The sequence below is a fragment of the Populus trichocarpa genome, chromosome 12, assembly GCF_000002775.5.
Source record: "Populus trichocarpa isolate Nisqually-1 chromosome 12, P.trichocarpa_v4.1, whole genome shotgun sequence".
In the NCBI taxonomy this organism is placed as follows: Eukaryota; Viridiplantae; Streptophyta; class Magnoliopsida; order Malpighiales; family Salicaceae; genus Populus; species Populus trichocarpa.
Genome location: NC_037296.2, coordinates 15,039,798 through 15,288,677, shown reverse-complemented (window position 1 = coordinate 15,288,677; position 248,880 = coordinate 15,039,798). Strand labels below are relative to the sequence as shown.

General features: G+C 33.4%; 31 protein-coding genes, 1 long non-coding RNA gene, 1 other non-coding gene and 3 pseudogenes across 46 annotated transcripts; 16 read left to right on the top strand and 20 right to left on the bottom strand.

The window, feature by feature from the left end:
• The first annotated feature begins 2,903 nt into the window (after nucleotides 1-2,903).
• On the top strand, nucleotides 2,904-4,844 carry LOC7482087 (remorin). Its single transcript, XM_002318188.4, has 5 exons — nucleotides 2,904-3,364; nucleotides 3,658-3,705; nucleotides 3,816-3,903; nucleotides 4,145-4,226; nucleotides 4,443-4,844. The coding sequence occupies exons 1-5, from the start codon at nucleotides 3,169-3,171 to the stop codon at nucleotides 4,641-4,643; spliced, it is 615 nt and encodes a 204-aa protein (XP_002318224.3). The 5' UTR covers nucleotides 2,904-3,168; the 3' UTR covers nucleotides 4,644-4,844.
• A 259-nt stretch (nucleotides 4,845-5,103) lies between these two features.
• Nucleotides 5,104-8,449, bottom strand: LOC7482088 (transcription factor MYB17-like; annotated as a pseudogene).
• A 3,906-nt stretch (nucleotides 8,450-12,355) lies between these two features.
• Nucleotides 12,356-14,104, top strand: LOC7484384 (25.3 kDa vesicle transport protein). 2 transcript variants are annotated; one of them, XM_002318189.3, is made up of 5 exons: nucleotides 12,356-12,799; nucleotides 13,012-13,172; nucleotides 13,323-13,466; nucleotides 13,551-13,621; nucleotides 13,783-14,104. In XM_002318189.3, exons 1-5 carry the CDS (start codon nucleotides 12,609-12,611, stop codon nucleotides 13,879-13,881), a joined length of 666 nt encoding a protein of 221 aa, XP_002318225.1. In that variant the 5' UTR covers nucleotides 12,356-12,608; the 3' UTR covers nucleotides 13,882-14,104. The 2 variants fall into 2 exon arrangements, with proteins under 2 accessions (XP_002318225.1, XP_052301839.1); XM_052445879.1 differs by having other exon boundaries at nucleotides 13,752-13,870.
• Nucleotides 14,105-14,554: 450 nt separating this feature from the next.
• LOC7482089 (transcription factor LAF1) lies at nucleotides 14,555-17,075 on the bottom strand. Its single transcript, XM_002318782.4, has 3 exons — nucleotides 16,846-17,075; nucleotides 15,947-16,076; nucleotides 14,555-15,435 (listed from the first exon to the last, which is right to left on the bottom strand). Exons 1-3 carry the CDS (start codon nucleotides 16,985-16,987, stop codon nucleotides 14,826-14,828), a joined length of 882 nt encoding a protein of 293 aa, XP_002318818.3. The 5' UTR covers nucleotides 16,988-17,075; the 3' UTR covers nucleotides 14,555-14,825.
• An 11,956-nt stretch (nucleotides 17,076-29,031) lies between these two features.
• On the top strand, nucleotides 29,032-30,944 carry LOC18103951 (pentatricopeptide repeat-containing protein At3g29230). Its single transcript, XM_024581766.2, has one exon. It carries the CDS (start codon nucleotides 29,155-29,157, stop codon nucleotides 30,814-30,816), a length of 1,662 nt encoding a protein of 553 aa, XP_024437534.1. The 5' UTR covers nucleotides 29,032-29,154; the 3' UTR covers nucleotides 30,817-30,944.
• Nucleotides 30,945-31,081: 137 nt separating this feature from the next.
• LOC18103952 (pre-mRNA cleavage factor Im 25 kDa subunit 2-like) lies at nucleotides 31,082-34,463 on the bottom strand (annotated as a pseudogene).
• A 2,075-nt stretch (nucleotides 34,464-36,538) lies between these two features.
• Nucleotides 36,539-38,104, bottom strand: LOC7484386 (WD repeat-containing protein RUP2). The gene has a single exon (XM_002318783.4). The coding sequence runs from the start codon at nucleotides 37,976-37,978 to the stop codon at nucleotides 36,806-36,808; it is 1,173 nt and encodes a 390-aa protein (XP_002318819.2). The 5' UTR covers nucleotides 37,979-38,104; the 3' UTR covers nucleotides 36,539-36,805.
• A 9,760-nt stretch (nucleotides 38,105-47,864) lies between these two features.
• LOC7482091 (jacalin-related lectin 19) lies at nucleotides 47,865-49,437 on the top strand. Its single transcript, XM_002318192.3, has 4 exons — nucleotides 47,865-48,021; nucleotides 48,170-48,213; nucleotides 48,465-48,692; nucleotides 48,800-49,437. Exons 1-4 carry the CDS (start codon nucleotides 47,925-47,927, stop codon nucleotides 49,142-49,144), a joined length of 714 nt encoding a protein of 237 aa, XP_002318228.2. The 5' UTR covers nucleotides 47,865-47,924; the 3' UTR covers nucleotides 49,145-49,437.
• A 2,446-nt stretch (nucleotides 49,438-51,883) lies between these two features.
• LOC7482092 (uncharacterized) lies at nucleotides 51,884-53,822 on the top strand. The gene is made up of 3 exons (XM_002318193.4): nucleotides 51,884-52,220; nucleotides 52,319-52,527; nucleotides 53,279-53,822. Exons 2-3 carry the CDS (start codon nucleotides 52,336-52,338, stop codon nucleotides 53,636-53,638), a joined length of 552 nt encoding a protein of 183 aa, XP_002318229.1. The 5' UTR covers nucleotides 51,884-52,220; nucleotides 52,319-52,335; the 3' UTR covers nucleotides 53,639-53,822.
• A 3,110-nt stretch (nucleotides 53,823-56,932) lies between these two features.
• On the top strand, nucleotides 56,933-61,869 carry LOC7482093 (protein IQ-DOMAIN 23). The gene is made up of 4 exons (XM_002318194.4): nucleotides 56,933-57,537; nucleotides 59,813-60,013; nucleotides 60,702-60,776; nucleotides 60,888-61,869. Exons 1-4 carry the CDS (start codon nucleotides 57,196-57,198, stop codon nucleotides 61,635-61,637), a joined length of 1,368 nt encoding a protein of 455 aa, XP_002318230.2. The 5' UTR covers nucleotides 56,933-57,195; the 3' UTR covers nucleotides 61,638-61,869.
• A 2,266-nt stretch (nucleotides 61,870-64,135) lies between these two features.
• On the bottom strand, nucleotides 64,136-64,486 carry LOC7482094 (putative non-specific lipid-transfer protein 14). The gene has a single exon (XM_002318784.4). It carries the CDS (start codon nucleotides 64,484-64,486, stop codon nucleotides 64,136-64,138), a length of 351 nt encoding a protein of 116 aa, XP_002318820.3.
• Nucleotides 64,487-64,758: 272 nt separating this feature from the next.
• TRNAV-AAC (transfer RNA valine (anticodon AAC)) lies at nucleotides 64,759-64,832 on the top strand. Its single transcript has one exon. It is a non-coding gene; the product is annotated as a tRNA-Val (tRNA).
• Nucleotides 64,833-64,897: 65 nt separating this feature from the next.
• LOC7484388 (RHOMBOID-like protein 2) lies at nucleotides 64,898-68,228 on the bottom strand. The gene is made up of 5 exons (XM_002318785.4): nucleotides 67,474-68,228; nucleotides 66,550-66,713; nucleotides 66,112-66,275; nucleotides 65,666-65,916; nucleotides 64,898-65,181 (listed from the first exon to the last, which is right to left on the bottom strand). Exons 1-5 carry the CDS (start codon nucleotides 67,809-67,811, stop codon nucleotides 65,061-65,063), a joined length of 1,038 nt encoding a protein of 345 aa, XP_002318821.3. The 5' UTR covers nucleotides 67,812-68,228; the 3' UTR covers nucleotides 64,898-65,060.
• A 1,354-nt stretch (nucleotides 68,229-69,582) lies between these two features.
• Nucleotides 69,583-71,659, bottom strand: LOC112323570 (60S ribosomal protein L24). The gene is made up of 5 exons (XM_024582210.2): nucleotides 71,576-71,659; nucleotides 70,499-70,574; nucleotides 70,294-70,395; nucleotides 70,008-70,156; nucleotides 69,583-69,904 (listed from the first exon to the last, which is right to left on the bottom strand). The coding sequence occupies exons 1-5, from the start codon at nucleotides 71,584-71,586 to the stop codon at nucleotides 69,751-69,753; spliced, it is 492 nt and encodes a 163-aa protein (XP_024437978.1). The 5' UTR covers nucleotides 71,587-71,659; the 3' UTR covers nucleotides 69,583-69,750.
• LOC7484389 (60S ribosomal protein L24) lies at nucleotides 69,583-77,694 on the bottom strand. 2 transcript variants are annotated; one of them, XR_008056982.1, is made up of 6 exons: nucleotides 77,552-77,694; nucleotides 76,834-76,909; nucleotides 76,632-76,733; nucleotides 76,347-76,495; nucleotides 76,021-76,244; nucleotides 69,583-69,673 (listed from the first exon to the last, which is right to left on the bottom strand). XR_008056982.1 is itself a non-coding variant. In XM_002318786.4 (5 exons), exons 1-5 carry the CDS (start codon nucleotides 77,560-77,562, stop codon nucleotides 76,091-76,093), a joined length of 492 nt encoding a protein of 163 aa, XP_002318822.1. In that variant the 5' UTR covers nucleotides 77,563-77,694; the 3' UTR covers nucleotides 75,930-76,090. The 2 variants fall into 2 exon arrangements, 1 of the variants encoding a protein (XP_002318822.1); XM_002318786.4 differs by lacking the exon at nucleotides 69,583-69,673 and having other exon boundaries at nucleotides 75,930-76,244.
• Nucleotides 77,695-83,136: 5,442 nt separating this feature from the next.
• Nucleotides 83,137-89,065, top strand: LOC7484390 (homeobox-leucine zipper protein ANTHOCYANINLESS 2). 2 transcript variants are annotated; one of them, XM_024582834.2, is made up of 9 exons: nucleotides 83,137-83,238; nucleotides 84,507-84,721; nucleotides 84,848-84,965; nucleotides 85,056-85,727; nucleotides 86,079-86,180; nucleotides 86,254-86,466; nucleotides 87,553-87,727; nucleotides 87,831-88,198; nucleotides 88,289-89,065. In XM_024582834.2, exons 2-9 carry the CDS (start codon nucleotides 84,516-84,518, stop codon nucleotides 88,679-88,681), a joined length of 2,247 nt encoding a protein of 748 aa, XP_024438602.1. In that variant the 5' UTR covers nucleotides 83,137-83,238; nucleotides 84,507-84,515; the 3' UTR covers nucleotides 88,682-89,065. The 2 variants fall into 2 exon arrangements, with proteins under 2 accessions (XP_024438602.1, XP_002318231.3); XM_002318195.4 differs by lacking the exon at nucleotides 83,137-83,238 and having other exon boundaries at nucleotides 84,379-84,721.
• Nucleotides 89,066-89,549: 484 nt separating this feature from the next.
• Nucleotides 89,550-91,497, top strand: LOC7482095 (protein ROOT PRIMORDIUM DEFECTIVE 1-like; annotated as a pseudogene).
• A 5,699-nt stretch (nucleotides 91,498-97,196) lies between these two features.
• On the top strand, nucleotides 97,197-102,219 carry LOC7482096 (E3 ubiquitin-protein ligase XBAT33). Of its 2 annotated transcripts, none has more exons than XM_002318197.4 (10): nucleotides 97,197-97,506; nucleotides 97,588-97,647; nucleotides 98,087-98,158; nucleotides 98,268-98,452; nucleotides 98,624-98,784; nucleotides 98,876-98,934; nucleotides 99,021-99,067; nucleotides 99,168-99,311; nucleotides 100,418-100,509; nucleotides 101,388-102,219. In XM_002318197.4, exons 1-10 carry the CDS (start codon nucleotides 97,330-97,332, stop codon nucleotides 101,924-101,926), a joined length of 1,536 nt encoding a protein of 511 aa, XP_002318233.3. In that variant the 5' UTR covers nucleotides 97,197-97,329; the 3' UTR covers nucleotides 101,927-102,219. The 2 variants fall into 2 exon arrangements, with proteins under 2 accessions (XP_002318233.3, XP_024437621.1); XM_024581853.2 differs by having other exon boundaries at nucleotides 97,368-97,514.
• Nucleotides 102,220-105,631: 3,412 nt separating this feature from the next.
• On the top strand, nucleotides 105,632-110,044 carry LOC7482097 (leucine-rich repeat receptor protein kinase EMS1). The gene has a single exon (XM_024582641.2). It carries the CDS (start codon nucleotides 106,008-106,010, stop codon nucleotides 109,896-109,898), a length of 3,891 nt encoding a protein of 1,296 aa, XP_024438409.1. The 5' UTR covers nucleotides 105,632-106,007; the 3' UTR covers nucleotides 109,899-110,044.
• Nucleotides 110,045-110,706: 662 nt separating this feature from the next.
• Nucleotides 110,707-112,513, bottom strand: LOC7482098 (heat stress transcription factor B-2a). Its single transcript, XM_024582642.2, has 2 exons — nucleotides 112,098-112,513; nucleotides 110,707-111,874 (listed from the first exon to the last, which is right to left on the bottom strand). The coding sequence occupies exons 1-2, from the start codon at nucleotides 112,359-112,361 to the stop codon at nucleotides 111,233-111,235; spliced, it is 906 nt and encodes a 301-aa protein (XP_024438410.1). The 5' UTR covers nucleotides 112,362-112,513; the 3' UTR covers nucleotides 110,707-111,232.
• A 16,004-nt stretch (nucleotides 112,514-128,517) lies between these two features.
• LOC18103955 (chalcone synthase) lies at nucleotides 128,518-130,072 on the top strand. The gene is made up of 2 exons (XM_006377012.3): nucleotides 128,518-128,767; nucleotides 128,935-130,072. The coding sequence occupies exons 1-2, from the start codon at nucleotides 128,590-128,592 to the stop codon at nucleotides 129,942-129,944; spliced, it is 1,188 nt and encodes a 395-aa protein (XP_006377074.1). The 5' UTR covers nucleotides 128,518-128,589; the 3' UTR covers nucleotides 129,945-130,072.
• Nucleotides 130,073-132,875: 2,803 nt separating this feature from the next.
• On the bottom strand, nucleotides 132,876-135,442 carry LOC7482102 (protein phosphatase inhibitor 2). 2 transcript variants are annotated; one of them, XM_002318788.4, is made up of 5 exons: nucleotides 135,313-135,442; nucleotides 134,997-135,035; nucleotides 134,467-134,588; nucleotides 133,747-133,926; nucleotides 132,876-133,197 (listed from the first exon to the last, which is right to left on the bottom strand). In XM_002318788.4, exons 2-5 carry the CDS (start codon nucleotides 134,999-135,001, stop codon nucleotides 132,998-133,000), a joined length of 507 nt encoding a protein of 168 aa, XP_002318824.2. In that variant the 5' UTR covers nucleotides 135,002-135,035; nucleotides 135,313-135,442; the 3' UTR covers nucleotides 132,876-132,997. The 2 variants fall into 2 exon arrangements, with proteins under 2 accessions (XP_002318824.2, XP_024437712.1); XM_024581944.2 differs by having other exon boundaries at nucleotides 135,280-135,391.
• Nucleotides 135,443-136,074: 632 nt separating this feature from the next.
• On the top strand, nucleotides 136,075-138,728 carry LOC7484392 (uncharacterized). Its single transcript, XM_002318202.4, has 7 exons — nucleotides 136,075-136,352; nucleotides 137,012-137,217; nucleotides 137,342-137,482; nucleotides 137,917-138,025; nucleotides 138,156-138,217; nucleotides 138,334-138,437; nucleotides 138,524-138,728. Exons 2-7 carry the CDS (start codon nucleotides 137,125-137,127, stop codon nucleotides 138,627-138,629), a joined length of 615 nt encoding a protein of 204 aa, XP_002318238.1. The 5' UTR covers nucleotides 136,075-136,352; nucleotides 137,012-137,124; the 3' UTR covers nucleotides 138,630-138,728.
• A 2,285-nt stretch (nucleotides 138,729-141,013) lies between these two features.
• On the bottom strand, nucleotides 141,014-146,492 carry LOC7484393 (methyl-CpG-binding domain-containing protein 13). 2 transcript variants are annotated; one of them, XM_024582668.2, is made up of 6 exons: nucleotides 146,221-146,492; nucleotides 144,969-145,061; nucleotides 144,737-144,832; nucleotides 144,360-144,506; nucleotides 142,757-143,417; nucleotides 141,014-142,438 (listed from the first exon to the last, which is right to left on the bottom strand). In XM_024582668.2, the coding sequence occupies exons 1-6, from the start codon at nucleotides 146,302-146,304 to the stop codon at nucleotides 141,225-141,227; spliced, it is 2,295 nt and encodes a 764-aa protein (XP_024438436.1). In that variant the 5' UTR covers nucleotides 146,305-146,492; the 3' UTR covers nucleotides 141,014-141,224. The 2 variants fall into 2 exon arrangements, with proteins under 2 accessions (XP_024438436.1, XP_002318826.2); XM_002318790.4 differs by having other exon boundaries at nucleotides 142,763-143,417; nucleotides 146,221-146,489.
• Nucleotides 146,493-160,668: 14,176 nt separating this feature from the next.
• LOC112323479 (uncharacterized) lies at nucleotides 160,669-162,787 on the top strand. Of its 3 annotated transcripts, XR_008056973.1 has the most exons (5): nucleotides 160,669-161,127; nucleotides 161,217-161,410; nucleotides 161,515-161,697; nucleotides 161,819-161,874; nucleotides 161,948-162,787. It is a non-coding gene; the product is annotated as an uncharacterized LOC112323479 (long non-coding RNA). The 3 variants fall into 3 exon arrangements; XR_002976903.2 differs by having other exon boundaries at nucleotides 161,529-161,697; nucleotides 161,819-162,787; XR_002976902.2 differs by having other exon boundaries at nucleotides 161,819-162,787.
• Nucleotides 162,788-162,865: 78 nt separating this feature from the next.
• LOC7482104 (membrane steroid-binding protein 1) lies at nucleotides 162,866-165,214 on the bottom strand. Its single transcript, XM_002318791.4, has 2 exons — nucleotides 164,809-165,214; nucleotides 162,866-163,543 (listed from the first exon to the last, which is right to left on the bottom strand). The coding sequence occupies exons 1-2, from the start codon at nucleotides 165,114-165,116 to the stop codon at nucleotides 163,204-163,206; spliced, it is 648 nt and encodes a 215-aa protein (XP_002318827.1). The 5' UTR covers nucleotides 165,117-165,214; the 3' UTR covers nucleotides 162,866-163,203.
• Nucleotides 165,215-166,657: 1,443 nt separating this feature from the next.
• Nucleotides 166,658-171,038, bottom strand: LOC7484395 (F-box/LRR-repeat protein At3g48880). Its single transcript, XM_002318792.4, has 3 exons — nucleotides 170,821-171,038; nucleotides 170,138-170,533; nucleotides 166,658-167,467 (listed from the first exon to the last, which is right to left on the bottom strand). Exons 2-3 carry the CDS (start codon nucleotides 170,509-170,511, stop codon nucleotides 166,912-166,914), a joined length of 930 nt encoding a protein of 309 aa, XP_002318828.3. The 5' UTR covers nucleotides 170,512-170,533; nucleotides 170,821-171,038; the 3' UTR covers nucleotides 166,658-166,911.
• A 9,336-nt stretch (nucleotides 171,039-180,374) lies between these two features.
• Nucleotides 180,375-182,806, bottom strand: LOC7484396 (GDSL esterase/lipase At5g45670). Its single transcript, XM_002318793.4, has 5 exons — nucleotides 182,480-182,806; nucleotides 182,135-182,259; nucleotides 181,451-181,693; nucleotides 180,976-181,219; nucleotides 180,375-180,893 (listed from the first exon to the last, which is right to left on the bottom strand). The coding sequence occupies exons 1-5, from the start codon at nucleotides 182,733-182,735 to the stop codon at nucleotides 180,628-180,630; spliced, it is 1,134 nt and encodes a 377-aa protein (XP_002318829.3). The 5' UTR covers nucleotides 182,736-182,806; the 3' UTR covers nucleotides 180,375-180,627.
• Nucleotides 182,807-188,836: 6,030 nt separating this feature from the next.
• LOC112323571 (GDSL esterase/lipase At1g29670-like) lies at nucleotides 188,837-190,164 on the bottom strand. The gene is made up of 3 exons (XM_024582211.2): nucleotides 189,885-190,164; nucleotides 189,424-189,670; nucleotides 188,837-189,332 (listed from the first exon to the last, which is right to left on the bottom strand). Exons 1-3 carry the CDS (start codon nucleotides 190,146-190,148, stop codon nucleotides 189,067-189,069), a joined length of 777 nt encoding a protein of 258 aa, XP_024437979.1. The 5' UTR covers nucleotides 190,149-190,164; the 3' UTR covers nucleotides 188,837-189,066.
• Nucleotides 190,165-191,661: 1,497 nt separating this feature from the next.
• On the bottom strand, nucleotides 191,662-195,564 carry LOC7484397 (protein FAR1-RELATED SEQUENCE 5). The gene is given in 6 exon segments (XM_006377016.3): nucleotides 191,662-191,864; nucleotides 191,970-192,029; nucleotides 192,107-192,259; nucleotides 192,357-194,101; nucleotides 194,104-194,730; nucleotides 195,374-195,564. Coding segments are annotated over 5 exon segments (2,643 nt in total). The 5' UTR covers nucleotides 194,690-194,730; nucleotides 195,374-195,564; the 3' UTR covers nucleotides 191,662-191,765.
• Nucleotides 194,719-198,391, bottom strand: LOC7484398 (protein 108). Its single transcript, XM_024582110.1, has 3 exons — nucleotides 198,115-198,391; nucleotides 194,816-194,871; nucleotides 194,719-194,730 (listed from the first exon to the last, which is right to left on the bottom strand). The coding sequence occupies exons 1-3, from the start codon at nucleotides 198,389-198,391 to the stop codon at nucleotides 194,719-194,721; spliced, it is 345 nt and encodes a 114-aa protein (XP_024437878.1).
• LOC7484399 (probable methyltransferase PMT15) lies at nucleotides 197,524-202,475 on the bottom strand. Its single transcript, XM_002318796.4, has 7 exons — nucleotides 201,594-202,475; nucleotides 200,503-200,713; nucleotides 200,090-200,387; nucleotides 199,609-200,001; nucleotides 199,433-199,510; nucleotides 198,098-199,101; nucleotides 197,524-197,710 (listed from the first exon to the last, which is right to left on the bottom strand). Exons 1-6 carry the CDS (start codon nucleotides 202,335-202,337, stop codon nucleotides 198,858-198,860), a joined length of 1,968 nt encoding a protein of 655 aa, XP_002318832.3. The 5' UTR covers nucleotides 202,338-202,475; the 3' UTR covers nucleotides 197,524-197,710; nucleotides 198,098-198,857.
• A 4,601-nt stretch (nucleotides 202,476-207,076) lies between these two features.
• Nucleotides 207,077-208,911, bottom strand: LOC7484400 (probable (S)-N-methylcoclaurine 3'-hydroxylase isozyme 2). The gene is made up of 2 exons (XM_002318797.4): nucleotides 207,966-208,911; nucleotides 207,077-207,846 (listed from the first exon to the last, which is right to left on the bottom strand). The coding sequence occupies exons 1-2, from the start codon at nucleotides 208,893-208,895 to the stop codon at nucleotides 207,241-207,243; spliced, it is 1,536 nt and encodes a 511-aa protein (XP_002318833.3). The 5' UTR covers nucleotides 208,896-208,911; the 3' UTR covers nucleotides 207,077-207,240.
• Nucleotides 208,912-220,811: 11,900 nt separating this feature from the next.
• Nucleotides 220,812-222,883, top strand: LOC7484401 (DNA-directed RNA polymerases II, IV and V subunit 6A). 2 transcript variants are annotated; one of them, XM_024581795.2, is made up of 6 exons: nucleotides 220,812-220,967; nucleotides 221,748-221,781; nucleotides 221,874-222,046; nucleotides 222,142-222,193; nucleotides 222,383-222,450; nucleotides 222,559-222,883. In XM_024581795.2, exons 1-6 carry the CDS (start codon nucleotides 220,933-220,935, stop codon nucleotides 222,602-222,604), a joined length of 408 nt encoding a protein of 135 aa, XP_024437563.1. In that variant the 5' UTR covers nucleotides 220,812-220,932; the 3' UTR covers nucleotides 222,605-222,883. The 2 variants fall into 2 exon arrangements, with proteins under 2 accessions (XP_024437563.1, XP_024437562.1); XM_024581794.2 differs by having other exon boundaries at nucleotides 220,814-220,967; nucleotides 222,599-222,883.
• Nucleotides 222,884-223,816: 933 nt separating this feature from the next.
• On the bottom strand, nucleotides 223,817-233,845 carry LOC7484402 (probable (S)-N-methylcoclaurine 3'-hydroxylase isozyme 2). 4 transcript variants are annotated; one of them, XM_052446138.1, is made up of 3 exons: nucleotides 232,953-233,845; nucleotides 224,666-224,772; nucleotides 223,817-224,577 (listed from the first exon to the last, which is right to left on the bottom strand). In XM_052446138.1, the coding sequence occupies exons 1-3, from the start codon at nucleotides 233,755-233,757 to the stop codon at nucleotides 223,972-223,974; spliced, it is 1,518 nt and encodes a 505-aa protein (XP_052302098.1). In that variant the 5' UTR covers nucleotides 233,758-233,845; the 3' UTR covers nucleotides 223,817-223,971. The 4 variants fall into 4 exon arrangements, with proteins under 4 accessions (XP_052302098.1, XP_024437980.2, XP_024437561.2 ...); XM_024582212.2 differs by lacking the exon at nucleotides 224,666-224,772 and adding an exon at nucleotides 232,535-232,754 and having other exon boundaries at nucleotides 223,817-224,357; nucleotides 232,843-233,811; XM_024581793.2 differs by lacking the exon at nucleotides 232,953-233,845 and adding an exon at nucleotides 227,051-227,566 and having other exon boundaries at nucleotides 224,666-224,868.
• Nucleotides 233,846-240,620: 6,775 nt separating this feature from the next.
• Nucleotides 240,621-242,147, top strand: LOC7482106 (E3 ubiquitin-protein ligase BIG BROTHER). Of its 2 annotated transcripts, XM_024581939.2 has the most exons (5): nucleotides 240,621-240,780; nucleotides 240,893-240,952; nucleotides 241,350-241,474; nucleotides 241,667-241,775; nucleotides 241,910-242,147. In XM_024581939.2, the coding sequence occupies exons 2-5, from the start codon at nucleotides 240,941-240,943 to the stop codon at nucleotides 241,946-241,948; spliced, it is 285 nt and encodes a 94-aa protein (XP_024437707.1). In that variant the 5' UTR covers nucleotides 240,621-240,780; nucleotides 240,893-240,940; the 3' UTR covers nucleotides 241,949-242,147. The 2 variants fall into 2 exon arrangements, with proteins under 2 accessions (XP_024437707.1, XP_052302073.1); XM_052446113.1 differs by lacking the exon at nucleotides 240,621-240,780 and having other exon boundaries at nucleotides 240,795-240,952.
• The last annotated feature ends 6,733 nt before the right edge of the window (nucleotides 242,148-248,880 follow it).

Genomic DNA, 248,880 nt, shown 5'->3' with positions numbered 1-248,880 from the left:
GTCACTCATCTCTACAAAAAGACAAGACTCGTGAGCTATAAATACACCATGAATCTTTTAAACTCAAGGTTCATAATCTATTTATTCTTAATACTTTCAACATATATATTTTCAAAGTCTATCTCTCTAAAATATCATTGTATTTTCTCTCTCTATAATATTATTCACTTAAGCTTCTAAAGTTCATATTTCCATAAAAAATGATCTTTTACAAATACTAATTACTAGTCACTAGTCACTTTGACTTACCAGACATCACCAGCTACCAACCACCTAAGCTTTTCATATCAAACAACTAGAATACCTTGGCTATGAAGAATAAATCTAATTATCCTACACCTTAACTTTATTTCTAAGAATTTTGAAACTCGTTACATTACATTATTAAAGAATACAATGTTTTTCTCTTTTCATCATTACTTAAACATTGCCTGATTTTCACATGTAAGAATTAAGAATCATTTTCATATAAAATGTTTATTCATCGAGTTTCTTTATTTATTTATTTTTGTACATTGGAGTATCTTAGAGTAAGTTTTGGTATCTAAATTAAATCTTTTTTCATCATATTTTAAACATACCATTCACATGTGAACTAATACATTCATATAAAAATTATTTTATGGTACTGATTTATCTTAATTATAAATTATAAATAATAAAATTATACTTATATAAAGTCAAATAATATCAAACATATACCTTCATAATAATACTTGTAGGCATCTCAGAATATTAGTTGACGTGCATGTGATAAGAAGACTTAAGTTTTTTTAGTGATGCGAATATTGAAAGGTTTGTTTTTTAATAGTCACGAGTTTGAATCTTTTCATAGTTATTGAAAGGTTACATGATTATTAATTTCAGGATCCATAAAATTAATCAAAATACACACAAGATGACCGAACATCTACATTAATTAAATAAAAAAAGTTTCCTAGAGATGTATTGATGTTGGTGGACCGAGTATTTTAATTAGCCAACAACTAAGAAAAAATAGCACACAGACAAGCTAAACTCTTCTTCTTTTTTTTAAGACGGGGAGCTACCTAGCCTCCCTCCCATCATAATGTTTACGGGGAAAAAACAAAACACACCCATTTCCCTAATTTATTTTTTCTCTCCAAACTTTCTTATTTTATATATCTACATTAATCTATGTTTTTCTAAGGTCGTTTTGAGTGTTTTCTTGACAGGTGGTGACCAGTATGAGTTATATCACTGACTAATTCACAAGATTTAATCGAGAGAAGGTGGCTTCGGATGAGTAACTTTCAAGCTGTGTCTGGCTGGCTACATGCATGTTCATCATATGATATTATGCTTGGACAGATCTAGCTAGCTAAGTGTCCATATCTACCAAATGGTTGATGAATATATATATATATAGAAATAGAAGGCTAAAATGCGAAGTGAAGTACTAGCTTCGGCCACTTGGGTACTTTTTTAAACATGGAATCATAGTAATGAAGACAACTTGTAAAGCTGTATCATCATTCATCCATTTGATTAATCCAAGGGTGTTTCAACGAGATGCCATTGATAATCGCTTGGTAAGCTGGCAAAACTAGCGAACCACCACCTCGCTCTATATTGCTTCTATAGATTCTATAATCCAGGTATATTTTTTTTAATACAATTAATTCTAATATTTTCGTGACCTCACAATATATCATTATGAGATACATGATATGTTCTAGATAAAGATTAATATATTCATGGATTCAGACTAGATTAATCTTATCAAGAATAAAATACTTGATATGATGGTATATATCTTTGTTGTTTGATTTTTTTTTTTTTTAAAAAAGGAGAATGTGAAGAAGTTACATTATGCAAGTGCGTGAGAAGTTCCCCAATTAATCCCCGTCGCTCAATCATGGAGATTTATGGCAAATTAAATACAAGTAGTACCATAAGTTTTAAAGCTGGTTTTCGCGTCAACTCGAGGTAAGTCTCGGATCACAAATTTATTGGATTTATTCAGATTAATTTATTTTTTTATATTTTATAAAAAAACCTATATCATTTAGAAAAAATAAATCAACAAGTTTTGATTGTGTTTTTCTAAACTGATCAAATTCTTGAGACCCCATCTATCCTAAATTAATCCTATATCACAAGTTAACATATGAAATCAGTCGAATAATGCATAAGATAAATTAAAGGAGTAGATATATATTCATGGAGCAAGAGTTGAGCCCATGATTTTTGGGAATTAGAGGGATCAAACGGTCATGGTCCCATGTTGGTTTCAGATGATATCGATCGAGTCCTTTGACAACCAAAGCCATCTGCTTTCTGTTTCATGTAGCTATTAATCCAAGCCGGCCCCTTTCCGTCGTTGGGATTTCTTTTTCTTCAAGGAATAATTATTGAGGATGACCACATATATATTTGGTGCTTGCTTCCACGACTTAAAGACAGCACCACATATGACTTCAATATTTTTATTTTCTTTTTAAGGAAATATATCATAATAACAACAATAGTTATTGAAAATAGTTAATTTCATCATTTGTTTGTCCTGCTTTTTCAAACGAATTATAAAATGACTCAAGTTTAACATTTAACCCAACCTAATTTTTATTCTAATTTTATCTTTAGTTTTTTTAATTATAAAATTATTTTTAATAACAATACATCAAAATGATTTAAAAATATAAAAAAATATTAATTTAAAGTAAGAGAAAAATAAAATATATTAAATTAAAGGAATGGAAATATAAAAATAATTTCTTGAGTCAGATAATACGGAAAGAAGAGGAGAGAAAAGAAATGCAAATGGGTCTCAAGTGGATCGATTAAAAATATAATTTTTTATTTGGGCACTTTACAGCCTGGTCCACAAGATTCCGTGGTTCATACGAATCTTGGGACCTCGCGCGATTGAATCTTTTCAAGGCAACGCAGCGACACCGTTTCATACCAGGCTGGCATGTATAAAGCTGATTTGGAATTTTAGATACAGTTACCCTCTTCCAACTATAATATCTCAACCAACACCACCCCCACCCTCCTATTTCTCTCCTTCACATCTCTCTCTCACTGTCACTGTTACTGTCACTGTTACTGGCTAGCCACCTCTAGTATATATCTCCATAGCTATCTTCTTGTGGTTTATTTCTTTTTACCCTATAACTTTCCTTGTACCTTGTGTTGAACGATATGGCAGAAGAGGAGCCAAAGAAGGTGGAAACTGAAACCCCATCAGAAACTCCTCCTCCTCCTCCACCACCACTAGCCGAACCTGAACCTGAAGTTAAGGCTCAAAAAGATGTAGCTGAGGAGAAAACTGTAATCTCTACTCCTCCTCTCGTTGAAGAGAAGGTTGAGGAGTCAAAAGCAGTTGCTGTTGTTGAGAGTAAAATATTCTTTCTTTCTTCTTGCTTTTATCCACCTTCTTCATAAGAAAAAAAACCCACTTTGAATTCTTTGTTGTGATTCAATATTTGTTTTTATCTGTATAGATTTTTAATTTTCTAGGGTTTGGTAATTCTGTAAGAATATGTTTTTCTTTATTGTTTCTTTACAGACTATCACTTGATGAATCTTTTTAGATTCTTAAAACATAAAATAAATAAATTCCATGTTTAGTTTTGTTGTTTGATATGTGTTATCACCTTGAATTTTGAATTTTTTGTTTTCTTGGGGCAGAAGCATCTGAATCTGCTGAGGAGAAAACAGAGGGCTCTGTCAATAGAGGTATCCATTGTTAGATCTTAAGATTGTTCTTTTCTTTGATTATGGGTTCTTCTTGTTATTGATTAATTAATATCAGCTTAAGTAATCAACTTTTTTGTTTGTTTGTGTAGATGCTGTTCTTGCAAGGGTTGTTACAGAGAAGAGGATATCACTTATCAAAGCATGGGAAGAGAGTGAGAAATCCAAAGCAGAAAACAAGTATGAGCTTTCTTTCTAGTAGCAATTTTTTAGTAATTTTCAGTTCATTTCTAGATACCCAACTTGTTAATTTCTCTCTTTGATACCTCAGAATGATCTTAAAACACTACTGAGCTATGATTTTTAAATCTCAAGAGTTCTTTCAATACGATGACGTCTCCTGTCTGCTCTACAATTTTCGTATTCTGATATAGTCATATTCTTATTTTACTATATTGAATTTGCTGAATCCATTATGCAGAGCTCACAAAAAACTCTCTTCCATTGCATCATGGGAGAACAGCAAGAAAGCATCTGTGGAGGCTGAGTTGAAGAAGATTGAGGTAACAGCAACTCTTATGAGAGAATTGCAAAACTTTGTCTTGATTTCCCATATGGTCCTCTGAATGTTTAGTTGATGAATTACCGTAGTGTGAAGCAATTCTCCATATTTTAAATGCTAAACAAATTATTCAGGCTGTTTAAAGGGTTGTAGTTGGTAAAGTTTGTTTGACTTTCATATTGGTTTGACATCATTGATAATAATTGCATGTGAGCAGGAAAAACTTGAGAAGAAAAAGGCAGAATATGTGGAGAAAATGAAGAACAAAATAGCAGTAATTCACAAGGAAGCAGAAGAAAAGAAAGCGATAGTCGAAGCTAAACGTGGGGAAGATCTTCTCAAGGCTGAAGAGATAGCTGCTAAATATCGTGCCACTGGAACTACTCCAAAGAAGCTTTTTAAGATGTTTTTAGGCTGAGATTTCTCAGTTTTGATTGAAAATTGTATTATTTGTATAGTTGTTAAGCCTTCATTTGTTACCGTTTGTTTGTTTCTTTGCTGTTTCAATAGGGGAGAATTGGCAAGTGTTCGTTTATTCTGTGTGTCCATGTTGATGTATTTGCGTGTATAGAACATTTCAAGATATTGTTTGGAAATTAAATTATTGAATTTGTGAGAAGCTTATGTGAATCATGAAGTAAATGGAAACTGCAGTATAAGAGCAAATCACAGAGACAGAAGATGTGTGGTTCTGCTGTGTGCCTATGTTTATGGAGGAGAAAACCCTCAATTTATCAGAAAATTAAAGATCTTGATTTATGTGATTGAGACCCAAATGAATAGAAAGTCTTGTTTTCTTGATAATTTCAGATAAGACATGGAGTGGACCGTGTTAGTTGTGGCTCATCCAGAAGATGTTGCAGGTATGCTCAGCAGGCTGAGGGAAAATATCTCATAATGATATAAATCAGTTGATGATAAGAAAATCAAACAGAACTTCTACCATATGCACGAAATTACGGGTTCGTGTCGCAGTCTATCCACAAGATCAAATATATCTATAGATGAAAACTAGAAATAAAACTTATATTTAAGCTAATATGTTGTTCTATATACAAAAAAAACACCCTTCATGTTCACCATAGAACTATCAGGATCACTTGGTAGTCTGGCAGAGCTGAGAAAAACATTCTCCGGTACTCCTTTGAAGAACTTTAGACCTCAAAAACTATTCTTCCATCCAACATTGTTTTGCATTGGACCCCTATTTAAATTCTGGAAGGAGGGCACAGAGATGAAAACTAGAAACACGGTCACCTCTATTGCCTCTACTTTTTCAGAGATCAAGCGGAGAATTGTCAACCAACTTGGTAAACTAGATAGCCTATATACCAGAAATCAAGAGGCTAGAAGAGAGGTGCCCAAAAATCACCATCATCTCCTTTGAGCGACACCACAGTATGCAAAAGGCGAGAAGCAGTTTCAGTCGCAGCTAAAATCAAGGAAGTTGAAAAAACTCTGATTCTTCCCCTATGAATTCCATATCATTGCCTCCTGGGAAATCTAACAGTAGTTTCAATGCTGTATCTGTAGAATCAGCAAATTCATTGGAACCAATGGAATCTGAAACAGTCATCACATCTTCATTTGGCTTGCAAGTATCTTCTTGTTCCTGCGTGGTGTCCATGAAGGTAGTTGTTTTGAAAGGCTTTGGTGAAACCGTGTCGTCGAGGAAAACAGATTCATTTTTTATCGATGGAGGTGTGTCAGATACAAGACTTTCACATGTTTTTCCATATTTTTCCTCAGTAATGCGAAATGTTTCTCCAACTTCAGATTTCCATAATTGGAGAAAGATATCAGGACGGCTCTTAGCTGTTGATGTTGGTTTAATAAGCAATGACTGCTTTGACAAACGGGCCTCAGCCTCAACTCTAGCACTCTCCCATTGTACCATGTGGCGTGCTGAAGGAGATTTGCACTTGATATTGATAGGTTCAGAAGAGGAGGATGACTGGTTGATCTGCAACTTTGGACCAATAGAAGTTAGGCGCTTCTTCAGGTGGGTGTTCCAGAAGTTTTTTATCTCATTGTCTGTTCTTCCTGGTAATTGAGATGCCATGTATGCCCACCTGAGAAGTAGTGCATTGAGTTAAAAAAAAAAAACTTAGAAAGACCAAAAGATGTGGCATGGTTTATGTAAAACATGGAAAGCATACTGATAAGAAAAGGATAAAACAGCAATCCTAAACATTTGATCATCTTTTTATAATACTTTACTTTTATGACATGCTTATCAGAATCCAGCACTTTTTATCACTAAGAGAAAAAAGATTGAACCATTCATACAAAATCCATAGATCAGTAACTCATCTTCTAAACAATTCGTGAATATCGGGAAGAATGAGAAGAAATCTTTTGTATCCCAAATCTGGCTTATCCCCGTATAAAGACCTTTCAACTGATACAGTTTTAGAGGGACTATAAAACAGAAAGCAAAATCTATGCAAAGATTAATTTCTTCATCCTAATGAACATATTGACATGGGATACAAAAGTTCCTCTTCATGAAACAAAGTCCAAATTGAAGTTCAACAAATGAAAAGAAGTGCGTTAGAAAAATAGCAGGAATTCAAAAAAACTGAGAGAAGTGTATTAGAAATATAGCAGGAATCCAACAATCTTCATATACATATCCTCCAATGTCCAAACAAAAGATAATGCACAGGAAACATGAGAGCAAACAGCACATTACTTGTTACCGAGCATGCCATGAAGATGAACAATAGTAGCCTCTTCTGCAGGAGAGAAGGGACCACGTTTAATGTCAGGGCGAAGATAGTTAGTCCACCGAAGCCGACAGCTCTTCCCACATCGAAGGAGGCCTGATCATAATATTTTGTTCATGTTTAACACTTCAGGACATCAATGTTCAGAAACTTCGAGGAGCTCAAAATCAGAGTTTAAGAAGGAATTCCTAGTAGCAAAGCCAACTGGAATTTGATTATTATTAGATTTGTTTTTCACGTAATTAAGGTTCAACCATAAACTTATCTAAGTTGGGGCAGCTTATCCCCAAATATCTAACTTTGATTCATCAAAATTGTTTTGTGTTGAAGGCTAGCTAGTGGCTTTTGTACAATCGCAGGTCTTTTCACAACATACTTAAGAGTTCCCAGGGAGATGCAAGGGTTAGAAACTAGAGTGCAACACGTTTGACATGAAAAAATAAAAGAATAAAACCCCACATAAAAGAAGGCAGGCAAACCCAAAATCATTTCAAGGGTGGTCACAAATCCTCTTCTTTAACAAGTTGAAATAGCAAAAACACCCCAAGCATGATTCCAATCAACCAATAAACAGCAAGGCATAAACAACATGGCCTTTTGAATAATAAAGCATCAAGAAGGGCCATTTGCCTTCCAAAATCCAAGCCAAAGCCATTACACATGTTCTTTTCTTCAAATTTTAACTTGGGTTCAATAAATTTTGAAACTTTAAAGCTGAACATGCCAAAAAGAAAAAGAAAAAGAAACCTGCGTTCTTAGGGAGGCTACGCCAGCAACCAAGACCATGTTTTTGAATGTACTGAACCAAGAGTTGGTCTTCTTCAGGAGTCCAAGGTCCTTTCTTTACTTCATCTTTATCACAACAAGGTACCCTCCCCATCTTCTCTACTGTCAGGCAACAAAACCCACAAAGCTCTCTTAGTTATAAGAGATATGATATGACACCATGACAGTACTACTAAAAGGTTGAGCCTTTAATGAGAAAAAAATCAACTGATGGGATTTGTCATCTGGGGTTTTAATGCTTGAAACAAGCAATAGGGTCAGCCAGCATTTACTTTTACTAGACTCAATAAAAAGAGCTGACTGTCAAGTGCCAGGTTTCATCAAAGAGTTAAAAGTATCTTCAGAACCTAAATTTGGAGAGAATAATGAGTCCCATACAAAGACATAGACACAGCTTTGCTGGTGGTCAACTTATTAACATGTAATGAGCTTTGCTGTAATTAACAACGAAAAGGGGCAAAGAAAACTTCACTTTGTGTGTGTTTTATTCAAAAAAGAAAACATTTTGACAACAAATGACTAATGGTTAAAGATTGAGGAGTGCAAGAAGGAATTGGTGAAGAAGTGAAAGGACATGCCTTTGCAATGATTCTGGACTGAAATCTTAGCTTCTGAAAATGCTAAAACAAGACTTAAAGTAGTAGTGTTTTACTCCAAGTTACTCTCTCATGCTCTTTCTGTGAGTCTTCTTCGAGGGAATAATTGAAGTTATATCTCATTTGATTTATTTATTTGTTAACACATTATCGATGATGGTGGTGGTGACCCAAATCTGTGATATCTATTGTTATGTAAATCTATGTAGTTTAAGTTATTTTTCATTAGATTTATTTATTTATTTATTTATTTATCAACACGTTAATTATTGATGATGGTGATACAAATCTACATTATTGTGCCTAGCTAGGGCTTGAAATCCATAAAATCTAAGTTATTTTCATTAGGTTTATTCATTATTAACATATTATTACGACGACGGTGACCCAAATCCACTATCCACTATATGCATTGATGTGCCCAGGGTTTTAAATCCTTGATCAAATGGGTTTTTTTTATCTTACAAGAGTTCATCGTTAGTGAGAGAGATAGAACTACCTTCGATAAACAATTTGATCCATTAATTTACAAAAAAAATCTTAAGTTTGCTTATTTAATGGATTTTTTAAGTCAGTTTATGCTTGAATTAAAATTAAATTGCTTTCTAAAATTATTTTAAGTATATATTTTCATATTAATATATTAATCTAAAAGATTAAAGAGACTCGAACCTTCATAATCACATAGTGAATAATACATCAAATCTTTTATGATATATGACATTTCTACACTTAATTTTACATTATCAAGTCTGTAAATTGTATTTGAAATAATTTGTGAATTGAAACGTTACATTAGAAGGTCAACAAGAGTGCTGATGTTCACATCATCTTCTTCTTCTTCTTCTTCTTCTTCTTCTTCTTCTTCTTCTTCTTGTTAATATGTCTGGTGGCATATCTCAATCAATTTGCAGACATCAAGATCAAAGTTTTCAAAGATCGTTAACAACAAGAATAGGAAAATTCACAAGAAATTACCATGGAAATTCCCCCCCACCCCCAAAAAAAAAATATATATGTGAAGTATTCCTAAGGTTTTGTTTGATAATAGATCAATAGAGGTTGAAATCTGTACTTGTGAAATTTAAAGTGGCTTGCTTTTACTCTATGGAAAAGTTTATTTCTAAAGTGTTGATGTGATTTTGATTTTGTGGTAGTTTTTATTTTTTAAAATATTTTTAAAATAAAAGTAATATTAAATTGATAATTTTAAATATTTTTTTAATAATTTTAATATATTAATATTAAAAATAAAAATATACTTTTCATTTTCAAACACATAAAATAAAAAATATATCAAAGGGCTTGAGATCTGCACAGCAGGTCTCGAGTTCGAGTCAGGATGTGCACCTTTTATAAGAGCCTGGGACAGCTGGGGTTTTACTCGCTCACCTAAACCCATAAAGTACGCTTTCCAAGAACTGAGGTTTCCTCAAATCCAAAAAAAAAAAAGTAATGGACTTGCACACATTGATATTTTTGAGACAAAATACATGCTGAAAAGGTATTTTTAACCGTATTATTAAATACAAACAGTGAGTTTTAGTTTTATGGTAGTTCCATCTAGAAATATATTGCCAGCCATGTGTATTTTATCATAAGAATTAATAGAATATTTAATATTTGCACCGAGGCTTGTGGCCCAGCGGCAGAGGCAAGGTTTTCTTGCCTCTGTCACCTGGGTTCGAGCTTCAGCGTGGACGCTTGTTACTCCCGCGGTGTCTTATCTGCCTACTGGGCTTGCAGGGTATTCAGTGGGTCCGGGGATTAGTTGTGGTGCGTGTAAGCTGGTCCGGACACCTCGGATTACAAAAAAAAAAAAATAGAATATTTAATATTTTATGTGAAAGAAATAAAAAATAAAAAAATGGCCCAATTAATGGGTAGGGCCAAGTTCACATAATCATTGCCAAAAGGACTAAAATCATGGGCATTGGCAAACAAGATAAGTGTCTCGTAGATGACTAACTGGCAATTAAGGTAAAGAATTATTGTTAGAAAACAGTACATATCTCGTGAAACCAAAAGCTTTTGAGTACTATTGTTAATAAGCTTGTGATTATCTCTGGACATCATAAGTCTTAGCCCCAGTTTAGTAATTGGGTAAATTTTTTTTTAAAAAATAATTTTTTTATATTTTTAGGATTTGTGCTCATATGAAAAATAATTTTTTAAAAATAAAAAAATATTATTTTGATGTGTTTCTAAAAAAAAAACATTTTAAAAAGTAACTCTTATTGTACTTTCAAATACCAATCTTTTACCGTTACTCACTCCACCCTTCATTGATGCATTGCTTAAATCTACTTTACCGATTCTTTGTAAGTATATATTTTATTTTAGAATAGTTTTTAGGGTTGCAGTTTGAAAGATAAAAAGATCGAATTTATTAATTTCAAAAGAGATTAAAAAATAAAATTATTTTATATTTTTATTTTTATCTTTTCAACCCGACACATTTCTATATTATATTTTTGTATGTAATTCTTTTGTTGTTGTCTCAAGCACGAACTAAACATAACCTTTTAATTTCTATTGAAAATCAATTAGGTCCTATATATCCTGGAGAAGAATCAAATGCTAGATCTTTTCTATTATAAAAAAATAAATCAAGTTTTTATTTTTGTTTCTTGAGACATCTCTTAATAATAATAAAAAAAAAAGCCCGGGAGATCCAGCAGATCGAATTGACATGGCCATGGGGTCACGGATGCTGCATTAGCAGAAAGGCTAGGCAAAAATCAGAGGGCCTCTTGCCATACGATACAAGCACGGAATCAAAGTGACCGTTGGATTCTAGAGCTCCTCCATTAATGAGCCTGCTTTGTGGAACGATTCATAAGTTAATGCTGCTGTACTAGGGTACATTTACAATTTACAATTTACAATTTATAATTTATAATTTATTGGAATTCTTATAAGAGTAGCTGGATTCAGTAATTGGACTCCCAGGACAAGTCAGATGCAGTTATTTCCGGTGTCCTCCCCGGACAGGATTTGTTTGTTTAGTGTACGCGGTAATACTGTGTGTTTTTCTTTATTGAGAGACTAATATTTAAAATAAATTTAAAAATATATATTATTTTAATATATTTTCAAACAAAAATATTTTAAAAAAAATTAGCATATAATACTAAGTACTATTTTAATATATACTAAGTACTATCTTAATAGTAATTCAAAGCAGTGTTATAAACCCTAGCCCAACCTGGCAGGTCAATTTAATAATTCAGTACGACCAAGTCTTATTTTAAAATGATCTTTTTTATTACTAAAAATATTCTAAAAAAGAGAATATTTTTCCTTGATGCTTAATTTTTTATGATCTTACCGCATGTGCATCAATAAAAGAATGGTACAAAAACCAATTTTCAGGGATGATTATTTTCGGTTCGGTTTGGTTTTTATCAAAAAAAAGTAACCAAACCGAGTTTTTTTTTTTAAAAAAATCAAAACCGGTTCAAACTGACCGATTTTGATTCGATTCGGTTTGGTTTTTTAGGACAAAACCGGTTCAAACCGGTTTGACTCGGTTTTTTCCGGTTTTTTTTGTTTTAGGCTTATAAAACCGAAACCGAACCGGTCGGTTTTTTCAAAATTTTAATTAGTTTAATCGGGTTTTTTTCACTGTTCGGTTTTTTGGTTTTTCCGGTTTGTTTTCGGTTTTTTTCTCACCCCTACCAATATCTAATTAAAATCTTATAGAAGATAGGAATTAATTTTGATATCAATGACCATTTTAAAAGAGAAATATCCCATACAATAAGCTCTATATGTGAATAAATGTGGGTAATGCAAATCTAATTGCTCCTATTTTAGCATTTGATTATTGTTTTAAAATAAAAAAACACAGAGATGGTGGAAAGACACGTCACTATTTTGAAAAACACAAAGATTGTGGAAATTAAGACGTCACCGTTTTGAAATTATAAAAATTCATTTTAAAATTATCATGATCTTTTCTGCTATAAAACAGTAATAGAACGCTAACTAAAAAGACTTCTATAGTGAGAAAGAAATAAAGCAGAGAAAGAAATGAAAAGATGTAGAAGAAAGGAAATGAATATTCTCTATATTTCCTTGAAAAAACCTTTTCCCATCTTTTTTCCATCACCCCCATGTTTTCTTTTGCACGTCCAAAGGGAACAACTTCAACACCAAGTCTCACTGATCTCCTTTCGGCCCTATAAATGGCCAGCTTTATGTTCAGCCTCAACCCACAAAACCTTGTCTGCATACAAACCTAATTCGGTTCTTAATTAATTTCTTGGGATGGTTAAGATAACAATAGTTGGAAGGGTGATTGATGGGCTGCCTCTTGCCCAAGGGCCTAGGTATGTGAATGAAGAGAATGATAATTTCTTATGTTACAAGCAACAAGGTGAGTTCATACTCAAAGAAATCTCAAGAGGAGCCTTGATACCTTCCATGATGACCATTCGCATTGATCATCACTCTCTCAAGTATCCTTTTCCTTATCTTTATTTCTTAAAACAGTATTAATAATAATTGCTTGATGATTTCTTATAGATTTGTGCACATATGAGATTAATATAAGCATCGAGTGCAGTTAATTGCTTCTTTAGAAAAATGGAAAGGACAATGTGAAAAAAACAGGGCTGGTTTTTTTTTTATATTTTTTTGGGTTTTTAACTTTTTATGCTTGGAAATTAAGCTACTTGATTGGGAATGGTGCCTGCTTCATGACATTATGCGATTCTTCATATCCAAGAAAGCTAGCTTTCCATTATCTACAAGACTTGCAAAAGGAGTTTGAGAGATTGGACAATAGCCTAGTTGAGAAAATTACAAGACCATATAGTTTTGTTAAATTCGGTAATCTCTGCAACCCTACTCTCTTAGTTTGATGCTATATTTGCATGGAAAATTGGTGACTGGTGTTCTTGGTATGCACAGAAATTGCTTGCTATTATGCCGGCATTTCTTTATTTTTGCTTAGCAACCTCTATTCAAATTGGCTTGCAGATGGTGTTATTGGGAGTATTAGGAAGCAGTATATAGACACGAGAACTCAGGCTAATCTATCGAAGCTAAATGCGAATAGAAAAAAAGATTTAGAAATCATCACAGAGCACATATCAGAAATTCTGCAAAGAAAAAGAAATTCAGGTAAATTATTCTTATTTTATGTTACATTGATCATAAACCATGTTTACAAAAAAAATCTTATGTATTCTGCTCTTCAATTGTCAGAAATCTCCGAAAGACTACCGGCAACGACTCCAAGAACAGCCTCTCCTGTCTGGGGTTCTCCCCTGCTAGAGGTGTGTTCATTTAATGAAGAGACAATGTAGAATTAATTACTAGGAAAAATGGATTCTCTTCCTCTCTTATATTTTCTTTTTATCCTATTTTTTCAGCAACAAACATAAGGTTACCATTTTCTTTTATCAGAATCATAACATATAACATGCTACCCAATCAGGTGATTGCACTGAAATGGACACCAATTACAACCATTGTTGCAGTTGCTGCTATCCTGTTATGGGCAAGCCTAGTTCTCACAGATAATTTTATCATCTAGAACTCATGAAAGAGTTCAAGCTATACCATGAAAAAAAAAATCATCATCAGAAATCTTAAGAGGACAATGTCCGTTTATAAAATGATCCATCAATGTCTGTAAATATTTTTTTTATGCACAAAAAATTGTCTTGTGCTTGATTATGTAATGCTATGAATCATCATCTTCTTTGTGAACTTGAACACTAATCAATGCGAGTCAGTACCTACTTAGGAATATTATATTCGTTCTAATCTCCAATGCACATTAATAAATCCCAGGATTAGGCAGAAAAACTTTGATTCCTCCATTTACAGCCCTACGCCTGTGCTGGCAGTAGTGCCGGTATGGAATTTTTAGTTCTGAATTTATCAAAAGTCAACGGATATAAACCCTTTCAATAACATGGATTATTCTCTTCTTGCGCTTGTTTGTTCATCTAATTTATTACTTGCAGCAGCCCTAAACCCTTTTGAGTTTTTCCTTTGTATCAAATGTTTAAGGTAGGTTTTGTTACTGTCTTGAGACAGAAGAAACGAAGATAGAGGAGACATATCCATGTACCTCTTGGAACAGGGAGATCCAGAGGGATAGCTTGAGAAGTTTATGTCCTCTAACCAAACATATTTATGTCTTTTTGTATATGTACCTTCTATCTCGAGACACCAACTAAACAGAACTTGCATCATCAAGAGACAAGAAATTGACATATTCTTTATTCTTGAAACAATCAAGGTGCCTCCAAAAGCAACTCCATGGAAGAATAACCACAAACTCAACAATTGCTAAAGCCTATTACATTATCTACACGCCTGGTTTTGAGGAAGGAACTGGAAGGGGCCTAGCTAGCTACAAATTCCTTCCCTGCAGGCCTTCTTATTTGAGTATCAATCTTCTTCTTTTTTCTTCTTTTTTGTATAATCAGAAGTTATTCTTCCTTGCAGTTGCTTTTGGGAACTAAGCCCTCATATGTACATCACATCACCAATATTACGGAAGTTGAATTCCCTACATAAATCCTCTCCAGAGCTAAAATCAAACTCATTTCCTGGACTCTGGCTTTCAAATTTGAATTCTGAACTAAAAATGTCGCCGCTCGAACCATCGCTTAGAGAATTTTGATAGTCGCCACCAAATGCTCCTTCTTCCAGTAAGTAATGATGCATGAAACTAGTGTCTTGGAAGCTTGGATTATGATCGAATGTACTCTTTGAAACCACAGGCTCACCTGAACTTGCAAAGCTGTCAAGTGAGAGCCACTCAGCAAACATAACCTTTGGTAATAAGGAGCTTCTGTTAGGTTCTTTAAGATAGTCAAACATCCGTGGAAGTACCGGCCGGTCGATATCAGTTGATGGTTTTTCCATATTCATTGACGATTCAGGACTTTGCATTTTAAGCCTTTTGGGAGAGGGTGAAAGATCCATATTGTCTGAGTTTGAGCTGGCAGATTGAGTCTTATTAGGAGATTCCATTCCTTCAGCTTTGAACAACTTTTTCTTCAAATAGGAATGCCAATGGTTCTTTATCTCATTGTCTGTTCTTCCAGGCAAATGCTGTGCAATTTGAGACCACCTAGTCATTCCAAAACAGATTGTCTCCATATATCAGTTCCTCTCTATGAATACGAAGGAAGGTAATAATGCAGTGGTTATGACAAATTCAGAAACACAAATCCTATGGTGCTTCGGGCGCATTGAATTCAAGGATTTTAAATGGAATCATATTCTAGTTTCCTTGCATCATTGTAAAGGTTTCAAACTACAAGTTGACCTACAATGGTATGTTATCTGGTTATAAAAAAATCCCTGTCGAGTATCATCAAAACAAAACGTGGCTTGATTTGGTGGAGGCACTTGCCAGACAATTCAAAGAATACATGCTAGGCTAGCATCTTAGCAATAATCTATATTATCAGAATTTCTTGCAAATTTTTATTATTTGACCTAAAATGTCCATGATCATCCAAATCCTACTCTCCTACTTATTAATTCTCATTGATGGGGCATCCCACCTAATAGCAGAAAGGTGTTAAGAGTGGTCCTTAAGGCCATAAGAGTGATTATTTTTAATGAATCCTACTTACTTGTTGCCTAACATGCGATGAAGGGTCAGGATTGTCTCTTCTTCGTCTGTAGAAAACGCCCCTCTTTTCAGTCCTGGTCTCAAGTAATTAATCCATCTTAATCTGCAGCTCTTCCCAGTCCTCTGCAAGCCTGCATTAGTGCAATAATTACTTAACACTACCGCTTCATGATCAGGACCTTAAGAAAGTCAACTGACAAATGGCTTTTTAGTTATTTCAACGGTAATTCATCATCATTCTTTTTCCCTTGAAACTTAGAGATTCTGCTACAAATGATGTTTTGATGATGCAGGCAGTCATCTAAATTTCTAAATAATTAACCAAAGAATGATCAGCCAACTGAATCAGCCAGTTGATGAGAAGCAGGTAACTCTTAAGCTTGGCTTTACTCAAGAACCGTGAAGACTTGTCAGTAACTCTGATGACTCTTCACTTACAGCTGGGCCATTTGTTTTAACAGAGAAAATTATTAAAAAATTAACTGTCAACAATCATCTTAAAATAATTGATCACGGAAACCATAGCACACAGACTCAACAATAAGTTAAATTACTCCCACCAAAATGAAAATTCTGTCCAGCCCTTGAAAAGTTCCTGGTAATGATTCATCAAAGTTGGATCACTCATGCTCAAGAAAAATGCAATGCTTCTGGAAATATAAGAACACATGCAACCTTTTTGAGCAATGCTATAGGATACAGCATAGCACACCTGTTTCTATGAAAAAAAATCTTGAAAACTAATATATAGAGCTATTTATGAGAATAGCTAGGTGCTTAAAATCATCACAAAATTATTATTTTTATTACTAATTCCCATTCAAATTGAAGTACATTAGCAAAATGGCATGTTGGTTTGCAATGCACGAAACTGGTGAATAATGAGTGGGGGGAAATTACCAGCATTAATGGGGACAGAGCTCCAACATCCATGGCCATGTTGAAAGACATAGCTTCCAAGCCTTTGATCTTCTTCAGGTGACCACAAGCCTTTCCTGTGCCTTAGCTTTGGCTTTGGCTTGTCTGATGATTTGCACCCCATTTTGCCAAGAACACCGATGATGAGAAGGATTGGTGACTTGTACAAGAGAAAGAGAGTCTTGGACTTTGTGATGGATGCAATGAATGCCTTTGGCATATAAAGCAAAAGGATTAGTTGCAGTTTACTATATTAAAAATAGATTATAAATTGTAAGCATGATTTGACGAGCTAGAATTCTTAAAATATTTTATTTTTGTTTTGTTGGCTAATATTATATACAAGGACGAATAAGTAATAAGATACAAAATATTTCTAAAAAAAAGAAGAAGAAGTTATATATTAAATGAGTATTTTAGGCCAATAATACTCAAAGTCAATGTAGGAAGTATTATTCTCTTGAATTCTCTAATTTTATTATAGATACCGAATCAGAAAAATAAATTTAATCTCAATTCATAAAATTAATTAATTCCATAATTACTTGAACAAGAAATGAGTAAAGAGGGTGCATGTCTTCAATTGTGTGTAATGTTATTTTTAATTAAAAAAAATGAATAGATTTTTATTAAGAAAATAAAAATTAATAGTAGACATAAATTGTTGTTGTGTAATTCACTTTTTCAAGAAGTTGTGATTCAAATATTTGTCTGTTTTTATATGATAATCTGCTTATTTCAACTTAATTTGTATTTGGAAAAATATTAAATTGATATTTTTTAAAATATATTTTAATAATAAAAAAATAAAAATATATTATTTTAATATTTTTAATTAAAAAGCATCGTAGATGGGCCACTTAATAATTAGATGAGGTTGTCAAGTTTTCTGCGTCCTCCTATGCGATTGGTAATCAATTTAAATTCAATTAATTACTGCTACTATTTTTTACCACCAGCAGTAACCATAACCAGTAAGTAACTAAATTATAATTAACTGAGTTGAATTTTGAGAGATTGTCTATAATTAATCTCCTTCCTAATTAACTTCTTGAATTCAAACATTAGGATTATGGAATGATGTATCCTTTTAATATTGTCTAAGAAAAAAACTTAGTCTCATTTGACACGTTTTAGAAATATCGAATACAAACAAACATAGCACACAATTGAAGACAATAATAAAAATTCAAATTCTATATTGACTTCTAAAGAAAGGTAAATATTTAAAAGAAATTTATGTTGTATCGATTATTTGTATAAACTTGAAAATATAAATTGAAGCAATAATCAATCCTTTGATTTTAAAAAATTTATGGTTATTATAATATTATTTTTAGATTTACTCGGTCTTTTATTTTTTATATCATGAGCGAAAATAAATTTAGCGAAAATAAATTCCTCAAACTTCTGTTCAAGATCTTTTATTATAAAATCTGTTTTAGCATATATAATTATGTTGAAATCCCAATTATGAATTAAAGATGCAAAATTTATTGTGATGGTGATTATGACAATGTGACCATGAAATTCACTATGTATATTATAATTTCCATTATCAAATGGACCCTTTGAGCATAAGAATTTAACCCTTGTACTGATCGATAGGGGGTTTTCTGTGAGAAAAATCCCCCAATTTAATTAACATCAGTTTATATCGCTCTTATTTTGTAAGTTCAACCTAATTCTTAATTGGATTGGATTGGATTGAATTGTAATTAATTTAGCGATCTCTATTCGTCATATGAGTTTGTTTTCCGATTTCAATCGGGTTCAATTGACAAAATTAGCCTATTATAGGGCAAATTTGCTAAAAGAAAAATCTCACAAAGGTTTGTTTGCGGAATTAAAACAAACAAAAGGATTAAAGTGGGTTGTTTCTCTGTGAAAAATGAAATGTTGGCCTAATTCTAATTAATATTTTTATTTGGAAAAAATTTAAATTAATATTTTTTAATAATTCTGATATTGTGCAATATAAATAAAATTATTTTAATATATTTTCAAATAAAAAAATTATTTTAAAAAGCACCCTACAACAAAATTACACACACTTAGTTGAGAGAGAGAGAGAGAGAGAGTGAGTGGCTCTCTCTCTCTCTCTCTCTCTCTCTCTCTCTCTCTCTCTCTCTATATATATATATATATATATATATATATATATATATATAAAAGAAAGTCTGAAGTCATTTTATGGCAGCTCACGCAAACTACCTCAGAATCTGAAAAATTGCATGCGAGCACTAATACATAAGGTGACTGTGTTGTACAAGAAAACAGTTTAGATTAGTTATAATTAAGTGAGGTTAGAGCATAGTTAAGAAAGTCGGCATTCACGCTAAATGGTTTTAAGACACGGGACAAGATCAATTCAGGTTGATTTAAATAGATGTTTTTGTTTAAAAAAATATTTAAAATAATATTATTTTAGAGATTGTTTTTTCCATGTTAAACAGGTATTTAAATCCAAGTTAGGGTCTAAATCAATAAATTATCTAATTAATCCATTAAATATTTGAGATCATGGTATACAATGCTTTTTAAAAATAATTTTTACTTAAAAAATATTTAAAATAATTTTTTAATATATTTCTTTCATATTTGACATCACACGTCTAAATTATACGATAACACTAAAAATAAAAAACATTCATTTAATAGTTGTAATTTCAAGCCACTTAGAACGAACATATCCAAACATGAATGCCAAATAGCGGGGCCAGGCTACATAAAAGTGGGCTAAACTCACAAAAATGTCAAGTTTAAAATAGTTTTCTAAGAGCCCACTTTATCAATAATGAACTGGAAGCCGCCATGTTTGCTAACCTGCTGTGAAGAAGAGAAAAAATAAACTATGTTTAGTGTTCTTCTTTTTATATATATATATAAACGAGAGGGATATTATTAATCGAAGAAATTTAGCCACCAAGATGGTGACTAATTAACAAGATGAAGAAGAAGGCAAGTTTACTCTTCATAGACTTAGAAGCAGCCATGTTTACTGTAAATATAGCCTTTTTTTACCGCAAACACGGCTGCTTTGAAGATCATTATTTGAGGGGTATTTGTGATTGTTTTTTAAAGTATTTTTTATTTAGAAATATATTAATATATTTTTTATTTTTTTAAAATTATTTTTGACATCAATACATCAAAATAATTTCAAAACATCAAAAAAATATTAATTTAAAAAAAATAAAAAAATTTTAAATTTTTTTAAAAGCACTTTTAATCTGGTAACTATATATATATAATGGTAGATTCAACCAGATTTGGTAAAACACGTGTCATCTTTTATGTTCTTGAACATTTGAGAGTGTTTGTTCAATTTACATAGGAAACCAAAACTTAAGGATATCTCTTTTTTTTTTTTTTGATAAAACTAATCATATATTTATTCTATAAAACATATGATCTTGCAGCGGTTTTGACAACTATGATTATAGATCTGCCACAGCTATATATACAATGTGGATAGCTCAGTAGAGTTATTTATAAACCAATAAAACATGGTTTAAGTCTAAAAATAATTTGGATTATGTTGAATAACCGGATTGATAAAAAAAACTCATGATTTTTTTTATATATTATTAGATAATGTTAAAATTTAACTAGAAAGTTTTATAGATCTAGTTTTATAGAAGTGTCAGTTAACGATATCTAGTTAATGTCTAGAAAGCCTCCAAATTAGATAAATATGATCTTAATTATTCGGACAATCTCATCATTTGTCCTTTTTATTTTTTGATTTTCTTAATTTAATTATTCTTAGTTTCCTACCTCGTAAAGAGTGGTTTTGGACTTATTTAAGAAGTGATAAATATCTTAGAGAGACAAATTACATTAAAAAAATATTGAATAATAAAAAACTGAATTAAAGTTATTGTAATTTAGACCATTTTTGATAGATTTTTGTCTTTTTTCGATCTTTCTTGTCTAGGTTCAGCTATGTCAAGAACTAAAAACTAAAATTATAGAAAGAATAATTCTTCTCCTTACCAATAAATCATAGTTTTTTTTATATAAAAAAAATAATTCCATTGATATCAAATCAAATTGATGATATGAGATTGATTGTTATCTTCTTTCTTCACTTAAATAACAATAAAAATCGTAAGAAAGCATAGACTATATATGTTTAATCCTATATATTATTCTTTTCACCAAGTAGCTGTAAACAAAGTTTTTAGACTTTTTTGTGTCCCAAAAGATTGATGGCCATAGGCTATCATGGGATACCTAGCATCACTGATGCAAATAAAATAATGACACTGTATGGAAGTTATTAATTATCATGTGATCCAATTTTAAAATTTCTTAATTCAACACGTCTAATCGAATTTAAAATTAAACTGTATGGAAGTTATTAATTATCATGTGATCCAATTAATTTGGTTACTTCAAAGACAACTCACCTAACATGTAAATAAAGTTTGAGAATGAAGTTGACAAAAAAAAAAAAAAAGATGAGATTGATAAAAAAACATTTCGACCTTATTTATTGTCTAACTCAGGTTTAAAACTAAACCACATGAGAGTTTTTCTAATATAATTCAGTTGACTTCACCGGTTCAAAACCTAGCCAACTATTAAAACAAAGTTTGAGAATGAAAAAAAAAGAGGGAAATGAAAAAAAAAGAAAAAAGGAGCTGAATTGAAAAGGAAAAAGAAGAGAAGCTTCCCTGTTGTTATTTAGTATAGTATAGAAGGTAATTACAACAATTATTCCAATCTTTTAATTTCAAATAATCCAATGAACGAATATATTGGATAATATATACGTTTACCAAATAGAATTTGAAAACAAGACAAATCCATGTGCATAACCTAATCACCGACAGGTTTAACATCCACATTGATTAGGAGATTATTGAATAATCATGGTATTTATTAAGAATAAATAAAAAGAGCAAATCCGTGTGCAATCTTGGTAGCTAAAACCTTGACTCTTGAAATCAAAACTGGCATAAACTTTTGGCCTGCCAAAGAGAAAGAATGCAGAAAACCAAATCCCAGTGGGATTGGGGACAGCAATAAACAAGCACTAGCGTGCCTTGTAACACGTTAAATTATTGATATGGGAAAAAGTCTTTGAGGAGTCAATAATTTTCTTATAATGAAAATAATCGATAACTTGTTGAGATTGCCAAAGAAGATCATTGGTTTATCATTTGCTAATAGTTGGCCTTCTCTCGACGTTGACCACTAATTATTTTACGAGACTTAATTAATTATTAGAACTAAAAAAATCGAAAAACACTGTCTTATTTTTATGTTTTTCCTAATTAGAAAAATTGGATGGAATATTATTCACAGAGATAAAAATAAATGGATCAAAATTCGACATGTTATTAAGCTTCTGTCCGGATAATTAATTGTATAATATATAGTCATGTCAACCTATAATCCTATTGGTCTTTAAGGAATTCTTTTTAAAACGAGACTTCCTACCAATTACAGATTGATAATATTTTAAAAATATAGCTCTGCTAGAATGATTCCTTTGTGTTAGGAATCTCTCATGTGTAGGTTGAAACTATAAAACAAATGGGTGATCAATGTATTATTTTTATACTTTGTTTGTCTTAATTATTTAAAATTATCTTAATCTATTCAATAATACTCTGTATTTATAGAATTGTACGTCTCCATTAAGAATCAATTAACAATAAATCTTCATCTAATTATCGCTCTGTTTAATTATTGAATATGACATGAACAAACAGAACAGTTTCTATGTAATATGAAAATGGAATTCATACACCAAATTCATGATCGATGTTACTAACAAAAAACAATATTTCATGTAAGAAATTATATCACCTACTTTTTAAGCTGCTTCCGACATCATTCATAAGGAATATTGTGGGTCAACTCTTCATTCTATGTGAAAAATGTTTATGCATGTGATGCCCAATTAACGAAGCAATTAAATGACAATTAAGTTACTTTGACCTCAATCAATTAATCCTTTTGATAATTATGAAGTACTGTTGTTGGAAAAAAGAATTGAACAACATTGGAGCAATTTTGAATGATTAAGATTAACACAAAATGACTATGAGAACATGCATAGACTAGAAGGATGAGATTAGAAAGAATAAGAGTGAAGGGACCAAATCAATACAAATATTGAGAGCAAAGAGACCAAATGCACCATCAAACCGTTATACAATCAAGTGTGTGTGTGTGTGTGTGTGTGTGTGTGTGGTGGGAATTAAGACAGCAGGGAAAGGAAGAGGTCAAATGAATTCTAAAGATTAATACTACATTATATATATATTGGAGATGCTAGCTAGCTGTTTCATGCATTAATTAAATCAAATAAAATAACTTTGATTAAGAGATTAAATCCATTAACTATAAGAAACCGTATATACGTTGTCCGCTTCGATCAAATCATGCAACATGTTGATATTGCATTTCAAGCTGTAAATGGAAATTAAAAAATAGGACTAATTAGGAAACGAGTGATTGGTTTCTTTGTTTTAAAAAATACTCATCTCAAGATCTTTGTAGTTGTTAATCCATAATTAATTAATGATTGTTGCTGTTGGGGTCCATTTTAATTAATACTAAAGGAAATATTCATCTGTGTATGATTCAAGTTTTTATTTCTTGTCGATTGATCATGACTTGGTAAATTAAAATATCAATAAATTACTTAAAAACCCTTCTCTCTCGCATTAATACAAAGAATGAAAATATTTTAATCCAGCACCAATCTCTTGACCTAGCTACAATTAGGGTAGATCAAAGAAGTCAAATATCAAAATATACCAAGTCATTTTATAATTTGAGAATGGAGAAATTAATACTAAATCGATCCTTGTTCATCGATGATCAGTATTAATTTGTAAGCTAGCTAGCTTCAGTACCAATATCTGGGTACGTTGTTGTAAAATCCTTGGTTTTAATGAGTAATTAATACCAAATTCTCAATCACAATATCATTTTCTATTCAAACAAATGAGGCGTGTGGTTGAATTACGAGAATTTCCATTAAGAGAGTTGTCTTGTACACGTATAAATATGCATGTAAAATCTTACCTCTATAACGACATATACGTACTATTTTGTTATTATTTATTTATTTCAATCTAAAAACAGCTACGTCTTGTCATTTCTTACGTCCTGGTTTAAATATTCCATGATTTGTGCAAACACTATAAAGTTTTTAAATTGAAATAAATAAATTAAATAAATAAAAACTTTCCCATCTTTTTCCATCACCCCATTTCTTAACAATTAATTAATATGATTTGTCTGCTAATATGTCCCGCAGCCAAACTGGCTTGCTGCCGTGTGTTTTTTCTACGTACAGAACACTTGTTTGAGTCTTTTTTTTAAATTAAAGAAAAATATATTTACCAAAAAAAATATAAAGGCATTCCTTTGTATCAAAACCTCCAAGAATATCTACATTAATCATCAGAAACCACAATTTAATTTATTTGTATCAATAAACATATATACAAAAGGTATATATTTTAATTAATTTAATTTCCAGACGTACACTACGTATACACATTTATGTCCTCTAAGATTAATTAAGAATTAATTTAAAGATTAGACTTTAATTACGTATAGCTTGCAACAACTATCATATTCTCTTTGGCGACGTACACTTCTTAGTTATATATTAATCCTTCTTCTAGACCAATGGCATGCTTCTCTTCCACAGAACATGCATGTACGTACGTATATATCCACTTAAGTGATACTGCTAATTAAGACTTGTCTTTCAATTTCTTAAATCCAAATGATCAATATATATAACGATGATTAAAGTATAATCATGAGATGATGGTGGGACTAATGAATTATTAAAATTCTTGTATGAAAAGCCGTCTGCTCAATAGAGAGGCACAACGTGTTCGGATCTGATTTGCTTAATTTTGGATTACTTAATTAACACTAAATCATACGTCGGTCGTCTTGATTAACCAATGACCCTTTAATTATATATAAAAAACACATTAATTTAGACACGAGGTGTGATGCAACGATTGGCCGGAAATTAAAACCGTTAGGCAATTTGACATTTAAAATTGTAAGTAGCTACTGATAGGAAGTAAGCACGATGTTAAGTAAGCTGATGATGCAATAACCTCAGTTGTCTTCGATTGTTCGTCTTTATTCTCTGTGATAAAAAGTTGTATATTAACTTTAAAAGGATGGTTTAACGGTGTATAAATTTAATAACTTTTTCTGATGTAAGTTGATTTGATAATATTTTTTTATTATGGAATGGAAATATTTGAAATTAGATATCAAATTTAAAATTAAACACACAACAACAACAACAATAAGAAGAAGAAGAAAAACCCTACCTAGCCGCCTCGTCCTCCCCCCTCTGTCTCTCGTGCTCCCAATGACCTTCACTTTAATTTCTTAGGTTTTCTAGACGGCTGCCGGTGAGAATCTTTTGTGGCAGCTCCTCTTGATTATTTATTGATTTTTTGTAGTAGGAGGAAGTACTCCACGTTTTTTGGAGCACTACCAAGATCGATTTTAGCTCAAGATTAATAAGGTGAAAATCTTATATGCCCTTAATTTCACCTATGGATGCTCAGCTGAAAGTGGTTGGTACGTATAACGTATCCTTTTAAATGAGAGGAAGAGAGGTCTTGGTTCAAGTTCAACTCTTATCCTTAAATTTTATATATCTATTGAGAGTTTTTTTCTTCTAATTATTTATGACTTTTTTTCTTCTAAATTTTATATCTATTTATGACTTTTTTTCTTCTAAAAACTGTTCATACTTAAATGAATTGATGATCAAACAAGCTGAACCACACACTCTAATGAAGTCAAGATCTAGAATGTCAACTTCTGTGATATCATATATAAAGTTAAAGGCCAGCAATCATTATATATGTTATAATCACATTTTAAGCTCCTAAGTCTAAGAATGATTATAATTAAGCATCTTTCAGATTTGGCTGCATTGTGTGTTCTACTTAATTAAATCTTTAAGCAGCCATGAATGTTTTTCTTTTTTAGTTTAAAGTGGGTATCCGGGCCAATTTGCATGCACCTCGACTAATTCCATGGGCCTTGAAGTTAACGACCATGTAAGCCTCCAGTGGTCATCATATGAACAACCACAGGGCTTGAACCTGAGACCACAGAGGGAGCAAACCTTTTAGTCCCAAGTTTTTACCACCGAACCATCACCTAAATGGTTGTCATCGATGTTTTAATTGGCTGCATTGTGTGTTTTACTCAATTTCCCACCGCTGAATATCTCAATGGCATTAATCAAAGAAAAAAATTAATTAATTAATTAAGACTTCCGATCAATGTTGCATCAACTATATATATTGATTAATAGACTTTGAATTCTAAATTGTCGAATCTGAAGCTACAGTGCTGGCAAATCAACCTGTTCTTGGCCGATTGTATGCATACACTATACATATAGGTTTAATATTTTATAAAATTTACCTATAAATTTAATTAATATTTTAAAATAGAATATATTACGATAATAAAACGTTTTGTTTTTTACAGCAACTATGTATATATATATATATGTATGACATATGATCACTAGGATCCCTTGAAACTTTCGAAAGCATGATGTTGATAGAAAGAGATGAGCCAAACCTTCCCAATTATCAAGTTACCATAATACCATGTTGATGTTGATAGCAATTTATTTCACAATTATAATTAGCATAGTAATTAACATGTTGCTATCAAGTTGGGGGAGGATCGAGATGTAGTAAATCCCTGCTCGAGCAATTTGAAAATATTAAACTTTAATTACATTAGGGATCAGTTATAATCACTAGAAATTATTGTAATCAATTGTGTCATGTATTCTGTTTTGTGTGAGATTGATGATGCAAGTCCAAGTCTGCTTGTCTCTTATGGTCCCTATCCTGTTTGATTGCTTATTTAAGCAGGAAGATTAACATATTTGCATGTTGTAAATTTACGTACGAATATTAATTGATTTACATTGCTACTTGGTCTTTTTAACTATATATATTCTCTCTCTTTTTCTTAATAAGAAAAGGAGAGAACATATTTTATTAAAGTCTAAATAAGAAAAAAAAACTCCAAATATTTATATAAAAATCCTAAGACTGACCTAATTAAAAAGTCCAAAACTAAATAGAAAAAACTAATTAAAATCCAAAAATAAGTAGGAAATTAACTAAAATAAGCAAAAAAAAACTTATGGGCCTTGTTTCGGGAGATCTAATGATCCGATGAACGACTAAGCGGTTCATAAAAAGAAAATTGCACATAGAATCTCTTGAAAAAATTTGAGTCTCATTCAAAAATTCAATCTTTTGTTATCATGATTTTTGTTTGCTTTGATATATGATGTGTCCAGGTTTCTTGCAAATGTATTTTGGGCTTATTCATTTGGTACGTAAACATGTGAATTTTATTTTATATTTGGTATGTAAACATATTAGCAACACGTTGTATATCACAGTTATAATATTTAATTTGAATTTAATTGATAAATAAATTAAATTTATATGTTTGAAAAAAAACTAAATTGAATTCATTTTGTTTTTTATATTATTTTCATCACTTTCATTTTATTTCTTCTAAGGTCTCTAAAAACATTTATGGATAGATGAGTATTTTAAAAAATCTAATGTTAACATTAATTTCTTCTCCTTAGTATAGTAATAAAAGAGGTTAGCATCTGATCTATTTTTGTATCATTTTTAGAGATTAAATTTCATCTAGGGTTCAATTCTTAACACTCAAAATGACTTCAAATATGAGATTTAATTAAAATATATAAATTTAATTTAATTTAGAGGATTCCAAAAATGCTGTAAAGGAAAATGTTAAATTTGAAAAATAAATTGTCAACTAGATGAATATAGATGAATATAGAGAGAGTTTATAACTAATTAATTATGGTCAATGAATTGATGGAATAACTTAAGAAAATAATCCCACGCCTTTAATGACAATAATTAATTAATCAATCAGTAATTAAAGACTTGCAAACGATACATCATCAAATATTTATTTAATAGACCTTTTGATTTTTCATCGTCGATGGCTGGTATGCTCGATCTCTCATGCCGACAAAATTAACTAACCTGTTTCAACCATTGCTTCTTTAGACCTTAGACTAAAAATATTGTGTGCCCAAAAAGATATATATATATATATATATATTATACATTAATAGCATTGACTAGCTAGGATCCCTGTCCCTGAAACATTAGGTTAGCATGCATGATGTTTCCTTGCAAGTGTCACTGTGGAGTTGAATTTTTAAAAAAGAAAAGAAAGAGGAGGGGGAAAAAAGGATAATCTTGAGCCAAACATTCACATTTTCCTGGCTGTTCAAGTTGGGATGGAAGATTTTGCTATAAATCTCTGACTTTGATAAATTCTATTCCTTTTTTTTTTAGGTTTTGGGGTTGGATTTTTGGAACAAGAATATTGCGATTCCTGATAATATTTGTTTCAATACCTTTTTTTCGTGATTAATTGGTTGTGTTTTCAAGAATAATTCAATTAATATTGTTTTATTATAATGAGATTAATTACGATTATTTAAATCTTAGTAGTTATTTTTTTTATTATTGTGGAAAATGAAATTTAAAATATTATATGACCTAATAATTATTTTTTATCATGCTTTGATTTTTATGCTTTATTGTTAATATACGATCATTATAAAAACTTTCTATTCTATTAATAAACAAAAATTGCATTCTCATCAACTCACAATAATATCAATGAATAAAACAGATTTAATTCTAATTCATTTCTTTTGACAAACATTCTTAAATAAATAAATAAATAAAATTAATAGACTCCGATATACTGGTTAAAGGAAGGCCAATGTTTTTTGTTTTTTATTTTATTTTATTTTGAGAATGAAGAAATAATTAAGCTCATGTTGCTTTGTAGGCAGATACATGAAAAGAAAGAAGAAGAAGAAGAAGAAGATAATCTTACTACAAGCATCTTTGATCCAAAATAAATCTTAAATTACAAGTCAGGAAAGTTGATAAAAAAAATATTTAAAACAAAATTATTTTAATAAAAAATAAATTCTTAAAAAACAATACCATGCCATCGTGTCGACCGGGTTTTTTTTTTTTTTTTTTCCAGCACGAGCCTGGTTTTAAAACAAGTGTGTTGGGAGAAAGGATAAACCTTGCCACCCTTGACATGAAAGTTCAGTAAAATAATTGGAAGATAAGTAATAACTCACAAGTAATAAAATCAGAGACACCACGATCAAAGCTCCCGCCTCCTTAAGAATTCAAAAATCTATAACTTACAGCATTTATGCCTTGTAACTTAGAACTAAAAATCTCAAAAACATTGCCAAAATGCACATTCCAGCATCTGAAACAAATCCATGCCTTGATAATCACTTGTTCTCTCTCCAAAAACATCAAAATATTCTCCAAATTTCTTCGTCGAACCACCGAGTTCGGCAGAATGGATTATTCCAATCTAATATTCTCTCAAATGGGTCATGATTCCAGTGCAGAAATCGTGATTTGGAATGCCATGATCAGAGGGTATGCGTTCAATGGCCCTTTTCAGGAATGTATACGGATGTTCGACGAAATGCCTCAGAGAGGACTAAAGCCGCACAACTTCACGTATCCTTATGTAATCAACTCTTGTTGTGAATTGGAGTGGTATGGAAGGGGAAAGAGGGTGCATTGCGAGATTGTAAAGTCTGGATTTGAGTCGAGCTACGCGGTTGCCAATTCTCTATTTAACATGTATTTGAAAATGCCGGCGTCTTTTGACGTGGGTTTGGCTAGTAATTGCAAGTTAGATTATGCTCGTAAGATTTTTGATGATATGTGTGTAAGACCGGTAGAATTATGGAATCAAATGATAGGTAAGTACGTAAACATTGGTGATGTCAAGTCAGCAAGAGAGTTGTTTGATATTATGCCTGAAAGAGATATTGTTTCTTGGAATTCTATGATTTTAGGTTATGCCAAAGGTGGAAAAGTCGCAAATGCGAGAGGTTTGTTTGAGAAAATGCCAGAGAAGAATGTTATTTCATGGACTTCGATGATTGGAGCATATGCTGATACAGACGATCTTGAAACAGCTAGAAGCTTTTTTGAGACAATGCCACAGAGGAATGTGGTTTCGTGGAATTCAATGATTTCAAGTTATGCCAAACACGGGAAATTCGTAGAAAGTTTGAATCTTTTTGTCCAAATGCAATCAGAAGGAGTGACCCCAGATGGCTATACTTTTGTTTCTGTTCTGTCAGCGTGTTCTAATTTAGGTGATTTGGAGTTTGGGAAATATATACACTATCTAAGTGGAGATTTGTCTCAATCGGAAGTCATGGTAGGGACTGCTCTTACAGAAATGTATGCTCAATGTGGAGATGTAGATAAAGCTTTTGCAGTTTTTATCAAGATAGGAAAGAGGGATGTTTTTTGCTGGAATGTCATTATCAAGGCATTAGCTCTACATGGAAGATCAGAGGAGGCTATCAAAATCTTCTTACTGATGCGAAAGACCGGATTGAAGCCAAACGATTTCACGTTTACTAGCGCTTTGTTTGCTTGTAGCCATGGAGGTTTGGTGGAAGAAGGCCACATAATCTTTAATAGCATGGAGAAGGATTACAAGATAATTCCAAAGATTACACATTACGGTTGCTTAATTGACATGCTTTGCCGGAATGGCCAGCTTGAGGAAGCAATGCTTCTAGTGGAAGATATGCCCTTTCAACCTGACGTTGCTATATGGGGAGCCTTGCTTGGGGGTTGTAGAGTTACAGGTGACTTGAAGTTAGCAGAAAAGGTAGTAGAGAAAGCTACTGAGATGGAAACAAATGAATCGGGAGTCTATGTGCTGTTGTCAAATATCCATGCCTCCGCAGGTCAGTGGATAGAGGCTGCAGATGCAAGAAAAAAGATGGATGAGAAGAAAATATCGAAGAAGACAGGTAGCAGTGTTGTTTAGGATATAGGATGTATCCATGTATATTGAGAAATCACAAACAAAATATACAGGTGTCTTAGAACACAAACTTTAAAAAATACTACCCTTTCCCATTCTAATAAAATATTTGCATTGACAGCATTTTGGAACCAAGCAACCCCATAAGATCTCAAATCACATGCAAGATTTGTAATACAAAGTTTTCTACGGAAGAAAATTAAGATCTCCCATTCTTCCTTGATCCAATAAAAACCCCCGGCTTACAAGTTACAGTTACAATCATGTATGAGAAAATCACAAATATTACACCAAAATGCACTTTTCAAATACAAAATGGGGCTTGTCCTTTTCCATCTTACTACCCCATAAAATGGCTGCATAATCAATTCTGCTGGGAAAATTCTTAAGCTAATAGAACCCTGAGATTCTTAAGCTAATAGAACCCTGAGATTCTTAAGCTAATACTCTGGAAATGGATTGTGACCGTTTAAATTGTAAATCACAAGACAGAGACCTAAACCATGAAAATAACAGGTCTGATAAAAGTCTCACGCCAAAGGTTAACAGAAACACATCCACAACTTTTGGACAACCAGTCTAACCAAATTAAAAGTCTGTTCTAAAGTAATGTTGAGATTCATGTTATGTTGCCAATAGCCTCCACTAATTGCGGACTATCATAAAGGTGTATCCTGTGAGCAAATTTCAAGTAGTGGTAATCATGTTGAACTGGAATCTTGAAAGCTGTTGAGGAATGGTCGATATGACTGGCCCATATCTCTGCAACAAGTAAGTAACACATTGTAAGAAGAAATACCAGAAAATCATTGGTCTAAAAAGCATAGTAGAATCATGAATGGTTTTTCAGAAACCTGACTAGGGAAATGCGAGTAGGAAATCAGTTTTGCCAATCTTATAAGCAGCAGATTATAGGGGTTTACAGTAGGGAAGGTTGGTGGACAAAAAAACAAGCAAGAAATAAAAATCAGACAGTTTGCCCTTGGTGGAACTTCATGATGCATCCACCAAACTAGCAGTTACTCTATATATACATACAACTCATTGAAGCTAATGCCTCAGTTTTCCCAATCAGTTGAACCACTAACTCTTCATTCAGGAATAGTTCAGTTTTTATGCATAACCAAGTTAAAGCTAAGAAAATATAGCATCCAAAACCATAAAAACATCTCAGGCAATTGCAAAATCAGATCAAACTCCAAACGTAATCGATCAACAGAAAACTACATGTGATCATACCTGCACATTATCATAGAGCTCAAACAATGGCACAGCGTGCAATTTCAGATTTTTCAGCACTGCAAAGTACTCTCTTTCAGATAAGTGAAAAAGGAAAAGTTTCTTGCATTCCTGCATTACAAAGATTGGAGAAAGAAATGGATAAGCATAGCCTGCCAGCTATATGAAGGAAAAAGAAAAGGAAAGATCCACATAAGCAAAGAACACGAGTCACCTTGGGCTTTGTTATGTGTGGCGGGCAATATGGATACATAATGGTTTCAAAGTTTGGCCTCCACCATAGCCACACATTCACCAATCTGCAAGCAAATGACATGTGGCCAAAATATGGACTAGAAAAGTCCTACATTCCAATGAACTCAAGAAGAAGGAAGAAGACGCCCTCTGAGGCACCAACAACTTCTTCCAAAATATCGAGTTCCAACAAAAGTTATAACCTCATGAAATTCAGGGAACAAAATGCAACTTATCACAAAAACATGCATAAAGCAGACCTCAATTGCGAATAAACCTACAAAGGATTTATGGTATTAACATGTGCTGTCACAAGATTGAAAATTTAGATACAGGAGAATCTGATGCTTTGTACATGGCCTTCATCTTTTCCACTCTATTCCAATCATATTCACCTTTTTTCTTTTTTCTTTTTTCTTTTTTTTTTTTGATAGAATCCAATAATATTCTCCTGAAAACACCTATAAATATCTGTTTCTTAAAATTGTCTTCATGAGTTCACACTACGTGAAGATAGCCAAAAAAGAGGTTACCTGCCAGTCTGGCACAAGAGCAGGTGAGTTAGCCCCAAGTTTGCTTGTCAGCTTTCTTTTCAAACCCTCATTTTCTGTTACATAAGCATGGGAAAAATAAGAAACAGAAAATCTCCCATAAGAAACAGAAAATCTCCCAACCAGTGATATAGAAAGAGCTGATTCCACTACAAACATAACGAAGAAAGATATATAATGAAATTGAAAGATAATACATAGAGAAGAGGAAAAATATACCATTCTCTCCAGGCTTCAAACGCCCACCAGGAAGTTTGCAGAAAGTGTTTCCAATTTGCAGAAGAAGTATGTGAGGATGATTGTGTTCCTGTACCTGTAAAATAACATATTGCACCAAGAGACAGATCATAAGAATGAGAAAAGAGATGTATGGAGCTATCATGGACAAGACCATGGCCAGTTAAGTCCAATAAGTACAAGATCACAGACCAGACATGGAGGAGTTACATGGAAGATATGAAAAAATAAGTTGCTACAGCATACAGAACAGCTATAGAAGACATGACTGAACACATGTTCTACGTAGATGAAATTCTTAAGGATATTGGATAGAAAACATTTTTCAAAATATAAAACTTTCTCGAATTGAATTAGGAATCAACATCATCCACTGAAAATGAAGAGATTGAGCTATCCTAGAGGCAAATTATACTATCATGATTTACTCCACATGGTATGAAACAGACGTTTATCTATACAAACTGTTCCCAAGATTACCTTATTTTTCCAAAAGGCATTCAAATTGTCAAGAACATCAGCATAATGTTCAGCAATCACATAGAGAGTGATCATTAAGAATAAGTCATCATTCAAGTTCATCCTTGCATAACCAAAACCATATATTAAAGAATACCACCTCTAAGACAGCCAACCATATAATTCAAGATCTGTATCAATGTACATCCCATGATCAATGTAAAACATGAACGCCAAATACATACAACCCACAAGTTCTTTTTAGCTTAGAAAGAAATACTAAGCACTCCTATACTAAATTGCCAACCAGTGTCAATGTTAAATTTATTATCTCATAATCACAATCAACTTCATTTCGCAATAATTCAACAATTAAACACACATTTCAAGCACAAAAAGATAGTTAGAACAAAAGGTAAAACAAAAGCATTACCAGCAAAATAGCTTCCACACTTGTCCTCATCCCCTCTTTCATATAACTGTCATTAAAAACCCACAAAAGATCAACATAAAAGAACCAGACTTTCTATCTAGGGTTAACTAGAGTTTTTTTGTTCATTCCCAGAAATTGAACCACCAAAACTCAGAGAAACAAAAAGAACAAAAGGGGTAGTGTATTTTTACTTTACTTTCATGCGAGCAAGTCGATCAGCAACAGAAGTGTCTTTCTCCATCTTGGGCTCTTTAGTACCAAATGTGTAGCTTGATAAAGGGTATGTATTCACCACAGCTGACCCTGCCCATACCATCTCTCTCTTTCCCTCTGCTTATAACCCAATTTCTTCTTCCTTTTTACTGATAAAAGCTTTTGGCTTTGGTGTTTCTGTGAGTTGAAGCTGTGCTTTCTAGTGTTTCCCTTTCTAAACATCTTTTTCAGCTAGAAATGAAGAGCAAGGAAGGGGAGGGAGATTAGAGAGGAACATTGATATTTAATTTGGTGTTAATTTTGGGTTAATTAGTATTATGGTTTGCTAATTACTGCTTAGGTGGTATTGGGTTGGGTCCATGAATTGTTGCTCCAAATGCTTAGCCCAGCCCAGTACTACTTTGAGAGTTTTTTTACTAGGCCCATTGTTAATGGATGGAAAATAAAAAAAAATAAAAAGTAAAAAGAAAACAAAATACATGTCTCCAAATATTTGTCCGGGTAGCATTTTTATATGAGAAACTAGAGTCAGAAAAAGAGAAAAAGATACAACTTTTTGCTAAAATATAATATTTCTTCATCTAAAAAATTAATTTTCCAAATTTACATCAATTTTTAAGAACATATTTTAGAGATTCTCTATAGTTTTTTAATACAAGTTTTTTTTACTCTTTTTTTTTTAATTAAAGAATTATACGAATAATATATTTTTTTCTTTTATATAGAGGTTATTTAGCAATGTAAGAAATTAAAACTATATATATTTAGTCCTTAGTTTAAAGAGAAGAGAAAGAGGATTGCTGGATTTCGGTGGTAAAGAGAGAAACATGTCATTGGTATCGATTTAGACCATCAAAATTGAATATATTTATGTCAAATTATTTCATTTGACGAGGGGAGTTCATATTAGGTATGTTTGTACCTTAAAAGTACATGAAAAAACATATATGAGCTCAGATTTATTTTTTGTTTCGGGTTGAGTTCGGTTTTTAAGCTGTTTTTTAGGTTTTTTAGGTAATGAATAGATTTGTCATGGTTTCTAAGGTGGTTTATAGATGTTTTGGGTCAAAACGAGTTAAAAAATTAGGTTTTTGGGTCTCAAGAACATAGACCTTGATTTTCTGGCCATTACAGTGGTCGGAATCTGGGAAAAACAGGCGTTATGTAGACTATTTTTTATTTTTAAAAAGAAACGGATGACATGTCGTTCACCCCAAGCGGAGATTAAAAAAAAGAGCTTGGTCACATGGGGGCTAGTGAAATGGGTTAGGCCTAGCAGCGTCTGAACCTTTTTTCCTCTATTTTTTTTTTATTTCAATTAATGCTTTTTTTTTAAAAAAAACTCAATATATATTTAGGTTAAAAGAACATAGGTTCCGATTTTTCGGCCACCATAGTTACAGAAATCTGGGCAAAACAAGTGATGCGTCATCTGTTTTTTTTTTTTAAAAAAAAGGAGCAAACGACATGGTGCAGATTAAAAAACAAGGGGCCCGCACGTGGGTCCTGGTGAAATGGGCCAGGTGAGGTGGCCTGACTTGTCAAGCCCAGTAGCACCTGTCCCTTTTTTTCCTTGATTTTTTTATTTTAATTGATGTTTTGTTTTTAAAAAATAAACTTAATTATATTTACATTAATACCTCTTTTCTCTTTTATTTTATTTAGAGAGTCTCTTTTAAGTAATAATGATTTTTTTGGTTGTGTTTGATTGTCAGAGAAGTTTTTCTGATTTATCTATGGTTTTTTTTATAATCTTTTGTATAGATAAACTATGTTTTTAAAAATAACAAATATTTATTTTCAAATGATGTTTTTAATATATGTAACTGTCCATGTTATTTCTTTTTTCTTTTTATTTTATCTAATCAATTTAATATATATTTGTCTATTTTTATTATCGTTTGATTAATTAGCAAACATGATGAGGTAAATGTTATATTTTTCAAAATTAAATATCTTGATTTATATATATCTATCTATTTTTCAAGTTTTGTTTGTAAGTATCATTAATGATTTTTTATTTATTTATTAGCGTATATAATTTTTAGTATATTTAATTACATGTATGTATAAATTTTTTGATTTATTAATTTTTTTGATTTATGAAAAAACTTATATATATAATTTTTTTATAAAAAATAAAAATATTTGACTCGTAGGTGTGTGTGTGTATATATGTTGGCAGGACATTATCAATATTTGTACCTCTCTTTTTATTGCTTGAAATGTACTTTTTTTTCACCTTGGATTAAAAACATGGGACAGTACTGATCACCAATGAGAAGAAGTGTGTCTGTCCTTGTCGACACAAGTATCTCTAATGGCAGGACATTATCCATGCACGTCTAACCACAATTCAAGAGAGAACATTTCTAATTTGAATGCTTATCTTCTTCCTTCCTTCTCAAAAACTCCTATCTCGAGGCACCATGTATCATCGCATGACTCAGTACAAATTAAACTCGATTGATGATGTATCATAGGATCATCGGCAAAACATTGATCAAAACACGACAGAAATACTGTTTTAATTCTATGAAAGTTAATTCTCTAACCAAATGTCTAATGATCAGTAGACAAAGATCAGTACCAGAAGAACTCTTCTTGTCGACGTACGTCTAGCTAGCTATGACTTCCTTCTGCCTTGAAAAACTTGCAAGTCCCCATCTGATCCTCCTGCCACGAGCGTGCACTGGTCTTCCTCCACTTGCCTCCAGCACACACTGCTAACGAACCCGCCGCCACACCCATCCCTACCCACTGGGTTAGACTCGTGAACCCATATTGGCTCGCCCCATCTTCTGTCATACACAAAAACCTTATTGTTTTCTGACCCACACCCTAATAAGCCTCCATTCCTCCACACTGACAATCCGATGAAGCTCCGGCTGTTGACGTGCCCCTTGTATGACCGGATTACGTTTGAATTATCCGAATCCCATAGCTTCAAGCATCCATCAATGCTAGCAGACACCAATGTAACATTATCGAGAAATTTAATGTACGTCACGGTCTTCCTATGCCCATCAAGAACAAATACCGGGTCACCCGTCATTCGAATGTCGTACCCGTATACCCTTCTGTCAGCGCATCCGACGGCTACTATTGGTCCACCAAATGGATTGAACTCCACGCAACACACGGCACTGCGACCCACACCAGGCTGAACAGTAGCCACGCCCTCCCCACTCTCGCAACGTGTGTCCCACATTTGCATGGTTCCATCATCCGACCCGGATGCACCCAAAACCGGATCCCAATGTGAGTAGTCCACACTCCAAACCCGTCGCCCGCCATGTTCATCTCGTTCGAAGATTGGTATTCTCCTCTCAAGACAATATTCCATCACCACCCCGTCGTAGTCTCCGGACCCTAGAACCCGCCCGTCCGAACTGGGTTTCCATCGGATGCTACTAAGCTTAGCTGGGGTACAAATATAATAGTCACAAGCCCTAGCATGGTCTAAGCAAGTAATTTCGTGCGCATTTTGGCTAGTATTTTCATGTGCAAACAAAGACTTGAAGTTGTAAATTCTTATCTTTCTTGCTATTCCACCTGTGGCAATGATGCTGTTCGTCTGGTCGAATTCAATCACCCCTAGAGCATCCGATATGGCTGGAGTACTACTGATATTGTTGTTTCCTGATGAAACAATTGTTGTGAGACTGAAATCCCATTCACACCTAGCTTTTTCTTCTTGTTGTTCTTGTTCTTCCTCTATGGCTTCTTTTTCGTGGTTTTCAGATTCTTGTGTGTGGTGGTGACTATGCCGATGGAATTTAGTGGAGAGGTTTTTCATTTCCCATGCAAGATACACAGCTAGTTGATGTATATTTGGAGCTTTTGTCTTTGGCTAATTTGGACCAATGAAAGGCTACCTCCATGGATAAATAGTGGCCCTTGATATCTTCCCTTCATTATTTCTCCTTCTGTCATATCTTCTCGTATAATACGATCACTGTTGCCAAGAACCACAGCAACGTCATGTAGGCAACTACGTGTCTTGTTTAGGATTACACGTACATTGCATTTCTTCAGAGGAAAGGGTTTCGACAATGGTTTATGGTTGAGACGATTTTAATGGACTTTAATTACACCATTAAGATCCCATTAAAAGCTTGTATAATTAATAGATCCATATCTATCACCTTTCTCCACAGGTAAAATCAAAATTAGATATTAACTTCACTATTTAAGAAAATACTTAATTTTAATACGCCAAATTAAGTTGATTAAAAATCTATTCGAACTCCTAAAATAAAAGAAAAATAAGTCAAATAGAACATTAAATAATACATCGATATACCATCATGGTAGTTGGTTATTAACACAATTAGATAATTGTATAAAAAAACCTTGAGAAGCACAATTCTGTATATTTAAATGATGTATTTCTCCATTCATGTAAGGATCGGCGCAATGTGAATCTTCAATGTGTGCTTGGTTTCATGACAGCACAGGATGGCTTGCGCCTCTCGTTATGGTAAAAACAAGAAAATCATTCCTTCAAAGCTCCAATAATACTGTCCAAGGTGCAGAGCTCAAACAATAAATAAAGTATTCTCATCTTGATAATTAGCTTCACGTAAGAGCACAGCATCAAAAACTAGCACGCATGCCTTGAAATTAAGGAGGCGAGATTAATATTTAAGACTGAATTAATTTATTAATTAATCTGCAATTTTGCTAAAGCGAGAACAGTTAATTTCCTTGTAATTAAAGACTCTGATTAATGGGATGGATTTGTGCCATCGATCGTTGCTCGTATTCCTACCAGAACTTCATCTACACGAGATGGGTGGCATTTTTTCTTTAAGAGAATCGAAAAATAAAGCTTTCAAAGTCTTACAATATTTTTCCATGGGGACCCTTTGTAAGATCATTCAATATTTGTTCAAGTGGTTGTGGGGGAAATTAAGAGAATCGCTGGTCGCTTATGCACCTCAATTTTATGAAACAATGCATGTGTGGATGCAGGCTGTCTCATGTCCCTTCACCTACGTGGTCTCTGCCAAACCTTTTGTGTCTCTCAACTTTTCCCAACTTATATATGAACGAAAACTTATTGTCAACTTCCTAGTAATTAATGTGATTTATTGATTATATATTCTAGATTTGAAAAGGGTTTAATGCATATTTGACAATATATACGGTGATGATATTTTTGTACTTTAAATAAAAACCATTCATTTTTTTTTAAATAATAATTTAATGTGTTACCTAATTAATATATATATATCTAAAATAATTAAATATAATAAAATAATTTTCATAATAAATATAAATCCACTAGAATAATTAAATATATATTAACATAAAATTAAAATTAAAATTCAAATCTTGTATATACGAACACCATTGAAATTTCAAACGGTTAAATCAATAAAAATTATTAATTATAATTTTAAATCAAAATTCTAATATTTTCACCACTATGTAGTGATTTCTAGCCTGGAACTCTTAATACAAAATTATTTAGACGCGGTGTATGCCCAGTGCATAGCCGCCCAGCTGGTGGTTGCCGTGCTGCCTGCACCAAGGATACTGAACATGGCCAATACCCAAGTTAGAAACTAAAACAATATATTTTAATTAAATGATATTTTAAATTTTTTTTATAATTATATATGCCATAAAAACTACATAAAGAACTATAGCTTTAAATGAATCTCACGATACCATTCAACTTTTATAAGCTGAAGCCATTAAAAAACACTTACAAAATAAATATATCAATTAAAATTAAATCTTTTTTTTATATATATATCTCAAACCATCTTACAAATCACTGAATTTCCTTCTAGGTAGACACTTAACCTCTTCTTTACCAAGTCAATCATCTGCATAGATCTAGAAGGCTTCAACATTAACCCCAATATACCACAACCTCACGAATATAATATCAGAGATATTGATAGAGTAATAATAGTTGTTTTTTTAAATATTTTTTTGTTTAAAAATATATAAAAATATATTTTTTATTTTTTAAAAAATATTTTTAACATCAACATATCAAAATAATTTAAAAACACTAATCAAAATTTAATTTAAAATAAAAAAAATTAAATATTTTTAAATATTTTTAAAACATAAAAACAAATATATTTTAAAATAATAAATATTATACGAAATTGCAACCAAGAAAAGCCAGCAACGGGCACTCCCATTAGAACACGAACACGCCTTCTCCAAGGGAGTTCAAGCAGCCATACAGCACCTACAAAATCAACCAGATGATATAGCAATCTGGTACCTCTCAATAATCCTTAAAGAAACTTAGAAAACAGTCTTACCAAGAGGCTTTCATTATCTACCAGAAACCCTAACAAAAACCAGACAATTCTATGAGTTTATTTTAGTAGACACTGCAGATTCAATTGAAGCAACTCATATATATCCCAGACAGAAATTACCAGAACAAGATAGAATATTCAGAATGCAGAATTTTAAAGGTTCTCACTCTATCTGAGTGGAATCAAAACCTTTTCACAGAAACACTTTTCTCAAAACTTTTTCCCACATACATTCTCATACCAAGATTACAAACAAGCTGGTATAATACTCTGTTCCTTGAGATTTCATCCCATTCATGGTTTTTCTTCTTTGACAAAAATTGTCCGAAACATTTTCCACACTGGTTTTTACATTGGTGGCAATTACATTTTGGTTTAGATGGGAAAACTTTTCCAACATCAGCAAAACAAGGCTTTGATCTATTCATGTCAAAAACTCAAAACCTCCCTTATGAACCTTCTTTAATGTTTGCGCACTCTTTTAAAATTGCATGGATATTAGCCTGGGATTATTTCATCACTCAACCTGGACGACCATATCATCCTTAACAACTATGTAGAAGAATTAAGATCAAATGGCGGGACAGGTTCAACATCACCCTGTGTTGTCCTCAAACAGTTCAAGAATGGCTCTCTAAGAAGAACAGTAATATTTTTAGCGCAAAAAACTCAACTATTATCACAATTGGCATCATGTTCGTCTCCTACAGAAATGGCTCAAATAGTCAATAAACTCACATCCTTACATGGGATCGATAAATCCGGATTATGATGAAACAGCAAGCTTCACACCACAAAATGAAGATGACTGCTACGGAATTGAATACTCTCCATGCCAGCATTCTTGAAGAAGGAGATAACATCATTACAGATGACAAAAACTTATCCTTCCAGCTGTCAATTTTATCTTCAAAGCAAATAGCCGACAATACTTGGTGGGAATCTCTTCTCGAAAAAGAATCAAAGTGGCAGACAACAACCCCAGCGCATTATGTATTTAAAGCAGATGATAGATGAATATTGAATTTCTAAAATGCCTTTATTGGAAGATAACGAGATTAAATGTTGTGATAAAGGAAATTAAAACTTACAAAATCTTGGTAGGTAATCATCAAAGGAGAAGTCTCTTGGCTATTAATTTTGTACGAAGAAAATATTGCTCATAAACTATTTTTCGATTTGAGAACTAGCTATTCCGCAGGCTTGAAAGCCTTTTGAATCCACGAACTAAAGATGGTCTGAAGTCCATGGATTGATGCTTGTCATGAGGACTCACATTCTGCTATGTCTTTTTTTCTTCTTTTTTCCAGTCACCTCAGAATGCCATGAAAATGGATTTACATGCAATGCCTGTTGTGGTATATTTCCAGACAACTTTTTATTCAGATGTCAGTGTTGCAATCTCAAATTGGATAGTTTTTGTGCCCTTTATGAACCGACCAGGGAAGAACTTCATCATTTCAGTCACTTCCATCCACTGGAAACAGTTTTATTAGATAAAGAAGTTTTTCCATATATTTGTGCTGCATGCCAGACTAATTGCATAGGTCCAACATATACGTGCAAACGTTGCAATTGGAGTTCCCACGAGAGGTTCAACGCCCTTGTCACCCATGCCTCCTAACCAGTGGCGGAGGCAACCATTGCCACTCTCGGTTCTATTTTAATTATTCCATGGTATAACGCTGTGTTATTTTTTTAAGTAATTCATATAAATTAATAGTAGATAAATTATTATTCAAATTAAATAAAATATAGAAATTTAACAGCTAAATCAAATATAATATAATAGAAAAGGAGTTGATCAAAACTAATATAAAACTGTGTTACTTTTTTATTTGTTTCATTAAATAATTTTAGTTTTATTTCTATATAATTAGTTATTGAAAATGTTAGGGTTTATAATAATTTATGGGTTCGTTAAATTAATATGTGTATGGGTAATATTATATGCTAATAGATATGAATTGAAATGAGTTTTGATGAATTAATAAGTATTTTGTTATGAATTTTATATAAAAATGATGATAATGAATTTACTAATGATTAACAATGAAGTACAGGATAACTAAAAAAATTAAGGACATAATAAATAAATTAAAAAAAAACATTTAATATTTATGTTCAATCCATTTGTACAAAACAACAAGCCAGTAAGAACAACATCAATTTTAAACAATTCTTTTAAGTTATGATTTTAAATGTTATCTACCATATGTCAGCATAGAATTATTGTCAAGAACTTCCTTAATCCTTAGAAAATTTAGAAATAGATAAATGAAAATTTGTTGTATATATTGAGAAAGATATTTTTAATGAGATTACAAATAAAATCATTATGAAACAGTTTTAAAATATAAAATCTCGAAGATAACAATTATAATGTAAGTTTTTTTATTTTAAAAGTATTCTTAAATTAATTTTGCTTAACTTTAGTTAGTATATATAAATTAATTTCTATATATAATACATGTATATATAATATATAATATCAAATATTTATTAGTAATTTATTCTCATTTAAAAAATTCTAGTTACGCCACTGCTCCTAACCCTCAGCACTCAAAATTTAGATCACTACATTGTCGATTTATGTTACAAATGCCAAAATCGCAAGTTTAAGATGGATGTTGAAACTGTATCACTCACAGAAAAATTTGAGGGTCAAAAGCGCTATAGACATTTCAGCCACAGGCATGCAGTGGAATTTAGCGAGCAAAACGAAGAGTATGGTCAAGTCAACTGCTCTGCATGCGGAAAATTACTAACCCAGCTCGGACTTATGGTTGCGTCACCTGTCAAATTCTTCTCCACCAATCTTGTTTTGATTTGCCATTGCAAATCCGACACTTCTTTCACCCATGCCCTCTTACCCTTTGCATTCAACCAAATTGTTTTAATTGTGGAGCTTGTGACAGAGCTATCCTGCAGAGCTTCTACTTTTACTGTAAATGGTGTAATTTCGCCATGGATATAGAATGTGCTCTGCTACCAACCGTAAAAGCTCAAAGTGGAGAGCAGTTTTGCCATTTTACCAATGGGCATCCATTAACACTCACTGAGATAAAAGACGAGGATGAAATTTCTTGCTCAGCCTGCGGGAGATGCTGTTCAGGTCCAGCATATGATTGCAGCAAATGTAGTTTTATTCTTGACAAATCATGCTTTGAGCTTCCACGGGAAATTCAACACAACTTTCACCCAAACCATCCTCTAACCTTACTAACCCAGCTATGTGAACTCGAGTGAGCATGCCGCATGCGATATGTGTTGCAAAAACCTCACACGTTTTAGCTACTGTTATCGGAAATTTTGTTTTAAGATGCACAGCGAATGCGCTCTGCTAAGACCCACAGTTTCTTACAAGGGCCACCGTTTCCTTGTACTTTTCCTTGAGAAAATAGGTACAAAAGTTGACTGTAAGACCTGTGACACTCCATGTGACTCGCCTGTGTTCCATTGTGCGGAGTGCGATTCCAATCTTCACCTTCTGTGTGGTCCATTGCCATGCACCATTGGACATGAATATTGTATGATCCCCTTCTCCTTACAGATTCTTCATGCTAAGATGATACATATCAGCTCTATTGTGATGCCTGTGAGAAGGAAAGAGACACAAGGTTACCAGTCTATCACTGCAAGGATTACCACTTCATTGCCGAGATTAAATCTGTCCTGTCCAAGGCAGGTACGCCAACTTTTGGTCTTAGTTGTTGCAAGACTGGAAACCAAAACCAACAAGATATAGATGTGATATCATAAGTTTTGCTGATTGAATTCACTTTGATCTATTGTTCAAAATCAGTGGGTATTCCAACACTAACAAGGATTACCACGCATAACACCAATTAGTTTAAACCACATCACTGTTCAATTTAAGCCACCTTTTCAACATGATCAAGTAAGAATTTTGTTTTGAGAACAATTTCAAAGAACAAAAATAGGCGATAATGTTTTAACCATATCCAAATTTATTCCTTCATCCAGATATTCGACATTTTTGTGAGTTGTGCTTGTCAGGTTATTCTAGCACTACAGGGAAAGTACGGAGATGTTGAGTTAAGGACTCTTGATGGAGGTTTGTATGGCAAGGTGGTTGCTGAAAAGATAGAGGTGGCTGAGACAGCTAAACAGCGACCGAACAAGTAAAGGATTTGGAACCCAAAGGGTTGGTCTAGCGGCATTTAGCTCGGGGCTTGGGGGTCTGCTCCCTCCAAGTTTCAAGTTCGAATCCCTGTACCAACAAATCTCTTGGGGCGACAAGGGTAAGAGCTGTGTAAAAGCTTGTTTCTGGCCGAGGGACAGTCTGGTACTCGAAAGCTGGCCAAGATACCCTGCATTTCAAAAAAAAATAAAAATTGGAGAAGATCAGTCCTGTTTTAATTTTAGATGGTATGTATATAGCTCTGTGTCCTGTTGCTAGATAACTAAAAAGTTTTGATTTCATTGACTCACGTAAGAAAAAAACTAGGTTGGAAAAGAAGTTTTGTTTTGCAAACTTTTCAACAGATTATTAAAACCCACTCAATAGAAGATACAGATGTGAAAAACTGGAAAAAGACATAATGATGATTACTGAAGCTGATTAATTACATACTGCAACATGAAGATCTAAAGGGAAAAAATGGTGCATTCAAGGTACTGTGTAAATCCACAGTAGTTATGAGTCTGCAACTACAGTGAAATCAGCAAACCTTTAAGTTTTTTGTTGATGATATCTGACAGCATTCTGTCGGTTTCTATAGTGGAATTACTCCCATGGCTTGAATAGCTTCTGCTAATAAACTTGTTAGAAAGTGCATATTGAAGAGATCAGTTTCAGCTTTCAAGAGAAAATTAAAATCACAATGCAACCTATAGCTAATATATCATTCTCCTTCCTTCTCCTCAACTCCTCCTTGATTCTGCTTCCTACATAGGGGGTTAGACTTCTTAAGCTTAGATCACAGCAGCAGAAATTGCAAGTTCGAGAAGTGTATTTAATTTGGCTCTGTAACTAGCCGGGAAATCTGAGGGTCAACAGCAATTCTACCATTTCCGCCACAGGCATCCATCAACATTGAAGGAGCAAAGCAGTGAGAATGAGCAAGTTAACTGTTCTGCCTGCGGAAAATCATGCTCAGCTCCGTCTTATGGTTGCATAGCAATATGTCCCTGTATTGCTGAGATTAAATGTGTGATCTCTGTAGTATGTTCAAATTAGTATATGTGTTCCAGAAGTTACTTTTTCCTGTATTTAGTTCTTGGTGATTGTGATAGCATTGATTAAAGTTTCCATATCAATTTGGTCACCTTTCACCAATTATGAAATGACAGATATTTCAAAAGAAATGGAGGAATTAACAAGCAGATTTGAGGCACTAAAAGGGAAATTCGAGGGGCTAAAGGGGAAATGTGAGCGTATAACATCAGCAGAATCTTCAAAATCCAGATCGAGAGAGGAGGGCTTGGAAAAAGCTTTGGACCTGAAGTAGTGGCCAGCGGGTGCTGATCTACTTTAATCTTCTATATGTTCATCACAATTCACAAGCTCCTCTCCCTTCAAGGAGTTCCGTTTTATCTTCATTTGACATGAACATTTATATAAAATTTCATAAACACTATTGAAGCCACTGTGTGAGAGACAGGATAAAAACGTGCGTTTGTAAAAACTTTAAACATAGAATGGCAAAGCCATCAAGTGGCAACAATACTAATCAGACCTGCAATAGTCTTCTATGAAGTCCGTGCATCTTTCACCAAAGAAGAGAAAAAAAACAGTGGAGTGTCTTCAAGGCTGGCAGAAATAATGGGGCAGTGGATAGCAGCGTGAACATAGAACAATATTTCTTAGATTCTGAAGTTTCATGATAGTGAGAAGTATAAACCTATAGAATCCTGGGAGAATGAGACGGTTGTCCATCTCAGGGATCACTTGGTCACCGGAAAAGTTACGTGTCGAAATGGGGATATCAGTACTGAATCCACTTTGGAGGCACAGAGGGTTCTGAAGATATTGGGCAACTGAAAATCTAACAGAAAAATCGGAGGCAATCAACCCCCAGGAGAGACGTATGTTGTTTTACTTGAACTGCAGCAAGTATTTAAGAAGATGGTGGACGGAGGAGAAGAGCCAATCTGCTGTAAATACAACACATCAAGTAACAAGTGTTGGCGGCAGTTTTTGACGAATGTTAACATTGAGAATCTTACTGATATTACCTGGTTGATGTCATCCATTTATCATCCGTTGAACCAGATTAGCTCCTTTCGATTGAATTGGGAAGGTTTATAAACAAGATTGGTGAGCAGGAATGGTTACAAATCAAAATTTATGCCAGACTGCCATGATTTAGTTATGAGAATCATTAATAGGAACAATTTGAAGATATTTTTTAAAATTAGAATTGCAGTGGCTATATTGGTATAATAATTACAATTTTTTGGTTACACATGGTCACCACTGATAGTGGATTCTGTTCTATATTTTCACAAATTGTTGAGGTTGATGTATTATCTTTTGAGAAACTTTGTAAGCTCTCATAGCCATTGACACGGTATTTCTCTTGTCTATCAAAGCGAGGAATCTGTCCTGTTCTAGAATCAAGATGTATATGCTATGCAATAATGGGTTAATCTTAGTAGGAAGTTGTGACTCTGTCATAATTATATGAAAATCTGTTTTAGAAAAATTATGTAGATGGTCTAATAGATATATTTATCGACTAGTGATACAAGTTTAAGTCCTAAAGAAGGTCTGGTCATGCTAGATTAGAATAACAGTTTAAAAAAACTATAATTTTTTATCCAACTGTTGGATCGAACTCAAATTTTTACATGAGTTTTCGGAGGATTTTTTCCTTGTAGATGCAACTATGTCGCTTTGCATACCGTCGGATTTTTAGATATCAAAAATCTCACTGAAACTCCTTTGATTTCAGCAATTTTTGTGATTTTTCTTATCATTTTGGATTTTATGCTTCTTTCCTTTATAATTTTAGATTTTTGTTTTTGTTTTCTACCGACACAGACTTTATTATTACTATTTTAGAGGAATAAATTTGTGAATTTGGAGTTAATATCCGGAACTCCTTTTGTTCATAAAAAAAAATGTGTTTTTTTTTATTATTGTTGTCTTTGGCTTCCGTGGCATCAGAATAACATGGAGGTTGAGTAATTTTAATGTAGACATTCTGTCAAATTGCCATCCGCAGAAAATTGCCTCTTGCGAATCTTGTTCTCTCTTTTTGGCTGTCAATATCGCATCGCATTGGTTCAGCCAACCGGAAAGCATGACTTTTGTGCAAGTGAAGCTAGCCACCCACGTCTTTGTTCCTTGCCACCAAGGATTCTTTTGTTGATTGAAATTAGTTAGTACAATTTCAATGATGAAAAAGATTATGTCTGTACAAGTATTATCAGCGTGTTTAGCAGGAAAGCTAGAAAATTAACAGAGCGGATAGAGCAAAAAGCATGAACAGAGTTGAGGAAAGAGCAGAGAATAACCTTATTATCTTGACAATGTTTTTGTGGCAGGAAGTGGTAAAGAAAGCTAAAGCTAAATTCTCAGGTAGTGCCAAAGATAGAATCTGAATCTGAATCTGAATCTGATGCTGCGTATAATTCTATATATTAGCACTACTTTTTCTTTATTTTATAATCATAAACCATACTCATTCTCTCATAACTAGTCTTTGCTTCTGTTCCTCGCTGTTCAGCAACGATCTCTGCTCATCTCCTCCATCTTTTATCATCTCATATGGTATGAAATCACAACCTTATAGCAGCTTAATAGGTAACTTGGTAGAACTTTATGTTTCGAATCTATCTCTCTAATGACGGGTTTTGAGTTTCGATTTCATTTTGGTCCCTTCTTGCATCAGCAACCATGAGCCATTTTTCCTTTCTTTCTTTGTTTTTTTATTAAATGCAAATTATTATTATAAAATAACAGTGACAGTTAGAGCGGGTTTGTTTTATGAGCATACAAGTTTTTGCATGGACCTTCTGTAGGAAAATGGGAAGGAACAATCAGCTGCGAGAAAGAAGAGCACCATATTAGTTGGACCATGGGGAGGGAATGGAGGGGATAGCTGGGATGATGGGATCTACCATGGAGTAAGAGAAATCACAATTGTTTATGATCAATGCATCGACTCGATCCAGGTTGTGTATGACAAGAATGGCAAGCCTATCACAGCAGAAAACCATGGAGGTGTTGGAGGCAGTAGAACAGCTGAGGTTAGCTCCAATATTCTCACTCTCTTGTCACTGCCAACCACCTGACAGCGTCAAGTTTCTTGTTTTCTGACTGCTAACCATTACCTTTTGCTGTTCTTGCGTTTCAGATTAAGTTGCAATATCCGGAGGAGTACTTAACCAGTGTGAGTGGCCATTACTGCCCGGTAGTCTATGGTGGCAGTCCTGTGATTCGATCGTTAGCATTCAGCAGCAACAAAAGAACATTTGGACCATTTGGAGTTGAAGAAGGAACGCCATTTACACTTTCAATGGACGGAGCATCGATTGTAGGCTTTAAGGGTAGAGGTGGATGGTATCTTGATGCCATTGGGTTTCGTTTATCTCGTATTCAATCCACCAAAGTTCTCAAAAAATTTCAACAAAAGCTTCAAAGGCTCACCAGTACGGTTTCAAAGTCCTCTGCCTCCAAGGATGCTGAAAAAACCTATTGAAGGTGGTGACCAAGCTTTGTGTGGGCTGTTTTAGTCAAACCTCGTGTTCTAATATTATTTGCTCATGTTAATTAGAATTGTTCTTAAACAGTAATCGAACGTTGTTCTTCTTCTTCTTATATTATTATGATTATTATTGAATAAGGAGGATACATGCCTCAGATGGATCATCCAGAAAGTTTAGCAGAAACATTGTTAGAGCTACGCCGAAGAAAATGTTTGGTTGTGCCAGAAGAATAGCTTGATATAAATACCATAACTTTTCTATATAACAAATTGTTTGATTGGGCTCAGATTTTTGTATTAGATCTCAAAGATGTTATTTAAGTTTATTATTTTTTCTTTTTATTTTTGAGTTTTGTGCTTAATTTCAGATTTTATATTTTGTTTAATTTTCTATTTAGGATTTTGAATTATTTTTTTTATCTTGCAAAGCTATTTTTTTTTTACCAATTTAAGAAATTATAAACTAAAGAGGCGAAACAAATTAAAATTATAATTCAATAATAAAAATACAAATTCAGGATATCGTGTAAGAACCCAACTCGACTTCAAATTTGTTCTTGTTTTCTTTGTTTTTTTTTTCATATGCCTTATGGTGTTTGGTTCTCCTAAAAATATAGGCTATGACAATGATTGAATAACCTTATAGCTCGGGAGTTACGACACCCCTAACCATTGTCAACGATAGCTTATCTATTTTAATCGTAAAAGTTTTGATATTTTATCCCATAATTTAAGAAATCTCATATAAAATTTTTGAGAAAAATTGATAAAGATTTCCTCAATGTTCCCTTTTTTCTTTTGAAAAAAAAAAAAAACTATTGATCAAAGCTAAAGAGGGACCTATTATTATATACCGACAAGTGATTTAATGTTTAACTAGTTTCATGGGACCAATGTTATTTAATATCATCGGTTATATTGTAAGAAAATACACGAAAGAACATAAATAAAATAAAATTTGAGGTGTGTATAAATATTATTTTTAAGGATATTTTCTCAACATAAAATTATCTTTTAGAATTCAACAAGTTTCTCCTCTAAAACGAGAGTAACAAAAACAGTTAGATCAAGAACAAAATGAAATACTATCAAGTTTTGCAAACTACAAGAAAATACAATGGTTTTTGACACCTTTTAATTATAAGAGTGCATGATATATATGGGTTGCTAGCTTGTAGCAGCTAGTCAGGAAATAAATTAAAAAATTAAAGAGTTATTACAACAGTTCAAAAAATATAAAAGAATTAAAAGTTATAGATATTAAAAAAAGTTTTAAAATAAAATAATTGTTAGGATTTTGTGATTGTTAAAAAATTAATTCTAAGTGTTTAAAAATTATGGCTTTATTTTAAGGGTAAAAAACAAGGTTCAGAAAATACAGACGTTGTCTCATGCTAGAAAGGAAATAAGAGGTTTTACTCCTATTCGACTCAATTTTATATCGCTCGAATCTATTATTATTTTTTTGTTGGTTGTTATTTTTTATCAACATTAGAAGAATATTTTATTTTTTTAATATGTAATAGAAAATCATATATATTTTATATTCATAAAAAATATTTTTTTTTTTAGGTGAGATAAAAACTTTTTGAAATTATCTTATTATTTACAACAGGTAATGGACTCTTGGTTTCTATCGAACGTCAAGAGTTGACTTTTTAGAGCTTGGTGGGCTGGAACAGGGAGTTTGCTAGATTTGGATTTGGCCACATACTATGGCTTAGCATGGAATCACCTTCTAGCTAGCTCATTGTTACACGCCACCCCGCAAGTCACAGTAAATTTCTTTTGAGTGCAAAATAAAAATATTTAGATATTGGTAATATATTTTTTTTTTAAAATAAAATTTAACTATAAATTGTATGATATTTTAATAGAAAAATATTTAATGCATCTTAGGCCCCGTTTATTTGCTGGAAAGTAATTTCCTTTTAGAAAGTGAATTCCGAGAAAGTGAATTCCAAGAAAGTAAATTATTTTCCGATGTTTGGTAGTGTAATAAAAAATAAGTTGGAAAATATTTTTCAGTATTTGGTCATGTCATGGAAAATGAGCTGGAAAATAACTTATTAATTTTTTATTTTTTTCAAGTTTATTAAAATAATAAGAAACAAATCTTACAAATTAAAAAGTTGAATGAGAATCAAATAAAATAAATAATAATTAAAATAATAGAGATCAAATTTAAAAAATAAAAAAATTAAAAGATGAAGAAATTAAAATAATAATAATTAACATTTCATAAATTATTTTAAATAAAATAAGTAACAATCAAAAGAATGAGGATAAATTTTGATAGATTAAAAATTTCAATTAAAAAATGATAAGGAAAAAGCAAATAACAATTATAAAAATAAGGACCAAAATTAATATAAAAAATAAATTTTAAGGGATAAAATTGAAAAATAAATATTCAAAACAAAATATATATACCAATTAAAAGTTTGAGGACCAAATTTGATATAATCAGCAAATAATATGACATTTCTAAATTTTTCACAACTTCTGAAAAGTGTTTTCCGCTCAAAATAAAAAGAAAAACACTTTTCTAGAAACCAAGCCAAATTTTTCGTTAACTGAAAAATATTTTTTGTTAATCAAAAAATATTTTTCATTGAACAACTTTCATAATAATAAATAAATACAAAATATTTTAAAAATTAATATTTTAAAAAATCATTTTTCATAAAACAAATACAGCCTTATAGTTGCAAAGTAATTGATGATTGTGATGCAAAATAATTTTTAATTTTTCTTGAAGATTCGTCCGTGGCTCTCTCTCCAAAACTCCATCGTTTTACGTCGTCCCCCTCTCTCTCCCCTCCCCTAAGTATGTCTTCGCAGCTTCTATAGTCGACGCCACAAAAGCAAGCTTCCTCCTGCAAGGTGTCTCTTCTTCTGATTTCCAATTTCCAATTCCCAATTCCTAGGGTTTTGATAGCCCTCTCTCTCTCAATTCCTATTTTAGGGCTTCAATTTCCGATTTTTTACTAACTTAAACTCATATGAAGACCGGATTTCTGATTCAATCAGCTTGATCGAACTGCAACCATCACCACCGTCAATCAAGGTTTAATCAAATTCTTTTTTTGTTAAATTTTTCTTTTTATTTGGTTGTTGGGATTTTGATTAAATGAAAAAGTTTTTATTTTTTGGGGCTGTGATTAGGGTATTGAGAAGGGAAGATGGGGGCGTTCGTATCAAGGTTTTGGTTCATGCTGTTTCCGGCAAATGAGTACAAGATTGTGGTAGTTGGGTTAGATAATGCTGGTAAGACAACTACGCTTTACAAATTGCATTTAGGTGAGGTTGTGACGACACACCCTACAGTTGGTAGTAATGTTGAAGAGCTTGTTTACAAGAACATTCGATTTGAGGTGCTTTCTCGTAACTTACCTTGCATTTAGTTTGATTGATCATAGTTTTTTTTGCTATAATATAAGGGATTGTGTGTTGTTTGATAAGTGGGGTGTTTTAGACTATTGGTTGTGGAGTTTCTGGGCTTTGCTTTTTGGATTTGATATTTGATGGCAAGTACAAGTAGGAACCGGATAATGTGTGTTTGGAATTAAACTTTGATGCTGGGGAGTTTTTGTATTCCTAATTTACTGAGTGTTTTTCCATTTGGAATGATGGTTTTATTTTTTAGTAGTTATGCTGCTCATAAGGGATCTGTCAAGTTCAAATCTATCAACGGATGTGTATTGTAGTTAGGAGGTCCTGTAAGTTGTTGCCTTGGTCTTTTCTTGAATTTCTAGCTCTGTTGTATTGATCGTGCACGTTTTATGACTTTGTGTTATCTTAAACGATTCTTATCAAATAATTATTTTGAGTACTGGCTTTCATACTATGTAACATAAGGAAATGCAGTTATCAAATGTTATTCAGTCATATCGTGTTAATTATTGGACCATACAGCGGAGCCATCAAATCTTCTTAAGAGTGTTATTTATACAATATGCTTGCAAGAATTAGTTTTTGCTTAATCCCATGAGAATTTGGAAACTTTAGTTTAATACAATTTTCTGTTTGAATTTTTTAGCAAAAGAAGCTTGCTTGATCATGCAAATCTTCTGTGTGTGAAATTATGCTAGAAACTTAACCATGTTTGTCTATTAATGTTATCAGGTCTGGGATCTTGGTGGGCAAGATAGACTCAGGACTTCATGGGCAACATATTATCGTGGAACTCATGCTGTCATCGTGGTGATAGACAGCACTGATAGAGACAGAATCTCCATTATGAAAGATGAACTCTTCATGCTGCTGGGACATGATGATTTACAACATTCTGTTGTACTTGTATTTGCAAATAAACAAGACCTCAAGGATGCCATGACACCAGCTGAGATTGCTGATGCTCTTTCTCTTCACAGCATCAAGAATCATGATTGGCATATCCAAGCCTGTTGTGCCCTTACAGGGGACGGTTTATACGATGGTCTAGGGTGGATCGCACAAAGAGTTACTGGCAAAGCACCAAGTTGAAAGGGAGAAGAGTAATTGCTGAAGCGGATTATTTTTCAAATATTGATGAACTTGAAGGACACGTGAACCATACTCAACCAATTCTGTAGAATGCTTCTTCATTTACTTGTCTTGAAGAATGTCATGTCTTGCGCAATGAAACATTTCCTTGAAAAATTGCAATGAAGAAAGTGTTGCTATAAAATTGTTGTTTTCCACACTATGAAGCATTGCATCGCACAACCATTACTTGAAAATCGTAGCATGTTTACAAGTCCAGAACTGCTGCAGCCTGCAGGGACGAATTCAAGTTATATATATATATATATAAACCCTTTTTTCTTTTCTTAGAAGAGGTGCCAAACGCCCAAAACTCAAGATGAAGGATTTCTTTTACATTAGCCCGAGATTTCTTTCAGCTGGCTCCCGCATGCTTCACAGACTTTTCGAACAAGTTCCCACATCACAATAGCCCAAAAAATTAAATATATATAACATGAAAAAACACAATATCTCAAGGTGGAAATTGAAAACACGAGTCCCACGATCCAGATTATATGGCATGGAAGAGAGGTCAACAAAGTAAAATATGTCTACGAAAGCACTATCTTCTTAATCAATGAAACTAGAAAATAAGATCTTCGAGTCAACCATCATTGACTCCACCTCCATCTTAAATCAGTTAAGCGCCCAAAAGTTTTGTTTTTGGCATTTAAATGCTTGGACCCATTGCTTACCAACCCAATACCCTAATGGAAGAGACATTTTTGCCTCTTTTATATATATATATATATATATATATATATATTGTATGCATTTTCATTACTGGTATTCCCTTAATTCTATGGCTCAGTTTTCTTGATGGCTCTTAGTTAATTGAAACTTAGTTTCTATGGTTTTTAGAAATTAATTAGTTAATCTCTATAATAATTAAATAGTCGTTTTTTGATCAATATTGATCATCTTTAGCTCTATAATTTTTTAAAACCAAAAATATATTTTTCTCATTTTATCTATCCGTTTTTTTTATAATTCTAAGAAAATAAATTAAGAAATAACACATTTTCTTACAAAATGATTAAGTTCTAAACGTACTTAACATTATAGGAACTACGTATATAATTTTGAAAACTACTTTTATAAAGCTTTAAGTACTAAACAAGTTATATTTTTTTTAGAAAGAGAATCAAAGAAATTGCTGTCATCAACAAGCATGGATCATATAGTTAAAATAAGTTTGCATAGATTAGAACATGACTCATTTTTTGGCTTCATGCCGTCAAATGAATTCAAAATTCAAAGGACAACATTAAGAAAGTAAGGTTCTTTCTTTTGTTTCACGGGAGGGAAAATAAAGTTGATTTTTTTAATTATTTAATCTTTTAGGTCAAATTTCAAAATAGTTCACGATCACTTTGAACTGAAATTGGTTTTTTTTTTTATTATTATTATATTCATCATGCATTCAACTAAACAATAACCTTTTCCTCTATCAATGGTAAATTTTATGGAATAAAAAATAAAATACTCCCTCAACAATAGTCCCAATATAGCATGCTTTATAATAACTAACTAATGAAAATGTTTTCAAATTTAGCTCCATGTTTTTTAAATAGTTTTTTTTTGAAAAAAAATTCAAATTAATTCTTTTAAGGTATTTATTTTTATGATTTTGATATGCTCATATAAAACAAATTTCAAAAAAGTAATATTATTATTTTAATTAAAAAGTATTTTTGGAAAAACATATGTTAGTAAACACACAATTAGAGGAAGTTCTATGATAAAGAAAAACTTTTACAAGGAAATCTGTGCATGGATTTTAGACCTTAATTTTTTGCTTTCTCATGGACTTCAAATAACCTAATAAAATTTGAATTTCGCAATTATTTTATAGTTTCACCGAGTTTTTCTTTTTTTATCTTTCTTATATGTTGGTAATACTAGCTTTGGGGCCCGCGCTTTGCTGCGGGGCTGAATTATTATGTTTTGCAAAAAAAATATTCAAATGCTAAAATGAGATAAAAAAAATAACATAAAAAAGTCATGACAAACCTATAATCTTGGTAATTAGGGGCGACTTAATACGGAATATTTGCCAAATCGATGATCCAGATTATGAGTTTTGAATAACCCGATAAAAAAATAAAAAGGTTATAAAACCCTTCATTAAAAATATTCTACTAAAGGGTCAAGATAAAAAATTAAAAATAAAAAACATAAGAAATGAAGTTGAAACTTTTATAACTAAGAGAGTCAAGTCGTAATTTTTTAGAAAGAGAGAGAGAAGAAGGGAAAAAAAAACCCACCGACACCAAATCTGACCATAAACTGAGACACTCGCCTCACTAATAAGAAGAGAAGACAGCAACAATTCCAATGACATGACATAATGACATTTTTGGATGGTAGGAGGCATTACACGCGCCGTCTGAAAAGCACGGACACCTCTCGCATGCCCTCAGGTGTGCCACGTGCGCGCCCACCTTTTTGGTTTTTTTTAGCTAAATACAATTTTTTCCTTGAGCTGACTTTTTAATTACAAAAAAAAAACCACCGTGAAAAACCCAAAACATCCCTCGGCCTCTGACTTAATTTTTTTTAAGGTTATTTTTCATAGTTTTAGTATTTATTTGAATAGTTTATTATTTTTTATATTTATGCAAATATCAAATTGCCCCTCACCTTTAATTATAATAGCAAAAAAAACCTTTGTGAAAATATTTTGATTCCAAGCTTATTTTTTCTAGCTTCCAATGATATTTTGATTGTTTTATTGTGAAATCAAGATGAAAAAAATACTTAGTTATCTCTGTTTGTTTTTGTAATGACAAATGAGTCGTAAGGAAAGACCTTAATATCGTTGAAAGCATGTTTAAAATTTTTGGGTGAAGAGATAAAATCATTATTAAATTTTCCTATTGAATAGTAACAATGCGTCGAGTATTTTTTGAAGGTGTTTTAGTTTTTTTAATAATTAAAGTGTGTTTCTTAATATTTTTTATCTAAAAAAAATTAAATTGATATTTTCTAAATATTTCTTTTTAAATTTAGCATTAAATATTAAAATCATATAAAAAAAATATTAGTATGATAATTTTTAAATAAAAACACTTTAAATATATTTTCAAACGATATTTTCATTTGTAATGACTATCAACTGCCAATAAAATCATAGCTAACCAAAATTAACTAAATCGTCGAGAGTAATCATCACCCCAAATTTGAAAACTTCACTACCTCCATTAAAACTTGATAATCAAAGCTAGGCACCCCATACCCATCATTGGCCCATAAATAGCCTACCCTAGTACCCTAGACATTCCACCCTACCCTCAGCACGTGCCCTACAAACGCCACTCACTTGCGTCTACCTTCACCTTCTCTTACACAACACACACAATCCAATCTCTCTTCACTTTCCTGTCCTAAAGAAAATCTAAAAGCCTCTCCCATGTTCTTACATTACAAAAACACACAACACTTTCAGAAGTGACTCAGCTCTCTTTCTTGACTTAAAAATGCTTTCTTTAACCAGAAACTCCCTCAAAGAACCCATCTTTTTTGAACTATGAAAGATGGGGTTTTTCCGGAGACTTTTTGGCCCCAGGAAGAAGTCTAGATCTTCAAAAACAACACCCTCTTTGTCACAGTCCAACAAGGTTGATCAAGATTCGGTGTCAACTACTCATTTTGATGCTAGCAATTTGGATGCTAATAAACATGCAATAGCTGTGGCAGCTGCTACTGCTGCTGTTGCTGAAGCTGCACTTGCTGCTGCTCAAGCGGCTGCTGAGGTTGTTAGATTGACCAGTGGTGGTCCTGGTGGGAGAGGTGGTGGTAATGTTGGTGGCAGTCACCGGCGGTTTGTGGAGGAAGTGTCGGCTGTTAAAATTCAATCTGCCTTTCGTGGTTATTTGGTAATTAAGTGTCCTATTTTTTTTTATTTCTTGACATGATCGTGATATTTTTCTTCCATAAACACCCTTTCAATATGAGGCCATTACGTTTGTTTCTTTGTGTGATTTGGTCTTTTAGTCATTTTACTGCAGAGTTTCTTTTTTCTTTTTTCTTTTTTCTTTTTTCTTTTTGCCTTACGCTCTTGGTTGATGAGGAAATATAGGGGGGGAAAAGAAATATTTTGAATTATGAAATTCGGTACTTGGGAATTGGAATTATTTGGGGATGCATGGAGAATTAATTAATTTTCTTGATTTTTTCCAAAACAATTAATCTTGAATCATTTTAGGATTGGCTTGGAACTTGGATTGTTAGATGCATGAAGGTTTCCAAGATTCATATTTAATTTTTTAACTTTTCAAATGGGAGATTCAACAATTAAGAAATAAATGCAATCCCACCTAGAAAAATTAATTAATTTAATTTCCTAGTTCTGATTTTTTTTTCTTAATTATTATTAGCCAAATTCAACTACCTTTTATCACTTGGTTTTATTAGTTGATAACAACTATTCCTTTCCCAAAACAATTCAAAGGCTATCTTTCCTCGGAGTGGGCCAAAGCCAAAGCAAAAAACAGTTCCTTCCATGGCCAAGAATTGTAACCCACACTAATGCATTTGCCTGTTGGATCTCTCCCTCAAGTAATATCACCATCAAACTTTTAGACTATAGTTCAAAAGGAGTTGATTCTCTCTTTATTTTTTTTTTTAAATTCTTCCCTTGCACGTGTCTCATGTCCTCACATGTGTTAGTACCATCTTCGTGACTTCATGAGATATGCTTTCATCACTAGTCCAGCCCCAGTCTCTTGTCTGCGCTTGTGAATTTATTTTTAAGATAATTAATTAATCTAAGATGCCCCTAATCATTAAAATTAAGGAAAAAATTGTATGTTTTGAGAAGTATTTATTAGTTCATAGAGTATTTGACTTCCATTTGGAGTGATTTTTCGTGTATGGTTGGTGCTAGTTGTTATGGCCTTATGGGGTTCACTGTCTGCTTTTCATGATTCTACAGTTGTGTACAAGGAGCCCACGGAATTATGCCAACAGCTACAAATTGCTGTTTTAAACTACTTTCCAATTTTCTTTTTATTATTATGGATACCATTAATTTACCCTATAAAAGTTTTCTTTTTGCTGATTTAGCCCAGCAATTTTTTAAATGATTGTTGAAATAATGCAGCTATTAGTTTGGGAAATAGTTTCATGATAACTGCAGTTTTGTGTTCATCAAAATGTGTTTTGGAATACAAAGAAACGGACCATCTGTGCATGGAATTAGGGTGGTCCATTAATGAGATGTGCAAGTGTGAGGTTCCTGCCAAGTTTTCGTTGTCAAATCATCAGCTGGTTGTTCCTTAATTGAAGGAGTGATTAGCACTCAACTGGGTAGGGTTTATAGTGTCAGCTTAGGGCAAACATTCTAATATTGTAGCTTGGATTTGAAGTTTTTCATAATTTTTGGATTCTAGAGCTTGGCGTGTTACTTTGCAAGTTGCCATTTTTTTAAGAATGTAGCCTTTTAGCTTTTATTATGTTTGTCAAACTTGAAACTTTAGTTCTTTGATTGATGAAAAAAATTATGTGACAGTTAAACTTTCTAATCGAAGTTCACACTATTACACCTCAAAAATATATAAAAAAAATAAAAAAATATTTAATTAAAAAAATAAAAACATAAAATAAATATATATCAGAGTGAATTTTTGTATTTAGATATAGTGAAATCTGTAACAAAAAAAAGATATAGTGAAACATGTTCTTTTTGTCCTCATTATTTTGTCTCTTCTATTACGCTATCTAATCTAGGTATGTAATAATTTTCCAGTTTCACCTACCCAAGGACACAGCTTTACAGTCATTTTGGCTGAAAGTTCAAGTATTTTCCCACACCAGTTGAAACTTTTTTCTCCATCATGTTTTCCTTTCTTTAAAAATAAATAAATAAATTGATGAGTGTTGAGATAATGATTAAGCCCACAACTCTTCTTTAAGAATTTCATACATTCATATTCTTAAATACCATGCTTATTCTGATCCATTTCATTTAAAATTCCTGGAATTTGGTGCCAATAGAACTTGATCATTAAGAACTTAAATAATTCCATAATATAGCATTTATATTTTTTTTTCATTTTTTTTCATGTTAGATTTGGTTGTGGTTTAGGCATGATAGTTCATGGTGAGAATAGTTAGCTGATCTTTTGTTTTTTTCTTTGGGTGATAATGAAGGCAAGGAGAGCACTAAGGGCACTAAAAGCTTTGGTGAAGCTTCAAGCCTTAGTGAGAGGCCACATTGTGAGAAAGCAAACAGCAGACATGCTTAGGCGTATGCAGACATTAGTGAGACTGCAGGCTCGAGCCCGTGCTAGTCGCAGTTATGTGTCGGACTCATCGCACACTACTGGCAAGTCCTCTCATTCTCGTTATGCTGTAAGTATACTTTCTTTTCTGTTTATTTAGATGGTTTTTCCTGTCACTTTGAAATCACTAGAAAAATAAATAAACAAAAGAAATTACTAAAAATAAATAAATAACAGATAGAGAGAGATGTAAATGTGATTGAATACAGAACTTCAAATGCTTACCATGGTCCTTCAGAATTCTCAATACACATCATTTTTGAAGGATCACGCCCGTGTGCCAACTTCTTGTAAAATATAGTTTATCCTTTGTTTATTCAAGTAAGACAGAAGGTGCATGTGAAAGCAAAGAATGCAAGCATGAGGCATAGTGAAATTTGAAAGTGCTTACTTCCTGCTTGTTGCTAAACTAATTAAAAAGCATTTGGCTTTGTAAGAATGGTATATGCTATTCGGAAGCAGATTGAGAGACGGCCATGATGAGCATATGAGGACAGCTTAGTGATGCCCTACTCTCTAACATGAATAGCACGTCGTTGACCAAACCCAAGTTCATTTGTAAATTGAGAGTTGTAATTAAGCATACTGAAACTTCCTTGAGTGGCAGAATTTATCAGGCCAAAACAGAATTGCTCTCCATCTGATCAAACCATATCCATAGGACTCAACTAGAAAAATATAAAGCTTTGATATGATTGTTGACACAGGTGCTTCTTTTTTTTTTCTGTGATAGTCACCCTTTAACTGCATTTCCTCAGGTCCCTGCAAGTCCTTCAAAGGATCACCTGTTTCGTGTTTCTAGTACCAAATTTGATGGGCCCTCGATTCTCAAGGTACCACTTGATTGTTTTCATAGATTATTTTGAATGATTATCCCCGTGCCATGAATATTTTGCAATTCACCATGGAACTCTGATTGCATTTTCCCTTTTCAATACATGCAGAGATGTGGTTCAAATGCAAACTTTAGGGAGAGCATTGACTTTGACAAAGTAAAATGGGGTTCGAACTGGCTAGACCGTTGGATGGAAGAAAGTTTTTTGAATGACCATGGCAGCAATCCACCGAGAAGTCGAAATGCTGATGATGAGAAGAGTGACAAGATTCTTGAAGTGGACACTTGGAAGCCCCATGTGAAATCCCAACAAAGTAATAGAACATTTCAGACTTCACAGCATGCTTTGGCTTCAGATCATAACAATCAGAGCTTTATGACTTTTGACTCTATGTCAAAACTATCAAAAAAAGAACCGAATCCAATGCCGAGCATCTCTTCAGGAGAAATTTTGCAGTCTCTTAAATTACCTCTAGGAAATGATGAAGCAGTTTATAGGACCGCTGAGAATAGCCCTCGAATGTTCTCTGCAACATCTAGACCTGGAAGTAGTGGTCGGAGAGGAGGCCCTTTTACACCAACAAGGAGTGAGTGCTCGTGGGGCTTCTTTAATGGATACTCGGGTTACCCCAACTACATGGCTAACACTGAATCATCTCGAGCCAAGGTCAGGTCACAAAGTGCCCCAAGGCAGAGGCTAGAGTTTGAGAAATATGGTTCAAGCAGAAGATCTGTTCAGGGGTATTCTGATTCAGAAACTCGTTCAGAAAGGGGTTTTGCTCAAAATACTGAACTTCAAAACAAAGCTTACGTAGCATCTGGCTACTTGAATAGACTAGGGACTTCCGACTTGAGGTGAAAACCGTACCATTTCTTATCGGTTTTTCTTCTTCCGTTTCCGGTGTGTGCAGCAACATCCTATAGTTGTAATTATTTGATCATTGATCTTACAGACTTTGTCTTTACAGAACTGAACTTTTTAACATTTTGAGTGTTTCGGATTGATGTAATATCCCAAAATTGTGGTTGTAACCTCTTTGATTACAACAATGTTCAAGTGTTATTATAGCTATGCCTATATATTTCTCGTTTCTTATTGTCTCTAAATTCATGATCCAATTTTGCTGTCATACAAAAACATTATGTAAGAGAACTGACGCTGATGAAAACACAAGAAGACAGCACGAGAAATAGAAATGATGCTGAAAAGGGTTTTCATGGGAGGACCCTACTTTGTATTTTATTTTTGAATAATTGTCAATATTTTATTTAATAACTCTTTAAATAGGTTAAAAACCGATCATTTCCTAAATAGAAAAGAAAACACGACATAAAATTCAAAATTAAGCTAAAAATTCGAAAACAGAAGGGAAAAATAACAAGTAGAATTATTATTTTGAATGAGGATTTTCATTTTCGGGTCTGTAGAATCATCTGTTTAGAACTCTGCCTCCATAAAAAAATGTTTGGTTTGATTGACCAACATTTTTATTTGAATGAGGATTTTGCTTCACAGGAGTGAATCGTGACTGATTTGTATGGTCGGTTAAGATCCGTGACTGTCCTTACCATAGCCCACATATATGTATAAAAACCAAAAAATTGCAATATGTTAGCCAATAGCAATCACAAAGCTAAGAAGTTTAAACCCGACAAGTATCGAAATCTGTATCTTTACCCCACTGTGGATTCACGGATGCTAGATTCTTTCACTTGTTTTATCAACATTGGATGGTCCCATTTGATCTGTCAATGGTTGTCTGAACATCAAAGTGAAAAGAATGCACTGATGCATCGCAGTTAAAAAGAACAGCTTGTATATGTTGTTTAGTGCCCATATCAGTCAAATGTAAACCTTGGATTCCCAGAGCATGCAAAGGAATCATTATTTTGAAGAATTTAGATGATGCGAACTTTTTAGTAGTGATGGTGACATAGAAAGAACAATTCAGAGAGGGGAATATGGCCGGCGACAGCAGGTGATGGTGCAATTGTCCTTCTTTCGTCTCACTTTGTCTTCAATTTGGGATCCTAGAAATCACGAAGAACATGTTATAATATGAGTATTATATAGGATTGCGCTATTCACACTCTCTCAAGTATAGCTATCGAAACCAGCTAGGGATCCTACTCGAAGAAAAACTCGAGTTATTGATTACAGAGTTTAACTTAGTTTGATTGGGTTATTCAGAGGTTTAACCAAGTTAATGTCAAAACAGTTTAAATTAAAACTCAACTCGAGTTACATTATAAATCACAAGTTTATCAAATTAATTCGAATCAGGTTCAAGAACTCTTCTCTAAAGTGTTTATCGCACAAGAAACAATCAGATCTTACACAAATAGCTCCAATCTAGTCCATTAATGAAACGACATTGCATGAGGTGGGATCAAATCTTGAGGTTAAAAAAAAGGCAATTCTTAAAATGTGGATTTGCTTTTACCATTTCCTGAGAGAATAGTGATTTAACTGGTCTAATCCAATCCAGTTGCCAATTAACTTCGTGTGTGATCTTGGGACTTTTTAGCAGTTATCCAATCTCTTTCGGTGGAAAGAAATGAAAAGTAGCAACCAATTCATCACATATCTCCCTTTTTAAACAATCTAATTCTAGGAGTCTTTCGATATGGATTAGCTTTGATTCAGCACTATAGAAAACAACTTTAAGTGAATGAATGGATATGTTCAATTTTATGAATTCATCAATTCACATTAAACATTGGCCTAATCTAGAAACAAAGTTATTAAAAATCACCCGACCTAAAATCAGGTTATAAGTTGAGCAGGTTGATTTAGATCAATCTAAAACAACATTATTTCAATATATTTTTTTAAAATAAAAATAATATCATCTTAAAAAAAATTAAAATCAAATTAGATTTTGATTGGATTGACGAGATTTAACTATATCAATTCTTACTTGATTTAATTTTAAATTAAATTCAGATAAAATTTTAGATTAATTATCGATCGAACTTGCTTAAATGAGACAATGGGGAAAATCAATTATCAATTCATCATCATACAAGCTCAAACTTGATATTTTAGAAAGAAGAGTCACTTATTTTGTATTTCTTAGTGACTGTACTTGGAGACAAGCTTCTTATTCAGTCCCCCATAGCCTGCATCTCCTTTGGAACCAACCTCATAATTTCACTGACCTCAACAACTCAAGGAACACTGCACTTTCCATGTCAATACATAGCATTAGATAACATGAAATGACAAGCAGGATTGAGATTAACAGGCAATTAATGCAAGCTCTGAAGCAACCATGGGATACAAAATAGATAGGCAGCTAAGAATGGCAAATGTATTATGTACTGAGACAGAATCTAGATGGGCTAGAGAAAGGCTTACGAGGAGCAATCTGTATTAGGATCAAGAATGAAGCCAAGGCTTAATCCACAGAAGCCAGGCAGAGTAGCAATTGCTGTAGCATTAGGATTATAGGTAGTGATGAGGCCCATTAAGCATAGACAGATAGACCTCCTATCATTTCCAGATTCAGCAATCACATTGAGGCTCATCATGGAATCACAACATGGTGAGCCTGGAAGTGGGTCTGGTGTGCCATAGGTGATGAATGTAGAGCAAGCCGTGAGGAACCCTGTCACGGTCGTGCAATCGACGTCGGCCGCCACTGTCACAGCCCATGAGAGCAACAGCAACAGGAGCACTCCAGTCATTCTTTTTTGGACCTCCATTTTTTGAAAAATAGACTGGGATCACCCTCTAGTATTAGTTCAATAGTTAAGAGTTATTTAGTGCGAGATGGGAAATTAATAGTGCTGATACAGTTTGGTTGGTGTGAAATGAAGAGGGTGTGCGCTCGTTCACACTTGTTGAATGAGCCTCTGGCCACCGTGAGACCGAGAACATGAGTGTATGAAGGAACAAGGTGAGGACCGAAGCTTGCTGTGATCCTGGACTTTGAATAATCATATGGACTATACCATTTTCCCCATGTTAAGCATCTGGTGTCGTGGTGTAGTTGGTTATCACGTCAGTCTAACACACTGAAGGTCTCCGGTTCGAGTCCGGGCGACGCCATATTTGCTCTCATTTTTTTCTCCCGAAACAAGAACTGTGCATGTATATATATGGTAGAAAATGAAGCAATTACAATGGCAAGTCTTTTGTACGTTAAAAAGAAAAAAAAAAAAGGCAAACAACAAATCAAAGTAGTTTCTAAGCTAAAACTATGCATACATATACAAATTTATACACACGGAAATTGAAATTTTAAACCCACAAATTAAACCACGACCTTCTACCCCACTACAGGTTGTTTTCATCGCATTTCCATCTGGAAGTAGGTACGCAGCTGAGGTAGTGACACCAATGGCAATGATCATTTCCATTTTTTCCCTTGAACAACATCACCAATGCAACTGTGAATCTGCATTTTTTTTATTAAAGCATTAGAACAAATCAAGTAAAAACTTGTTGATCGTGAGGACGGAAAATCTGGTCATCAATTTTTCAAACTTTTCAAGCAATGGCAAACTCAGTGGTCACTGGTTTTTCATGTGGCCATCTAGTACTATCAAGTGGAACAATAAGTTAATGTGTTCATGCCCCACAACATCAAACCAGACATCGGTGTTCAATGACTGATGATGTTGGTTAAGGAGCATCTGATGCTTACTGCTAAGTGAAATAGTTCCAGCTGTTTGCCTTTTTCATGACATCAAAATGGGTTTCCAAACTGGCGAGCGCGTCAGGATTGTATAATATTATGCCATTATGCTTATGATATGGTAGCTTGATGAAAATGAACATTCAAATGACATGGAGAGGATGATAAATCAACGAATTTCCTGGGCCCCAAGATCAATGTGTGTTTAAGTTGATATTTTGAAGTGTTGGACAGTGTGACTCACCCTACAATCAGCAGCGCCACAGAAACCAACCATAGAGCATATTGGTAAGCCTTGAGCTTAGATTTGAAACCAACACCGGAGGGAAGATTCCGACGTCCTTGCCAACCATATTGTGAACGGGGCAGCAGAACAAAGCCTAGGAGGAACCCTGACAGAAACCCACCGATATGGGCAAAATTATCAACACGTGGCAAAATTCCTATTGCAAGGTTAATGGCTGTGATGACCAGAAGTGTAAACAGAGCTGCAGTCTGTGGAAACAACAAATAGCAGAAATTAGGCGAAAGAGGAACGGAAACAACTAAGTTATGTATATCGTTACAAATGCCATTGTATTCCTATGGTTGCAATTTGCAACACAGTAATGGATAACCAGGAAATGGAACTGAAAATCTTGAACAATGGCATAACACTAAAATGTCAAACAATGAATAAACACCACTGACCTTGTTGGTGTAGATGCTCCAGTTTGTAATTAGTTCTGAAAGCATTGCTCCAAGAAGCCCGAAAAGGGCACCCGAGGCACCAACAGAGATGCTGTTTCTAATAAATAGAGAGGAAAGCACACTACCTCCAAATCCTGACAGAAGATAAACAATTCCGATGCGAACTGCCAATTTGTGACAAAAGCATCAGATCGCCTCAAGGTTAGTTGTACTACCAGAAACAGGAAAATAATATAGTACCATGAGAGCTTAGTTGTTCGTCATGGATAAACAAAGACTACAAGAATCAATTTCATAACAAATCTTTATGTGCAGCCCTGTGATACAGCTCAAGCAGCCCGACGAAAAATAACAGCAACTGAAAGTTTCATCAAATTTACTGTTGGTGTTAATAGCAAAGAAGTATTGGCCTCTCAAGAAATTTTGATAACTACTTACCGAACCCAAATTGCTGCTCGAGACGAATGCCAATGAAGACCAGGCTCAGCATGTTTGCAAGAAGATGAATAATACCAGCATGCAACCAGATACAACTGATAAGCCTCCATCCTTGGTGCTTGTGTACAACCTTGGTCCACTCAAGAGCTCCGAATCTCTCTAACCTTTGAAAGTTCCACAAAAAAAAAAAAAAAAAAACTTCAAGTAATTGCTTAATGTTTCTCCTGCCTTCTTTTCCATATCTTAATGTTATTGACAATGATGAGAACCAAGAGATGTCAACTTTTCAATAAGTTAATTTAGTTCCTGAAAAATCCAAAAACATTTAATTTCTTACAAATGCTTCTGGTTAGAAACATATTTTCAAGGTTAGAAGTGTTTGAGAAAAAAAAGAGAAAAAGTAAAAGATCTATTCATCATATCCACAGAATTTCCACCCCTGAAGCCTTAAATCCATCATAAAAACATATAGTATCTCAAACCAATAATCTCAAAATTCATGTCATTTGACTCCAAAGACGACACAGACCAGCCTAAAAACACAGCAATGAAATACAGTAATTGAGATATGGGCATCGGTCTCTAAAGCAGATCACACTAAGTTCTCTTCAAGCATCTAATCAATCAAAAACACCCCCCCCCCCCCCCCGCCATGGAAGCCACGCACGAGGCATTCTTAATTCATCAGAGCAATGCCAAATTTCCAAATTCATTTCTACACACATCAAAAAGGATTAAAATTCCTCCTCAAACTCACTTTATCAATCAAAAACTACTGAAACAACAGCAACCCAGGAATCTAAAAGCTAAGTCATGAAGAAGTTTTAAACCCTCCATAAAACAGAAAAGAGACAAGAAAAACAAGAACAAGAAAAATGATACAAAGAGTAAAAGGTGAAGCAAAGAATAAGAGAAATTACTTACGTAGCAGAAGAAGGACCAAAGAGAGGATTATCTTTCAAAGGCTCAAAAGAAAACCTCCCAAGAAACCTTGCAGCACACTTCCCTTCAAATCTTGTATGTAAATGTTTAGGACAATTATTGATGTACATCACAACAATGAAGACAACAACATGTGCCACCACAAACATAGGTACAAGCCATGATGTCCAGTAATGAGCTTCTGCATCTTCTATCAGATATGTTGGAGTTGATAAGTAACCGTTGTTGTTGTTGTTGCTGTTGCCTCTGCTCTTAACTCCTCCTCCTCTTTCTATGTCTTCTCTTGACATGTTTGACGTTTCTTGATGATGTTCTTGCATGTGTCTCTTTCTTTAAAAGGAACTGTACTTTGGTTTCTTGTTTTCCTTTATCTCCGTAGAAATGGTATGGTGGTGGAATTGGTGAATTCAATGGATTTTAATGGAGAAAGAAAGAAAGTGGGTGAGGATTTTTCAGGTTTCTAACTGCCAAAGTGAGCAAGGTAACCTCCAATGGACATTTTTCATTTGATCTTGTACGAACACTACTATGCTTCTGTTTTTGGGCAATCCACCATTCTCTTGACAAGTTGCCTGTTGCTAATTTCTATTTTTCCTTTTCTTTTCTATATTGTTGCATTGAAGTGGAATATATTTTTATAGCTCAGCTAATATTTAAATTTTTTCCCTTCCTCAAGAAATCCCAAGTTTAAGCATTTCCTCTATAATCAAAACGAAAAAATTGTATTCCTTTTTTTTCTACGTAAAAGTGAAATTCATGGATCGAATTTTGCTGTAGAAGCAAAGAAATTCCTCTTGATAGTGACGTGTCAAGATTCCATTAGGTGGATGGATGTCAAAAGAATGGTCGTGGAAGCAGTGGATGGAGGCTGATTCAACGCGGTATTTCACTTTCTGTTTCTTCTTGGAAAGCACTTCCTGTTTTAAATGCTTGAAGACGCGGGTTTGCTTTCACGAATAAGCTAAGAGCTGGATCCTTCATTTCATGGAGAATCAATTTCACCCCAATAAATTAATATATAACATATCTTCAAGACAAAGACATGTAGCCCTTCGTGTTTAATCTATGTCTGAAAATTTAAAAAGGGAGAATACTGAACATGGCTATAAAACCTATTTCAATCCATTACTCAAGTAAAATATATTTTTTAAAAAAATACTACCAAACACATTTAATTAATTGTGGGCATAAACTATAATACTATAGTATCATTATTCGCACAACGTGCTTGTTAAAGGAATCGCACTCCTTTCTCCTAAAAACGAGAGAATAAAAAAAGGGCTGCTTCTTTAAATTTCTTTTGATATATATATATATATATATTCTATTTTTCTTTTTCATATTCTGGCTTGCAGCAAGCAAACTCTGCTTCACCGATATGGTAGAGATGGAATATTCACAACCTAGCTAAGCAAAATTAGCCAGGCAAAGTCATGCCAACCAGCTGATGATCATTTTGGAATGATCTATCAATGCTGCTAACCCTTTCTTTCTTTCTTTCTTTTCTTTAATTTCTTTTCTTTTCTTTTGAGCTGGAGAATCAAGAATTCTGCCTTTAATGGTTCCTTCAGCAGTTGAATTGAGGAGGAGGAAAAGGAACAAAAATAAGAAGGGAAAGAAAAGGAAGACCAAAGCGTGGAAGCTTGGAGGGATCAAAAGTCGGATTTGACAGTAACCATTTCCTCTTCCTATCTCCATGTGGTCGTATCTTGTGAAATTGACATATCAAGTTTAACTATTTTAATCTACGTGCTCTTTTAAATTGTGTTATTTTAATTTTAAGGGTGAATTAATGCCTTATTTTGTTCTTAAGGTTAAATAGACTTTCTATGACTGTCAAAATTGTCTTTTAGAGTGAAACATTTACGCTTCATCCACTATTACTCATACACGCTGAAGCAGGTTGCTTGACGCCTGGAATACGATAACAAGTTGATTGCACAAATCTCATACCATAAGCAAGGTAGAACGAGAATTTCGTATGAAGCCATGTTTTCGATTCTTATCATGATATAGGAACTGCAGGTCGGCAAAAGAACCTATGAACACACAACAATCCCCAGCATTGGCAGTGCGTGCAATCCATAATAATAAAATTCAACAACTTTCAAACCATGGCTAATTAACGCTGAAAGAGAAAAGAGTAGGTTAACTCTAAAAGAACAAAATGGCAACAATAGACCTTGATCCATGTAAAATATCCAATACAAAATTCTTTAACGAGTTAATACTTAATAGGACAACAAAGAAGGAAGGATTTCACCGCTTTCCTCCACCCCCGCCAAGCTTGGGGCCCTTTGGTGCAGCGCCCTTTGGCACGCTACCTTTGCTGCTCTTTTGTACCTTGGCTGTTACCTCAGCCTTCTTGGCTCTCTTCTCATCCTTTGATTTCTTAATCCTCTCCTTAATTTCACTGCACAAAACAATCATGCATTGAACAAACAAGTATATCAACAAGTGTCACCAGTGACTCAACGATCGAAGCACATTGGAAAAACCAACAAAGAATTACATACCGGAGTGCAGCCTCCCTTGCAGCATCACGAACTTCAGGTTTCTCAGTTCGCTTCTTCTGTATGACCTCCAAAGTAGCACCTACAATGGACCTTGAGTAAGGTTTTTTCGTGGCGCGACGCCTCTTCTTAATAGTTTCTGCAGCAATGTCCTGTGATTATTAGGAAAGCAGTGTCAAAACCAACATATACCGCATCATGATTTTCTATCTGAAGAAAGCAGTCTTGCAAATAGAAGCATTATGCATTCGTCATTAAAAAGTTGATAGAAACTAACAAAAAAGGTCACCTTTTTATGCTGCTTCCTGTACATAGCTGTCCAGGTTAGCTTTGAGGGCTTCAGCCTGTTGTGGAAGTACCTCTTGCATTTAGAATTGGCAAAGAGGAAGACCTTAATTGATTAAAGAAAGAGTACTTAGTTTCACAGCCTGTACTGGAAGGTGATGGAAAATAGAAAGAAGATGCGATGCCTTCAATACCAAACTGCATCTTACCTGGGAATCTGAGCGAATAAATCTGATACCCTTGCCAGGATAGATCTTCGCCCCACTGAAGCGGCAGAGTTCAGTCCTGGTCATCCGGGAAGAAACCATCAGTATTATTACAAAGAAAATCTATTGTCAGGTCAATAAAAGTGCTCCATTCCAGAGAACGCATGCTTAATATTTATCATGATTGCATATCTAAAACATCAATGACTTCATTTGCATGATTATGCAAATCTCAGAAATCCATCAAATCCTCAAACCCCTCTGCATATCCCCAAAAACTACCTATTACTCTTGACTGCCAGTTCAATGACTAACAAGTCATATATTCTTGGTAACATCAAGGTGTTGCACATTCTTAAAATCAAACAATAAGAAACCCAAGTATAACATTCCAACTAGAAGACCCTTTCAAGTGCATCGTGCATCACTAAACCTTAATCTCTCATCCCAACTTCAATTTTATTCAGATTTTGGCCATTTTCTTGCCGCCTTCTCTATGTTATTGCTGAATTCCCTTCCTGCCATACACTAATCACGCTCAAGACACTCAAACATAAATCCTAACTCGATGCTGTTCCAAGGAGCTGAACACTCGGGCTACATAACAAACATCTTAGTCTTAGTCTGGTTTCTATTGATCACAATTATATGGCAATTCAACTCATAATGTCATATCAGTATTTCCAACTACCTTACTAACATATAAACAATAAAAACATTCACTTGAAATCCATGCCAGAAATCCTTCTACTCTTCAAAAATGTATACTCTACCCATCACCAAAAAGCTTAAAACTTTCATAGAGACTGCATTTTTGAAGTTTCATAAAATTAATCAAGCTCGCCTCCTTTTCCTTGTACTATAACATAAAATAGTGGCTCTAATGCTAAATTTGTAGCTCACAAGTTCAAAATGTCATATATTTGTAAGCAAAACCAAGATGGCTCAAATTCAATCCAACAATTCAGGACACTTAAACACTTGAAAAGAAAAAAACCCATAAAAAGAAAAATGCAGAAAAATAAAAACTCATTTTCCATTGATGCTAAATGGAAGAACAATGGAGAGAAAGGGACGTACTTGAGAACCATGACGGCAGCAGCTACTGATTTTTTTGGCAGGGAAGAAGGAAGACTAGACTAGGGTGTAGTTTTTGAAGATATATTTTTTTTCCTAATGGGCCAATAAAAGGCCAGACTGCAACTTTGAGGGCCTGGTTCTTATGTTCGTGGGCCATTGTAATTTACATTGTTCATAGGCTTGAGATTTAATTGCCCCCCTCTAATTTGATATTTCACAAATTCATCCATAAATAAGTCTACTTTTTTATTCATTTATTATTATTATTATTCAGGAGCATAGCTGTAAAAACAGAACTGGAACAGCAGATCCACCTAAAACTAGAGTAATTTGAACTTGTTCAAATTAAAGAAAAAAAAAATTTCAGCTAATCCGATAAAAGATCGAGGTTTATTTGTTAACTCGATTAAAACCCAATTCTTAAATTATTAAATTTTTTTAATTAAAATAGTGTTATTTTAATTATTTTTAAAATTTTATGAGATCAATTCTCCCGATCTGTAATTTAGGTATTGTTCTAAATCGACTCTCAAGTCAGGTTTTACAATTATATTAAGAGTATGTTTGTTTTTGTTTTAAAAAATTATTTTTAAAAAATTTTAAATTTTTTTTAAATAATATTTTTTTAGTTTTCAGATTATTTGGATGTACTACATTAAAAATAAATTTTAAAAAATAAAATAATATATTATTTTAATACAATTTTAAATAATAATAAAAAAAAACTTTAAAAAGTAATATTTACATCCTACCGCGAAAGCTGTCTTCTTTATGAAAGTAAGAGATAGAAATCGCGCCCTACCCCAGTATGCTTTCTAAGCTCGCTCACAAAGTGGGGAGTTGGCTCAAGAATTGAATAGGTTGGTGTATATATACAGACGAGCTACATGTTTTGAGGTAATGATAAGCCCTAGCTAGCTACGATCTTTGTTACAAGAGTAGCAAGCAAGTGGAGGGAGACGCTCAATATATTTCTTAAGAGAAGGAACAAAACAAGAAACTAGATCTTTATGGTACGCTCTTGGGACTCTTCGGCAATAGGGAGTGCGCGCGGTCTTCATCTCCAGGAGAAAAGCATCGAGTGCGCAGGTGCAGCTCTCGACGACAAAACCAATTCATTTGCTCGTGAAGTTATGGTGGAATGCAGCAAATCCCCAGCCGTGTACTGGCCCTCTCCTCTACACGTTCGTGAACCGATCGAGAAGGTTAAACATCATAAACTTTTTCAGGATTTCGCTTTTCTTGGAATTGGAAGAAAAGGATTGAAAATGACCATTCAAAATCAAACTTGAGATTTCGAAAGGCTTCGTTTCCGATTAACAAAATACCCCTTCCTTTGAGAAATCCAACTGTTTGAGCCATTTCTTTTGGGTGATTTCGACTTCGAAAGGCATGAGCCCCAATCACTTGTAAATGGGCCAATGCTTCATTGCTTGCAGCTAATGCAAGTAATGATGAGATGGTAAGAAGTTTTCACCCTTTTTTTTCAAGTTTTAGCTATCAAAGTATGAGGGGAAAAAAACGATTTGTTGACTGATATTGGACATGTTTTTCACCTGGACCTTCATGTTCTTGATAACTCATTTGAAAATATTTTTTAACTTATTACTTTCTGATGTAATTGAAATTGTTTTACATCGCATGAGATGCATGAAATTTAAGTTGCTTTGAGTCTTGACCTCATTTATGACGAAGAAAATCTATTAAATTATAAAGATATTCTTCTTTCTTTTTCATATTGTGGCTTGCAGCAAGCAAACTCTGCTAAACTGATATGGTAGAGATGGAATAGAATACTCACAACCTAGCTAAGCAAACTCTGCTCCTGGGCTTGCAGGATGTCCAGCGGGCCGTGGGGAATAGTCGTGGTGCGCGTAAGCTGGCCCGGACACCCCATGTAAATCAAAAAAAAAAAAAAATTAGCCAGGGAAGTCGTGCCAACCAGTTGATGATCATTTTGGAATGATCTATCAATGCTGCTAACCCTTTCTTTCTTTCTTTCTTTTTATTTTTTCCCTTTACTTTTGAGCTGGAGAATCAAGAATTCTGCCTTTAATGGTTCCTTCAGCAGTTGAATTGAGGAGGAGGAAAAGGAATAAAAATAAGAAGGGAAAGAAAAGGAAGAACAAAGTGTGGAAGCTTGCAGGGATCAAAAGTAGGATTCCTATCTCCTTTGTTTAAAATTGGTGTATCAAAAGAAGCATCTCAATTTAAAAGTTTAAATTTTTAGATGAGGTTCCAAGATATAATTTATATTATTCTTTAACACCTCCCTTCAAGTGAAAGCTCTTTAAACTTGAAACTTGCACAGGTCCATGCTACCTTGTGCTTGATTTTTATCAAATAAATGAGGATGGTAATCAGATTCGAACTCGTGATTATTTGGTCAACAAGACTCTGATATCATGTCAAAAGAATTAATCAAATCCAATAACTTAAGCTTTTAAGTGAGATTCCAAGATATAATTTATATTATTATCTAACACGGTGGTCGTATCTTGTGAAATTGACAAGCTTACGAGAAGAATATGGCCTGATTTTATAGAAAGCCTACATAACAATGTAAAGTGAAACTAGCATTGTCAAAATGTGCATGCCTAGGTGATGAGTCAATTTTATTAAGTTTTTATTTATTTATTTTTATGTGGTTCTTTAAAACATATGAATTTTGCGTACATATCAGACTCAAAGCGCTTGGACTTGACAATGCACAAAGTCTAATATAACATGAGTCTGACACGCATGTCAGACCTAATACGCTTGGACTTAGCAGTCAGTCAGGTCCAAGATAATAATCATCCTTCTTTGGCATATGTAGGGGAATGATCGTCCTCCTTTGACATGTCCAGGAGAGTAACCAACCTCCCTTGGGTCTATCCCCAAGGGATAGAACTCAGTCTCTATAAGCTTAGCTACACTTGACGTCTTAAACTCTAATCTCCCTACACTTTTTTAGGTGTATAAAAATCCTTCAATGACCCACAATATTCTTATTAGGTAAAGAATATTTATCTATCATTCAATACTATCAGGCTGCAAGCCCTTTTTTTTATGGCTTATAAATACACCATGAGAGTTTCATGACAAAAGGTTCATAATTTTCAATTTTTGACTATATTTATATTTTCAGAGTATCTTTCTATATAATATTCTTGTATTTTTTCTTTCTAAAAAGATATCTATTTAAGTATTATAGAGTCCTCACTTCTATAAAAAAAAAAATATATTTTACAGGTAATAGCTACTAGCAGTTTTAACCAACCAATAGCAGTTTTAACGAACCAAGATCAAGTATAAGCTATCATGTTTTATTGCCAGAATAATTGGATTTTTATAACATTATTACTGGACAAACCAACAAGACCCAAACGAGGCCATTTAACTAGGGGCTTGCGTAGAGTGCAAGTACCAACACAGCAAGTAACTAGTAAAAATATATGTTTTTTTTTTTTTTTTTTGTATGTATGTTGATATATTTGTCTATATTCTTTTTATTCACCTTTAAAAATAAAAGTAAAAAGTAGGATTTAAAATAAAAAAGAATCATCACATTTGGCAGCCACGCTTTTCTAAAGAATCAGTACATCTTTTTGTTTGTTTCTTCTTCACTTCTCTCTCTCTCTCTCTCTCTCTCTAAATATTCATGGTTCTATGCTCCCAAGATTTTTACTTTTTTTATATATATATAAAAGAACATCTTCTTAAATCTCAGGTGCATCATTCATCAAACTTCACAACTATTTTTTTTATTGCCATATTTATTGTTTCTGAAACTTCAATTCCAAAATTCATAATTTTTTTTTATAACATAGTTCCTAGTTTTATTCAGGCCACCAACACCGAGTAAAACCCATTAACTTTAACTTTTGTTTTTAGATGTGTTTTCAAAATACATTTTATTAAAATATAAAATTGATTATTTTTTAATAATTTTAATATATTAATATTAATATATATATATATATATATATATATATATTATTTTAACACATTCAAATAAAAGTAATAAACGTTGCTTGACAGCTGACGCCTGAAGACATGACAAAAATCGAATCTTCAAGCATTTTACAATGTTTCCCAGGCAGCAAATTCAGATTTCAGTGCCGTATCAGTCAAGGCAAAGACTATCTCTTAATAGTCAAGAATCATCAATCGAAGGCCACATGCCTTGCAAAGATGGGTGTTCAGTTTAATCCTAGCAGGACCAACATGCATACTATAGGAACTTATCAAAACGGAAACCAATGAAGCGATGTTTTCGATTCTTATCATGATATAGGAGCTGCAGTTCGGCAAAAGAACCTATGAACACACAACAATCCCCAGCATTGGCAGTGCGTGCAATCCATAATAATAAAATTCAACAACTTTCAAACCATGGATAATTAACGCTGAAAGAGAAAAGAGTAGGTTAACTCTTAAAGAACAAAATGGCAACAACAGACCTTGATCCATGTAAAATATCCAATACAAAATTCTTTAACGAGTTAATAGGACAACAAAGAAGGAAGGATTTCACCGCTTTCCTCCACCCCCGCCAAGCTTGGGGCCCTTTGGTGCAGCACCCTTTGGCACGCTACCTTTGCTGCTCTTTTGTACCTTGGCTGTTACCTCAGCCTTCTTGGCTCTCTTCTCATCCTTTGTTTTCTTAATCCTCTCCTTAATTTCACTGCACAAAACATCATGCATTGAACAAACAAGTATATCAACAAGTGTCACCAGTGACTCAACGATCGAAGCACATTGGAAAAACCAACAAAGAATTACATACCGGAGTGCAGCCTCCCTTGCAGCATCACGAACTTCAGGTTTCTCAGTTCGCTTCTTCTGTATGACCTCCAAAGTAGCCCCTACAATGGACCTTGAGTAAGGTTTTTTCGTGGCGCGACGCCTCTTCTTAATAGTTTCTGCAGCAATGTCCTGTGATTATTAGGAAAGCAGTGTCAAAACCAACATATACCGCATCATGATTTTCTATCTGAAGAAGCAGTCTTGCAAATAGAAGCATTATGCATTCGTCATTAAAAAGTAGATAGAAACTAACAAAAAAAGTCACCTTTTTATGCTGCTTCCTGTACATAGCTGTCCAGGTTAGCTTTGAGGGCTTCAGCCTGTTGTGGAAGTACCTCTTGCATTTAGAATTGGCAAAGAGGAAGACCTTAATTGATTAAAGAAAGAGTACTTAGTTTCACAGCCTGTACTGGAAGGTGGCGGAAAATAGAAAGATGTGATGCCTTCAATACCAAACTGCATATTACCTGGGAATCTGAGCGAATAAATCTGATACCCTTGCCAGGATAGATCTTCGCCCCACTGAAGCGGCAGAGTTCAGTCCTGGTCATCGAGAAAGAAACCATCAGTATTATTACGAAGAAAATCTATTGTCAAGTCACTAAAAATGCTCCATTCCAGGATATTTATCATGATTGCATATCTAAAACATAAATGACTTCATTTGCATGATTATGCTCTTCCAAGGAGCTTAATACTCTGGCGATATAACACCCATCTTAGTCTTAGTCTGGTTTCCATTGATCACAATTATATGGCAACTCAACTCATAATGTCAAACCAGTATTTCCAATTACCTTTCTAACATACAAACAATAAAAACATTCACTTGAAATCCATGATAGAAACCTTTCTACTCTCCAAAAATGTATACTCTACCCATCACCAAAAAGCTTAAAACTTTCATAAAAACTGCATTTTTGAAGTTTCATAAAATTAATCAAGCTCGCCTCATTTTCCTTGTACTATCGCACAAAATAGTGGCTCTAGTGCTAAATTTGTAGCTCACAAATTCAAGTTTTAATGTATTTGTAAACAAAACCAAGATGGCTCAAATTCAATCCACCAATTCAGGACACTTAAACACTTGAAAAAACAAATACCCATAAAAAGAAAAACGCAGAAAAATAAAAATCATTTTCCATTGATGTTAAATGGAAGAATAATGGGGAGAAAGGGACGTACTTGAGAACCATGGCGGCAGCAGCTACTGATTTTTTGGCAGGGAAGAAGGAAGACCAGACTAGGGTTTGGTTTGAGAAGATATATATATATATATATTTGCTTAATGGACAAATAAAGGCTTTATAGTTATGGGCTTAAAAAGGCCAGACGGCTACCTTAAGTGCCTGGTTCTCATGTTTATGGGCATTGTAATTTACATTGTTCATAGGCTTGAGTTTAAATTGGCTCCTTGTAATTTGAAATTTTACAAATTCATCCACAAATAAGTCTACTTTTCTATTATTTGTTGTTGTTGTTTTTGTTCGGGTTATGGTTGTAAAACCCAAACTGAATTAGCAGGTTCACTCAAAACTTGACCAATTTGAACTAGCCTAGGTTGGAAAAAATACATAAGGAGGAAAAAATTTGGTGAATTGATTGAAAGTCCAGGTTTATCCGCTAATCTAATCAAGATTTAGTCCTCAATCCTTTTATTTTGTATTAAAATAATATTTTTTTTCAAACAAAAAGTTATAGGGTTGATTTTTCCAACTCGTAATCTAGACTTCACTTTGAATTAACTTTCAGGTAGGTTCTGAACAACTATTTTCATAAAGGATGGGAGTTGGCAAGGGAATATAATAGGTAAGTAGTTACCATATAAACCGAATAAATGAAGCTACCGCCTTAAATGGAAAAGTAGTCTTCTTAATGATAGTAAGAGATATAAATCATGCCCTATCCTAGTATTCTTTCTTCTATTCTTTCACTCGTGGTTAAACTTATCCGTATAGAAAGAAAAATGTTACGTGGAGTCTCGTTAGTTTCATAAGCTCGTTCATAAAGTGGGGAGCTGACTCAAGAATTGAAGAGGTTGGTATATATAGAAGAGCTACATGTTTTGAGGCAAATTCATTCATTCTCGAAGTTATGGCGGAATGTAACAAATCCCCAACCTTGTGTTGGCCCTGCACACGATGTTCGTGAATCGATCAAGAAAGTGAAGCATCATAGGCTTTTTCAAAGTTTATGTTCTTAAAAATTAGAAGAGAAGGATTGAAATGACTATTCAAAACCTCACTTAAGATCGAGAAAGACTTCATTCCCGATGAACAAAATACCCTTTCCTTTAAGAAATTCAACTGTTTGAACCATTTCTCTTGGGTGATTTCAACTTCGAAAACCAGAAGCCTCATTTTTGAAAGCCTACATAACAGACTTTTTGGTCCATTCATTCTAATGTACCCTTCCTTAAAGAGACTCTGCATGCTCATTCACTAGAGCCTCGAGCATCTGATTATTTTTTTCTTTTATGCAATTCCTAACTAGTCATAGTTAAGCCTAAGGACCGAAATGGAAGGTTTTGGGCTATCGGGGCTGTTAGGCTTCTTTCTCATGGAAAAAGATTTACATCCAACTCTTCTCAAGACTCGATCATTGGCAACATCTTCTAACTCGTTGAGTGCAGTAACCTATATAAGATAAGTCTGATCGTCTCCTACTTTTAACCAAAGTTCTCTGCCCTCTATTCTCGTACCGACTTAACCTAACTGAGTAAGTTGATCAATAGAGCTTAAAGGACTGATCATTATGCCTTCCTTTCTGACCGTTATAAAGGCTACAACTCGATGTTACAAGAGGCACTTTTTCTATAGCATTATCCAAAGGAGCTTTTTCTATAGCATTAACGATCTGGAACTCCTTACCTCGCAGACAACTATCTCATATATATATATATATATATATATATATATATATATATATAAATAAAGAGCAACAGTTGATGATCTAAATTTTGATCGAGACTTAATCACCACAATAATAGATTATGGTCTAAATCTTAGAGTGTCATCCTCCTAATTTTCTAGTTAGCAACACTATTATTTTCGAGTGTCATTCTCCCACTGGCCTACCACGACATGTTGCGATTAGTGGATTTAGAAGAACTAATTTTTATTGTGTTAGTTAAATAAAATAATATTAATTTCATATTATCCCCATGGTTATTAAATCTAATTTAAAAGCGAATAGGGTAAGACTTGAGTCCTAGATTAAGGAAAGTTAACTCAATTTAATCTATATTCTTAAAAAAAAACTCAAAACATCCTATTTTAATTAAAAAAAATATATCAAATCAAATATAGTCAACAAGGTTTGGACTGGATTGATTGGGTCATAGTTAACCTGTGTTTTTTACTATGCTAAAATGAGTCAATTCTTTTTCTTATTTTTTCTTCAACCAAGACCAATCTAGGCAGCCCCAAGACTTAAGATCCTATGTTTATTCACTGGCCATTAATTCAGATATTATAACTATGATTTTCTTTAACTGGAGTTTTTCTCATAAATGACGAATTTGAACCTAAAATTTTTGGATTCAGACATAATAATTGGATTACTTGTTTCGACTCTTCTATCTGAACTACCAATTACGTAAGAAAATGAATTTTACTTTTGTTAGTTTTTTAGTAAATACCAGTTTACAAGACTGCATTACACTGCAACTTGAATTAAAAAAATATCTAGGCGGCAAAGAATCATTTGAAATTATCATTAAACTTGGTTCAACAAGTTAACATTGAAAGCTTCTAACTTGACTCTTTACCTAACCCAAGTTTAAAATTAAACTATATAGAAATTATCCTGACATAACCTCATCAACATTACGAATCCCACAATAACTTTGAAATCTCTTTGAATTCATATTATATGAAAAAAAATACTCATCTTATATCCAAATAATTAAAAGCCATAATGTTTTTGAGATCTCAAGTTTTTGCCTGTATTCACATTTAATGCATGATCAATTCAACAAATGCCATGGATATGCAATTAATTAAGATGTCAAATTAAGATTTTCATTCTTCTCAACGATAATAACTTAGGATTTTTTAGTATTTTATTATTGTTTTATCTCAGGACAAAAAAAAAATTAAAACAATTATCTTTTATTTTTAAGGTATAAAAAATAGTTTCAAGACTATTCAATAAATAAATTTATTTTATGTCGTCTTCTCTTGCAACATCCTGGAATCTTCATGTTCATCTAAAGCATAAATTCATTCATGCTTTAAGAATTTGCAGGATTTTTTTGTGATACTTTCATATTTTGCAACTTTAGCTATAATAATTCCCTTTTAAGATTTATTCTTCTCTTTGATTAATTTTTTATTTGTATTGAAGTTTAGACAAAGATTTTCCTTGCAAAGAAACAATCCATAATCTTCATCACCTATATTAATCCCACATTAATCAACACAAATCCAATCCAATTATCCCAGATCACAATCTTACTACAATAAAGCATTTCTCCTTTATTCTCATCATCACACAACATTTTTATTCTTTATCAAATTCTAATTATAATGATTGGCATCCATAGTTTATAATCAAAACATAATTTAACTAATATTTAAATACTTAATTAAAATACATGTATTGGAAAACATCTCAAAATAAAACGCATGATCACATGTTATTTAGTTTTACATCTTTTGTCTAGATAAGTCTCCAATTACATGCAACACTATATTATTACATGCTTTCTTTGTTTAAAATAACAAAAGACGATATACCAGTTCTATTACTCATATCGGGACTGCGAGGATCCTGAAATTAATTAAGAAATTATAAAGATGATTATATAAATGAGAATATTCAAAGTAATATAATAATCAAATATATTGGTTCCTTTAACTCTCTTGGATATTTATCGCATTTCAAATGATCTCAGTAATTATAAGTTATCTTAACTAATTCCATGGTTGATAAAACTCAAGCTACCCATTATATTTATCAAACCATCTATTTAACCTCGTGATCGTTTTATATTTTTGGCCACCCGAGATGGATGCCTTAATTCCAGCAATCCCATTGGAAGCCTATATCTCCGACAATCCTTCATGGATGCCAATATCTCTGACAATCCCTCACGGATGCCTATCTCTTTGATAATTTCACACGGATGCCCATAACTCTGGCAATCCCTCACAGATGCTAATAAAACTAGCAATCCCTCATAAATGCCAATAACTCCATAAATTTTCTAATTTAACTCCTTTCATTTCATTCGTTCTTCCTTTTCTATTCCACAATCATGCTATTGAAATAAATAACTTGTACAACAAGAACATTATAACTAACTTAAATTGAGATGTTGAATATTTACCTGTAATCTGGTTATAACCGATTCCCCATACCCGCTGTTCTACTCCACCAATTTCTCCTATATCAATAAGATTTTCAATTTATCATCATCTTATTAAAACATAAGCATAATCTATACATATCAAGAAACATTAAACACCACATCGAAATCATTAGTTTATTCTCAATTCAAAATCATCTAATTAATTTTTTATAGTATTTTTCCCTCAATTTAACCGGTTAAACTTAACCACCATAATTTTTACCTATAATTTGACAATCTTCTCTCAAAAGTTCTCAATCATAATATTAATATAACCATTTCTTTGTTATTCAATAAAATAATTTACTTGCTATTAAATATCATCTATATAGCAATATACATTCTATATTACACAATTTCACATGCATTTTCACAAGTTAAGAAAAAAAATGTTCCTATTCTCTCCTTTTCTCTTGGCTGAAATACATAATAAGAAAAGGTAATCTTTCATATTCTTATACTAAAATTTCATGGTTTTCCATATATATATATATATATATAATATTAAATTAGGGTTTTACATCTCTTTTGAATTAAACATATTTTTTTATTTCTTTTGTATCCATCCCTTTTATTTTGAAACACTGACCGAATGCAAGTTATTATCAAAATCCAATTTCCCAAACCACCCTTTAAATTCTCTAACCATTATTTTCAAGTCTCATCTTCCTACTAGCCAACCATAACCGGTTGCAAACCCTACACTAAAATCTCAAGCTCACTGAAACAAAACCCACCAAGGCATGACAACATTAACTTTCCTTACACGCGCTAGCAAACACGCGTGGAATAATAAGGGGGCGGATATCACGAAATAGCGTGCCATGTAATAAAAAGGGCAAACGTCTTAAGTCCCTAACTTGTGAGGATAGTCTAGATAGGTCATCAATCTATTTTTACCTCAACCAGGTCCTTAATATATCAAGGAATTCTCAATCAGACCCCTTTCACTTTTAGTTCTAAAACTATTAAGTAATCCCATGAATATAACATGAATTTTATCCCATAATATTATTGTTTTTAATAATGTGAGACTCACCCGCTATATTAAATTATATATATATAAACAAAACCCTTTCTTCTTTTTAATTTTATAGTCTATTATATAACGTGATGTTGAATATCTTAGTAGATCTATATGTTTTTAATGGATTAAATAAAAACTACTTAATTACTCAATCATTCTATTAACTTAATTAAACTACTAGAAGGATTTAAATGAGAATTAATTGATATGTTAAGGATACAATCAAGAAAAAAACAAGTTGGAGACTTAATTGAAATTACCCCTAGAAGTTGGGACCTTTTTAAGTTTGCCCTGATAAAAATAGACAAATGGACCCACCAATTGACCTTTTTCATTGCCCTACAAATACGACAAGAGCATCCTTCCTCTCTTCTTCAGTTCTTTTACGTAGTTCTCTTTTTTGTGTCCCTCTTTAGAAATAATAAGAAAGAAAATCTTTTGTGAAAGGAAAGAGGCCATTCGAAGAAAAAAAAGAGAGAGAAAGAAGAAAATGTAAGTGAATTTAGCTTCATGTCTTCTATTTATTTATTTATTCTTGTATTGTCACATAGTTTTTAATTAACTTTTATATTTCCTCATGTTACTCTTAGTTTTTTTGTTGATCGGTACACACATGTAGCTAGGAATGATCATGAACAACTATCAGAATACTAAAAAGACCTTAGTGAGGCTAATTTTATGCTTCCTCTCTCTCTCTCTCTCTCTATATATATATATATATATATATATATATATATATATATATATTGCTTTCAAGTAGCATTTTTTCTTGTCTCGGTCACATACTTGACTATATATACATTTCGTTTTGTCTTTTACCTTTCTCTTATGTGTTGATTCAGAGAGGGAGGGAGAAGAAAGGATTTGATAGTTCTATGTTATCAATAGGCTGTTTTCGTTAATGTCGAAGAAAGTTTTTTTTTTTTAATTTTTTTTTTGGTGTTTTCTATAACATTCAGCTACCCTTTTACGTGTTTCTCTTTTCTAGCTATGTCACGAAAATTGAAGGAGAAGAAGAGAGGTCAACTGGGATTATTTATTTTTTTGCTTTTTTTTTAACAAAAAAGTGTGAGCCTATGAGATAATAAATTATTAAAAAGTGAGCCTATGAGATAATTAATTTATTAAAAAAGGGTCAACTTTTTTTTTTAATATAATTAATCAACCTTTCTAGTTCTTCACCTTTCAGGGTTAGTCTTTTTCAACAAGGACAATCACTTGGTCCGCATGCTATGTTTCTTGTATGCGTGCATGGAAATATTAGAGGCAATCTTCTCTTGTTGCAAAGATTTTCAACTTGATGAGATGTGCACAGTGTATACATGAAGAAAAGATTGGTTTTTGTTTCTGTTTGTACCTTTTATATTATTATCACTCCACAGGCCTATTGAGAGAGAGAGATGAGTCATCCATTATTAAGCGTTGACAAAGAAATAGGTTTTCTTGTTTCTATCTTAGAATAATATGAGCGTGGTTTTTTATTCTAGTTCAAACTTCAAGCAAGTGCTGGAAAGGTCAAAACTTGCGAGACAAAATCGAAGCCTACCTTTGTGGAAGTGATAGCTACCTTTTCAAGAGAAACTGGTGTGATTATTTAAGATAAAAGAAGTGGGGGGGGGGGGGGGGTAAAGGTAGTTAAGGGGTTTCAAGGTTTGTGACAGATATGGTTGCAGTGCACTGTAACAACACCATGCCTACTGGTGGTGCTTGGAATTAGATAATTTATGACCCTTATTGTTGGTCCGTGGGATTTTTTGCAGAAAAATAAGATGGATGGTCGTGGTGATATGGGTCTGTTTGGGGAACATTTTGATCCTTGTTTGGTAGGGAGGATCAAGGAGGATGGTTATGAGAGCAGGTCTGGTAGTGATAACATTGAAGGAGCATCTGGTGAAGATCAGGATGTTGGAGACGATCAAAGGCCTAGGAAGAAGTACAACAGACACACTGCTAATCAAATACAAGAGCTTGAATCGTATGAGTTCTTCCTTTGGCTATGTTATTTATGCTAAGAGATCTATGTATTGTGTTTACTTATCTTTGATTGAAAGATTTTTTTTCCTAAAAGAGCTTTGTTTCTATTTGTTTGTGATGTTAATAGTTTCTTCAAGGAGTGTCCTCATCCTGATGAGAAACAAAGATCAGAGCTTAGCAGGAGGCTTGGCTTGGAAAGCAAGCAAATCAAGTTTTGGTTTCAAAATAGGAGAACTCAAATGAAGGTAAATTGATAGACTTGTTTGTACCCTTTTAATTTGCTTCCTTCTATTTTCCCTCTTGAAAATTTTGATTTTGGTCATTTTGGACTTCAGACCCAATTGGAACGGCATGAGAATGTAATCCTCAGGCAAGATAATGATAAACTCCGACTTGAGAATGAGTTGTTGAAACAAAACATGAGTGATCCAATTTGCAACAATTGTGGTGGTCCTGTGGTGCCTGGTCCAGTGTCTGATGAGCAACAGCAGTTAAGGATCGAAAATGCTCGATTGACGGATGAATTAGGTCGTGTTTGTGCCTTGGCCAATAAGTTTTTAGGCAGACCCCTCACATCCTCAGCCAATCCTATCCCTCCGTTTAGCACAAACTCCAAGTTGGACCTTGCAGTTGGGATAAATGGATATGGCAATTTAGGCCATACAGACAACATGTTGCCAATGGGGCTTGATAATAATAGAGGGATTATGATGCCTCTGATGAAACCAATAGGCAATGCTGTTGGCAAGGAAGTACCACATGATAGATCAATATTTGTAGATCTTGCACTTGCTGCTATGGATGAATTGATAAAGATGGCTCAGATTGAAAGTCCCATTTGGATCAAAAGCTTAGATGGAGGAAAGGAAGTCCTGAACCATGAGGAGTATACGAGGACTTTTCCTCGCATTGGCATGAAACCCAGCAATTTTGTTACTGAGGCTACACGGGTGAGTGGTGTAGTACTCGTCAACATCTCGGCTCTAGTTGAGACATTGATGGACGTGGTATGCTACCTAACTCTTTGTGCTGTTATGAATTTTTCAATTATTTTTCTCTTAAGCATGAGCTCGTTACTAGGATTTGACTTCTGTATTTCATTTTTCTTAGTGTATTTTTGTGTCAAAGACAATATAACTATCAATTTTGAAGCACTTTGTCAAGATTAGAATAGTTTGGTGAGATTGTTTACATTTGTTTGTTTATGATCTCACGTCTGCTGAATCCCCTTATCTGAAAGGATGGTGCTGAGAAAGCTGCAAATTCAATCTTAATATGCTTCATTTATTCAACTAGAAATGGTGAAATGCTTCTAGTTTTGTACATGCATGGTAGCTTAACTGCTCTTCCATATACAGAATGGATGGGTGGAGATGTTTCCCAGCTTGATTGCTAGAGCTGCCACCACTGATATCATATCAAGTGGCATGGGTGGAACAAAAAGTGGAGCTTTGCAAATGGTATGCCGTTATCCTACATGTTCTATAGTCTTTTGCAGTGAAGCTGGAGTTTACGAGTGTTTTTCTTTTCCAGATACACGCCGAGTTTCAATTGATTTCGCCTTTTGTCCCTGTGCGTCAAGTGAAGTTCCTTCGGTTATGCAAGCAACTCACGGAGGGTGTGTGGGCTGTAGTTGATGTTTCCATTGATGCAAACCAGGAAAATCTAAATGCACAAGCCCCTGTAACCTGCAAGAGGCTTCCTTCTGGCTGCATTATACAAGATATGAACAATGGTTGCTCTAAGGTGATGACTTGTATAGATTCTTCGTTTGTTGTACTTGTATATAATTGTGGTTTCTTTATTCATTATGGTTGTGCACCAAAGATTCTCTCCTTGCTGTAATGAAATATATTATTAATTTACTTGAAAACCTGAGCTTTGATTATCATTTAACTAAAGTTTCTTCTTTGATTCAAATAAATTAAACTCTCCAATTCCAAAGCGAAATCTGCTTACTGCATGCATTTAATCCCATTGCTAGTTTCTAAGACGACGATATCACTTGCATTTGACACGCATGCGCGTACACACACATGTTTTTGATTCCTTGGTCTTGGATTCAGTGCATTCACAATCTTTCTATCCAGGTAAAGCCTTGTGGTTTTCAATCTTTTCTGTACACCTCCTTCATTTGATGTTTTTATTCCTATCTCTTCTGTTCTTCAGCTGTTTACTCTTGTTGTCCGTGAGGTAACATGACCCAGGTCCAATCATTATATTTTAATCTTCTGATTCCAAGTAATGACCTGCTACGACTGTATTATATATGATAGAATCACCTTCCTGTATATGTAATTGAAAAACCTCATGAAATCTTATTTTCAAGTTCTAAGAAGGATAGTATTTTATATTTTGTGCAATGCTCTCTCCTCATTTTGTCAATACTGTGCCTTGAATTTGTAGCTTTTCTTGTCCTTTCCATGGACTTCCTTTCGACGTGGTATGGAACTGCATGATATATGTTACTTTATTAGTCTGCTCTAACCATTGGCTGTAAGTCTATTTTTCTATGTATTCACCATTTCATTATTATTCTCACCATTAATGGAAGAGTTAAGTGTTTAACATCGCCAGAACTTTGAATTAAGAATAACTCAGCAGCATCAGAATTTTACAGGCTTCATGGTTTACTAATTAATGATAAAAACAAGTGAAACATTTTAAACTGTGTTCATAGAAACGTCTTCGTGGAATTGTTTTTATTTGAGGTGAATGGAACCCAGTAAACCAAAGTTTGATTGCTTGCTAAATAGAGGTGTACTGTTGATAGATGCTAGGAATATGCAGGTGCTTATATGTTCCAAAATGCTGACTGATATTAAAATGCAGGTTACATGGGTGGAACATTCCGAATATGATGAGAGTGCAGTCCATCAACTCTACCGACCCATACTTAGTTCTGGCAGGGGCTTTGGTGCACAGAGGTGGCTTGCTGCCCTTCAACGGTATTACGAGGGCATGGCAATGATTATGTCTCCTAGCATTTTGGGTGAAGATCAGACAGGTCTGGGAATCTGCTCAATCCTTTCTTTATTAATTTGTTTATTTTCTCGAATTAATATTGTTTGTGCCGTCTTTTGTGTTGTAATTATACTATAATGATACAGTGATAAATCTGGGAGGTAAGAAAAGCATGTTAAAGTTAGCACGACGAATGGTGGATAACTTCTGTTCTGGGGTTTGTGCTTCTTCTTTGCACAATTGGGGCAACCTTGTGGCTGGAAATGTGAGTGAAGATGTGAGGATTTTGACCCGAAAGAGTATTAATGAACCTGGTGAGCCAGATGGTATTGTGTTGAGTGCTGCGACTTCTGTTTGGCTGCCAGTTTCACGACAAAGGTTATTTGACTTCTTGAGGGATGAACAATCAAGGAGCCATTGGGACATTTTATCCAATGGTGGAATGTTGCAGGAGATTATCCAAATCCCCAAGGGACAGGGACAATGCAACCGTGTCTCTCTCCTGCGTTCAACTGTGAGTGGCCATAACCAACTTTCAACCTTTTGGTTTCTTAATTTTACCAAGTGTTTAATTGTATAATTTCTGTTTCTTGCAACTTTTTAGGCTGTTGATGCTGATGCGGGTGAGAACAACATGTTAATATTACAAGAAACCAGGAATGATGTCTCAGGTTCGCAAGTAGTGTATGCACCAGTCGACATACAATCGATGAGTGTAGTGACGTCTGGTGGAGACTCTACCTATGTGGCTCTCCTGCCATCAGGGTTTGTGATTCTTCCAGATAATTCATTTAGTAATGGTGAGCCCAGCAACAGCGATGGGAATCCAGTCAAAAGAGATAGCGATAGCAACAATGGAGGTGGATCGTTTTTTACTGTCGGATTCCAAATTTTGGCGAGCAACCTTCCTTCAGCCAAACTTACAGTCGAGTCAGTCGAGACGATTCATAATCTCATCTCCTGCACAATGCAGAGGATCAGAACAGCCTTCAACTAATGGTGGCTTCTTAACTTAGTACATCTCCTTTTCCTTTTCTTTTCGGACATACAAGTATACAAAGTATTAGGAAGGCAAAACAGATAGAATGGACATGAAATAGAGGGAGCTTGAAGTGGCAACTCTGCACAAGTAGGGTTTCAAGTCAAGAACAAACAGCATGGAGGTGATGTGTGTAGGATGACTCAGGATGTTACTGTCCATGCTGAGCTAGTTCTAACTTGGCGACATACCATGGTCTTGTGGTTCGGGTATTGACTAATTAGTTAGCCTTAGCAAATGTTTTTGTTTTGTCCTCTCGTATACAGAAAAACAGTATAGACATTGGAGACTGCTAGTTCTTTAACCTTTTGTGTTATGAAAACAGTTCAAGCTCTTAGGCAATCTGGTGTTTTAACTTACATTTTGCTTCACAGTTTTCTGCTAAGGTTAGCCTGAGTTCTTGCTTGACACCTGATCTTACTCTCGTGTGTTTTGTGTATCCTTTCTGGTGTAAAAACCCTAGTGATTAAAAAGGAACTAGAGTATATTAATCAACGGATTAACCTCGAAGATATTGTGGCAAAAGATCTTTAAATTTTTTATTATTATTATTAAAATAGTGTTATTTTATTTTAATTTTTATTTTTTTCAACTCCCGGGTTTTAAAACTAAGGTCTGAAAAGCTCAAAGAGCATCCTTGTGAGAAAACAATCCATTGCAAGTTTCAAAATTTCAATACAAAATCACAATTAGGCCCACCATTTTTCACATCAACAACTCGTAAATTGTAATTACACGCACTAAACGAATTTCACTTACCACCTCCAAGTTTTCCAAAAATTCATAATCACCCCTCATTACATTCACAACTTTCCATTTACCCCCACTCAATCATTTCTTGAATTCTTCCCAAACTCTCCTCCACTCTAATAGTCTGTCCTTTCCTCTCCCAATCACTCTCTGCTAAAACCCTACACCCTAAAAATCAAAACATAGAAATGCTAATCTGCATTGCTGTCAATCTCTTAATCTCTAAACACAGAACCCTCAAAACACTTGAATCCACACTCTACAACCTTAAACACACCAAACCCATGTCTCAACCGACATCAATTCCCAAAAAACAACAAAGGCTTCGTGACCATGGATTTGACAATTACATGGAAATCGAAAAAAAGACAAGAAAAGTCTTAAAAGTTTCAATCTTTAATACTTTCTCAGTACAAGCAAACACTTCCCATTTCACGTCTTGACAAACTCGCTGGCAGGTTGGGGTTTAAACACTTTGAAGCTGGTGCTTTTATCCTCAAATTTCCTCATGTTTTTGAGGTATATGAGCATCCAGTTCAACGTGTGTTGTATTGTCGCTTAACGCGTAAAGCATTCAGTCAGATTGTGCAAGAAAAGGAGGCCCTTTTGGCTCAAATTCCTGAAGCTGTTACCAGGTTGAGGAAGTTGATAATGATGTCTAATTCGGGCCGGTTGTGGTTGGAACATGTCAGGATTGCAAGGTATGAGTTTGGTTTGCCTGATGATTTTGAGCATTCTGTTGTTTTGAAGTATCCGCAGTTTTTTAGATTGGTTGATGCTATTGAGACTAGGAATAAGTACATTGAGGTGGTTGACAGAGACCCTAGATTGGTGGCTTGCGCAATAGAGAAAGTTAGGGAGCTAGAGTATAGAGAGAAAGGAATGGATGCTGAGGATGTGAGGTTTAAGTTTATGGTGTGAATTTTCCACCCGGGTTTAAGATAGGGAAGTATTATAGGATTGCGGTGTGGAAATGGCAAAGGGTTCCTTACTGGTCACCGTATGAGGGTATTTCAGGTTATGATTCGAGGTCAATTGAGACTCGGAAGAGGATGGAGAAGAGGGTGGTGGCGAGTATTCATGAATTGTTGTCGTTGACGGTGGAGAAGAAGACTACGATGGAGAGGATTGTGCATTTTAGGATGGCTATGAATTTACCTAAGAAGTTGAAGGACTTCTTGCTTCAGCATCAGGGGATTTTTTATGTTTCAACTACAGGGAATCATGGCAAGCTTCATACGGTTTTTCTTAGAGAGGCGTATAGGAAAGGGGAGTTAGTTGAGCCGAATGATATGTACTTGGCGAGGAGGAAGTTGGGTGAGTTGGTGGTGTTGAGTTCAAGGAAAGCATATGTGGATAGGGGGTTGGTTAGATATATGAGGAACAGAGAAGACGATGAGATGGAGCATTTTAGGAGAGAATGGGAAAGACGGGGAGAGGGAGTATGGTTTGAACTTAGACTTGAGTTGTGATGTTGGTTCTGATTCGACAGATGAGGAGGACAATGTTGATGACATTGAAAAGGCAGAGGAGGCTCAACTAACTGGTTGGCTACATAACATTGGTGGTATAAGGAATCATTTTGGCTCTCAGTTGGCAAGCATCAACAATTACTGAAAATTTACTACTCCTGGGGATGATGAGGCAAAGCAGTGAATCTCAATTATACGCATCCGAGATGTTAGAAGAAGCGAATTAAATGGAATTGGGTCATTGAGGAGGACTTATATTTGCGGGAATACTATTGGTTTTTCAAGTGGCTTCTGTGTTGTTTCATTGCAATGTGATCCTTTTTGTGAACTGAAGTTACAGTAAAATTCACTGTGCTTGATAAACTGTAAAGGCTTCCGCTTATTTTTTATTAAATTATGTGGCCTTTGCATATCCACATGCATATTTGATCAAATGGTTGGCATATTCTTCTTTCCTTGAATTGCTGTAGAGTGTTGCTTGCTTATAAATTGAAAAATTTGTCAGATTGTAGCACTTGTCAGACATGGAAAATGTATGTTAATAATGAGCTATCAAGCCTTAGTGCCTATCTATATTCAAAGTTGAACATGATCAAAATATATTTCAAATCCTGAAGTAATTCTATTATATTGTCTTGCATGATGGTTTCTGATTCCACCACAGTGGTCACAGTAGGATGGCTGTCACCTCTCACCAATTTCTGGGACCCGATATATTCCAAGTACTATCAGAAAATTGGCTTTGAACTCCGTAAGCATTCTAATCTAACGACAGCTAATATTTGGTAACAATTGCCCAGCTGTGCTTGGCAGGTACTAATCATCAATCTGTGAGCTTTTGCATCCATTTCCAGTGTTTATCTTGTCTCTATGCAGATTTGCCACTGGCTGTGCTTAAAATTAATCATGTGGTCTAACAATGCTTTTTTTTTTTTGGCTCAATTGTATTTCAATGCATTCCTCTTCTTCTTTCATAATATTGCCGGGTTTTTTCCCCAAAAATTCTCGTGATTTTAACAGCCTTCTTGCTTGTACAATTCATGGAGCTAGTTGACTCCTTGCGAGGAGATGAGCTCAACAAGCATTGCCAAGTTTTCAGTTTTATGTAGAAGGATGTGATAGGCAGCTTTGTTCTTGGTGGCATGGTTTTCCTTTCATGAAGGAGCGTTGGATTGGTTAGCTAAAGGCTACCTCAGTTTTTGTTTACTTTCTTGCTCATGTTTGCAGTGTAGCCAGCGACTGAGATTCTGATGACAGCTCACTAACAGTGCCTTCATGAGCAATCAATTTTATGTATGCATGGCCACTCTGGTATCCAAATTAGTGCCCCCGGCCCCAGCCTCAACAAGTAATTAACTTAGAGGACATTTTATGCAAGAGGAAGTGTTCAAATTGCCCATGTCATCCAGGATCACGGTGATCTCATGCCCTGACTTCAGAATTAAGGTTTCTATACTGACATTACAGCTTGACTAATATATCACAGTAATATAACAACTGATTTTAACTGTCTCAATTCAAATTAGTTGTTTGCTTTATGAACGTATTTTCCTACATGCCATTTGCATTCCCACCTATATGATGTGATTTAATTGTACATTGTAACTGTCTTGTACCATGTGATTAGTTTTATGGAAATTCTCAGATTTGGTGTGATAGGTCTTCGGCTTCCCTTCTGTTTTGCCTCCTTATGAACAAAGCAGAATTTCCTTTTTAGTTATCTGATTAAGAAACCCTCCCCACCAGAGAAATTAACATTTAATTTGGTTGAGATCAGGTTACTTAGAAATCATTGAACTGTTTCAGATTTTAGGAAGACTAACATGTGATATATATGTGGATATATTCATGTTTATAGTGCTCGTATGCATATGCAAGTGTCTGTATATGTTGGGATCCTATCAAACTCTCCAAAAAATTGCAGTCCTCAAATTTTAGGAAAGAAAAGTAAATCAGATAAAGAACTCTAATTATTTAAAATGCAACATACCATAAGATACCAAAAACTTGTGTAGTTACAAGTTACCTTAAACATTTCCCACAAGCCAGCAATTCTTGGTTTTAGATTCCAATTGTTACATATCATCTCTAGCTCCTTGCCATCTTCTACCCTGTGATTCCACCATGTTGGTTGTAGGCAGTCACCAATTTCTGGAGTCCAAGATTTAGCGAGAACCGAATGCTAGTATCTTCTTGTTTTTTTCTTTTATGTTCGAAGTATAGTCTGAAACGTAGGGCTTTGAACTCCATATGCATTTCTAATCCAAGGATAGACAATTTGTGATATGAATTGTCCAGTTGTGCTTGTGCAAAAATCAACCATCAGTGCATGAACTTTTGTATTCATTTCTTAATGTTTATTTGGATCTTTGCATTTTTGCCATTCACTATGATTTAACAAATAGAAGATATTCAATCATTTTCCCCATTTGTATCTGAATGCAAGCAAGCACTCTCCCTGCACTATTTTTTTTTTTAATTTACAAGTTAATTCGGTAAAAAGTACTGATTATACCCTTTCTTGCTTGCAGAAATCCCGGAACTAGTTCGACTCATATCTTGCCATGATTTGAGATTTCCTTTTTATCATGCGATCAAGGAGTGGATTCAACGAGCAACATCATGTTTTCAGCTACATCATATGGATGCGACAGCCTTTCTTCTAACCAAGTCAAATGTATCTTCTTCCTGACATTATTTTTGCTTCATAAAGGTTCCATGGATGGTTATCTGGAACCTATCTCAATTTTTACTTACCTAAATACAAGCCTGTGTTTCTTGCATAGCCAGCTATTGAGATTCTGCTGACAATTCACAAAACTAAATGATGCCTCAACAAGGATATAAGCAATCTCCGGCATCCAGTTTAGGATCCACTATAGGAATAACTTGGCAGACAGTTTATGCTTGAGCAACTTTACAGATGGGCCTCCTTCATCCAGTATCTTGGTATATTTTCTTACCTCAGACTACAGCAAACACCCTTTTGCTAACCTTGTACCATGCTGAAATTACTGCTTGACTGATGTCCAGCATGTCTTAAAGTGGACGCTGTCTGGCTTGGATCTTTTGTAACATGTGACTAATTTTATGGTAATTTTCAATCTAGCATACTTTTACTGAATCAAGTTTGCAGGTCTGGTGGGTATATTTGACATCAAACCTGAACAGATATAAATGAAAGAAAAGGCCCTTATCAAGTGACTGATGCAAACGTATGATCCACGTCTGTTTTCACTTGGACTAACCCTAGTTGCTTCTCCCACCTGTAAGTTGTAACCATGGAAAACTACAGATACCAGTATCTAGGGGTAGATCAGCAAGGTTCAAGACTACTGACTACCTATCATGAACAATTATTAAATCAACTGCCATGTGTTAGCACCATCAGTCTTTGAAGGGGCATGCTCATAAAACCTTGATTTGGTCCACCACCAGAGAGCATTCATTTCTATGGCCATGAATTTTGTTAAACACATCATTAACAATACTTTTTTTCTTTTTACACATTTAGATGATTAATGAGGTATGCTTTCTTCGTGATTATCAAGGTTCAAGATTTCAATAGTTGTCAGAAATAAAATTTTCATATATATTTTTTTTAGTTTTATCATGGATTAATTATTTTTAATCAGATAAAAAAATGGATTCAATCTTGATGTATGAAAGCTGTCAAAAATATTATCATTTTCTTACTTTCAAGAAATAGGTTTGTCTACATAGATTATATTCTCATGTATCCTTTCATGTTCTATAGATAAATCCATGCTGAAATTGTGTGCCTCCATTTATTCTTCAAGCAATTTATTAGACTTGGAATCCAATTTTGTACATGGAAACTTGTTATTATCCTGTACTACACATCATTTGAATTGCAGGTATTTTCGCTAATTAAGAGATTAAGAAGAGAAATGTGTTGCTCCCATTAATGAAGTTCAAATTTTAATGATCTTCCATGGGAGAAGAATTTTAAAAATTAATAATCAAATACATAAATTCTGCACATTAAAATGAACTTTGAAGGCACTCTACATCAATTTTTTTCTTGCGAAGAAACCTCTCTTACACGACAAACTCTCTCCTTTTCACTCTGCTACTCGGTTGCAATTTGGCAATAGTGCTATGGATCGGTTTATTTTGCGTATAATACCTTTTAAGATGTATTTTCCATATCTTTTCATGTTTATTTTTGAAATTATGTTTGTTTTTTATAAAATATTTTATAGGAAAAATAATTAATGAAAAACATTTATAATTAATCTTTAATTTTAATTTATTTGCTATAAAATATTTTACAGATCATGAAATGTTGTAAAATATTTAAAATATCATCTAACTATTTCAACCATTATCACCATCTTTTCATCCATCACCCCTGCCATCTCATTTCTCACCAACACCACCACAAAAAAAAAAAATATTTTACGAGAAAATATTTTCGGGTCAAACATTAAAAAATATTTTACATATAAAATAATTTACGGGAAAACATTTTACATGTACGATATTTTTTATTTATAAAATATTTTATGCAAAAAAAAATAGACCCTAATATCATAGTAAACTTCTACTTTCTAAAATTCTAATACAGTTTGAAATATTAAAATAGTATTTAGTTACTATCTTAAAAAAAAAAAAAGCAAAATAGTTGAGATAAAAAAAAAGTGTTTATGTCTTTTCTATTTTGAAATAATATAACTATTATGAATATAAATTTAATTTATATCTTTTTTCATCCAATTAAACATATTTATGCCCTTTAGGTATTAGTTTTTTTTTTTTCAAACATATCAACCAAACATAATCTAGAAAAAACATATATTTGCAATTTGCCAATTTTTTCTTTATCATTAAAGGAAGAAAATAATACTCGACAAGGAATAAACATTTTTTCTACTATTGTTTCCACTTCCCATCTAAAATTCTAAATTAAAGGAGGAAAAAAATAATAATTTTAGAAATTGGTCTCCAAAATTTCCCGGATTAGATCACCTCCCTATCAAGTCCATCTCCAATCAAACGGCCCACATCTCACCAAACTTAACCTAAGAATTTTTGCGTAAATCCCTATGTACGAAGTAATCTCATGTGGTGTCCTCCACTTCATCTACAATCAACAACCATTAATTGCCGTCTGATTCAAGCATGGTTTTTATAAATGCTATATATGTATGTATGTATATTATATTAATATTAATATTAGAGTACTATTTATTATATTAGATTTTAAAAATATAAATATACATGTCTTGGGATAAGTTTGGATTGAGTTTTGGATCAGATTTGATAATATTTATATTTTATTTATTATCTTTAAATTTAATAAAATAACTATAAAAAACCTTATTTGTTCAATACACTTAGTTTGACATCTATATATATATATATATATATATATATATATATATGTATGTATATATATATATATGTATGTATGTATGTATTTTTAAATGATTAAAAAAATAAACATGGCCTAAGAGTGTCATCTCCACATTTAATGCTGTTCGGGTCCCACGGTAGGGCCTTTGATTACATGATTGATGTGGTCTGTATGATCTTTCCTGTCAACAGATTGTATGCTCTCTGATTTCCTTTTGGCCCCATTTTTAATTGACTTTATTGTCAAGTTTTGTCCCACAAGTTTGGAATAAAAATATATTATCAAAACCTCGTTTATTTGGATAAAATCAATTATACTATAAATATTGGTTCTAGTTAGTTCATATAAACCCTAATTTAATATTCTAATTGCCAGTCTCAAATTTTACAGAAAAGGGGATCAGTATTTTGCCAACCAGAAAGGTAAAAATCAAAGAATTACAGCTATCAAATTTATTTCCACCAAGATCTGAAGTCCAAAAAGGATCCTATCTTCTATATGCAAGTAAATTACACTGGTCAAGCACATTGACATTAACAAAATATTTTGGATAAATATTAAGTATATATAAACACTTTTGTTTTAAGACTTAATTCATGAAGTTTATACATAATTCGAGTAATTTAATAAATCAAGGTTTAGATTATATTAGATTTTAATAAAAATATAAAAAAATTACCTTGTTATAATCCAGTTTAACACTCAAATTAATCTGGTTCAACCTACTTAAATATAGACTTGACCGTGATGGAATACTTATCTAAATTGACTATGGATGCCACCTTCTTTTAAAAAATCTATTGATATTCATTGTTATATAGTTTAAAATATCTATATAATTTAATATTTGATCTATATATATAAACAGCCACATCACCAAATTTCCACCTCCATAAACAAAGCCTCAAAAAGCACAAATCAGAAAAATTGTTGTCCGAAATTTTTTTGTCCGAGACAGACGGAGAGGGAGGGGGAGAGAGTGAGAGAGGAGGGGAGTGGTCAAAATGGGGAATTCATTTGGGTGCTCAGCTTCAGGGGAGAGGTTAGTTTCAGCAGCAAGAGATGGAGATTTGGTGGAAGCCAAGATGTTATTGGATTGTAATCCTTGTCTAGCTAAATATTCAACTTTTGGGGGCCTTAATTCTCCTCTCCATTTTGCTGCTGCTAAAGGCCACAATGAGGTAAAAAGGTGAAAAAAAGGTAACTTTTTTTCTTTTTGGATTTTTGGATTTTAGTTAATGTGTCTGATTTTAATGTTCTAGATTGTGGGGTTGTTGTTAGAGAATGGAGCTGATGTGAATTCCAGGAATTACTGTGGCCAGGTAAAGAAAATGTTGTTCTTTTATTTATTGTGATTTTTTTTGGGGCGGGGGGGGGGGGGATTTGATATATAAATGTGTGGGAATGTTCATATGATTTGTTGGATCACATTTGATAATGGGTATTTTTTTGAAGTTCTTGTGGTGAAAGTGTTGATTTTTTTTGGTTCAGTATTTTAGTGATGGGGAAATAAATAAAAGTTGAAATTTTTGTTTCATTAGAACTTTAAGTTTGATTGTAGAATTTTGGATTTTTGTTTCTGTTAATATTAGTTATGCGGAGATGAACGAAACCCAGATTTTGATTTCATTTGGATGTTGCTTGTTTTTGAAACCAGATTAATAAAAAGTGTAATTCTTTAATTTGAAACAAATTAACTGTTCTGTTTCGATATATTTTTTTTCTCTAGTTAGTGATATTTTTGGTGATTTTGTTTTGAAGACGGCATTGATGCAAGCTTGTAGATATGGACATTGGGAAGTTGTGCAGACACTTCTATTGTTTAGGTGCAATGTAAGTAAATTCAGTTTCAAAAGAGAAACTTTTGTTGATTTTCCTGTTTTACTTGGAAGTTGTTCTTTTTTTTAATTGATCTGTCTTTGTGAAAATTGTGGCTTTATAGGTTACAAGGGCGGATTATCTTAATGGAAGGACTGCTCTACACTTTGCAGCTGTAAATGGGCATGCAAGATGTATAAGATTAGTTGTAGCAGATTTTGTTCCTAGTGCCCCTTTTGAAGCTATGCATGCTCGGATAGAAGGTGATACTGGGGATGGTTCTAGTGAGAAGAACAGATTTGACCAGAGGTATTAGTTCATTCAGATTGTAAAGATTTTCACCTTGATGGCATATTGATTCTGGCGTCATTACTTTGGTGGGAAATAGTTGTTGTCTGATGTTTCCCTCTTACTATTAGATTTATTCTTTTAGTGGTTTATACCACAAAAGTATTTGACTTATGTTATATTATTGTGCAGTGCGTTGTCCAGGTTTGTAAATAAGGCGGCTGATGGTGGTATCACTGCTCTTCACATGGTTGCATTGAATGGGTATTTTGATTGTGTACAGCTTCTACTTGATATTCATGCAAATGTATCATCAGAGACATTTCATTATGGGACAACGATGGATTTGATAGGTTTACTTTTCTGCTCTATGCCTCACAATTTGTTTGCAAATCTTTCGTTTGTGATTTGTACCCCTGAAAATATAATTATGTCGATGCGTAGGGGCTGGAAGCACCCCCTTGCATTATGCTGCCTGTGGGGGCAATTTAAAATGCTGTCAGGTAAGAATAATATCCAACAAGAAGAAGCTTGCCTTTCCTGTCTTTAACTTTATGAACATTAGATGATAGTGCTGCTAATTCTCCAGATCCTTCTTGCAAGAGGTGCCAGTCGGACGACATTAAATTGCAACGGGTAAATTGCTTTGGGTTTGTTTTGTCTTATGACTGATTGATGCAACAGCTCTGGAATTTATTGTGAAAAATTGACATAGAAACTCCTATGTTTTCTTCAGGTGGCTGCCTGTTGATGTTGCTAGGATGTGGGGGCGTCATTGGCTTGAACCATTGTTGGCAACAAATTCTGAATCTACAATACCTAGATTTCCTCACTCTAATTACTTAGCCTTGCCTCTTTTGAGTGTACTTAACATAGCAAGGTACTTTTTCAACTTAATATATATGCTCCCTCTCTCTCACGCACACATGCTCATATAGAGGTGTGCATACATGCTAAGAAGGTGATGGTTTAAAAAATATCATTGCAACAGCACTAACTAAAGTCTCAAACGCTTGATGTTTATAATTTTCTAAATTTGGGTACCATTCAGAAATAAATTTGAGTCCATTAAAATAGCCTAGTTTCTAATATTAAACTGATAGAGTGGATATGGGTCCTCGGCCCTTTGTTGCTTTCTTGGGCAGCTTATTGTTTAAGGAAAAGTAAGTTTGATGCTTTTATTAATTCTGCAACAAAGAGCAAGAGATACGAACTCGGTTAAGAACAAGCTGCTCTAGCTTGGTTCACTATGAGCTTGTCATCCAAGTCTGGCTAATATGGAACCTGTTTTATTGGGATACGAGTACCTAACAGTTAATGTCTCATGCTTGCTGAATACTGTATAAGCTAGATACTGATTATGTTTTCTTTGTGCGACATCTTATAGTATGAATTGGTGTAATGATGCTTACAGAATTAGATCAAACTATAAACCCTTTGTCGAGGCAATGTGTGAACTGTGAAGGATCAAAACTTGAGAAGGTTTGTACTTTCATGTTTTGTTCCGTATCCTGCTATCAGTTGGTGCTATTACTACTTCCAGGAAAGGAGGAAAATGAACAACCGGAGAATTTATAAGCTCTTAGCATAGATGTAAATAGCAATTAAAAATCCTAACATTCCCCGTGTTAAGATTGCTTGAAGGCTGAAGCAGCACATGTTAGCTACCCTAGGAATGGAATTATCTGTACATCATTGCATCAAGACTGACAGTATCTTGTGTCAAGAGTTTCCCTTGCTGATTGCTTATTACCAAATCATTTGTCGACTTGTTGCACATGCAAGACACTCATATGTGATGTTACATTTCTTTAGATCTCAACCCAGAAAATCTAAGCCGACTACAGTTACTTTTTTGTTAACCTTGAATTGAACCAATGCCCTGGAGTTTGATATGATATTGAAAATTTATCAGTGTTTAGTTAAATAATGTTAGCCTTGGTTAATGAACACTGAATATGATGCTTTCTGAACTATTCTTTGCAGAGAGAGTGGGCTGCAATGCTCGACAAGGTCCTCTGATGACCCTGATATTTGCGCTGTTTGCCTGGAGAGAGCATGCAATGTGGCCGCGGAAGGTTTGTTCTTTCTGTCTTTGAATTTATCAAGGTTTTCCTTGTGTTGATCTCTTGGACCTCGATCCTCTTTATTAGCAATGCTACCTTGAACATTTATATGCTCATGGTTCTTCCGGAAGCATCTATTTTCCTTCCATCAATGTAAATGCCACAGCTTTCGAAGATGCACCTATTTAAGCAACATAATATTTTTGACTGGGAGAAAAGAAATTAGGTTCAATGCCAATGCTTATCGCCGGCCTATGAAGAATGTGATTGATTTGTCAATATCAATTTATTTTGGTTCTGGTTTCTATTTCCATTATCTATGAGCTCAATCATGTCAATGTATTCATATCTATAATTGCTGCATCTTTTTTAGGACTTATTATATATGCTGCATCTAGGTAGCAAAAACCTTGTTCTCTCTTTCAACCAATAAAAATTTTTCTATTGGTGAAGATTGAGGACTGTGGTGTCTTTAAATCCTTGCATGAAGGTTCTCAGTTCATCTTTTTGCACAAGCCAAGTGCATTGTTTTCTTGTGTTTTTCCCTTAGTTATAGAACTGTGAAAGATTTCATGCATCTGTCCGTCCGTCCGTCCATCTTTAGTTGTGAAGATCAACTTTCTGCTTCACTTTTTCATGTTGGCATCCCAAGTATTATGGGATTTCTTTCCCTTCTACTAGTGCACATAGTTTTATTATCTTGGAAATTGTCCCTTTGATAGAAATCTGAACTTGGAAAAAAACTTCATTTGTCACTTTAATTTTAGAAATATTTTGAGAACCTTTCTACTTGCGTTCTCCATCACCTTTGCAATCTTTGGTGAAATTGATTGCGTGTCCAGTATGCCATTCGTTTCTTGTTATTGATAGGCAGTTCTTCTCATATTTAGGGTGCAGGCATGAGCTTTGTGTAAGATGCGCACTCTGCCTGTGCTCAACATGCAATATCTCATCCGAAATGGTAGGCCCTACTGGCTCCATCCCATGTCCTCTTTGCAGGCATGGCATTGTCTCTTTTGATAGACTGCCTGGTTCCTCGGCAAAGGAAATGAAGCTTCCTCTGTCTCTAGGCCTCTGTGCTCCATGCATGCTTCATCCTCGTGACATGGATGGGAAATCGCTAGCATGTTTACCAGAGGTCCGAAAGAATCGAGTGGCTTCAGTTTCTTCTGATTTTCTTTGCCCAGTCACTTGCAGCCCATTTCCTTCTGTTGCCATCCCTTTATGTACCTGCAATGATGAACCATGCCCATCTCTTGAAACCCAAGAGGCTGAATCACAAGATGAATCCTCTCACCGTTCGCAAACATCTGTAGAGCAGGTTAAAGTGGAAGGGCCAAGGCTTGAGAAAACAAGCTGTTCGAGTATGTTTTGGGGTAGAAGGAGCTGCAGCAGAGAGCATCAGTGCACTTCAGAAATAAATGCATGACTTGTTTTGCTGGATGAATGGTCTAGATTGAATGTTTTGCTGACACCAGTGTGTGCGCAAGGTTGTGATATTTCGTCATACCAACACTGAATTTTCAAAATCCATGTTTGCTTCCAGTTTTTCTCGGCTGGCTACATGGTAAATGGATTTAGGATTGGAAACAAGGCATTTGACTCTGCCCTTTCGATGTATTTTTAAAATATTTGGTGAGGGTTGTAAAAATTGCATGGGGGGTTTACAGATCGATTGTAATTGTATGTCATCAAAGAAGACTTTCTGTCCCTTGTTCTTCCTCCCTTTTGTTACTAACTGCACTGCATCTGTTAGCCTTATTAAACAATGCTTCTGTCTTTGATTGGCCCCGGACAGGTGAGATTTGAAGAAGTAAAGAAGTAAATTAGATTATCATGAGTAAATTAGAAAATAGTTATAATCTTGATTTTTTTTTTTTAAAAAAAAACATTATCGTCGGTCTTAATAAACGAACACAATCTTTAAATTTTTTTTATTGAAAATTCACCCTTGTCTTTGGGGTTTTTTTTTTTTTTTTTTTTTCTTTCCTAGCATAGCATCCGCAGAAAGTGAATGGAAGAAACCGCACCCAACTTGACACTTCTGTCTGCACATATTAATTTCAGAGAATAAAAACTTTATTAATTAGAACAATAATGACTGGCATTTTCCATATGCCTTGACTGGCAAATGACAACAATATCGTACTACCCTCTAACCATTATGATCTGTGTGCTTTTTCTTAGACATTTGGGTATCAATTTTGACATTAATTTGGAGTCTAATAAACTTTTGAATTCCTCATTCTCTTTTTTTATTCAAATTAGAGAGGTGTCATCATCCCTGTGAACGTTCAACCAATCTTTAGAAACTCAATTTTTTAAATTAAATTTCATGTGTATGGTGTTCTTCTTTCTAAGGTTGTTGACAGAGGTCTTTCTTTCTGAAGCATCCGATCTCTTCTACTCTATCCTTGTCACTTCCATTGCTAGTTATTTTCCCTTCTCTCTGTGCCTTTTGTATATCAAAACTAAATCCATCTCTCTTATTCAGGTAAAAGCAGTTCATCTACAAGAGTTTGTTTCATCCTTTTGTTTACAGGTTTGATTTTCAACATTTCTAGCCTTCTTTTGGGTCATCAATGAAGGCATCCCTGGTTTATCTGCTATGGCTGTTGTGCATGCAGGCGAGGTCATGATATCTAGTCCTACGATAATGTGCCAGACATGAATTGTTTCTAGGCCGTTTAACCTCTTAGCTATCTTCATTCTTGGAGATTCAAGCCTAGCATCGAAATCAAAAGCTTGGTGTGTCAGTTTAATTCATCTCCAACTGGGCTGCCACAGACACATGCAGCAAGCCAGCAAGTGGGCAGTGGCTACTTTATGCTAAATTCTGATATCTGATCTGATGTAAAGTAATGACTGTCAATGGGCGATGGGGCGTGTGCGACTAGTCCATTTTTTCACAATGAGCTCAGCATTTTTTCTTCTAATGATGACAAACTCAGACTTAAAAACTGATATATTATGTTCATAAGGCAAAAAAACGACTGATCCTCACATAATTAAACGAAGGAAAATTATTGAGTTACTGCATTAATGCAAAGTCATCTTCACAGCCATTAAATTTTTCTTACACTGATTTAAAACAACTGTAAATTTCCCCCCTTTTATAATGTTGAAAGCGTGCACGCATCTAAGCATTGATGCATGGGATTGGGAAAGGGATCATTGCTCTTCCTCTTTCCTCTCACTCAAACAAAAAAACCCTTTAGTTAATGCTTTCTTTGCTTTTCTAAGAAAGCTTCAGTTCAGCTGACGTTCAAGTCCTGCACGCAAGGTTTCGTGCTATGGAGTTGATGTTCTCATTAAAGTGTGTAGTTGTTGATGGTTTGGCCAATCACGCCCACTATCAAGAATATGTTTAAAAATATAATAGTTTTCGTGATTTAAAATGTCTTTTATATAAAAATATATAAAAATAATTTTTTTATATAAAAATTAGTTTTGAAACGATTTAAAAATATATATAAAAATAAATTTTAAACAAAAATAAATAAATTTTAAAAAAATATAATTTAAACCGCAATCCGGCTCGAACTTTGGATGCAATGCAAAACATACCCACCTTTGGATGCTTTGTGTCATGCAAAACCATACCATTTTGGTACAAGTGATACTGTGATTGGATTGTTTGATGAGATCTTGGGATGAACTTGAAATCTAGACTGATATGAGAATGGATTAGAAATTGAAATCACTATCAACATTCTAGGGATTAATTGATACAAACAAAGGTGGTGAAGTTTAGAAGTCCCATAAAATAGAGAAGCATATGACATGGTTTTTACACATAAAACAGAAGCAGGAGATATAAGTTGCAAAATTGAAGGCAATGAAGGTGCAAAAATTCCCATTCTTGGCTTGCTTCCTGTGAAGAGACAACTCACTCCTCGGGCCTTTCCTTCACGATACTCAGCTCACCATTCCCTATTTTGCACGTCTCATGTCTCATCTTGCACATCCATGTCTCTTTCTCTGTGAGCATCTCAACATCAAACACAGTACAGACATTTAGAAAGACAAAAACAGCCCCACAAGTCCATAGCGACTACCCAGATTTATATACATCAGAGTATCAGACTTGCAGACGGCAACAGAGGCTGGAACTTCCCCTTTAAAATGCTACAGAGAGCTAAATTCTGAAGCTGTCCCTTCAAGGGGTTGTTTGGTCAATTCACAATGTTACATGTTCCTTCCCCATGCACGAATCTTGAGTTTTGGACTTCCCTTCTCTGAAGAGAATATGGCAACAGATGAAGATATAGGGTTTTGTAGGGTCCGCTTGTTCAAGATTCTTAATAATTCGCAAGCATGGAAAAAATTGCAGTGATTGATTAGATGGTGTATGTCCCTTTACAACCTTTTATTCATAGTCGTGTTTGACCCGTCAAATATTGAAAAATCATAGTGATTAATTAGATTGTGTATTTGTTTTCTTTACAACTTTATATTATAATTATAATTTTAAATTTTATATAGAAATTTAATTTAAATACGACCCAGGTTATAGATTAATTGACTCTAATTTTTTTTTAAAATTCAAAATAATATCATTTTAATAATAAAAAAACGGAATAATAACAAAATAATATCAGTTTAAAAATTAGATTGAGTGGGGTGTATTTCTCAACCATAATTTTGTGCATTTCTAACTATGATCGGATCATGCATAAATATCATGAGAGAATAAGACAAGGTGCAATTCAACAAAATTAACCTTTTGCAGTTCACTCCCTAGAAAATAAAGCATTGTAGTTCTGAATTTTAATCAGCAACATTTATTTATTCTGACTCAAAGTTCTAAATTTAGAAAACAAATGATGAACCGAGAAAATGAATGCCATGCTTAGTATTTTGTTGAATTATGTTTTTTAAAGTATTTTTTAAATTATTTTTTATTTTAAAATATATTAAATTTTTAAGTTTTTTTTTCTTCAAATTATTTTATTTTTTAGTGTTTTTAGATCGTTTTTATGTAATAATATCAAAAATAATTTTTTAAAAATAAAAAATATTATTTTGATGTATTTTTAAACTACAAATATTTAAAAAAATAACTATTATTACAATACCAAACATTAACTTAATATTTTTAATTTAAAATCTCATTCACTTTTCGAAAATTGTATTTTTTTTTTTTTGAAAGAAGATCAAGTCAAACTTTAACCAATGAGATAGTAAATACTCCACACTTGGTCAAAATTAATATGCATTGAAACACAAAGGCCCAACGTAAAGTCTTATAATCACTATAGGGACTAGATTATAATTGACTTAACACTCATGTCATGTGAGCTGCATGCATTCTCAGTTTCTCTGACACACGCCCTCTCCCTCCCAAATAGCACCATGGCGTTTTAGCTTCTTCTCACTCTCACCATCTCCATTACTGGCTGCTACTTTCAGCTTCTTCTCTCTCAAATGGGTTTTTCTTCTCAGCTCCGACCTCTCATTTTCTCCATGTAAAACCTCAAAAAAAAAACCTTTCCCTTTTCTCTGCAACAATGGCAATTTTCTTCAAGCTTGTGTTTTTTTGCCTTCTAGTGTTGACACAGTCTCTCGTCTTGGTTTCAAAGTACACCGAAGATCAAAACACTGATAGGAAGTCTCTTATTTCCTTCAAAAATGCACTAAAAACCCCAAAAGTCCTTTCTTCATGGAACACAACGAGCCACCATTGTAGCTGGGTTGGCGTTTCTTGCCAACTCGGCCGAGTTGTTTCATTGATTCTGTCTGCTCAGGGCCTTGAAGGCCCACTCTACTCTTCTCTTTTCGATCTTTCTTCCTTAACCGTCTTTGATTTGTCCTATAACCTTCTTTTTGGTGAAGTCCCTCATCAAATTTCAAACCTTAAACGATTGAAACACCTTTCTCTAGGTGATAACCTTCTATCAGGCGAGTTACCGAGCGAGCTCGGTCTGCTGACTCAGCTCCAAACCCTACAACTCGGTCCCAACTCGTTCGCCGGGAAAATTCCTCCGGAGCTTGGGAGGTTATCCCAGCTCAATACTCTTGACCTCTCAAGCAATGGGTTCACCGGGTCAGTGCCGAATCAACTCGGTAAGTTGACTGGGCTTCAGTTATTGGACCTTGGCAACAACCTCCTGTCAGGTTCTCCTGTAACGCTCTTTAAACTTGAATCTTTAACATCCTTGGATATATCAAACAATTCCTTTTCTGGTCCAATCCCACCTGAAATAGGCAACCTTAAAAACCTTTCTGATCTTTACATTGGTGTCAACTTGTTTTCTGGTCCTTTGCCACCACAAATTGGTGACCTTTCAAGACTTGTGAACTTCTTTGCACCTTCATGTGCAATCACTGGTCCTTTGCCTGAAGAAATTTCCAATTTGAAGTCACTAAGTAAACTTGACCTTTCATACAATCCATTGAAGTGTTCAATACCAAAGTCTGTTGGTAAAATGGAAAGCTTGTCAATATTGTATCTTGTTTACTCTGAGCTTAATGGCTCTATACCTGCAGAACTTGGAAATTGCAAAAACTTGAAAACTTTGATGTTGTCTTTCAATTCTCTGTCTGGGGTTTTACCAGAAGAGCTTTCTATGTTGCCTATGTTGACATTTTCTGCTGATAAGAATCAACTTTCTGGGCCATTGCCTGCTTGGCTTGGAAAGTGGAACCAAGTGGAATCACTTTTGCTTTCAAATAATAGATTTACGGGGAAAATTCCAGCTGAAGTTGGGAATTGCACGGCGTTGAGGGTGATTAGTTTGAGTAGTAACATGCTGAGTGGGGAGATACCAAGAGAGCTTTGTAATCCTGTTGAACTTATGGAGATTGATCTTGATGGGAACTTCCTGGCTGGTGATATTGAGGATGTGTTTTTGAAGTGTACTAATTTGAGTCAGTTGGTTTTGATGAATAATCAGATTAATGGATCAATTCCGGAGTACTTAGCAGAGCTTCCTTTAATGGTGCTTGATCTTGATTCCAACAATTTCTCGGGTACCATACCTTTGAGTTTATGGAACTCCCTGAACCTGATGGAATTCTCTGCTGCTAATAATTTCTTGGAGGGTTCTCTGCCTGCGGAGATTGGCAATGCTGTTCAGTTGGAGAGGCTGGTGCTTAGCAACAATCAATTAGGGGGTACTATCCCTAAGGAGATAGGCAATCTCACAGCTCTTTCAGTGCTCAACTTGAACTCTAATCTGTTTGAAGGGAACATTCCTGTGGAGCTAGGACATTCTGTTGCACTCACCACATTGGACCTGGGAAATAATCAACTTTGTGGATCAATACCGGAGAAACTTGCAGATTTGGTTCAATTACATTGCTTGGTTCTTTCTCACAATAAGTTATCAGGGTCCATTCCATCGAAGCCGTCTTTGTATTTTCGTGAAGCTAGCATTCCTGATTCAAGCTTCTTTCAACACCTTGGCGTGTTTGATTTGTCACACAATATGTTGTCTGGTTCAATACCTGAGGAGATGGGGAACCTCATGTTTGTAGTGGATCTTTTACTTAACAATAACAAGCTTGCCGGTGAAATGCCTGGATCACTTTCAAGGTTGACAAATCTTACAACCTTGGATTTGTCTGGAAATATGTTAACCGGCTCCATTCCACCAGAACTCGTTGATTCTTCCAAGCTTCAGGGCCTGTATCTGGGAAATAATCAGCTCACTGGAACCATCCCTGGGAGATTAGGTGTTCTGTGCAGCTTGGTGAAGCTGAATTTGACTGGTAATCAGTTGCATGGTCCAGTTCCTCGTAGTCTTGGAGACTTGAAAGCGCTTACTCACTTAGATTTGAGCTATAATGAGCTTGATGGTGAGCTCCCTTCTTCTGTATCGCAAATGCTGAATCTTGTGGGGCTTTATGTTCAGCAGAACCGGCTATCTGGGCCTTTAGATGAGCTCCTATCAAGTTCCATGGCATGGAAGATTGAAACTATGGATTTGAGTAATAATTTCTTTGATGGAAACTTGCCGCGATCATTTGGAAACCTTTCATACTTGACATATTTGGATCTTCATGGAAATAAATTCACAGGAACCGTTCCTGTAGAGCTTGGGAATTTGATGCAACTCGAATATTTTGATGTTTCAGGGAATAGGTTATCAGGGAAAATTCCAGAGAATATATGTGTCCTGGTTAATCTGTTTTATTTGAATTTGGCAGAAAACAGTTTAGAAGGACCAGTACCGAGAAGTGGTATATGTCTAAACCTGTCAAAAATTTCTCTCGCTGGCAACAAAGATCTCTGTGGGAGAATCTTGGGTTTAGATTGCAGGATCAAAAGCTTTAACAAGTCGTATTTTTTGAATGCTTGGGGACTTGCTGGGATTGCGGTTGGATGTATGATTGTCGCTCTTAGTACAGCCTTTGCTCTGCGGAAATGGATCATGAGAGACAGCGGGCAAGGTGATCCTGAGGAAATTGAGGAAAGAAAACTGAACAGTTTTATTGATAAAAACTTGTACTTCTTGAGCAGCAGCAGATCGAAGGAACCTCTGAGTATCAACATAGCCATGTTTGAGCAGCCTCTTCTGAAAATAACATTAGTTGATATTCTTGAAGCCACCAACAACTTTTGCAAGACGAACATCATTGGAGATGGAGGTTTTGGTACTGTATACAAGGCCACTCTACGTGATGGAAAGACAGTTGCGGTCAAGAAGCTGAGCCAAGCCAAGACACAAGGTGACCGAGAATTTATAGCTGAAATGGAAACGTTGGGGAAGGTTAAGCATCAGAATCTTGTCGCATTGCTCGGATATTGTTCTTTGGGGGAGGAAAAGCTCCTTGTTTATGAATACATGGTAAATGGGAGCTTAGATCTCTGGCTAAGAAATCGAAGCGGGGCTCTTGATGTCCTTGATTGGCCAAAGCGCTTCAAGATTGCAACTGGTGCAGCATGTGGGCTAGCTTTTCTCCACCATGGATTCACCCCCCACATCATTCACAGGGACATCAAGGCCAGCAACATCCTACTTAATGAGAATTTCGAGCCCAGGGTTGCTGATTTTGGCCTGGCCAGATTGATCAGTGCTTGTGAAACTCATGTTAGCACTGACATAGCGGGTACATTTGGCTACATACCACCAGAGTATGGTCAGAGCGGGAGGTCCACTTCAAGAGGAGATGTTTATAGCTTTGGTGTAATTCTTCTTGAATTGGTGACCGGGAAAGAGCCAACAGGACCAGATTTCAAAGAGGTTGAAGGGGGGAACCTAGTTGGTTGGGTGTCTCAAAAGATTAAGAAGGGGCAGACTGCTGATGTTCTTGATCCAACAGTTCTTAGTGCAGATTCCAAGCCAATGATGCTTCAAGTGCTGCAGATTGCTGCTGTTTGCCTGTCTGACAATCCAGCAAACAGACCTACTATGCTTAAAGTGTTGAAGTTCCTGAAAGGGATCAGAGATGAGTAGGTGTAGATTATCTTTGTGTCTGTGATCATATAAAGTTTGTTGTTAATAACAACCCCTTAACATGTTTAGGAAAGAAATCTGTTGGAACCTGCAGCTGCAAAAGCTAGTCCAGTTCATAATTTCAATTCAGAGTTTTTTTTTTCCAATGTTACAAGAAATTAAGGTTGCGCTTGGATAATCATCTGAAACATATAGAAGTGAATCATGTTTCTTTATATATATATATATATTACTATTTTTTTTTTTCTGTTTCTAAAGCTGTGGCTGTGGCTTTTTCTAGAGCTGCAAGTTGTAGAAGAGAATGTAATATTAGCTTTTAAGCATTACCGAACACTTTATAATTCTGCTTTTGAAAGTAAAGCTATGGAAACTAAAAAATAAAAAATCGCACACGATGCACTCATTACAAGGAATACAGTAATTTTTATTTTAGGATGTTTTTTAAAAATATAATTATTTTAAATTAATATTATTTTATTATTTTTTAATAATTTAATATGTTATATTAAAAAAAAAAGTATTTTGATACTTTTTTAATCCAAAAGTACCTTAGAAAAACATTTTACACCATATCGAACATTTATAACAAAAACATGCACAAAATCCAATACAGATCTAAGTTTCAAGCTGGCAAATCATTGAAATGAGTCATTAAGCTGAGATTACCAAATTGACTTTGATAGCTATGCTTCTATGTTCATGCAATCTTAATTTCATTCTTCTTTTTAAGCAGATTTTCCATTCTTTTTGGTATGAACTGGAATGCCTGCCTGCAACTTCCTGTGTGTTTATCAGCCTGAAACGGATATAAATCTAACTAAAATTCCATAAATCATCAACAGTAATCAATTAATATTCCAGGTAAATTACAGTTGCCTCAACCTGAGCGTGTAGCTGACAGTACCACAAGCCTATCAGCACAGATCTTCATTCATTTCTCACACCTCCCAGGTTTGCTTTCCACTCAATCATATCACAGCACAGAATCAGCATCAGCATCAGATTCCATGATGGAATCTCCAAGGAAAGGCACTGAAAAGTAAAAAGTAAAAAATAAAAAAGCTTACTCTTGCTGATAGATGGAAAGTAAACATTTTGATTCAGGATCATCTCCATCTATACCGATCTAGTCCATTCCTGCTAAACAGTTGAATCTGTGTTTACAGACTAATACCAAATCATTACAGTAGCAGGACCGAGCCGGTCCAAAGATATTGCAACTCCACAATCAACAATTGAATTCCCACTCAATCATTATAACAATATAGAGTGGTAGCCTGGGATGGTATTTAGGGCTACTCTATCTCATAATAATCCTAACAACTGTAATTCTATCAATCGCACATCTTTTGATTTAACCTATGGCATTGTTCAAGCCATGGTGCATCTTGATCACCACCACCATTACTATTTCCATCTTGACAACCATTAGTCTCAATTTTCAACCCACCACCACAGCCAGGTTGCCGCAACTGCAACTGCATCCCATCCTCCTCCCCCTCCGCCTCCCCCTCCTCCATATCTCCACTTCCCTCCCTCCCTCTCTTCACACCAACCTCCACCCCAAAGATCCTCGCCCCCTCCCGTTCTTCCTCCTTCATTGGCAACAAATCCAACATCTTTCTCACACCCTTCCCCTCTCGAGAATTTGCATAAGTCGACACCAAACTAAAAATATTAGCACACAAACTCTTCATCTCCGTCAACTCCCCTTTTAGCTGTACATTCTCCTTCCTCAACCTCTCATTCTCATCAATCAAATCCACCGACAACCCCGGCGAAGAACTCCTCGAAATCACTTGCTCATCCGAAGAAGAATTCGACGACGTTTTCACCATGGCCGGAACCACCGCCGCCGGTGCTGTCACCACCGCGGGGATTTTCCTCCTTTGTATATTGGCTAACAAATTTTTTTCTCCTCTCCGAAAACTTTCATTCGAAAACTCCCATCGATCCGGTACTACCTTCCTAAATCCCTACAAATAACCATAAATTAATAAATAAAAATTAAAAATTATACAAAATTCAGCTTGATTTCTATTAAAATAATAATAGAAATTATGCAAAATTCTGTCTACTCTCTATCAACCAAAAAAAACACTAATAGAAACTATAAATTTAATAACTTCTATTAATTTTTTATCAGATAAAAACTCTGATAAATTCTATTAAAAAATAAGAAAATAAAGCAAGGCATACATAAGTGTTTAATTGCCGAACGAAGCTAGAGAAATTATTATGCTTAAAATATTTAGGCAGCAAATCTCTGGCGAAAACGGTTGGATCCCACACTATGAAAGAGGATCCATCTTCATTCCATGAAACGACATCGTCTATGGTATGATCGTCAACAATTTGATATGTTTTTGTTAAGAATGGTGTTGGTATTGTTCTTGATGTTTCTCCTCCTCCGGTTGTTGGAGTGTCTGTACTGTTTTGCTCCACCAGAGGCGGTGGCGACATGGCCGTGGGATGGAGCAGAGAGTTGAGGATTAGTACGAGAGTTCTAGAAGATTCGGTTTTGTTAAGGGGTTTTCAGGGGAGGAGAGGAGAGGAAATAATGGAGAGAGAGGAAAGAGAAGGTACGTTACGTTTCTTCGAGAAACTTCCTTTTAATTTATTGAATTACTAAAAAACCTAAATATAACTGTATTTACTTTTTGGCTTCTAGAAGGTAGTTTCTTTTTATTATATAATTTATTTTGTAAGACAATCAATCAATCATATTTTTTTTTTCTAGAAGATATTTTTTTTTATAATAATCATATTTAAATTTTAAAAGGTTAATGTTGCACTATGAACATGTATCCTTATTTTTATGTTCAAAGAGTTTATGTAATATTTTTGTATTTATATTATCTTTCTATGTAATATATTTGTTATAGCTAGGTGTTTCTGTCTGTTACTGCAACTAATATTGTTAAAATAATGACAAGTGTTAACTGAATACATAATAAAATATTTTAATTATGTATATTTTAATACTTAATTTAAAAAAAAATTATTTTGATTCTTATATTTTATTTTATTTTCCAAATAAAACTTGAAGTAAATTTTTTTTAATCATATTTTTCTTATTTTTCAAGTTTACAAAATATTTAAAACATGTTTGAATTTAAACTTAATTTTGATAGGTGAAAAAAAGATAATGTTATTAGTGTTATTATAACCGGTCTGACCCGACAAGTCAATCTGATAATTCAAAACCTAACTCAATTGAATTTTATATTAGACCAGTTAGAAATTTAATTTAGTTAAATCCAGTCGATCCGATTAAAATCAGGTTTGATTTTTTTAATATATATTTTAAAAATAATATTATTTTAAATTAACTCGGTCATCCTGAAATATCATAATTAAGTAATAACTTGGTCTTGAATCAAGTCATGAGATTAATAACCTTGATAGTTATAGTTAATGTGCGTGTAAAGTTGTGTATAAGATAAAGTTGGACCGAGAATAAATTGATTATTAAAAAAATCAGGGGGGCTAGGGAATGACGAGGAAAGTGGGTGGGTGCGTGCTTGAAGGTTGGAAATTTTGAAACTATAAGCAGCCGAAATTCAACGATACACTCAAGGAATTAAAGAGATAATATTCAGAATAAAAACATGTATTTTCGAGTGGGTGCTGCTCTTTTTTTTTTTTTCTCATCATAGACTTGTTTTCGAAGCTTTAATATAACTTCGAAGAGAAGACTTCGAAACTACTTGATTTACAATTTTGGTAGGGTGTGGTACGTACTTTGGTAGAAGTTATAATTATTAAAGTATTTTTTATTTGAAAATAAATTAAAATATTATTATTTTATTTTTTTAAAATTTAAAATTTAATTTACTATATTAAAATAATCTAAAAATATAAAAAATAAAATTTAATTTTTTGAAAAGCACAACATGACCGCAAAAACAAAACAGCTAATTAAAACAAAACGAGATGGGAGTGATTGTAGTTTGATCATGATAAATGAATGCATACTGCCCAAGTTTGTGAATAATATTATCCTTCATAAATTATTATGTAATAAGTTTAATATCCTTTTTATAAATATTAATGTACAGATGGAGTATTGATCATATATTCGGAAAATATTTTACTCTCATATTTATTTAGAAAGTGATCACAACAAATATATTAAAATTGATGGATGATTCCTCTTATATTTTTTTTTATTCACCGCTATAATATGTGAAAATTTGCTTGCTTCTAAATCAAGGATACTTTTATTTTTTTATATGATTTTTTAGGTCTTATAAATTCGTTTGAAAGTATTTTGATCGATTTAATATATTTATGAATAGTTAAATAACTAAAATAACCTCAAGTAGGGGGTATTTTAATATTTTTGTTTTTTATACACAATAGAATTATACATGTATCTTGAATCTAAGAAATTTAATTCATTGGATTAAGGGGTATTATGATTTTTTAGCTATAATTTTTTTTTTATTTTTAATTTAATCAATGATAGTCAGGTAATTAACTATTAAAATAATATTTTTAATTTAAAAAAACTGCAGGCACACGTTAGAGCTACCTGCGTATTTTGATCGGCATGTACAGCAGCTCCAAGTGCTAAAAAAAAAGTTCCCGCCGTGTATGTTATTCCTCGTCATCTCCTTTTCTATATGAAATAGCGCGTAGTGTCTAGAAGTTACCGATCTATAGCCGATTACCCTTTTTTTTTTTTTTTTTTCCAACCCAATATTTTTCTCTTCTAACCCGATAAATACTGATGAGAGAGTAATTAGAAAGAATAGATAGCTTTGGTAAATATTGCTGTGTTCACCGACAGTTTTTTATTCTTCGGAAAGACTAAAAACAAATAGTTTTTTTTTTTTTTGGTGTTCAAATTGTTGGAAATAATTTTTATTATGCCAATGCTTTCTAGCTTAATTTGTGGCCCTCGTATCCCCCTTTTCTAACCCAAAGGGCCTTATCTCTACAACAAAAACTATATCATATCTACCATGCCAGCCCTATCTATATCACCATAATTTTAAAATCCAGCCCGGCTTATCGGGTCAATCTAGAATCGGACCGGATTGATAAAAAAATAGAATAAGCCATGACCCGGTGTAACCCGGCGACCCGGCTAAACCTGGTCAAAAACTCGGTTGCAACCCGTTAACTTTTGTTTTTGTTTTTTTTTTTACTAAAACGACGCCGTTTTGACTTTTTTTAAAAAATAAGGATTGACCCGGCCGACCCGGTCAAAACCCGGAACCCGGGCCTTGGACCGGGCCGGGTTTAAAATCTATATATATCACTCTCTCGTGTCTCTTCCCGAATCGGAATGTCACTACTATAAGCTTCTCTTCAACTCTTCAATATTTTTTCTCTTCCTTTGAGAATTCTACTGATGGATCTTCTGTTCCATCACCCAAAGATTGCTCCCTTTTTGGCTATGATGTGCTTAGGGCAAATTAAAACACAGGAAAAGACTCAACCCTAGCTATGCAACTAAGATCGAGTAGTAAGTACTCTTCAATCCCAATCTGGATGAGTCTATCACCTTATCATCACTTTGTATTATAATTTATCTTGGAATATATATATATATATATTGGCCTGTACGTTAGGGGATCCAAATGAACAACAATACGATCTTGTTATTTGTGAATGTATTCAGTGACTACATGGTATAATATGATCCACAAACTTAACAAATGGCCAGCATTTGTGCCTGACGATTATGTCGGCACCCATTTCTTCCTTCCTCTTCCGTCCGAGAAGCTAAAAAATTATAGTTTTTAAATTCGATTCGGTATTGATTCAATGTAAGTTCAAGATGAATTCATCTGTTATCTTGGATCAACATAATTTTTTTATTTTATAAAAAAATAAATAATATATTTTTTTTAATAAAAAATCAATGGATTTTGATTTATTTTTTTCTAGATTGACCGAGTCACGATATAACATGAGTTTTTGATCAGGTCATACCAAATTAATTTTTTTCTAGTTTTATTAAACCTCAGCCTATTTAAACCTCAAATCATTGTGATCAATCCATTATTAGATCTGGTTATATTTTAAAATAGTGACAAAGATCTTGCTTTTTTTGAATTGGATCTTTTTCATCCCATCATTCCCTATCGATCCCCTACCAAGGATCCAAATCTGAGACACCAATGTTTTATCAAATTATCACTATCAAAGAACATTTTCTATATAAAATGTTGTGAGAAGTCACTTTCCAAGGAAGATATCAACAAAAACGTTCAAGACAGGGAGCACATGCTCATGTCCATGAGATAAATAATCTTACCTATCTCTAATGGTTTATATTTTTAACCCTAATATTATATTCTAGATGAGCATATATTGAAAAAATTTAAAATTATTTTATTTTATTTTAAATTAATATTTTTTTGATATTTTTAGATTATTTTAATGTGTTGTTAAAAATAATTTTTGAAAAATAAAAATATATTATTTTAATGTTTTTCTAAATAAAAAACGTAATGAAACTTTCAATTACAACGGTAACTGGTTGTCGGCTAGAGATGTGAGAAACAAAGTCCCCTATCAATATTTCATCATCGACTGTGACTGAGGACTTGTCCTTCACACAAGATCAAAAACCTGGTTTGGTAATGCTGTTGGTTGCAAAATTATGAAATTGATGATTTTTGCATTACATCCGCACCTGACTGCAATAGTACCAACACTGTGTCGAGGAGATCTGCATCGGTTTACATGCAAAGTTGAACAACAATTTGATCTAAAAACCTAGACTAATAAGTTTTGAGGATTCCCCGCTCACATGAAGAGCTCGACAAACAGATCTATGACTAAGGCAATGCCTGGTGTAACTGTTCTGATAACATGGAAATTATCACAGTAACAGTAGTTGACATTCAATTATAAGAAACAAGCAGATTTTGTCCCAGATAGAAAGCTCCATAGGCCAGACATGCAAAGCTATAATCAAATCAAGCTGTGGTGGTTCGCTTGGACATAAGAACATTCCTACCTTCAACTTATATGTCTGGGGCATTTTATGGATTCAAAAGCTGGCTAGGACGCTTTGCTAGGTCACTAAAACCACCATGCTTCAATTCTTGAGGAAAAGATCGAACCATTAGGCAACAGACGCCGACTTATAGCTTTCTAAAACCCTCATTTTGCCCTATCATCAATTCCATAAAATACGAAGCAGCAAACCAAGTGACATAATAAGTAATAACCAATCCACCCTTGAAAACTTATCAAATGCTGCAGTCTCCTGTATCGTCACAAGTTCAAGAGGTGAAACGTCAAATTTCATGCGAGTTTGTATAAAGCATGTGTCTGAAGGCTTGATTTCATATTTTCAGCATCTCCGAGATTTGACGAAGAGTAATCATTGCGACCTGAAATATTTAACCTTGGCAATCACAATATAGAAGTATCAAGACTCACCATATATATTCAGCAGATTCACCCAAGAATGTATGAAGGAGCTTCTTGCAGACATAAAATTCCACTGCATTAATCCTTCAAAATCGGAGTCCTTTCAACACAAGCAAGAATTGCAGAAAGGATTGAATCATCATCCCTCTTCTTTCAGATTTCTGTGAATTGGTATCCATGGACACAGAGAAGAAAGGCAGGCAGGCAAAGCAAGTGTGTTTAGGTGCAACAAGTAACAAATATAGCAACATGCACAAATGGAAATCTCATTGGTCATGGATTATGAGTGAGCGTCTTGAAGCTAGCTAAAACAAGCAAATTCAAATAAAGTAATTTTTTTCCAACTAAATGTTATACACTGAAAATTCATATAAAGTAGGACCAGTAGTCCCTTTCTCTGATCTTCTGTAATCCATAAATTAACCCCCATAGTGTTGCCCAAAGCGCCTTCATAAAATTGGATGCATAGATTGTCTGAAAATAGTTCTTGTATATTGTTTTCGATCAAATCTCAAATAGTTCTTGTAAACGAGTCATCATCAATATTCTGAGATAATTAAGCTAAGACTACAAGACATAAACAGTGTTCGTGCAGAAACACATTGCTGGCATGTAAACTTTGTACCAAGATAACAATTAAAGCTTCATTCAAATACATTTGCACTTAATTTGGTCTTAAAGCCAAAATCTGGAAGAGCCTCGAAAGCGACAAGCACCAAAGCCTAAACTTACTGAAATCCGATAAGGTAAATCCCACATTCCCAATTAACTTCTCGGCTACTCCAGTACTACCAAATATTTGCATGCATTCCATATCTATAATTTACTTTCTTGCTATAAAGAACTTGAGCGAATTAATGGATTACTATCCATAGGCCGTGAAGAACCCCAAGAAATAAATCATTCTACCAAAGCATCCACAATATATATATATATATATAGCTCCTGAACCATTTCTCACAAGGCATATACTTGTCTTTTTATGTATTCTTTGCTTGATTAATACTTCCCTACCACTTGAAGAAACGTTTAACAAATTAAGGTGAATTATATTTGTATATATTTTGCTAGGCTTGTTAGCTCTAGCTCATTATTGCAAAACAAGGACCCTTGAGTACCCTTGAGCTGCAACTTTATTTTTGTTCTTTTGATATAACAAAGTATTGATAGATTCAAAGGAAGGAGGCATGCCTACCTCCACAGTAGTTAATAACAAAAAGATATATATGGACAAGCAAAAAAGGGCAAAGACCGAGCAAGTAAAAAAAGCATCAGCAATTCTATTTGCCCACGATCAGCCACATGATTTGCTTCCCTCAAGACATGCACATAATTAACCTCCACAAATGCAACGCATGGAAGTGATGTGATGGAAAAACCAGCTAGCTAGCAAAGAAGATATATAAATGTATCTCATTTGGATTCTTATGAAATGGTAGATGACAGTTGGACGTACAAATAACTGCTACTTCTATTCACTGCTCGAGTACTACTATGTGCTCCCCCAAAATCTTGTCATGCAATATATATATATTTTTTTGATGAATCTTGTCATACAATTTATTTATCTACGCGGCAGTATTTAATGCTTTTTGCGCGATCAACTGCGTACGTTTTGTTTTTTTGCGTGGCCAACTCTACCATGAAGACGAGGTTGGAATAAGTTATCGAAGATTGGTGTAACTTTTCTTGTCTCCTGTCTCCATCCCCTTTCATATATCCCATCCCCCTTCATCTTTTACCATAAGAGTAGATTAAACAAACTCAAAAGAAGAGAAAAATGCATATAATTAATTAATAAACAAACAAATAGTACTGATCCCCACCCACAAAATATCTTTGCATTCTAAATGAGTACTCAATCTACAAACTAAAAGAAAAAAAAAAACAATATTCGAGTTGTCAAGGACATTATTGACATCCCCATGATCATATGCAATAGGCAGAATTATTGTGCATAACACATATGGACTTATATGTATATATATCCTTTTGAATTAATGAAATGTTAACTTGTGTGGATGTATATATTACATTTGTTGTATTTGTGTGCCTCGCTTGTCTTGTAACATAGAAGTGGAAAAACCTCCTGGTAAAGAGAGAAAGCTAAGTTTGTCAGGGAGCTGGGTTGCTGTATATATAAGGGTAGGGAAATTTTGTCGAGAAAAATCCGACCATTTGACATATATATATGAAGCAACCTTTGTGCTAATTCATCGTCAGATGGTCCTAATAATCTATTATTAGCTAGAGAGTAGCTACACTAACATGATAATATATGTCTCACAAATCATGCATTATAATGCTACACCAACATTACAACAGACAATACAAGAAAATAAAAGAGGCCACTACAAGAAGAACCTTTTTTTACATCAGTTGGCAGAGGCCATGGGCGGGGCAATTGCTACGATATTAATAGGGAGGTTATTTTCATCTTGATCACTACTACTACTTCCGTTTTCGAGCTGAGGGACCACCTGTGGGGACACATAAATAACTCATCAGTGATGATCATAAAAACACCAACCTTAAGTGGGGTCAGGGTAAAACCTTTCCTATCCATCTGATCCTGATATCAAACAGTCAAAGACTCTCTACCTCACAAGCCTCTTGCGACAAGCAGAAATGTAAAAAAGAAGCCATAACTTTCTTCATATGTTAGTAATTGTACGTGGGGTCCAAATTAATTTTATTTGGGGCTTAATTGGTAAACAATTAAGTTTGGGGTCCCAATTTGGGCTTAATTGAGAAGATAGAAATTTTAAAAGACCAAATTTAATTTTGACCAAGTTAATTGATTGAAATTAGAGGCAAAATTACAAGAAAATTGAAGTTTTGGGGTGAAATTAAAAAATTTTATAGCCAAGGACCAATCTGCAAAAGGTGTCGGACTATAAGGGCTTAATTGACACAACCCGGGGGTTAAATTGAAGAAATTGAAAGTTTAATGGTGAATTTAGGGCTTAAATTGCATAAATCTGAGATTAAGAACCAAAGTGCAAAAGGCGTGTACATTCGGGGTTCCAATTAGGGGTACCATCGAACAACAGTGAAAGATTAAGGACTAAATTAAAGTTGGACAAATATCCCTAATTTAACCTTAAACGACGCCGTTTTGCATTAAAAAAAAAAAAAGAAATACCAGACGACACGTCGTCTAGTTACTATTCATTATCTTCTTCATTTTTTACCTGAAATTACAGCTCAATGAGACTACTTTACATGTGCATTTAATGCCTCATATATATGTCCATTAATGTTGACAACACCTGAACCAAAATAATCACCTGACATTTCTCTACAACCCCATGTGATCTATTCAGTCGGATTAACACCACAGAAGTCCCGGCGCTGGCCTCAAGTGGCCACCTCAGGCAGCCTTGAACTGTCAGATTTGACAGTTCATGTTGCCTAATTTGAACCCACGGTTTGGATTCTTCCCAACCAAATCAAAGGGTTGAAAGTTTTTCCCTATGTAGACAATATTACCCTCTCTCATCTCCTATAAATAGGGGTGGATTTCATGGCCTAAGTATGAAGAAAATCGGGTGCAAAATCGGCTGAAAATCTGCTTCCCCTCCCCAGTTTTTCTGCAACAAGTTCTCTCTCTTCTTTCTCTCTCCGCCGTGACCTTCGGCCACCACCACACTAACCACCGGCTTGAACACCATCGTCTCCACCAACCCAGACCCTCACTAGTGGCAGAACAGCCACAGTGAACTCCTCCCTCTGCAGATTTTCTTCGTTTTCTTTTCCTTCCTCTGCCATCGACCGCCAACTCTTCCACCGTTCCTTGCAGCGACGCCGCCAGAACCATCAGCCCAGCCTCCTGGTCATGGCTCTGACCACTGCCTCCGGTAGTCTTCTCCTCCGCTCGTCTCCATTTTCTGCAACCATTTTGGTTCCATACAGAACGTGAACTACTGTTCCTGTTCTGGAAATAATTCACTTATATGGTGGGTCGGACTTGATTTGACCCAGCCCACCCCTAAAAAGAAAAAAACTTTTGTTGGGCTGAGATTGGCCCAACCCAATCATTTATTGACCGAGTCCGACCTGGTTAATTGGGCCGGCCCAGCCCACATATTTATTATAATATTATATATTTATATTTATATTTATATATTAAAAAACAAAAAAATCCAAAAAATTTCAAAAATAATTTCAATTTTTTTTTATTTTCTCAAATATTTTTTCTATCAATTTTGCATAATATCGGGTTGTATATTTACTAGGGGTGTTCAAAAAAACCGATTAACCGAGAAAACCGGAGAAAAATTAACCGAAAAAATCGAACCGAGATGAAAAACCGATTAAACCAATTTTTAAAACCATAAATTTTAACAGGTCCGGTTCGGTTTCGGTTTTAGTTATAAAACCGACAAACCGGACCGGACCAACCAAAAAATCATAAAAAACCCGCTGGCAGCCAAGGAGTATAAATAGTTAATTAACCTAACCCTACCTAACATAACCCCCCCTCTCCCCTGCCTTCACAAACTCCCCTTCCCTCACAAAAAACCGCCGTCTGTGGCAAAGACTGCATTGCAACCAACTTTCCACCTCAAAAATCATTCTTCTTTTCCCTTTCAAGTTTTCAACTACAGGCAGTGGTTGCATTCAGGGCTCTTGCATTTAGGTGGCAAGCTATTGAGATGGCTTTTAAACCCTTCCTCGACAAGGCTCTTTCCGTCATGAACAAGTCTGATCCTGCTCGAGATCCCGATGGTGATGATGATTTTGCTGATCACAAAGAGAATGGTGCTTGATGATGATAGCTATGATTTTTGAATACTAGTTGTTTGGTTAAATTTATATATAAAAAAGGGCTGGGGGTAGAAATCGGAGATCAGCACTCAATGGTGTTAGTTATAGTCTTGTGGGGGTTTAGATGCCAGGGATTTGAATGGGTTTTTGGTTCTACCATGTTGAAGTTCTTAACCTCCTCCTGAAATCAATCGACGACAAGATTTAGGGGTTTGCTTTTCTCTTTTTTTTTTCTCTACAGTTTGTTAATTTACAAGCTGATTTAGGAGAAGTCTCCTTCATTGATGGGATGATTAGATTTTCCGGTTTTTTTGCTATAAAACCGAATTTAACCGAACCGAACCGGTTCGGTTTGAACCTGAATTCGGTTCGGTTCGGTTTGTATTTTCAAAAATTTAAGGTACTCGGTTCGGTTGGTTTTTATGGTTCAAACCGAACCGTGAACAGGCCTAATATTTACACTGTAAAATATAAATCCGGTATTAAAATGCCTAGTTTTCTCCGAAATATTTCAAAAAAATTCAAAACATTTTCAAAAAAATCTCAAAAACTTTTAAATTAATTTCCCTTTTCAAAAAGAAAAAAATTATTTTGTTTTCATGCATGCGGCCAAATCCTAAAAAAATTTCAAGCATATTTTCATAAAAATTTGCATCTTTTCATGTTTTAAAAAAACAAAAAAATAGATATCGTAACTAGTTTATGATCATCCATTAGGGTTTGACCAAAATATCAAAAACCCTTTTCAATTTTTTTAGGGTCCAGATGTAGACTTTAATATTTGTGGGGGTGTAAAACTACACAATAAAGTACACTCTCAGGTATTAAAGATACAACGTGTAAAAAATGCGTTGCTAAAATTCAGATTTTAGAACGGTTATGATTTAATCTGATAAGGTAGAGACTCTCTCATGAAGAGAGATCTGCCTTGAACTTTAGAAAAGATCAACAAATAGAAACTCGACCTAGAAAAACAGTCAAACAACAATGGAACTTACCTTAGGTAGGGTGCATTGAGGGTGATGCGTCTTTCTTTTGCACAACCGGTCTCTTACTCAGATTATCGCAGACCATAGTTTTCTAGTGACCATAATACTAGGTGACGACTCCTGAATATTAATCATAATTTTATGATTAAATCCAAAACCATTTCCAACACAACACTCGATGATGTCGCGGCACGATCCCGCAACAACAGCCACTACTTGCTGCTCTTGACAGCCCATTCTCTCCGATATTTCTTCATATCCTTGGCTCTGCACTCTAGCTTTCTCATTTTTCTCTTTAAATAATGCTTTTATTTATGAACTTTAATAACAGCTTCTCTTACATTTTTGTCAACAATTTTATTAATGGTTGTTGCAGCTTGATTTTGACAATCTCATGCTGCCACCAACAACTTACCATTTAGACTTTTTCTTTAACAGTGACAACCATTAGGGCTGAGCATTTCCGGTTCGGTCCGGTTTTGAACCAAAATAAACAACCAAACCGATTTTATTTTTTTTAATTTTTTGAACCGAACCGAACCGAAAACCAGTTCAAACCGATTAATTTCGGTTCGGTTCGGTTCGGTTTTTTTAACATAAAAACCGGAAAAACCTATATTCAAACCGACCGGGTTTTTTTTAACAATCTTCTCTATAGCTTCTCCAGCTTCCCTCTTGTTCTTCCCTACAAAGTACAAACCCTACAATTTCAGAAGTCCAATTACTCAACAAACAACAAATCTCAAACATGTAATAACTGCAAGCAGATAAAATACAGCAAAGAACCATTCCATTATTCTAAATCCATCTTCAGTAACCATAAAATCGTCTCCACGCATTAAAAAATGGTTATGAAAGAAACTAAACGACCTTAGCAGGAATTACATCAGGAGTTGCGTCAACCTTAAAAAAGAAAAAAAAAAAAAGGGACCCAAAACCGCGATGAGAGGAAACGAACATTGAAGCCGTGAAGATGAAGATTTGAAGCATACACTAAACCAGTCCCTGGGTCGTTAGATTTGAAGATGAAGATTGAAGCCTTGTTGAAGTTTTGTTAGATGACTAGAAGTCTAGATCTAGCCATGAAGTTTTGTAAAGTGATGGAGAATTAATTTTTTATCAGGTCGAGAGTGAGAGAGATTTAGATTTGAGAAGATTTGGGAGATTTGAGAGAGAGGTTTAGATTTGAGGGCTGGGGGGGCGGCTGGATGCAAGGGAATGCTAGGGTTGAAAGTTTAGATTTGAGAAGATTTGAGAAGAGAGGTTTAGATGTGAGAAGATTTGAGAGATTTGAGAGAGAGGTTTAGATTTGAGGGCTGGGGGGGGGGGGGGGGGCGGCTGGATGCAAGGGAATGCTAGGGTTAAAACTTAAAAGTTTAGAAATGGCTTTTATAGTTTTTTTTTTTACTGAACCGGTTCGGTTCGGTTCGGTTTTTTCGGTTTCAGGCTTATCAAACCGAAACCGAACCGAACCGGCCGGTTTTTTAAAAATTCTAATCGGTTTAATCGGTTTTTTTTTTCGGTTCGATTTTTTCGGTTATTTTTTTTCCGGTTTTCTCGGTTTAATCGGTTTTTCGGTTTTTTTCTCATCCCTAACAACCATCCTTATCTAGAGGGTCGGCTGCGCATGCTGCTTTATCCTTATCCTGCCACATTAATGGCAAGTACCGGTATAGACGAAGGACAAGGCCGTTGTTTTCAAGCATAGTACGGACAAATGATGCCTCCATTATTGATTTAAAGAAGTGTAAATGTTTCTCATGTGTCCAGTACTGTTTAGTCGTGCTGTTGTTTTTGGGCACGTTGGGGTCCATGCCACCGGATCACCGGCCGGAAAACAGATTTGTGGGTGGGACTTTTTCTTGCTCTGGTAGCAATTTCCAAGTGATTTTTTGGGGTTTCGTCTATGGTTTCATGACCAGGCATGTAGAACACGTTCACAAAGGGTGGCTTCTTGTTCTTTACGTCTGTCTTTTGTGTCTATGCTTGTTGACACACGAGAGTATTCAATGTTTGTACTCGCTTTCCTCAATGGACATGTATATTTTAAACTTTTTTCTTCTCCATTTAAAAAATTTAGAACAAATGGAGTGTTTTTTTTTTAATTTTAAATCATAGAATAAAAGATTTAAAGCCCAATTAATTTAACGAAGACCTTATTAATTATGTGGTTAGATGTTTAAAGCTTTGGGCCACATGCTATATCTACTTGTGGATAAATAATTAACAATGTAATGAAGAATATTCATTGGATATAAAAAAATTGTTTGGTTTTGATATAGAAATTAATGCTAAAATATTATACGATTATTACATAAAAAATAAGATCGATGTATATTTCAAAGTATTTATATTTAATGACACATTTTAAAGATTTTGTTATCTTTTTAAACTATTTTTTATCATTTGTTTTTTAATTGGAAAAATAATAGTTAAATAAAAAGGTAATATCTTAAAAATATTGAATCTCACCATCTTGTTTCTAAATTGTCAAGGATAGCTTAGAAATTTGTGAACAGAATATAATGATATTCTTTTGAATTTAAAACTTAAACATGCATTAAAAATTTGTATTTTACTTAATTGAAGAAGCTATAATCATGTTTTATTTTCAATTCACAAAGCTAGAGAATAAGAAATAAAACTAAATCACAAAAAGAATTATATATATATAATCCGAAATACACAGTGTAAGCAATGGATAGTTGAAGTTTTACTCACACACCAACCAAAAAGAAAAGAATGGCAGTTTTATGAGATTCTGACTTTTATCCTGTCGAGGGTTTGATATTTTTTGTTTGTGTTTTTATGTAATTTACGCCTGTCACCTTCTTCATCTTCCTATGTTCATAAATGTTATTTAGTGCTAGCCTTTTACCCAATAAAAACCAAATAAAGAAAATTAAAAAAAGTTGGTCTTAATTTAATAGCGATTAATTGGAGAAATTATAACACTATCTAAATAGTGTGGGGGGGAATCACTATTCCCCCACACCTAAATCACTGTAGATTACAACAGTAATCTACAGTGATTCTTTCTTCTTCTTTTTTTTTTGCTAACTTTTCCTCTTTTTTTTTGTTTTCAAAATTATTATTTTTTCAAATTTCCTATTTTTTCTTTTTTTTCTCATTTATTTTTTTTTCAAAATTATTTTTGTTGATTTTACTTTTTAAATATTGACCTGGTTAAAAATTTTGCTTTGTAATTTTTTTCTTTAAAATACTGTGAATTGCTGCGATATTTTTTCACATAGTTTTTCTATTTTATTTTTTTATTTTTTAAAATTATATTTGTCGATTTTTTTTAATATTGAGCTGATTGAGAGTTTAGTTTTGTAATTTTTTTTCTTTAAAACATTGTTGATTGCTACAGTGTTTCTCCGCATGGTTTTTTTTTTATGATTTTCTCTGAAATTATCTTTTTTTATTTTATTTTTTAATATTGAGCTGGTTAAAAATTACAGTTACAATATGTGAGGAAAGCACTGTAACTTTCCTCGAAAATTACTGTTGATTGCTACAATGTTTTTTCTCACATGGTTTTTTTTCTGTTTTTGTTATGTTTTTCCCTAAAATTATCTTTGTCAATTTTATTTTTTAAATATTAAGCTGGTTAAGAATTGCAATTACAAGTAAATACAAGTTTTTCCTCACAAAACACTATGGATTGATACAGTTTTTCCTCACATGGTTTTTTTCCAGTTTCTTTTGTGTTTTCTTTTTTTGTGATATTTTTTTCTAAAATTATCTTCATTGATTTTTTTTTTAATATTGAGTTGGTTAGAATTTAACTTTGTAATAAAGCTTAATCATGTGGGGAAAGTATTGTAGCTTTGCTCATAAAACATTGTGGATTGCTACAGTGTCTCTCTGCATGATTTTTTTTTTTTGTTATAATTTTTTTCAAATTATCTTTTTCAATTTTTTTTTTAATATTGAGTTGTTTGTGAATTACAATTACAAGTCATTACAAATAAGGCTAAATCATGTGGGGAAGCACTGTAGCTTTCATCACAAAACACTGTAAATTGCTACAGTGTTTCCAACATGATTTTTTTTTCCTTTTTTTTGGTGTTTGTTTTTTTTTCTAAAATTGTCTCTATCGATTTTTTTTTAAATATTGAGCTGATTAAGAATTTAGATTTGTAATTTTTTTTAAAACACTGTGAATTGTTGCAGTGTTTTCCCATGTGATTTTTTTATGATTTTTTCCAAAATTATCTTTCTCGATTTTTTTTTTAATATTGAGTTGGTTAAGAATTATAATTACAATAAAGCTAAATCATACGAGGAAAGCGTTGTAATTTTTCTCTCAAAACACTGTGGATTGCTACAATATTTCTCTAAATGGTTTTTTATTTTATTTTATTGGGAAAAACGCTATAGTTTTCCTCACAAAACATTGTCAATTGCTGCAACATTTTTTCTCATGGGTTTTTTTCCTTCCAAAATTATCTTTGTTGGTTTTTTTTTAATATTAAGTTGGTCGAGAATTTAGCTTTGTAATTTTTTTTTTCTTTTTATTAACTAAAAAGCTAAATCATGTGGCAAAAACACTGTATCTTTCCTCTCAAAACACTGTAGATTGCTACAAATCATTTTGTTCAGTCTCTAAGTTTTTGATCACCAACACAACTTTTTTTTTTCGTCATGAAATATTTGCTCCATCATACCTTTAATTTCTATTACTTATCTAGCGCTGGTTCACAATTATAACATTATCAAGTGCATTTGTTTTATAAACCTGCGGCAGCGCGCGGGCATGTCATCTCGTTAACATCTATATTACATGGAATAATACAAAGAGACCGAGACTTTCAACTACCACAAGTAAAGTTGGTGACTAATTTCGAGGGGTATAGTTCAACTGGTTCACAATTATAACACTATCAAGTGCATTTGTTTTATAAGCCTGCGGCAGCGCGCGAGCATGTCATCTCGTTAACATCTACATTACATGGAATAATACAAAGAGACCGAGACTTTCAACTACCAGAAGTAAAGTTGGTGACTAATTTCGAGGGGTATAGTTCAACTGGTCATGTTTTTTATTTTCTTTTTAGAAGTTATCAGTTCGAGTCCCACAAATCTTAGGGTTATTGGAGGCTTACATGGTCGTTAACTTTAGGGCCCTATAAAATTAGTCGAGATATGCACAAATTAGTATGGACATCCATATTAATAATAAAAAAGAAGAAGAAGTTGGTGGCTCATATTTTTAGTGCCTTCCAAATTCTAAAGGAAAATATATTCTCATTGGGCTTTTAACCTTGGGTTAAGGTATTTTAGAGTGTCGTTAACCCCAAATAAAATTAATTGAGTTAGTCGTGTGAATCCAATCAATTCAGGTAATAGTCTGTGCCTATTTTACTTGATAGAGATTTTTAAAAAAAAATTAGATTTTTTTAAGTACATTAAATTTGGATTTACCGGAAATCACTTATAAAACAGACTTCTATAGGTCCAAGGATGGCAAAAATTTAGAATCTTGAGTTCAACTAAATATTTTTCTCAGAGACGTTGAGATCCAGGCAATGGCACTGGTAGACGAGATTCGGAAAGCGCAGCGCGCTCGAGGTCCAGCAATGGTCCTAGCAATTGGCACTGCAGTGCCTGTAAATTGTTTCTACCAGGCTGACTATCCTGATTACTTCTTTCGAGTCACCAAAACTGAGAACTTAACTGAGCTAAAAGCCAAGTTCGAGCGTATATGTATGCGCGCCTCCCCCCCCCCCCCCCCCCCCCCCACACACACACACACACACACACACATATATATATATATATATATATATATATATTTGCGAGCATTTTTTTGCATTTGACATTAATCAAGATCATCTGTGTTGTGTTTTGTTTTTGTGTAATTTTTCTAACAGGTCAAAAATCAATGATCAACAAACGCTACATGCACCTCACGGAAGAAATGATCAAAGAAAACCCTGAAATTGGTAACTTTATGACTCCTTCTCTCAATGTACGTCAGGATATAGTACTTGCAGAGGTGCCCAAGCTTGGAAAGGAAGCAGCTCTGAAAGCTATCCAAGAATGGGGGCACCCCATGTCAAAGATCACACACCTGGTATTCTGCACAACTTCAGGTGTACACATGCCTGGTGCAGACTATCAACTAGCCAACCTGCTCGGTCTCTCATCATCGATCAAAAGGCTGATGCTGTATCAACAAGGCTGCTATGGGGGTGGGACTGCCCTCCGAGTTGCTAAGGATCTTGCCGAAAACAATGCCGGTGCTCGAGTTCTTGTCGTGTGCTCTGAAATTACAGCAATTACTTTTCACGCTCCAAATGAAGATCAGTTAGGTTGCCTCGTTGGGCAAGCTCTTTTCGGTGATGGAGCAGGAGCAGCAATCATCGGCTCAGATCCTGACACGCTGGTTGAAAAGCCGATATTTCAACTTGTTTCGGCAGCACAGATTATGATTCCTGACTCGGAACATGCAATCGAAGGGCATGTACGCGAAATGGGGCTACTGATCCATTTATCAGAGGATGTGCCTAAACTGATATCCGACAACGTTGAAGCGGCTCTACGTGAAGTTGTTACCCCAATTGGTGGTGTTTTAAGTGATTGGAACTCATTATTTTGGGCTGTGCATGCGGGTGGGCGGGCAATCCTTGACGGAGTAGAAGCAAAACTTAAGTTGAAAAAAGAGAAACTTGGTGTTACCAGGCACATCCTGAGGGAGTATGGTAATGTAGCGAGTGCTTGTGTATTATTTGTACTTGACGAGATGAGGGAGAGATCTGTCAGGGAAGGCAAGGCCACTACAGGAGAAGGATTGGAGTGGGGAGTCGTGATCGGGTTGGGACCTGGTCTAACCATGGAGACGCTTGTATTGCACAGTGTCCCTGTTGCCATCACAAAGTAAGCCAAGATCTTGACTGGCTTATTGCCTTCCTTCCACTGCAAGGGCAATCCAAGCTAATAAGATCCCCCTTTACTAGCATGGTTGTAATGTTTTACAGTATTAAATAAAATAAAAGGGATTTTAGCTCTTTTGCTTGTGTTCCAAAAATGAACTAGCAGTCAGAAAACAAAGAAATAAGGAAAGCAAGCATCCACTTCTTTTCTCAACATTCATTGTGCTGTAATTTCCCATCCAAAAAAGAGAAGTCGATTAATTCTTTTTCATTCAAGATTGGTATGGCGAGATCGAATTGGCCTCAGGGCTCTGTCCTAATTAAAGCCCTCCTAACTTGCAAACAACCATCTCAAACAACATAAACAAGGTCCCCTGGTAAACACTTTCCATGGGCATTAAATGCCTCAATTTCACCTCTCCACCATCACCACCCTCTCCCTTATCATCAGCCATGGTTTGTGCTGGCACATAACAAACTAGGAGTGTTCAAAAAAACCGATAAACCGAGTAAACCAATAAAACCGACAAAAAATTAACCGAAAAATAAAACCGATTAAACCGATTAGATTATGTAGAAAAAAACCCCGGTTCGGTTTGGTTTTCGGTTTTGTAGTGCAGAAACCGGGTTAACCGGACCGGACCCTAGGCTAGGCTAGTATAAATAGAAAAAGTTGCGCTTCATCCCTCTCTTCTCTCCAGTTTACTCTCCGCCAGATACTTTCTAAACCCTAGCCGCCACCCATGTTTTACAATTTTCGTCTCAGCACAGCCTCCCATCTTCATCTCTCAACTCTCAACCTTTCTCACATCTCTCAACTGTTCTCGCAGCCTCCCATCTTCATCTTCATCTCTCAACCTTTCTCACAGCCCCCCCTCCCCACCCAACATCTTCATCTCTCATCTCTCTCAACCTTTCTTTAAGGCTTTAAGCACAACCCCCCTCCTCCCCCAAAGTAGATCTGGTGACGAACCATCCGTATCTCTCATCTCTCCATCTTTTTGTTCTTTTCTTTAAGCATAGCCGATTAAGCTCATGGATTAACAACCAAACAGCAGCTCTGGAGCCCCCCTCTCTTCAATCTTTATCTCTTAATTTTTTTTGTGCCTTTTTACTTTTTTCTGATTTCTGTAGATCTATTAAGTATTCATTTCCTATATTTATTTACAAGGTTGTTGATTTGTCATAGTATGCTCATGTTGCGATTACTGTAATGGATGTTGTGAGAATTATTTATTTACAATTTCTCTTCGGTTTTATCTATTTTTGGTGGGGTATTCTTCAGTGGCTGACAATTTATGCACGATGTAATGCTTAACTGGAAGGCAGTTGGGATGGATCCTATACCCAGGTTTGAAAAAAATGTCCATCTACGAGCAAGACTCCCTGTTAAGTGCTTCTAATGATATTTTTGAAACCTACAATTGTGTTGCTAATCTGTAATAGTTTTGTAATTCTCAAGTTGGCAAGGTATTTTTTCATCATATATGGGCTTTTTCATTACATCAAGTTATGGCAACAATCTTTGAATTCAAAGATGTAAAAGCTCAATTTAATGTAAGCTTTAAAAAAATCCAAAAAAAATGGGATTAGGTTTCCCGGTTTTTTGCAAAAAAAACCGGATTTAACCGAACCGGACCGGTTTGGTTTGAACCGGTTTTCGGTCCGGTTTGGTTAATATTTTACAAAATTACTATAATTCAATTTGGTTGGTTTTTTGAGTCTAAACCGAACCGAACCGAACCGTGAATACCCCTGTAACAAACCACACTAGCATGCTTCAAACAGGATCCTGTCTCAGGCTGAGCAGTCAACAGCTACACTGTAGCACCATTAGGTCTTGCGAGTGAACATAAAGCATTAACAGTGGAGAGCCCTCCAGGTCCAGCAGAGGCTACGACAAGGTCATTTGAAGTGATTGGTGGGGTAGAGAGGCCAAGGTGTGAGCCAGCCGCATGCATAGAGCCTTGAGCACTAGTCCCTCCCTACTCAAGTAAAATCATCACCAGCAGCAGTAAGAGAGATTCATTTATTCATAAAAGATGACATCTTTATTTCCTTTGGAGGCACTGGATCTATTTAAATGTTCCAAGCAAAATCATACAACATTGTCAAAAATCGCAAAGAAGTTCAATCACTTTAAAACACATGACACATGATTTAAATAAAAAATTACATATAATTTAAATAACTTAAAAATACAAAAAAACCAACAAAAATGGTTAGTAGCGTGTTGTCCTTTTTATCTTAAAAGGAATTTTTTTACTGCATCATCTTCTCTAACCTTATATAAGCCACCATTTTCCCTGCAGATTTGAATTAATATTGGTCAATAAGGACACCAACTTCTCTTTTAGTTTCCTATGCTTTCAATAAAAAGTTGTGGTTGATGCCATTCTTTTGTTGTTCTTTCACTAAATGCATTGCGGCGGCAAGTTATAGCTCCTCCAAGATGAATAGGTTGGTGAGGGGTAGAAGTTTTGTGTTAATAGGGTCATTTGGTTTATGCAGAAAAAATGGATTTCTTGTTGTGTTGTTGGTACTTCTGTGGTTCTCGTGTATCAACCATGTTTGGAAGGTCTACAATAATTCAATTCATAGTCTTTGGTTTTCATGTATGTATCAAGGTGAGAATGATTGACAGTACCACATTGAAGTTTGGAAACAAAGATGAAAAAGTTTACAAATTAATTAAACGTGTGGAGTGGATTTTGTACATGGTAAAATTATAAATAATTTAATGAAATAATACAAAAATATTTTTCATGATATAATAATAATTAAATCTATAATATTTTTCATGGATTTTGTCCACGGACATGCCTGATCCAGCTTCCATGTTAACCTTGGCCTCAGCTCCCTGTCTCTTAACCTGATTTTGCTGGTTTTTGATTTTTATACCGACACTATAAACATAAATTGACTCGCAAGTCAACTCGTGATTTGAACAGCATTGCATGAAAACACATAAATCAGGTGCGATACATCTTGTTTTAGAACAAAATACCATAAAAGCACCAAAACAGTCAGTTTCTCAAGCGTCGGTTTGGTTTAAGAGCCTCTAAACCCCATTAGCTGGAGGTGAAGAATTTTGATGCGAAGTTGCAGCACCTTCAATTTCTATATCCCTCACACCATCACCATTTTCTTCTTCATCCTCCAAAAAAGAACCCTTCCGCCTTAGTTCCTTCACTTTCCGGAACTCATCATAATGTGCTCGTCTGTGCTCCCTAAAATTTGAACTCCTATCCGTTTCAGAATCTGACAACAGAGGAACATAGAAAGTTCATAAAAGTCATGCTAGGTAATGATATGGTAAATGCAAAACAAATAAAAACTACCATAAAAATGAGGGAAAGAAGGAAAAAAACACAGGTTGCCTGCTCCAAATTTGCATGATGTTTATATATAATGGTGAAGGCGAAATCCTAACCAAAGAGAACTCATATAAATTCATCAGCTTCAAATGAGATGATTGACGGAGTCTTAAATCTTGTGTCTGTTAAACAAACTTCTGAGGAAAATTGGATGAAGAAGCAAACAGATCCCTTCTCAACTTGCAACTGCACAAGAGAAAGGTCCAGCATTTTGAGCAGTCACTTCATGCAAAAGTGCAGAAGAACAGGACTTCTCCAAATTCTCTCTCAGAATCCCATTTTGATGGGATTGAAACAGGAAGATGGCATGCCAGTGCAATAGTAAATGCAATAATACAATGTTGATTCGAAGATTTTATGGTTGTCTATACAATCCAAGAATTTAAGTTTAAAGTAAAAATCTTCTACTTAGAGCAAAGATGTAATGGAGAACCTTCTTCATCTTGTTCCATAGGATCAACCTCGTCCTCGGAGGAGGTCCAGCCACTAGATCTTCTAGATGGGTTTCTACTTGAGGAAGCCATGATATCCAATGCAGTCCTCAACTCTTCTGCACGCATTGTATCCTCAGCAACCTCATTAAAGCTGCTGCCCCTCCTTGGAGAAAGAGAATCTATGATAAGAAAAAAAAAAGCCGCAAACATTCAGTTAGACACCGTTTGGGAACACGGTGCAAACTGCGTTCCCAAAAAATTCAAAAAAAATTTTAATTAATTTTTTTTGTATGTTTTGGATCATTTTGATGCCCTGGTCTCAAAAATAATTTTTAAAAAATGGAAAAACATCATTTTGATGCATTTCGGCACGAAAAACACTTTGAAAAGCAACCGCAACAACACTCCCAAACAGGTTAGTGTAGGGAAGATGGCATAGTTTTACTGATAAAAATCAAAGAGCAAACAGTGATTACTATCCAAACTTTTAAAGCAGCAAATTTCATGACAAAGCTGTGTAGAATCCAGTAATGTAAAGGAGAACTTGAACCAAAAACTTGGGAAACACCAGACAAAATTCAGCTCATGAAGACTTGACCACAACATATGCGCTCTTAAGAGTTAACACCAGCAAAACACAACTGTACTATTGATGCACATTCAAAGACAAATAAATACAGTTTGATAGGGTATTGCAGAGAAGTGAGAAATCAACATACCATCATCAACATCAATCATGGGGTGATACGGGGTCTTGGGTTCAGTGATTTTCTGCCTCTCAGGCTTATTTGCTTCGATCTCCCCCAGATTATCCTCATCCCATTTTACTCGTCCTCTAGTACTACAAATACAAAACAACATAAACATCACATCAAAACAACTCACAACTACATAAAAATACACGTAAACTAAACCAAAACGATAACATAAAGCATTGAGAATAAATCATACTACAAACCCCATTTCTCCATAAAATTTCTCAACCAATCAAAATACTCCCAAAGAACCCACCAAATGTACACTGTACAAACTCCCATAAACCGTGTTCCATCATCATTACAGAAAAATCCCAAGCCCGAAACCCAAAAACCAAAACCTAATTTTCCTTAAATAACATAAAAACAACACAAATGATTAAAGAAACATCCATAGATGATTAACGAAAACAAAACCCATTTTTTTGTTTTTCCAAGATATTTGAGAATACTAGCATGCAAGAATGCAAGCAAGAGAAAGCTGAAAAAATTACTTCATCTTTTTGGTGGCTATAAAGCAGCTGCGGATTGATCTGATTCAACAAAGACAAAGCAATTTGTTTAATTCTTGATAAAATCAGATTAAACATAAGGTTAAATAGTCGAACAGATCATTAGAATTAAAAAATAAACAAAAAAATTAAAAATTTCTTTCTAGGTTTAGAAAAAAATGACAGATTGTGCATGATTTATGAAAAGTTAATTGTAATGAAGCAATGATCAAGGGAAATTATCAACAGAAGAATTAAAAAAAATTGATTATAATAATTAAATTACAAGGAAATGAGAGAGCCAGTGAGAGATTATTACCAGTTTGTGAAAATGTTCTGCTGATTTTGTTTTGGTAGCAATTTATTTTTTTGCGCTTATCGGCCTTTGCTTTTGTTGACTCTCCTTTTGTTTCCGAGTCTACCCTTTCTGACACTTAACGGTGTGTTTGGGATTTGGATGAGTTGAGGGAAAGTTGGGGTGTTTGTTTTTACGACTGTACTTTTAAAACTTTTTAATTTTAATTATTTTTTTATGTTTTTTTATTATTTTATTATTTTAACGTTAAAAATAAATTTTAAAAAATAAAAAAATATATTATTTTAATATATTTTTAGATTAAAAACACTTTGAAAAATATCATCTACCACATACTAAAATACACTCTTTGTAGATGTATTTGGGTTGAGTTTGGGCTATAATTATATTTAATTAAATTTTTAATATTTTAAAAATTATAAATTCAATCTATTTAATTCTTTTTAGACTTGAATAGGATAAATATGTTGTATTAGACTAATTGTTTTTATAAATATTATATAGATCCACGGGCTAGATTTATTTTATAAATGTTATAACACCCTTAATATTTAGTTTAATTTTTATACCTTGTACAAGTGTTAACAAAAACTTTAAAGTCAAAATGTTTTTAAATTAGATAAAAATAAATCTCAATTTACAAACTATCAAAATATATATATATTGTTTGATTGATTTTAATAGATTAAAGCGGATCAGATAATACACATATGGACTGGTTTTTAACACCCGGAAGGAAGCATTAACGAAGCACTTTGGTTAGCCCTCCTTCAAAATCATCCAAACACGACCTAAACTTATTGAGGAAGCCCACGAAGTGGCAATCTGAGAAAATCCCAACTGTCCCAAGGCATGAAAGAAAAAAAGAAAGAGAAAAAAAATCTGAATATATAAATAAATTGACTATCAAAAACTAAAAACAAAATAAAAAAGAGCAGAAACCCACAGATTTTGTTAGTTAAAAGAAAGAAAGAAGAAGCTCTCTGAAATCGCATGCAGATTTAAGCAGGAGCAGATCAGAGCAGCAGCTACTACTCTTACATGTATGTGTCTTTGATTATTTCCATGACGTGTTTAAAAATTTATTTTTTTCTTTCCTTTTTCTGAATAATATAGGACCTGACATGATCATATATATATATATATATATATATATTATCTGGGTTTCAGTTTTTGTTATGTTTTTGTGATTTTCAATGCTGAAAAGCAACTGGGATTCTCTCACTTTCAAGCTTGTCTTCGGTTTCGATTGTGGATTGCTTTTCCTTTGATGGTTTTTGAGATGGGATCTTGAGATTTACTTGTAATTCAATTTTTTTTAGTATTTTCTAATTCAGATCGTGATTTTAATCAACTTTTTTTGGTTTTGGAAGATGAAAGTTCAGATTTTTTGTGATGTAATAAGAAGGAAAAGGGTATTTGTTTTGATTAGTTTTTGTAACAAGTCAATGATGACATGAGCAGAGATTAGTGGTGTGTTGGTGGCCAATATGAGGAAAAATGGAGAGCGCTTGTGGAAAGATTAATTATCTGCCGAATTCCCATTTTGTCAACAGTGATATTTGAGTGTGTTGAATAACTTTTCTGGCTATTAGAAACTTAAATCAAATGATAAATAATACATAAATAGAAACAGCATCACGGATAAAGCAGATTGAGTTGGATTTCTCAATAATGTGGATTATTTCTCTTTGTTTTTCAGGATTGTTAATTGACGAGCAGGAGAGGAATCTGTTTAAAATTGTGAAATCTTGTTTCTTTGAGACCTGAATGTTAGAAGGAAGAAACTAATTGATAAGATTAGACAACACAGAGATGTTCTCGTTGTTTTATGGCCTTTGGAAGTATATATTTAGTAAGACAGAGTTTCATGTGCTCATTCTTGGAATCGACAAGGCTGGGAAGACGGTAATGCTTCTTTTTGCCTCATTAGTTGAATTCATGTTAAGCTTTACAAATTTGTCATCTCTTCATTTATGTATAGCTGCCAGAAAGTTCACTTATTGTCAATGATTTGTTTGTGAATTTGTAGACATTGCTGGAGAAATTGAAGTCAGTGCACTCGAACTTGGAAGGCCTCCCTCCTGATCGAATTATTCCTACTGTTGGACTAAATATTGGTCGTATTGAAGTGGCAAATTCAAAACTGGTGTTTTGGGATCTAGGAGGTCAGGTATGTGAAGTTCATAAAAAATCAACTTTCTGAAACTATCTAAAATCTATGTAGGTGGGAATTTCATTTACTTTGGTAAGGCTTAAGTGTTTTTTCCTACTTTGTGGTTGAGCCAATTCAATTGCATTGTAGGTGCTCTGCTGAACAGCAGGATTTGATACCAGATTTTAAATCCTCGATCTTGTGTAAAAGAAAAATATTACAATTGTATATTATGCCATGCTTATTGATGTTAATTAAAAACAATAGAATATTATGCATAAGCTCTCTCTAGTCATTACTACAGCTGTTATGTGAAATGGGCTACACATAACATGAGATTTCAGTTAGATAAGTGATTTTATTCCTTAGTTTTGCTTTTTTATTTGATGTATAACACTGTATATGCATCACGCTCAGTTTTTGAAGTGTTTTTTACATAATTTTCTTGTTAGCCTGGTCTTCGCTCAATTTGGGAGAAATATTACGAAGAGGCACATGCTGTGATTTATGTAATTGATGCTGCTTGCCCATCACGTTTTGAAGATGCAAAATCTGCGTTGGGTAAGTGACATTCTATGGTTAAACTGGGGAAAAATATGCTGCTGTATGATGTGGCTGCAGTTTTAATAGTAGTGCAGAGCTTATTATTGGTAATAGAAGGATGCACTGATACCTTGAACTATTTTAACAGAAAAGGTTCTTAGGCACGATGATCTGCAGGGAGCCCCCCTTTTGATATTAGCAAACAAGCAGGTATAACCAACTGCATCTCTATTGATGCAAAGAATATGCATCGTGTTACTTGCTGATCTTGCATATTATTAAGCAAAATGAAAGTTTTTGTTTCTTGTACATCAAATTAATGGCAGGATCTTACTGATGCTGCATCAGCAGAAGAGCTTGCTCGATATCTAGACCTTAAGAAGTTGGATGAAAGGGTTTACATTTTCGAAGCTGTTTCAGCATATGATGGGTAAGTACATGCTATAACTTCAGGTTCATTCTGACAACCAATCTCAGTATCCAAACACCACATCACAGATTGATATTTGATTGCAGGATGGGGATCAAAGAAAGTGTAGAATGGCTCGTGGAGGTAATGGAACGAAGCAAGAGAACTGAGATGTTAAGAGCTCGTGCTGGTGTAACTGGCCCTGGTGCTTAGAGACTGTCCAATGCAGTTGTTTCTCCTGCTTTTTGTAGCAGCTGTAAATAAACAGAGATTGGATTTGATTTTACATGACAGAGTCCATCCATTTTTCAATCTCCCCTGCAGCAGCACACCTTCTTATCTACTATGCCCAGTGCCTGTTTTTTGACTGCTAAATGTTCAGAAGATACTTTAATTCTATCCTTACACTGCAATGGAGCAAGTCAGGGGAGGGAGGACACTCCATATCTGCTAAGAATGACCAAAGGTTGTTGGTGCATTATGTTACTGCATTTGCCTTTTGAAATGCTTTTACTACCAAAATTTAAAATAGCCGAGGTGCATTAATGTCCTCATATAAAGGTATTAAAGGAGTTCAAGATATCAATTGTTCCATTTTACCAAAGAAGTCTAATTATTGTTCATAAATTGAAACCCACAAGATGTTCTTAACAGATTCAAGTTCATGGAATGTGTGCCTTGTTGGCTTGTTCTATTCAATCTTAAGTGAGTTTCTCTTGGTTTTTCATGATGAGAACAACGTTAAGTTTACAAGAGACGCCTGATTCTTTTACTTAATTACGGCTGGAGAGCCAGAGGGATATATATTCATAGAAAACCCACCTCAATAACGACTTGTAATGCTGAAAATTCATGTGTTGGAACCCAGATATAAGGATGCCAATATTAGACGTTCAGATTTTCATCCTGGTAGAAAAGACATCTGATGGATAAGCTATAAAGGATATAAATCCACAGTTCTAAGCTGGTTTTTTTCGAGAACGACTACACAGTTAAACGAAAATGAGGTCTTGTATCAACTTGGCGAGGTCTGCAAAAGGGCATGTGTGCTTGCATCCTAACTAGTTCGGAACAGGATGACCTGCAGCTCTGGCTCTTTCCTTCACCAATGATTGCGGTTCTTATAGGAAAGAAAGACCAAATGAGGAAGAAGAAATGTCAAGTTTGTGCAGAGGAATAGTTATATGAAGATGAAGAGATCTCTTTAAGGTAAAACAAGCATAGAATGAAATAGCTCGAAGCATAATACCTCCCAACTAGATTCTGAGTCATTCCTCAAACAGACTCCAGTAAAATTCACAAGCATGCACACTAAGCAAAAATCAAATCTTCAAATAAAATGACCCTCCATGGTGAACAATGACTAATAAGTAACTATTATCTCCCCTTTCCACTGGAATCACACACAAACTCACCTCTAATTAGCACATAATCTGAGCTTCAATTGCGACAAATTTAACAGTGATGAACAGGACACAGAATCCAAAAGGCAATGAAAATGTAATAACAAGCACCATTTTACACATTTTTCAAGCATTCACAAGCAGCAAAACATAACATCAATAACATGTTCATGTATTAACTTACTGGATGCCTTGGGCCTTGCCTTAAACAAAATCTTATGCCTGATAATCCCAATAACATCCAATTCAACCTTAGATGACGGTAAGTCACCCTTGTTGTTGCTGCTGTTGTCATCAGCCTGATCGACATCCATAAAGCCTTTAACTTTCTTCAAAACCAACAGTGGCCTCTTCAAGGTCACTTGAGACCCTGTCAATTCATGATACCCAACAGTAAAGGTATAGCTTTCCTAAACCAAAACAACAAAAACCCACTTCACAAAATCACTTACAGAATAAAAAAACAATTAAAAAGATTAAAAACTGTTCTAATTCTCGCATCAAAAAGAAAATAAAAAAACAAACCTAGATATAAAGTATTTTTTACTTATAAATATATTAAAATAATATTTTTTTATTTTTTAATTTTTTTTTTTAATATTAACATATCAACCATCTAAAAACATTAAAAAAAATTAATTTAAAACTATTTAAACAAAATACAATTAGTAACAATGAAAATCTTGGAAAGTATAGGAGTAATATTAAGAAAGTTTCAACTATGGACTAAAGTAAAACCCTTTTGAACAATGAGAAGGTGTGCATTATTACTTCAGTTTTTTTTTTTTTTTTTTTTGAAAAATAACCCTGACCAAAAAAATTTGGTGAAATATCATATTTATAAAAATAATACAGTTTGTTGAGATATGCAAGTTTTATTAGTGTTTATAAATTAATCTTGAGACCCACAAGTCTCCCATGTGAGATAATAGCAAGTATAAATTTTTTTGTGACGCATCAACAGTTCCAAATATAGTTTTTATTAGTGTTTATAAATTAATCTTGTTAAAATCTTTCTAATATTTCTAAAAATATTATCCGTTGATCTTCTTGCTTCTTCATTAACCATTGGATCCGGCTACAAAATTTTGTTGACCATGCAAAATGGTCATGTAAAACACTATCTCTCACAAGATTAGGTGCTAAAATAAGAGCAGTCCTGCATGTAAAACACTATAGGATGGCTAAGATGAATTACATGCAACAACAGTCCCACAATGGACAACTACACTAGAAAATTTCTAACAGTTACAACAGTCATCGAGTTAAAATTTGATTACAACTACACTAGCACAAGGGTGAATCGGTACAACTAACAAGAGAACTTGGGATGATCTTAGTCTGAAAAATATAATCACATCCAGAAAAGTTCCCTGATCTGTACAATTGAATCACAGGGGACTGCTTATCTTCGACGTTTATTGCTTCTCTCTTCACTATGTAGGCGTCGACTAGGTCCAGCTGCAGCTGCGTATCCTAAATTAACATGTTTAGTGTGTGGCAATGCAGGCCCTACCAAAGCTGCTTGATTAAATGATGGCTTCTCTGAAGTGCCAAATTGCTGGCACAAAAATTCAGTTTGGCGAAACTCACCTACATTTGGCAAGGTGAAGCCTCTACTTTCTTGCGGCTGCGAAGACCTAACTTGCGGCGGAAGGTAATCCTGAACCATATCAAAGTCCAATGGAAGAGCACCAGTGAGAGTTTTTATTGCAAATTCGATGCAGGGGTCTGACCATGCATCTGCAAAAGGTAAGACGAGAGGAGATACTGGCTTCTCATCAGACTTATTGCTAGTTCCAACCGCTCTAGCATGTTCCTCTAGAATAGACAGATTTCCATTATTCCCAATGTCTTCCTTGCCAGCATGGTTGTCCAAAGTAGCCATGCCCACAAATTCATTGTTGCTTGATCCTGGTGACACTTTAATGCTATCAGAATCATCAACGGATGTTCCAGTGAGAGTTTTTATTGCAAAGGCAATGCATGGGTCTTGCCATAACTCCTCAAGTGGCAGGTCAAATGGCAGTCCTTGCTTCTCATCACCAGTACTGTAAGTTTCAATCTTTCCAGCATGTTCTCCAGTGGCGAGGTTCCCAGGAGGGGAAGCAACATCATATTGATGCTTCTTGTCCCCCTGCTTTCCTGATCCTGCCTTTCCAGCATGCTCCACATCCACAATAGCATGTTTGCTCTCATTTGAATCCACCGGTATTTCTGTGCTTTTGGAGGATTCAAATGCATGCTTTGTATTCAGCTCAGTATCAGGGTCACCACAAGAAGCCTGCTCACTTGTACTAGCAACGATCTCATTACTTGGTTCAAGTGCAGCTCGACGAGCCCGAGTTGCTGCCTTCAGTTCTGGTGTTGGAGCTAGTGGAATGCCAGCAAGACGCTTCGAGGCCCGACGAGGAAGGTTAAGATCAGTTTTCTTCCTGGATTTTCTAACTCCAGTCTTTTTACTTTCCTTTTTTGTCTCCCCAACTTCCACTGATGGTTTATCCTGTAGAACAGCTTGCAAAGGATCTTCAGCCTTAACAGAATCACTCTTCTCTTCTGTTTGGTTGGAACCCTTATCCTCAAGAAATTCTGAGCTGCTTGATTCTGTTCCTACTCCACCTGCATCGTTAAGAAAACTCATACTTAAGGTTTTAATAAGCAGATTCAGAGTCAACAAGCCCCAGAAATCCACCCAACAGATCCCACTCAGGATACCCAAACAATTGCATGTCCTCTGGCAATTTGTCAAGTTACACTCATAACCAACTATCAAGTACTCAAAAGGGGAACAATTTCCCAACTACTCCTTTCCATCTCCAACACTCAGCTCTTTATTGAAAGAAGCGGGGGGGGGGGGGGGGGGGAGAGCAAGAAGGGCAAAAAAAAAAGAAAAAAAGCAACTACACACATTTTGCTTGGTAAGAGGATAGAACATACACTGACCAGAAGTATGCTTGGAGAGAATTGTGCATTCTCCTGCAGAGGCTGAATTTAGTATCTGTTCATCCTTAACAATTCCACCCAACTTCAAGCTCTGGTCACTTATAATAGAACTAGGTGTTCTGTTGACAGCCAGTTTTTGCTTCTTGATTACAGAGACAAACTGATCAGAAGTACGCTTCGAGATAGCTGTGCATTCTCCTGTAGAGGCTGAATCAAGTACCTGTTCATCTTTAGCAATTTCACATGACTTCAAGGTCTGGTCACTTACAATTTGACTTGATGTTCCATCGACCTCCAACTTTTGTTTCTTGGCTATGGAGACGCACTGATCAGAAGCATGGTCGGAGACAGTTGTGCATTCCCCTGCTGAGGCTGAATTAAGTGTCTGTTCATCTTTAGCTATTTCGAAAGACTTCAGGCTCTGGTCACTGACAATTGGACTTGGTACTCTGTTGACTTCCACATTTTGTCTCTTGGCTACAGACATAAACTGATCAGATGTACGTTCAGAGCCAGTTATGCACTCTCCTGTAGAGACTGAAGTGAGTGTCTGATCATCTTTAGCAATTTCACATGACTTCAAGCTCTGGTCACCTATAACTGGATTCTGTTTTTCATGGACTTCCGACCCTTCTTTCTCAGCTACAGCTGGTGACTACGAGATAGAAAAAGGAAAAAACACTCAAAAAGTCAACAAATTGAAGATTCCAAATCTAAGCCAATCAATAGTTTCAACTGGCATCCCAAGGAAAATCAGAAATGAAATTTGGCTAATCATCAATGTCACTAAATGCACCAATTCATGCATCTTACACAACAAAGTATATTGTGTAAGTGTTGTTCTGGGTATCAGTTTTAGAAGTAAGAACATACAGAGTGACATCGCTAAGCAAATAATTGAACACACAAGGGATGGAAAGATTGGGGTTACCTGAAAGCTTATACACTTTCACACTACAGAAGCACAATAACTTTTAGAGGCAAGAAAAGGTGGGCAAATTAAAGGTAAAGTAGTTTTCTGCTCTTATGCCACTATTTACACATACACGGACATGATGGGGAAAGAGCAACTTGGACCAGCAGTTAGAATTCAAAAGAGCACTCAACTGTCAGAGGCAAAAGGTTGGTGCTAATAGCTTTCTTGACTCGATCTTAAAAAAAGAAAAAGGGGAAAGGGTAAGGCATTTCTAATGCCATTCACCTATTGACAGATTAGAAGAAAGATGATAGAGCTAGATGAGATTGACCAGCTCATGTTCCAGATAGTATTCCGCTTTTGGAGATGATGAATGGTGGTTAAATAGGTCTGAGGATGGGTAAATAAATCACACTTGTCTTACCATTAAAAGCATCCGATTCAGGTTGCGTCTATTTTCATTATTCTGGTTGGTCAACTCAGATTGGACAATTTGACAAATTTAAATCTATAGATTGGCCATCCTGAACTGACCAAAAGAGAGATTGACCAAACTAACAAAAAAAATATACTAGATAAAACTATACAAGGAAAAGGTTGGAGAATGCAACTAAAGAAAATATCTGCTTAATTGAATGTATAAAGATGTGAGAATAGAAAGGTATTTATTGATGCACCCACAAAAGTTTTATCATCTTCCAACTCTACATCATGGTTTTCTCTATCGTTTCGCTTGAATGCCAGCCTTCCTACGACACCACTTTCAATGTAGCGACATGCATCCTTCATGGAGCGGAAAACATACCCGCTAACAGGGTCAGTATACAACTGCAGAAAATAGCGATAAGTTAAATTCTATACGAATCTTTAGAGGCTCAACTGTATTAGTAACTCAATAACTTTAGAGCATAAGTAGTAAGCAAATTGAAGTTAAAGATCCATGCGAGTATTTATAGAAACAAGATTTGAGAGAATTGTGGATAAAGGGTGATGTTCATGTCAAGGAATAAGAAGCTCGTACAGAAGTTTTTCCATAAGGAGAAGTACAGGCTGCATACCGAGTCTCTTCTGATTCTTCCACCCTTCTTTGTCACTTTGATTTCCTGGGTCCATCCCAGAGGTAACCCTTCTGGCACAGTCTTCTCAATTAGAACCTAGATTGCTTGATAATTAGAAACTTTTTTCCCTAAATTGAAAATATAACCAAGAAAAGATAGAAAGACAAAAAGGGCCAAAAGAGAAGCATGCTTCCTCAGACCTCATTTGAATGAGCCGGTCATTGCTTCTTACCTTTTGTTCAGAATTAGGATGGCTGCCGTTGAGATAACGAGAAACCTCAATCTTGGAGTTGAATCTACATCCACCCGAGGGAGGAAAGTAAAACTGCAATAAATACAACGGTTAAAGATAAGATTTTCAGCTGATAGATGATTTAAAGCTATCACTCCATTTAACATCGCTTTATTGCTGCATTTTTACTTTATATAACTTTCAGCAGATAATCAAAGTCAAGCAGAATCATGTCTTGAAAAACATGGCCATGCCTACATTAAATAAGAGGTGAGAGAAGCTCGGATAAGAACACTATTTCAAGTTGCTGACAAATAAAAAGCCACCCAGATAAGATGTTGCAACCCAAAGACTGTCACCATTCCTCTAGAGAATACCCTTCCATCTCAATAACAAGAAATTGTAAATATTGGAGGATTAAGCAAAACAATAGTAAGCCTTTTACTGGACGCAGAAATCATTTTGCCTTCCACATACTTTGTACTCTAGAATAGCATGATACAATCAAATAAACATCTTTTGTAAAATTGAACAATTAAAATGTTCACACTTATCTTACTTGTTGTGCATGGCTTCTCCAAACAAAAACAAAACCCTAATGCAGCCTTGAGTTATACGTTTTCTAGTTTCCACAATAGGGGGCAAGAGGAAGCTATGGGAAATCACTATTGGTCTAAGTTCCCTATCTAATTGTGTTAACAAATATTTACTTTTCGGAAAGTTTAATGATCATTTTCTTGTCGAGACATGAAAATGAATTTATAGTACTGCTTCATGGTATCCCAATCCAACAGCACAACAAAAGAATTTCACTTTGCAAATTTATTCTTTGTACAGCTCAAGTTTGAGACTTTCATTAACACAAATTTTGACAGCAATTTCTAGAAGTACAGCAAATGTGCAAGCAGCTCATGCTATCCAAAATTCAACTCAAACTTTCCATCCTTACATAGTACTAAACACTACCAATTACTGCATCACCTAAAAATCAACTTACCTCAACAGAAACTAAAAAGAAAAATCCATAAATTAACTTGAATTACATCTGCACAAACCTCACCAACAAAACCCTAAAGCCCCAGAGATCCAAAAGCAACAGATAACAAAACCAAAAGGATCATTTCTGCCGCAACAAAAAAGCAAAGATCTTAACTTCACACAGAGCTACATATCCAAAACAACACAAACCAACACAGCAAGACTAAATCTTGAATTAACAAAGAATGAATATAATTAAACAGTATTCAATTACCTTATCTTTTTTACCATTATTTCTCACTTTAACTTCTACCCTCCAACCTTCCGGTAACCAGTCATCAGATTTGGGGTCCCCCATCTTCCCCACCGTTGTCTTTTTTCCGGCAGTGATCACCAGCAACTCAAAAAAACACAACTACCACCGTTTTTTCTTGAACTAAATAAATAACTGTTTTTTTTTTTGGGTGAGTCAAGGGGCTTTGCTTGGAAAGGAAAGATATGGGAAAACTTAGGACAAGATGAGTGAGGACCGTATCCCACGTGTTGCCAAACTTCTTGTCTTCCTATTTGACCACACACGACATTAGCATTAAACAAGTCCCTCTCATCAAAGGGAAATAGCATGTCTCTAAAATTTTAGATGCTGCCATGTCAAAGTGAAATAAATGCGAATAAGCAGTCCCATGAAAAGTATAAGAATACTCCATTTTATTATTATTTTTTTAGTTTTCTCTCTTCGCTTTATTTCTATCTCATAATCACAGTAAATTTCTCGTATCTTAACTACTCACATGTTAGTTTCCTCCCATGTTAGCATTTTGGATTTAATTTCTTTTTAGTAATTATCTCGGACTTGAATTAATGAGTCAAAATAAATAGAAATGATTAAAAAGAAATTAGCATGTTTTTTTATATATAACTTATAGGTATAGTTGCAATTTACACAGCAATGATATCTTGTGATTTCTCGAATTATTTGATGGTTTGAATATAGATATATATATATATAGTTTAGGACACTTGGATTTAATATTTTAGTAGCAGATGGTGAGGTGAATTTTATTTTATTTTTCATATAAAATTAATTGATCATATAACACAGCATGTCATTGGAAAATTCTCACACAATATCTCATGGGTTTGATGAGAGGATCAAAGCATTTTTGTATCAATTTTTATTGTAAGAAGTAGGAACAGTACTTATTGTAAGAAGTAGGAACAGTACTTAAGTTGTATAAGCAAAATGCAAACTTTACGTGTCGTGTAATTGATTGTGTGGCTAAACATTCAAGAACTTTTCTTTTCTTTTCTTTGTTCCCTGGCTACTCTAATTTCTTCAATGTTTGGGAAAATTAAGTTAATGGATAGTGTGATTTTGGAATCTGATGCTACTTGCAATGTGGTCCAATTCTGTAGTTTTCTTGGATTTGTCTTTGGGAAGCATCATCAATCTTATCCTGTCTCCATGTTAGGTCAGATTTTCTAACACCCCATTGACCGAAATTAGAAATATTCTATTTTTTTTTTCTGTGCTATGTTGCGGGGGGATAGATTAATTTTTTTAACATAAAAAATATTTTCAAACTATGATAATTTGAGTGAATTTAAATTAACTTAATTAACTAGCAATCTGAGATAACCCCCAAGGAAGGAAAGGAAAAAAAAAATTCAATGTCTAATAGTCTAATATCAAATGATAAAATTAAAAAAAAACGAAGTTAAACCGGGCTAATATTTGAAACCAACAACTCTAGTTATGAGACTGAGATGACCATACATAATACCAAAAAAAAATCTTGAACAAATTTATTAACCATCAAAAAATTAAAAAGAAAACAAATAGTAATAAAAATAATGATGACCAAACCTAGTATAAAAACTAATGAAAGAAAATAATGAAGGACTTAATCGAAAAATAAAATAAAACAAGGATAAAAAAAGAAAAATTAAAAGAATAAGAATCAAGATTGGATTAAAAAAACAAATGAAATAAAATGTTGATGGACAAAATTAAAATAAAATTAAATAAAAATGATTAAAAAAGAGCAATTAAAAAAATAAGGACTAAATCCAGAAAAAAAAAGAGAAATAAAAATAAAATGTTAAGGGACGAAATTGAAAGAAAAAATAAAACAAGCCAAGAAAAGGTTAAAAAAAAAAAGCAACAACCAAGAGACTAAGTACAATATTTGATATATAAATAAAACAAAATCAAATGGAAATAGATGAAAAAAAAATCTAAAATAAAGAAAAACCAATCAAAAGAAAGAGGATTATAATTGAATTTTTTTTCTCAATTATTTTTTTATTAAAATAATATTATTTTTACTTTTTTAGCTAAATAAAAAATCAAGCAATTAACTATTGAAAAATCATGTCAACACCTATTAATTTTTTTTACCAATATTGTTTATCAAAATAATGTCATTTGTACTTCCTACACAATAAAAAAAATTCGATTAACTCTAGTAATCTTGATCATTTGACCTAACCCGTAACCTGAGACATGATAAGGGTTGACTCATGAGCTAGGTTATAAAAGCTTGATAAAAAAACACAAATATAATATGAAAAATCAATGATATTAAACAATGAGTTATGAAAATTGCCATAAACAAAAATAGTCAATCAAGAAGATAACTCAAAATAAAAGGAATTCCAATCATAAAAACGAGGATGAAATTAAAAAAAAATTAAAATCAAATGATGAAGGATAAAATTGAAAAATAAAATCCAATTAGAAAAAAGATTAAAAGCAAAATAAATAGAAATAAAAAGAATAAAGATCAAATTTAAAAAAAAAAAATCAAATGCCAATGAATCAAATTGAAAAATAACTAAATTAAATTCAATACAATTAAAAGATCAAGGACTACTTTGTAATTTTGCAAGACCATCACACTTTTTAGGGTGGAGGAGAGAGAAAAGAGAGGGGAAGAGAAAAATTATCGGAGCTCCGCCGTGTCCTTGCAGTTAACACAACCACTTTTTCTTAACTGATTTAGTTATTTTTTTTTTATTGATTTATAAAAAGATTATAACACCCATGACTCCACGTGATAATTGTAAAAAAAACGAGGTATAATTGTAAAAAAACCGAGGTCAAGAAATTGAAAAATACCCCTTTACGTTAGACCAAAAAAAAAAGTTGATCCCAAGGGCTATAGGGTAATTAAATTGTATAAAAAATATGAATTTTTTTTTTAAAAAAACCCTGTTTTATTAAGGATATAAAAGTAATTACACTATGTAATAAAGATATAAAAATACAAAATTATCTCTGTATTTGTTTAACTATTTAATTTTTTTTAATTATTTTACTTGAATTATACTGTGCAAAATCTACATGAAACTACTATTATCTCTTAGTTTTATTTGTAATAATTGTAATGACTTTAAGCCAATCATCGGCAAGACTTCAAGCTTAAGATGGGGTTGGAGACTTTTGACATTATGCTTTAGCCTTGCTGAGATATCTAGCAACACTTGTACTCGTTCCAAGACCAGGTTGACTCATCAGACAAACAGAAATCGGGCCTCGGGCCTTTAGTATGTGTCTTTTGGGCCTTTAGTATTTACCAACAGGATGTGTCTTTTGGGCCTGCAGGCTCGGAGGAAGGACAGCCTTTTGAGCCGGATTGATAAAAGAGATGAGTACTAGATAGTTAATGTCTAAATAATCGATTTAAACATATTAATTGAAAGAGATTTAGATTTAATGTGTGAAAATAAGGATATCGTAGTAGATAGTTACAGCTTTTTTAGATCAAGATTTTGTACAAGTTAGATTGAATTAGACATAAGTTTTAGCCTTTGATGGTACGGATTAGAGGAGGAATCATCCAAAAATAAAATAAAATTATTAACAATACCTACACATTCTTTCCACTTTAAACAAAAACAATGAGGGTAGAGGAGACTCGACATTTTGTATTCTTTATTATTTTGAGAGTATAAAATTTCATTTTAAAACTTTCTATTTATTTATATTTATATTTTTGTGTTTTAATTCAAATATATTTTTTTTTTTTTTTACATATTATTCTTTCTATTTCAGGACACTAACTGAAGGATCTAAATAAAATGAACTAAAAATATCTCCCAAATAAATTTAAAGATATCCTTTCAAAGAGAAAAAAAATCCAAAAAACATGGATTCGAGTAAGGAACATGAGCCTAAACACTAGGAACATGGGCGCATGAATGCCTAGTGCATGAGCATTATATAGTGCATGCACACCCAGTGCACCTCAGTGGGCGTATGCCCAGCTAGTGCTAGGCATGCATCTCATTGCCCTTGTGGACTCGAGCTATTACGCCTGAGCCTAGCATGTTTGAATCCAGGTAGCGTGTCTAGACCTACTTTCACCTTTAATGGCCCGGGCACCTTGCCTAAGCCTAACACTCACCATAAAATTTTTCTCGAACCCTACGTGGGTTCCTCAATATTTTTATATTGATCCAATATGTATTATTTTGAGTAGAATATAACTCAAAATATCACAAGGATGAAATTACACTTCAACCCCCTTCCCATAAAAGAAAAGGATTCATGAGTTATAAATACACTATGAATCCTTCAAGTCAAAAGTTCACAATTTCTTTATTTTCAATATTTTTAGCATACATATTTTCAGAGTTTATATCTCTAAAATATCATCGCATTTTCTCTCTCCACAAAGCTATTGACTTTACCATTAAAGACTCATCACATCTATCAAAAATAACTTTTTACAGGTACCACCCATGGTCATCTGAGTTATCAGTCACCACCTGCTACTACCACAGTTACTGGTTACCTGCATTACCAAACATCACCTACTACTACTTACAAATCCTCTAGACCTTTTATATAGGTCATCAGATACTTTGACTATAAAATATAAATCATATTACTTAAATTAAAAAATGAACCAATCATCTAATATATCACTCTTATTCTTAAATATTTTAAATTTTGGTACTCATCACTAACTAAATTATATTTAAAAAACAATTAAATCAAGTGATTATTATATGAAATTATCATATTTTTAATACTATGGGAAAGTCAAAATAATGTTTCGTCTTCGTGAATGCTGTTCGATAAATTTGTACTTGTGATGATATCATTAAAGCCATGGACTGCGAACTTGGACACAAATGTGTCACATCAAAAATAAATTACGGAAACAAAAAGAGCAATTTCAGGAGTCAATAATAATAAAAAAAAACCTTCTTCATTCTTTCCGTTGATTCTCTTCTTGTTCCATCAATTGCTCTTATTTTTTCATTGATTTTGATAGCTCACTATTTTTGGTTACTTTTTTATATGTTTGTCTTATTGAATTGCACTCCTACGTCTGCTCTTTTTTTTTTAAAAAAATTATTATTACCATATTTTCGTTATATAATTATTAACTCAGTAGTAAGATTTGAACCACAAATTAAGAAGCTTAATCCGAGTTGATCTTATTTTTTTTAAATCAAAACAATGTTGTTTCAACTAGATTCTTTAAAAAAAATCAACGAGTTAATGACAGGGTTTTATTCGAGTTTACTAGGTCATAGGTTGACTCAAGTTTTTGACCGGATCAGGCCGGGTCACTTCTCTGTTTTCAATTTAAAACGATCCAGGTCTCGGGTTGGCTTGCTGTCTATCCAAGTTTATAAACCCTAGCTCCATGGATCAAGATATTTGATGCAAGAGGCTCCTGGGGCAATTTGGGTTCTGGGATTGAAAATGACATGCAATTTGATGAACGAGCATGTTGAAGCATGTTTGAGTAGTTTTCAAATGCATAATGGGCCCTTATGTAGTGAGCCAATGTACTTAACAAATAAGAACATGGTGAGGAAAATAAAAAAATAGGAAAGATGCAGTTGTGAGTAATCTAGGTACATGAACTGAGGGCAGGAGGCCAGGAACAATGGCTGCAAGCATTTGAAAAACAAAACAATTCAAGAGTTGTTCATGATCATCCAGAGAATCTTGCTGCAAAGGAATATCATAGCATAGGATAATAAACCTATTCATAAATAATTAAACCAATACAAAGATCAATAATTTTGGTCAAAACAGAATTATCTAGCTACTTCTTGAAATCCATTATTCTAGTAATGCTCCGTTCGGAACGAGGTTGCACCTGTACCTGCGTGCAAGCATCAAAATTAATGCTTTTCATTTAAAAATACAGGTTCGCTGTCATTCCTAAACAGGCACTAAGATTGTATAGTCCTCACCAAGAAAAAAAAGCTTTAATATAGTAGTCTTCAAAACTGGATGTATAGAAATGATCTAACATGGGAAATTATGCGTAGATTATTCTAAAAAACTAAGAAAAAAAACAGTATTTTGTAGTTCAATAAATGAGAACAGAATGGAATCATGTTGATCCAATCAATTGTGAAGTGGGTTTGGTCCACTAGGAACAAGCCTGCGTGATACCGAGTGAACTTCCTTGATCTTGTTATTGCTGGATTCTGAAGCCTTAAAAATGGCAGAACGGGCTTGTAGAAACGTAGAAGAATGTTTGGTTTCGGACCCTTGTTCTATTTCTCCGTTTCCGATAGATCGTTTGATATCGCGGCAAGTGGTGCCATGGACTAGTACCAGGAACACCATCAGGAAAATGAGGAACAGTTGAGAATTTTTATTTTTCATGATGTGAATGGTGGGGATAGAGAGGTTGATAGACGGGATAATGGATTTTTATAGAAGAAGGAACAAGGCAGTCTTCTTGTTTTTGTGTCTGGTGAGGCAGGTTCTTAAGTTTATTTATAGGGGAGCCATGTCAATTGTCAGGCCAGGCCTCTTTTTTTTTTCTTCAACATTTGACATTCATACATTATCAATCCAGAATTTTTCAAATACTTCGTTGAGGGCACATCTGGCTTAACTCTCTCAAATCACATGTTGACATTTGAGCAAGTCAAAATGAGTTTGAATTTTGAAAATTATTATATAAATTGGATGTGTGTCTGGTACTGTAGCATGTAGATATTTTTTTAAAAACATTAATTGAAAATATATTAAAATGATGTTTTATTTATTTATTTATATTAATACATCGATTTAATATCTTTTCAAATGAAAAAAATAAAATACTTAAAAAATAAGTTAAACCGAAGCTGCGCAATGTTATTACATATGCATGTAGTGTTGATCGATTCGGTCCCCATGAGCAACACAAGCTGATGATGATTTCTTTCAAGAAGTTAAATAGCACCCTGAGAAAGGCACCGAGCCTTACAGTACTCACTTAAAGGAAAAATTTCTCCTGAAAATACATGCAAGAATTGAATCTCAAAACCTAATTAATGGATCGAAAACAGGTCCCAGGCTGGTTAAACATGGCAGATTTTCAAGTCCTACAAGAAGACTTTGTGTGGTAGAACACTTTGCGAAGCAAAAAGCATGACTTTCACCTAATTATTTATAGTTTTCTGAAAAGAGTCTTAAGGCCTTTCCTGAATAAAATATTTTTCTCCGTAATTAGGCTGACTACGGAATGCACACGCCAATTTTGGTATAATTTATCAGAATACTACTGGTGTTGAGTGTTGACCCTTCATGCCACTTGGAGGTTTATTAGTACATATATCATAATTTAAACGCTAAAATCCACAATATTTTGTTACAATGTAATGTTTTTGTTAAGAAAAAGAATGGTATATGCTCTCTGTTGTTGTCTCGCAAAAAGGCAATATGCAATGCTTCCAAATTTTCCGGATAAAATTAAGTCCAAGAAGAAGAAGTTTGAACGCGTTAAAATGAATTTAATTTTTTTCTTTAAAATTTGAATCGCGTTTAAATTTTGTCAGAGTATTCTAAGTGCCTTTTCCCTAGATGAAAATTAGAAGATGCTACTTTTTTTAATTTTCTTTATCTCCCTATCTATTTTTGAATTTCTTTTTTATGTTTTTTACTAGTTAATTTCAGTTTAGTTTCTCCTATATAAACTAGATTGGTTTAGCTACTTGTATAAACTCTCGATGTGTTATTTTTTGCGATCAATTTTATGAATTATTGAATTTTAAAAACATTACACTGCGAGACGTGAAATCTGTAGATTAGGGAAACAAAGTAGAGATCACCAGTTCACCGGCTTTGTATTTGTTAAACCTGATAACTCCAAGTTGATTGTGTCAGCGTGCAGGCTTCGCCAACTTAGCCAGGACAAGATGACATAAGGATCAATCGACACAGCTAGAAATGAAGTCGATTCACAGTTTTTTTTTGCGTGTGAAGTGATTTGACCTGCGGCAATTTTTCTATTATGAATGAAATAAACATAAAAGGTTACACGAAAATCAACACCTTAAATATTGTGAAAATTTAATCTGGTGAGGTTGGACTAGTCAAGCATGAAGCATAATTCGGAATCTTGAAGAGGCAGGAGGATGGCTGAGGGAGTAGGTGGGCACCCACTACACATAGGGTGGGCTTTTGCTAGGGAAAAAATAAATTAATAACCAATCTCTAAGATGAAGATGATGCAGAAAGTAACAGAGCATGACACTTGTACCAATCTTATAATATAGTTGGTGAACTGTGAATAAGAAAAATGGGTTCGGACAACTTATCCTGTCTAGAATTGAGCTCAATATGATGCATCAGTTTCCCCCCCGACGATAATGGTATCCTCGAGCCAGTTTCTGCATCAAATCTTTTCTCGAAAAAATACTAAAAGCATGTCCTCATATCGGTTTGGTGTAATCGGAAGAATAAATTTCTCTTAGATGCTGGTTTTAAAGATCGTCTTCAAAAAGTTCAGAGATGGAACAAACCTCCTTGATCACAAGAACTACCCCTCGGGACTTGTTATGATGCACCTTGTTAACTGCTGACTTAATTCACTGCCTTGAGCTAGTTCTTGGAGGGCATTTATTCCGAATTAAATTACTCTTTAATAATGTTTACCATGCATATATAACACAGATCAATGTGAAGATTTCATATCTTTCTGTTCTATGTTAAGTTAGTCATCCACATGATTAATTTCAAGATATTTCCAGTTAGTTTCATTTAAGTTTTCCATACCATCAAGCACATCTGACCATCATCCTACCAACAAGCAGATAGGGACTCGGGAGTGGATGTTCATAGCTAGAATATTTCAGTTTCCTGCCAATATGAATTCATGGTTTAACTATCAGACGGCAGTCCAATACTAAAATGTTTTTGGAACAAGTGCTGATACTACTCGTGTTCTGCCATATGGATTACTGATGCAAGATGCCAAGAATGATTGTCTTCGACATTTGTAAATAGTATTAAACAAGGTAGTAGATTTGTATGCATGCATGATCCACTTTCTAGGTTGAAAAGGATGAGAAAAGAAGAAAAAAGGTTGCAATCTAGCAACTAACAAGTCAACTGTCAACCTCAGCCTAGTTTTTGTAGTCTTTTCTCCAGTCCCACCTAAAAGGCTACACTGCCCCCTTGGGTAATCAGTGCTTTGATCACTGGCTATCTCCTTGCTATCTGAACACCATATTTGCTAGATATATAATTTTCTTGAAGCAATCCAAGATAACAAAAGATAATTGATCATATAGTTGATAATTTCGACTGAACTGTATGATCATCATTTAAATATACGTTTGGCTAAGCTTGAAATCACGTTTCAACCATCAAAAGTATCGAATTGATGCTTTTCACGTGGTTGAAACGGAGCCTCATACTTCGATGCACAGTTTACAATTGCTACTACTACTGCAACAGGCTCGTGAGAAACAAAATGAGCTTAGATTAGCACTACACAACTTCAACATGGTAATTAATCCATGATGTACTCTTACAACTGAATCTAACTTTGGTTCAAGGAAAGAATGAAAGAACCACAAAGGTTCTTTCATTCTTGACAAGAACCAAGTGCATTTTTCTGTCTCCAGGACAACACTGGGAGCTTCTCATGGAAACAGATTACAAAAATTGAGAAATCCAAATCAATTATGAAGTGGATTAGGTCCACCTGGGACAGCCTTATGAGATCCTCCAAACAATTTGTTGACCTTGTCATCTTTGGATTTCACGGTGTGAGAAATACCAGGCAGATCATACTGTGGAAATGGAAGAGGATACTTGGTGTTAATTTGCTGTTTTTCTTCATAGGTAGTCCAGCTGACATGCCTACAAGTAGAAGAATGGAGCGAGGCTAGCAAGATTGTACTGAAAACTAGAAGCGAAAGTAAAGGGCTATAAGTCCTCATGATTTGAGTCTTGATGAGGGAGGCTGTTGAGAAGGAGCTTCTTTGAGAGGGTTTTCAGGCAGAGGAAACAGGCAGCTTTGAGTAATTCTAGTGGGTCTAATGTCTACTTATAAGGGGATCAGGCAGCCTGATGGGAAGGACGATAGGGCCAAAATTAACAATCAATCATATTTGAAAGACATGAAAACCCATTTTCTATTAGCCCTGCCTCATATAATTGACAACCACGAGTTCCCGTAAAAGGGTTAAAAGAAATGGCCAAGTTTTTCAAGAAACAAAATGATTCATCTCTAACTGCTCTGACCATTAGGATTGGGGTAATGAGTGCATGTTGAAAGCCCTACAATTCATTTGATTTTTCTTTGTAAGATTGTCTTCATCTAAGTACAAAATCAGTTGCTGGAACTAATTTTCGCATCTACGTAGATTGATATCATCTCTTCGATCTGGTTAGAGATGGATCATTCATGCTTTAACTAATATTTCATAATTTCTTTTTTTAATTTCCCATGATCGAGAGAGTTGAAATCTGGCAATAGGAAATGATTTGAGGTATTAAACATGAAATTAGCTGGCAGGGCAGGAATTACGAGACAAATCCTGCGCACTGCCTTTGCATTGAGGGAACAAAGCAATAAATAAAGTGTACGCATTTGATATTGAAGTTTGATGAGATAGCTCGATGATCACCTTCAAACTGCCAGCACAAAGAAAGCGAAATTTCCTTCTTCAAAAGAGTTAAAGAGCCATAACTGTGGTCAAACAGTTGGCTTTAGTTGGTGTATCTGTGCAACCCTCTTGGGTGGTGATTAAATCGGATTAACTATGATTAATTTAATTTTTTTTTAAAAAAGAAGTTAAAATAGAGTTGTGAGTCAACTGAGTTTTGACTAGGTTACCCAAAATAAACCTTTTTATTTATTGTAAAACTTGATCTAAGTCCGATTCTAGATCCTCCGATGAGCCGGGTTGGTTTAACAACCAAACAATGATATAGATTTATAAACAGTCTAAATTATACTTTCTTCAAGAAAATATATTAAAAGATACGATACATATTCAAATAAATATCCATTAAATGAATCCCCACCACACTTCAAATCATAGGATACCTCCATGAGATTTTTGAGGCTCACTGTCGTGCAATAGTTGCCCCAGGACACAGAGGAAGCTATTGATTATAACTTGGAGAGGAAAATTGAGGCAAGCAATGATTTAAGGGCTCTAATGTGCAGTAGTGCTTACCTCAACCCAGTTTCTAATTTCATTATTATAACTTGCAAGTTGTGCCTTCTCTTAGACTTCCAGCGCACTTGTACAGGAACCATGCATGGAGAGCTTGGCAGAGTAGATTTAATTCCTTATGGTGGGGGCAAATATTCAGAAGGGAAGCAAACTAGTCGTTGATTTCAAGAAACAAAACACCAATCACCAAGACACAAGTAACCCGCTGGATCAGAAGGAGAAACTTGTAGTTGTAAGAAATCCTTGAGGTGGGGCCATTGATTGACAAGTAGGCAAGTTTTGGGCCTACCATATTAAATTTAACAAAATATATATGATGTGACTGTTTCACCGTAACAATAGACACATGGATTACTAGTCAAATTAAAATTTTTCCTTTAAGCGGAAGAAACGGTGACGTTGGTTGTGAGGGTGCTTTGATTTTTTCTCCTTATTTATTGGTTATTAAAAAATTATTCAGGGTATTTAAGTTTTTTTTTTTAATTTTTACACAGTAAAAATATGTTTTTACTCTCGAAATCAGTAAAATCTAGAACTGTTGACCAAGAATTCTCTTCATTTTTCATAATATTTTAACCAGTAAAAATATTTATTTACTCCAAGGATAAAAAACAATTGGGTTGTTGGGCTAGGGTTTTCTGGGTTTTACCATTCTTCATGTACAATAAAAATACGAATTTGATCTTAGAAAAGATAAAAAATAAGGTTTTTATTTAGGGATATATTTATACTTTCACACAGGTTTTTGGATAATTAACAAGGTCATGATGAGTGTTTTTGTATTTTCACCTTGACTTTTAATTTTTTTTTAATAAAAAAGCTGCTTTCGCGTGCTAGGCATGCGCCAATGAGTGAATGACATTCACGTCATTTAAGCGGCATGTTTGACACCACCTGGTGGCCAAACCTAATCTTTTGTCGTCTCTTTGGTTGCGCCACCATGTTCTCTTTCACATGGTGTGCTGCGTCACGACATATGGTGGTCAAATTGTTGCTAGTAGTTTTTTCTCTCTTTCTTTTACCTCTCCTACCAGATAAAATGCATGATTGTTCTCTTTGTTTTTTTGTTTTTTCTATTTTAGTCTTCATTCTTTTAATTTCTTACTTCGTTCTTATTCCTTTTATAGAAGTTTTGTTTTGTTTTTTTTTTTCAATTTAGTTCTTCAATTACATTTCTCATATGTTTTTATTTTATTTTATTTTATTTTCATCCTCATTTTATTTAGATCATTTTGTGTAATTGATTTTGTTTCCTGGTTTCTTCTTTTGACATTTAATTTGTTGGGGATTCAACTTTGTATGATCTTATTGTTCTGTATTAGTTTTTTTTTTAAATATAGGTTTTGTGATTATCTTCAATTTATTTTCTATGAGTTTATCTCAGTCTCATATCTTAAGTCACGAGTTTTGCTTGTCTTTTTTTAATACAAGTTTTTTTTTTAAATTGTTTTGTTTGTGTTTGATTTTTAAGATATTATTCTAATTCATCTATAATTTTTTTAATATATAAAAATGAAATTTATTTTTCAAAATAAATATTTATTTTTAAATAATATTTCTAATATGTTTGGCCTTTCGTTATATATTTTTTTTAGTGTAAGTTTATTCAATTAATTTTATTTGTTTTTATCTTTTAGGTCACATGTTGTTTTTGTGTGAGTTTATCTTTTATTGATTTAAATAAATAAGTTTAGTAAAAACAATCGGTTAAATATTTTATTTTGTATTATTGAATATCTTGATCTACATTTATTTCTTAATTTTTTTAATTTCTCTTTTGGTTGTTGTTAACTTCCTCTTCTTTTTTTGTTTATTTACAAAGATGATTATCGATTTATTTAATTGGACGATTGTATATGTTTTTTTATTTTTACTTTGAATTTTTTTATGTAAAAAAACACATCAAAGTAGAATGTATACCCAGTATTTTTCTGGAAGAAAACATTTACAACCCGCAGCGGAGAGTGGGTTAGATAGCTAATTAACAATAAACTAAAAGAGGTAGTGTTTCTACTGTGCACCACCTCACAAGACACTATTCATTTCAATAGTGTCTTTTTTTTTTGTTGCTTTTGTTCTTTTTTTCTTTCTAAATCTATGTTTCTCTCTCTAATTTCATTATTTAACATTTGATTTATTAAATATTGAGTCTTATAATTTATTATGGTTTGCTTTATACATCTTTAACTCGGTCTTATAACCTGTTTCACGACTTTGACATGTTAACTCTATTGACTCGAATTTTTTTTTAATTAATATATTTTTTTTAATTTCATCATTTAACATTATGTTGATTAAAAATTAGGCTTCATGATTTATTTTGGTTTGCTTTCTATGAAGTTGTCTCGATCTCATGACTCGGGTTATGGATTTTGCGGGTTAATCCATTTGACTTTTTTTTGCCTTTTTTTAATTGATTTTTTTTTAATTTCATCATTGAGTTGATTATGAATTAAGTTTCATGATTTGTTTTTGTTTGCTTTTTTAAGAGGTTATCCTAGTCTTATAACTCGGGTCACATGTTTTGCGTGTTAACCCTGGTAGACTCGGGTCATTTTATTGTATCTTGTTTTTAGATTGATTTTTTTTTTCAATTTTATCCTTCAACATTGAGTTTATTGAAAACTAGGTTTTATAACTTGTTTTAATTTGCTTTTTGTAGAATTATCACAGTCTCATAACCTTGGTCGAGGTTTGTCAGGTTAATCCAGGTTGACTCAGATCTTTTTTTCTATTTATTTTCTATGAGGTTATCTCGGTCTCATGACTCAAGTCAGGGGCTTGACAGGTTAACCCATGTTATTTTTTATTAATTTTTCTTGATTACATTTTTCAACAATGTGTTGATTAGAAATTGAGTTTCATAATTTATTTTTATTTGTTTTATATGAGGTTATCATGGTCTAATAATATGGGTCATGGATTTGACCGGTTAAACCAAGTTGGTCTAGATCGATCCAATATGTTATCATTTCAATTATTTTTTTTAAAAGATGGTTTTGAATTTTTGTGAGTAAAACTATATTTTCACCGGTTATCCGGCTTATCTTTGAAACCATTAAGTTATTTAGGCAATGTTAGATCAACTTCCATATAATTTTAAAAAAATATTACTAGAAAAACGTTAGCAACACTTGAATGTTTTTATTTTTTTATGTTAAAAAAAATTGAATAAATCAAATGATCTAGTCGGTTTCTAAGCCTAGAGGCATTTTAGCATGTTGCCATTATTAGTTAACAATAGTCATAATTATGCAGTTATACTTCCTTTTCAATCCTCTTATGGAAAACAAAGATAAAGACATCAAATGTGTGTCAAGATGTAGGGCAGTTGGATTAATCCATGTAATCCATCAATAGAGATCAGTAAAACTGAATCCCTAAGGGAGTTGTTCTCCTCTTTGTGCACTATAATGGCATCTTTGATTCTGTGTTGTTCTTGTTTTGCTAAGTTTGAGTTTCATGTTTGAAGGAAGGTTAAGCTTCATATGCTAGCAGGAAAACTTGGAGCTAGATAGACAACTCAAGGTGTTGAACAAACCACCTATTAGGAGCAAGATATCAATGCTGTCAATACACTACCATATCTTTGTTTTCCTTTTTCTTGGACTGGACAAGGATGGCAGTGTTAATGATTGATTGATATCCAACTCCTAATAAGGATGATAGTGTTATCGATTGCATTGATATCTACAAGCAACCTGCTTTTGATCATCCCTTGCTTAGAAACCACACAATTCAGGTTTGTATAAGATTTAGCGAATGGCTTGCAATAATCATTGGAGTTCTTTTGCATTTCATGATCTTGTTCGCATTCAATGTTGTTAGCAGCTGTGGCTCAGTTCTCAGCTGAAAGAATTTACGACAGCAAAGTCAGAATCTGTGAAAACAAGCCCGCGAATGGGGGTGGAATGTCCACCGAGAACTGTTCCCATCAGGAGAAAGATCTAATGAGAGCAAAATCTCTATCAAGATTACTCCCTTCAGCAGATCTTTCATTTGTTTCGAACGGCATAAGATGCTATGTGAGTCGACCTTTACATATGCAACAGCTGAAGCATAGCAATTTTCTTTTCCTTTGTAGCCACCTCCCCTCACCATATTTCTTGTTAACATTGATGTAATTTAGGAGTTTTAATGCAGTTTGTGACGGCTCAAACTGCTGTAGACCCATCTATTCAATTTTATGGACTCAGAGGATCTGTCAGTATATATATAATGAAACTGTGACTCCCAACCAATACAGTGGAGCTGGAGTTTACTAGGAAATGATCTTAAAGGTCAATTTGATGGAATACACTATAGATGGGTCGTAAGTAACCTGTTTTCTTTACTCATACAATGTTCTAAATAGTTTTCCTTGCATGCCTTTCTCTTCTGTAACTACCAATGCCTTTAATACAATTCTTTATCCTTTTGGGGGCATGCTTTAGGTGAATCCTGGATTATATATGGAGACAACAAAACGCGAACTTACAGCTTCTGGACCGTATGCCCCTAAAAGAAATCTTGTACTTCAATATTTTGATTCTGCATTTGAATTGATGATGATAGTAATGCAGTTTCTTTTGCAACAATGGAGGCCAACAATGGGAATAGTGGATGCTATGATCTTCGTTGCCCTGGTTTCGTTCAAGTCAGTCCTCAATCTTGTCTAGGTTTAGAAATTTTAAACCAGTCAACATACGGTAGGCTTCGATATTTGGTGACGTTTCAAGTTCGTCAGGTAACACTATAATATTATATGTACTTGGAAAATTTTCTATCAATGGAATTTCTTTCTGATATCTAACACATTCTTGTATCTGATTGCCGGATGAAACGGAAATTGGTGGTTAGAAGTCCATGGTGGTGCTGATCAAGTTAGAGCCAAAATCATTGTCACAGGCTGAGGTGATTTTGCATCAGATGACAATTTGGAGGACAGGTCTACGATCCTGCAAATGATCCTCTGCCAACCATGGGAAGTGGTAGCTTTGAGCCGCCAGAGTTCAACAAGACTGGTTTCATTTCCAACATTCAGGTTCATGTTAAGAACGAGAACCCCCCTCGTGAACCTGGCTTGGAAGCTTATGCAGACTTCCCAGCTTGCTACCAAGCCAAACTTCTGGGAAACACAGCAAACCCATACCACCTTGCCATCATGAATGGAGGACCTAATCTATCGCCAGCATGTAAAAAATGAAAATCATAAAGGGATTGTATAGTCGTTCAATGGGAATTGCATGGCATGCGTAAGAGAAGCAGCGGGGCTCGGCATAGCTAAGGATTTTACGAATGACTACTGGAATAAAAAGATTTTCAATTTCTTATCTTTGCTTCTCGGATCACCAAGCACATTCGGCATAGCTTGGGATTTATGAAATAGACTCAGATGGAATAAAAAGATTTTCAATTTCATATTTTTGTTTCTCAGATCACTAAGCATAATCTAAGCAGATTTACAAATGGAGGATAAACACAACATAGGGTATTGCAAATGATGCAGAAAATCAACATTTTTATTGCTTATTAACAATTTATCCAACTTTTACAGAGCTCAAATAATGCTTAGGCAACCCCACATGTAAAATAAATCCACCACAACGATTGCGGGGCAACTAGCACAATCAAATTAACACAAGTTACAATTTCAATCTCCACACTTTAAAAGACCAATTTATTAAATAGCAGACTGAAAATTAGAGCAAGATTATAGCACGAGTATTCTAGACTGAGAAACGTAAGCTAATACATAATATAAATGGCTAGATTCGCCAAAAACATGTGTTCAAACAGCTCTTTCTTCATTAAAGATTGTTTCACCATAAATGCAAGATTACTCTTCCTTGGATTCACCACCAGCAGGAGTTTCAACAGGTGCAGCAACTGATGGAACATCTTCAGCTGGCTTAGCAACATCGCTTTCTGTAGCCTCTGCAGCAGGTTCACTGGTGGAGGTTCCATCAGTTACTGGAACCGTCTTCTTGATTGTTCCAACCTTAATATATTTACTCATGAACTTGTATTCCCAATCCTGCAAGGCCTCCAATTCAAATGGACCAAGACCAGAGACATCACCAGTTAAATCTTTATCTTCGAAAGACATCTTTGCTAGAGCTCTGCTAGCATCCTTTCCAGCAAACAATGCATAAGGTCCACCAGGTCCATAGAACATCCTGTAACAAATAATGTATAGCAAGTTTACAAGTTTCAGCACCAATTCATAACAGTTTCAAATCCTAATGCACAGAATTCACGGTCTCATACTAGATTGATAGCCAACTCTCAGGTCTCAGCTGATAAGATTATAATTCATGGTCAATGTTAACATACACTACATATCACTACAAGTCACTGGAAAAAAAAATGACAAACACATCTTCTGGGTCTTTGTATCTCTAAGGTGTCAGGCCATATCCATATAAGAAGCATGATGTGATTGTAATTATTAGTCTATCAGATAGCGTGTTGTAAACAAAGGAATGGTTTGCATTCAAGATTTGATTAAATCATGCCCAAAAAGGGTTCTAGTCATTGCTTGTTCATCACATATAACAAAAATAAATGATTGCCAAACGCTGAAGATGAGCAGGTCAGCAGACTTGAGATTCAGAAATGTCTCATATCAAACCCAGTGGTCGACCACTAAAATCCACTCACAAAGAAGCAACAGGGAATACAGAGTGAGAATCACGCCAAAAACCTTCCTACTGAAGATCATTCATTTAGCTGCAGCAAATGAACTGTTAAGAATAAACTTCTGATAATATACAAAATTTATTTTAGGTTTTAGCAATCCAAGTTACAAAAGGTTGTGAAAAAGAGTGCTGGAATGCAAAATTTTAGTCCTCTACGTATTGGTCAATGTCTGAATGAAGCCCCATCCATGTTACCACAAAGAATACCCCATCACTTAAAATCAAACCATACCTTAACATTGCTCATAAACAAGTAAAACACAAACAAAATAAGAGAAGAAGACCACACAACCAATCAAATTGCCCAGATAATGTATCAACATCAAGTCTTTTTATCACAAGAGGAAAAAGGGGGAGATTTACACTTCAACTTCACCATATAATCCATTAAAAAGGATTTGAAAAAATGCAACCTTTCAACGACCATACTAAAAAAAGTAGCATCTCTTTTAGAGACTCACCACAAACAAGTAGCAAAAAAGTAGCAACAACCATAGAGAAAAAAAAAAGTGATCAACAAAGATCACCAAAAAGTCAAACAAGGAAAAGAAAATTGATTTCCTGGAATCAACTAAGACTTCAAACAAAAATCCCAAAATTTCACAAAATCAATAAGCTCGAAACACCCTTTGACCCAAAACACACAATAATCTCATCACTTCAAAAAAGAATACAAACCCACTATTTTTCACCGCTCAGAAGTCAAAAACAACCAAAAAGACCACAAAAAGATGGAACTTTACCTGCTTTGAGAAACATCATAGATCTGACCCTTAATAGCCATAAGCAAGGGATTTTTAGAGTCAGTACCATCATACTGTTTTAGTTCTTCTTCAGTGATTTCACCAAGTTGAACAGGTGGAGGTAAAGGTTGCATCTGCTCTTCAGATTGTCTTGGAACATGTTGATGATGATCAGACCCACCAAACAAGCCTGATACCACATAGTAGACAGCTAACCCTAAAGCTGCAACTGTAAAGAAAGTTGCTGGTGATAGTCCTGTGTATGCTGTTATGGCTTCTTTGAGTGTTTCCCATAGTTCCAAAGCCATGTTTTTGTCTGTTTTTAGAGGGGAGGGAGGGAGGGATTTATCAGTTCAGAGAGCCGTGAGGTTTGGTCTGAAATAATGAATATTTGAGATTTACAATCACTTTGGGTAGATAAAAAAATGTTTCTTCCTTTTGTTTATTTATTTTATGGGAAAAAAATAAAAAAAGTTTATTTTTGGGTAGATAAAAATAAATGTTTTATTATAAAAGTATAAAATATATTCAATAAAAAATAAATAAAAAATTATTAGTAAAACATTTTTATTTCATATAATTTTTTAAATATTGTATACCACACCATAAAATATTTTTATTTATAATTTAATTTATTTAATACTTGTAATCTTAAATATTTTAAAATAATAAAGTAAAAATCATGTGTTGCTGGGTAAGCCAAGCTAGCTTTGCTAACCTATTTATCATGATTTATGCATGAATTTGATTTAACAAGCTCACTTAATTAGATTCTTAATTTCAAATAAATAATTTTAAAATTATTCTATACATGAAAATACACATGTAAAATCAACTCAAGAATCAATCAATGATAAGAGGGAGCAGGATCGATCTTCTAATTTGTTTTTAAAAAATTTAAAATAATATTGTTTTAATAAAAAAAAAAAGTAACATTAAAGGTTGATTATAGCCCTAATAATTGGGTCAACGAGTCAAACATGTTTATATATATATATATATTTTGCAACAGATATGAGCTATATTTCCTGAAAAATCTCCTTTTTCATTAACTCGAATATGTCCAAGGCCTGGGTTAACTGGGTCTCAAATCACTTGTTGAACTGGTCTAGATTTTACAAATAGAAGTTTTAGATTAAAAAATAGTAATTACATTTGGCTAGCTTTCCCTCACTAATCCCCTTTTCAATTACATATTAAATCAATTATTTGGATTATTCACGAAAAGCTCTCGATATTTCCTTGAATTCAAACCCTAATTAATAACTCAAATGACACGTTATCATCTAAATCAATACCTTAACTATGATAATTAATAGTGTGAGTTTTTTTTTTTTTATTATCAAAAGGAAAACATATAAAAGATTAGTTATAAAGAACTTGTTGTACATTATCAACTTCCAATATTTATGTGAAGTAAATGATTTGAAATTTTATAAAAATTAAAAAACAAATGCTTAAGATTTTCATCTTCGTCTCTGCCCACATGTTCTTCAAACTTGTCCTTCACAAGACATAAATTTTATTAAACAATGCAAATTGTCCATCAATCTATGAGTCAACAAGGAGAAAATTGCAGTGAGGACTGTTATGGGTTTGGAATTTGACTGCTGAACAATCTGGAAATCGACTAAAAACTGGGATTTTCAACTTCTAAGCACAGAAAATTGTAGGAGAAAATTATGTTTATACAAGACCAGTTCAAGTATCGGTTGAGTGTATATTCAACGCTGGCAATATTATATTAGCAAATGAGCCTACATTCAATGTCTGGAAGGAAGTTAAGAGGTACAGACTATGTTATATATCAGGAAAAATAAATAAATAAATAAATAAATAAAGGGTGACCTAAAAACAACAAAACAGTGCAATTTAGCATATATATACACATACACACATCTACGAGCATTAACAGAAAATCTTCAGCCCTCTACAACTACCCAGAGTTTGGCTTTTTATCACCACAACTAACATAAAATAGACAGGAAGCCCTGAGTTGCTTCCTTCAACATTGTCTTATTCTGTTCCTGGCATAAAGTGAAAGAATAACCAAGAAAAAGGATACATTCTACCCCACAGAAATTTGATCTTGGAAAGCTCAAATCAAAGAGCAAGAGACCTGACCTCATCTTCCTTCCATAGCCCTTTTTCATACTTGTACCAACGCATGAGGCCTTCATCATTTCTTGTCCGTTGACACATGATGCAAGTGTCTCTCATGCAGGTTAAGAATTTGCGTAACCGAGAAGCTTTCTCCAGGATAGTTTTATCAAGCCGCCTAACTATTCTTCCTGGTGCAGGAGGTGGTGGGATTTGTATTAGAAGGCAATGCGATATGTTGAGCACATCTAGGCACCGCAGATTATCCAAGATGAAGATCAATGTGTCCTTGTATAGCTTTGAACATCGGAGGCTCAAAACTTTTAACGTTGGAAGATAGGTAGCGAGTGAGGATGCAAAATAAATGTCAAACGGTCCCATGATCTTGAGTTCACTAAAGTTCCTGCAATTAGTAGCAATTGCCTGAACAAGACGAGGGGAATTCACTATGCTTGGCATTGTCAGGGATTCAAGATCTTTCCATAAATCAATAGCTTTGATCATTACAGTCTCCACTCGGTTCCATGCTGGTAAAACAAGTCTTCGAAGGCGTGGGCACCTGGACAGAGGACAAAAATCAATTAGATCCATTTTATTGTCCACAGCGCAGTGTTGCCTATTCTCTAAAACGTAGGGGAACAAAAGACATCCTTGCAACATCCAGTAGTATATAAAATCATATTTATATTCTGGTGAAAAAGAAACGGCATGCCATCATGTAACTTAACATTATGTTAGCATCCATCACAAGAATCTGTGATTCCTTACAATTATGATATGATAATTGTGCCCAGGAAATAAACGGAACGGTCCTGCAATTTAAAACACTATGTTATCAACAGAAAAAGTAGTTTGCGATCATTAAATCGCAAATGGTAGGTGATGCTTCCACTACAATTATTTTATGAAGAATGTTCCATAATGCCATACTGATCATGTACAATATCATATAAGTGGTTTCCTTTACAGCATAAATTGCTACTAAGAACTACATACACCACATTTATCATATACCTACGGTCCAGCTGGGCAAATTCATTCCACAAACTTATTAAGCCCTCCACAAACACCAAAACCATATTATTTCATCACCAGATTCCTACAAAATCTTATTGTAAGCTGTTTCCAACAGTCCCCAAGCAATAAGTCCCCCAGCTGAAACACCATTAAATGGTTTTTCATACTTTACAGACATCTTTTAACTCGGTAATCATATCTTAGGTTTATTTTAAAGTCTAAACAGAGGACTCCCTTCGCATAAGAAGCCAACAATAGTGGATAGATTGGTTAACCTCCATATTCTTAGTCTAGTGTTAAGAGTCTAAATAGTTTCAGCTTGGACACAACAATGGGACCAATGCTAATAACAGCCATGCCAATCATCAGACACTCCAGGCAGAATAAACTCCACCAAACAGTTTGAATCAATTCAACCCTAACCTTTTAGCAAAAGAAGCATCGTAATATATTTTGATTTACTGGTCTAACTCAACAAAAGCCATATCATATCATTACGGACTTTTTCACTTAATATTTTCACCATGTACAGTTATGTTATAATAACCTAAAAAGAGAATCCAAGGAATGCTATTTGTAAGACTACCATTTCTTCAACCTCACCCACGACTTCTTTCCCCATTTCACCACTATTTGATGCATATATGAACCCCGAAACAAATCGATATCATTTGCTTCACAAACAATCGGACATAAAAATCTGCTCCTTTACTTTCAGCATCATACTCGCCTCTTATTATCCCAATGAATTCATATATCCAACAAGTAGAGATATGAATACATTGCTTATAAGAGAGCAACCAGGAAGTTCATTTACAAAATCCTCTTTCAGTCATTTTTTTTTCTATTTTCAGCAATACATTTGACCTTTATTTATATATTCTGATTTCCTCATTACCTCTACTTCAAGGGGACAACGTACCCCTTATTCCAGGAAGCTATATTTTTCACTTGACCTTTCTTTTCTGTTACAGTGATTAGTAATATAGCAAAAACTAACCATCCAATGGATTACGACCACACAAATAACAATTCACAACTGTGCAGTTTCTATACTTTTAACATTGTTATCAACGAAATCATCATCAAACATATCTAAAGTATTGAACTCAGTCAATTCAGCTATAATCAAGTACAACCTCAGTAGACATACTGTCATAAGAAACTTTCAATCTTCATCCAGTAGCTGCACCCAGATATAGAATTAATGTATACCAAGCATGCTAAAAAATATATAACTTAGTCACTCCGGACTCTAATGCTGCATTGAAATTTTCCACATCTCAACTCAAGTCCAAATCTATATTAACCTGCATTTTAACAACTCCATCTGTGGCCTCTACTTTTGAAATTTAACAGCTTAATTACACCAGGCCATGTATCACCTTCAATAATTCAATCCGGGTTGCTTTGCCTTGATAATTTGACAACATCTCCTAAAACACTTCTGTATTTAGCCATAAACTGACAAACAATACGCAATACCAGGTTAAGGAGCCCTTCCATATCAAACATATCTTCTTAGTCTAAGGAATAACTATCTCTTTTCTCAGATCCAGACGGGCATTTTCAACTCATCCCCCGTGTTACTAGTTGTGACATCATCACCGACTTAAATTCTGACTAACCTCATTCTCCTGGTTGAGAGGTCTCACTTGACCCGATTCCCACACGCATCCACTCCTCATCTCAGAGAATTTGCAATAGCCTCTCTTTCCATTTCAAGGAAATCAGACACGTCGATTCCTTATTAACCTCCTTAGATCACTTCCAGTAGCCTCTCTACTCCATTTCAAGGAAATCAACCTGTAATAAATACAGTAATAAGATCTTCATGGTGCACTCGATTAATTCTGCTACAAATTTGAGCCACTGAATGAACCAACCATCAGTTGCAAAATTACATCTCCCCCGTCTTCGAGTCAATTAGCATAGTAACTTCCATATCAAGTCCACCACCACTTAAAGATTACATCTAAACTCCTCTACTCGCAAATTTTAGTTTGGTTGGCTATACCAACTCCCATCAATAATCGCCTGATCCTTTTACTTAAGAGTACAACCTGCACAACCTCTAGTATTGAAAATTCATCATCTTCCACTATTAGATTGCATATCAATTATAAAATCATCACCAAGAAAAGACACAGACATTATCAGAAACTTGATTAAAAATTTTAAAACATAAAAAGTCCTCCATAAAAAAAGTTACCTTTGAGCAGTATAAGTCAAATGATCCTCACTTACATACAAATTGAAGTGAAAAAACAACGAAGTTATATTTCCCCGGCTGAGACTCAACGAAATCTTCAAGATTCGAGTCAATGTCTTATCAGAATGACCATGCACGTACACATAAGGCTCCAATGGGATTTTGATGAAATTAGATTCCAACATGGACAAATCAAGTGTTTTCCACAGCCAAGGATCACAAGCAGCCAAACGCCACGCACTACAAACATGAGCAATGCCTGAAGTTAATTCAAACACAGTCAATGACTGGAATATCTTCACCAAGATATCAATGTCCATCTCCTCCCATGTCCTCGTCACAGTTCCACCCTCTTCTATCTCACGAAACTCCATTGCAACATAACAAAAAAAAGACCTATACAAACAATGGGAATCGAGAAAAACCACAAGAACTCAAGAATCAGTCCAAGACTCAATCTTTCAAATTCAAGAAACAAAAGGTTTCACAATTCAAATACAAAGATCAATGAGCAAAAGATTTTGATAGCCCCCACATGCAGGATGCAATGATCTTGTTCAGAACAGAACACGCCCTCATCAACTAACTGTACAAACATTTTCTCAACATTAAAAACCAATGACCCTTTAGGATCCAAACTGGATCTGGGTTCTCAAGAAGCAAGCAGAAGGTGAAAAAAATACCTGAAAAAAATGAGTCTGTTAACGTTTGATTCTGGCCAGATTCTTGAAAACAAGCAGTGGAAAGAATCAGATGGGAAGGGCTACAATTTTACCATAAAAGCCTTATGTGTATGTCTTAGCTTTGCCTTTTCTTTCTAACGAACTCTCTGCAAAATAATGGAACTATCCACGGGACATACGGGCTTGCTTGGTGAGTGGTGACAGACCAATCCTGGTTTCAGTCAACTGACGGGGTTATTATAGCACTTGGTATAGCAACTCACAATTTTGTTTTACTTTGGTCCCTCAATTCTTTTTTATCTTGATGTCATCCTTCTTATGTTTGTTATAATGATGTTTAACTCCCAATGTTGAGTGTCATATGTCGGTAATATTATATTTTGTGTTTAGTGACAGAATTTGTTTATTGATTATTTAAAACCTATTAAATGGTACGGTCCTTACAATTGCAAATTTATATCCTTACAATATAGTTCACTTTGAGAAGAATGATACACTTACAAGAATGAATACACTATCTAACTTCATTTCAATAATGTTTTCAAAATTAATAGCCATGGTATTATTATTTTTTTTTAAAAATAGAGTTAGTTTTAAGAGGGTGAATCATAGTCTTGAAACCCGATCTGGTCTGATAGGTTGACTCGAGACCTGAACTAAACCGGGTTATCTATAAAATTAAGCATGTAGTTGACCGATTAAATTCAGATAACTTGATAGGTTAATCTATATCCCAAGCTAGATTTAATCATTTTTTTTATTTTTTTAAAACAACATCATTTCAAGTTTTGTTTTGTCCAAAATGATGTTGTTCTTTTTTTTTTTAATAAAAAAACAAGTTAATTTAGATTAGCTTGCTTACATAGGAGTTTACCTATCCAACCTAAAACTCAAACTTTAGACCAAGCCATGAGTCGGAGTGGGTTACAGATCTACGAGGGAGGTGAATTGGAACAAGATGAGTTGATTGTTTTCTTGAAAAGAGTGAGGGAACCAAAATAAGATAAAATTGAAATTAGAGGGACCAAACAAAGACTTTAACGGGTCAACTAATGAATGAACCCTAGATTTTGAGGTTCCATCACGTGAAAATATACTGCCCAGAGGTATTTTTTATTAAATGTCCAATGGCTAATGGTTACACTATGGGTTAAATACTTAAATCCCACTCGTTGACCCAGTACATAATTAATTATTAAATAATTTAATCACATTGATTTCGAAACGCTAAGAGGCAATTCCTGTCCCTTTACCATCTAGAAAATTAATTTCTTTTTTGTTCAACATGGATTGGACATCCCTTTAAAAGATATCTAAGAAAAATATGATTCTTTTGGCTATTTAAAAATTCACAATAGCCAATCTCCCATGCATTTTTAGGTTGTTATTAATGGTGAAATCACTTTACCTATACACAAATATAAAAAAAAATAGAATGTTACATTTCAAATATATAGTTATTCTATTTATATGCTTGTTTTTTTATATCAAAATATTCCAAAAAAATTATTGGGTCCTATTGAGTTACAGTCTATTTATATTGTTGGTTGGTTGCAACCCTTAAATTAATTTTGATATTAAATAATCATCTCGATCTAAAATCTTAAACTGTTAGATAAGGTTCAAAAAATAGTATTATATTACTCTTTAACTCATTCTTTTTAAGTGAAAGTTTTTTGAGCTTGAAACTTGCACGAACTTAGACTACTTTATGCTTAATTTTTATTAATTAAAATGAAGGTGATGAGATTTAATCTTATGACCACTTGGTCATTAAAATTCTAATATCATGTCAAAGAACTTTCTAAATCCAAAAGTTTAAGTTGTCAGATGAGATTACAAGAATAATTTTATATTGTTCTCGAACATTTGAAAAAAACTATTTGAGCTAATTTTATTTTAGCTTGGTTTTGGATTTTATGCTCTCTTTTCTATTTAGTTTAGGATTTTGATATTCTTACCTTGTAAAAGTTGATTTTTCTAATCTACTTACGGAGTTGTAAGCTTTTTAAACAAAAAAAATTATAATAGAGAAGGAAATTTTGTAATAAAGTACAAATCCGTAGTTTATCAATCAATTTATTAAGCCTATTAAAACATATCAATCTCAATTAACCCTTCCAATATGTGGCTTAGCCCCGATTAATTCCCATATTTGGTTTTCAAATTATATATGCTATAAATAAAGCATATCCTAAATGATAGGTGATATTTGGGTGGTTAGTTAAAGAATTCATAGATTAGATAAATAAATAAAAGATTAAGAAGACAAAGTAAAAGAACAACTATGCAATACTCAATTAAAATATCATAATTTTTTATTCGGATGTTGATTTGTTAAAACATGATATAAATTTAAATCTATATTGTATAAGAAATTCATTTTCAACAATGAAAATATTTGAATTTGAGAGTTTTTCCAAACTTGTGCTTATTCTTATTATAATAAAATTTTAAAAGTTTATTTGTAAATGCAGTTCAATCCATGTTTCTTTAAAATTTGAATATTTTTGTTTAAAATTAATTTTTTTTAATGTTTTTATATTGTTTTGATTTGCTAATATTAAAAATAATTTTTAAAAAATAAATAAAAATTTTATTTTAATATATTTCTAAATAAAAAATATTTTAAATCATAATCACTACCATAATCTTCAACATAACTGAATTTAAACATGCTATATCACATAAAACTACTGTATTAACTAATTCTTTCTTTTCTATTTATTGTAATATTCTTTATATCTGCGTGATCATCGATCCCAACGCAATCTTATAATTAATTCACAAGAAAGATAAATGAAAATTACAATGTCAATGATCATACAATTGTCGAGGCTACTTCATCACACAGCTATTTTCAGCCTCCAAGCCAGCTTTTTAATTAGCCTCTGGAGATTAATAATCATATGCTTCTTGCTTATATATCAATAATGAATAAGCAAGGAAGACTTGAAGCATGCCATGTTGGACTTAGATTGGTTTATTGATCCATCATTCCATTGTTGTTGAATTTCTATTGGATCAAGAAGAACTTCTCGGAAAGAAATTAAAAAGAAGAAAGGAAAAAACTATTGAAGTCAACCGTAAGGGCTGTCGAGGAATAAAATTGTTTTTGAGAAGGGAATTATAAGCTTATTTAATTGTTTTTTTATTGTTTTTTATCGAATTATTATTTGATTGTATATTCTGAATTTAAACTTTACTTATACAAGAAATAATACATGTAATAAGAAATCTTAAGTAGTTTCTTTGTTGTTTGCTATAATAGATTAATTTTTTTTCTTTTTTTTCTAAGTCTGTTTTTTTTATATATATATATATTTTTATATTTCACTTTGACTATTGATTTTATGGTCTTTTCAATATACTCCCGATGATTATCCATAAAAACAATGAAGATAATACATGATATTTTCTTTTCTTGGATCACAACATCAACATTTCAGAATACTAAGAACAAAGAAGAGTAAGAAATCATAAAATACAAGGGAACTAATTAAGAATCACAAGAAGCATATAGTAAATGGGATTTGTAATTGATCTCACACATGCATGGCTGCTCAACGCAGATTTTTTTGTCAGATAAACAATCATAGAATAGTTTTCGGAAGGATTGCATATATATGCTTAGTCTCCAAGCCTAAAGTGAAGGTGCAATTTCCATCAATGGTTGGACTTGAGTTGATGTATCCCGTCCCTTCGAACACATTTCCAGGTCGCGAAAGCACTGGAGCACCCCATCCGAAATTCTCCCCCGGTTTCAAACTCTTCGCCTGTTTTGTTTTTCTGTTCTTTCTCCTTTGTTTTTCTGCTCTAGCTATTGTCTCCGTAAGGGCTATTCTCTTTTTAGCCATAATCTTAATATACTCTCGACTATTATCTAAAAAAAACATCATAAAAAGGAAGTTGCATTTTCCAACTAATAATAATAAAATTCGGAAACCAATGATGTTTCAACTTGATGCTTGTCGAGTCACCTGCTTCTTCTAAGTAATCAATTAATTAGATCAAATAATTTATTATTTTTGAATATTAATTTATCTCTTGTTTTAAAGCATCATAAAAATAATAATCATAATTACTACTACTCTACTAAAAGAATTGAAAACGTTTATGTTACTTTACTGTTATTATAAACAATGAAGCGCTTTAGATTTTATTTTTCAAACTTTTTTTCTTTTTCTAAATCCTACCTACTAAAATTTATTCTTTCAATTTCATCATTCAATATTTTATTAATTTTAAATTAGTTAGCATAGTTTGTTTTCTATAAATTTATCGTAGTTTTAAATAAACTATCAAACGTTTGATTGTGCTCAATTTTTAAAAGTCTCTATTTTTATTATCATATCATTAAATAAAAAAATAGTTTAAACAAAAAACTTTTAAACCTAGTGGAATCCATGATTTGGGTAACAGATTTTGTGAATTAAGCCATGAAACATATATTTATCCAATATATCATTATCTTAATATTAAAAAAAAAATCATCTTGAATTTTTTTAAAGTCAAACCATGTTTTTACTAGTTGTCTATGTTGCCTTTCAAGCCCCAGGTTAACTAGGTCACCTAGAATCAACTCTCACGCAAATAAATTTTAAACTCAAGTTAGATAAAAAATTGAGTTGAAAGATCTCAAGGTTGACTCGCTAGATTGAATTTAGTAACAATACCAAATGATTTCATTTATTTTAAAATTCCATCTCCCATTTTATTTTCTTTTAATTGAATTTTTTTTAGATTTTTTTTAATTATCAATTTTATCCTTTAACATTTGATTGATTTTAAATTGATAATTATAATTTATTTTGGTTTGTTTTCTATGAGATTATTACAATCTTAAATAAACATCTTGATATTTGGTTGATGCTTAATTCTAGGAGAGTTTATATATTTTTGTTATTGTAATAAATTTATAGATTATTTTGAATTATAACTTTGGAGGGTTAGCATTTACTCAAAGAGATCGAGTTGGTGCTCCTAAGAATATCATAGTAATTTATAAGGAATTTCATAGTAATTTCTGCAAGCACTTTCCCTACATCAATATTGAGCTATAAGACATGTTCCTTCTCTCACCTTTTGAAGGACAGAGACTAGTACTGGATGGATTGGAGATGATTTCCATTGTTTCTTTTTGCTTACTTTATCATAAATGTGCATACATTTTAGATCAGTTCACTGGCCTTCTTTCTTGTTTCCACTGTTTCTCAATCATGTATAATTTGGTTTGAAAAGACAGATTTTTTTTTGTAATATTCCTGAGTTTGACCATTATTTTAATTTATCCATTTTTATTAAATTAATAGTTTCTTTTAAAAAAATATTAGTCATACATTATTTTTTGCGTACTAAATCCATTTAAAAAAGGTTAACTGGTACATTAATTAAGATTTAATACTGTATTAATTTTTATACTTTATGATAATATTAAACAAATTATTTAAATTAAAAACTTTATGAGTGAAAAATATTTTATAAAGTAACCGTAATAATATTTACAAACAGACTAAATCTCCTGTGATGAAGAAGTAGCTGAAACTGCACTTGAGGTCGTGGCCTAGTGGGTGAAGAGACTTGTTTCCTTCCTCTGCACCTGGGTTCGATCCTCTCTGTGCATGCATGCCACCCCGTGGTGCCTTACATGCTTACTGGGCTTGCAGGATGTTCAGTGGACCCAAGGATTAGTTGTGATGCGCGTAAGCTGGTCTGGACACCCCTCAGGTTATATATAAAAAAAAATAGCTGAAACTGTGTCAACTGTCAAGTTCTTGTTGTGTTGCTTGCTTTCTTAATCAAGGTTGTCAATTCCGTTCCGTTTCACCCGGAATAGCCGAAACATTCCATACCAATTTAAAAAACGGAACAAAACGGAACAAATTTCATCTCATTTTAAATCTCGGTCCGTTCCAGATTTTTCAGCTAAATTCCGTCCGGAACGTTCCGGTTTCATTCCACATGTTCCGTTCCGCTCTTGAAAAGCCATTGAATCAAATTGAACCTTGTTCAATTTCATTAATTAAATCACTCAATTATAAAAAGCTCTTTTTCATTACTATTTTTAATAACAATTATATTAATAATAATATTGAAAATTATTATTACTATTTCCATTAACAATGATATTAATTTTTTAAAATTAGATTTATCACTAATATATATGGTTTATATTCATGTTGTTTTTTTTTTTCATGTTTATACTTTGTAGGAATTTGAGCAAAACAAGAGATGCTTTATATTCCATTAAGCCTTGATAACATTGACCTTAACTTTATATTTAAAATATTTGTGTTAAAACATTTTACTTTCATAATATTTTGATATTTTGTTTAAGTTGAATTACTTTAAGTTAAAGATCTATTTAATCTTGACTATTTAGAAATATTTTAAATTTTAAAATTATATTTGTTTGACATTGTGTTTGTATTGCATAATTTATAATTAATTTATCTTGAATTTGAATTATGTTTGTTATATATATATATATATATATATATATATATATATATGAATAGTATAACCCCGAAACGGCACGTCGAAATACTCCGAAACTAAAACATTTTATTCCAATTAAAAAAACAAAACACCTACCAAAACAGAATTGACAACTTGTTGTGAATCTTACTCAAAAGTGTTCAACCAATACTCACGGGCAAGCATTTCCTTCTAATCTCATAACATATGAGGTCTAATCCGATAGATGCTATATGCATTCTCATAACATATGAGGTCTAATCCGATAGATGCTATATATCATTTGGACCGTCCATGATCCGACAAAGGAAGGAAAGAAAGGATGGGCCAGGTGGTGTCAGTTAGGCGACAGAAATACTTTGTCTTTTCACAGGGAGCAAAAATAGTGATTCTGAAATTATTGCAGAACTTTAAGATACTGTGTTCGTTTGTTTTTTAGTTTCAACCTAACTTTATTTTATTCAAAAAGCAAGTTAGTTGAAATTAAAAAATAAATAGGTCAAAATAATTTTTATTTTTTATAGTAAATTTTATGTGTAATTGTATTTAAAATTTTGGTTTTGTAAAAATTAAAATATCTTATTTTTTATTTATATAATGTAAAGCACAAACTTAGTATGCTAAATTTTTATAGCAGGCTAGATATTGGTTGACTTGGTTGCGAGGCTCTATCTATTTAATCTATTTTAACAAATGAAGTCAAAACAATAATGTGAGATTGCTACGGGTCCAGATGGTTTAGTTCTTTCATCTATAAGAAAGAAAGTAGGTTTTTTTACCGTTTCAAACACAGTTTGGTAAAAATTTTTGGCAATATAGTATACGCAAGAATTATTTTTAAAAAAATATTGTAATTCAAATACAATCATGTTTTTTAATATTGATTCAGTACATGACTATTATTCAAAATAATTATTATTTAATGAGAAGCCAAAATGCATATCTCATATATTTTTGGGTTTTATATAATTGTTGTTGACCATTAGATCTTGGATCTTATTTCTTGACCAACGGATTTTCATGAGAAATTTAAGGATAAAATTAAAAAAGAAAATATATTAAATGATGAAACTGAAAGACAAAATCTTTTGACTCAACTTCATATCTAACTTGGGTTTAAAATTAAACCGCGTGAGAGTTGTCTCGACGTGATCTAGTCGGTTTGACTTGTCTAAAGACAACTTTTCGACATGATCCAGTCGGTTTGACTTGTCTAAAGATAACTTTGATAACTTTTAAAAAGGTCTAGGAAGATGAGAGTGAAAGGAAAAAAAAAGAAATTAAAATATAAAAAGAAGAAATTGAATTGAGAAAAAAGAAAAAAAAAAGAAGAGGAAGAGCCTTATTTCATCAAATTGGATTATAGAAATATCTAATCGAAAAAAAAAAGAGTTTAAATATTTAAAAATAAAATTGAGGTGGTTGACTTTCCGTTAAAGCACCATAATATTTTAAAAAAAAGACTAGTAATTGACACCTGATTGTTGAAGGGCCTGACTTGTGGCAGTCCACGTGAATTTGTGATGCCTACAGATAGCTTCCTTCTTGTCATTTTTGTGCTCGATATTTTAAGAAGCTTAATTTCGTTAAAACAAAATTACTTTTGATTTTATCAAAAGAAAATTATATACATATTAGTATTCAGAAACTCCTTAAGAAAACATGCATGTCTTTAAACTGCATGGGAGTTATCTCGACATGATCTAGTTGGTTTGACTTATCTAAAGACATGAGAGTTGTCTCGACATGATCCAGTCGGTTTGACTTGTCTAAAGATAACTTTGATAACTTTTAAAAAGGTCTAGGAAGATGAGAGTGCAAGAAAAAAAAAGAAATTGAAATATAAAAAGAAAAAATTGAATTGAGAAAAAAGAAAAAAAAGAAGAAGAGGAAGAACCTTATTTCATCAAATTGGATTATAGAAATATCTAATCGAAAAAAAAAAGAGTTTAAATATTTAAAAATAAAATTGAGGTGCTTGACTTTCCGTTAAAGCACCATAATATTTTTCAAAAAAGACTAGTAATTGACACCTGATTGTTGAAGGGCTTGACTTGTGGCAGTCCACGTGAATTTATGATGCCTACAGATAGCTTCCTTCTTGTCATTTTTGTGCTCGATATTTTAAGAAGCTTAATTTCGTTAAAACAAAATTACTTTTGATTTTATCAAAAGAAAATTATATACATATTAGTATTCAGAAACTTCTTAAGAAAACATGCATGTCTTTAAACTGCATGAGAGTTGTCTCGACATGATCTAGTTGGTTTGACTTATCTAAAGACATGAGAGTTGTCTCGACATGATCCAGTCGGTTTGACTTGTCTAAAGATAACTTTGATAACTTTTAAAAAGGTCTGGGAAGATGAGAGTGAAAGAAAAAAAAAAGAAATTGAAATATAAAAAGAAGAAATTGAATTGAGAAAAAAGAAAAAAAAAGAAGAGGAAGAGCCTTATTTCATCAAATTGGATTATAGAAATATCTAATCGAAAAAAAAAAAAGAGTTTAAATATTTAAAAATAAAATTGAGGTGCTTGACTTTCCGTTAAAGCACCATAATATTTTTCAAAAAAGACTAGTAATTGACACCTAATTGTTGAAGGGCCTGACTTGTGGCAGTCTACGTGAATTTGTGATGCCTACAGATAGCTTTCTTCTTGTCATTTTTGTGCTCGATATTTTAAGAAGCTTAATTTTGTTAAAACAAAATTAATTACTTTTGATTTTATCAAAAGAAAATTATATAAATATTAGTATTCAGAAACTTCTTAAGAAAACATGCATGTAATATAAAGGAAATATAAACGAATGGCAACACTCGGCAATCAAGAGTTAAATATTTTAAGATTTTAGTAAGGCGCTGAATTTTTATAATTTTTGGAACCACCAAATCATCTCAAATTAATGATTATGATCAAGAAAATCCTGATCTTACAAACATTACATTAAGACATCAAAAACCTTTCCCAACACAAATTAAAATTTCGATGACCCAATTCTCCTTCCTTTTTATCCTCTCTTTCAGCTTTGTTAGGATACTGATTTCACAAAAATAAATAAATAAAAAGGCAGAAAATTATATGAAATTGCATGTTTTATTCAATTGCTAGGGTTTGTTGCAACATTCGAATACAATGCTAATATCCTAGATGACAGAAACAATATTGTCAATAACCAGTCTTCTCTGGAAAAACATGAAAAAAGAAGAAGCAAAAGACCATTCCAATGGTGGGTGTCTTTCTTTTTTTGGTAGAAATGGCAGATATCTTTTAAATCAAAATACGAAGGCCCTGCTGGTAGTCCTACCCTAAGCCAACCACCAGTCTTAATCATAATATTTTACTGCCACACGTACTGCAACCATCGGCTTCATCATTTGAGACCTCAGCTAATTCACTGATATCGTATGGACGTGCATCAACAGGAAATTGACGTTTATATGCCCTTTTCGCAAAAATCCTAGCTCTAGCTTCAGTATAGTGGGCTCCGTCCCAGTACACATGCTCATCCCTGTTGAGGCATGGATAAGTAAGAGGTGCACACGGTATTCTTCCAGTAGGAACTTCACAACAGCCCTTATCGGTGATTTTGAAACCTGCAAAGTAAAATTAGTAGGCCATGGCGACGTCTGTCTTGATGATCAACCATTAACCCCCCCAAAAGAATAAAAATATTACCTAAATCTGTATAATTTTCAGAATCAATTTCGTAAGAGTTTATGTAAGTAAATTTAACAGGAAGGTTGGCATTAAGCTTTGCGATCACTTTTTGAAGCTTATTGTTGAAAAGTTGAACTGCATGGTTGAGTTTTTCTACACATGAAGATTCATCTGCGCCAAATAGTTGGATGTATGATGGCATACAACCTATCCGAATAAGTCCAAAGACGGCTATCTTTCTTGCTCCTTCCTTGTACAATCTCTGACATTGTCAAGAAGAAGAATGGATGAAGAGGCACTATTAGTAAGTTAGTTTATAGCCACTATCATTAAAAAAAAAAAAAGTTTTATAGTCACAATTAAATCACGTTTTAAATCTCATATAATAACTTAGGATTATCACTACTTTTATCTGGTTTTGTGTGTATATATATAAATATATATGGTACTAACAAATTAGCTTTTTGGAGGAATGGTTTTTCAAGGAACTAACCTCTAGTTGAATTTCATAAGTTAGAACAAGAAGCTGTGCAAATTGTTCAGGAGTGTAGATCTTGCTACTATTGTAGCCTTCGGCAAAATAGTTGTTGAGATAGTCATTGTAACCGATTTGAACAGCATATATGCAGTGGCCAAGGTACTTCCTTGCAACATCCGCACCCCCCAGTTCTTTGGCAATCCGTGATACTATAATCTTGTGGTAATATAACTGAAGATCCATGGTGTATCGTTGTCCCTTTCCATACAAAAGAATCATATTGTTAGGGCTGCAAATTAAGACATAAATATTATTCTTACTGAATTTAGTTAAGTAGCATATATTTATTATATTTATTAAAAGAAGTTGATTCGCTTTATTATATTGGGAAATGCAGTGCGTATGTTCTTACAAAAATATATTTTGATAGAAAAAAAATTCAAGATGACGAACCTAAGAAAAACAGGATGTATCGTTGTCCCTTTCCATTAATTTAGTGTTTGTTTAACTCAAATAAACTTTGAAAAACAGGATGGCGCCCATCAAGAAGATGACGAACCTAAGAAAAATCTGAACCAGCAGGTACTTCTTCATAAATTTTAGAAAATGTTGGATTTTATTTCATGTCCTAAAAGAAATATTCTGAAAGATTTTAATATATTCGTAATTTAAAGGCATATGAGTAGTGTTGGCAATCACCAGAAGAGATCCTGTCGTGTCAAGAATGCCACCTCCAGAAGATGCATAATTTACACCATTCATAAAATCCCTGCAGTCCCCCGTCCCGAAGGGTGGAATGTAATTTTCGAAACCTAATTGTTCAGCTGAAACAAAAGCTCTGCTAATTTATACAGGGTATTTATTTCTTAAGATTAAATGATGAAAAAATGAGCAGCAAATGGTAAAGATTAAACTGAACAAAATTTCTAATTTAATCCAAGAAAACTACCTTCCTAGCTAATGAGAAAGAATTCGTTTTTGGTAAGAGAAACCAAACGAAGATTTTATGTTTAATTATAAAAGAAGAGAGAGGAAGCTGCAGACCAATCACGTCGGCTAAGTTGAGTCCATTGCTACACCTTCCTGTAGACCCATAAGGAAAGTCTACGCCGTAAGGTAGATAAGAGGCTTTCACATCTGTTGCAAGAACCATATTGTTCCCATTATCGAACAACGAGTCTCCAAACAAGAAGAGACAAGGCACTTGTGGTGATGATCCACAAGCTCGGTGTTCCCAGTTTGATAGCGCCAACAAAATAGACAGCAATATTATCCTCCATGTCTTAAGCCCACCTGCCATTGACAAGCACTGTGTAAATGAGATGAGGAGGAAGAAGAAGTGAGTAGATGGCTGGGGCACCGTACCCCGACAGGCTACTTACTATATATAGATGTTGCAAATCATCAATTTGAATTAATAGTACATATCATTAATAGTTCAAATTTAACGAGTAATCGCAATAAGTTCCACGTACGTATTGGATTCCAAACTTAATTATTTGAATCGTTTAAGACAGTGGGTTGTTGGCTAATGTAATTGATTTATTTAAGTTTATTAAAAGTGAAGAAAGAAGTGGAAAATGGGTTCGATGATTATAAAAAAAGAAAGAAGTGGAAAATGGGTTGTTGGTTAACAAAGAATGTGCCATGCATCATATATGCCGGGATATCATCCTCGTTTTTCTTAACAAAAATAGTTTTTTTTTTTTTTTTTTTTGAGAGTTCATAAAGTACATTTTCGACTGCTCATCAACGGTTAAAGAACTTGGTTTAAGAGATTTCTTTAACTTTCATCATTGTTGTTATTTATTTTTGAGTTTCGTATAAACAAAAAAATACAAAAAATAAATAATAGAAATATATATATATATATATATATATATATATATATATATATATATAGTGAGAAGAGTATACTAGAACGCTTAAGAAATTACTAAAACTAGTTGAGGAAGATCAAATATACAAGATTGAAAAATTTGATAGTGTATTTTCGACTGATGAATGCCTTTTTGACAAAGAAAATTCAATTTGAGAAGGAAAATTCAAAATTGAATGTTTAAGGACTCAATTAGAATTTCTCAAGGTTTATTTGAATTTTATTGAGAGCTTAATTGCAAGAAATTTTGATTTTCAAGGTAAAATTGCATGAAATCAAAAGTTTGAAGGTGATTACGAGTGCAATTAAAAGAAATTGAAAGAATAGAGGCTCAATTAAGATTTGTCAATCCCAAATCAAAAATCATATACGACGCGTCGTTCAGACTTAAAGAAGAGAAGGTGAGTGACATGTCATTTGATTGATTGACCTCTGTTTTTTACAGTTTTGGCTGATCGAGTTGGAAAATTCAAATGTATGAATATGGAGCTATATACCTCCAAATTAAGCAAGGTTTGATTCAAATTAAAGGTGTGCATTTCCTCTACCAACTCTAGGTGGTCTCAGGCAATGATAACATATCAAAATTGCTCTGACAAAGCTTCAAAATTGGGCAACCCAGTTTGCCCTGACAGTTTTGGTTGATCGAGTTGGCAACTTTAAACATCTGAATGTGAAGCTACAGACCTCTAAATTAAGCAAGATTAGATTCAAATAAAAGGTATGCATCCTCTCTACCAACTTCAGGTAGTCTCAGGTGACGATGACATCATAATTGCTCCGATAAGGCTTTGAAAGTGGGCAACCCAGTCAGCCTTGATAGTGGAACTATCATGCAGAAACCGACCTATTTTTCATGTGTTTCCACACTAAGCCTTTTCAACGGGTCCTTATCAAGGGTTTACAACACTTTCCTCAAGATAAAGAGGTTAGAAATGGATTCAAAACCTCCCCAAACCCTAGCAAAACCTTATAAATACCTCCCAAGCTTGAAGGCAGAGGAGGTGGAGAAAAAAAAAGAAAAGATAAGAAAAAGAAGAGAAATATCAATAAGAAACACGAGTGTAGAAGTCCAAGAGCCTAAACAAAAGATTTCTTAGCTTTGCAAGTTTATGAAAAGCAAAAATTTCCAAAAGAAAACAAAGAGAGAGTAGTTGTTCTAGGTATACTTTTCTGATCTAAAAGTAAATCCTTTATAGCCTGCTTTTGATGTTTTTTATTTATTTTTTATTTATGTTTATAAGCATAGTAAATAGATTTGAATGCTCAACAAGTAATGTTGTATTGACCTCTTGGTTGTTGTGTTTTTTATTTAATAATGTTTATTTAAGTTTTTTTATGTTTTTGATATATTAAAGTTGTTGTTTAAGTTTGTTTTTTATATATAATGTTGTTTTATTTTATGTTTAATTTAAGCTATGCATGTTAAATTAAAAGTGTTTTAACCTGGGTTGGTTAGGTCTATTCATGCACAAAATGGGTTTAGAAAACCAATTTTGAATCCATGTTATGTGAACATATAGTCTATTTTAAGTTTAAGTTTTTTTTTTTAATTTGGTATCTCTTGTTTGATTTTGATATTTTGATGTTTTTTTGTTAGTTTTTTATTTAAAAATGTTCGTGTATGATATTGTGACTTATTGAAATAAAAAAAAACATGTTTTAGAAGAAAAAAATGCATATTTCCAAGCTTGGCAGTGGCTGCCATTTCTAGGCATTTTTCTGGGTTTTAGGCAATGTTCTTCGTGTTCTTGGGAAGAACATTGCCTTAACCCCTAGATTGGGACCAATTTTGGTTCATTTCTTTGCACATACACTTTTCTTATGCATGATTAACCAATAATTTAATGTTTATTTGCATTAATAACGAGTTTAAAAGGTGTTTAATCCTAGGGTTTTGGTTTTGAACTGAAACCAATTTTGGTCAAATCATGATGATTCATTGATAATTGAAGTGAATGGATGATAGATTATTGATACTTGCATGATTTCTAACATGTATTTGCCTTTGGTTTGTCCATATCTAGTCTGGTTTGAGAGCCACGTTGAATGTTTTTTATTTGTTCTTCCCAAGAACATTGTCTTAGCTATATGATTTTGACATGCGTATATTTTATTTATTTTCCCAGAACCCTTTCTTATGCATGATTAACTAATAATCTAATGTTTATTTGTATCAATGATGTCGCACGTATACAATGTCACAACGATAGTCCTCCCGGGTCGAGAAATTTTCGGGAATGGTGTGAGAGGAAAGGATAAAGAATTATTGTCCTTTATTAGTAGAAAGAGGGAACAAGAGTCGTCACTCAGTATCTTAGTCACTAGAAACTCTAACCAGTCTTAGAGTCTGGGAAGGTATCAGCACTCCTAATACGTTTTACCTAGAACATCTACTCTCTCCTTTTGTTTTCTTTTAGAAACTTTTGCCTCTCACAAACTTGTTATCCTTTCCAAGCTTAGGAAATTTTTGTATTATGTTCTTGATCCTTTACACTTAGGTTTCTTGTTAATGTTTCTATCTTTTTCTTATATTTTCTCCCTTTCTTCCTCTTTCCTCTCTCTCCTCCCTCATGTTTTTTTTTCTTAGGGGGTATTTACAGGGTTTTGGGGGGTTTTAAATTCATTCTTGACCTTTTAATCTTAAGGTAAGAGTTATGAATCCTTGATAAGAACCCATGCAAGGTCAAATTCAAACCAGATTAATTTGCTCAAAACAAAAGCACATACATGTTGTAAATCATATAAAGATCAATAATCTAGCATCCATTCACTTCGATTATCAAGGAATCGTCATAATTTTGTCAAAATGGGTTTTGGTTCAAAAATCAAAACTCTAGAATTAAAAACCATTTAAAACATGTTATTAATGTCAATAAACACTAGATTGTTTACTAATAATGCATAAGAAAGATGTCTGTGCAAAGAAATGAAACAAAACAAGTTATAATCATGTAGCTAAGACAATATTCTTGAAAAGAATATAAAAAACACGAAGAACACCTAATGCCAAACCCAACAAACATGGAACCCAAATCAGACCTGACATGGACAAACCAAGAACATAGACATGTTAGGAATCATGCAAGGATTAATAATCTAGCATCCATTTACTTTGATTATCAATAAATCAACACGATATGACCAAAATATATTTCGATATCAAAACAAAACTCTAGGATTAAAATTCAATAAAACATATTATTGATGTAAATAAACCATAAATTATTGACTAATTAAGTCCAAAAAAGTGTCTAATGCCAAGAAATAAACCAAAATTGGTCCAAATCAAGGGTCTAAAACAATGTTTATCTTAAAAAATAAACCATAGATTATTTATTATTGATTTAAAAGTTTTATTAATTATTTGGTGGGGCCATAGGAGAGCCAACAAGATGCTTTTCTTTTCCCTATGCTCTGAAACAGTTCGATTCAATTCCCCAACGAGATGCTTTTCTTTACAACTCCATCATCAAAGGATTCCTTCATTCCCAATTCTAACTTACTTACTTCATCCTTCTTTTCCATTCTCACATGTTGCAAAACTCCGTTTTACCCAACAACTTCACTTTCCCTTCTCTTCTCAGAGCCTGCGGAAAGATCCAACACGGGAAGCAAATCCATTGCCACCTTTTATCAAACAAAATTAAATTATTCAAAGTTATTAATAGATTCTGGTAGTCTTTGACAATATTAAATTATCGGTTTAGATTTTGGTAGTCTTTGACAAAGAATTTGGTGAGACCCTCCACAGCTTCAACACATTTTGACAAAGTTATCAGATGAAATGGTCCGATCACAATACTATTTCACGAGAATGGATTCAACAAATTTTGACAAGGTTATCATAGGTCTCTACTTCCAGAACTATCAAATTTCTCATCAGCCCAAGTAACAGAGCGAGTAAATTTCTTCACACCAGAAGTTTTAAGAGGGTGTTTGAGTGTTGATTCACCTGGTTTAGCTGCTCTGTCACCAAGATTTCTTCTCAGCTTCAGCAGTAATTCTAATGGAACTGGTTTGACTGGAAGTTGAAGGCGAAGACAGATCTTGGCTGCTTAGCTCATCTTTTTTGGCTCCTTTACTTCTATATGACGATTTTTGCAGGAAAAAAATGCGAGGGACGAGGACAGGATGAAATGAATTTTAAACCGTTGATTTTTAATTTATAGTTAATTCATTGAAGAAAGACAAGATTTAAAGATAGAGGATTACAATGAAAAAGATAGAGAGCATGGGTGACAGTTTCAAAACTGATGCCAAAAATCCTATTTGGTCCTCTTACTTTCCTGTTGATACATTGTAGTCTCTTGGGTATCCTAAAATTCAATCTTATTACAAGTTGAGAATAATAGAAGGCTTAACCAAGCAGTTAGACAACATTTACTATTTATATATGTATGGCAATATACAATAGTTAATGTAGAGATTACGACATAAGAATACATCTATAAACCTTTCCTAAATCTATACAAGCCTATATTGCACTATAATACATCCTCTCAAGCTAAGGGTGGAGGTTCAACTCGAAGCTTGAACCGAAGATCAATAAAAGGAATAGTGAAAAATGGCTTGGTAAGAACATCGACAAACTGATCCTTGAAAGAAATAAAGCGAATTTGAATGGCCTTCTTAGTAACTCTATCACATACAAAATAATAATCAACCTCAACATGTTTAGTATGAGTATGGAAGATAGGTTTCGTAGACAAATAAGTAGCACCAAAATTATCACACCAAATTGTAGGTATAGAGAAAGGGGTAATCTGCAGATCTGATAATAAATATTGAAGCCACAAAACCTCAAAAGTCCCATCGGCTAAGGTTTTATACTCAGTCTTGGTAAAAGAACGAGCAACCATGTATTTTTTGCATGATTTCCAAGAAATTAGTATAACCAGAAAAAACAAGATATGCTCCCGTATATTTACGATCATCGACACTACCAGCCCAATCAACATCTATAAAACCATGTAAAGAAAAAGAAGAGTTACGAGTCATATGTAGACCAAATGAAACCGTAGCTTTAAGATAACGCCATCCAGGTACATGATTCATTAGCGTTGTTGTTGTTGTTATTTGTCAAAGAACCATCTCACCCAAAAGTTTAAGTTGTTAGGTGATGCCTCACAATACAATTTATATTATTTTCTAACATACTCTCTCAAGTAAAAGCCCTTTAGACTTGAAACTTGCGCAGGTCCATATTACTTTGTGTTATTAATTGGATTTTAATTAGAAGAGAGAATGAAAGGGTGGTGAGATTTGAACTCGTGACCGTTTGATTATCAAGATTCTAATATCATATAAAAAAACCATCTCACCTAAAAATTTAAACTGTTAGGTGAGAGCTCACGATATGATTTATATTATTTTCTAATACAGGGTTCTAATACGTATCATGTCAAATAACCATCTCACCAAAAAATTTAAGTTGTTAGGTGAGACTCCAATATTATATGATTTATATTATTATTGATTATTAGAATTATTTAATTTAAAAAAGAATACAAGACAGAAAATTATATGAATGGGATGTTTTATTCAGTGGCTAGGGTTTTTTGCAATCTTAGAATACAATGCTGATATCTTAGGTGACAGAAACATTGTCAATAATCGTTGACAGCTATTGTCAACCAGTCTTCTACGAAAATCATTAAAAAAAAGAACCATTTGAATGGTAGATATCTTCTATATAATTATACGAAAGCTAGCCCTGGTAGTGCTACCCTAAGCCAACCACCAGTCTTAATCATAATATTTTACTGCCACACGTACTGCAACCATCGGCTTCATCATTTGGGACCTTAGCTAATTCACTGATATCATATGGATATGCATCAACAGGAAATTGACGTTTATATGCCCTTTTCGCAAAGATCCTAGCTCTAGCTTCAGTATAGTGGGCTCCGTCCCAGTACACATGCTCATCCCTGTTGAGGCATGGATAAGTAAGAGCTGCACATGGTATTTGATCAGAAGGAACGTCACAACAGCTCTTATTGGTAAATTTGAAACCTGCAAAGCAAGCCAAAGTAAAATTAGTAGGCCATGCCGATGTCTGTCTTGATGATCAACCGTTAACCCCAAAAGAAAAGATAAATACTACCTAAATCTGTATAATTTTCAGAATCAATTTCGTAAGAGTTTATGTAAGTAAATTTAGCTCCGGGAAGGTTGGCATTAAGCTTCGGGAGAGCTTTCTGAAGCTCGTTGTTGAAAAGTTGAGCAGCATGGTTGAGTTTGTCTACACATGAAGATTCATTAGCGCCAAATATTTGTTTGTATGCTGGCATACAGCCTATCCGAATAAGTCCAAACACGGCTACCTTTCTTGCTCCTTCGTTGTACAATCTCTGGATTTGGCAAGAAGAAAAATGGAAGAGGCGCTATTAGTTAGTTTATGGTCACAATTAATTTGGAATGATTTTTCATGGAACCAACCGCTAGTTGATGGTACTCATTTGTGTTCTTTTTTGCTAGATTAACATCAGCTTAATGGTACTCTGGTTTTATTAATAATTAAAACTACTCAATTATTACTTATATATAAAATAAAATAAAACATACCTCTAGTTGAATTTCATAAGTTTGAACAAGAAGTTGTGAAAATTGTTCAGGAGTGTAGATGTTGCTGGTATTGTAGCCTTCGCCATAATAGTTGTTGAGATAGTCATTGTAACCCGTTTCAACAGCATATATGCATTGGCCAAGGTACTTCTTTGCAACATCTGCACCCCCCAATTCTTTGGCAATCCGCGATGCTATAATCTTGTGGTTATATAACTGAAAATCCATGGTGTATCGTTGTCCCTTTCCATACAGAAGAATCATATTGTCAGTGCTGCAAATTAAGACATAAATATTCTTACTGAATTAATTACTTAAGTAGTATATATTTATTATCTTTATTAAAAGAAGTTGATTCGCTTTATTATATATTGGGAAATGCGGTGCGCATTACAAAACATATATTTAAAAAAAAAAAACAAAACAGATCAGATGGCCATCAAGAAGATTACACCAGATTTTAGAAGATTACACCAGATTTTGATATCCAACAAAATTCTTTTTTCCACTTGCCAAAAAAGGAAACTCTCACGTGAAAAATAGAATATAATGCTGATATCTTACGTGACAGAAACGTTGTCGATAATCGTTGACAGCTATTGTCAACCAGTCTTCTACGAAAAACATTAAATAAAAAAGAGACTTGAATAGTTGAATGATAGATATCAGCTACCCAGAAACAAAAGCAGCAATCGATGCCTTTCAATGGCCTAACATCCGGTCACGTGACAACAACTAGTCAAAACGAGTTAGGTGTAATGTAGCACACGAGGTTGCGGTGAAAAACGACAAGGCTTGCTAAATTAATGGGAAGCACTAGGACCCAATTAAAAAAAAAAAAAAAAAAGGACTTCAGTGGAAAAAAAGAAAAAAACAACCCTTGAATGAAAAAAAAGTTGAGGTGAAAAAAGGGAAGGAAAAAGACCCAATTAAAAAAAAAGGACTTGAATGAAAAATAAATAAATAAAATTGAGATGGAAAAAAAAGGTGAAGGTTTGTTAAATGGAAAGAAAAATGACCCAATTGAAAAAAAAAAAAAAGACTTTTTGATTGAAAAAAAACAATTAAAGTACTTCAGTCATCAGATGAACCGATAAAAATAATAATAATTGATTATTGATTGATAAAATAAAATAAACTACAGGCAAGTTTTCTTGTTTTCTTTTGTCCCAAATTGTTTGGACTAAATTGGTAGGCAATACCAATTGAAGTGGAGAGTTTCTTTAAACAGTAAGGAGCTGAGCTAACTATTCAATTAAATAATACTGAGTATTTTTCTCATCTCTTCTCAAGAAAGAAGTGGGTTATTTCTTTGCAAAATTATGCTCAATTTCATGTGGTAATTCCATCAAAATCTCTTCATTACTTGGGAGAATAATCCGCAAGAATCAGATTTTGTAAGGAACATATGAAGAGAGAATTGGATTTGGTTAGACAACGTACGGTTGGCAAACAAGGATCGGTTTTTTAACAAAGCACAGAATATATCATCAAATATTAAATATGATTCCACTAGATCTAGCTTAGGGATTCTAGATGGCATAGTTAATTCCATGGGTCAATGGTCCGCCAGCATATGAATTAAGTTCTAGAGCATGAACATGGCCCAGGAATCAGGAAGGACCTTCTGTTAATGAAAAAAGAAAGAAAGAACTATTGCCTTCCCTTTTTGAGTGAAAAAGACGGAATATGCAGGATGACTCAGGGGAGAGCACTTCCATTTTTTAATGAAATTTTGGTGTGGGGATCTGCCTTTCTATTTAATGAGAACAATGCCTAATTGTAATCCAACTTATTATTTGTTGAAACAACTGAAGCATTTGAGGCTATACAGACATAGATACAAAACATGGGAGAAGAATGATATGACATTCTTCATGTTTACTTGAGTCCAAGATAAGAAGTGTCAAAAGTTCTGAATCTATGATCATATAGTAAGATTGAAGATGATTGAGGATGTTGGAGATCGAGATCCATTGCCTGCAGATGAAAATGAGAAAGTTGATGATCAACATGCAAAGTTTGGCTGCAATTTAATTACAAGAGCTAATCCAAGATATTGCCATTTTCAAGTTAAATATGTACCTGCCTAAATAGAGCATTGTTAGTGAGGGACTCGTGGTAGGCGCTCCGGATTAAGGGTTCCTGCACCAGATCACCTGGATAAGTACCATGGTTCTAATTCGATAAATGGAGAGAAGTTAAATGTCCATGAATAGTACCTGGAGTAATGGAATTTGAGTAGGTGAGACATGCTGGTCAGCATAAAAAACTGATTGTTGGTACATGTTAGGATTATCTTCATGGTCCATTACTGGATTCTGCTGCTGGTACATGCACTGAACCACCTGATTAGCCTCAAAATTATACAAACCCTGCTTGATACACATGGAAGAATCATTCAATTATCAGCTCAATCATGAGAAAGGATCCAAGCAAGAAAAGGATGATTGAAAGTATGGCTAGAATAACCTGCAGAAGAGGATTGTGAGATTGGCCTTCAGTCATAACACGTGCTTGTGGAGGACTTGAAATGCAGCTGCTAGTATTTGGTGAAGGTGTTTGTCGAAGCTGAAATCTTTTTTTCTTACAGCTCTTTTCATTTATATTCTTCAGTTGATGTCTATCAGGAGCAGCACTCTCCTTTTCTTTGGTTCCGTCCACTCTGTTGTCTTCGCCTTGATCCTCAATTTCTTCCTCATCCAAGAAAAACTCAGCATTTTCACTTTCAAAACCATTCACCACTGTGCTACTAGAGGTGATGCCTTGACCCTCCTCAGCTTTCAGCATCAAGATCTTCTCTACACCTTCAATTAGCTCATCTAGTTGTCTTAATGCAAACTGAAACGCATCCTCTGATTCAGCTGCTCTGGCTGATATTTTGATTATGTTGCGGCACAAATCTTTGTAACGGCTAGCTACAGCCAACTTCAGGTTCTCTTTAGCAGTGAACTCACCGCTATCTCTTACTCTTCCGAGCCTTGTATCTTTTGTCCATCTCTTCAAGATATATCGGGACGGGACCACCTTTATGTTCCAGTTATCAAGAACTTTCAAAGCATGGCCACATAAATACCCAACATTCTCAAATTTCATGCAATTGCAAACAACTGTGTCATCTGCTGAATTGAATATGACTGTATATTCTTGAGTCTGTCCAAATGTACTGACTTTATATTCAAGCAAAAATCCTTTCTCATTGCACTGGGTAACTACAACATTTAAACACTTCTCATATTCCTTCTGAAATAATTCAAAAGCCTTTGGCGTATAAATACCACTTGCATGCTTTAGCAAAGCTACATTCCCCAGTAATCTTGGCATGGATCTAGTCATTTCATCATTAGCATGTGTTTCTTTGAAGCGTTGCTCGTCTGCCACCCTTTCAAAAATTTTGTAAATCTGAAGAGCATCTTGGTCAGAGTTTAGGTAACTTCTCAAGTTATTAGATAAATCTTCAGCCACATGCGAGCCTTTCATGTCAAGAAAAAATGTGTTCCTGCCATATGCTATGGACCATTTCTCTCTTTCTCTAAACATCCATCTTAGCCGGTCATTTTGTTGAAGACCATATTTGTCCAGCAGACCCTCCCAAGCGTGAACAAAAGCCTCCTCATTATTGTAGTCATAAATACAACTTCGAAAGTCATTAGAAAAGGATTCCATATCCTTCACTACAAGGCTAAGATGCTTAAGAGCATTTTGGTACATCTGCCAAACACAGATACGATGGCTTGTTTCAGGTAAAATTGAATTGATTGCTTCAACTATTGCTGCATCTTGATCTGTAAGAATGACTTTTGGCTTCTTTCCAGACATTGCCTCTAGAAATGTATTAAACAACCACTTAAGTGATTCAACAGTGTCATCAAATAAAAGTGCAGCAGCAAAAATTATTGCTTGATTGTGGTGGTTCACTCCTATGAACTGTACAAATGGCTGAAGATCTTTATTCATTCGGTAACTTGTGTCCAAACAAACCACATCACCAAAATGATCATAGTCCACTACCATTTTATCATCAGCCCAGAATATGTTACTTACTTTGTCATCAATATCAACCTGAATGCTATGAATGAATGATGGATTTTCAATGTGCTGCCTCTGGAAATAACGCAGCAAACGTCCTGCCTCCCCCTCCTTCATATCTCTAATCCTTTGAGACCGCAGGGAATTGTCAAAATCCATGGCCAGTTGATCAAGAGATTCCAAACTTCAAATTGTCTGTTCACCAGTTCAAAGGTTGAACTTGATTCTGTACCTGAATTACTAGGCAAGTCACCTTCGGCAGCTTGATCAACATGTATTTCCCTCCATAATAGTTGTGATTCAGCATTATTTGGGTCTATGTTATCATGATTATGCTCTGCCTCAAAATGGGTCACTCTGTATTTGGCATCAGGCTGGCGAGTGACAATCATGTGAGCCAAGCAACCAGTTCTTGTTTCTTTCCGATGTTTCTTCACATTAAGATCTCTCTTGTCTTTCCGCCGGTAACCTTCCTTAGAGCAAGTAAACTTTCTAGATACCACAAGACCATGCACCTTACTCCTATTCACCCAATCTTTTCGAACACTGAAGCCTACTGTTTTGGCATACTTGTTGTAAAATCTATAAGCATGTTCATCCGATTCAAACTCTGTGCCAATTTTTAGTACCCCACCTATATTAACACCATCTTTCGATGAGTTACTGAACTGGGATGAATTGACCAGTGCAAAATTCAGACTACGACAGTCCTGATCTAAGTTCAAGTCCAACTTATCTGACTTTTGAAGCCCGATTTCCATGCTGTCATCACTCATCACAAGGACTACCTAATTCTTCATCATCTCTACTCCTTGACCTTCAGAAAACAGGAAGAAATAAGGACAACATACAACATAGAGACATTAAAAAAAAGAAAGATACAAAGACAACCGTTAGCTCACTCCAACAGAAATCACAACTGGCAAAACGATCACAGTTCTTGAACTACAATCATCATCTGCCCATGACAACATGCAAAAAACACAAGCAGTTTTTACATTCATTTCAAACTAAAAATCCTATCTAACATTATCAAAACAGGAAAAAAAAAGTCCATCTATATTTTATAAAATTCATTAAAAATCTCTTAGCTATGAAATTAAATACCAAAACTGAATTTATTGAATTCTTTCTTGACAAATATACTCTAAAAATTCCACTGTCACTGAAATTATCATCACCAGTACTAATAAAGGAAATAATAATACTAATAACACAAGAAAATATAAATTCTCTTGAATTGAAACTAACTACAACACAATACAATATACACACAAAAGGGTCTCTAATTCTCAAAATGGGCATTGTTTCCACACTAAAAACAAACCCATTTCTTGAAGCAAAGTATGAAACTAAAAAACCAAAAAAAAATAGAGTTTTGATAGATAAGAAGCAGCATTTCTATAAATTGCAAGACATGCAGAGAGAGAAAAGAAAAGAAAAGAAACGAAAGTGTGTACCTTTAGAAGGGTTTTGGGGGTCACAAAGGTTCAAAATCCTAGAGGGTTTTTGATAGAGAGAAAGAGAGGGAGAGGGGTTTGCTTTGGACTTGGAATTTTAGGGAAAAGTCATGCATAGGAGCCATTTTAGTTCTTGCCTGAAACAGCAAGCCATTAGGCATCAGTAAGGTCTCCTGACCCCAATGAGTTAGGGGTTACGTATAATTTGTAGAAGTTTGGGGTGTTGATGTAATTTACCCAAAAGCTCTCTTTTTTTTCCCTCCTTTTTTTCTTATTTACTTTCCCTTCTTTCTCTCTCTATCTATCGGAGAAATTTGGCGTGATTTTTGGAAGTTATTTGGAGTTATTTCTTGATTTGATGATTCAAGGAAAATCATATGTATATAATTAAAAATAGTTTTTGTTTTATATTTATTTAATATGTGTTTGATAATATGATTAAAAGTATTTTTTTAGTTGAGAAAAAATCAAATTGATATATTTTTATTTAATTTTAGATGATTTTGTTATGAAAATATCAAAATTATTAAAAAAATACATGAAAAAACTTTGATTTGATTTTTTAAAATAAAAATTATCTTTAAAAAATCCAAACAGCAATTTCAAATGATACCTTAGTATTTTTTTTAAATAGAAAAATAGAACTTTTAATTACTAACTTGTTACATATAAATTATTTCATGTACATTATATATAAAAATATATACACGTTAAATTTTATTTTTTTCATAAATTATGTAAAAATAAACTTTAGCATTGTAAATTAAAATAATTGTTTTTTATCTTTTATAAATTCATATCAAACATAAAGTTCCTCCATTAAAAAAATATTTCATGAAAAAGGACTTCCTCATAGTATATGTAAGAAAACAAATTTTATAAATACGTTGAAATTGTGAAAAAAAATTCAAACAAAACTTAGATATTTTATAACTGCATTTTAAGCTGGGCTGGTTCTATATTGACAAGACTGATTGATGATTAGGTTATTTTTTAAAAAAAAGAGTTCCTTAAAAAATAAAAGATTTTTTTGTTTAAATCACTAAATATATATAAAAATATATGAATAAGAAGGGAAGAAATAAAACAAAGGTTAGGAAATGTGTTTTTGTGTTGTATGACCTAAACTAATTTGGTCAGGTTTTCATGGTGTAGCTATGGTTGGTTTTTGTATGGATGTCTTGTATGGCTAGAGTGGCCTTGGCTAACTAGAATGGGTTTGGCTTTTATGGTATAGAATGTCATTTTCATGGCCTTTTACTGGTTTTTTATAGTATTTGATGGATTTTTATGTTTGGCTTTTATTAATTACTTGGTTGTAGAGTGTATTTATATGTAAGTCTTGGAATTTATTCATAGAAGAGGAGAAAGTATAGTTAATGAAGAAATTGATGTGTTGCATTGGTTAGCATTAGTGGTGGTTGGTTAGTGTATTGTGTAATTGATGATGGATAATGTTATCGATGTAGAAAATAGTTTTTACTCCATGTAGAAAAACTCATATATGTGTAAAAAAATTACATACATGTAAAGTTTGTGTGTGTAGTTTCTAAACTTAAAAAAAATATAAAAAAATATGTCAGTCATACAAAATAAACGAGATCATATCAAGTTTGGAATTGAGTTTCGAGTTGAAATCCTAGATGTTGTAAATAATTTATATTTTTAAATCATAACTACAAAAATCATCACAATGTCAAAGACACATTTAATAAATAAAATAAACATACATCTTCGAAAAAGAAAAAAAAACCTAGATTAAAATTTAAAATAGTGATGTTAGATAGATTTTCATTAGCTTGAAATACCATTGAAACAATTAGTGACTGAAATTGATTTATTTGCATGCAATCCAATGTGATAGAACATGTATAATACAGTCAAGATGTACTCATAGAATTATACAATTAACACGGTAATTATATGTTAATCATTATTTAATTTAATGTTTAATTCCATGTGAAATCCCTGTTCACCATGTTAATATATCATAAAGCCATCGATCTTCAATCACCCCTTGTTTTGTTTCGGATAATTTCAATGTGTTTTATTGTTAATCATTATTTAATCTAATGTTTCTACTATTTGTTTGCATTGCTACGTGCATGTAATTAATTACTATATATCCAGTCACGATTATTACGATAGAATTAACAACTAATAATGTGTTTAATTTATTAATCAGCATGAAGCTTCTGCTTGGTTACAGATCATCGGGACACATTTGAAAGAGAGAAGGAAGGTTGATGGATCATAAGCTTCAATGATTGAAGTTCCAATTACCCTAATTAATATTATTTTCACTCTTTTGCCAACAGCTTCATGCTTGTCTTGTACCTGCAAAGAGACGATAGACATAAATTATTATTATTATTATTAAAAAAAATCCAAGTCAAACTACTATGATAAGGGATGGATAATTCATGCTTAGATATGAATGTTGGATCATATTATATATTTTAATTGCTAAGGACAGTTGGTACAGAGAGTAAAATTGTTTTCGTCGACAAGACCCATCACTTTTTTCAAGGGGAAAAAAAACAAGAAACTCATAGCTTAAATTATTATAAAAAATTATATTACTCTGTTATATATTCTTTTAAATAAAAATTATTAAAGTCTGAAATTTACACGAGTTTATAGCGTTTTGTATTTAATGTATTTATAATTTAATTAGGTGAAATAAAGATAGTGAGATACAAATTTGATTTACGAAGTTCATACCTGCTAGCTCTAGTTACCGCAAGTGATAGGTGGAAGATTGCATTGAGAAGGGAGGCGAGCCGCAATCTGGAGAGTGCTGCAGAGGCAGTCATGTTGCACTGCACCAAGTGCATTACAACAATCAGTACTAGGGTTGGTGTTCGGTGCACCAGGCACCACAAATGGTGCACAGACATTCAGGCTGTTGAGCTGGGATGTGCATATCTGCGAGTGAGCCAGTTGAGTCTGCACTGCAAGTGCAATGAGCAAGAGAAGCAGTGCTGCTGGGGAGCTAAGAGACTTGAGTGATGCCATGTTTGCTTATCCAACAATTTGTGACGACTAAATTTCTAGAGCTTCTGTATGATTGCTAGCTAGCTTGCTTTGATATCTCATTATGCTAATCTCTGCCTTAATTTATAGTTTGAGCTTGGCTAGATATAGTTGATCTTTTACATGACTCACCTAACAGAAGCTTTGAGCTCGCAACAAATGTACGTGTTGAATTCAATATTGTAGTTAGATCATCAAGTTTATGTGTAAGAAAAGTGCCCAGCACAAAACATGTTCTTGATTTGGGCACAAGCCCATTTCCATGGAGGTAAATACAGAACCTGAAACAAGAGGCTAGGCACTTCTGTGTCCAATTCAAGACGAGTAGCATAATTTTTAGAGTTTATCTGATGAATTGGTTGAGCTTTAACTATTCGAAGAAAGAATCATATTTGAGAGAGAGAAAAGAAATCTAAACAAAAAACAAAGAAAATGGAAGTGAAGCTCCTTAGGAAGATCTGGTGGACTCATGTCGGCCTTCAGCAGGAGCTGTCCAGTAGGTCTTGATAGCAAAAAGAAGCTTTTCCCTCTGATGAGGTCCATCTTCGTGATCAACAATTTGACTATCCCAGTTCAGTCCATCACTTATTTTCTTGATCTTCACCAACACATCAACATCATCTCTAAAGATTACACTTCCTTCAGGCCTCAGAATCCTATCCATCTCTAGCAAAATATCTTCCATTTCACATCTGTAACAAAAATCCATGTCGGATAATATTCATCAAAACATTTCCCATTTAGTAATTCCACAATTCTATCTTACATGAATATATATGAAAAATAAATTATAAAATTAATAATTAAAGAGCAATTTTTTTTCCCTCCTAACTAGCTAGACCCTTATCCTGTAGAGTCCCCACAAGACCATGTGTTTGGTACTTGTCTCACATGGATTATTATTATTTTTTTATTTCATATTAATATAACAGCGTTGTTGACCATGATTCTGCTATTTTGGAACAGGAAAAGCAACAAATGATCTGTCTTGTCTGATCATAACATAGAAAAATAATTAATTACCTGCCATCATAGAGGCTAAATACAGAATCAGCATGGATTAAGTCATAAGTTCTTGGATACGTAGACATGGCTTCACACCTGTAAAAGAAATGAAATCACAAGACAAATTAACCACTTGGTTTTAAATATTATAACTCTAACCAAACCAGATTAGTTTATGTTCGATCTCTGCTTACCAATCCTGATATGTTCCAATTAATCCTCGTTCATAAATTACTCCAAGAGTGTTAACCTTAGCTTGGATAGGAACCACATTCATAACCCAAAGAGGGTCCTCAGTAAGAGCAGCAGCGAATCCACCCAAGTAAGCGTTCATGTCCAAAATGTTGCGGTACCTACCAGCTTGTTCTAATTGGTTATTTACAGCTTTATAATAAGATACTCTCCTATTCCATAGAGCTGTATCTTTCTGGAAAGTCTCAGCTGTAATTCCTTCCAAAGTTCCCCTACTAATCCTTGGTGGCACAGCATTCAATCTCTCAGGCCATTTCGGCAATTCCCCGCCGGCGACGTCTTCCTTGTTAGATACCTCAGGCAAGTGAGTCAAACATGTCTCCATGTTTGTGTACCTAAAAAATGGAATGGAATTGATCAAGATGCATAGAACATACAAGAAAATCTAATTTTTTTTATGTGTTGGAAAGCACACGTATGTACCAGGCTTTTTCAGGATCCTGAGCAGGACAGAAATATGGATTTTGTGTGATCTTCCTGTTAACCTTACAATTCAAGTGATTGATTGGTTTTTGCCAAATAGCAATGTCTCCTTTCTCGACAAATTTTCTCCAACATAAGCTTTTAGCCACAGCCTCAATTTTCATCTGTTCATCCTTCAAATCATCTTTTGTTCTTTCCCAGCCCTTCCAATGTTTTTTCCAATTAATTGGAGGACCAGACAAAACCCAATACCCACCAGGTCTTAGAACTCGATCAACTTCAATCAAATATTGTCCTCCTGTTCCATACCGAGAAGAAAAAAAATCCTTTTAGATCCAACCACTGCACTATCAAGCACAGAATTTTGTTTGAGATAATTAAATTTGATTTAAGGTATATGCATATATATGTACCGGATTCGGCCCATGGAATAAGGCAACGAGAGCAATGTGCCATGTCAAAAGCTCTAGATGGGTATGGCAGCCTTTTTGAGGCCAAAATTCCGATCAAGGCAGGAACTCCTCGTTCTAGGGCAAATTGCACTTGTGCTTCGTGAGTGTCCCTTGGTGCAAATGACATTGTTAATATATTGCGTGACAGAAGATATGCTCCCCAACTTGCAACCTGCACTAGTCCTAACAAAGTTCAGGGACTAGAAAATTTACAAGGTTTAAAATAGTTCCATAGTTTAAGAATATTCCAACTCATATTTGCAAATTCATTAGCCTCAAGAAAAGAGTGATATACAAAGATTCTTGCCGAAATCATTTTCCCGAGATAATCTAATTCATTGAATGATTGAATTTTACTGGTGGATATCAAATCAAACGGTCTAAATTATCTAGAAAGTGATTTTTGGGGAAAATAAATAATTAATTAAAAAATCAAACGGTCTAAATTATACTTTGGATTGTCTTTGACTAGCTAAGAGAGCTATATTTGTCGACTTCTTAAAGCTTTATTTAGTAGTAAATCAAATCTCATTAATTACTCATATTTTCAACGATAACTATATTTCAAGAATGAAATCTAACAAATTCAATGAAAATTCCATATTTGTCTCATCCCCTTGATTCACTTGCACAAAAACAAAAATTGACTACTCATCAAAAAAACAAAAAATAATTTCAAAAACCAAGGCTCTTAACCCTAATGTTAGATCCATAACCCACAATTAATAAATGGTTAATTACAAATCCAGCTGGTTAATTTGGCCACAGAAACTTTGTAACGTTTCGAAACATAGAGTCACATATACCAATGTCATATACTTAAATTTCTAAACACCGTTACTTTAAAATCCAATTAATGGGTGCTTATCTAGGAACATGAAAAGACTTCATCTTTGTTTTTATCTTCACTATTTTTAAGAATAAAAACATTTTAAAATTCTAAAAATCGGAAGCAAAATGAAAATAAAATATTAATTTAATAAGCTAAGACTAAAGAAATCATAAAAGAAAGTAAAATATGTGTAGAGATTAAGGATCAAGAGCTTAATTACCCCACAACCAGTATCAATGGCAGTCCTAATAGACCCATCTTTGAGATTGATCAATCTTCCAATATCATCAATATAAGCATCAGCACCATTAGGAAACATAGTCCCCCCACCAGGGAATCTAAACCGATCACCTGCAAATCTGATCCAGTTTTGCCCCGCCTTCTCCACCGTTAGATGCTTGTGTGGCACGTTATTGTACCAAGCAAAATCCCTACTAGCAGGCCATTTAAAAGGGTTCTTGTACCCGTGTGGAGCTGGTATACGACACTTTAGTATCTCATGTTTCTCTGGACAATGCCTTTCTCTATATATCAATTGGTGCCTCTTGAATCTCAATGATCTTTTTGCATCCTCACACGGTGTGTATTCGCTGAAGTTCACGTTGCATGATGGGTAGCTTTTGACTTCTGATGTTAACGTGAAATCTAAATCATCTGCCTTGTGGTGGGATGAAAAGTCAAGGGGCTTCCCCCCTCTTGTTGCAGCAGTGGTGGCTTTTGAGGGGTTACATGGGATTGAAACAATGGTGTTGGTGGTGGCAGTAGCGGCGCTCTTGTTAACGGATAAGACGCCGCCGCCACCTTCGTGGCGCCAGACACCAAAGAGATAAGAGAAGGTGCAAAGGAAAAGAAGGAGGGCTAAGGTGTAGAGATTGGTTTTCTTGAAGAAGAAAGGGCTGTTGGCAGCGAAGTGTTTGTGGGGTTTGAAGGTGGCGCCATGGTACTGTTGATTAGGACTAGCCATGGCTAGCTAGGCAATTCTCCCTGTTTGGATTTTTTTCTTAGTGAATGTTTTCTTTCTCTCAATAAAACCCTCTATTTATTGTGGTCTGGGAGAGTTTAAGAGAAAAGGGTTGAAGAGAGATAGGTTTCGAATCAAGTTGATCATATGATGCACAAATACTATAGCTCTGAAATGGAAAGAGAGATCATATTATAATAAATGGTCCTGATTTCGTTTACTTCAATAAAATAATATGGTAGTAAGTGAGAATGGGAGGGTAAGTGGGTGGGCTAGGCTAATCCAGTCTAGTAGATACTGTCCAGGTAAGCTGAGAAATGTGCATTTTGGCCAGTTGATCACATCGCGCCGCAACAAGCTGTTTCTTCAACAAATAAATTACTAGAAAAATATCACAACCTGTTTCAGCCATTGGAGCCCTTCCAAGAGCTCACCTAGTTTTCTATAATTATTACAGTATTAGCATATGGAGATAGTACTCTGGAAGGTTCAATGTTCGGAGTGGAGTTATCACTATACAAGTACGTACCCCTCTTGCATTCTCATATAATATATATATATATATACACACACACTACTAAAGTTTTCCGGCAAAAGCTTAATAAAAAATTGCATGTCATTGCTGCTACGTAATTCTGTCTCTATATTCAAGAAAAACATTTTTCTTGAATATATAAATTCATATATCAGTTATATTTTAAGATTTAAAATGAATAATATTTGCTAACTAGTTAAATTTTAAATTTGATTTTTAAAGATTATCAGTTCGAGTTTAACAAATTTCAGGGTCACTGGAGATTTACATAGTCGTTAATTTCATGACCCGTGAAATTAGTCGAGGTGCGCTTAAACTGATCCAAACATCTCCGTTAATAAAAAAATAAAAATGAATAATTAATTTCAGTACATAGAACTTCGTACTTATGAATAATTAGAACTATTTGTTCTAGAATGATTTGTTGATTAATTAAGGAATCATGGCTGATTTGTTTAGATGAGGTGCTAATTTGAGGTTATTTTAAGGAAATTAGAAGAAAATTAACGAAAATGTTTGCAATGACAGCAAAAGAGTGACCATATTCACAACTGTGCACTGTGCTGGTTAAAATTTAGATTTTAAAAAAATAATTAAATTTTTTTATATTTTTTAATTGTTTTGATGTGATAATATCAAAAATAAATTTTTAAAAATAAAAAATATATTATTTTAATATATTTTTAAATTAAAATAACTTTAAAAAATAATTATTATTTCCGTAGTCTCAAACACCATCCCAACGAAGAGCCACTGGGCAATAGAATGGAGTTCCGATTAAAAGTATGAACTGTAAATTAGAATTAACAATAGATAACGTCAACGCAACGATAATGTCTACAATATGATGTTTGACTATATCGGTTTAAACAATTTGCAGGTGGTAATTCCCACCGGTTAATAATTAGCTGCTTTTTTTTTTTTTTTTTATTCTCTTGTCATGATGAATTTGACTAGTATTAATTTAATTTAATATTAACAGTTTACACTGTACAAGGACGGGGTCGTTTTAACTGATTGTATAAATAGTAGTAAACCACGTTAATATATTATTTTAATATTTTTTTAAGAAATTTGTTTGGTGGGTAGCTCACTTGGCTAACATTTGATAACATTTGATATTAATAAGGTTTTTGAAAGTATAGTAATGATTATTTTTTAAATTATTTTTATTTAAAAATTATTAAAATAATATTTTTTTATTTTTAATATTAATATATTAAAATGATTTAAAAATACTAAAAAATTAATTTAAAGTAAAAAAAATAGGTTGAAACTCACATCTCAAACACCTCTGACTTGTTGAAGATCACACTAGAGATGGACAATATTTTATGTTATGTGACAATTCACATAAATAAATAGACAACTATCTATGTTAATAAATGAAAAAAAACTATAAACAATGACTAAAAATAAAAACTGGAAAAATCAAGAGATGGATATAAATCAAGATATTTAATTTTTTGGGTTTGGTTAACCTGAATTAACCAGAATTGATCCAATACATCATCATCTCAATATTTGTTTTTTTTTAAGGTGTCAACTTCAATTTTTGTTTTTTTTTTAAGTCAAGCTCTTTTTTAACAGTCATTCAGGTTATCTTTAAACTTGTGCGTCTAATTTTTGATTTTTATATCTTTTTTTTCTTTTCATTTCTATTTTGTCTTTAGATCAACAAAATTAACTAGGTTGCATCAATACACTCTTATTTAATTTAATTGGAAACCCAGACTCAACAAGAACTTGAGTCATGGGTTTTAAATTTAATTCACTAAACCGGGTTTAATAATAATATCAACGAATTTTTATAGCCTGAATTTATTTATTTTTCACATTTAGAAATGTTCTAGTTCATCTCATAGCATATAGCAGGGAACTAGATATTTGACCTGCACTTCATCATGGGTTATATTTTTTTTTCTCGAAAAAAAAAATATTCACGAACCTTTTCAACACGTTTTTGTATTTTAAAAAATTCTGAGTGAAAATAATTTTTTTATACATATATGTAATTAAATAAATCGAGAACTATATGTGCTAATAAGTGAAAAAAATCTCAAACAATGACTAAAATTAAAATTAAAAAAAATCAAAAAATAGATGTAGATTAAGATATTTTTGTTTATTTTCTTGTCACAAAGAATTTGACTAGCAATTTAATTTTAACAATTTACTATTGTTGTTACTAAACAAAGCATAAACTATATAGGGATAATTGAATTTAATGAATTTCATAACTAAGATTTGCGAGGCTTGTACAACATTAATTATAAATTAACACCTTTAAGTATATTTTAATTGGATCAACACAGTTAATCTGAATTTTTAACCGCCTAATTAAATTTTTTTTAACTCAGATTGATTTAGACTCGAATGAACTCGCCGGTACTATCTAATAATGCTCAATACACAAACATATGAGACCAAATCATGTGTGAGTTATTTATCAATTATGAATATATGGTGAAGAAAGAAAAATAATGATATATAAAAAAGAAAATTGTAATATTATGAATATTATTATTATAGTGTGGGATTTTTCTCCCTAAAATCCCTCAATAACATTATGAATATTATTATTATAGTGTTTCTATATGAAGAATACCACCGTTTAAATTTTATTCTTTTGAAAAACAAAATTGCCGAGGATAATTTCTCATTACATTGTAATATTGCTGTTTCTTATTCAGCCACGGCATATTTTTATGCTAATTAAATATTATTTTCCATATTCCATATATCTCATATCTCATAGATTCTTTTTTTTTTTTTTTCTAAAAGAAGAGATTATTTTAAAAAATCCAAACTGTACCATTAATATAAAGTGGAACAGTTACTTTTGAAGGAAAACTAGACTGTTAAAAACATGAGATGGAAATTAAAAAATTATATTTGAAAATAAACCCAGCCTATTTTTTTAATTATTTCTAAGCCTTTGTTTTCCAAAAATTTAATACAGTGTTATTATAAATTACTTTTAAGAATAATTTCAAATGATAGAAAAATATATTAATTATAAAAATTTTATATAGGAACGTTTTTTGTTTAAAACGTTATATTATACTGTTGGTGTTATTTTTTAAATAAAAGTTATTTTTTATTTTTATTTCTTATGAAAATAATAAATTATTTTTATTTAGTATTAATTAAATTAATGCTCTAATTTTCTTTAAAAAATATTTTTGGCAGTGATATGTTAACAAAATTAAACTAAAAAAGTTTAAGGTTTGTGCTGTTTTATATGAACAGTGAACCACCTGGTTATTTTTTTAATAATTAAAAAAAACTTTTAATTGTATTATTTTATGGTTTAATTATATGAAATTAAAGTCTAAATTAAAACACACAAAAAAAAAATACAAGGCTCATCTTAAATTCATCACAATTTTTATTTTAGTCAAAAAGATTATTTTGTTTATTTTTAGTCCATAAGTTAAGAAGAAGAAAGAGAAAGATACCTGAAAATTAAAAAAAAAAAAAAGAAAATGGTTGATGTTACAGTATAAACTAAAAAATAGGATCAAACTTGGTATTATCAGGTTTGACGAGAAGAGTTTAATGATGGTGGGTTTCCTTATAAATATATTTGGGGGGAAAATCGAGTATGTTTTTAATTTTTTAGGTATGGTTAACCTGAATTAGTCAAAATTGATCTAACAAATTATTATCTTAATATTTTTTTAAAAAAAATATCAGCTTTAATTTTTTTTAAATTAAATATTTTTTAAAAATCATTTAGGTTACGTTTAAACCTATCCATTTAAATTTTTTTATGTCAGTTTTTTGTTTTGATTTTTTGTTTTTGTCTTGAACCAACAAAATTAATTGATTCACTCTCACTTAATTTAATTAAAAATCCAGAATTAACAAGGACTCAAGTCAAGATTTTTTAAATTTAACTCATTAAACTGGGTTTAATAATAATATCAATGAATTTCCTGCAACTTGAATATTTGTTTTTTTTTTTTCACATTTAAAATTGCAGTAGAAAATATATAAAACGAATCGGATGCCAGGCCATGTTTGGAAATTGGAAGTTGGCCATGTAAGCTTACATGTGGGCTGACTTTGAAGTTCTTGGGATTACCAAAGCTCAGCCCATAAGTAACTTAGTCTGTCCTATTGTTAAAAACAATGAGCCCATATATAGGAGGGCTTATGAATTATTAACTGCTCGATTAATTACTAATAAAAAGGGAACTAATTGAAAAAAAGTTGAAGCAATAATATAATATTGTGTAGATCCAAAACATATAATAGCAAAAAGTTGAACTAAACTTGAGTCGTATTGAAGCTGCTTACAGCCTTTTTATTTTGTGTAGATCCAAAACATATAATAGCAGCCCGTAGACAATAACCAGTCTGAAATTACAATCTTCTTTTGGGAACAAGAACGAGAGGTTGCTCCTTCTGCAAAACAACACCAAACTTGTCCTTCATGTCTAACTTTGCAAGATCCTCACCATTGGGAAGTGACCAGTCAAAACAACGGATCAAAGAGGCTAAAATCAAGGGGACAAGTTTATTGGCCATGGGTAATCCAGGGCAGATTCTTCTTCCAGCACCGAATGGAAGAAACTCGTAGTTGCCACCTTTGAATTCCAAATTTGAGCCAAGAAACCTGTCAGGTTTAAATGATAATGGGTCTTCCCAGGTCGACGGATCACGGCTAATTGCCCAAACATTCACAAGAACCTGAGAATCCTTTGGAATCGTGTACTTCATAACCTCACAGGTCTCGGTAGCGCGATGTGGAACAAGCAATGGCACAGGAGGGTGTAACCTCAAGGTTTCCTTTATACATGCATTTAGATATGGAAGCCCAGAGACATCAGATTCAGAAATTGTATTCTTTGTGATTTCTCTTTCGAGCTCTTCGTCAACTTTCTTCATAACTTCTTTGTTCTTCAGTATCTCGGCCACTGCCCACTCTATTGTTGTGGCAGTAGTGTCTGTGCCTGCGCTGAACAATTCCTGCAAAGCAAACCAACAGAAATTACATACTGTCAAGATTCCATACTGTCAAGATCCATTGGATTCAGACCAAATTAATACATGGAAATAAAAGCAAAAGGTTTTTTGATTGTTCATACTGCAGCTAACCAATTGATTTGATCGTCGTCAAACCCATTTGCAAGAAAAACATCCAAGAAATCTCTTTTAGGAGAATCATGGACATAGCTATTTCTTCTTTCCTTAATGTTGATTGCCCATATAGCAAAAGTTTCTTCAACAAGCTTGGATAATTTCCTTCTTAAACCTTGAGGATCCAACCCTGCAAATATAGGATAAAAATCGGCTATGTTTGGAGTAGCAACCAACAACATCAACTTCCGAACATGGCTCTTCAATCCACTAGACATCCCTTTCTCTTCCAAACCAGCAAGATCATTGGAGAATAAAAGATTCGATATTGTGTTGAATACAGTACTAAACACTACTTCTCCAATGCTAACAACTTTTCCTTCTCTTGCTACCAAAAAATCCATCAACTCCCCAACTTTCTTCTCTCTCAAAGTCGCACTTGACTCTATTGCTTTGGCTGAAAATAACTCAGTCCTACATAATCCTCGTAGCAATTTCCATGTATCAATGCTTTCAGGGCACCAGACGAGCGCAACCCGGCGAAGGACATGGCTTTCCCGAGGAATCACTTGAGGTACGTGTCGAGCCGAGAGGAATCGATCGTGAGTTTTGAGAATCTCAGCTGCTGCCTTTGCTGAAGAACCAACAACAAGGAGTTGAGTTCCTAGCCTTAGTGAGATGAGGGGGCCATGAATTTTTGCAATTTCTGCCAAGGAGACATGAGGCTGATTCCCCACATGGAGAAGGTTGCCTATGATAGGCCATGGCTTTGGACCAGGTGGAAGATACTTGCTTTCAGAACATGACCTTATAATGTTCTTGAGGATGATAAATGTTAGAGGTAAAAGAAGTAGAAATAGAATTTCAGCAGAGGATACAAGACTGAACAATCTTTGCAAAAATCTTTGATCCATATTTTCTGAGAAGATTGAGCGCATCGAGGTAGCTATATATAGAGAGTTATCTCTTGAGAAAACTGAATTGTGACGAACTTATAAATAATTACAAGAACTCTCCTATAATTATATCATAATTAATTACGATATGTATTCACTTATATGGAATTAGAAAAAAAATATTTCAAATACCAAACCTCTAAGTCCACAGTTGGACTAGTATTTGTTTTTTCCTCCTAAAATCAAGTGAAATCTTGATTCTTGAAATTGAAAACTTTCATCCAATTAAACATGCACGTGGGCAGAAGATTATTTAAAAAAAAATCAAGGATATGTTATTAATCAATGCTAGTGCTATAAAGCCGACAAGCTAGCAAGAAAGACAATATACAAATTGAGCAGAAGGTTGATGTCCGCACTTGGTACAGGTTTAGAACATGAGATTCCTGTTAGTCTGGGTCTTAATTGTACAATTAGTTAGTGCCGAATCAGAGATGCGCGCCGAAAGTCAAAACATTGTTTTAATTTATTTATTTTTAAAAAAAACTCAAACCAGATCAACTTAATTATAATGTACGTCGATGTATCATCTAGATCAATTTTTATTTAATTTAATTTAAAAAATCAATTTAAATTAAGAATTAAAATAACAATTCACCGAATTAACTCACCAAGCCAATATAAGTTTAATAACACTATATAACACAATCATTTAAAAAAAAAAAAACTAGTGCTAAGTATAAAAACAAATTATACAAAATTCTCATACTATACTATGAAATTCCAAATCAAATATTTATGAGATTCACAATTACTTGGGCATATATATTCTTTTATAAAGTTTTATTATGATTTGTTTGAATCCAAAAGATAGGTTAGATGGTAATAAGAAATTTAAAAATCAAATTTCTTATTACCATCTAACCTATCTTTTGGATTCAAACAAATCATAATAAAACATGTGGGTTTTTTTTTTTAAAAAAAAAAAACTTATATTGTAATTAATCTAGGCATATATACTCTTTATCATACATGTGGGTTTTTTGTTTAAAATGTTATATAATACCCAATTTATATTTTTATACACACACACACACACCATTTGCTATATTTGAAAAATGAAAAGATACTTGACCTTTTAATAATACTTTTCACTAGATTTTAATTTAGACAAATAATTAAGATTAAAAGTACTATTATATTATAATTAATTTGATGTTTGATTACTATAAATTAAAGATGATCTAATATGAGTAAAGGAAAACAATTCCAAATTCATCAAAAAATTTAATTAATAATAGTTCCTTTTGATATTTAGTTTTAAACAATATTGATATTATAAATTTAAATTGCTTGAATTCTAAGATTGTAAAAGTCAATCTTGCTCGATTGAAAGTCGTAAAAAGAATAGTGACTTGCTTAACCGAGAAAATAAATAATCAACAAATGTTTCTGATTGGCTAAACCATTAAGATATTTGAATGAAAGTTAAAAAAAAAACAAATTAGTTAACAAATGAGAGTATACAATTTCGATTGAAAATATATAATTTCAATACAAATAGTTAAAAACATGTGATGCATGCTCTCTTTTCGTTTTATAGGATCTCTGCCTCAATGACGTAACCATTTTGATTTTTGCTTGTAAAACAATTACATGAATCTCTTTTGCAGTAGGAAAGGACTTCTCCCAATTTTCCATAGAAACACTAGAGCACCAAAATCAGAAACAATATCTAACCTGGTCAACACCACCACAAAAACCACCACCAATACCTCGTCCTCAAGGATGCCATCAATTTCCCACCATGAAATGGCTACCCATTGTAGAAAAACCATCGCGTGAGGTCAAAACTCTAGCTATCCATTCTAGAGAACGAAGATTACGAGCTACCGGTGGCGGTAAACACAAGTTTAGAAACAAAATCTTCCTACCAATTAAATTTTTTTATATGTGATTTTTTATTTTATTTTTACATGAAAATATAAAATAAAATTGAAATAAATTACATAGAAAATAAATAAAAATTTATATATTTTTTGACTAATAAAAGATTGACACATGGAATAAAATATTTAAAATATCTTTTCATAAATACAAGATCTAATAAAATAAAGATCGACCAATAAAATATTACCAACAATTATTGTAGTTTATGTTACATATTTATAAATCTCTATAACACTACATTATCTACATTATCTTCTTGAATTGTTAAGTTACTAGTTAATATTTTTTATTTTAAATTTTTTTTTATCAACAATACTTAAAGACTTATATTCAAATAACAAAATATTCTTTAATTTCCTACCCAATGGAGATTACTCTCTCTACTAAAAGGATTGAAAAATATTATGGTTACTTACAGTTCTAGTAAAGCACCTTATTTTTTTTCAAATATTTTTTTTTTAATTCATCCTTCAATATTTTAATAAATTTGAAATGGTCATTATAATTTGTTTTAGTTTTTTTTTATATGAGGTTATCGTAATCTCAAAACAAAATATCATAATATTTGGTTAGTATTCAATTTTTACAAGTGTCTTTTTTTTATTATCATATCATTAAATAATAATAAAAAGTTTTAAAAATAATTTTTTAAAACCTAGTGAAGCCCATGATTCTAGTCGCGGGTTTTACGAGCTAAGCATTAAAACCCAGATTAATCTAATAAGTCACAATTTCAATATTTTTTTAAAAAAAGTCATCTTAAAAAAAATTTAAAGTTAAACCACGTTTTTACTGATCGTCTATGTTGTCTTTGGACTCAATAAGTCAACTAAGTCATGTAGAGACAGCTCTCATGTGGGTTAATTTTAAATCCAAGCTAGAAAATGAGTCGAGTCAGGAAATTTCAAAGTTGACAAGTTGGGTCTGTTTTAATAACAATGTCAAATAATTTTCTGTTTTTAAATTTCATCTTTCATTTTTTCTTCTTTTAATTGAATCTTATTTGATTTTTTTTAATCAACTTTATTCTTCAATACTTGGTTAATTCTGAATTGATCTTCATAATTTGTTTTGATTTGCTTTCTTTAAGGTTATTACAGTCTTAAACAAACATTCCAGCATTTAGTTGGTGCTCAATTATACGAGCATCTATTTTTGTTACCATATCTTTAAATAAAAAATAGTTTAAAAAGTAAAGTTGTTAAATCTAGTGAAGTCTATGATCTCGATTGTGAGTTTGGTAAATTAAGTTATGAAACTTGGATCAATCTAATATTCTGTCGTTTCAGTGTGTGTGTGTGTATATATATATTATCTTGAATCTTTTTTTTTTATGGAAAATACTTGTTATTTAATATTTAGACAGAGACTTAACATAATATCAAATAACAAAATATTCAATACCCGCACTTCTTTATTCAAAACAAAAGGAAATTATGAAATCAACGCACATATAAAAGTGGGGGTCTGCTAATTATTTGTGTTCGCACACATAACACCTCCACTATACTATTGTTGCTGGAATAGAACGCAGCCTCGGAACATAATTATGCCGCTTGCCGGGCGCCGACGGTGGAACTATCACTTTTGCGAGGAAGAAACCGGCCTCTTTTTGAGTGATGGGCAGCGTTGCTTCCCTTGGTGCAGCGGTACTGATGCCACTCAGAAACAACCCGAGGAAAAGAACAAATAATATTTCACGGATTAGTGCCATCACTAAAAAACAAATTGAGTTGTATATGGTGAGAGACTATAATTTATATACTGCCACAAAACCAAAATCAATAATAAATTATGGAGTCATATTTAGATATTTAGATAAAAACTTATCATAATATCAAATAAAAAAATATTCTTTACTTTCCTAATCAATGGAGATTTCTTTCTATATAACATGCATTTTTTAGGAAATGTATTTTTAATCGTAGGAAAATAAAAGATTATCATTTATTATAAACTATGGTGTAATATTCTTTTTTTTATTGACAATGAATACACGATATTCAATGACTAGACAAAGACTTATCATAATATCAAATAAAGAGATATTTTGTACGAGCCCAATCAACTAATATTTCTTTCTACATAACATGCATTTTCTTAGTTGATAAAAAAAAAAAGTTCTGAATTTTTTTTTTTTTGAAATCGGGGCTTAGGAGCCTAATAAAATTAAATTAAATGAGCAAATGTAGACCTAATAAGCTCATAGTACAACCTCAAAGTCGGACATGTTTGTAATTGTGGTAGCGGTGATGATTTAAAATATTTATTATAAAATAATATATTTTTATTTTTTTAAAACTCATTTTTAATATCAACACATCAAAAGATCTGAAAACATAAAAAAATAATTTTTAATAAAAAAATCAAAATTTAAAAAAACACGGTGCAAACCACGTTCCCAAACACGCTGTACATCTTCTTAAAACACCATCTCACTCCACCATAAATCACTATTATAAAACTTGGACTAGCTTGCTCAGAGTTTAGACTAGTTTGAATTTCACAAAAAAAATAGAGAAGGAAATTGACTTGAGTAACCCAGTCAAAAACTTGAATTGATCCAATATTAAAACTCGATAAAAAACATGGTGATTTTTTTTTTAAAAAAAATAACCTCATTTTAACATTTAATTTTTTTAATCAACCCAAGTTAATTCTCCTACTCGGGATTCGAATTTTAACTCAGGTCAATTCCAAGTCCAGTTTAATAACCATGTTACACACTAAAATCTTTCCCTAACAAATTTTTATCAAGAAACTTTGACACACTTTTCCACAATTTCAACTACAACTCCTTCCATAGAAACACTAGAGCACCAAAATCAGAAACAATATCTAACCTGATCAACACCACCACAAAAACCACCACCAATACCTCGTCCTCAAGGGTGCCATCAATTTCCCACCATGAAATGGCTACTCATTGTAGAAAAACCGTCGCGTGAGGTCAAAACTCTAGCTATCCATTCTAGAGAACGAAGATTACGAGCTACCGGTGGCGGTAAACACAAGTTTAGAAACAAAATCTTCCTACCAATTAAATTTTTTTATATGTGATTTTTTATTTTATTTTTACATGAAAATATAAAATAAAATAAAATTGAAATAAATTACATAGAAAATAAATAAAAATTTATATATTTTTTGACTAATAAAAGATTGACACATGGAATAAAATATTTAAAATATCTTTTCATAAATACAAGATCTAATAAAACAAAGATCGACCAATAAAATATTACCAACAATTATTGTAGTTTATGTTACATATTTATAAATCTCTATAACACTACATTATCTACATTATCTTCTTGAATTGTTAAGTTACTAGTTAATATTTTTTATTTTAAATTTTTTTTATCAACAATACTTAAAGACTTATATTCAAATAACAAAATATTCTTTAATTTCCTACCCAATGGAGATTACTCTCTCTACTAAAATGATTGAAAAATATTATGGTTACTTACAGTTCTAGTAAAGCACCTTATTTTTTTTCAAATATTTTTTTTTAATTCATCCTTCAATATTTTAATAAATTTGAAATGGTCATTATAATTTGTTTTAGTTTTTTCTTATATGAGGTTATCGTAATCTCAAAACAAAATATCATAATATTTGGTTAGTATTCAATTTTTACAAGTGTCTTTTTTTTTATTATCATATCATTAAATAATAATAAAAAGTTTTAAAAATAATTTTTTAAAACCTAGTGAAGCCCATGATTCTAGTCGCGGGTTTTACGAGCTAAGCATTAAAACCCAGATTAATCTAATAAGTCACAATTTCAATATTTTTTTAAAAAAAGTCATCTTAAAAAAAATTTAAAGTTAAACCACGTTTTTACTGATCGTCTATGTTGTCTTTGGACTCAATAAGTCAACTAAGTCATGTAGAGACAGCTCTCATGTGGGTTAATTTTAAATCCAAGCTAGAAAATGAGTCGAGTCAGGAAATTTCAAAGTTGACAAGTTGGGTCTGTTTTAATAACAATGTCAAATAATTTTCTGTTTTTAAATTTCATCTTTCATTTTTTCTTCTTTTAATTGAATCTTATTTGATTTTTTTTAATCAACTTTATTCTTCAATACTTGGTTAATTCTGAATTGATCTTCATAATTTGTTTTGATTTGCTTTCTTTAAGGTTATTACAGTCTTAAACAAACATTCCAGCATTTAGTTGGTGCTCAATTATACGAGCATCTATTTTTGTTACCATATCTTTAAATAAAAAATAGTTTAAAAAGTAAAGTTGTTAAATCTAGTGAAGTCTATGATCTCGATTGTGAGTTTGGTAAATTAAGTTATGAAACTTGGATCAATCTAATATTATGTCGTTTCAGTATATATATATATATATATATATATTATCTTGAATCTTTTTTTTTTTATGGAAAATACTTGTTATTTAATATTTAGACAGAGACTTAACATAATATCAAATAACAAAATATTCAATACCCGCACTTCTTTATTCAAAACAAAAGGAAATTATGAAATCAACGCACATATAAAAGTGGGGGTCTGCTAATTATTTGTGTTCGCACACATAACACCTCCACTATACTATTGTTGCTGGAATAGAACGCAGCCTCGGAACATAATTATGCCGCTTGCCGGGCGCCGACGGTGGAACTATCACTTTTGCGAGGAAGAAACCGGCCTCTTTTTGAGTGATGGGCAGCGTTGCTTCCCTTGGTGCAGCGGTACTGATGCCACTCAGAAACAACCCGAGGAAAAGAACAAATAATATTTCACGGATTAGTGCCATCACTAAAAAACAAATTGAGTTGTATATGGTGAGAGACTATAATTTATATACTGCCACAAAACCAAAATCAATAATAAATTATGGAGTCATATTTAGATATTTAGATAAAAACTTATCATAATATCAAATAAAAAAAATATTCTTTACTTTCCTAATCAATGGAGATTTCTTTCTATATAACATGCATTTTTTAGGAAATGTATTTTTAATCTTAAGAAAATAAAAGATTATAATTTATTATAAACTATGGTGTAATATTCTTTTTTTTTTATTGACAATGAATACACGATATTCAATGACTAGACAAAGACTTATCATAATATCAAATAAAGAGATATTTTGTACTAGCCCAATCAACTAATATTTCTTTCTACATAACATGCATTTTCTTAGTTGATAAAAAAAAAAAGTTCTTAATTTTTTTTTTTGAAATCGGGGCTTAGGAGCCTAATAAAATTAAATTAAATGAGCAAATGTAGACCTAATAAGCTTATAGTACAACCTCAAAGTCGGACATGTTTGTAATTGTGGTAGCGGTGATGATTTAAAATATTTATTATAAAATAATATATTTTTATTTTTTTAAAACTCACTTTTAATATCAACACATCAAAAGATCTGAAAACATAAAAAAATAATTTTTAATAAAAAAATCAAAATTTAAAAAAACATGGCGCAAACCACGTTCCCAAACACGCTGTACATCTTCTTAAAACACCATCTCACTCCACCATAAATCACTATTATAAAACTTGGACTAGCTTGCTCAGAGTTTAGACTAGTTTGAATTTCACAAAAAAAATAGAGAAGGAAATTGACTTGAGTAACCTAGTCAAAAACTTGAATTGATCCAATATTAAAACTCGATAAAAAAACATGGTGATTTTTTTTTAAAAAAATAACCTCATTTTAACATTTAATTTTTTTAATCAACCCAAGTTAATTCTCCTACTCGGGATCTGAATTTTAACTCAGGTCAATTCCAAGTCGAGTTTAATAACCATGTCACACACTAAAATCTTTCCCTAACAAATTTTTATCAAGAAACTTTGACACACTTTTCCACAATTTCAACTACAACTCCTTCCATAGAAACACTACAGCACCAAAATCAGAAACAATATCTAACCTGATCAACACCACCACAAAAACCACCACCAATACCTCGTACTCAAGGATGCCATCAATTTCCCACCATGAAATGGCTACCCATTGTAGAAAAACCATCGCGTGAGGTCAAAACTCTAGCTATCCATTCTAGAGAACGAAGATTACGAGCTACCGGTGGCGGTAAACACAAGTTTAGAAACAAAATCTTCCTACCAATTAAATTTTTTTATATGTGATTTTTTATTTTATTTTTACATGAAAATATAAAATAAAATTGAAATAAATTACATAGAAAATAAATAAAAATTTATATAATTTTTTGACTAATAAAAGAGTGACACATGAAATAAAATATTTAAAATATCTTTTCATAAATACAAGATCTAATAAAATAAAGATCGACCAATAAAATATTACCAACAATTATTGTAGTTTATGTTACATATTTATAAATCTCTATAACACTACATTATCTACATTATCTTCTTGAATTGTTAAGTTACTAGTTAATATTTTTTATTTTAAATTTTTTTTATCAACAATACTTAAAGACTTATATTCAAATAACAAAATATTCTTTAATTTCCTACCCAATGGAGATTACTCTCTCTACTAAAAGGATTGAAAAATATTATGGTTACTTACAGTTCTAGTAAAGCACCTTATTTTTTTTCAAATATTTTTTTTAATTCATCCTTCAATATTTTAATAAATTTGAAATGGTCATTATAATTTGTTTTAGTTTTTTTTTATATGAGGTTATCGTAATCTCAAAACAAAATATCATAATATTTGGTTAGTATTCAATTTTTACAAGTGTCTTTTTTTTATTATCATATCATTAAATAATAATAAAAAGTTTTAAAAATAATTTTTTAAAACCTAGTGAAGCCCATGATTCTAATCGCGGGTTTTACGAGTTAACCATTAAAACCCGGATTAATCTAATAAGTCACAATTTCAATATTTTTTTAAAAAAGTCATCTTAAATTTTTTTTAAAGTTAAACCACGTTTTTACTGATCGTCTATGTTGTCTTTGGACTCAATAAGTCAACTAAGTCATGTAGAGACAGCTCTCATGTGGGTTAATTTTAAATCCAAGCTAGAAAATGAGTCGAGTCAGGAAATTTCAAAGTTGACAAGTTGGGTCTGTTTTAATAACAATGTCAAATAATTTTCTGTTTTTAAATTTCATCTTTCATTTTTTCTTCTTTTAATTGAATCCTATGTGATTTTTTTTAATCAATTTTATTCTTCAATACTTGGTTAATTCTGAATTGATCTTCATAATTTGTTTTGATTTGCTTTCTTTAAGGTTATTACAGTCTTAAACAAACATTCCAGCATTTAGTTGGTGCTCAATTATACGAGCATCTATTTTTGTTATCATATCTTTAAATAAAAAATAGTTTAAAAAGTAAAGTTGTTAAATCTAGTGAAGTCTATGATCTCGATTGTGAGTTTGGTAAATTAAGTTATGAAACTTGGATCAATCTAATATTCTGTCGTTTCAGTGTGTGTGTGTGTATATATATATATTATCTTGAATCTTTTTTTTTTATGGAAAATACTTGTTATTTAATATTTAGACAGAGACTTAACATAATATCAAATAACAAAATATTCAATACCCGCACTTCTTTATTCAAAACAAAAGGAAATTATGAAATCAACGCACATATAAAAGTGGGGGTCTGCTAATTATTTGTGTTCGCACACATAACACCTCCACTATACTATTGTTGCTGGAATAGAACGCAGCCTCGGAACATAATTATGCCGCTTGCCGGGCGCCGACGGTGGAACTATCACTTTTGCGAGGAAGAAACCGCCCCCTTTTTGAGTGATGGGCAGCGTTGCTTCCCTTGGTGCAGCGGTACTGATGCCACTCAGAAACAGCCCGAGGAAAAGAACAAATAATATTTCACGGATTAGTGCCATCACTAAAAAAAACAAATTGAGTTGTATATGGTGAGAGACTATAATTTATATACTGCCACAAAACCAAAATCAATAATAAATTATGGAGTCATATTTAGATATTTAGATAAAAACTTATCATAATATCAAATAAAAAAAATATTCTTTACTTTCCTAATCAATGGAGATTTCTTTCTATATAACATGCATTTTTTAGGAAATGTATTTTTAATCTTAAGAAAATAAAAGATTATAATTTATTATAAACTATGGTGTAATATTCTTTTTTTTTATTGACAATGAATACATGATATTCAATGACTAGACAAAGACTTATCATAATTTCAAATAAAGAGATATTTTGTACTAGCCCAATCAACTAATATTTCTTTCTACATAACATGCATTTTCTTAGTTGATAAAAAAAAAAGTTCTTAATTTTTTCTTTTGAAATCGGGGCTTAGGAGCCCAATAAAATTAAATTAAATGAGCAAATGTAGACCTAATAAGCTCATAGTACAATCTCAAAGTCGGACATGTTTGTAATTATGATAGCGGTGATGATTTAAAATATTTTTCGTTTAGAAATGCATTAAAATGAAGTTTTTTATTTTTTTAAAATTATTTTTGACATCAGCATATCATAACTATATAAAAACATAAAATAAAATTTCATTTTAAACAAAAAAAATCAAAATTTTTTACACCCGAAGGATCACTAAGCATTGGATGGTCAAACCAACAATTTCTTGAATAACAAATTTAAGTACAACAACTGATTAATTTTTCTCTAAATTTTACAATTTCATCTTTCAAATTTTTTTCCATGTGATTTAATCTTTTTTTTTACTGTAATTCCTTTTGCTTTGGAATTTTTTTTTAATTTATATTTTTATTATAATTTGGGTTAACTCATTATGATTGTGACCATTACCTTGGTTGTTGATTACATGGGTTAACATGAGTCAATACAATGTGTCATTATCTTTTCTTTTTATTTCTAATTTGTTTTGATGATTTAATCTTTTAACAATTCATTGTTTTACATTTGAGCTAGCGTAAGGTACAAGTTAAAAAAAATGATGACATTAAATTTTTGACTAACTACATCACCTTTTAAATAGGTGATCCGTTAGATTGAATAAGTGACATCAATTTTTTTTTCATTCATTAATACATATAATGGTCAATTAACTTTATTTGATATACTAGTCAAGTTTTTAATTTACATTTTAAATATTTTATTACATGAAAAAAAAATATGGCTTTTTTATCTAACGGATCACCTTGTTTAAATGATGATGTAATTAGTAAAAAATTGAATTTTGATAGACCCGCAGCTAAAAGCGGCCTCGGGCATGATATATGCATATACCAATAATTTTTGTTGACTTTCAATTAATTCAATTCCATTTTAGTTTTTTTTTCTTTTGAAGTGTTCTAGTTGTATAAGTTTGATTAATCAATTATTATGATTTTTTTTTACTTTATTCAAAAAAAGTGTTGTAGAAGGATGTTTCTTGGGAGAGGCCATGGCTTCGGTTTTGGTGGAAAAGACCTCATTTTCGAAGATGTCAAGCTAACACGTTCCATGGTGATAAAGAGCAGATGTAGAAGAAGAAGAAAAATGCAGGGGATAAGAGATTAAGGTTTTGTTTGGCTGGTGTCAAATAATTCACAAATTTCAAGATTTTTCTGCTAAGACGGATGTAACTAGATATTTATTTCTTGATATTCCTTTTCTCTTGTTTAATCATGCTCTTCATAGCTAAATTATTTGGTTAATAAAATTCTTGTCTTCCATAAAAAAATTAGTTATCTAATTTTTACTATTATCAATATTTTTTAATTTCAAATTCACAAAGAAATTTGAGTGATTACACTACTTTCTTTGATTATAATAAATTATTTTAAATCTATTTCGACTAATAGTCTAATAAGAACATTTAAACAAAGTTATGATTTAAAATTAAAAAATTCAAAATAAAAATAATAATTAAAAATTTTAAGTGTAAAATAATATAAATGTAAAAGGCAAGCAGATAAAATTAAAAGAAAAGACATCGAGGACGAAAAAGAAAAACAGAAACAATTAGGCACGTAAGTGATATTTCAAAATATTTCCAAGTATGTCTGTGATATAAATAGAAATATATAGGGACTAAGATGGTATTTAGCCAAAAGAAAGTAAGAAGCAAACGTTGTAAAATATAAAGCAATGCCAGCGACAGTGTTTCTTGCTCTCTCGTATTCCGGAGACAGAAAGGGTTTTAGACCTACAAAGAACCAGAGAGAAGCTCTCCTTCCTTCTTCAAGAGTCAATAATGGCAGACGAAGATTACAATGATGTTGACATGGGGTTTGATCCTATCTCTTCTTTCTCATAAAAAACGAGCCAGTGTTTATTTTTATCTGTTTAAAATGGTCAGAAAAATAGGGTTTTGTTAGCAGGGATCTGTTTTGCTTTTTTTTTTCCTGAACCAACTGAGTGTTATGATGAAATTTTGCTATATTTGAGTTGATTAGGAAGTTTTTGCATCTGGGTTTTGGGAATTTTTTATTTGATTTTTTATTGTATTTTGTTGTTAAATCTTGCTATTTAGTTGAATTTTCATGATTTTAGTTTGATTTTATAGTGTGAATATGATGTTTGATGTAAAGTTTTCTGCTTTGTTGATATTGTAATCCCATGAAGTAATAATTTTGGTTTTATAAGGAGTTGCTTAGTGTTTAATTTGATGAAGGTGGTGTTGGTAGAAGTATAGATAGGTAGATGATGTCGGTAGTTTGGTTTGATTTTTGTTAAGATTTTGCTTTTAGATTAGCACTAAGATCACACTGGTTATTTAGTTGCGGACAGCCGGATTTTGATAATTTTCTTATTGGTGATAAAATGTTTGATTTCTGCTTTTATGTCATGAAAAGATGTTATAGAATTTTGTGTTTTAGATTTTAGAAACCATTTGAATATTTATGACCGCTCAGGATACTGTGTTTTTTTATATGAGATTCATCCTGAATGTGCCATGCACCTGTTTCTGCTTACCTTTGGGAATGTCCTTGCTTTGTAGAGTTATTTTTCCCCTTTCTGTCTGGTGCTCAAATAACAGGTGTATGGTTTTCTGAATTGTTGTTGCAGATATGAGGATGAGCCACCAGAGCCTGAGATTGAAGTAAGAACTTGATATTATGATTTGTTACCTGCAATGTAACTTAGAAATCTATCTTGTTCTTTATTTAAAATGTGGGTGCAATGATTGGACAGGAAGGGGTTGAAGAAGATGCAGATAATGATAACAATGAAGATGACAAAGGGGAACCAATTGAAACTGAAGACAAAGAGGAACAGGAACCAGTGGAGCGGCCTCGTAAAACATCAAAATTTATGACAAAATATGAGCGTGCGAGAATTTTGGGAACCCGTGCTCTTCAAATCAGGTTTATTCATTTTCCCCTTAACAAACATTGTCACTATAAAATTGGGTTGACCCCGTATAGTTTTTGTGATTGCTAATTTTTCTTTTGCTCTGCAGCATGAATGCTCCCGTGATGGTTGAGTTGGAGGGTGAGACTGACCCGCTCGAGGTAAGATTGTTTTACTGGGATCTATGTTGAATTACTAGATTATTGCTTTATAGAGATGAAACATACTGTAGTCAGTGGTGTGCTTCTTGCAATGTATGATATCGTTTGTGTGGACAACTCTATGTTCAGGTGCTTTACACTTGTATATAAGTTCAATAATTTGATGTTTTGGTTTTTCCATTTGATTAGATTGCTATGAAGGAGCTTCGTGAGCGAAAAATACCTTTCACCATCCGTCGCTACTTGCCTGATGGAAGGTCAGATTGTTAGCTTAAATTATCCCTAGCAAATTAATTTTGCCCCTTACAATGGAAGGGGAATGTATAACATTTTTCTCCTTTAATTTTGTTTACTGTTCACTCTAGTTTGTTCTTGTTCTTTAATGCGCCCTGTGGAATTATCCAGTTATGAAGACTGGGGAGTTGATGAACTAATCGTGGAGGACTCGTGGAAGAGGCAAGTGGGAGGTGATTGAGAAACCAAGATTTGGTTGGTGAACCCTGTTGCAATTTGATCAAGTTGGAGATAGTTTAAAGCCTTGTATAATATGTAACCAAAAGTATTTGCTCTAATTGCTCGGAACATGACCTGTGAAACTAAACTGAATATGTGGTGTTATGACAGATTTTGAACTCTAGAAGTGCTTGTGATTCTTAGAAAGAAATGAATGTGGGTGCTTTGAATTTCAAATGTTGTATGCCAAAGTTCTGATGTAACGATTGGTTGGATGCATGTTCTGGGACATGAGAAGTATTTTATTCTCCTGCTGCCAGGCATAGAAAAGAAGTTTTCTTGAATTTATTTCAAGTAACTGCAAAGTTAATCATGAATCTATTGCCGACTATATAAATGAATTCCCAAGTGATTTCTCTTACGTAAAAGCTTCCCATTCTGAAGCATGATCATCTTCCTGCGGCCATTAGAGCTGTACTGCTGTTTTGGCTCTGAAAATTTTCAATCGGTGCGAGTGTTTCTTCTCTCTAAAAAAGTTTTCAAGTTCCAACTTCTCTTCTGTGAGGAAAGAAACTTAACATAAAACAAAATTATTGTTATCTTTTCCTTAAGGCAGCTGTGTATAGTTAAGGTGTCTTGCTATAGATTATGGCCACTTGACTGCCTCTGTATTATATTGGGAAAACCAAGTATCAAGTTGTTTGAGTGTAGCTATCATCTCGAAATATCTATTTCAAAGAACATCAATTATTTGATTGTCTGTAACACTTAGTTATTTTTTCCATCAATGGTTAAATATTAATCGAAAACTCGGTCCTGGATGTATAGCATATTGGCATTACTCTTTAAAAAAAGATAAAGAACCCAACCCATCATTATGTCGTCCTTCATCGCCTTCCCCAGATTCTTACAAAAACTGGTTATAAGAAACTCATTAAAGCTTTGCCGGATGAGGATAAAGTTAAGGCAGGAATCACATCTCACCTTCACATACATTTTTCTGTTTCTCATGTTCAAGTAAGGGAATTACCTTAAGATTCATCAACCCATTGTGAGAAAGACTAGCTTTTTTGAAGTATGAGATGAAGAGGATGTTCTTTACTGATATAGAGTTGATGTAGTCTCTTCAGAGACTTCCAATAATCTTATTTCAAACAAAACCTAGTAAGCTATTAAACAGATTGTATACATATAGCACAACACCACACCAAATAGCCTAACATGCTTCATGGATCACAACACAGTACAGGAAACAATGACGCAAGATAACAGAAAACACAGGGAAATTAAAGGGTTGCTCCATCATCAACCACAAGAAGTTATGATCATTTCCTCAATTTCGGTATAAGCTTAAGAGGTTGCTCCTTCATCAGTGTGATACCATACTTCTCAGCCATGTCTAGTTCATCAGGAAGCATGTTATTTGGTAGAGACCAGTCAAAGCCATGGATTAAATTGGCCAAAGCCAGCTGAACTTTCTTAACAGCCATTGGTAACCCGGCACAAATCCTCCTTCCACTTCCAAAAGGCAAAAACTCAAAATGGTTTCCTTTGTAATCCAGATCAGAATTCAGGAATCTTTCAGGTTTAAAACACAAAGGGTCTTCCCAACTGGCAGGGTCTCTTGCAATTGCCCATACATTCACAAGAACTTGGGTGTCCTTTGGTATGGTGCAGTCCAAAACTTGACAATCTTCTGTTGCTCGGTGAGGTATTAGTAATGGTGCTGGAGGGTGTAATCTCAAAGTTTCCTTGACACATAAATGCAAGTAAGGGAATTTTGCTAGGCTTGATTCTGTTATCAAGTCTTCAGGAGTTTCTCCAGCAAGTTCTTCGCGAAGTTGTTTCATTGCTTGTGGATTCCTCATCAGTTCTGCCATCGCCCATTCGATTGTTGAGCTAGAACTATCCGATACTGCAGCTAAGAGTTCCTGCTCCCATAAAATAATGCAAATGATATTACTAATATCTTAACAAAAGGAATGTATTATGAGTGCATAAGTTAGAGATCATATATACCACGAAGAATGAACTGATTTGCTCATCAGAAAATTCCCCATCAAGCAAAACATCAAGGAAATCTTTACGTTTACTGGAATTATCATCATCTCCTGTATCGTTGCGGCCTTCTCTGCGTTCTTTGATGATACTCCTCCATAATTCCTGAATTCTACTCCCGCACTCATTAGTCTTTCTACTCAGACCTTGAAGATCCAAGCTACCTAGTATAGGATACAAATCCGATATGTTTAGAGTTGTATGTAACTCCATCATTTCCCTTACAAGCCCACACACTCTTTGGCACTCTCCAGTTTGATCATAATCTATCAAGTCTTTTGATAAGTAAATGTTCGCCAATACATTAAATGTATAAACAAACACAATATCTCGTATTTTGACTCCCTCTCCTTCCTTCTTTTTCAAGAAATCTATCATTTCTTTGGCCTTGGTTTCTCTTGTACTTGACTGTCCATCAACGACTTTAGAAGAGAATAGCTCATTCCTCATCAGGGAACGAAAGAACCTCCATCGGTCGGTGCACTCAAACGTCCAAGCTATGGAGTCCTCATTCAGCTTAGGGTCCTTAGCAAAGGATGCGTGAGGCACACACCGGCCGGAGAGTTCTCGGTCATGGGTTTTGAGGATTTCGGAGGCTGCTTCCCGAGAAGACCCGACGACAACAAGTTGAGTCCCTAGTCGGAGGGACATGAGTGGACCATAAACCTGTGCTAATTTAGTCAAGGAAATATGGGGCTTGTTTCCTATTTGAAGTACATTTCCTATAATAGGCCATGATTTTGGCCCTGGAGGAATAGCCGGGACTTTGGAAGATTTGTGTTTTAGGACAAGGGAAAGCAACAATAATATTGCTAGAAGAAACAACATGGGAAAAGATGGATAGGAGTTTGCTAAAACACTTATTGAAACCATGGTTTCCGTGAATTAATGCAAAGAAGGTGTGTTACAACATTAACTATGTTGCTATTTATAATGGGGGAAGAGGCAATCAAGCTAGCTGCTGACTACGGACTGTTGTTGCCAATAATTAGAAAAAAGAAACATTAACAGTAGAAGACCTTGCCATTAACCTGAGGGGGTTATTCTCATTCAAAAAATGCCAAGCATACCTTGCCGGTTTAATTTTAATTTAAAATAGTAGAAGTTATGATGTGCAAATCTCAAAAGGCACAAAAAGAATTAATTTATATATCAATTACAGGTAATCTCCTGGACAGATGTAACTGATAACATTTGTGGAATGATCTTTGAAAATTTGATGGAATCAATCACGTGACTGATTTTTTTTTATAAAAAAAACAACAATAATTGATAAAAAAAATAAGAAAGAAAAAAGAACAGGAACGTCGAAGGCCTTCCATGTTTGAAGAGCCCTTGTTTTGTTTTCCCTTTTTCTAACAAGTCCAATAGGCCTTCTTTTCTATCTCTCTTTTTTTTTTTTTTTTTGAATCATCTTTCTTTGCCCCCAATGAATGTCTTAATATTTGATGGATCAGTTTGTGGATTTTTTGGAATAAATTTAAGGGGCTTGAGATGCCATTGTCAAAGTCTCTCTCTGATCTCCAATGAAATTGATGGTCCTGCGTGCATTCGCCTGAATTAATATTTAAAACAAAATTGATGATATTTCACCCCAAGACTAGAATTTAGGCTGGATTGAAGCAATCCTACCTAAATTTATTGAGAGTGAATGAAGATCTTCGAACCATCATACTAGAGTTGATAGACAAGCATGTGGTACAAAAACCATGTGATTCATGTTTGAGGAGATTGAGACCCTCACACCCAATGGCCTATAATTATCAATTTAATTTCTTGAAACTTGTTGTTCAACACTATTTGTCCTTTTTTATTAATAAGTATTGATAGGAAAGTGATGGATCAACAAAACAAAAATCATCAATATTTCTTCTTATGTTAGATCCTTTTGAAATGTAATCTTTATCGGACCCATCAAAGATAGGGCGTAGTTGAAACATAGTCATGTGCTATGGTAGATTTCACCGACTACTCTAGGAAATATCAATGTACCACTCTCAAACACTCTCTCGACAAATGCACCAGCCTCAAGATTAAATTTTCATAATTTAGAGAACGATATTTCAAATATTCATGATTTAGAGAACGATATTTCAATGTATGTGGGCTCTCTTCTGTTTCTGTTTATTGTACATAAGAGAGTGTCCCCCACTTCTAGCTAGCTCCAATATCTATACTGACACCATTATTTGTTCATACTTCTTGTATTGAACCTAGCTAGCAAGCTACCTGATCAGCATTCATCACCTTCACGGAACCAAGAAGTTCCATGGAGTGTTACTGATAGTAAAACTGGAAAGAACATCACAGCAGGACAAACAGAAATTGGTGATAGAAAGAACTGACCTTCATTATCTATGATTCTATCTTCAATGAGCTTTGGGATGCTGAATCTCTGGACTAACATTGCAGCTGCAGCAGAACAAAACGCAGCTCGCTAGATCTCCTTCTTTTCTGCAAGTTCCGAGGCCCATCCAATAGTCTGATCAGCAAGGATGAAACTGATCTTATCACCCAGAGATTGATGTTACTGTTCTTCTCTTCTCCTCTGTGTTCTTGTTTTTCTGTTCCTTTCCATCTCCCTCAGATCAAACTCTTTCCCCGTCACCTCTGTTTCTCGGTTCTTATTCCCTCCTCTCTGTCTCTTGCATTTCCTTTCTTTTTTTCTCTGTTTTTCTTGTCTTCTATCTGACCTCTGTTTTCTATTCTTTTCTCCCTTCTCTCGTCTGGCTTTTTTTTCTTATCTGCTGCTCGTTCCTCTGTATTTATAGGCAGTCGGGGAGACGGTCACCATACCTTGTCCAAGTGCAGGGCATGGTGGCGCAGGGGTTTCCTGGCTTTCTTTATCAAGGCGGCAGGGGCTTGTGTCAGGGTGAGAGAGAGAGAAAGTGAGCGGGAAAAAAAGATTTTGAAAAACATTCTTCTCTGCATCATATTATTAAATCCAACCCGGGGTTGACCCGGCCAAGGGACCGGGTCCCGGGTTTCATGGGTCAACTCGGGTCAACCCAGAAAAATTAAAAAAAAATAAAGTTTTAATATTTTATATGAAAAAATTCATGTAAATATAGGTTATACATATTGCAAACAATGAAGTTTAAAAGAATATTTTAAAAGTTTTTTATCCCACATTAAAAAGATATTATGTTAAGCTTTTAAGTTGAAGTATTTAAACCAAAAAATTTTTTTATCCCATATTAAAAAAACATAACTTTTTTCTTGGAAACGTAGAGTATATATACTAATAGGTTTCAAATCCCACATTGAAAAAACATAACTTTTTTCATGGGAATATAGAATATATATACGAAAGGGCTTCAAATCCCACATTGAAAAAATACTATGTTATCCTTTTAAGTTGAAGTATTTAAACCAAAAGGTTTTTTTATCCCACATTGAAAAAAACATGATTTTTTTCTTGGGAACATAGAGTATAATATAATAATGGGTTTCAAATCCCACATTGAAAAAACATAATTTTTTTCATGGGAACATAGAGTATATATACAAAAGAGCTTCAAATCCCACATTGAAAAGATATTATGTTATCCTTTTAAGTTGAAATATTTAAACCAAAAGGTTTTTTATCCCACATTGAAAAAACATGATTTTTTTTCTTGAAAACATAAAGTATATATATAAAAAGACTGCAAATCTCATATTAAAAAGATACTATGTTATTATTTTTGTCATTTGTCACCCTTTTTATCCTACACACTTATGTTCCATATGATTAAGTGTGAAATTAGTGGACGACATGATTTTGCTTTAATATATGTTCCATATGTTATCTTTTAAGTTGAAATATTTAAACCAAAAGGTTTTTTATCCCATATTGAAAAAACATGATTTTTTTTCTTGAAAACATAGAGTATATATATAAAAAGGCTGCAAATTCCATATTAAAAAGATATTATGTTATCATTTTTGTCATTTGTCACCCTTTTTATCCTACACACTTATGTTCCATATGATTAAGTGTGAAATTAGTGGTCGACATGATTTTTCTTTAACTTTCAAGAGAGAGTTTCTCAATTTAGAAATAACCAACTTAAGCTAGCTTATTCTTTGTAATTATTTGATTTGTATATTTTAATTATTTGTTTACATCCCAACTGATAATTCCCATGGAAAGAATAAGGTACCGGCAGAGCATGAGGGACCATTAGACTAACTAGTCACCATCTTTAGGAAACAAAATTATTTCCTTGCCTATGCAAATACTAAGAACTAAGGGTATTGACTTAAATCTAGAAATAATCTTGTATCTAAGAACCTCAAATATGCAAATGACTCTACGAAGCCAATTAATCTTTGTTCCTATAAAAAAAGTTGTTTTTCCACAAACAAACAAAAGAAAAACTTATATTTATTCTTCAACTTGCTGCTGCAATTTACAGCTAACAAAAACATAATATAGTCTCCTCTAACTAACTCTAATGGATTCATTTTGAGTTGCAAGCTAATGAACCTAAACTAGTAATTAACTAACATAAGTCAAATAATAAAATAAACCCCTAAATAATGTATAATAGTCCAAAACAAATCTAAATTAAAAATAATTATTAATAAATAAATAGGATAATAAAAACAAATTCTTTATGCTAAAATTATTTCATGTAGCCTAAATCTCTAATTTCCACACATTCTTGGCAGATTTCAGTCTTGACTTCAAACACGTTGTTCTCTCTTATCTGGATGAGTTACTATACCTACTATATATGGTTGGAAATATTGAGATGTCTAGTTTCTAGCTCAACTTGAATCGTAGCACAATTACACTTGTAGCTCCAGATATGTCCTAAACAGTACATGAAGACCTAATTTGACAAGATTCGTCTAGTAACTTCGACCCTCTGAAATAATATGTTCCCAAACCTTATTTGAACTAAAAATTTACTACAATATATGTAAATCCTGAGAAAAATCAAGGCTGGATTAAATTAAAGGAAATAAATTAAACCAAAAAGATACGGGGGCAAAAAAAATACACTTAAAGAAAATGGGGCCTAAATGCAAATAATAATAATTATAGAGCATAAATACTCCTCTTCTCACAAAAAATCTGCAATTATTGTAAAGAAAAAAAAATGGAGTTTTTGTATCTATTTTTACAAATCAAGAAAGAAACACCAAAATTTCAAGAACTCATCCAAGATTAAACACTGGTGGGCAAAGAATTAACAAGAAAATTTGAACAAGAAGAGAAGAGAGGAGGGACGACTGTCATTAGAAAGAAAAGGAGGGAGTTGAAGATCGAAACCTTGATTCGTACCAGGTAAGGTGTTCTAAACATGGTCTTATGAGTCGTATCAAAGTCGATTATGAATTGATGTCTGGATGTTAAATTATAGATTTGAGTTCTTATATTTGAATTGAGAAAAAAAATATTAGTTACTAAATTAAATAACTTCATGTATTGTGTGTAAATGAAAAAGTTAACGAATTTGGACAATTTCATCTCTTGACTTTTAGAGGGATTTCATGTAGGAGGATGAAAGAATTAGAATAAGATTCCTTAATAGAAATTATAGTTTTGAATATTGTCTAACTAAGAAAATTGATCTTCCTAAATTTAGAGTTATAGAACTTCAGTTATAAATCACCAACTGAGTCTGCGTTATGACAGACACCAAAAATCCCATGTATCATCGTCATGGCATTGGTTTATATTTTACATCGTTCGTTTCTTACTTTCTTTTGGCTAAATACCATCTTAGTCATTATATATTTATAGTTATATCAGAGACATAACTACAAGGTTATCTTAAAAGGCACGAATAATTATTATAAAAAGGTGTAACAAAAATAAAAAGAAGAGAATAATAGTAACACTGTTTTATTTATTTAAGGAAATGCCTACTGGTAGTGATGAGTGAATCCATGAAAATTCTCACAACTTTATCAGAAATTTGAACCCTCATGGCGCATCTTTTCTTTAGGAGAAAACAAAAGAGGAGACCAGTACATTATTCTCTAAAAAGTTATCAAATCGTAATTTACCATAAAAAAATCACTAAGATTAGATTAAATCAGGTAAATAAATTGCTGAAAAAAAAAATGAAACCTTAAGAAAAACATTGTAGTGAAGGCAAAAGGGGAACAAACCTGGATGCCATTAGGAGAATTAGCAGCTGTAAGGACACGGAGCTGAGGCAAGGTCGCGGGCAGAGGTTGGGGAATGATAATCCGGACAGAGGCGAGCCTTGGCACAGTTTTCAAGATAGAGAATTTGAAAGCATTGTTATCAAAATTGCTGTGTAAAAAAGGTCTGAATTTGGATACACTTGTAAAATATTCTTCACAATCGAGGGTCCAGTCAGTTCAAACCTCCTGGCCCCACCAACTAAACACACGGCCATTCTCGACCGATCCAGCTCATCTTTCCACTGAGTCGAGTCACTCGGATTCACAGGCGGCGAACTAGGGTGAGCAGTTGATGAAAGATTTGTTGTTGGGGAGGTGGAGGGGAGTGTAATCAGGGTGGTTTTGTTGAAGAAACGGGAAGCGAGAGGGGAAAGGGTGGAAAAAGGGTTGATGGGTGTTAAGGAGATAGAGAAGAAAAGGAGGAGAGAGAGAGGAGGGATGATCAAGAGGAGAGGTTTCCAATCTAGATCAGAGAACCATCTTGAGATTATGGGAGGTAAGGTCATTTTGTTGGGGGATTGGTTCAGCATGTTATGTAGGTGAAGAAGAATAAGTGTTGGATCTTGGTTTTGGCTGCACCCATGAAGAGGGAAATTGCTGAAAATCTTGAAGGAAAGTGAGGGCTTTTTGCTCTAGTTTGGTTATGGTGTGGCCTTTTTGGTTTGGTGGAAAGGTAGAAGATGATGATATTTCCAAGTATGTCTGTGATATTTCAATTATTTGATTGTCTGTAACACCTAGTTATTTTTTTCCATCAATGGTTAAATATTAATCGAAAACTCAGTCCTGGAAGTATAGCATATTGGCATTACTCTTTAAAAAAGATAAAGAACCCAACCCATGCATCATTATGTCGTCCTTCATCGCCTTCCCCAGATTCTTACAAAAATTGGTTATAAGAAACTCATTAAAGCTTTGCCGGATGAGGATAAAGTTAAGGCAGGAATCACATCTCACCTTCACATACATTTTTCTGTTTCTCATGTTCAAGTAAAGGAATTACCTTAAGATTCATCAACCCATTGTGAGAAAGACTAGCTTTTTTGAAGTATGAGATGAAGAGGATGTTCTTTACTGATATAGAGTTGATGTAGTCTCTTCAGAGACTTCCAATAATCTTATTTCAAACAAAACTAGTAAGCTATTAAACAGATTGTATACATATAGCACAACACCACCCCAAATAGCCTAACATGCTTCATGGATCACAACACAGTACAGGAAACAATGACGCAAGATAACAGAAAACACAGGGAAATTAAAGGGTTGCTCCATCATCAACCACAAGAAGTTATGATCATTTCCTCAATTTCGGTATAAGCTTAAGAGGTTGCTCCTTCATCAGTGTGATACCATACTTCTCATCCATGTTTAGTTCATCAGGAAGCATGTTATTTGGTAGAGACCAGTCAAAGCCATGGATTAAATTGGCCAAAGCCAGCTGAACTTTCTTAACAGCCATTGGTAACCCGGCACAAATCCTCCTTCCACTTCCAAAAGGCAAAAACTCAAAATGGTTTCCTTTGTAATCCAGATCAGAATTCAGGAATCTTTCAGGTTTAAAACACAAAGGGTCTTCCCAACTGGCAGGGTCTCTTGCAATTGCCCATACATTCACAAGAACTTGGGTGTCCTTTGGTATGGTGTAGTCCAAAACTTGACAATCTTCTGTTGCTCGGTGAGGTATTAGAAATGGTGCTGGAGGGTGTAATCTCAAAGTTTCCTTGACACAAAAATGCAAGTAAGGGAATTTTGCTAGGCTTGATTCTGTTATCAAGTCTTCAGGAGTTTCTCCAGCAAGTTCTTCGCGAAGTTGTTTCATTGCTTGTGGATTCCTCATCAGTTCTGCCATCGCCCAGTCGACTGTTGAGCTAGTACTATCCGATACTGCAGCTAAGAGTTCCTGCTCCCATAAAATAATGCAAATGATATTACTAATATCTCAACAAAAGAAATGTATTATGAGTGTATAAGTTAGAGATCATATATACCACGAAGAATAAACTGATTTGCTCATCAGAAAATTCCCCATCAACCAAAACATCAAGAAAATCTTTACGTTTACTGGAATTATCATCATCATCTCCTGTATCGTTGCGGCCTTCTCTGCGTTCTTTGATGACACTCCCCCATAATTCTTGAATTCTACTCTCGCACTCATTACACTTTCTACTCACACCTTGAAGATCCAAACTACCTAGTATAGGATACAAATCCGATATGTTTAGAGTTGTATGTAACTCCATCATTTCCCTTACAAGCCCACACACTCTTTGACACTCTCCAATTTGATCATAATCTACCAAGTCTTTTGATAAGTAAATGTTCGCCAATGCATTAAATGTATAAACAAACACAATATCTCGTATTTTGACTCCCTCTCCTTCCTTCTTTTTCAAGAAATCTATCATTTCTCTGGCCTTGGTTTCTCTTGTTCTTGACTGTCCATCAACGACTTTAGAAGAGAATAGCTCATTCCTCATCAGGGAACGAAAGAACCTCCATCGGTCGGTGCACTCAAACGTCCACGCTATGGAGTCCTCATTCAGCTTAGGGTCCTTAGCAAAGGATGCGTGAGGCACACACCGGCCGGAGAGTTCTCGGTCATGAGTCTTGAGGATTTCGGAGGCTGCTTCCCGAGAAGACCCTACCACAACAAGTTGAGTCCCTAGTCGGAGGGACATGAGTGGACCATAAACCTGTGCTAATTTAGTCAAGGAAATATGGGGCTTGTTTCCCATTTGAAGTACATTTCCTATAATAGGCCATGATTTTGGCCCTGGTGGAATGGCCGGGACCTTGGAAGATTTGTGTTTTAGGACAAAGGAAAGCAACAATAATATTGCTAGAAGAAACAACATGGGAAAAGATGGATAGGAGTTTGCTAAAACACTTATTGAAACCATGGTTTCCGTGAATTAATGCAAAGAAGGTGTGTTACAACATTAACCAATGCTGCTATTTATAATGGTGGAGGAGGCAATCAAGCAGCTGTACCTACGGACTGTTGTTGCCAATAATTAGAAAAAACAAACATCAACATTAGAAAACCTTGCCATTAACCTGAGGGGTTTATTCTCAGATCCAATATATCTTGTGGTGGTGAGCCAATTACTTTTTTATATATATATTTTTTCCTTTGTTAATGCTTTTCCGAGAGAGAAACGAATGCCTTTGGACAAAAAATGCCATGCATGCATCCCTATCGCCAAGCATACCTTGCCGGTTTAATTTTAATTTTAAAATATAAAGTAGAAGTTATGATATCAGCAAATCTCAAAAGGCACAAAAAATAATTAATTTATATATCAATATCTTTGATAACACTTGTGGAATGATCTTTGAAAATTTGATGGAATCAATCACGTGACTGATTATTATTTTTTTTAAAAAAACAACAATAATTGATAAAAAAAAAACAGGAACGTCGAAGGCCTTCCATGTTTGAAGAGCACTTGTTTTTTGTTTTCCTTTTTCTAACAAGTCCAATAGGCCTTCTTTTCTATCTCTCTTTTTTTTTTTTTTTTTTGAATCATCTTTCTCTGCCCACAATGAATGTCTTAATATTTGATGGATCAGTTTGTAGATTTTTTGAAATAAATTTAGGCAGTGCCGATGAATGTCTTAATATTTGAGCGGTTTAACTTGTGTTCCTAAAAAGTTTGAAATTTTTTTTTTCGTTAAAATTTAATATGGTTTGTACGTTTTAAATCATTTTGATGTGCTGATGTCAAAAATAATTTTTAAAAAATGAAAAAACATTATTGGCATGCATTTTAGCACAAAAAGTTATTTAAGAAGTACCCGCAACTATATTGCCAAACACATTCTTATTCTTAAGGGGCTTGAGATGCCATTGTCAAAGTCTCTCTCTGATCTCCAATGAAATTGATGGCCCTACCTAGATTTATTGATAGTGAATGAAGATCTTCGAACGTAATCAAATAAGATGGGCTTAAATTCTAATTAATTATTCACTATTATCTCGGGTTTAATATTTATATTTTAAAAATAAGAATAAAACCTGCTGCAGGGTTAAATCTCAAATAATTGTTTTAAATTTGAATAATATTTTATTTTTAATAACAATCTGGTGGTGGTGGTGAGCCAATCGAAGGCCTTCCATGTTCGAAGAGCACTTGTTTTTTGTTTTCCTTTTTCTAACAAGTCCAATAGGCCTTCTTCTTCTCTTCTCTTCTTCTTTTTTGAATCATCTCTCTTTGCCCCAATGAATGTCTTAATATTTGTGGATATGTTGGAATAAATTTAAGGGGCTTGAGATCCCATTATCGAAGTCTCTCTTTCTCTCTCGAATGAAATTGATGATATACATTTAAATGAATTAATATTTAAAACAAAATTGATGATATTTCACCGCAAGGAATTTAGGTCGGGTTGAAGCATTTCTACCTAAATTTATTGAGAGTGAATGAAGATCTTCGAACCATCATATACTATAGTTGATAGACAAGCATGTGGTACAAAAACCATGTGATTCATGTTTGAGGAGATTGAGACCCTAACACCAATGGCCTATAATTATCAATTTACTTTCTTGAAACTTGTTCAACACTATTTGTCCTTTTTTATTAATAAGTATTGATAGGAAAGTGATGGATCAACAAAACAAAAATCATCAATATTTCTTCTTATGTTACATCCTTTTGAAATGTAATCTTTATTGGACCCATCAAAGATAGGGCTTAGCTGAAACATTGTCATGTTCTATGGTAGATTTCACCGACTACTCTAGAAAATATCAATTCAAGCACTCTCTTGACAAAAATGCACCAGCCTCAAGATTAAATTTTCATGATTTAGAGAACGATATTTCAAATCTTCATGATTTAGTTACTGTTTGATAATGCGGTTGCATGTGAGGTTAAGATCAAAAATATATGTTTGATTAAAGTAAAATGTGGTTTTGTTTTGGTGGAACCCACCATAAATTGAGGATGCATCTCAGGTTTAACAAAAACAAAAAAATTGAACTTTGCAAACAGTAGCTCAACTCAGTTTTTCCAGAACAGAGAGGTTACTCTGGGAAGACGAAATAAAAAGGAAAAGGAAAGGTTTAGCAAAGGCCAATGCAGGAAGAAAAAGGGCCCCACCGACTACCTTCCTCGCCGCCGCCATAAGAACCGCCTTGAGTCACTGTTGACAACAGCAGCATCACTATCAGAGGGGAGAAAACCGTGCAGGGTAGCATGCTCTTTCCCATCGCCTTCTCATTTAATTTCTTCTTCAGCTGCATTCCCCGTCTCCATTGTTCTGCAAAGTGAACAGTGGAGAACGTCTCTACTGTTCATAGGCAGGACCGGGTTCTGCCCGAACCTAAATGCATTGGACCAGGTCCGACCAGTAAAAAAAAATCCAACAAAATTTCTCAGATATTGTGTTTTATTCGAAAAACTAGTGTTTAACATTATTCAATGTTACTACATAATTACATTAGAAAGAAGATCGCATAATGATGTAGCATTTATAAAATTTGATCGCAATCCTAATTTTATCTGATATTGTTGCATGCTCAGGAAGCTATGGAAATTAGAAACTGTAGTCCTTGTCGCATGGATTTCGTACGTGATGAAATTGCAGATAGTTTAATGGAAAAATAAAAATTACTTTATATAAAATATTGTTTATTTCACAGCGGCCCTGAAGTTGGCCTTCTTTTTCACTTTGATCCTTGGTCTTGAATATATGTAATTTGACCCTCAATTGAGCAATAAACTTCTAATTTCTTCAATTTGGCCCCTGATTGGGTTTTAATTACAGCCCTTTTATTTACATGTCTTTTCTAGTTTGGTTCTTGGTTTTGGATTTTTTCAATTAGGTCTCTAATTGGCCATCAAACTTCAATATTTATGCAATTAAGCTCCTAATTTGACCAAATTAACTCTAAAAAATTATAATTTGACCCCAAAACTTTAATTTCTTTCAATTAAAACCTAAATTTTAAAATAGTAGAAGTTATGATATCAGCAAATCTCAAAAGGCACAAAAAAGAATTAATTTATATATCAATTACAGGTAATCTCCTGGACAGATGTAATTGATAACATTTGTGGAATGATCTTTGAAAATTTGACGGAATCAATCACGTGACTGATTTTTTTTTTTTAAAAAAAAAACAACAATAATTTATAAAAGAAAAAAAGAAATAGAATAGGAACGTCGAAGGCCTTCCATGTTTGAAGAGCCCTTGTTTTTTGTTTTTCTTTTTCTAACAAGTCCAATAGGCCTTCTTTTCTATCTCTCTTTTTTCTTTTTCTTTTTTGGAAACATCTTTCTTTGCCCCCAATGAATGTCTTAATATTTGATGGATCAGTTTGTGGATTTTTTGGAATAAATTTAAGGGGCTTGAGATGTCATTGTCAAAGTCTCTCTCTGATCTCCAATGAATTTGATGGTCCTACATGCATTCACCTGAATTAATATTTAATACAAAATCAAACAAGCAACAATAATCATAATGCTATTATTAATTACAACTAGGCTAACCACACAACAATTATGCATTTGTCGCAGTCCAAGAAATTGGATGCTCATATATATATATATATATATATTCATCTGGAGATACCCAGTAGACACTTAATTAATGATGCTGATATATTGTTTTTTTCTTCAACTCGAGATCCCACTTGATATTTATACTGTGAATTGCAAAATGAAAATAGGATTCAAATTAAGAATGTTATTTTTTTTAATTGTTTCTTTACCACTTAATTATTATTAGTTGAGCTATTAGCTTGCTGATATTATAATTGTAATTATAAAAAAAATCAAAGGAGAACATTGTTTCAAGGAGTTATCTTGAATGCTCAATTCAAGAATCCATTTTTCATTTTAGATTTTCAAGATATAAAGTGAGGAAAATGTAGTAAAGATTTAATCTTGCTTCTTATAATCTTGAGTTACTGTCATTTATTGTACTATTCCATGCTTATAATCTGTAAAGATTTGATCTTATTTATTGAATGCCTTAAAACACAATAATTATTCTTTCATGAACATCCTTATGCTTTATGGGAATGATTCAGGAAGAGATTTTGTTGTTTTTTATGTTCAAGATAATTACTTGTTGATTTACTAGTAACCATTTATTTCATTATTAACTTTGGCATAACCTGGAAAAGATTTAAAATGTGTAACTTTTGTGGTTAATTATGAAAAAGAATATGACTTTGAAGCATGAAAGTGAGAATTAAGAGGATATTTGGTTGTGATATGGTGTTGATTCTATCATAAATGATCCGCGCTGTTAATGATAATAAATAGTTTTTCTCATGAGAGTATTGAATTTCGTGCCCATATAAGTGTAAGGAGAAGTTTGATTTGAAAGGTGAAGTACGAGAAGGGATCTTCAATTTTGTGGAGTAAAATAAGATTGCTTCCAATCTGTTGTGTGTTAATCATGAAGGGAAATCAATATGGAAACGATTCAAATTATTGGGATACCCTTGAATCTAGACTTTTTGAACGGTTTTTAGCTGATCCTGACCGCAGTTCAGACTCTTATCGGCACTATGTACATCAGATTCTTAGTTTAACATTTCCATTAGCTTAATTATGTGGGCAGTTGTGTTCTTGATGATTGTGAATTTAAGTTTTTTTCTTCTTTGGCTAACAATGATGCAGGGCACATACTCCCAGTATGAATCATACGAAGACGATGGCAATATTGCATCCTATTATCGTGGTTCTTATGAAAACAGAAACCAGGGACAGCGCTCAGGGCAGGCGGCTGGAGGTTCATGGCTGGATAATGAAGTTATGGCTAGACAACTACAGGAGATGTCAATATATGGTGAAGACTCAGGAAGCACAACTAGTTAGAACCACCAACTTTTATTTAATCTTTATCTTGTAATTGCTTACCTTTTATGGTTAACTATGGGCAAAGTTTTGTTCCTAACTCTATAATCTTAAATCTACAGTACTTAGTGCACAACTAGGAATGCCAAAGATTTTATTGTGGAGCTTACAGATGCTTAAGATCTCAAGATAATAAAAAAATCATTATAAAATTAGAACCGACATTTTTTACCATATTCTGTTCGGGATGGGTTGAATAAGATTAGATGCTGACCTTCATGAAAAGAGTTCATAGCTTTCAAATAATCTGGGCAGGCTAGTACTATATTTTGTGGACTAGACATCTTCAAGAGCAGAGCTCACAGCACTGTGCTATTTTACTGGCTATACCCATCTGGTTTAACAGAAAAATTGAATAGGATACAAAATTTTAGGGACTCTTATAGAACAAAGGTGATTATATGGAAACAGTGACTCTTGATGCCTCATCGGAGCTTTCCACTGTGACCACACAGCATAACAAGCAACTGTCAATGCTCTTACTTCTTGGCATTGAGTTGGACCTGCTTAAGAATTTTAGTAGGACTCATGCAGTTTATTGCGGATCCCTTTGAATGAAATAGAAAAACCTTCACTTTAAGCCTTACATAATATCCTTAATCTAAAGGTAGGGAAAAAATGCTGTGACAGTCAGCCATCTAGCATCCTCGACACCATGTTTAGAAGTTGAAACTTGAAAGCCCTTTAGGATCCATGGTCCTTATGGTGACTATAATATATTTGACCTCCTTTTTTCTGTATTAGTGAATACAAACTGCTAAAATTAATATAATTAGAGCCATTTATCATGCTATAAAAGGAGTAACTAGGGGCAGTTCTCAGGAGCGATGATGGGACAACCATGGCATGGAAGCTATGGTTCGTATTTGGAAGATGATGAAGCTATAGCTAGAGAACTGCATCAGAGCTACAATTCATATGTAGCTGATGATGCAGCTATAGCTAGAGAACTGCAGGAGATGGAGGATAGCTTGGGGACTATGGTCTTATATGATGGAGCCTTTGGAAGTATAATAGGTAAAAATTCTGAACCTTTAATTGAATCATATTTAGTTAATGGTTAAGCTTCTTGGATAACTCTTGGCAAGTGCTAGTTTTTGTTCCTCGCTCCATAGTCTGCTTGCTAAAGACTCACAAATCTCATGCAGTGAGGTTTAAAATCTACAAAAATGTGTCTGCTATTTATTATGCAACTAGTTACAGTCCTGGAGATGACTCCTTAGGCTCAATATAAACAAATAGAAAATCAAAGTTATGCAAATTGAAAATTACAGAATGTGAATGGAATGGAGTTGGGTACTGCTGGCCAAGGGCCTGGACTTGCAATATTTGGAGTCTGCAAATCATAACTAGATCAGTCGTAGGATCACAACATTCCTTTGTAACCACACACCATAAAATATTTTCCTTGTAGGAACTTGTGATGGGTTCATTTTTTGTCTTTCTGGCTCTTTTTGAATGGATTCAAAACCCTCCACTGTGATTAAATAGCTCCAAGGCTTCAGCACTATGTGTTGGGAAAAGCATGGCAATGAAACATCTGGCATTCTCAAATCTCATTGAGTTTAAATTTGAAACCCTTTTAGATTATCCTTGACCTTAAAAATGAAAGTCTTGTTCTCTTCCTGAATTTTTCAGTAAGAATCAATGTTATTTTCTTCCTGCACCCCAGACAAGCAATTGACTGGCAGAAGTCTCACTGTTTCAAACTATTATCTGTATAAACTTCGTGATTTGACCTGGTGATGGATTCAACTGATTGTTATAATCAACTTACTTGAGTAAAATTTCTACAGGTTATCAGTTGAATAAACATATTCATCTAGCTTGTGGTCTCTAATTAAATTTTGCTTTAGTTGATAATGAAACGACTTTAACAACTGGACCACTTCCAGTGTTAATTAGGTTTATCCTTATTTATATGACCAAAATAGTGAACTTCTACAGACTCTGCATGGGAGGCTAATCTTGGAGGAACTTCTGCTAATCGTGGAGGAACTTCTGCTAATCATGGAGGTTCTGCTAATCGTGGAGGAACTTCTATTCGAGTAAGATAATGAACTCATTCCTCTTTTCTCTTTGTTCTTCTATTTTTCTTCAAGTGCTGTGTGTGTGTGTTACTGAGTTTAATTTTTCTATTTTCTTACTTTTTCCGATCAGGAGACTAATGTTCAAACACGAGATGGCGGTGAAGTTGATTTAGATAATATGTCATATGAGGTAGGCTTTCGAACGGGAACTGCATGCTTTCGTAAAATTTCTGAGCTGACTTGTTTTAGCAGACTCCATTAGTTTTTTCTTTTCTTTTTTTCTTTGAAATTCTAGTTGTATGCTCCATCAAACAAGCTTTTCCACATTACATTACAATAGTTTACGTTGTTTATTGCATTTAAGTTTTCAATAAGAAATCAGTGTAAACTCTGCTTTCTTTTGGGATTTTGGTCAGAACTTGGCAATTTGTGGCTTCAAATGATACAAAAATCAAAGTGAAATGGTTGGTCTTCCACATGTATTGATGTTCGAGAATTCTTGGCATTTGTCTTATCATCTAACTCACAAGTTCTTGCTGGGATCTTCATAATATGAACATAACTTCGACATCCTGTATTTTGTTCAGGAAATGCATCGATTCGAAGAATCCATGGGTAGTGTAAGCAAAGGTCTGTCAAGGGAAGCAGTCTCTAGATTGCCTGTTCACAAGTACAGTCCATCAAGCACAAGAAGCAATTCAGGAGATGCAGAGTAAGAGAATTATTAGCTTCAATTATAAGTTGTATTTATCCTAGGAAATTTGTTCATTTCATATGACGATAACCAAACACAATTCATAAATGTCTATATATCTACTTATACCTACAACCTTCCCAAAAAATAGCTTCTAAATTATGATTATGTTATTATCCCCTTTAATTCTTCTTTCATGCCTGCATCTAGGTGTGTGATATGCAAAATGGAATACGAGAGGGGGGATCGCTTGGTCACCTTGCCCTGTGCGCACCAATATCATGAGGATTGCATTAAGAAATGGTTGGAAGATAACAAGGTTAAGTTATTTATTCTTGCTTGGCAGTGTTGATTACTGTTTAGCAGCTACGAAATGTAATCTTCTCATAGTTATTTGCTGTGCCTTTGTACGTGAAGGCATACCTGACCCCTCTCTTCTTCTTTCTCTCGCAGAATTGCTGTGTCTGCAAAGAGGATGTAGCTGTTAATTAGTTCATTTGGCATTTGACATGGTACCATGGCAGAGATTAGAGCTGCTGGTTCTGAATTTACTCTTATCATATGTAGTCTTTTCCATTCTTTTCTTCTTCTTTTTTTCAATTGAAATAAGCGAGGCGATTCCTTTCTAATATTACATTATCTTTCTAGGACAACGACAAACTCTTCTCAACCAATAAATCTTCTATAGATATTCCACCATTTTGTAAATGGAAATAATATCATTTTATTTCTATCTATTTTATTTATTTCTATCTATTTTTTTTTTATTATAATGCTTTTCTAGTTTTTTTCTATTTGAAAGGGATATTTTTCCCTAATTTATTTTTTTTCAATTCAGTATTATTAGGGTTCTCTAGTTTTTTTCTATATAAAGGGTTGTAATAGCCTTTTAACAAAGGAAGATATAAATGAATTAAATTAAATATTTTGAGAGTCTTCCTATATTTATAGTATTCTTGGTCTTAGAGAGTTTTGACTTATAACAAACCTCTTATCATTCGCATCACTTATGTCAATTGATATTAAAACTCAATGGTATTTGGTGATTATTATGCTTTGAAGAAGTTGCATAACATAACATACTTGTATAAGAGGAGATAAGGAGGTTTTTCTTCGAGAAAAAAACATTCAAAAACTAGAGTGTTGTTTTTGTCTATATCAATTGTTATCATTTAAATTTCTAATGATGGGATCCTTGATGCGACGACCCGCACCAAGTTATTGTGTTATGGATTCATAATAAAGTTGTCTGTCTAAAAGTGTTGTGTTAGAAATCCATGATAAAGTGGTCGATATAAAGGTGTTAGGAACTCATATTAAGGTGATTCACACATAAAATGATGTTCTTGATGGAGAATAATTTTTAACTAAAAGACTAAACTCGAGTACGAGTTCCTTTCAACCTAGAGAGACTAATTCTAGAGCTTTTTTTAGGAAAATAGATATTTTTCTTAGTTAATTTTATTTTTTTCTATTTTATTTTTCTATTCTTTATTATGATACTTTTCTAGTTTTTTTTCCTATTTGAAAGAGATTTTTCCCTAATTTTTTTTTCTATTAAGTATTATTAGGGTTCTCTAGTTTTTTTTTTCTATATAAAAGGTTGAAATAGCTTTTTGGCAAAAGAATACCTAAAAAAATAAAATTAAGTATTTTGAAAAAATTTTCTATATTTATAATGTTTTTGGTCTTTCAGGGTTTTGAATTGTAAAAAGCCTCTTATCCTTTGCTCTCCATGCATTTATCCTTTGCTCTCCATGCATTAAGAGGAAGAGCGTATGGCCCAAAAATAAGAGAGTGAAGAAAAAGTGTATTCTTTATTTTTATGCCTTAATCAGACAATGATTTGTTTTCTAATTAAAATAATATTTTGATATGTTATTCCCGGTAACGAGCTCTTGAACTTAGATAGTGTTGATCGTTGAAAAACTTTAACATTTGAGTATTTTCAAAACACCTAATTAGTGAGATCCCCCCCCCCTTTTTTTTAATGGAATCCATCCTTATAATCATGAATTTAGTGATTTAATATGAATCTCTGGGTTATGAAAGAACTTTATGATCCTGTTATTTGACTTGGAGAAAGAGTTTGAGTAGACTATATTCCCGTTGATTTTTCCCACACCAAGATTTTTCACATAAAAATTCATTATGTTGTGTGTTTATTTAATATTCATATTTTTATTTTTGTTAAATGGTTGACCATATTTTAAATGAACAAAGAGAGAAAAGAATTGAGAATTGTGATATGTGAATTTGGTTATATTCTTGTCTTTTCCCAGCATAGATTAATAATAGGATTGTCAAATTTGGTTTAAGGCTTGGCCTAACAAGGGCACTAGGCCATCAATTGAACCAACGGGTCATTTATAACAGAAAATTATAATTGATAAAATTAAAAAAAATCATAAGTTTTTTTTTAATTTTTAATGATTAGGTTTGACTATACATATAGATTAGGTTTCATTCATGGTTAGAACAATCAACCTTGGATCCTATACACAGTGCTCTGGAAACCTAGTTTGGCCTAAGCCTCAATCAAGTCAACATTTATGGTTAGACCAGTCAGCTAGATTAAGCAAAAAAAATTTAATAATAATATATTTCATTTAAAAAACTCGAACTCGAAACCTTATTTAAAAAAAATAAACACCGATGTACTTAACTAAATACCATCAATCTATTAGTTTGAATATATATATGCTATTACAACATTTAATTACTTTTTTTCATAATTTTTTGAAATTAAAATTCAGGAAAAAAATAAGGATAAAAATAAGTTTCAATTGCTAAGGAACTAGAGTTGATGGAGAAGCATGCGGTACAAAATTAACCATGTGATTCATCAATTGGGACCCTCACACCAATTGGCCTATAATTATCAATTTGATTTATTGAAACTTCTTGTTCAACCCTATTTGTTTTTTTATTATTATTTATAAGCATTGATAGAAAAGTGATGATCAACAAAACACAATCATCAATATTACTTGTCATTTTCGATCCTTTTGAAATGGAATCTTTATTGGACCCACAAAAAAACATAATCATATACTAAGGTAGATTTCACCAACTAGGCTAGGAATTTAGATGTGGAAAATCTTTTTATGTTTTTTTAATCATAAAAATATGTTTAGTCATTTTGAAGTATTGATTGAGATTATATTCTATTTAGTGATTTTAAGGACACATTGATTTGATATATTTAAATATATATATAAAATGAAATCAAAATGCTCTTTTAGTAATGGGTATTATATTTTTTTATTTTAGACTTAAATTATTAATTTTAATGTGCAATAAAAAATAAAATGATCAATCTAACCTCCTATAATTTATAAAAGAATATGTCTTGGTGAAAAGACAATATTACTTCTAATGCCTAATTCAAAGTTTTTCTTTTCTTAATCAGGGATAATTTTCTTATTTTAATAAATAATAAAATGTATCTTTGGCCAGTAACTTCTCCTTCTCTTTCTATGAAAAGACAACATTACTTTTAATGTTTAGTTCAAAAAAAAATTAAATTAAAGATAATTTTATGTGAAATGTCTTTTGGATATATAGTAATTTCTCCTTTTCTTTAGTATTTTTTTTAATTTTAATTAAAAAAATAATGACTAAAAATAGCTCATTTATTATCCGGGAACGAAAGAACTTCCATCGGTCAGTGCACTCAACCGTCCAGGCTATGGAGTCCCCATTCAGTTTGGGGTCCTTAGCGAATGGTACGTTAGAGACACACCGGCCGGAGAGTTCTCTGTCGTGGGTCTTGAGGATTTCTGAGGCTGCTTTCCGAGAAGACCCTACCACAACAAGTTGAGTCCCTAGTCGGAGGGACGTGAGTGGACCATCAACCTGAAGAAAAATATGGGGCTTGTTTCCCATTTGAAGTTCATTCCCTATAATTGGCCATGAATTTGGCCATGGAGGAATAGCCAGGGAAGATTTGTGTTTTAGGACAATGGAAAGTAAGAATAATATTGCTAGAAGAAAAAAAGATTAATCTATTAGTTTGAATATATATAATTTATGTTATTTTTAAAGTTTGAGGATCTAAGTGTTATTTTTTACATAATTTCTAGCACGCAATTCATATTTGATATCTTTTTAATTTCAGTCTATATTCTTTCAATTGCAAACTTACCTAAGAAATTCAAATTAATTAGCCTTCAATTACATCAAACCATACAAAATAAAACTTAAAGAATCAAAATGAATTATTAAAAAAATATACAGTGTTTTGTTTGTATGAACAGTATCAAGTTCATAATATACAACCCACACGTTTTAATATTTTTATTTAATTATCAATTTAATTTCTTGAAACTTGTTGTTCAACACTTATTTGTTTTTTTATTAATAAGAATTGATAGAAACGTGATGAATTGACAAAACATAAATCATCAATATTACTTGTCATGTTCAATCCTTTTGATATGTATTTTTGATCGAACCCACCAAAGATAGAGGGTCGTTGGAAAATCATCATGTGATATGCTAGATTTCACCACCTAATCTAGGACTCTAGGAAGTATCAATCCCAACAAATATATTAACCTCGAAAAATCACATACATTTTCTAGTTAATTTGAATATCAATCGACATTATATTCTACTTCTGAATGATTATATATATATATATATATATATATATATATATATATTACTCATAAAATAAAATAATTATTTAAAATAAACTTATCCATTCAGATCCGGTCAATATCCATCAAGTTTAGATAAATTTTATCTACTCTCAAATAAACTTATTTGGATCGCTTCAATATGTTTAATTTTATTTATTTAATTAGAAAAAATTAAATGTTATAAAATTTAAATTTTTAAACATTTAACCATTATATATATATATATATAACGCATATTTGGAGGATTCTATTATGTTAGATCAGAGTCTGGAAATTTCCATGTATAATTGGATTTATAACTCAAAAATTTAAATTATTAAATAAAATTTAATCTGGCAATTATATAAAATATTATAAATCTAATCATACATGGAAATTTCCAGACTCTGATCTAACATAATAGAATCCTTCAAATATGTGTTATATATATATATATATATATATATATATATATATATATATATATATATATATATATATATATATATATATCTGCATCTTTCATACTGTCATCATTAAAAGCTTTTGGCAGCAATATTGAGACTGCGAGCTAACCTTCTTATCTCAATTATTTTTTGACAATGGTGTTCTTAAACTCAGATGAGAAACATACAACCATTTGAGAATTCAGTCCAAACCTTATGATTTCCGACCCAAAATTTGTGTCATCTGTCTCCCTTTTTGTCCTACACACATGTACTGTTCCATATGTGTATGAATTCAATGAATGACTTGTGTTGAGTCAGCCCCACGTCTGATAGGGTTCAAAAGTGCTTCGCAAACGTGATTAAGCATGTGAAATTAGTGGACGACATAATTTCTCTTCAACTTTCGAGAGAAAGTTTCTCAATTTAGTAATGACCAACTTAAGCTAGTTTAATCTTTGTAATTATTTGATTACATCCCAGTTGATGATTCCCATTGAAAGAAGAAGGTCCCGGCAGAGCATGAAGGACCATTGGACTAACTAGTCACCATCTTTAGGAAACAAAATTATTGCGTGTGCTATGCACTTTCGATTAATTAAATAGCTAGCAACAAAGCATTCACTTTTATTTATGTGCTAGCCTCTAGTGTGGAAAAAGCTTGCCATGCATGGGTAAATGATGATGATCGGTGAAGAAATTAAGCAATTATATTGAATTTTTTACCTTTTTTATTTATTGGTTCATAGCCCTTTTATTATAAATCCATTAAATTAATTATACCATTCTGTCAAAACTAACAAGAATTGAAGCCACGCTAGCTAGCTCTTTCATAGAATTAAACCAAAAGAAAAAAATAAGAACATTTTTACGGGTTCTAATTCAATAGAGATTTTAATTAAACAGAGTGAAAACTGAATAATTAACACAAATAAAGGTATAAAATATATTTTCAGGGGGAAGAAAGTGCATAGTCCCATGTGCAAGATATATAATTTCTATGAACTATATGTGTGATGCAAGCAATCATGATCTTTATGAAATCTAGGCTGGAAATGTTGGACCACACTGAAAGAGCAAACCATAGTGAGCCTCCCCAAGTAAGGATAATGTGTAAATCTAAAATTTAAATAAAAAAAACCTTGTATTATGTTTATGAAAATTAAAAAATGTTGCATTCGAATTGTTTAGAGATTGGTGATTGAAACGTGGGTGTCCGGGTCAGTTTGCGCGCGCTTCAACTAATTTTATGAGCCCTGAGATTAACAATCATGTAAATCTCCAGTAATCATCGTATTAGTAACCATAAAACTAAAACTTGAAACCACAAGAAAAATAAATCCTTTAATTTTAAGTTTTGATTTATTTATTATTATACCTTGTCAGCATGATTGAAACTTTCCATGAATAAAGATAACAAGCAATTATTTGAGGGGACATAGATAGTACACATTATATGAAAAAAAAAAACGTGTGTGAACATTCAAGCTAAACAAGTGGCCACCATGTGCAAAGCTCCATGACCTTTTTTTTCTTGTGGATTGGAAAGGAATGGTTTTCAGGAGAATTCTATATATAGCAACTAAATCTACTTAGGTAAGTATTACTTTGAATATTTTAAGTAATTAATGTGATTTAATCATTAATTTACTCCATTAATTATCAACTCAAAACTGCCACCCGCCGGAGAACAAAATAAGCTAGCACCATCTTCTTTGAGGGTTGAGTTAAAAAAATTCAATCAATTATGAAAAGATAAAGAAAAATATTTGTAAGTGATAATATTATTTTCAGATATAATTAAAAAAGAAGAAAGTAAGAATATTCATAATTCGTTTCATACATGTAAATTAACCCTTAATTAATAAGTTAATTGTAAAGTGAGAACTAGTATAAAAATCTTTCACAAAGTATTTGGGCTTTTTGGATTAAACAAAAATAAACTTCCTTTTACACGTATTAATATATTAGCTAAATTTTTTTGAATTATTTATAAAAGTCATATAAAAAAGATGCTGCAGAAAGCATGGTAGTTAAATTTCCTGATGGTATTTATTCTTTTTTAATTAAAACTACGATAATAAGAATAAATTAGGGATTAAGTCTAACTTAGATGCTATTTTTCTTCTCTCGTCAATTAATTAGTTTTAGTTTTTTAGTTTTGTATATATAATTGTGTATTCTTTTTTATTCTAGTTCGTCTTTAGCTTTATGACACAAGCATCGATCAATAAAATTCCTCAATTATTATTAAAAAATATATAGTGAAATTTTTATTAACTACTTTCACATAAAAAAATCCAATATAATTTTTTTTCTTCATCAAAATCCATTATATATACACTATATATAT

Bases quoted from the DNA above. Each gene is read 5' to 3' on its own strand.
- LOC7482094 (XM_002318784.4), bottom strand. From the start codon at position 64,486: ATGGAGGTCCAAAAAAGAATGACTGGAGTGCTCCTGTTGCTGTTGCTC.
- LOC7484400 (XM_002318797.4), bottom strand. From the start codon at position 208,895: ATGCGCTCAATCTTCTCAGAAAATATGGATCAAAGATTTTTGCAAAGA. The intron at 207,847-207,965 runs GTATGAACAATC...TTTGCTTTGCAG, and splicing joins AAATCAATTGGTTAGCTGCA to GAATTGTTCAGCGCAGGCAC.
- LOC7482098 (XM_024582642.2), bottom strand. From the start codon at position 112,361: ATGTCGCCACCGCCTCTGGTGGAGCAAAACAGTACAGACACTCCAACA. The intron at 111,875-112,097 runs GTATGCCTTGCT...GGTTATTTGTAG, and splicing joins TTCGGCAATTAAACACTTAT to GGATTTAGGAAGGTAGTACC.
- LOC7484390 (XM_002318195.4), top strand. From the start codon at position 84,471: ATGACCCTTATTGTTGGTCCGTGGGATTTTTTGCAGAAAAATAAGATG. The intron at 84,966-85,055 runs GTAAATTGATAG...TTTGGACTTCAG, and splicing joins ATAGGAGAACTCAAATGAAG to ACCCAATTGGAACGGCATGA. The intron at 88,199-88,288 runs GTGAGTGGCCAT...GCAACTTTTTAG, and splicing joins TCTCTCTCCTGCGTTCAACT to GCTGTTGATGCTGATGCGGG.
- LOC7482104 (XM_002318791.4), bottom strand. From the start codon at position 165,116: ATGGCTTTGGAACTATGGGAAACACTCAAAGAAGCCATAACAGCATAC. The intron at 163,544-164,808 runs GTAAAGTTCCAT...TATTTGTTACAG, and splicing joins TATGATGTTTCTCAAAGCAG to GATGTTCTATGGACCTGGTG.
- LOC7484396 (XM_002318793.4), bottom strand. From the start codon at position 182,735: ATGGCAGGTGGGCTTAAGACATGGAGGATAATATTGCTGTCTATTTTG. The intron at 182,260-182,479 runs GTCTGCAGCTTC...CTTTTGTTTCAG, and splicing joins CAACTTAGCCGACGTGATTG to CTGAACAATTAGGTTTCGAA. The intron at 181,694-182,134 runs GTGATTGCCAAC...TTGTATGGAAAG, and splicing joins ACACGACAGGATCTCTTCTG to GGACAACGATACACCATGGA.
- LOC7482092 (XM_002318193.4), top strand. From the start codon at position 52,336: ATGGGGGCGTTCGTATCAAGGTTTTGGTTCATGCTGTTTCCGGCAAAT. The intron at 52,528-53,278 runs GTGCTTTCTCGT...TAATGTTATCAG, and splicing joins ACAAGAACATTCGATTTGAG to GTCTGGGATCTTGGTGGGCA.
- LOC7482089 (XM_002318782.4), bottom strand. From the start codon at position 16,987: ATGGGGTGCAAATCATCAGACAAGCCAAAGCCAAAGCTAAGGCACAGG. The intron at 16,077-16,845 runs GTAATTTCCCCC...GCACTAATGCAG, and splicing joins CTCTGTCCCCATTAATGCTG to GCTTGCAGAGGACTGGGAAG. The intron at 15,436-15,946 runs GTAAGTAGGATT...TGGAATGACTAG, and splicing joins CATCGCATGTTAGGCAACAA to GTGGTCTCAAATTGCACAGC.
- LOC18103951 (XM_024581766.2), top strand. From the start codon at position 29,155: ATGCCTTGTAACTTAGAACTAAAAATCTCAAAAACATTGCCAAAATGC.
- LOC112323571 (XM_024582211.2), bottom strand. From the start codon at position 190,148: ATGATTCTTCTGTATGGAAAGGGACAACGATACACCATGGATTTTCAG. The intron at 189,671-189,884 runs GTATGTTTTATT...TGCCAAATCCAG, and splicing joins CTTATGAAATTCAACTAGAG to AGATTGTACAACGAAGGAGC. The intron at 189,333-189,423 runs GTAGTATTTATC...CTTGCTTTGCAG, and splicing joins TGAAAATTATACAGATTTAG to GTTTCAAATTTACCAATAAG.
- LOC7482102 (XM_002318788.4), bottom strand. The intron at 133,927-134,466 runs GTATGTTGATTT...TTCTTATCATAG, and splicing joins CATGATTGATGTTGATGATG to ATTCTCTTTCTCCAAGGAGG. The intron at 133,198-133,746 runs GTTCTCCATTAC...CTCTGTTGTCAG, and splicing joins TATGGAACAAGATGAAGAAG to ATTCTGAAACGGATAGGAGT.
- LOC7484389 (XM_002318786.4), bottom strand. The intron at 76,496-76,631 runs GTGACTTTTTTT...TAATAATCACAG, and splicing joins ACAGGAAGCAGCATAAAAAG to GACATTGCTGCAGAAACTAT. The intron at 76,245-76,346 runs GTATGTAATTCT...TGTTTTGTGCAG, and splicing joins GCAAGGGAGGCTGCACTCCG to TGAAATTAAGGAGAGGATTA.
- LOC7482091 (XM_002318192.3), top strand. From the start codon at position 47,925: ATGAACAGAGTTGAGGAAAGAGCAGAGAATAACCTTATTATCTTGACA. The intron at 48,214-48,464 runs GTATGAAATCAC...GACCTTCTGTAG, and splicing joins ATCTTTTATCATCTCATATG to GAAAATGGGAAGGAACAATC. The intron at 48,693-48,799 runs GTTAGCTCCAAT...CTTGCGTTTCAG, and splicing joins GAGGCAGTAGAACAGCTGAG to ATTAAGTTGCAATATCCGGA.
- LOC7484393 (XM_024582668.2), bottom strand. From the start codon at position 146,304: ATGGGGGACCCCAAATCTGATGACTGGTTACCGGAAGGTTGGAGGGTA. The intron at 144,507-144,736 runs GTATGCAGCCTG...TATTTTCTGCAG, and splicing joins GAAGAATCAGAAGAGACTCG to TTGTATACTGACCCTGTTAG. The intron at 142,439-142,756 runs GTATGTTCTATC...TTAACGATGCAG, and splicing joins CAAGCATACTTCTGGTCAGT to GTGGAGTAGGAACAGAATCA.
- LOC7484399 (XM_002318796.4), bottom strand. From the start codon at position 202,337: ATGGCTAGTCCTAATCAACAGTACCATGGCGCCACCTTCAAACCCCAC. The intron at 200,714-201,593 runs GTAATTAAGCTC...GGACTAGTGCAG, and splicing joins CCATTGATACTGGTTGTGGG to GTTGCAAGTTGGGGAGCATA. The intron at 199,102-199,432 runs GTAATTAATTAT...TTTTTGTTACAG, and splicing joins TTTAGCCTCTATGATGGCAG to ATGTGAAATGGAAGATATTT.
- LOC7484388 (XM_002318785.4), bottom strand. From the start codon at position 67,811: ATGCAAGAACATCATCAAGAAACGTCAAACATGTCAAGAGAAGACATA. The intron at 66,714-67,473 runs GTAAGTAATTTC...GAACTTTCAAAG, and splicing joins TTTGGTCCTTCTTCTGCTAC to GTTAGAGAGATTCGGAGCTC. The intron at 65,917-66,111 runs GTCAGTGGTGTT...TTGTTTCCACAG, and splicing joins GGAGCATCTACACCAACAAG to ACTGCAGCTCTGTTTACACT.
- LOC7484386 (XM_002318783.4), bottom strand. From the start codon at position 37,978: ATGAAAAACCTCTCCACTAAATTCCATCGGCATAGTCACCACCACACA.
- LOC7482097 (XM_024582641.2), top strand. From the start codon at position 106,008: ATGGCAATTTTCTTCAAGCTTGTGTTTTTTTGCCTTCTAGTGTTGACA.
- LOC7484401 (XM_024581794.2), top strand. From the start codon at position 220,933: ATGGCAGACGAAGATTACAATGATGTTGACATGGG. The intron at 220,968-221,747 runs GTTTGATCCTAT...TTGTTGTTGCAG, and splicing joins TACAATGATGTTGACATGGG to ATATGAGGATGAGCCACCAG. The intron at 222,194-222,382 runs GTAAGATTGTTT...CCATTTGATTAG, and splicing joins GTGAGACTGACCCGCTCGAG to ATTGCTATGAAGGAGCTTCG.
- LOC7482096 (XM_002318197.4), top strand. From the start codon at position 97,330: ATGGGGAATTCATTTGGGTGCTCAGCTTCAGGGGAGAGGTTAGTTTCA. The intron at 97,648-98,086 runs GTAAAGAAAATG...TTTGTTTTGAAG, and splicing joins CCAGGAATTACTGTGGCCAG to ACGGCATTGATGCAAGCTTG. The intron at 98,935-99,020 runs GTAAGAATAATA...CTAATTCTCCAG, and splicing joins GCAATTTAAAATGCTGTCAG to ATCCTTCTTGCAAGAGGTGC.
- LOC7482093 (XM_002318194.4), top strand. From the start codon at position 57,196: ATGGGGTTTTTCCGGAGACTTTTTGGCCCCAGGAAGAAGTCTAGATCT. The intron at 57,538-59,812 runs GTAATTAAGTGT...GTGATAATGAAG, and splicing joins CTGCCTTTCGTGGTTATTTG to GCAAGGAGAGCACTAAGGGC. The intron at 60,777-60,887 runs GTACCACTTGAT...CAATACATGCAG, and splicing joins ATGGGCCCTCGATTCTCAAG to AGATGTGGTTCAAATGCAAA.
- LOC7482106 (XM_024581939.2), top strand. The intron at 241,475-241,666 runs GTAAGAGAATTA...GCCTGCATCTAG, and splicing joins AGCAATTCAGGAGATGCAGA to GTGTGTGATATGCAAAATGG. The intron at 241,776-241,909 runs GTTAAGTTATTT...TTTCTCTCGCAG, and splicing joins AATGGTTGGAAGATAACAAG to AATTGCTGTGTCTGCAAAGA.
- LOC7484395 (XM_002318792.4), bottom strand. From the start codon at position 170,511: ATGGAGTTTCGTGAGATAGAAGAGGGTGGAACTGTGACGAGGACATGG. The intron at 167,468-170,137 runs GTAACTTTTTTT...TCCTCTGTCCAG, and splicing joins TTGACTTATACTGCTCAAAG to GTGCCCACGCCTTCGAAGAC.
- LOC18103955 (XM_006377012.3), top strand. From the start codon at position 128,590: ATGGCACTGGTAGACGAGATTCGGAAAGCGCAGCGCGCTCGAGGTCCA. The intron at 128,768-128,934 runs GTATGCGCGCCT...TTTTTCTAACAG, and splicing joins AGCCAAGTTCGAGCGTATAT to GTCAAAAATCAATGATCAAC.
- LOC7484398 (XM_024582110.1), bottom strand. From the start codon at position 198,391: ATGGCATCACTCAAGTCTCTTAGCTCCCCAGCAGCACTGCTTCTCTTG. The intron at 194,872-198,114 runs GTAACTAGAGCT...TGTCATGGGCAG, and splicing joins TCTTCCACCTATCACTTGCG to ATGATGATTGTAGTTCAAGA.
- LOC7484402 (XM_052446137.1), bottom strand. From the start codon at position 233,757: ATGGTTTCAATAAGTGTTTTAGCAAACTCCTATCCATCTTTTCCCATG. The intron at 224,578-232,842 runs GTATATATGATC...TTATGGGAGCAG, and splicing joins AAATCAGTTTATTCTTCGTG to GAACTCTTAGCTGCAGTATC.
- LOC7482087 (XM_002318188.4), top strand. From the start codon at position 3,169: ATGGCAGAAGAGGAGCCAAAGAAGGTGGAAACTGAAACCCCATCAGAA. The intron at 3,904-4,144 runs GTATGAGCTTTC...TCCATTATGCAG, and splicing joins AAATCCAAAGCAGAAAACAA to AGCTCACAAAAAACTCTCTT. The intron at 4,227-4,442 runs GTAACAGCAACT...GCATGTGAGCAG, and splicing joins CTGAGTTGAAGAAGATTGAG to GAAAAACTTGAGAAGAAAAA.
- LOC7484392 (XM_002318202.4), top strand. From the start codon at position 137,125: ATGTTCTCGTTGTTTTATGGCCTTTGGAAGTATATATTTAGTAAGACA. The intron at 137,218-137,341 runs GTAATGCTTCTT...GTGAATTTGTAG, and splicing joins TCGACAAGGCTGGGAAGACG to ACATTGCTGGAGAAATTGAA. The intron at 138,438-138,523 runs GTAAGTACATGC...ATTTGATTGCAG, and splicing joins GCTGTTTCAGCATATGATGG to GATGGGGATCAAAGAAAGTG.
- LOC7484384 (XM_002318189.3), top strand. From the start codon at position 12,609: ATGGTTAAGATAACAATAGTTGGAAGGGTGATTGATGGGCTGCCTCTT. The intron at 12,800-13,011 runs GTATCCTTTTCC...TTGGAAATTAAG, and splicing joins ATTGATCATCACTCTCTCAA to CTACTTGATTGGGAATGGTG. The intron at 13,467-13,550 runs GTAAATTATTCT...TTCAATTGTCAG, and splicing joins GCAAAGAAAAAGAAATTCAG to AAATCTCCGAAAGACTACCG.
- LOC112323570 (XM_024582210.2), bottom strand. The intron at 70,157-70,293 runs GTGACCTTTTTT...TAATAATCACAG, and splicing joins ACAGGAAGCAGCATAAAAAG to GACATTGCTGCAGAAACTAT. The intron at 69,905-70,007 runs GTATGTAATTCT...TGTTTTGTGCAG, and splicing joins GCAAGGGAGGCTGCACTCCG to TGAAATTAAGGAGAGGATTA.